The sequence below is a fragment of the Ornithorhynchus anatinus genome, chromosome 11 (genome assembly GCF_004115215.2).
Source record: "Ornithorhynchus anatinus isolate Pmale09 chromosome 11, mOrnAna1.pri.v4, whole genome shotgun sequence".
Lineage (NCBI taxonomy): Eukaryota > Metazoa > Chordata > Mammalia > Monotremata > Ornithorhynchidae > Ornithorhynchus > Ornithorhynchus anatinus.
Genome location: NC_041738.1, coordinates 56053174 through 56307493, shown reverse-complemented (window position 1 = coordinate 56307493; position 254320 = coordinate 56053174). Strand labels below are relative to the sequence as shown.

The 254320-nt window shown below is 52.8% G+C and overlaps 3 protein-coding genes across 3 annotated transcripts; 2 read left to right on the top strand and 1 right to left on the bottom strand.

The window, feature by feature from the left end:
• The first annotated feature begins 33019 nt into the window (after positions 1-33019).
• Positions 33020-59416, top strand: HTR3B (5-hydroxytryptamine receptor 3B). Its single transcript, XM_039913638.1, has 9 exons — positions 33020-33200; positions 39185-39345; positions 43919-43963; positions 44631-44740; positions 45645-45814; positions 47954-48111; positions 57568-57778; positions 57931-58269; positions 58997-59416. Exons 1-9 carry the CDS (start codon positions 33020-33022, stop codon positions 59230-59232), a joined length of 1611 nt encoding a protein of 536 aa, XP_039769572.1. The 3' UTR covers positions 59233-59416.
• Positions 59417-66653: 7237 nt separating this feature from the next.
• HTR3A (5-hydroxytryptamine receptor 3A) lies at positions 66654-79435 on the top strand. The gene is made up of 10 exons (XM_029076107.1): positions 66654-66723; positions 69884-69923; positions 71162-71300; positions 72303-72347; positions 73521-73630; positions 74269-74438; positions 75061-75221; positions 75925-76135; positions 77271-77477; positions 79131-79435. The coding sequence occupies exons 1-10, from the start codon at positions 66654-66656 to the stop codon at positions 79433-79435; spliced, it is 1458 nt and encodes a 485-aa protein (XP_028931940.1).
• An 8951-nt stretch (positions 79436-88386) lies between these two features.
• ZBTB16 (zinc finger and BTB domain containing 16) lies at positions 88387-232256 on the bottom strand. The gene is made up of 6 exons (XM_029074864.2): positions 230925-232256; positions 161609-161706; positions 136137-136223; positions 97962-98132; positions 91535-91702; positions 88387-89693 (listed from the first exon to the last, which is right to left on the bottom strand). The coding sequence occupies exons 1-6, from the start codon at positions 232217-232219 to the stop codon at positions 89464-89466; spliced, it is 2049 nt and encodes a 682-aa protein (XP_028930697.1). The 5' UTR covers positions 232220-232256; the 3' UTR covers positions 88387-89463.
• Positions 232257-254320: the final 22064 nt, after the last annotated feature.

The window sequence follows — 254320 nt, the reverse complement described above, 5'->3', positions numbered from 1 at the left end:
AAGCCCTGGACTAAGCGCTAGGCCAGATAGAATGATAATAATGTTGGTATCTGTTAAGCGCTTACTATGTGCCGAGCACTGTTCTAAGCGCTGGGGTAGACACGGGGGAATCAGGTCGTCCCACGTGGGGCTCACGGTCTTCATCCCCATTTTACAGATGAGGGAACTGAGGCGCGGAGAAGTGAAGTGACTTGCCCACAGTCACCCAGCCGACAAGTGGCAGAGCCGGGATTCGAACTCATGAGCCCTGACTCCAAAGCCCGTGCTCTTTCCACTGAGCCACGCTGAATGATAATATCGTTGTTATAATGTTATTAATAATAATATTAATGTTGATATCTGTTAAGCGCTGACTGTGTGCCGAGCACCGTTCTAAGCGCTGGGGTAGACACGGGGGAATCAGGTTGTCCCACGTGGGGCTCCCGGTCTTCATCCCCATTTTCCAGATGAGGGAACTGAGACGCAGAGAAGCGAAGTGACCTGCCCCTGGTCACCCAGCTGACGAGTGGCCGAGCCGGGATTTGAACCCACGACCTCTGACTCCCAAGCCCGGGCTCTTTCCACCGAGCCACGCTGCTTCTCCAGTGATAATAATGGTGGTATTTGTTAAAATGGTGGCATTTGTTAAGCGCTTACTATATGCCAAGCACTCGTTCTAAGCGCTGGGGGATACGAGGTGATCAGGTCGTTCCACGTGGGGCTCACAGTTTTAAACCCCATTTTCCGGACGAGGGAACTGAGGCACAGAGAAGTCGAGCGACTCGCCCAAAGTCACGCAGCTGGCAAGCGGCAGGTCCGGGATTAGAACCCACGACCTCTGACTCCCAAGCCCGGGCTCCTTCCACTGAGCCGCGTTACTTCTAGAGCTTACTGTGCGCCAAGCCCTGTTCTAAGTGCTGGGATAGAGAGGCAACGTGGCTCAGTGGAAAGAGCCCGGTCTTCGGAGTCAGAGGTCGTGGGTTCTAATACTGACTCCTCCACTAGACAGCTGTGTGACCTTGGGCAAGTCATTTAACTTCTCTGTGCCTCAGTTACTTCATCGGTAAAATGGGGATGAAGACTGTGAGCCCTACGTGGGACAACTTAATAATAATAATAATAATAATGTTGGTATCTGTTAAGCGCTTACTATGTGCCGAGCACTGTTCTAAGCGCTGGGGTAGACACGGGGGAATCAGGTCGTCCCACGTGGGGCTCACGGTCTTCATCCCCATTTTACAGGTGAGGGAACTGAGGCGCGGAGAAGTGAAGTGACTCGCCCACAGTCACCCAGCCGACAAGTGGCAGAGCCGGGATTCGAACTCATGAGCCCTGACTCCAAAGCCCGTGCTCTTTCCACTGAGCCACGCTGCTTCTCCAACTTGATGACCTTGTATCTCCCGCCGCGCCGAGAACAGTGCTCGGCACATAGCGCTTAACGAACACCAACATTATTATTAGGTATGAGATAATCGGGTTGGACACAGCCCTTAGCCCACGTGGGGCTCACGGTATTAATCTCCATGTTACGGATGAGGCAGCTGAGGCCCAGAGAAGTGACTTGCCCAAGGTCACGCAGCAGACGCGAGGCAGACCTGGAATGAGAATCCAAGTCTTTCTGACTCCCAAGCCCAAGTTCTCTCCGCCGGGCCATGTTGCTCCCCTTTGGAGCCTTCCCTGACCGATCTCTCAACTACCAACCTTTTCCTGCCTTAGTGGCAAGAGCCCGGGCTTGGGAGGCAGAGGTCACGGGTTCTAATCCCGGCTCTGCCGCTTGTCAGCTGTGTGACCTTGGGCGAGTCACTTCACTTCTCTGGGCCTCAGTTACCTCATCTGGAAAATGGGGATAAAGACCGTGAGCCCTACGTGGGACAACCTAATGACCCTGTATCTACCCCAACGCTTAGAACAGTGCTGGGCACATAGTAAGCGCTTGACAAATACCAACATCATTATTATTATTTCCCCTCCCTTCTGGGTCACCTATGCATTGATTCCTTACTTACTAAGCTCCTTGATTTTCAACCTACCTCCCTCTCCCCTCAGCCTTTATATACATATACACTTCAGTTGGGGGTTCCTTTCCTTACGTGTAATTTATTTTAGTGGCTAACTCATCCGTCTGTATCGTACAATCCTTGAGGGAGGGGGAGTATCCACAAACTCTGTAATTTATTTATTGATACTAATGCCTGTCTCCCCCTCTAATAATAATAACGGCATTTTTTAAACGCTGTGCGACGGGCACCGTACTACGCGCTGGCGTGGGTACAGGCAAACCGAGTTGGACACGGTACCTATCCCATGTGGGGCCCACGGACTCAATTCCCATTTTACAGATGAGGTAACTGAGGTCCAGAGAAGTGAAATGACTTGCCCAAGGTCATGCAGCAGACGAGTGGCAGAGCGGAATTAGAATCCGTGCTCTATCCACTACGCCGTGCTGCTGCTTAGACTGTAAGCTCGGCGCGGGCGGGGAATCTGTTGATCACTATATTGTACTCTCCCAAGCGCTTAATATTCATTCATTCATTCAATAGTATTCATTGAGCGCTTACTATGTGCAGAGCACTGGACTAAGCGCTTGGAACCAACAAGTCGGCAACAGATAGAGACGGTCCCTGCCGTTTGACGGGCTCACGGTCCGATCGGGGGAGACGGACGGACGAGAACAAGGGCGATAAATAGAGTCGAGGGGAAGAACATCTGGTAAAAACCGATGGCGACTAAATAGAATCGGGGCGATGGACAATTCATTAAAATAAATAGGGTAAAGAAAATATATACAGTTGAGCGGACGAGTACGGTGCTTAATACAGTGCTCTGTACACGCTAAGCGCCCCATAAATACGACGGAATGAAGCAGCGTGGCCTGATGGAAAGGGCACAGGCCCGAGAGTCGGAGGACTTGAGTTCTAATCCGTGTAACCGCCGTGTGACCTCGGGTAGGCCACTCAACTTCCACGTACCTTAGTTCCCTCATGTACAAAATAAAGATTTAATACCCGTTCTTCCTCCTACTTAAACTACGAGCCCCTTAAGGGACCCCATTACGTCGTTTCTACCCCGCGCTCAGAACGGTACTCGTCACCCAGTAAGTGTTTAAAAAATACCACAGTCACTACTATTACAGTGCTCTGCTCAGAATTAGTACTTAATAAATACCATCTATTGATCGATTAATCACAATAGACTAGTAGAAACGATCGGCATCCTTGAGGTGCTTACCATCTAGCCAGGAAGACGCTAAAATACAGACAAGAGAAAGAAGGAAGAAAGGGATTTAGTGCTTAAGTAATGGAGCATATAACATATATTCAAAAGTGCTCCGCCGTGTGCGACGTATATAAGTGGCACGAAGAGGCAGTGGCGAGGATTTAAGCAGAACTCGGGAGAATCGAAGCAGGGCTTACAATCAATCAGTGGCGTTTATAATAATAATAATAATAATAATAATAACGTCGGTATCTGTTAAGCGCTTACTGTGTGCCGGGGGAGATGCAGGGGATTCAGGTTGTCCCACGTGAGGCTCACGGTCTTCATCCCCATTTGACAGATGAGGAAACCGAGGCACCCGAAGTGAAGCGACTTGTCCAAAGTCACACGGCTGACAGGTGGCGGAGGTGGGATTAGGACCCACGACCTCGACGCCTAAGCCCGTGCGCTTTCCACTGAGCCACACTGCTTCTCTAAGGGGACAGGGGAGGAGGAAACATACCACGCAGAGGCAAGGGGAGACGGGGGCATTTCCCCCAGGCAAAGTGGAACAGAGAGGAATGGGAAGCGGCGTGGCTCAGTGGAAAGAGCCCGAGCTTCGGAGTCAGAGGTCATGAGTTCGACTCCCGGCTCTGCCGCTCGTCAGCTGGGTGACTGTGGGCGACTCGCTTAACTTCTCTGGGCCTCGGTTACCTCATCCGTAAAATGGGGATTAACTGTGAGCCTCACGTGGGACGACCCGATTCCCCCGCGTCTACCCCAGACGGTGCTCGGCACATAGTAAGCGCTTAACAAATACCAACATCATCATTATCATTATTAGGAACGGCCCTGTGACAGAGTGCTTCTCGTTTAAGCTGCGTCCTCACCCCCTCATCACACCCCTCGCCCTCAGATGAGCAAGGACGCAGCTGTTCCTTTGGCTGTGCCCAGCTCGCACACCCTGAGGAGAGAGATCATTTACTGAGCGCTTACTGGGTGTAGAGCACTGTAGTAAGTGCTTGGGATTTGTAAGCGGGGAAACCAAGACCAGGGGTTCCCAGAGAAAATCGATTCCCTTCAAAGCAATACGAATTAATAATAATAATAACAATGTTGGTATCTGTTAAGCGCTTACTAGGTGCCGAGCACCGTTCTAAGCGCTGGGGTACACACAGGGGAATCAGGATGTCCCACGTGGGGCTCCCAGTCTTAATCCCCACTTTCCAGATGAGGTCACTGAGGCCCAGAGAAGCGAAGTGACTTGTCCAAGGTCACGCAGCAGACAAGTGGCAGAGCCGGGATTCGAACTCATGACCTCTGACTCCGAAGCCCGGGCCCTTTCCACTGAGCCAGGCTGCTTCTTCAGTAATCACGTTGGTATTTGTTAAGCGCTTACTAGGTGCAGAGCACCGTTCTAAGCGCTGGGGTAGACACAGGGGAATCGGGTCGTCCCACGTGGGGCTCCCGGTCCTAATCCCCGTTTAACAGATGAGGGAACTGAGGCCCAGAGAAGTGAAGTGACTCGCCCACAGTCACACAGCTGAGAAGTGGCAGAGCTGGGATCCGAACCCACGGTCTCTGATTCCAAAGCCCGTGCTCTTTCCCCTGAGCCACACTGCTTCTGATAATTGCATAGGTAGGTGCCTCGACTATGGATCTAAGGAAATAATAATAACAATGTTGGTATTTGTTAAGCGCCTACTATGTGCAGAGCACTGTTCTAAGCGCTGGGGGAGATACAGGGTCATCAGGTTGTCCCGTGTGAGGCTCAGTCTTAATCCCCCGACCAGACCGTAAGCCCGTCAAACGGCAGGGACCGTCTCTGCCTGTTGCCGACTTGTTCATTCCAAGCGCTCAGTACAGTGCTCTGCGCACAGTAAGCGCTCAATAAATACTATTGAATGAATGAATGAATCCCCATTTTACAGATGAGGTAAGTGACTTGCCCACAGTCAGACCCGTGGCAGAGCCGGAATTCGAACCCATGACCTCCGGCTCCCAAGCTCCCTCCACCGAGTCACGCTGCTTCTCATACGTCTAGGGGGACCTGTATGACCGTGGCAAGGATCAAATGGCTCTGCGTAGCTATCACTCAGTGGCCTTGCCCCCTCCCTCTTGGCCTCACGACTCTCCTCCCGCAATCCTGGCCGCCCTCTCGGCTTCTCTAATGTCAACTCCCCCCCCCCCCCCGTCCCTCGATCTCGTCCATCTCGCCGCTGACCTCTCGTCCCCATCCTGCCTCTCGCCTGGAATCTCGCTCCCGCTTCAAATCCGACAGACAATCGCTCTCCCCACCTGCAGAGCCGTACAGAAGGCGCCTCTCCTTCGAGAGCCCTTCCCCGACGAAGCCCTCATTTCCTCCTTTCCCACTCCTTTCCGTGTCGGCCTGATTCGCTCCCTTTATTCACCTGTCCCTCGGTCCCATGTAACAACGTCGGTACCCGTGAAGCGCTCGCTATGTGCCGAGCCCCGTTCTAAGCGCTGGGGGAGATCCAGGGTCATCGGGTTGTCCCACGTGAGGCTCACGGTTAATCCCCATTATACGGATGAGGTCACTGAGGCCCAGAGAAGTGAAGCGACTCGCCCGCAGACACACAGCTGACGAGTGGCAGAGCCGGGATGTAAGCGGCATGTCTCAGTGGGCAGAGTAAGGGCCTGGGAGTCAGAAGGTCGTGGGTTCTAATCTCGGCTCTGCCGCTCGCCTGCTGTGTGACCTCGGGCGGGTCACTTTATTTCTCTGGGCCTCAGTTGCCTCATCTGCAAAATGGAGATTGAGCCCGCGAACCCGGCGTGAGACGGGGACTCTGTCCAACCCCATTTGCTTGTATCTATCCCAGCGCTTAGTAGAGTGCCTGGCACATAGTAAGCGCTTAACTGATTCCATTATTGTTACTGTACCTGTAATTTTTGTACTGCTATGTCTGTCACCCTCTAGACTGTAAGCTTGGTGTGGGCAGGGGATGTCACTGTTGTATCGTTATACTGAACTCTCCCAAATGCTCGGTGGTAATAATAATACTAATTATGGTACTTGTTAAGTGCTATGTGCCGAACAGCGTTCTAAGCACTGTGGTAGATACAGATTAACCACGGTGGACACCGTCCTCGTCCCCTCACTGGGCTCACGCTCTTAAGAGAGAATGCAGGAGCAGCATGGTGTAGTGGATAGAGCCCGGGCCTGGGAGTCAGAGGGTTGTGGACCCTAATCCAGGCTCCACCTCTTGTCTGCTGTGTGACCTTGGGCAAGTCACTTAACTTCTTTTTGCCTCAGTTACCTCATCTGTACAATGGGGATTAAGACCGGAAGCCCCACGTGGGACAACCTGATTATCTTGTGCCTACCCCAGTGCTTAGGACAGTGCTTGATACGGAGTAAGTGCTTAAAAAATACTTCTTCTTATTATCATTATCATTAATCCCCGGTCACTGAGGCACAGAGAAGCTGAGTGACTGGCCCAAGGTCACCCAGCAGACAAGCGGCAGAGCCGGAATTAGAACCCATGAACTTCTGACTCCCAGGCCTGCGCTCTATCCACTACACTATGCTGCTTCTCTAGTACAGGGCTCTTCACGGAGTAAGCGATCAATAAATAAATACAATCGACTGACTGATAGCTGGTGCTGGCTTGACCTTTGGGGTCAAGAAGGCAGCAGAGGGTCAGGGTGGGCCTCTGACCGGGCCTCCTCGGCGCTCAGATAAATACCAGCGAATACGATCTCACCGCCAGCATCGCCGTCTTGGAACAGTAATAGTCACGGTGGCTCGTAATGAGCAGGGAACGTGTCAGGTATATTTGCTGTGTTGTACTCTCACAAGCACTCAGTACACTTTTCCTCTTTCCCCCCCCATCTCCCTCTGCTCCTTCCCCTCTCCCTTCCCATCCCCTCGGCACCGTACTCGTCCGCTCAACTGTATATATTTTCATCACCCTATTTATTTTGTTAATGAAACGTACATGGCCTCGATTCTATTCGGTCGCCATCGGTTTTTAGGAGACGTCCTTCCCCTCGACTCTATCCATCGCCATCGTTCTCGTCCGTCCGTCTCCCCCGATCGGACCGTGAGCCCGTCGGACGGCGGGGGCCGTCTCTATCCGTTGCCGACTTGTTCGTTCCAAGCGCTTAGTGCGGTGCTCTGCACATAGTAAGCGCTCAATAAATACTACTGAATGAAGGAATGAATGAATACACTTCTCTGCACACTGTAAGTGCTCAGTAAATACGATTTTTGATTGATAGTATTTTTAAGCACTTACTACGTGCCAAGCACTGTATTAAGAGTTGGGTAAAAGACACATTTCCTGCCTTCGCGGAGCTTTCAGCCTAACAGGGAGTCACACAAAATTAACTTTCAGTTACCAGAGAGAGAGCGGAAAGATGGATGGGGGGGGATGAACAAGTGTTCGAACTGGGCAGTAGGTAATGCAACGTGTACAAAAGTGCTTCAGGTAGCTGGGAGGGCAAAATAATTCTGAGGTAGCAGCTGGGAGGATATGGCCTAAGAAGAAGAAAATGAATCCAGGAATACCTCCTGGAGGAGGCAGGGTTTCAGGAGCGTTCGATAGCGGGCAGAACTGGTTTGGCGGCTACGTGTATGGCACTGACCTACGTGCTGAATTCCTTTTTGGCGCTGTCCTAAAAAGAACGTGAATTATCATATTTGTTAAGCCCTTACTGAGGGTGAAACCCTGTGGCGTACTCGAGGTGATCACATCCCACCCGGGGTTCACAACTAAATAGGAGGGAGAACAGGTACTGAGTCCCCACTTTGCAGATGAGGGAACTGAGGCATAGATAAGTGAAGTGACTTGCCCAAGGTCCCACAACCGGTAGGTGGTGGAGGCAGTGTTAGAACCCGGGTCCTCCGACTCCCAGGCTCTTTCCAGTAGGCCACGCTGCTTCCCTGCCTGAAGCAAAACCCCTCTCTTCTCCCTTATCACATCACCGACATCCACAGTGGGGAGGAGTCCTTTTGGAGGCTCGAACTGCTTTATAATTTTTTTTTTAAATGTTTATGGTATCTATTAAGCGATTACTTTGTGTCAAGCACTGTTCTAAGCGCTGGGGTAGTTACACGTCAGGTTGGTCGCAGCCCTCGCCCACACAGGGTTCAAACTCTTGATCCCCGTTTTACGGATGAGGTGACCGAAGTCCAAAGAAGTGAAATGACTTGCTCACAGCAGACATGGGGAAGAACCGGAATTAGAACTCGTGACCTTCTGACTCTGAGGCCCGGGCTCTATCACCCAAGACACACTGAGTCGAAGGCACTAGTTGATCAGATTGGACACGGTCCCTGTCCCAATGGGGTTCACAGTCTAAATAAGAGGGAATAGGATTTATTCCCCATTAAATATGAGGAGGAGGTCACTCTCCCTCCAATTCGCTTGGTTCACAGACGGGAGGCTCTTTTTCGCTTCTCTGAGGTAAAACTTCCATCCGTGAACACGGAGTCTCGGCCCTGGGAGCCTTGGCTGCCGGAGCCTCGGTGTCCAACCGCTGGACTTAATGACCGAGCCCAGGTTACGGCCCGACCATCAGCTGGCGAGCCTCGTGGTGATCGAGTATCAAAAATGGGAATCATGGGACCTTGTCCCGCCGCCACAGAGAATCATTTTCTCATCCCTGTGCCCAAGAGCCCAGACACGATGGCACCAGAATGATTACATCATTTGATTTTAATCGTCGAAAGACCATTCTGAAACACACACACACGCGCGCACATGGAAAAAAAAGACAGTTGGGAAGAGCAAGTGGAAAACAGCATCCCTCGTGAGAAGCAAGTTGGGCAAGACGAGGAACCCTGACTCTATAGCATCCATCCCTTAAGCCCATCCTCGTTTTCCCAGCAGCCTCAGTCGATGGATCAGTCGTATGTATTGAGCCCTTTTCCATTCATTCAGTTGTACCTGTTGAGCGCTTACTGTGTACAAAGCCCTTGGGAGAGTACGACGCAACAATAAACGGACACATTCCCTGCCCACGACGAGCTCGGTCTAGAGCGGAGCACTGAACGAAGCACTTGGGAGAGTACGATAGAACTGAACCGGCAGACACGTTCCCCGCCCACAAGGAGCTGACAGTCTAGAGGAAAGAGCGCCGTTAATACGAATGAACGAATTCAAGATATATACATAAGTGCAGTAGGACTGAGGGTGGGGTGAATAAAGGGTGCAGATGTGACGCAGAAGGGGCGAGGGGTTAGAGGAAAAGAGAGATTAGTTGGGGAAGCCTCAGTGGCCCCATTCTAACGTGAGATTTCCTCTAGTCTGTAAGATCCTTGTTGTGTTTTGTTGTCTGTCTCCCCCTTTTAGACCGTGAGCCCGTTGTTGGGCAGGGATTGTCTCTCTCTGTTGCCACATTGTACATTCCAAGCGCTCGGTACAGTGCTCTGCACACAGTAAGTGCTCAATAAATACGATAGGCCCCTGCCTGACTCTCCCTCCTGAAGTCGAGACTGGTAGAGTACTGGAAACTTTCCCAAGCTGAGCCTCCCCTCTTTCCCTCTGCTCCCTCTCCCCTCCCCCCCGGCCCTCTGCTCTTCCCCCTTTCCCTCCCCTCAGCACTGTGCTCCTTTGTATATATTTATTACCCTATTTATTTTGTTAATGAGGTGTTTATCTCCTTGATTCTATTTTTCTTGATGATGTTGTTTTGTTCTGTTCTGTTTTGCTTTGCCCTCTGTCTCCCCCGTTTAGACTGTGAGCCCTTCATTGGGCAGGGATTGTCTCTATCTGTTGCCGAATTGTCCATTCCGAGCGCTTGGTACAGTGCTCCGCACATAGTAAGCACTCAATAAATACTATTGAATGAATGAATGAAAGAATGAATCCTCATTTTACAGATTGAGCTGAGGCACAGACGAGCTGAGGCGCAGCTGAGGCGCAAGGTCACCCAGCGACAAGGGGCGGAGCCGGGATTAGAACCCAGGTCCTTCTGACTCCTTAGCCCACGCTCTATCCACTAGGCCGTGCTGCTGCTTCTAGCACTATTGTAACAGCCGGCGAAAAGCATTGTTTTTGTGATGTAGGTTTGACCTTCTACAGGCGGCTCTGCCCTGTAAACAGCCTTTGGTAAAAGGTAAAACGGAGAAACTAACTACGTTAGCTCCCACCCGCGGACCCGAATATCATGGTTTAACCTTAGTCTGTAGGGGCCGATTTTCATGATTTTGCATGATCACGTCTTGTATAAAAGCCGGTCCCATCCCAAGACCTCTCACTCCTGCCCGAGGGATGGGCAGAGTGTTTCCTAGGGGATGTGTTGAGAAATGGATTCTTGAACCCAGGTGCCAGGCAGAGTGCTTTAATCGGAAAAGAGCTAACTGTAGTTATTTATAAGGCTCTGAATTATTTGGTCATCAAGCACTTCATATTTTATCTGTATTTTGAAACAATAAGAGCACTTACTGCTTCCAGAAGAACTCAAACAGCTGCGAGGCGACCTCTGTGTATTTCATCTTCCTGCAACTGTACAGTTTAGATTCTAGTCCTAACTGTATTTCCGACTGGCCTCCGTACCTTCCTTAGGCAAGTTCTTCATCTCTCTTAGTGCCAGAGTTGGGTGCTTCTTTTCGTAAATGGGATTTGTTGAGCGCTTACTCCGTGCCAGGCGCTGAACTAAGCGCTGGGGCAGACACAAGAAAATCGGGTTGGAAACAGTCCCTGTCCTACACAGGACTCACCGGCTTAATCCCCATTTTCCAGATGAGATAACTGAGGCAAAGGGAAGTTAAGTGAATTGCCAGAGATCACGCAGCAGACGGATGGCGGAGCGGGGATTGGAACCCAGGTCCTTCCGACTCCCGGGCTCGGACCCCATCCGCTAGACCACGCTGTTCCTGCGTTCTTCGCTTCGGGGCTAAGCTGCCTCAGTTGGCCTAGCAGGAAGATTAGGAGGAGAAGTCACAGTAACATGGAATAATCAGTCATAGGAATTGAGCGCCGAATGCAGAACACTATACTAAGCTAGAGTGACATATAGCACTCTAGAAGGTAGGGTGACATAGCAGCGTGGCTCAGTGGCAAGAGCCCGGGCTTGGGAGTCAGGGGTCATGGGTTCAAATCCCGACTCTGCCACGTATCAGCTGTGTGACTGTGGGCGAGTGACTTCACTCCTCTGGGCCTCGGTTACCTCATCTGGAAAATGGGGATGAAGACCGTGAGCCTCACGTGACACAACCGGATTACCCTGTAATAATAATAATAATAATGACGTTGGTATTTGTTAAGCGCTTACTATGGGCCGAGCGCTGTTCTCAGCGCTGGGGTCGTTACAGGATCATCCGGTTGTCCCACGTGGGGCTCACAAGCTTCATCCCCATTTTCCAGCTGAGGGAACTGAGGCCCAGAGAAGTAAAGCGACTTGCCCGCAGTCACGCAGCTGAGCGGCAGAGCTGGGATTCGAACCCTGTATCTCCCCCAGCGCTTAGAACGGTGCTCTGCACCTAGTAAGCGCTTAACAAGTACCGACATTATTAATATAACGGACACATTCCCTGCCTACGGTGAGCTTGCGGTCTATCGAGCTTCTGGGATGGCCTCGATCAGCCCGGTCAGAGAGCTCATTCAGCTCTCCCCCTTCTTCCGCACCTTGCCGCTCTCCCACTACGAGCCAGAGAGTCCGTTCGGCTCTCCCGCTCCGACCTCACCTTGCTGCTCTCCCACTGCGACAGAGTCAGAGAGTTCATTCAGCTCTCCGCCTCCTACTGCGCCTTGCTGAGCTCCCATCACCACCCATTCAGAGATCTCATTCGGCTGCCCCCCTCCCAACCCTCCTCGTCGCTCCTCCGTACAACCCAATCCCCACGTTTCGCTCCTCGAATGCCAACCCACTCAGCGGGCCTCAATCTCTTCTATCCTCCCGCCGTCCCCTGGCCCGCATCCTCCCTCGGGCCTAGAGCTCCCTCCCTCTCCACATCCAACGGTCTGCCATTCTCCCCAGCTTCAAAACCCTCCTAAAATCACATCTTCCTGAAGAGGCCTTCTCGGACCGAGCCCTCATTTCCCCTCCCTGCCCTCTCTTCTGATTCGACTTTAACTTGGCCGTGACCCCCTTAAGCGCTTTAACACTCACTGATACTGAAGCGGCGTGGCTCGGTGGAAAGAGCCTGGGCTTTGGAGTCGGAGGTCATGGGTTCAAATCCCGGCTCGGCCGCTCGGCGGCTGTGTGACTCCGGGCGAGTCGCTTAACTTCTCGGCGCCTCAGTGACCTCATCCGTAAAATGGGGATCAAGACTGTGAGCCCCACGTGGGACGACCCGATTCCCCTGTGTCTACCCCAGCGCTCAGAACGGTGCTCGGCACGTGGTAAGCGCTTAACAGATGCCAACGTTATCATTATTATTATTATTATTACTTAACTTCTCCGTGCCTCAGTTACCTCATCTGTAAAATGGGGATTAACCGTGAGCCTCACGTGGGACGACCTGATTACCCTGTATCTACCCCGGCGCTTAGAACGGTGCTCTGCACATAGTAAGCGCTTAACAGATACCAACATTATTATTATTATCATTACTTACCCCGGCTCCAATCGTTCGGTCAAGCCGTCGTACTTACTGGGCGCTTACTATGTGCAGAGAACTGTATTAAGCTCTTGGGAGAGTACAACGTATAACAGAGTCGGTAGCGTTTCTGTTCCTCTCCTTCTGTGCTCCTATTTCTCCTAATTCTAAATTTATCTTTATGTGTCTCCCCCTCTAAACCCTAAGAGCCTTTTGAGCAGGGACCGTCTCCACCGACTCTACTGTAAGAGCCCGAGCTTGGGAGTCAGAGGTCATGGGTTCGAATCCCAGCTCCGCCCCCTGTCAGCTGGGTGACTGTGGGCAGGTCACTTCACTTCCCTGGGCCTAAGTTCCCTCATCTGTAAAATGGGGATTCACTGTGAGCCTCAGGTGGGACAACTTGATTACCCTGTATCCACCTCAGCGCTTAGAACAGTGCTCTGCACAGAGTAAGCGCTTAACAAATACCGGCATTGCTATTACTGTATTTTGCTTTCCCAAGCGCTTAATACAGTGCTCTGCGCACAGTAAGCGTTTGATATGTACCACGGACTGACTCATCGATGATGCGTGGCTGGACTTGGAGGGATGGGTTGGGTGGGTGCCGGGTGGACTCTGAGTCCTGCCGAACCGTACATTCCAAGCGTTTAGTACAGTCAGTGCTCTGCACATAGTAAGCGCTCGATAAATACTATGGAATGAATGGAAGTTTGAGATTACGCAAATCCAAGGCAGGCAGGAGCCATGGGAGAAGGAAAATTAAATGCTCACAGAAGAGGCATCTAGAGATTTCGGTACTTTCCTTGAACGGCACACGCACTTAAACAGTCCTGTCAATTGCCACTCTGTTGCACCCACTTTTCACGCCAACGCAGGAGGAAAAAGGGGGTCCCGCCTCTGCCACTCGTCAGCTGTGTGACTGTGGGCGAGTCACTTCACTTCTCTGTGCCTCAGTGCCCTCATCTGGAAAATGGGGATGAAGACTGGGAGCCTCGCGTGGGACAAGCTGATGACCCTGGATCTCCCCCAGCGCTCGGAACAGTGCTCTGCGCATAGTAAGCGCTTAACAAATACCAACATCATTATAGAGAAGCAGCGCGGCTCAGTGGGAAGAGCCCAGCCTTGGGAGTCAGAGGTCATGGGTTCTAATCTCAGCTCCGCCGCTTGCCAGCTGAGTTCGGGCAAGTCGCTTCACTTCTCTGTGCCTCAGTTCCCTCATCTGTAAAATGGGGATTAAAGCTGTGAGCCCCACGGGGGGCAACCTGATCACCTTGTATCCCCCAGCGCTTAGAACAGTGCTTTGCACATAGTAAGCGCTTAACAGATACCAACATTATTATTATTATTATTATTGTTACTACTATTATTATTTTTGCACCTGCTGAGGGATTTGGCCGGCCCACAAGGTGGCGCTCTGACTATACTGACTGCAAAACCCAGTCCCCGGTAGCTGGGTGGCCTTGGGAGGACTGGATTTTCCCTAATAATAATAATAATAATGTTGGTATTTGTTAAGCACTTACTACGTGCCAAGCACTGTTCTAAGCGCTAGAGTAGCTACGGGGTAATCAGGTTGTCACCCGTGAGGCTCACAGTCTCCATCCCCATTTTACAGATGAAGTAACTGAGGCACCGAGAAGTCAAGTGACTTGCCCACAGTCACACAGCTGACAGGTGGCGGATCCGGGATTAGAACCCATGACCTCTGACTCCTAAGCCCGTGCTCTTTTCCACTGAGCTATGCTGCTTCTCTCCCCCCCCCCACCCCCCTTTGCTTTCAGTGAAAGAAGGCTCAAAAGCAGAAGGCTCCTCACCCTCCACACAGCCGGTCTGTCATCAGGGACGATCCGACCACTGAGAAGCAGGGTGACCTAATAATAATAATACGAATAATAATAATAATTAGGGTACTTGTTAAGCACTTACTATGTGCCAAGAACTGTTCTAAGCGCTGGGGTAGATGCAAGAAAATCAGGTCGGACACTGTCCCTGTCCTACACAGGACTCAGCATCTTAATCCCCATTTTACAAATGGGATAACTGAGGCAAAGAGAAGTTAAGTGACACAGTCCCTGTCCTACATGGGACTCAAACGCCTATCCCCATTTTTCAGATGAGGGAACTGAGGCACAGACACGTAAAGTGACTTGCCCGAGGTTACACAGCAGACGCGTGGCAGAGCCGGGATTAGAACCCAGGTTCTTTCGACTCCCAGGCCCGTGCTCTAGCGGAAAGAGCATGGCCCTGAGTGTCAGAGACGTGCTGTGTGATCCTGGGCAAGTCACCTTTCTGGGCCTCAGCTTCCTCAACTGTAAAATGGGGATTAAGCACCTGTTCTCTCTCCCTGCCGTAGACCCACAGCCCTATTCAGAACAGGGGCTGTGGCCAACCTGACTCTTTTATATCATCTATCCCAGTGCTTGGCACCTAGTAAAGCACTTAACGAATACCACAATTATTATTATTATCACACTCGGATCCCCGAGAGTACAAGTTTGAGGGTTGGCAGACAGAGTTCAACAGCTGAGGAGCATTTTTGGAAACTCACTCCAGACCGCAGGAAGGGAGTATAATAATAGGATTGGGACAGTTGGTCAGATTTCTACTTTTTCAATTAACATCCCTTCTGTGGGATTTGTTGAACTCCCCCCGCAAATAAATATATATATATATATATATATAAAAATCCTGGGGTGGATATTGGGAAGATCTTTGTTTTCCAGAAAGGACACTAGTGACTCACCATCAGCCTTGGACCTAGAATCAATCAACTAGCCAATCAAATAGGATTTACTGAGTGCCTATTTGTGTGCACAGCACTGTACTAAATGCTTCTTTATGGTATTTGTTAAGCGCTTACAATGTGCCGGGCATTGTCCTAAGAGGTGGGGTTATTATTATTATCAAGTGCCTTAGAGTCGTGTCTTTAATCAGGTTGGACACAGTTCTCTGTCCCACATAGGACTCACAGTCTTAATCCCCATTTTAAAGATGAGGGAACTGAGGCCCAGAGAAGTGAAGTCACTTGCCCAAGGACACCCAGCAGCCAAGTGGCAGATCTGGGATTAGAATCCAGGTCCATCTGACTCCCATGCCCTTCCTCGATCGACTAATCCATGCTGCTTCTCACACTTGGGAGAGGGCTATCGAATTCTGATTGTTTCCAACTCCAGAATACAAATTGCAGGCACAAACCCTCCTCCTCTAGGCTAGTGAAGGGAATGGTGGCTTCAGTGTGAAAAGAATCGGGGAGAAATTAACAATAATAATAGTAATAGTTTCATTCTTGAGGAACCCCCTGGAAAGGGCTTGAGATTTGGTCAGTGCTTTTTCGTCAACCGAGGATTTTCCTGGCCATTTCCTATTTGGTGACGGAGGCTGGAATTAACTCTAGAGTCAACCAAGTAAGAGATTTACCGTAACCATGTGATTTTTTGTTATGAATATTATCATAATATTTGATAAGTGCTTACTATGTGTCAAACCTTGATCTAAGCATTGGGATAGATACATATTTTTTGGTTAGACACAGTCCCTTTCCAACATGGGGCTTGTAATCTAGATCGTAAACTCATCCTCTAGACTGTAAGCTCGTTGTGGGCAGAAGAACGTGTCAATTTATAGTTACATTTTACTCTCCCAAACACTTAATACGGTGCTCTGCACATGGTAAGCGCTCAATCAATACCACCGAATGAAGAGGTAATGTTCCCCGATTAGACTGTGAACCCATCAATGGGCAGGGACTGTCTCTATCTGTTGCCGATTTGTACATTCCAAGCGCTTAGTACAGTTTTCTGCACATAATAATAATAATGTTGGTATTTGTTAAGCGCTCACTATGTGCCGAGCACTGCTCTAAACACTGGGGTAGACACAAGGGAATCAGGTTGTCCCACTTAGGGCTCACAGTCTTAATCCCCATTTTACAGATGAGGTAACTGAGGCACCGAGAAGTCAAGTGACTTGCCCAAAGTCACACGGCTGATAAGTGGTCGCGCCGGGATTCGAACCCATGACCTCTGACTCCAAAGCCCGTGCTCTTTCCACTGAGCCACAGTAAGCGCTCAATAAATACTACTGAATGAATGAATGATGAATCCTCACTTTACAGATGAGAAAACTGCAGCACAGAGAAGTTAAATGAGTTGCCCACGGTCACACAGCAGGCAGCTGGCAGAGCCGGGATTACAACCAAGGTCCTCTGACTCTCAGACCCGCGCTCTTCCCACTAACCCACAGTGCTCCTCTGGTTAGTTTTCAACAGTTCAGCCACTGACTATTATTTTCCTGACTTGCTGGTTGGCCTTAAAACCGAACGTGGAGGGGGGTGGGATGAGAAGGGTCAGAGAAGTCGTGATGGAAAACCAAGAGCGGGCAGCCTCGGCGGCTTTCCAAGGGCACGGGCAAAATGGCTTCCTGACCCGAGGAGAACCGGAAGATAGGTCACCTGATCTGCTAGGGCCCTAGCTACCGTTAATTGATCACTCGACCCGGAGAGGCAGTACGGCCTAACGAAAAGAGCACGGCCCTGGGTGTCAGGGGACCGGGGTTCTCATCCCAGCTGCCCCACCCGTCTGCTGCGTAACCCTGGCAAGTCTCTTCACTTCTGCGGGCCTCAGTTACCTCATCTGTAAAATGGGGATACGAATGAGCCCCACGTGGGACATGGACTGTGTCCAGCCTGATTATCTTGTATCTATCCCACTGCTTAGTACGGTGTTCCGCACGGTTAGCCCCCCCATTAATATGATCTGACTAACAAATACCTTGGGAAAAAAAGCAAGCAACGGTGTTTATCGAGTCTCTATTAGACGCAAAGCACACGGTCTCTGCCTTCGAGGAGCTTTTAGTCTGATGGGAAGACTGACACAGGATATTTTTAAACGGTAGGAGCAATAGGAAAACAAACAGGTGGCCAGGACCCAAGTTGCCGTTTACATGTGTGATAGTAAATCTGGTCTTGAGTCCAGAGGAAGGATGCAGGTAACGGTTCGGAACAGCCGGCCTCGGGAGCCCGGCTGACGCACGCGGAGATTTGTGACGCTCGGTGAAGGGCTGTGATTCTCCGCGGGGGTCCCACGGAGAGGTTGGGGTTCAGAAGGGGGTAGCCTTCCCTCCCTCCCCCACCCCAGTTCGCCTGGCCAGATGTGCTCAGAAAATCTGGCTCCCCAGAATTTGTACATCTGTCATAATTCCCGTCAATTTGGGCACCACCGCCAAGGGAGCGAACAAAGAGAGCTGGCGATTAACTTCAAAGAACTTTGTTGGAGAGGGATAAGGATATTTAGGGCCTATTTTACGAACTAATTGCATTTGCATATTTATGGGATTTACTGATATAGCAGTAATTAAAAACTATTTAGTAGTCTTAAAGGACACATAACTCAGTTGCTGTTTGCATAATAAACACTTCCTTATTATGTTTATTATGTTTGCATAATAAACGCTTTCCCTCTCCCACCCCTCCAACCCCCCGAAAAGACATTGGTCTGTCCAGGATGCGCCCCGTTACGCTTGGAATCGAGGAGGCAGAGTTTACGGAAGAGAACTTTCCCCCGTCCCAACCGGATCTCCCCTCCCGCTCCTCACAGAACTGGGGAAAACCATGACTTCTGAAGGAAAACCTTCCCCTCAGAGCTAGGCAAACGGCCGCAGCGGCCTTGGCTACCTCACGTGAGAAGTGGGGTTTCCTAGTGGAAAGAACGTGGGCCTGAGAGGGGATTCAGAGAACCTGGGTTCTAATCTAATCTAATTTTTAATTTTTGAATCCAAGGTCCACCAATTTCCTGTTGTGCCATCTTGGTCAAGTCACTTCACTTCTCTGTGCTTCAGTTGTCTCGTTATGCTGTCAGGTCTTCTCCGACCCGTAGCGAAGCCATGGACGCATTCATCCATTCGTTCAATAGTCTCTAATGAGCGCTTACTACGTGCGGAGCGCCGTACTAAGCGCTTGGAATGGACAAATCGGCAACGGATAGAGACGGTCCCTGCCCATTGACGGGCTTACAGACACATCTGTTCCAGAAGGCCCCACCTCCGTCCGCAATCGTTCTGGTAGTGGATCCGTAGAGTTTTCTTGGGAAAAATACCGGAGTGGTTTACCATTGCCTCCGTCCACGCTGTAAACTTGGGCCTCCGCCCTCGACTCTCTCCCGTGCCCCCGCTGCCCAGCACTGGTGAATTTTGACTTGTAGCAGATGGTTTTTCCACTGGCTAGCCACTGGCCAGGCTAGGAATGGAATGGGTAGCCCTCTGCTTGACTCTCCCTCCCATAGTTGAGGCTGGTAGAGGACTGGAAACTCTCCTGAGAGGGGTGTGTTTCAGTTACCTCATCTGTAAAATGGGAATTAAGACTGTGAACTCTCCTCTTGTCAGCTGTGTGACTGTGGGCAAGTCACTTCACTTCTCTGGGCCTCAGTTACCTCATCTGTAAAATGGGGATTAAGACTGTGAACTCTCCTCTTGTCAGCTGTGTGACTGTGGGCAAGTCACTTCACTTCTCTGGGCCTCAGTTACCTCATCTGTAAAATGGGGATTAAGACTGTGAGCCTCACGTGGGACAACCTGATTATCCTGTATCTACCCCAGCGCTTAGAACAGTGTTCTGCACATAGTAAGCGCTTAACAAATACCAACGTTATTATTATTATTATGTGGGGAATGGACTGTGTCCAACCGGATTCTCTTGAATCTACCCCAGCGCTTAGTACAGTGCTTAGCACGAAGTAAATCCTTAAGAAAGACCATGAGTTTTCAAAGCATTTTTTTTTAACCCAAACAGAGAATAAGATTAGGAAATGAAAGATGAGAGCATCTGGATTGTTGGGTCCCAATCCCAAAGGGTGATCCAGGGGCTCAGAACGTTGCTCCGTACAAACTTCCCAGAAACCAACTCCTCCCACACAGCGGTGGGAACTACTGGGGCCTAGTGGAAAGAGCCCAGGCCTGAGAGTCAGAGGACCTGGGTTCTAATTACAGCTCCACCACCTGCCTGCTGTGTGACCTTGGACAAGTCACTGAACTTGCCTGTGCTTCGATTCCCTTATCTGCGGAACGGGGATTCAGTACCTGTGTTCCCTCCTACTTAGAATGTGAGCCCCGTGCGGGACAGGGACTGTGCCCAGCCTGATAATCTCGTATTTCTCCAGGGCTTAGAACAGTGCTTGGCACATAGTAAGGGCTTAGCAAATGCTGTAATTATTATCATTATTATTATTATTACTATTGTCAGGCAAGCTTGCCTGGAGCGAAGCGGAGTGACGATTTAGACGGAGCAGCGTGCTGACTCTTGTTACATTTTCCAGATTGCTGTTGCTGGACTCAAGCGCGGGAAGACAGGCTTATGGTAATAATAATGATAATTGTGGCATTTGTTAAGTGCTTTCCATGTACCAGGCACTGTAGTAAGCGCTGGCGTGATTACAAGCAAATCAGGCTGGATGCAGTTCCTGTCCCACATGGGGCTCACAGTCTCAGTCTCCATTTTACAGCTGAGGGACCTGAGGCCCAGAGAAGTAAAGTGACTTGCCCGGGGTCAAACTGCAGACAAGTGGCAAAACTGGGATTAGAACCCATGACCTTATGACTCCCATGCTCCATCCACTACACCACACTGTTTCACTGTATCTGAGAAGGAGCATGGCTTAGTGGACAGAGCCTGGGCTTGGGAGTCAGAGGTCGTGGGTTCTAATCCCGGCTCCGCCACTTGTCTGCTGTGTGACCTTGGGCAAGTCACTTAGCTTCTCTGGGCCTCAGTTACCTCATCTGCAAAAATGGGGATTAAAAAATATGAGCCCCACGTGGGACAATCTGATTATCCCGTATCTAGCCCAGCGCTTAGAGCAGCGCTCTGCACGTAGTGAGCGTTTAACCAATACCATAATTACGGTAGGCAGGTGACCTCAGGTTTCTAGCTACCCGTGGTGGCCCAGCCCCAGGAGATACCCAGGAGGTGTGACGGTTACCAGAACGAAACCCCGTCCATCTCCCCCGGCATCCCAGAAAGTCTCGAAAACCAAACTCTTCCCCATGGACTGTGATCCGTTGTTCTTCGTTAAACAATAGCAGATAACCATTAGCCTGAGTAAATGGAGAGCCCAGTAACTATTGTCATAAGCTGAAGATGTTTACCGCAAAAGTCTGATTCGGAGAAGCTATTTGGATCTCAATTATTAATGGAATTAGCTTCCTGTAATTCAGCAGGAGCAGAGTGTAAGGTAAAAAAGCACTAAAGGAAATCATATTAGCATGGAATTTCCTCCCCTTAGGGGCTCCCCTCAGATTCCATTATTCACTTAGGCTCCTCTGCCAGAGAGATCTCGATGCGACCTGAGACCGGATTCCCGGAGCCAAACCAAGTCGGGGGAGGAGGGTGTTAGCCCGGTGACGGTTCCTTGTCCTCATCTGGTGCCTAGAAAATACCAGGTTGGCAGGAACAGGCGGAGGTGGGGCAGGGCACGGGGAGAATCGTTCTCCGAAGGCGTCGCTTTTTGCCCTCTTCAGTTGAACCCCGACCCCCCGGGCGGAAGAGCATGGCCGCTGGACTGTCACTTCTGCTGGCGGCCGCGGCTTCAGGTAAGTGGCTTCGGTGGGTAGGGCTCTGCCGGCTCCCTAGGGCTAACCCCGGGAAGTGTTCTGATTCCACACGTAGTGCATGTTCTCTGGAGTGTCTGGGTCATTAGCCAACTGGAAAACGGCAACCCTGAAAAGGGCAGCCTCTATGCAGACCGATCATACGTTGGAGACTTGGCGGGGACAATTACAGATACCCGGGGAAGCGTACCTTTGCTCGCAACGAGGGGTTTTCGCACCCCATATCTCGTAGCCCTGACTAAGCCCTCTTTTTCTTCTTTTCCCACTCCCTTCTGTGTCTCACCTCCTCCAAGAGGCCTTCCCAGACTGAGCTTCCCTTTTCCCTCTGCTCCCTCTCTGCCCTCCCTTCACCTCCCCTCAGCTAAGCCCCCTTTCCCCCCCCGTTTCCCTCTGCTCCTCCCCCTCTCCTTCCCCTCCCCTCGGCACTGTGCTCATCCGCTCATTGGTATATCTTTTTATTACCCTATTTATTTTGTTAATGAGATGCACATCCCCTCGATTCTATTTACCGCTATCCTTTTTGTCTGTCCGTCTCCCCCGATTAGACTGTAAGCCCGTCAGTGGGCAGGGATTGTCTCTATCTGTTGCCGAATTGTCCACTCCAAGCGCTTAGTACAGTGCTCTGCACATAGTAAGCGCTCAATAAATGCTATTAAATATGAATATATTGACTATTCTGTGTGCTCCCTTTATTGACCCCTCCCCCGGTCCCACGGCACTTACGTACATAGCCGAAATTTCTTTCTATTAACGTCTGTCTCCCCTTCTAGACCGTAAGATCGTCATGGGCCGGGGACATGTCTACCAACTCTTTATATTGTTATAGCGTACTCTCTCAGGTGCTTAGAACCGTAGGCACTCAATAAATACGACTGATTGATTGACAGAGAAGAGAGGAAGGGTCTGAATGGTGCTGGTTTACTCTGTCTCCTTAAAAATTGCCAGTTCTGTCTACAGTTACTCCGGGGAGAGGATTTGGGAATATCCCCTTTCATTTAAGGGAAGACTTTTTAGTGGTTGTTATCAGGGAGCGTCGGCTTCAACCAGTGTCCCTGGGCACGTGCGGTAGATATCCCAGATGCCCTGCCCGCTCTGGGGCACCGGGGATGGGGAAGTGTGGCTTAGTGGATAGAGAATGGGACTGGGAGTCAAAAGGATCTGGGTTCTAATTCTGGCTCTGCCACTTACCTGCTGTGTGACCTTGGGAGAGACACTTAACTTCTCTGTGCCTCCGTTCCCTCACCTGTAAAATGGGTGAGCCTCATGTGGGATAGGGACTGTGTCTAAACTGATAAGACTGTATCTCCCCCTGCACTTAGTACAGTGCCTGGAACATAGTAAGCACTTAATAAATACCATTAAAGGAAAAAGGGAGATTTCCTTCTTGGCCTTTTCTATCTGGCGATGGTGGGCCAGAGTTTGTGAAGCCTATAATCAATCAATCAGTGGTATTTATTGAGTCCTTACTGGTGCAGAGCACTGTACTAAGCGCTTGGGAGAATACAGTAGAACAGAGATGGTAGGCACACTCCCTGCCCCTAACGATCTTACTTCAGTCATTCAATCCTATTTATTAATAATAATGTTGGTATTTGTTAAGCGCTTACTACGGGCAGAGCACTGTTCTAAGCGCCGGGGTAGATACAGGGGAGTGAGGCTGTCCCACGTGAGACTCACAGTCTTCACCTCCATTTTACAGATGAGGGAACTGAGGCCCAGAGAAGTGAAGTGACTTGCCCACGGTCACACAGCTGACCAGTGGCAGAGCTGGGAGTCGAACCCATGACCTCTGACTCCCAAGCCCGGGCTCTTTCCACCGAGCCACGCTGCTTCTCTGCACTCACCAGCTTCGACTAGGGGAGGGAGAGTCAGGCAGAGACATATCCGTTCCATTCCTAGCTCGGGCAGTGGCTAGCGAGTGGAAGACAATCTGCTACATGTCAAAACGTCCCTGTGCTGAACGGCAGCGACACGGGAGAGAGTCGAGGGCGGAGGCTCGAGTTTCCTGGGTGGAAGGAGGCAGTGGTAAACCACTTCTGTATTTTTACCAAGAAAACTCTGTGATACACTACCAGAACGATTGCAGGTGGAGGAGGGGTGTTCATTCAATAGTATTTATTGAGCGCTTACTATGTGCAGAGCACTGTACTAAGCGCTTGGGATGAACAAGTCGGCAACAGATAGAGACAGTCCCTGCCGTTTGACGGGCTTACAGTCTAATCGGGGGAGACGGACAGACAAGAACAATGGCACTAAACAGCGTCAAGGGGAAGAACATCTCGTAAAAACAATGGCAACTAATAGAATCGAGGCGATGTACAATTCATTAACAAAATAAATAGGGTAACGAAAATATATACAGTTGAGCGGACGGGTACAGTGCTGTGGGGATGGGAAGGGAGAGGTGGAGGAGCAGAGGGAAAAGGGGAAAATGAGGCTTTAGCTGCGGAGAGGTAAAGGGGGGATGGCAGAGGGAGTAGAGGGGGAAGAGGAGCTCAGTCTGGGAAGGCCTCTCGGAGGAGGTGATTTTTAAGTAAGGTTTTGAAGAGGGAAAGAGAATCAGTTTGGCGGAGGTGAGGAGGGAGGGCGTTCCAGGACCGCGGGAGGACGTGACCCAGGGGTCGACGGCGGGATAGGCGAGACCGAGGGACGGCGAGGAGGTGGGCGGCAGAGGAGCGGAGCGTGCGGGGTGGGCGGTAGAAAGAGAGAAGGGAGGAGAGGTAGGAAGGGGCAAGGTGATGGAGAGCCTTGAAGCCTAGAGTGAGGAGTTTTTGTTTGGAGCGGAGGTCGATAGGCAACCGCTGGAGTTGTTTAAGAAGGGGAGTGACATGCCCAGATCGTTTCTGCAGGAAGATGAGCCGGGCGGCGGAGTGAAGAATAGACCGGAGCGGGGCGAGAGAGGAGGAAGGGAGGTCAGAGAGAAGGCTGACACAGTAGTCTAGCCGGGATATAACGAGAGCCCGTACTAGTAAGGTAGCCGTTTGGGTGGAGAGGAAAGGGCGGATCTTGGCGATATTGTAGAGGTGAAACCGGCAGGTCTCGGTAACGGATAGGATGTGTGGGGTGAACGAGAGGGACGAGTCAAGGATGACACCGAGATTGCGGGCCTGCGGGACGGGAAGGATGGTCGTGCCATCCACGGTGATGGAGAAGTCTGGGAGCGGACCGGGCTTGGGAGGGAAGATGAGGAGCTCAGTCTCGCTCATGTTGAGTTTTAGGTGGCGGGCAGACATCCAGGTGGAGACGTCCCGGAGGCAGGAGGAGATGCGAGCCTGAAGGGAGGGGGAGAGGACAGGGGCGGAGATGTAGATCTGCATGTCATCTGCGTAGAGATGGTAGTCAAAGCCGTGAGAGCGGATGAGTTCACCGAGGGAGTGAGTGTAAATGGAGAACAGAAGAGGGCCAAGAACTGACCCTTGAGGAACTCCAACAGTTAAAGGATGGGAGGGGGAGGAGGCTCCGGCGTAGGAGACCGAGAATGATCGGCCAGAGAGGTAAGAGGAGAACCGGGAGAGGACAGAGTCCGTGAAGCCAAGGTGAGATAAGGTATGGAGGAGGAGGGGATGGTCGACAGTGTCAAAGGCAGCAGAGAGGTCAAGGAGGATCAGAATGGAGTAGGAGCCATTGGATTTGGCAAGAAGGAGGTCACGGGTGACCTTAGAGAGAGCAGTCTCGGTATAGTGGAGGGGACGGAAGCCAGATCGGAGGGGGTCCAGGAGAGAATGGGAGTTAAGGAATTCTAGGCATCGATCGTAGACGACTCGTTCTAAGATTTTGGAAAGGAAGGGTAGTAGGGAGATGGGACGATAACTGGAGGGGGAAGTGGGGTCAAGAGCGGGTTTTTTTAGGATGGGGGAGACGTGGGCGTGTTTGAAGGCAGAGGGGAAGGAGCCCTTGGAGATTGAGTGGTTAAAAATAGAAGTTAAGGAAGGGAGGAGGGCAGGGGCGACGGTTTTAAGAAGGTGAGAGGGAATGGGGTCCGAGGCGCAGGCGGAGGGGATGGCACTTGCGAGGAGGGAGGAGATCTCCTCTGAGGATACTGCAGGGAAGGATGGGAAAGTAGGGGAGGGGGTTGTTGGGGGGGGAGGGGAGAGGCGGAGGGGTGACTTTGGGGAGCTCAGACCTGATCGTGTTGATTTTCGTGAGGAAATAGGTGGCCAGATCATTAGGGGTGAGAGATGGGGGAGGGGGAGGAACAGGGGGCCTAAGGAGAGAGTTAAAGGTCCGGAACAATCGGCGGGGGTGACGGGCATGGGCGTCGATGAGGGAGGAGAAGAAGCTTTGCCTGGCGGAGGAGAGGGCAGAGTTAAGGCAGGAAAGGATAAATTTGAAGTGTGTGAGGTCGGCTCGGTGCTTGGACTTTCGCCAGCGGCGCTCAGCAGCTCGAGCATAGGAGCGTAGGAGGCGGACGGAGGAGGTGATCCGGGGCCGTGGGTTAGTGGCGCGAGAGCGGCGGAGGGAAAGGGGGGCGAGAGAGTCGAGATGAGTAGTGAGGGTGGAGTTGAGAGCGGAGACCTGATCGTCGAGAGTGGGAAGAGAGGACAGGGCGGCAAGGTGAGGCGAGATGCTATTGGAAAGACGGATGGGATCGAGAGAGCGGAGGTCTCTGTGGGGCAGTAGCGAAGATTTGCAGGGGGAGGGAGTGTGAGAGATGAGGCAGGTGAGAAGGTTATGGTCCGAGAGAGGGATTTCAGAGTCGGTGAGTGAGGAGATAGTGCAGCGGTAGGAGATGACAAGATCGAGGGTGTGACCGAGTCGGTGAGTGGGCGCGGTATGGTGGAGGAGGAGGTCGGCAGAGTCGAGGAGGGATAGCGGGCGGGCGGCAGAGGAGTCGTCGGGTACATCCGTATGGATGTTGAAGTCTCCAATGGTCAGAGTGGGCAGAGAGAAGGAGAGAAGGAAGGTGAGAAAGGGGTCAAGGTGGTCGAAGAAGTCGGAGGTGGGACCGGGAGGGCGGTAGATGACGGCGACAAGTAACCGGAGTGGGTGGTAGAGGCGAATGATATGGGCTTCGAAGGAGGGGAAGGAGAGGGAGGGGGGAGGAGGGATAGTGCGGAAGCGGCATCGGGGCGAGAGGAGGAAGCCGACGCCTCCTCCCTTACCGGTGAGTCTGGGGGAGTGGGAGAAGGAGAGGCCTCCGCCGGAGAGAGCGGCGGCGGAGACCGTGTCTTCGGGAGAGAGCCACGTTTCCGAAAGGGCGAGGAGGAGGAGAGAGCGGGAGAGGAAAAGGTCATGGATGAAAGGTAGCTTGCCTGTAACAGAGCGGGGGTTCCAGAGGCCACACTTGAAAGTAGCTGTGGGTGCAAGGGGAGGGGAGGGGGAGGGGCGGGGGGAGGGGAGGGTTTGGATGGGAAGGAGGTGGCGGGGCCCTGGACGAGGAGAGGGGGATGAGGGGTGGCGGTGGGACAAGAGGACTGGGATGGGGCATGGGTGGGGAAGAGAGAAGGGGGGAGGGGGTGAAGAGGGGGTTAGGTGGGGGGGAAGAGTAGGGGGAGGGGGAAGAGGGGTAGCGCTGGTAAAGTGGGGTTCTAGGGCGGGAGAGAGGAGGGGGGGAGGAGACAGAGGAGAGAGCGGGAAAGAGCTGAGCGAGAGAGGGGAAGGGGAAGGGGAAGGGGAGGATAGGAAGGGGCGGGAGGGGGGAGGGGGGGAGGAGGGACATGGCGAGGCCAGAGAGGTGGGTGGCAGCACTGACAACAATAAACAGTAATAAACGAAATCGGTAATATAGCAACATGATACAATATGATACAATACAGTGGTGCTAATATAGCAACATGATACAGTATGATACAATATCGTCGTGTTAATAAAAGGGGTGATGACCAGGGTCGGGGGTAGACTCGATTAAGGGGCGACCTGATCAAATTCAAAATCTGACGACAATAAACAATAAAAAGCGAGATCGCAAATATAGCAACATGCTACAGTAAGGCACACTACAATAGTGTTAATAAGCAGGCGATGACCAGGGTCGGGGGACGAGCCGACCCTACCCGATCAGACTCAAAGTCAAGCGGCCAGCGGCCGAGAGAGTCCCAGAGCTCCTGACCAAATAACCCTGGGGCGGCGGGGGGGCCCTGAGGTTGTCCGGGGTGGGTGGCGGCCGTAGGCGGCGGCTAAGGCAAGGTAATTCTGGGAGAGACGCGTCCATTCTGTCGCGATGGGTCGTCGATGACTGGACGGCAGAAGACAAGACAACTACTCAAAGGAAATATTCCTTCTCTTCCTTCCTCTTCATGTTTTATATCTGGAACAGTTTCTGCCTCGTAACGATAATACTAATTATGGTATTTGATAAGCGCTTACTATGTGCAAAGCACTGTTCTAAACGCTGGGCTTGATACAAGATAATCAGGTTGTCCCACAGTCTTAATCCCCATTTTACAGATGAGGGAACTGAGGCACAGAGAAGTTAAGTGACTTGCCCGGAGTCACACAACTGAGAAGTGACAGATGACACGCAGATCTACATCTCCGCCCCCGTCCTCTCCCCCTCCCTTCGGGCTCGCATCTCCTCCCGCCTCCGGGACGTCTCCACCTGGATGTCGGCCCGCCACCTAAAACTCCACATGAGCGAGACCGAGCTCCTCATCTTCCCTCCCGAACCCGGTCCTCTCCCAGACTTCTCTATCACCGTCGATGGCACGACCGTCCTTCCCGTCTCTCGGGCCCGCAGTCTCGGTGTCATCCTTGACTCGTCTCTCTCGTCCACCCCGCGCATCCCATCCGTCACCGAGACCCGCCGGTCTCGCCTCTACGATATCGCCGGGACCCGCCCTCTCCTCTCCACCCGGACGGCTACCTCACCGCTCCGGGCTCTCGTCATATCCCGGCTAGACTACCGCGGCGGCCTTCTCTCCGACCTCCCTTCCTCCTCTCTCGCCCCGCTCCGGTCTGTCCTTCGCTCCGCCGCCCGGCTCATCTTCCCGCAGAGACGACCCGGGCCGGTCACTCCCCTTCTTCGACGCCTCCGGCGGTCGCCCGTCGACCTCCGCTCCGAACAGAAACTCCTCACTCTAGGCTTCGAGGCCCTCCGTCGCCTCGCCCCCTCCTACCTCTCCTCCCTTCTCTCCTTCCACCGCCCACCCCGCACGCTCCGCTCCTCCGCCGCCCGCCTCCCCGCCGTCCCCCGGTGTCGCCCGTCCCGCCGTCGACCCCCGGGCCGCGTCCTCCCACGGTCCCGGAACGTCCTCCCTCCTCAGCTCCGCCGGACCGATCCTCTTCCCCTCTTCGAAACCCTACTTGAAACTCACCTCCTCCGAGAGGCCTTCCCGGACCGAGCTCCCCTTCTCCCTCTACTCCCTCTGCCGCCCCCCCCACCCCTTCACCTCTCCGCAGCTTAACCCTCTTTTGCCCCCATCCCCCTCCCTTCCCATCCCCTCGGCACCGTACCCGTCCGCTCGACCGTATGTATTTTCATCACCCCGCTTATTTCGTTAACGAGATGTACGTCGCCTCGATTCTATTCGGTCGCCATCGGTTTTTACGAGACGTCCTTCCCCTCGACTCTATCCGTCGCCATCGTTCTCGTCCGTCCGTCTCCCCCGACGGGACCGTGAGCCCGTCGGACGGCGGGGGCCGTCTCCGTCCGTTGCCGGCTCGTTCGTCCCGAGCGCTCGGTACGGTGCTCCGCACGTAGTGAGCGCTCAGTCAATACTATTGAATGAATGAATGAAGGAACCCATGACCTCTGACTCCCAAGCCCGGGCTCTTTCCACTGAGCCACGCTGCTTCTCCATGGTCGAGGCGTGTGCCTCAGTGGCCCCAGGAATGGTCGGAGGGGCAGAGGTCATACCCAGCACTTTGGCCGAAAGCAGATGATTCCCCCGGGACTGGCTGGGTTAACGTGGCTGCGAGATGTGGGACGGAAGGTCCCGTACCGAGCAATCGATGGTATTTATTGAGCGCTTACTATGTGCAGAGCACCGTACTAAGTGCTTGGGAGAGTACAAGAGGCAGTATGGCATAGCGGATAGAGCGCGGGCGTGGGAGTCAGAAGGTCATGGGTTCTCATCCCAGCTCCGCCACTCGTCTGCTGTGTGGCCTTGAGCAAATCGCTTTACTTCTCTGGGCTTCAGTTACGTCATCCGTAAAATGGGGATTGAGACTGTGATCCCCACGTGGGACAGGGGCTGCGTCCAACCTGATTTGGTTGTATCTACCCCAGTGCTTATAACAGTGCCTGGGACACAGTAAGGACTTAAATACCATCATTGTTATTAATTATTATTATTATTACGATACAACAGAATTAGCAGACAAGTTCCCCGCCCGTAACGAGCTCACTTGCCTCACAGTTGGGAATTCTGGGAGTCCCTGAATTTCCTGTTCCGTAATGCTCTCTGGAGCAATTCATTCATCTCCTTAAAGGTCTGTCTGACCAGAGACAGGCCCACGGGGCCAATAAACTCCTGGTCCTTTCCCCCCGTTCCTGCTGTCACAGCTTCCAGGTGCACTGAATAATCACGATGGTGAGATCTGTTAAACGCTTACAATGGGCCAAGCACTCTACTAAGCGCTAGGACAGATATAAGATCATCAGGTTGGACACAGTGCTTATCCCACGTGGGGCTCGCCATCCCTTAGTCCCAGACTGACTTCCCTTGGGCCTAAATCAATCAATCAATCAGCGAGAAACGGCATTTTCTAGTGGATAGAGCCCGGGCCTGGGAGTCAGAGTTCATAGGTTCTAATCCCAGCTCCGCCACTTGTCGGCTCTGTAACCCTGGGCAAGTCGCTTCACTTCTCTGTGCCTCAATTCTCTCATCTGTAAAATGGGGATTAAAACTGGTAGCCCCATGTGGGACAACAAAGACCGGTCTTAACTGATTACCTTGTATCTACTCAGTGCTTAGTACTTTTCCCCTGCTCCCCTTCCCCTCCCCGTCGCCCCGACTTGCTCCCTTTGCTCTACTCTACTCCCGTCCCTGCCCCACAGCACTTGTGGATCCACGGACGTGTTTCTAATTCTATTTATTTATATCAACGATGTGTCTATACCTATAATTCTATTTATTTACAATGATATTATTGATGCCCGTTTACTTGTTTTGATGTATGTCTCCCCCCTTCTAGACTGCGATCCCGTCGGTGGGCAGGGATTGTCTCTATTTGTTCCTCAGTCGTACTTTCCAAGCGCTTAGTACTGTGCTCTGCATCCAGTAAGCGCTCGATAAATATGATGGAATGAAAAAATGAATACAGTGCCTGGCACATAGTAAGCACTTAACCAATACCACAATTATTATTTATTGAGCACTCCCCGCGTGTACTGTGCTAAAGCCTTGAGAGACAATACAACAGAGTTGTGAGGCACATTCCCTGTCCATACGGAGTTGACAGTCTAGAGGGGAACTTGCATTCTATAGCCCGAAGAAGGAGCGTTTACCAAAGAGTCAAACCAAATCTCCCTTCTCCCAGGAGAGTTCCAGGCCCCTCAAAGCCAGGGAAGGAGAAAGGTGTGGAGAAGGAGCAGAGTGCTAAAATCCTTTGTCCAAATCAAAGAGAATTAAGGAGGCATTCTTGATGGTTTGGGCTTCTCTCCTCATTTTCCTTACTTCCAGCTCCTATGAGAGAGGACAGATTATCTTTCCGTCTGACTCCTGGGGCAAGGTTAACCACTGAGTTACTGGGAGTGGCGTACTAGTGTGTAGGGAGGTTGGGCTGGACGGGGGAACTGCCTTGGGCCTTATTATTATTAATATAAATTTTGTTAAGCATTTACTAGGTGCCAAGCACCATACTAAACACTAGGGTAGCCCCATATGAGGCTCACAGTCCGAGTGGGAGGAAGGACAGGCAGCGAATCTCCATTTTGTGCAGGCACAGAGAAATGAATAGACTCGCCCGAGGTCACACAGCAGGTGAGAGGCGGAGCAAGATTAGAAACCAGGGCCTCTGACTCCCAGGCCTGTTTTGAGAAGCAGCGTGGCTCAGTGGAAAGAGCCCGGGCTTGGGAGTCAGAGGTCATGGGTTCGAATCCCGCCTCTGCCACTTGTCAGCCGTGGGACTGTGGGCAAGTCACTTCACTTCTCTGGGCCTCAGTTACCTCATCTGGAAAATGGGGATTAAGACTGGGAACCTCACGTGGGACAACCTGATGACCCTGTAGCTACCCCACCGCTTAGAAGAGTGCTCGGCACATAGTAAGCGCTTAACAAATGCCAACATTGTTCTCTTTCCACTAGGCCTCACTGTTTCTTGTGGGCGTTGTCCAGGATGGCTTCCGTCGGTATCTGCTGAAATGCTGCCGTTCCGTGAGCCATTTAAAGTTCCCGGGGATTTTACGTTAGATTTCCCAGGGAATAACTTACCGTTAATTAACGGTCACTTACGTTCTTAATCTCTATGCTGTAATTGATCTTTCTCCTTGGGCAAATCTGCATTCACAGTGGAACCGTAATTAATTACTATTTCTCCCAAAGAGAAAGAAAGGGGAGAAGTCTCCGTTCTGCAAACGAGGAGGTAATACCTGTTTTCGATTCTGCCTTTCTTCTGTTGGTCCCTGTGAGGTTTCTTCTGGGAATTCCCGACTTCCGCCTGGGCACAGGCCCCTTTAATCTTTAACAGGTGCACCTTGAATTTGGGTCTCCCCAGCAAGATTGAAGGGAAATGAAGGGAAGCTTTGGAGCCTATTGGAGAGAGCACGATTCTGGGAGCCAGGAGACCTGGGTTCTTTTTCCATCTCTGCCCTGGGGCAGATCAAATAAATAAATAAATAATGATGATGGCGTCTGTTAAACACTTATGAGTCAAGCACTGTTCTAGGCACTGGGGTAGATACAAGCTAAACATTGGGTACGGTCCCTGTCCCACCTGGGGCTCATCGTCTTGATCCCCATTTTACAGACGAGGTAACTGAGGCACAGAGAAGATGAGTGACTTGCCCCAGGTCACACAGCAGACAAGTGGCAGGGTGGGGATTAGAACCCACATCCTTCTGACTCCCAGACCCGTGCTCTACCCATCAGGCAATGCTGCCTCCCTTTGTTTCCCTTCAAGTCATGAGCAGCAGCCTGGTTTAGCGGAAAGAGCACAGGCTGGGAGTCAGAAGGTCATGGGTTCTAATCCTGGCTCCGCTACTTGCCTGCTCTGTGGCCTTGGGTGAATCATTTAACTTCTCTGGGCCTCAGTTACCTCATCTATAAAATGGGGATTGAGACCGTGAGTCCCTCATGGGACAATGTCCAATTCATTTTGCCTGTATTCGCCCCAGTGCTTAGGCCAGTGCCTGGCACATAGTAAGCGCTTAACAAATACCATAATTATTATTAAGCTCCCCGGGCCTCCATTTCCTCATCAGTGAGCTGGGGAGATGAGCCTATTCTTCTTCCCTTTTCGATTGTGAGCCCTGTAAGGAACTGGAACTGCATCTAACCTGATCCTCTTGTTCCTCCCCTAGTGTTTAGCACAGTGCTGGCCACCTGGAAAGTGCTTAATAGATACCACAATTAAAATTAAGTCATCCCACCACCATCGATCACTAGGGCCCCGGTGACATTGGTAAATCGGAGAAACAGCTGCCTGAGATGGCCAGTGACATGGCATCTCTTTGATGCCTACTTGTTTTGTTCTGCTGTCTGCCTCCCCCTTTTAGACTGTGAGCCCCTCGTCGGGCAGGGATCGTCTCTATCTGTTGCCGAACTGTACGTTGCAAGTGCTTAGTACGGTGCTCTGCACACAGTAAGCGCTCAATGTATACGATCGAATGAATAAAGAAATAGGCGCAAACAGGGCCGCAGAATGGGCCGAGGAGAGCTCGTTTCCGGCTTCCCGGTGGATCTCTCAAACCTTGAGCAGCTCATCAAACGAGCCATCCAAAGCACCGGGTGCCACGGCAGAAGCACGAACAGGACGCTCCAGATGAGATTGCACGAACAGGATGCCCCAGATGAGATTTTTCAGTTGCGCGTTTTGGCAGGGGGTGTCGGATTGGCCTCAGTCCAGCGACTTAGCAGAGCCTCCCGGCTCCCGGAAGGCTAGCAGGCCTTAGGAACAAAATCTCTGTTTTGTAATTCAGAGAAAGCATTCACAGGTTTGTCACCTACGATTGTCGATGCGGTGCGTTTCTCCAGCTCCCGGCTGCCTGCTCCCCCTTGTCCTTCTGGGAATTCGGGTCCCCTGGCTCACGAGGTGGAACTAGAGAGACCCTCCCCCAAACCAAGATTTCATTTTCTGACAAGTGCCATTTTATTTAGAGAGAAAGAGGGAGGGAGGGGGGCGCAGGGAGGGCGAAGAAAGTAGAGACCGAATCTCACTAACTCTAAATGCTGCTGACGATTGAGTTCCCCTCACCCTGAGTTTTGCTTTCTATTTCTCAGATCAGAGCCCCAGAGCCCAGAGTGAAAGGCCAATTAATGGGAAACCGGTTTTGAAAGAAAAGAATAAGTTTAGTTCAGACTGGAAAACCTTTTAGCAGCCCAGAGATTGACTCTCCCTCTAGCTCTAGGCAAAAAAATAATAATGGTGCTTTTTAAAAAATTTATTTTTGGCATTTGTTAAGCGCTTACGATCTACCCTGCACTGTTCTAAGCACTGGGTAGTTGCAAGCTAATCAGGTTGGACCCAGTCCATGTCCCACCACTCCACTTGTCTGCTGGGTGACCTTGGGTAAGTTGCTTAACTTCTCTGTGCCTCCTCTACAACACAGGGATTCAATACCTGTTCTCCCTCCTACTTAGACTGTGAGCCCCCTGAAGGACCTGATGATCTTGCATCTACTCCTGCGCTCAGTACAGTGAATGGTACGTAGTAAGCGCTTAGCAAGCACTATTATTATTTTTCTTTAATGTACCACATGGGGCTCACAGTCGTAATCCCCATTTTGTAGATGAAGGAACCGAGGCACAGATAAATTAAGTTGCTGACCCCAATTCAAAAATGTAGACAAGTGGCAGAGCCAGGATTAGAAACCAGGTCCTTCTGACTCCCAGGCCCGCACTCTATCCACTAGACCACCCTGCTTTTCAAGTGCTTATTATGTGCCCTTTTTGCGCCAAGCACTGCGTTAAGGGCTAGGTTGACTGGACAGATTTGCTGTCCCACATGGGGATCCCGGTCTAAAAGGGAGGGAGATCAGGTAGTTTATCCCCGTTCTACAGATGGGGAACCCAGGGAAAAGAGAGGTTAAGGTCACCCACCCAGCCTGGATTAGAACCCAGGTCTCCTGACTCCCATTTGGTGCTCTTTCTACTAGGCTGCACTGCCCAAGATGGGCACGGCCCTGGTAAGAGAGGGTCAAGTTTGTTGAGGGGGTAAGAATAGCAGGGAGGGGGAGTCATGGAGTTTTAACATTTAGACTTCTCCCTTGACCCGCTGACACCTCAAACTTAACTTGTCTGAAACTGAACTCCTGCTCTTCTTATCCAAACTTTGTCTTCCCTCGATTTTCCCACCACTGTAGACTGCACCACCATCCTCCCCGTCTTACAAGCTCGTAATCTCTGCGTTATCAACTCCCTCATCCAATTTGCGTATTCAGTCCGTCACTAAATCCTCTCGGTTCTTCCTTCGTCGTGTCTCTAGAATCTCCCTCTCTTCTCCGTCCAAACTACCACTCTACTGATTCAGGCACTTACCATATCCCACCTTAATAATAATAATAACAACAATAAAGGTACCCGTTTAAGCGCTCACTATTTGCCAAGCATATTTCTAAGTGCTGGAGTAGATGCAAGTGCTTCAAGTTGGACACAGTCCCTGTCCCACATGGGGTTCACTGTCTCAATCCCCATTTTACAGATGAGGTAACGGAGGCCCCGAAAAGTTAAGTGTTTTACCCAAGGCCACACAGCAGGTATGTGGGGAGATTAGAACCAGGTCCTTTTGACTCCTAAGCCTGTGCTCTATCCACTAAGCCACACTGCTTCTCTAATAATGTTGGTATTTATTTATTAAGCGCTTACTATGTGCAGAGCACTGTTCTAAGCGCTGGGATAGATACAGGGTGATCAGGTCGCCTCACGGGGGCTCACGGTTTTTTAATCCCCATTATCCAGATGAGGTAACTGAGGCACAGAGGAGTTAAGTGACCGGCCCACAGTCACACAGCTGACAAGGGGCAGAGCTGGGACAAGTAGCAGAGCTCTAGCACCTTGACTACTGCATCGGGCCCCTCGCTGACCTCCCTGCCTCCAGCCTCTCCCCCCTCCAGTCTGTACTTCACTCTGTTGTCCCGATCATTTTTCTAAAAAAAAGACCTGCACATATCCCCACTCATCGGAAACCTCCAGTGGTTAGCCATTCGTCTCCGCATTAGACAGAGACTCCTCATCATCGACTCTGAGGCACTCAATCGGCTCTCCCCTTCCTACCAACCTTGCTAATCTACTACGGCCCGGCCTGCACACTCTGCTCCTCTAGTGCCAATCTGTACCTCCATCTCGTCTATCTCGCCAATGGCCCCTTGACCCCAACCTTCCCTCTGAGCTGGAACTCCCTCATTTTCCTGTCTGAGAAACAATCACTCTCCTCATCTTCAAAACCCTACTAAAGTCACGTCTCCTCCGAGAGCCCTTCCCTGACTAACCCCTCATTTCCTGTATTTTCCCTCCCTTCTGCATCAGATATGCACTTGGCTATGTACCCCTAAAGCACGTGGACCTCACAGGAGAGAGCCCAGGCCTGGGAGTCAAGGGCGTGGGTTCTAATTCCGGCTCTGCCACATGTCTGCTGTGTGACCTTGGGCACCTCAGTTACCTCATCTGTAAAATGAGGATTAAGACTGTGAGCCCCAGGTGGGACAGAGAGCGTGTCCAACCTGATTATCTTGTAGCTACCCCAGCTCTTAGAACAGTGCTTGGCACATAATAAACACTTAACAAATACCCCGATTACTATATCCTTATAGTATTCCTTTCCCCTGTCTGTAGTTTACTTTAATGCCTTTCTCTCCCCACGGATTATAAACTCCTTGAGGGCAGGGATTGGGTCTTCATTGGACTGTACTCTTCCAAGTGCTCAGTACAGTGTTCCGTGCCCTTGGATTGGTCTCTCTCATCGTTGACCCCCTTGATCATGCCCTCCTCCCTGCCTGGAATTCCCTTCCACTTCCCATCCTACTGACCACTACCCTCCCTATCTTCGAAGCCCTCCTAAAATCATATCTCCGCCAGGAGACCTTCCCTGACTCATCTCTCATCTCCTCACTCCCTTCTTTGTCACTGATATACCTAAGTGTGTAATTAATTAATCAGATGTGGCATTTATTAAGCATTTACCACGTACTAAGCGCTAAGGTGGATACAAGCAAATCAGGTTGGGCACCTTCCCTGTCCACATGAAGCTCACCTTCTCAGTCCCCATTTTACAGATGAGGTACCTGAGGCCCAGAGAAGTGAAGTGACTTGCCCAGGGTCACACAGCAAATACGTGGCAGAGCCGGGATTAGAACCCAGGTCCTTCTGACTCCCGGGCCTGTGCTCTATCCATTGGTCCACGCTGCTTCTCATACACACTGAGCACTTCAGTGCTCACCCCTTCCCCAGCCCCACAGCACAATATATTTATAGATAGACCGTGCGCCCGTCAAAGGGCAGGGACTTGTCTCTGATCTGTTACCGATTTGTACATTCCAAGCGCTTAATACAGTGCTCTGCACATAGTAAGCGCTCAATAAATACTATTGAATGAATATATCCTTATACTCTACATATTCCCCTGCGATCTATTTTAACGTCTGTCTCCCCTGATAATCAATCCGTCAATCATATTTATTGTGTGCTGTGTGCGGAGCACTGTACTGAACACTTGGGAGAGTACAATATATCAGAGTTGGTAGACACGTTCCCCGCCCACAGATATCTTACAGTCTAGAGGGAGAGACAGACAAGAATATAAATAAACGAATTACAGATGATAATAATAATGTTGGTATTTGTTAAGCGCTTACTATGTGCCGAGCACCGTTCTAAGCGCTGGGGTAGACACAGGGGAATCAGGTTGTCCCCACGTGAGGCTCACGGTTAATCCCCATTTTACAGATGAGGTAACTGAGGCACAGAGAAGTGAAGCGACTTGCCCACAGTCACACAGCTGACAAGTAGCAGAGCCGGTTTCGAACTCATAATAATAATAATAATAATAATGTCGGTATCTGTTAAGCGCTTGCTATGTGCCGAGCACCGTTCTAAGCGCTGGGGTAGACACGGGGGAATCAGGTCGTCCCACGTGGGGTTCACAGTCTTCATCCCCATTTTACAGATGAGGGAACTGAGGCGCAGAGAAGTTAAGTGACTTGCCCACAGTCACACAGCCGACAAGTGGCAGAGCTGGGATTCGAACTCATGAGCCCTGACTCCAAAGCCCGTGCGCTTTCCACTGAGCCACGACTCATGACCTCTGACTCCCAAGCCCGTGCTCTTTCCACTGAGCCACGTATGTAAGTGCCGTGGGGCGGAGGGAGGGGTGAACCAAGGGTGCAAATTCAAGTGCCAAGGCGATGCAGAAGGGAGAGAAGAGGAAATGAGGGCTGGTTCCTTGAGGGGCAAAGATTGTTCTTGTCTCTCCGTCTCCCCCGATCAGACCGTAAGCCCGTCAAACGGCAGGGACCGTCTCTATCTGTTGCCGACTTGTTCGTTCCAAGCGCTTAGTCCAGTGCTCTGCACATAGTAAGCGCTCGATAGATACTACTGAATGAATGAATACTGTACTCTCCCAAGCACTCAATGCAGTGCTCTGCACATAGTAAGCGCTCAATAACCCATCTTATGCTGTTGAATCGTCTCGGACCCATAGCGGCGCCATGGCCACGTCTCTCCCAGAAGGCCCCACCTCCATCTTCACTCGTTCTGGTAGCGGATCCGTAGAGTTTCCTCGGTAAAAATCCGGAGGTGGCTTACCGTGGCCTCCTCCCATGCCGTAAATTTGAGTCCCTGCCCTCGACTCTCTCCCGGGCCGCCGCTTCCCAGCACGGGTGAGTCGGACTCGTAGCAGGCGGCCTCCCTCTCGCCAAGCCGCCGGCCAAGCTAGGAGTGGAATGGGTAGGCCTCCGCTTGACTCTCCCTCCCGTGGTCGAGACTGGTAGAGGATTGGAAACTCTCCGGGTGTGACCCTGAGAGGGGGCTCAATAACTCGTGACAGAGAAGCAGCGTGGCTCAGTGGAAAGAGCCCGGGCTTGGGAGTCAGAGGTCATGGGTTCGAATCCCGGCTCTGCCGCCTATCGGCTGCGTGACGGCGGACAAGTCTCTTAAATTCTCTGAGCCTCGGTTACCTCATCTGTAAAGTGGGGATTAGGACCGTGAGCCTCACGTGGGACAACCCGATTACCCTGGATCTGCCCCCGCGCTTAGAACGGTGCTCTGCACATAGTAAGCGCTTAAAAAATACCAACGTTATCAGTAATGAGCAATTTATTGACTGCTCCTCATGCACCACTGCCGGCAGCCATGTTGCAGAGGGTCCCTCCCCGACACGAGTCCTCAACTGAGTTAGTCAGTCTTTACCGAGCGCTTACTCTGTGCGGCGTTGTATTCTCCCAAGCACAGCAGCAATAAAAAGTAAACAATAAATAGAGAAGCAGCAAGGTGTACAGGGTAGAACGCGGGCCTGGGAGTCAGGAGGTCATGGGTTCTGATTCCGACTCTGCCCCTTGTCTGCTGTGTGACCTTGGGCAAGTCACTTCACTTCTCTGGGCCTCAGTTCCCTCATCTGTAAAATGGGGATTGAGGCTGCGAGCCCCATGTGGGATAAGGAATGTCCTATCTGATTACCTTGTATCTACTCCAGTGCTTAGAACAGTGCTTGGTTCGTAGCTCAGAACAAATATCATCATCATTATTATTATTTCTACTACTAATAAACAGACACGTTCCCAGCTCACAACGAGCCTACGGTCCCCGCAGGCCATCCCCGAAGGGGTTGACCAGTGCAGTCCGGTTTTTCCACTCACCACACTCGTTTGCTCCACAGTGGTTTTGGCCAAGGCAGGCCAGCGGCCTGGGAATTCCAGCCTGCACCAGCTGACCCAGCAGCTCTTACAGAACTACTCCAAGGGCGTGAGACCAGTCTGGGACTGGATGCAACCTACCACCGTGTACCTGGATCTGCTGGTCAACGCGGTGCTGGACGTGGTAAGGACGGCAGGGGCCCCGGAACACCCGGTTCCCACTGGTGAGGCGGATAAGAGGGGGTGGCCTGGCGAAAGAACCGGGGCCTGCGAGTCAGGTGATCTCGGGCAAGTCACTTCTCTGTGCCTCAGTTACCTCATCGGTCACATGGGGATTAAGACCGGGAGCCCCATGTCGGGGAGGAACTGCGTCCAGCTCTAATTGCTTGCTTCTAATCCTGGCCCGGCCCCCTTGTCGGCTGTGTGACCGCGGGCGAGTCACTTCATTTCTCTGGGCTTTGGTTTCCTCATCTTTAAAATGGGGATTAAGACTATGAGCTCTATGTGGGGTAGGGACTGTATCCAACCTAACAGCCTTGTATCTGCCCCAGCAGCCAACACTTAACAAATTCCATTTAAAAAGCTGGTTTATTATCATTATCGTTATCACCGTAAGCTCGTTATGGGCAGAGAAAATGTCTGCTAATTCTATCGCATTGTATTCTCCCAAGTGCTTAGTTCAGTATTCTGCACAAAGTGAGTGTTCGATAAATGCCACCGATTGACTGATTGAATAATAATAATAATTATGTTATTTGTTAAGTGCTTACTATGTGCCAAGTACCCTATTAAACTCTGGGGTCGATACAAGATAATCCGGTCCCACATGGGGCTCACAGTAGGAAGGCGAACGGGTATTGAAACCCCATTTTGCAGACGAGTGAACTGAGGCACGGAGAAGTGCCTCAGTTAAGAGCCCGGGCTTTGGAGTCGGAGGTCATGGGTTCGAATCCCGGCTCTTCCACTTGTCAGCTGTGTGACTGTGGGCGAGTCACTTAACTTCTCTGTGCCTCAGTTACCTCATCTGTAAAATGGGGTTTCAATACCTGAGCCCCACGTGGGACCACCTGATTCCCCCGTGTCTACCCCAGCGCTTAGAACAGTGCTCCGCTCACAGTAATCGCCTAACAAATACCAACGTTATTATTATTATTAAGTGAAGCGACCGGCCGGATCGCAAATGGCACGTAGGATCAGAACCCAGGTCTTCTGACTCACGGGAACTTTTGTTCCGGAGGAAGAGGTCTCAGCTCAAACTTCCCCTCTGCCCCACGCTGCCACGGGTGCCCTTAGAACCTCCCATTTGACTGGAATTAAAAAGCCTGGGCTAAGCTGGGAATATCTGGGTATTATGGGCACCTTGGGGAAATCTGATTCTAGAGATTATCTTCTCAACAGTGAGGAGTTCCAATTTGTTTCTATTGAGTTTTGTCAATTCCGAACTGCGGATACCTTTGTATTCCAGTCCATTGACTAGAGCTTCCCGGCCAGACGTTGAGGCATCTGTTTCTATAGTCTCCGGAACTGGGAAAGATAAATAAGAATGGGGGGGAATTATCTGTATATTTGCTAACCACCAATTTAGATCTAAATAGGCTCCCTCTGTTAGGAAGACTAATGAATTCCAATTCTCTGAAATATCCTCTGCTTTTAACAAGCAAGATGGAAGGTATCTGAAAAGACAGAGCGATGTGCAGAGGGGAGAGCTGTGAATAATGCCACCAGAGAACCAATTACGCTTGCCAGCTGGCATTGAAAAACTTGTTTCCTCTGACAACGAGAGTTCCGTCTTTGCCTCCAACTCCTTTCTTGACATGGTGCTCCTTAGGGTGGGAGTGGAGAGCCTTCCCCGCCAGCCCACGGGAGGTGTTGGAGGAAAGCCTTTCTCTGCCTGAGCATCTGGATAGAGAACGGGGGCGCAGAGCAGAAGGAACGAGTGCCCCGAGCCGTCCTCATCGACTGCAGGGGCCCTGCGGTCCGGAGGTGACCTCGGGGGCTCTCGACTTGGGACCCGAGGCAACATGTGAGTCAGCGTGGCCTAGTGGATAGATCGCCGGCCTGGGAGTCAGCGGGTCTTGGATTCTGATCCTGGCTCCGCCGCTTGTCCGCTGTGTGTCCTTCAGAAAGATACTTTGCTTCTCTGGGCCTCAGTCGCCTCATCTGTCAATCGGAGATTAAGACTCTGAGCCCCAGGTGGGGCGTGCACTGTATCCAGCCGGATTAGCTAGTGTCTACCCCAGAGCTTAGCATGGTACCTCGTACATAGTAAGCGCTTAACGAATGTCATGAAAAAGGGACCCTGGGGGCCCTTGTCTTGGGATCCAAAGCAAACTTTTCCCAGCCGTCTTACGGATGGGCTTCAGTCAGTGGTACTGATTGAGCACGTAATGTGTGCCGAACACCGTACTAAGCATTTGGGAGAGTTTAACAGTGGCTGAGAATCCACTTCCTGCCCACAAGGAGCTCACAGTCTACCAGAGAAGCTTACAGTCAGAAAATAAAAAGGGCCAGGTGCTGATCGATCACATGCTCACCCTTGGTAAGGCCTGAATTCCGCCCGTCTAGACTGTAAGCTTGTTGTGGGAAGAGAACATGTTTACCAACTCTGTTGTACTCTCCCAAGTGCTCAATACAATGCACCGCACACAGTAAGCACTCAATAAATACCGATGAGGATGATGAATTTTCCTCAGAAGCACTTAGAGAAGCAGTGTGGCTCAGTGGAAAGAGCGCGGGCTTTGGAGTCCGAGGTCATGGGTTCGAGTCCCGGCTCGGCTGCTTGTCAGCTGTGTGACTTTGGGCAAGTCACTTAACTTCTCGGTGCCTCAGTGACCTCATCTGTAAAATGAGGATTAAGACTGTGAGCCCCACGTGGGACAACCTGATTCCCACGTGTCTAACCCAGCGCTTAGAACAGTGCCTGGCACATAGTAAGCGCTTAACAAATACCAACATTATTATTAACCCCTGATCCACTATCGATTGCTCAGGATCCACTTCTCCTTTTCCAGAGCTGAGTCCAAATGCTCACTCAGCCACCTGTTTGCTGGGTGACCAGGGGCAAGTCATTTAACTTCTCTGAGGCTCAGTTTCTTCACTGGTAAATAATAATAATAATGTTGGTATTTGTTAAGCGCTTACTATGTGCAGAGCACCGTTCTAAGCGCTGGGGTAGATGCAGGGCAATCAGGTCGTCCCACGTGAGGCTCACAGTTAATGGGGATTTATGTGAGCAGAGGAGGTAACTGAGGCACAGAGAAGTTAAGTGACTTGCCCACAGTCACACAGCTGACAAGTGGAAGAGCCAATATCGGCTCTCCCTCCCCCTCTAGACTGTATGCCTCATGTGAGACAGGGAGAGTCCAACCTGATTCTCTCGTATCTCTTTTCCTTCTATCTTGATTTTCTTTCCCTGACTTCCCAAGGAAAACTGTCCATTCCTTGGGGGTGATGGTCCCCGCAGTTTTTTGACCTGGACCCCAAGCCTCTCGGACAAGGCTTGGGAATTTCCCATCAGGATGGGCGAGGCCCCAGATTTCTGGCCTGGAGGCTTCTAGCCCCTTCCGAGTCCCTCCCCACCCCACTTCAACATCTGCCCCTTTTCCCCTTCCCTCCCAAATGAAATACCGACTCAGGTGTTCCCCAACTTACAGCCTCTTTTGAAATCTCCTCACCAGCAGAGGGGCTAGTCACAGACGGCAGGGCCTGAAAACCCACTGACTCCCTCAAAGAGAGGGGGAATCGCATACCTCACGCCATCAAAAATGCACCTTTTTATATTGAGCTCCTCAGCCTGTTCTATGAGCGGGAAAATCCACCCACCATCCCGCTTAAAGGGAGAGACCGGTTCTTTGAGGCGGCGGAGACAACCTCCTCGGAAAGATGATGAATATATCGATTACGAATCCGAGCACAGCTTCATATTTTTAGCCCGGGCTGGCCGAGAATACGTATTATTCTTCGGCCTGATTAATCGCCCAGCTACTAATTAGAGTGGAAAAGAGCTGAGTGATCTGTTCAGGGTGTCAAGTGGCGACCGAGTGCCATTTTGTCATGGCTAATCCTGTCGAGTTTGGAGAGGCAGGTGTGCCGAGGAGACGGAGCTGGGAGAGTCCCGGGTGGGGGGTAGAAGCTTTGTTTATGGATGCGGAGGGGCTCGGAGGGCACGGGGGAGGGAAAGAAGCAGCGTGGCTTAGTGGAAAAAGCACGGGCTCGGGAGTCAGAGGACGTGGGTTCCGATCCCGGCTCCGCCACTTGTCAGCTGTGTGACCTTGGGCAAGCCACTGAACTTCTCCGTGCCTCGGTCACCTCATCTGTAAAATGGGGATTAAGACTGAGAGCCCCACGTGGGACAAACTCGTTGTCTTGTATCTACCCCAGTGCTTGGCACATAATAAATGCCATAATTATTATTAAGGAGGGTCCACTGAAAAAAGATGTGGGATCTGTGCTTCTCTAGACTGTGAGCTCATTGTGGGCAGGGGAATGTATCTATCAACTCTGTTAAACTGTACTCTCCCAAGCACTTAGAAGTCAGTCAGTGAGCTTACTGTCGGTCAGTTGTATTTACTGAGCGCTTACTGTGGGCAGAGGCACTGTTCTAAGTGCTTGGGACAGTAAGATCCACCAATAGACACATTCCCTGCTCACAACGAGCTTACAGTCTAAAGTGGGGAGATGGTACTGTGCATCCGATTAGGTGCTCAATAAATACGACTGACGGATCGACTGATTGATCGATTCTTTTGGCTTTGCAGGATGCCCAGAATCAGAGAGTAACGACCAGCGTGTTGTATCTAGAGGTAATGAGCATGTTCCGTTCTCTGGACGTCCAAACCCAGGGCCCCGGGAGAGTCTGTCAGCCCCAAAGATGCCAACTCAACAGATCCCAGATTCGTTCTAACCCAAGAAACGTAGCTGTTGTCTTAGCGCTGAACATCCCCCTGGGGGACTGGGCTGGGCCAAAGAAGAGAATAGAGAAGCAGCAGTAGAGAAGTAGCATGGCTTAGAGGATAGAGGATGGGCCCTGGGAGTCGGAAGGTCAGGGGTTCTAATCCCAGCTCCACCGCTTGTCCGCTGTATGATCCTGGGCAAGCCACTTCACTTCTCTGTGCCTCAGTCACCTCATCTGTAAAATGGGGATTGAGACTGTGAGCCCCACGTGGGACAGGGACGGTGTCCAACCCATTTTGTTTGTCTCCACCCCAGCACTTGGTACAGTGCCTGGCACAAAGTAAGCATTTAACAACACCATAATCATTATTATTACTACCACTATTATTATTGATTATTGTTATTATTGAGCATTGAGTATTAAGCATTTAGAATAAATAAATCAATAAATACCTTCAATGATAATAAACCACAACTCCATCCCAGCCCCAAGCACCCCCTGGGATGAGAGTAGCCACTCACCCTCCCTGCCCCTCTGCGCCCCAGCTCCAACTCCTTCCCTCCTGCTCCCGGCAGATTTGGAAGAACGAGTTTCTTGCCTGGGATGGCGGCCCGTTTGGAGGGATTGGGGAGATCTCCCTGCCTCTGGATGACCTCTGGGCCCCGGACATCATCATCAACGAATTGTAAGCCGGAATTATGGCATGGACTGTGGGGGGGCAGAAAGCGGGGACCGGGATCGGCGGCTGCTTTCCCTCCAGTGGCATCGCCACCTCCCGGGCCTGCTTCGAACCTGGGCCGTGTCGAACCACTGAGCCCGCTAGAGGGGCAGTGGGTGAGTGTGGAAGAAGGCTGGCGGATGGGTGGTCTCCGGTGTGGGCAGGGGCTTAGGGCAGCGGGGAGCAGCCTCAAACCTGTGACTCTCCCTTCTCCAGCATACGGCTTCAGCCAAAGGACTGTGGGCCAGCCCTGACCAGAGCCTTGAGCTCTGACCATCATAGCCAAGCTACCAGTTGGTCAGTCAGTCAGTTAGTTGTATTTATCGGACACTTGCTGTTTGCAGAGCGCTGTATTTGGGAGAGAACAATGTAGCTCTAAACAGACACATTCCCTGCCCACAGTGAGCTTATAGTCTGGAGGGGGAGTCAGACGTTAATAGAAATAAAGAAATTACAGACATGGATATAAGTGCTATGGGGCTGGGTGGGGAGACGAATAAATGGAGCAAGTCAGGGCTATGCGGAAGGGAGAGGGAGAAGGGGAAAGGAGGGATTAGTCAGGGAAAGCCTCTTGGAGGAGATGTGCCTTTAATAAGGCTTAGAAGGAGGGGAGAGTAATAGTAGGATAGGAGGAGGGAGGTTGTTCCAGGCCACAGGGGGGATATGGGCAAGAGGTCAGCGACGAGATAGAAGAGATCGAGGGACACTGAGAAGGTTAGCATTAGAGGAGCGAAGTACGCGGGCTGGGTTGTAGCGGGAGAGTAGCGAAGAAAGGCAGGAGGGGGTAAGGTGACTGAGTGCTTTAAAGCCGATGGTGAGGCATTTCTGTTGACCAACGAGTTGACCGACAGGGACCATTTGTTCTTTACAGGGTGAAGGAGGAACAGTCTTCTGAACTGCCCTATGTTTATTTAAATTCTTCGGGGATGATAAGGAGATCTCTGCCAATCCAGGTGGTCTCTGCCTGCTATCTGGAGACCTACGCTTTTCCTTTTGATATCCAGAACTGCAGCTTGACTTTCAACAGCGCCCTGCACACTGGTGAGCTGGTGGGGGCGGGAGCGGGAAGATGGGAGTCCGGGGAACGAGACACAGTTAACGCCAAGGCTGGGATTCAATACTGGCCTCGGGCACAGGGGCGAGGGAAGACTCGGAATGGGCACAACTCGCCAGCGAGGGGGGCCCAGAAGCAGTAGCACGAATGCCGGTTTATTGTTATATCGTACTCTCCCAAGTACTTATTACAATCCCGGCTCTGCCACTTGTCAGCTGTGTGACTGCGGGCAAGTCACTTAACTTCTCTGGGCCTCGGTTCCCTCATCTGTAAAATGAGGATTAAGACCGTGAGCCTCAGTGGGACAACCTGATGACCCTGTATCCACCCCAGCGCTTAGAACAGTGCTCTGCACGTAGTAAGCGCTTAACAAAAACCAACATTACTTACAGTCTTTTTCACAGAGTAAGTGCTCGATTGAATTGAATGAACCTGGGGCAGTGCACTCTACCAGGCGCTTGGGAAGTACAGAATAATAATGATACTAATAATAATGATGGTATTAAGCAGTGAGTGTGGGGGCTGGAGGAGAGGGTGTGCGGAGGGAGCCCCTCCACGAGCCCGACCCCGTGACGCTCTAGACTGTGAGCTCATTACGGACAGGGACTCTTTCTGTTCGTTGCTGTATTGAACTCTCCCAAGGCTTAGTACAGTGCTTCGCACACAGAAAGCGCTCAGTAAATACGATCGAGTGAATGGATAAATGAACTTCCTATGTGCCAAGCACTCTACTAAGCACTGGGGTAGATATAAGGTCATCAGATTGAACACAGTCCCTGCTTATAACTAGCTCCCAGTCTAAGGAATTGCAAAGGGACACACTCCCTGCCCGCTCAGAGCTTACGCTCTAAAGGAGGAGACAAACGTAAAAATATTTTCCACTTGAGTAGAGTCAATAAAGTAGACCCCTCCTACTTAAACTGTGAGTCCCAAGTGGGACAAGGACTATGTCCAACCTGATTAAGTTGTATCTACCCCAGCTCTTAGAACAGGGCTTTGCAGGAAGTAAGCGCTGAACAAATATCATCATAATAATATATAGACTGTAAGCTTGTTCTGGGCAGGGAATATGTCTGCCAACTCTGTTATACTGTACTCTCGGAAGCGCTTAGTACAGTGCTCTGCGCATATTAAGCGCTCAGTAAATATAATTGATTGATATCTCAGGACGGGGGGGTGGGGGTGACTGCTCCCTCTTGCCAGCAACTCTGCTCAGCAGAGGGGCCCCGAGTAGAGCAAGAGCCGGCCCAGATGGGGCCATGGAGAGGGTTACGGGGCGGGGGGGGGGGTCTGACGTATCCCCACCCCACCTGCTATAGGCCTGGCTGATTCCTCAACTGTGGCTTCCTCTCTGAAATAACAATAATAATGATAATAATAATGATAATAATTGTGGTATTTGTTAAGCGCTTACTACGCACCAGGCACTATATTTAGCTCTGGGGTAGATACAAGCTAATGGGGTTGGAAACGGTCCCTGTCCCACATGGGGCTCACAGTACTAAATCCCATTTGACAGATGAGGTAACTGAGGCCCAGAGAAGCGAAGTGACTTGCCCAAGGTCACACAGCAGACAAGTGGCAGATCGGGGATCAGAACGCAGGTCTTCCTGAGGCCCGGGCCCGTGCTGTATCCGGAACTTCTGGCGGGCCCAGGTGGAGAGGGACCAGCTGAGGAGTTGGACCCATCCCAGACTCTCGTCCTGGGGATTCTCTGTGGGGGCCTGGGTTCATCGCCCTCTCCTTCTGAGCTGTCACCGGGATGGTTTGCTATTTCTCAGTTGGCCCGTCCCCGCAATCCCTGCCCATTTAGTCCTGGCTCGGGCCTTTGGGCAGATGGTCCGATCCTGGCATGGGATGGGCAGACCAAGTGAGGCACCGGGCCATGGCCTCGATGGCCTGGGCATGAAAGAGTGAGTCGGCTCTGCCCCTCCCTGGGTGGCACAGTCCTGTGTCCCTCCTTCCACCGTACCCCTCCTTCCAGCGTACCCCACTACCTTCCCTTACCAGTCAGAAAAGGTTTGGAATTTCCTGGCTGTCCGTACAGGGAGACCCACCTGGGGTGTTTTGGCCCCGTCGGGGGGAAGGAAGGGAAGGGTCGTTCCAGTGGTTTCTGGGATTTCCAGTGAGCGATGTGGATCTCGCCTTGCTGAGGAGTGCGGAGGACATCGAGAATGACAAGCAGGTTTTTCTGAACGACAGCGAATGGGAGCTCCTGGCCGTGCCGGCAGCCTACCGCGTCCTCCACAGCCAGACGGGAGACTTTGCCCAGATTCAGTTTCACGTGGGTTCCCCCCGACCGCGACCTCGTCCCTCCTACTCCCCCTCCCTGAATATCCCCCCTCACCAAGCTTGGAGGGAGGGGAGCGGTCTGGCAGGGGTCAGTGGCCTTGGGGACACTGGGTCCCGACTGTGGATCCAGCCGGGGTGGGAGGGGAAAGGCTCCCGATGTGCCCAGTCCAGGGAGGAGGACCCCCCTAAGGGGGAGTGGGGCAATAGAGGAGGGTCCTGGCTAGCCAGTCTGCTCTGCCCTGTCATCCTGAAGAGGCCCTAGGAGTCTCAACTAGGCCAGCGGAGGGAACTCATGTCAGCGTGTTAACGGGAAGATTAGGCCCAGGACAAACTGAGGTTGCGGAGAGAGAAGCCTGGGGAGGAGGGGACTGAAGAAGGGAGAAAGGAGGAAAGAAAAATGGAAAGGGAAGAGGGAGGAAGACGAAGGAAGACAGAAGGAAAAGGGGGAAGGAGAAAGGAAGAGGAAAGGAAGGAGGACAGCTCCTCCATGAGGCCTTCCCAGACTGAACCCCACTTTTCTTCATCTCACACTCCCTTGACTTGCTCCCTTTGCTCTCACCCGCTTCCCCCTCCTCTGCCAGACCGACAGCACTTGTGTACATATCTGTAATTTTATTTATTTGTATTGATGTCTGTCTCCCCGCTTCTAGACTGTAAGTTCATTGTGGGGGGGAATGCCACTGTTTATTGTTGTATTGTACTGTCCCAAGCGCTTAGTTCAGTGCTCTGCACACAGTAAGCAGTCAATAAATGTGATTGAAGGAATAATAATGTTGGTATTTGTTGAGCGCTTACTATGTGCAGAGCACTGTTCTTAGCGCTGGGGTATACAGGTTCATCACATTGTCCCACATGAGGCCTACAGTCTTAATCCCCATTTTACAGATGAGGTAACTGAGGCACAGAGAAGTTAAGTGACTTGCCCACAGTCACATGGCTGACAAGTGGCAGAGGTGGGATTCGAACCCCTGACCTCTGACTCCCAAGCCCGTGCTCTTTCCACTGAGCCAAGCTGCTTCTCTGAATGAATGAGGAATGAATGAGGAAGAGGAAAGGGAGGAGGAAGATGGGAGGAAGAAGAGGAGAAGGGGAGGGAGGAGGAAGAAGGGAGGAGGGAGAGGGAAGGAGGGAGAAAGAGGAAGAGGAGGGAGAAAGAGGAAGGAGGAAGAAAGAACAGGGAGGAGGGAGAGAGAAGGAGGGAGAAAGAGGAAGAGGAGGGAGAAAGAGGAAGGAGGAAGAAAGAACAGGAAAGAAGAGAGAAGGGGGAAGGGGGAAGGAGGAGGAAAGGAGGAAGAGGGAAGACAATCCGGGGAGGATTGATGAAGTCGGCAGGAGAATGGGGTGGGAGAGGGGAAGGGACCAGCTGCCCTGTAACGAGGAGGGTGGGGAGGGCGGCCCAGGCAGGTACCAGGCTCTCTCAGCTCTCTAGGGAGGTGGGGGTCTAGGGTGGTCACATCCCAGCCCCCGGGGGTCCCTGCAGGCCAAGCTTCCGTTCCCTGCTGAGGGTGAGGGTGGGAGATCTTGGGGGCAGAGGGGTCGGGGCCACTGGAAGCAGTGGGAAACCCCATCCCCTCTGCCAGGTCGGGGTGGATGGTGAGAATCCCGCTCTTTTATTTTTGGCATTTGTTAAGCGCTTACTATGCGTCAAGCCCTGCGGTAGGTAAAAGCTATTCAGATTGGACACGGTCCAGGTCCCACATGGGGCTCAGAGATTTAATCCCCATTTTTATAGATGACAAGTGAGGCCCAGAGAAGCGAGGTTTATTCACCTATTCGTATTTATTGAGCACTTACTCTGTGCAGAGCACTGTACTAAGTGCTCGGGAGAGTACGATACAACAATAAACAGTCCCTGACCTGCCCAAGTGACTTACCCAAGGCCACACGGCAGACAAGTGGCAGAGCCAGAACTGGAACGCAGGTCCTCTGACTCCCTGGCCTGTGGTCTGTGCTGTATTCACTAGGCCTCATTGGTCTCACCTTGGCCTCTTGGCTTTCCACCCTCAGGCCTGAGGCTCGAAGAATGAGCCAAAGGGAACCAAGGCCCACGCACACGCCGACAGCTGCTGGTTCCACACGCGCCTTGTTTATCGCGGGGCCCAGACAACGCTCTAAAGCCAGGAGGCTTCCAGCGGGGAGTCCCTGGCCCAGGCCCCGCTCCCCCCAGGGTGGCCGGGCCGAGCCTGGCCCCGTGCCGGCCTTCGCCGTGGGAGGGCAGCCGCCCGTCGCCGAACCCGGACTGGAGCTGCCGGTTCTGTTCTCGCCAAAGGCAGGAGTGGGGCTCGCTCCCTCCCCAGGAGGGACAAATGAATAAGCAAGGGATGAAATGAAATGGAGTGGTTTGTGACCAGGTGGAGGAGGGGCAGAAGGGGCCGCCGGCACCCAGCCCACCCCGGGCAACGTCTCCTTGATTGGCAGGTTCTCAGGATGCCCATCTGGTGTCTAAACAAGGGGCGCACAAGGAGGAGAGGACCCTGCCCCCTGTCTTTCCTCTACCCTACTCCCCATCCCTCCTCTCTGTCCCCCTTTTCCCTGCTCCACTTCTCTCCTCCTCCTCCTCCTCCCTATAGTAACAATCAATAATAATTATGGTGCTTGTTAAGGGCTTACTATGTGACACACCGTTTTAAGCACTGGGGTAGATGCAAGTTAATCAGGTTGGACACGGACCCCGTCCCACATGCGGCTCACAGTCTTAATCCCCATTTTACAGAAGAGGTGATTGAGGCACAGAGAAGTGTAGTGACTTCCCCGAGGTCACAGAGCAGACAAGTGGCAGAGCAGGGATTAGAACCCAGAACTCCCTATCACGCCTTCCTACCTCCACTTCCCATCCTTCTTCCCTATCCCCCTTCCCTCCTTCCTGCGTCCATCTGCCCATTCTTTCTCCTACTCCCCCACCATCCTCTCTGCATCTCATCCCTCCTTCCTGACCCCTTCCCTTCTCACCGCTTTCCATCCTTCTTCCCTACTCCCACCCTCCCGACCTCTTTTTTTAAATGGTTTTTGTTAAGCACTTACTATGTGCCAGGCACTGTACTAAGCAATGGGGTAGACACAAGTTAATCAGGTTGGACACAGTCCATGTCCCACCCGGGGCTCGTAGTCTTAATCCCCATTTTCAGATGAGGTAACTGAAGTACAGAGAAGGTCACACAGCAGATAAGTGGGGGATACGGGATTAAAACCTAAATCCTTCTGATTCCCAGGCCCGTGTTCTATCCACTAGGACATGCTGCTTCTTTTACCTGCCACCCCCCTCCCCCCCGCACTTCTCCATGCTCCCATCTCTTTTCCCTGCTCCCCTCGGGCCTCAGGAGGGGACCCTTGTAATAAGGACCTTGAGGAACTGTTTTCTCCCTTCCATCAGCCTAGAACTCTTGCCTCTGAGAGGACCACCAGGACATTAGAAGGAGTCTTGAGCTGGTTGCTCTCCTGGACACCCCACTCTCACTGGCTCTCCACCAGTGACCCAGCCAGGACCATCCACCAACCCTGCTTCTCCCTTTTCCATCCCCGCCCCTCCCTCCAGTGAGCAGCACAGATCGTCTAATACCCTCGTCTCTCTCCTTTCCATCCCTGACACTCCCTCCAGCAGCCAACCCACACCATCCGACACCCCTCACTCTCCACTCCCCAGCTCTGCTCTCCCTTCAGTGACCAGCATGGACTCATCAAACACCGCTGACTCTCCCCCTCCATCCCTGACTCTCTCCCAGTGACCAAGCACTGGACCATCCAATACCTCTGACTCTCCCCGTCTCCACCCCTGCTTCTCCCGCCAGTGACCCAGCACGGACCATCCAACACCCTGATTTTCCCCTCTCTATCCCTGACTCCCCCAGAGACCCATTATGGGCAATTCCTCCTTGGATCTATGCAAATCCCTCTGGGAAAAGCTGATGTTTCCAGCTGCAGAGCTTCCTTGAGGAATAGATTATACACGCTCACCTCTCCCTCACCCGGTTTCCTGGGAAAGATGTGTTTCCTACAGTTTGGGTTGAACCTCCCACCCTCCAGATCCAAGGAACGCCTCTCAGATTTGGGGAACAACAGTTTTGTCGTTTCCCTGGTCCATTTCCTTCTGTAACCTACATTTGGGCTATATCTGTCCATCCTGCAGAATCAATCAATTGTATTTATTGAGCACCTACTATGTACAATCCCAAGCCCCCCCCCAATCCATCCTCGCTTCCTTCCTCCTCCTTGCCCCTCTCCAGAGCCAAGTAGCCATTTAGCACTCTGCAGGGATCGAGCCCTGACCGCTGCACATAATGGGGCAGTGGATAGCCCGCTATGAGGGACCACCTTTTGACCACACCATTTCCTGTCCACCGAGGTGGTGGACACTGCTAAAACCCGCCCTTTCCTCTCCATCCAAACGGATTCCACATTAATACAATCACTTATCCCACCCCGGCTTGTTTACTGTATCAGTTTCCTTGCTGACCTCCCAGCCTCCTGCCTCTCCCCACCCCAGTCCATACTTCACTCTGCTGCCTAAATCGTTCTTCTACACAATAGTTCAGGACGTCACCCCACTCCTCAAGAACTTCTTAGTGGTTGCCCATCCACCTCTGCATCAAACAAAAACTCCTCACCACTGGCTTTAAAGCACTCCGTCACCTTGCTCCCTCCTACCTAACCTCGCTATTCTCCTACTACGACTCAGCCCACACACTTCGCTTCTCTAATGCTGACTTCTCAGGGTACCTCCATTTCATCTATCTCACCACCGACGCCTCACCCACGTCCTCCCTCTGGCCTGGAACGCCCTCGCTCCTCAAATCTGATAGACAATTGCTTTCCCCCCATTCAGAGCCTTACTGAAAGCGCATCTCTTCCAAGAGGATTTCCCTGACTGAGCCTCCCCTTTCCTCTTCTCCTACTCCCTTCTGCATCTCCCTTTACTCACCACCCCCTCCAACCCCACCACATTTATGGACATATCTGTAATTTGTTTATATTGTCTATCTGCCCCTCTAGACTGTAAGCTCACTTTGGACAGAGAATGTGTCTATTGTTGTACTCTGCCAAGTGCTTAGTACGGCGCTCTGCACACCGTATGATTAAATGAACGAATGAACTCCAGGAGGGGCCGGAGGACCTACCAGCAAGGTGACCCCTTGCCCAGGGCAGCCCCCTGCCCAGGGATCTCTGAACAGGGACACCAGGAAGGGGGGCCGCGAATGGAGGAAATGAGCTTTCGGAGGAGAAACAGGCATCTGGGCTGCTCTGCCATAAAGACGGTCATGCAAAATTAAGTACCGTTGGGGTCTTACCACGGAGGAGCCGATGAAAGGCTAACCTTGGGGCCTAGCCCGTATCCCAGGGGGCTCAGCACGCCCGTTCTGAATTAGATCGATTTCTTTCATTAGCATCAATAGGCTCCAAATACCTTTGTGGACTTATTATTACCTGGCGTTAATGGATAATGAAATTGTAGCATAATATCGCGAACACCTGAAGGGTGTCTAATGGAGAACATGGACTGAAACTCAAGTGCCGTCTCCTCCCTACCAGAGGAATTGAAAGGCTCAGCTCTCTCAGCCCATTAGAAATGATGGGTTCTGGGCGGCGGTGGATTTGCAAGGACTGAATTCACGCTGAGCGAAGCAACACGGCCCCATCCCCTCCCCCTCCAGGCCCACCCGCCCACGCTGCCGATGCCGTCTTGGGCTCTGGCCTGGGAGGGCGGAGAGAGAAGCGGAAGGAGAAGGGGTTCCTTTGGGTACCCCCGTGCCTCCTGAAATCCCTCGGGCTGGAAGGCCATCAAGAACAACTCCCTGTCTCCAAGTAGGGCCACACTGGATCATCGTGCGGTCCTGCCTGTTCCGTAGCCCTCCCAGGATGGAGATCTCTGGCTGGGTGGGCTAGGGGATGGAGGCGGGGGGACAATCTGTGTGACTTCTACAAGATCCTGCCTGCTCAGTGCTCCCTCTGGCCTTGCCCACCCTCTGCTGCCCAGGGCTGAGGGAGTTCTAGTGAGGTCCCGGCTGGGCAGGGCTCTCAGGCTGTCGGGCAGGTGAGCTTGCTGTCCGCACTCCACCCCATCCCCCAGAGAAATCCCGATAATCTCTTTTTAATCTGTACAGCCTCTCTTATACCCATCCAAAGCATTTTTTTCAAAATAGTATTTGTTAAGCACTTACTAGGTGCCAGGTACTGTACTAAGTGCTCAGGTAGATGCAATCGAATCAGGTTGGAAACAGTCCATGTTCCACCTGGGGTTCAATCTTAATCCCCGTTTTACAGATGAGGTAACTGGGGCCCAGAAAAGTCTAGTGACTTGCCTGAGGTCACACAGCAGAAAAGTGGTGGAGCAGAGATTAGAGTCTGGGTTCTCTGACTCCCACACCCATAATTTTTCTACTGGGGCTGCTGTTTCTCAATTATTTCTGCATTATTCATCTCATTTTGTCCTCACAAAGGCACTACGAGATAAGGATAATAATGTTGGTATCTGTTAAGCGCTTACTATGTGTCGAGCACTGTTCTAAGCGCTGAGGTAGATACAGGGTAATCAGGTTGTCCCACGTGAGGCTCACAGTTGATCCCCATTTTCCAGATGAGGTAACTGAGGCACAGAGAAGTTAATTCCCAACCCCAGATGTGGAAACCGAGGCCCCACAGCGGTTGAGTGACTTACCCGAGGTTACAGGAGGTCCGTGACAAAGCTGGAACAGGAACCGAGGTCTCCTGAATCCCAGTCCCTCATTCTCCCCCAGTATCACCGCTCTCCCCACGGGGTTCTCCACCAGTTCAGCCAAGCCCTGGAGACCCTTCCCCTTGGTGAGGTTGGGTTCATGTCAGCAAATTCTTCTTGCTCCAGAGCCAGCCCCGTGGCCTGGGAGAGATCATAGGGGTGTGTTGGGGAGGAGGGCAGGATCTGGGTTCTAATCCCAGCTCTGCCACTTGTCCGCTGTGTGACCATGAGCAAGTCACTTCACTTCTCTGGGCCTCAGTTAACTCATCTGCAAAACGGGGATTAAGAGTGTGAGCCTCAGGTGGGACAGGGACTGTGTCCAACATGATTAACTTGTTTTTAGCCCAGCACTTAGAGGAGAGCTTGGCACATAGTAAATGCTTAACAAGTACCATTTTTATTATTAATATTAATAAACAGCGCAGGGCAGCTCCAGCAGGGCTAGTGAAAGACCAGCGTGTAGTGGCCACATCTCCGGTCCAGCAACCGCAGTTGGCCCTGCTCCCCACCCCCATTCTAGCCCAGGAAAGGGTCCGATGAAGGCCATCAGGGGTCAGATGGGTAGGAGAGGAGGTGATCAAGAGGCATGTGATTAAAACGAGAAGCAGCGTGGCTCAGTGGAAAGAGCCCGGGCTTGGGAGTCAGAGGTCGTGGGTTCTGATCCCGGGTCCGCCGCTAGCCAGCTGTGTGACTTTGGGCAAGTCACTTAACTTCTCTGTGCCTCAATTGCCTCATCTGTAAAATGGGGATTAAAACTGTGAGCCCCATGTGGGACAACTGATCACCTTGTATCCCCCCAGTGCTTAGAACAGTGTTTTGCACATAGTAAGCGCTTAACAAATGCCACCATTTATTTTATTTTTTATTTTAAAAGATTTGAGTCCATCTCCCTCACTGATCCAAACACCTACTGTGTGCAGAGCACTGTACTGGGTGCCTGCTCTGAACAGAGCATTGTATTGGGTCGTTGCTTCTCGACTGAGCTCTGCACTAGGCACCCTCTGTGTGCAGAGCACTGTACTGGGTACCTATGGTATGCGGGAAGTGTCCCATACCTGTACCTATTGAATTAGATGCCTGCTAGTATTGATGTTTTGCTATGGACCTGGTGGGCCCTCTGACGGTATATCGCTCTACGTTTAATTTTTTTTCCATAAACTAGCTGGCAATGCAAGAGATATGCACTAATGAGTTTTGGGAAGGGTGACTGGCTGGTCAAAGGTAGGCACTGATTTATGTGTGATATCTAGATTATATATTATAAATTATATTAATGTCTGCCTCCCCCTCCCAAATCTGTTGAATTGTACTCTCTCAAGCACTTAGTACAGTGCACTGCACGCAGTAAGCACCCAATAAATATCACTGATGATGATGATGGAGCATTTTATTGAGAAACAACCTGGCCTAGTAGAAAGAGCAAAGGCCTGGGAATCAGAAGACCTGGGTTCCAATCCTAACTCCATCACTTATCTCTTGTGTGACCTTGGGCAAATCACTTAACTTCTCCATTCCTCAGTTACCTCATCTGTAAAACGGGGATTCGATACCTGTTCTCCCTTTCCTTAGACCGTGAGCCCCATATGGGACAGCGACTGTGCCTGACCTGACTGTCTTTTATTTACCCCAGAGTTTGGTACAGTGCTTGGCAAACAATTAGGGTTTAACATATAGCACTGTTATTGTTATTCCCGAACCCTGACTGTGTGGAGGACTAAACTGGGTGCTTACTGTGAATAGAATTACCTGCTGGGAATCTACTAAGTGCAGAACACTGAACTAAGCACTTAGGGGTATCCAATGGAGGGGAAAAAACCCCACAGTCCTTGTCCTCAAGGAGGCTTCCTCTAATGTGGAGAAGAATCTGAGCTTTTACTGCTGCCCAGTCAAACCATAAATGATGGGATGGTGGGGGTGGGAGGGGTGGAGCTGGGAAGCACTGTGGGTCAGAGCCCCAGAAAGGCCATGACAGGGAACCACCCCCATAATGTTAGGGTTCCCCAGTACCTATGTGTGAACACAATGGGGCTTGCATCTGAAAGCTCATCCTCATATGTAACCTTAATCTTTTTTTTAATGATACCTGTTAGTGCTTACTATGTCCCAGGCACTGTAGTAAGTGTTGGGGTGGATACCAGATACTCTGGTTGGACACATTCCCTGTCCTGCACGGGACTTATAGTCTAAATAGGAGGAAGGATAATTTAATACTCATTTTACAGATGAGTTAACTGAGGCACAGAGATGTTAAATGACTTGCCCAAAGTAACACAACAGATGAGCGATAAAGCTGGGATTGGAACCCAGGTCCTTTGAGTCCCAGGCCTAGGATAGTTCCACTAGGCCATGCTGCTTCTTTGTCCTCCTTGCCAAGCCCCTCTCCCCGCAAGACTTCATTCAGTCAGAAGGCCCAGGGTTCCCTGAACTTGAGAAGGAAGCCAGACTATTTGAACCACTCTGTCGCTTTAGCCTTTTATTTATATTCTCTAAGGGAAAAGTTGTAACTATTACCCTTATTATCATTTTTATCAATCTGTGGTTTTATTGAGCACTTACCATGTGCAGAGCACTCTAATAAGCACCCATCATTATCATTATTATTATTATTATGATGGGATTTGTTGAGCATTTACAACGTGTCAAGAAATCAGAGCCCTCAAGGGGCTTCCCCAATGATAACGGGTTTAGGGGGACTTGGGGGAGCAGGCCCAAGTTGGAGCTGGGGTCTTCCGTCTCGTCCAGGTGGTGATCCGGCGCCGCCCACTGCTCTACGTGGTCAGCCTGCTACTCCCCAGCATCTTCCTGACGGTTATGGACCTGGGCAGCTTTTACCTGCCTCCACACTGTGGCACCCAGATCACGTTCAAGACCAGCATCCTAGTCGGGTACACGGTCTTCAAGGTCAACATCTCCGAGGAGCTGCCAAAGAGCACAGCCAGCACCCCACTTATCGGTGAGCCGACGCCGGGTGCCAGCTAGCCCCGGGCACCAGCCGGCAGGTCTCCTCGGAAAGGCCGTGGGGTGTGGGGGGGAGAGCTCATTCCTTTTAAAACAGCCATTTCTGCTCCCCATGAGCATGCATGTTCTCCCCCTCTCATCCCCCAGGTGTGTTCTTCACCGTCTGTATGGCCTTCCTGGTCCTCAGCTTGTCCGAGTCCATCCTGCTAGTCCGGTTCCTGCACAGGGAGAGGAGGGAGGGGCAGGAGCAGCCCCTCTCTTCTCTCCGAAGGAGCCCCGGCTCCGGAAGCTGCAGCCCTGAAGGGAATGCCCGTCCAGCCGGGAGCCCCCTCGGTGAGGCCGACGGAGCCGCAGGTACGGGAGAAACTCTCAGGCGTCCCCTGGGACGTGGCACAGTGGCAAACCCCAGCTGGACCCAGGGAGACTCAGCTCCTGCCCCCTGGGTGGGATTCCTGGGGAGGACTCCTAGCTGTGCCATCACATCACCTTAGGCCCCAAACCAGTATTATAAGGTGCTCGTGGATATAGAATTAAAGCTTAATGAACTCCTGCTGATCTCTCGGCTTCCCAACCCATCCCTTGGCTCCTGGGAGGGTTATGCCAGCCCGGCACTGAGCCCAGCTCCTCCGTTCGTGACCCCACAGCAAGCCCCGGGGGGGTTAGGCCATGCCCAGTCGCCCTCTGGTCTGTCGACAATTTAGCACAAGTGAATTGATTGCATCACCGTTTGGGTGGGCAGCATTCGGAGTAAAGGCCAAATATCTGTGTCTCCTTGTTTGCTACCGTCAAAAGCCCCGAAATCCTCCCTCCGCTTGACTCTTTTCCTCCCCACACCCCCGGTTCCTAATAATAATAGTAATAACAATAATAATAATAATGATTATGGTACTTAAGTATGCCAAGCACTGTTCTAGTGCTGAGGTAAATACAAGTTAATCAGGTCGGACACAGTCCCTGTCCCACATGGGTCTCACACTCTTAATCTGCAGGACCGAGTTGGATACCGCTTAGCTTCCACCAGCCTCCTCTGCTGCTTTCCCTTCCTGCCCTCCTCCGAGCCCCAAGCCAACCCCTCTTAGTCTCCCCACTAGCAGGTGGTGGGTGGTGGGGGCGGTCCTGACCCTCACTAGAAGGCTAGAGGGAGTCCTGAAGCCCCCAACTCACCTCTGGCGGGGGGCGGGCGGGGGTCGTTCTCGGCTTCTCGTTCCTGCAGAGGCTCCCGGCAGGAGGGAGCACGGGGCTGGAGTGGGGGCCATGGAGGAAGCCCTGGCCCAGCTGCAGTCCATAGGTCGTCGCATCCAGGCCCTGGACCGGGACGACCAGCAGGAGACCGAGCGGCTTGGACTCCTGTACCGACTAGATCGGCTGTTGTTCGGCGGCTACCTCCTGGTGCTCGGGATGTACGGCTTCACCCTGGGCTTCCTGTGGGTGGCATGGAGCAGGCCATAGAGACCCTGCTCTTGGGACCCTGAGATTGCAGCCCTCCCCTCCCCTGCTGCGGGGGACCGGTGGACCCTGGGGGGTGCCAAGCCAGGGTTATATGGGGCCATTTTAAGCTTGGCCTAAGACCCCCGATTGATCAGGAGTGAGCAGGGTCAATCAATCCATCAATCATATTTATTAAGTGCTTACTGTGTGCAGAGCACTGTACTGAGCACTTGGGAGAGTAAAAGTGGAACAATATAACAGTCACATGCCCCGCACACAACAAGCTTACATTCTAGAGGGTCCTTCCAGGAGGGGCCAGAGTTTGCAAGGAGGGTCGGGGGGAGCACTGTCCCGTTAGGGGAGAAGGGGGGCGGAGGAGGCTTTGGGCTCCCAAGTGATCAGATAGCAACTTTCTCCACCTCTGAAACTGCTTCCCAACCCCCGGGAAGAAGTAAAATACGAACAGCCTTTGCCTGCAGCCTCTGTCAAGCTCATTACCGGCCCTCCGTGCTCAGCTCCAATTGCCCATGAAATTTGCCTGCCGCTGTTAATGAAATTAGGAGAGAACTAAGTTGGGGAACAGGAAGCATCTAGGGAGGCCTCCCCATCCCTTCCACCGAGCCCCCTCCTCCCTCGGCCACCTCCTGATTCCCCCTTCTTCTGCCCCAGCGCCCCGGATCCGGTCCCCTCTCGACTGCAGGGGGTCAGCTCCCCAGTTCTGTCCCCTGAAGTCGGCAGTCCTGCTTTCCTGGGGTGGGAGACAAAGATGGGGAACCCCTCTGCCTCCTCCTTGAGGTTTCACACCTGTTGGCCTGGGCCCCCCGCAAGCAACTGCCTGATACGTAGAAAGTGCTCCACAAATACCGTAAAAAAATAACCCCCAAGGGAGGCTCTTCCAGAGTCAGACTGCCCCGCACCCGCCCTGCCCATCTCAGAGGGCTCGGGCGGAGTTAGGCTTGCGCTGTGCTTGAGAGGAGTCAGGCTGCCTCTCGAGGGCCTTGGGGCACAGGCTACAGCTAGCCAGCTGGTGGCCCTTACCAGGGCCGGGAAGGGATGGGCAGCGGGGTGAGGTGGGGGTGCCAGCCCGATGTCACCAGCTGGCCACCCGAGAGCTCCGGCCCAGGATCTAAAGCTGATGATTGCTAGATGATTGCTAGCTGTAACGAGCCCCTGGTCTGGCTCCCTGAGGAGTGGAGGGCTCAGGACTCAGAAGCTGGGACCCCTGAAGAGAGGGGGGAAATGATCTGCTTGGTTCTGTCCCCAACTCCTAGATGGAGCTTGCCCCGCTGGGTGGTGAAAGTAAGCAGAATAGGGGGGAAAGGGATGAATGGGTGGCTTCATGGGCAAACCATCTAGTGACTGGAGACAGGGTGGGCATTGGGCACCATGTGATGCCACCCCCACTGCCGAGGGGCACTTGCCAATCCCTCCTCCTCACTCCCTCCACCCACGATTGCCCTCCTATACATTTGGGGCAGCTGATCTCCGATTGCATCGGAGGCGAGGCAGGTGGCAGGGTGGCGGGGTACAGGCAAGAGGGAAGGGTCGGGGAGAGCGGACAGCCCCGAAATGGCACCCACCCTTTCCTATTCCCTCCCCGGCGGCCCTCTTCCCCTCTCCATCGCCTCTAGCTTTGACTCCTGTGGCACCGGGCGGACGTACCTCTCGGGGTAAGGTCGGGGCGGAGGGTGGCTTGGTCCCTTGGGGTTCACTTAGCCCCTAACCCTGCCCTCAAAGCAAGGGATGGAGGATCCCGAGAAATGACCATAGCCCCCACCCCCGACCCATTTTCCATAAAGGAAAGAACACGGGCCTAGAAGTCATACCTGCTGTGAGACCTTGGACGAGTCACTTAACTTCTCTGCGCCTCAGTTCCCTCATCTGCCAATTGTTCTCCCTCCAGCTTAGACTGTGAGCCCCTTGTGGGACCTGATTATCTTGTATCTACCACAGCGTTTAGTACAGTGCTTGGCAGGTTCGAAGCGTTTAACAAATATACACAACTATCATCACTTGGAAGACTGACACCTGGCAGAGCGGTGAGTGAGGAAGAACGGAAGGGAAAATAGGACGCAGGATGCTCACATCCCGGAGCCCACTGATTCACATTGGCCCAGCCTCCTCCCTTTTCCCTCCCCCAGGCTGGAGGGTCCCACCCCAAACAGTGGAGCGGGGACAGGAGGCAAGCACATTTCTCATCCTCTGCTCCGGTTTTCCCTTGGCCACAGACCCCCCCGGGCGGATCAAAGGGCCCCCACTAGGATCTTTCAGGCTGAGCTGGGAGCACATCTGCTAAAGAAGAAGCCCAGCGTGACGGGCCGGAGGGACGGGTGGAGTAACGGATGAAGTGATAGAATGATGGACAGAGCTTTGGATGAAGCGATGGACGGTTGGATAGAATGATGAATGGACCAGTCCAGGGTGAGGGACGGGGCAAGGGACGGAAAGACGAACGGAGAGATGGATGGAGTGAGGCTTCCTGGGCCCGGCGAGAGTCCCTTGGGAATTTCTCCCGGTTATAGGCAGCTGGGGAGGCCAAACACATCCAATTCCAGAAACACAATTACCGCAGCGCCAGCGAGGGACCGGCCAAGCCCATTAAGTCATTGCCGGCAAAGCGTTGTCTGTGAAGGCCTGGACCCTGAGAAGGAGGCTTGTTAGCCCTGCTCGTTAGAGGCTGACCCTTCCTTCCCTCCCTTCCCCCCACTTGTAGGTAGAGTGGGCTCCATCCCACGCCTTGACTCTCCTACTTCCCAGTGCCCCTTGGGGAGCTCACCTCTAGAAAATGACCGATTTACGACGGCTAGGCCCCAGCCCCCTCTGCCTGAGGTTCACCCCAGAAAGGGGGTCCAGCTCCCCCAGGATTGAATCTTAGCTTCTTTCTTGCTTCTCGAGACCTGTTTTTCTCTTCCGTCGAGGGGCCGGGGCAGGGAGCCGGCTCCTAGAGAAGGGGCTGAAGCCGAAGGGAGGCACCCTCGGCACCTGTCTGTTAACTCCAGAAGCTGCAGCGGGGGGGGGGGGGATTAAGGTCAGACATTAAGAAGACCTTCCCAACTGTGAAGCAACGTTGTGGCAGGGCACTCAGGCCCAACCTCTCTAGGGACTCTCCAGGGCTGAACACGAGAACGAAAGACGCTGAAATGAATCTGCCTCCCCTTCCCCACCCCACCTGGGCTCCGGCAGCACACAGAGGGCCCGACCCAGTTTGGAACCCTGCCTCCTCGAAGCAATCTCCGCCTCCAGACTCGCTCTCCCAGACCGAAGACCTCGAGTGGGCTGCTGCGTGGTCAGCGTGGCTCAGTGGAAAGAGCCCGGGCCTGGGAGTCAGAGGTCATGGGGTCGAATCCCGCCTCTGCCACTTGTCAGCTGCGTGACTGGGGGCAAGTCACTTCGCTTCTCTGTGCCTCAGTTACCTCATCTGGAAAATGGGGATTAACTGTGAGCCTCTCGTGGGACAACCTGATTACCCTGTATCTACCCCAGCGCTTCGAACAGTGCTCTGCTTCTCTCGTTATAGGCAGAGAACGTGTCGGCTATTTCTGTTGCATCGCACTCTCCCAAGCGTTTAGTACAGTGCAGCTCGGCACAAAATGAATCCTCAATAAATAACATTGATTGACTGAGGCGGAGCGAGAGCAGGGTGTATAACAATAATTATTATATCAATTGTGGTAACTGTTAAATGCTTACTTCGTGCCAAGGGCTGTACTTTTCCCTGGGGTAGGTACAGGATAACCAGGTCCCACATAATAATGATAATGTTGGTACTTGTTAAGCGCTTACTATGTGCAAAGCACTGTTCTAAGCGCTGGGGAGGATGCAAGGTGATCAGGTTGACCCACGTGGGGATCACAGTTCTTCATCCCTGTTTTACAGATGAGGTCACTGAGGCCCAGAGAAGTTAAGTGACTTGCCTAAAGCCACACAGCTGACAAGCGGTGGAGTCGAGATGAGAACCCATGACCTCTGACTCCCAAGCCCGGGCTCTTTCCACTGAGCCACACTGCTTCTCTGGTGCTCACATGGTGCTCACAGTCTAAGTAGGAGGGGAACAGAGATCGAATCCTCATTTTACAAATGAGGGAACTGGGGTACAGAGAAGTGAAGTGACTTGCCCAAGTGTGGGGCAATGCATCGATCATAGGACTGGGAGTCGGAAGCTCATGGGTTCTAATCCTGACTCCTCCACTTGTCTGCCCTGTGACCTTGGGCAAGTCACTTCACTTCTCTGTGCCTCAGTTACCTCATCTGGAAAATGAGGATTGATTCTGTGAGCCCCACGTGGGATAGGGACCGTGTCCAACCCGATTTGACTGTATCCGCCCTAGTGCTTAGTACAGTGCCTGGCACGTAGTAAGTGCTTAGCAAATGCAATTATTAACATTATTATTATTAAGTACTGGGCTTCAGTTCCCGCATCTATAAAATGAGGATTAAGACTTGAGCCCCAGGTGGGGCATGGACTGCGTTCAACCTGATGAGTTTGTATCTACCCCAGTGCTTAGTACAGTGCCTGGCACGTAGTAAGTGCTTTACAAAGCATGGAGTAACGGATAGAGCACGGGCCTGGGAGTCGGAGGTCAAGGGTTCTGATTCCGGCTCTGCCACTTGTCTGCTGTGTGACACTGTGCAAGTCACTTCACTTCTCTGGGCCCCAAATGCCTCATCTTGAAAAGGGTGGTTGCGACTGGGAACCAACCGCACGTGGGACAAGGGACTGTATCCAACACGACTTGCCTGCATCCATCCCAGCGCTTAGTAATAATGATGATGAGGGCATCCGTTAAGCGTTTACTATGTGCAAAGCACTGTTGTAAGTGCTGGGGGGGATACAAGGTGATCAGATTGTCCCACGTGGGGCTCACAGTCCTCATCCCCATTTTACAGATGAGGCCACTGAGGCACAGAGAAGTTAAGTGACTTGCCCAAGGTCACACAGCTGATTAGTGGCGGAGGCGGGATTAGAACCCATGACCTCCGACTCCCAAACCCGTGCTCCTTCCACTGAGCCACGCTGCTTCTCATGACCTCCCCCGACCCTCACTCAACGTACTTCGCCGTGGAATCCTGTCCCCCCCCAATCCAGGTGCTGATTCTGGGCTGTTTGAAAGTGCTCTCTTCACAGTGCTCTACAAACAGAAAGCGTTCCATAAATACGATTGATTGACAGATTGATTGAAAGGCGCCAGCGTGACTCCACAGCTTCACCCGTGGCGGCTGCCGCGGTCTCTCGGGTTCAGAAACCCCTTCGGTCCCCGGGGAAAATATCCGGAGAAAATGGGATCTCAACTCCTGCCGGGATCCTGCTTGGTGCGCGGCTCGCCCACAGTGTAGCGCCTCGCCGCCCGGGGGAGAGGATCGAAGCCGGGGAGGGAATTCAGACTGCGAGCCCCATGTGGGACAGGGACTGTGTCCAATCTGATATCCCTGTCTTTACCCCAGCGCTCAGAACAGCGCTTGACACACAGTAAGCGCTTAACAGACACCGTAATCATAATGGTTATTACTATGTTGGGGACGGACTGTCTCTGTTGCCGAATTGTACATTCCAAGCGCTTAGCACAGTGCTCTAGCGCTCAATAAATACGATCGAATGCATGAATGAATATTAATACTAAATGTTCAGGGGAAACTGCCCCAGCACACTGTAAGCGCCTAACGAATACTTCGATAAATAATAATAATAACTGTAGCATTTGGGAATACTAAATTCACAGGGGAAGCAGCGTGGCTCAGTGGAAAGAGCCCGGGCTTGGGAGACCGAGGTCATGGGTTTCCATTCCCGGCTCTGCCGCTTGTCCGCTGGGCGACTGTGGGCGAGTCACTTAACTTCTCTGTGCCTCGGTCACCTCATCTGGAAAATGGGAATCAACTGCGAGCCTCACGTGGGACAACCTGATGACCCTGTATCTACCCCAGCGCTTAGAACAGTGCTCCGCGCATAGTAAGCGCTTAACAAATACCAACATAAATAAATAATAAGGGATGAGGGAGGGGGGAGCGGTCCAGTCCCACCCTATCACCCCCAGCCCAGGCAGGTCAGTCCTACACTTGCTCCGGCTGAGAGAGGATCTCCTGTGCTCCTTCCCCACATCCTCCTCCTCCTCCTCCTCCTCCTCCTCCTCGTCCTGTCCCTATCTTGCGGCCACATCCCCTCGGCAGCCACTTCCCCCCGCGCTGGGCCTGACCCTCCAGGGACCCATCCCGAACCGGAGTCGACGAACAGTCCGTGAAGATCCAAACCCGAGTCTTCCGCCGTTCCCGTTCCCGGGCCAAGCCCCTCGCACTTTCCTCCTGCGGTCGGGATGAGTAGGGAAGGGCGGGGAGCGGGGAGGTCCGGGACGGGTGGAGATTCCCAGTGCTCGGTCCTTTCTCTAGCCACTTCCCTCCCTATCCCCGCTTTAGGTCCCGCTCCTGGCCCTGCCCCGGCCCTAACTCCAAACTTCAGCCCCGGCCCCCAAACCCCAGCCCAAGGCCCAATCCCCAGCTCCCACCCGGCTCCGGACCTACCCCTAGCTCAGCTTCAGCCCCCGCCTCAACCCGCCTCCAGCCCCCGACCCAGGCCCAGCCCAGGTTAGCTCCAGCTCCTCCCCCGCCCCCAACCCAGTCTAATTTCAGCTTCCATCCCAACCCAGGTAGAGTCCGGTCTAGCTCCAGCCACCCCCCACCCGCCCCCAACCCAGATCCGGTCCAAACTAGCTCCCACCCCAACCCAAATCCAGCCCCCCACCCACCTCCCAAACCTAGCCCCAGTCCAGTCTAGCTCCAATCCCCCCACCCCTCCGGCAACCAAGTCCAGGTCCACTCTCACTCCGGCCCCCGCTCCCAGCCCAGGCCCAATCCAATCTAACAAGCGCTTAGTACAATGCTCTACACACAGTAGGCGCTCAATAAAGCGATTGAATGCAGGAGTGAAATCACGCCCCGCCCATTACTGTGTGCAGAGCACTGTACTAAGCGCTTGGAAAGTACAATTCGGCAACAGATAGAGACGATCCCTACTCAATAACGGAATGAACTCCCGCTCCCAACCCAGGCCCAGTCTAGGCCAGCTCCAGCCCCCATCCCCACCCCCAACCCAGGCCCAGTCCAGTCTCAGCTCAGCCTCTGCCTCCCCCCCCCAACTCCCCGCTGCTCTCAGGCGGCAGTGTGACCTCAGGGGGCCGTGAGGGGCGGGGGAAAGGCTTCTACTCCCTCCCAGTTCTGAAACCCGACCCTGCGGGCAGGATCAATTAGACCTCTCCCCCCTCCCACCCCGCCCCTGGTCGGGGGACTGGAGCCAGGGGGAAGGGCAGGGCGGGCGGGGGGCGTGGAGAGGAGGGCGGGGGACCGAACGAGGGTCGGCACAGTCCGAGCCGGAGCCCGAACCGAAGTCGGACCCGTCTTGGGAGCTGGGGAGGGGGCGGGGGGCGAGGCGCATCCTCTGGGCGATCGGTCCAGCCATGCCCCACCCCGGGCACCGGCCGCTCCTCGCCCTCCTGCTGCTCCTGGCCTCTCTGGGCTCCAGCCAAGGTAAGGGGCTGCTGGGGGGCTGGGGGGGGGGGGGGGGGGGGCAGGAGGGTGGTGGGGTGGGAACGCCCCAGGGCTGCCTGCTCTCTCCAAAGGGGTCCGGACCCCCGCCTTCCTTCCCCCCGAGGGATCCAGCGAAGCAGAGCTAGGGGAGCTTCTGTGGGTGAACCCTGATTAGATGCATCCGACTGTGCAACCGCGTACGGACTTCTGTCCGTGTGTGTGTGCACGAGTGCATTTGTGTGTGTACCTCTATAAACGTCTATAATAATAATAATAATAACAATGGTATTCGTTAAGCACTTACTCTGTGCCAGGCACTGTGCTAAGCGCTGGGGTGGATACAAACAAATCGGGCTGGGCACTCCCTCTCCCCCACGAAGCTCACACTCTCGATCCCCTTTGTCCAGATGAGATAACTGAGGCCCAGAGAAGAGAAGTGACTTGCCCAAGGTGACACAGCAGACAAGTGGGGGAGTCAGGATTAGAACCCATGAGCTTCTGACTTCCAGGCCTGGGTTCTATCCACTGTGCCACGCTGCTTCACGTTGTGCGTTTGTACCTGTGTACGCGAATCTACGTGAACGCGTGTGACCCGGTGGTTGTGTGCGTTGCGGGCTTGCACCTGAGGGTGTGTGACTCTGTCTGTTGGGCGGGGGCGCAGGGTGTGGGGTGGGGTGGAGGTGTGGGTGTCGGATGAGTGGCAGGCTGCCGGGCTTTGGGAAGTGGGTGCAGAGGGGGATTTGGCGAGTGTCAGCCCCGGCCTCATCCTTCCCTCTCAGGGTCCGGCCAGCCCAACCCAGCCGCGCTCCTAAAACAATAAAAATTAATAACGATGATGACATCTGTTAATCGTGTATTATGTGCCGAGCGCTGTTCTAAGTGCTGGGGCAGATACAAGGTAATCGGGTTGTCCCTGATGGAGCTCAGAGTCTTAATCCCTATTCCTTAGATAGGGTAACTGAGGTACAGAGAAGTTAAGTGGCTTGCCCAAGGTCACACAGCAGACAAGTGGCGCAGTCGAGATTAGAACCCACGTCCTCTGACTCCCAAGCCCGTGCTCTTTTCACTAAGCCACGTCGTTTTCTGCCCTTCCTCGCCCCAGCTCCCCACTTCCACTTCGAGATGCGCCAATGGCCGAGGGGCGACCCGGGGGGCGGCTCAGGGGCAAACAGGGAGGGTCAGTCCGGACCCCCGTCCCCCGACCCCCTCACACCTCGGCTATCCGAGAGGAAGCCCCATCCAGCCCGGAGTCTGGGGGAAGGGACAGGGAGGGAAGCAGGAAGAGAAAGGGAATGGAGAGGAAGAGGAGAAGGGGAAGGAGGAGAAGGAGGAGGAAGAGGAGGAGAAGGGGGTGGAGGAGGAAGAGGAGGAGGAGGAAGAAAAAGGAGGAGGAGGGGTGGGGGAGGAAGAATTGTACATTCCAAGCCCTGAATTGTATATTCCAAGCGCTTAGTACAGTGCTCTGAACATAGTAAGCGCTCAATAAATACTATGGAATGAATGAAAGAGGAGATAAAAGAGAAGTAGGATGACTCCTCCTCCCTGCTCATTCTCCCCTCCCCCAGCAGTGACTATGAGACTCAAACTGGAAGCGTGTCCGCCCCCCCCCCCCCCCCCAGCTCAGCCCAGCCTGAGTCCATCGGTCCCTGTCTCTGAACCACGCCCTCAGCGGGCAGGCAGCCAGTTCACAGATGGGGAAGCTGAAGATCAGAGAGGTTGTGTCTTGTCCAAAGTCACACAGCAGATCTGAGAACGGCCAGAACCGTACCCCAACCTCCCGGCTCCCAGCCCAATCCCCTCTCCAGGACTAGAAAACAGCCCCAAACCACTCCCAGGTCACTTTTCCAGAGGATATTGCAATCCTCCCCTTGCCCCTCGGCCTGATGCTCTTTACCCGGCCCAGGTATCAATCGATCAAGCATATTGATTGTACTGTAATAGCCGCTTGGAAGAGTACAGTATAACAGAGTCGGAAGACACGTTCTCTACCCGAAACAAGCTTACAGTCTAGAGGGGGAGACAGACAGTTAATATAAATAAATTACAGATTTTCTACACAAGTGCTGTGGGGTTAAGGGAAAGGGGAATAAAGGGTACAATTCCAACTGCAAATATGACACAGTAGGGAGTGGGAGAAGAGAAAAATGAAGGCTTAGTTGGGGAAGGCTTCTTGGAGGACCTGTGTTTTTGAGGCTGCGAGCCCGTAGTTGGGCAGGGATTGTCTCTATCTGTTGCTGAATTGTACATTCCAAGAGCTTAGTACAGTGCTCTGCACACAGTAAGCGCTCAATAAATACGATTGAATGAATGAATCAAGCTTTGAAGGAGGAGAGGTGGAGGTGTCTATCGGATATGAAGAGGGAGGGTGTTCCAAGCCAGAAGCAGGATTTGGGCAAGGGGTCACTGGCGAGATAGATGAGGTCGAGGTACAGTGAGTAGGTTGGCATTAGAGAAGCAAAGTGTGTGGGCTGGCTGGTAGTAAGAAATCAGGGAGGTGAGGAAGGAGGGGGAAAAAGGACTGAGTACTTTAAAGCGAATGGTGCGGAGTTTCTGTTCGATGCGGAGGCGGATGGGTGACCACTGGAGATTCTTGAGGAGTGGGAAATGTGGACTGAACATTTTTGCAGAAAAATGATACGGGCCACAGAGGGAAGTATGGACTGGAGTGGTGAGAGATGGGAGTCAGGGAGGCCACCAAGGAGATGGATGCAGTATTCAAGGTAGGATAGGATAAGTGCTGAGAACAGTGTTTTGCACATAGTAAGCACTTAAGAATACCATAAAGAAGTGCTTGGATTAATGTGGTAGTAGTTTGGGTGGAAAGGAAAGGGTGGTAGGTGTGTCTCTTCCCCCCGCAACATCCCTCCTCAGTCACTGGTTATGAAGTCTGCCTCCAGGAAGTGCCGCTTTAGGTCTAACCTAAATCTTCCTTGCTACAGTTTGGTTCCTCCCCCTCATCCCCTCAATCCCTGCAGTCGACAGTTTCCCAAACCCAGGTGTACCCAGAAGACAAACCTGCAGCCAGCGAGGTGACTGGGGTCTGTGGGGGAGGGATGGTGCTGAGTGGGAGGTCTCCTTGAGGCCCACTTCCAGATCGGAGTCTGGACGAAGAGCAGGGGGACTGGCCCTGCTCACCTCGGACTGATCCCGTGGGCACCAGGCAGTGGCTCACCTGGGCTGTGGAGGCATCTTCAAGCCCGGAAGGCCCCCCACTCCTCATCTGCCCCCCACTCCCACGGCTATCCTCGTAGATTCAGGCCAGTTCCTGTTGGCCACGCTGGGGGCTACATAGAAGAAATAAGCTTCCTTTGCAGCAAGAAGGGTTGAGGGTAGATGTTGGGTAGTGCTTCCTGCTTGGTAGGGGTGTGGGACACCAGAATAGTCTGCAGGAGAGCTGACAGGAGGAGACACATCCCCACCCCAGCACACAAACACACACACACATTGTAGCTTACCACACGCTGGCTCTGTGGAGAGGACTTGTCCCAGCAGAGGGAACAGGACCAGGTGTCCATGGCCGAGGAGCCAAGACAAACCCAAGCAGACAATATCCACGGAGACTGTTGCATGGGATGGGGAGAAGCGAGAACCTTACCAACATGGAGAGGCAGAGGCAGGAGGTTCAGACAGATGTGTGACTTTCAGGGGAGACAGGGGCCCAGGACTGGTGGGGACTGAGCCTCTCCGCTGGTTGGGATGGTTGGTGAGGTTAATTCTGAAAGGCTGCAGGGAGGAGGTAATTCCCAGTTTGAGTCGGGGAGCGGGGCAGGGGGAGTTCCTCCTGGTGAGTCTGGGGCGGAATCAGAACTCAAACCCAGTCGCTCTGACTGGCCTCTGGGGCGCTGCCCTCTGGGCTGCCCTGGGCGCCTGCCTCAGCTCCCCCTCCCCTCCACATTGCCCCGACTTGCTCCCCTTGCTCTACCCACCTCTCTCCGCCCCAGAGCACTTGTATATATATGTACATATCTACAATTCTATTTATTTATATTGATGCCTATTTACTTGCTTTGATGTCTGTCTCCCCCCTTCTAGACTCTAAGCCCGGTGTGGGCAGAGATTGTCTCTTTTTGTTACTGAATTGTACTTTCCAAGTCCAGTGCACAGTGCTCTGCACCCCGTAAGCGCTCAATAAATACTATGGAATGAATGGATGAAAGTGCTTTGGAAAGGTGGGAGTAAGCCAAGGGGTGGAGACATAACGAGGGGCAATTATGCTGGCAGACCTGCGGTAGGGGAGTGAGGGGGAGATCTCTGCTGGGCCGGGGGTCAGCTGGAGGAACCTGAGACCTCTGCCTGCATTCCCACAGGGAGCAGTCTGCAAAAGAGAGGGCTGGTCTCCCGTAGGCCCGACCACCAACCGCTCACCCTGTCCCTCTGTCTTTCCCCCCGACTCCCCCCTCCCCCCAGCCACACGGAGAGGGGTCCGTGGCCGGGACCCCAATGCCACCAGGTCAGCCTTGCTGGAGCTGTCCGACTACCTGCTGACCCACTATAAGAAGGGCGTCCGGCCTGTCTATGACTGGAGGAGGCCAACCAACGTGTCCATCGACGTTATGGTCTATGCTGTGCTCAGCGTGGTGAGTGAGGGGGTGAGCCCTCAATCCCAGGGACCTGCCGGGCCAGCGGCCACCCCACGGTCTGGAGGCCTGAGGGGTGGGGGGTGGGAGGGGGCGAGCCCTCTGGAGACCCGCGATGCGGGAGATCAGCCTAGGGATGAATACACGGTAGTGCTGTGAGAGGGTATGGGGTAGTATAATAATAATGATTGTGGTATTTGTTAAGTGCTTAATCTATGCCAAGCACTGTACTGAGCGCTGGAGTGGATACACACAAATAGGGTTGGACACAGTCCCTGACCCACGTGGGGCTGACAGTCTCAATCCCCATTTTACAGATGAGGTAACAGAGGCTCAGAGAAGTGAAGTGACTTGCCCAAGGTCACACGGCAGACAAATGAAGGAGTAAGGATTAGAACCCATGAGCTTCTGACTCCCCGGCCCGTGCTCCCCGGCCCATGCTCTACGCCACACTACTTCTTGGACATGGAGCAATGAAGTCTGGGGATATGGGGTGCTGCAGTGACGGGGAAGAGGGCAATGGGAGGATACAGGGAGATGCAGTGTAGGGTACGCAGTGCAGCGCAGTGTGAGGACGCAGGGCAGTGCAGTGAGGGATATGAGGCAGTGGAAGGTGGAGAAATAAGGCAGTGCATAACGGGGATATAAGACAGTGAAGTGCGAGGATATGGGATAGCGAAGCGTGGGGAAATCAGGCACTGTGGTGTGGAGATACAGGGCAGTGTGGTCAGGGATAGAAGACTGGGTAGTGATGGAAGACGCTGGTATCGGGAGGGAGCTCTGAGAGAGGCTCCTAGGGGAAGGAAGGGTCGCCCCTCCCGCCCCCAGCTGCCCAGGAGAGAGTTGGGTCAGTTTTCTGTGGACTGGGGAGTTGCCCCATGCCTGTATTGGAGCTGGGCAGGGGAGATCACCGCTCCTTCCTCCGTCTGCCGGGAGGGATTTGTTGTCTGGCTGGGCCTTGGCTCCGAGCGTCGGGGCGGGCCTCTCTTCTCTTCCATCCAGGATGAAAAGAACCAGGTGCTTACGACCTACATCTGGTACCGGCAGGTGAGCGACCGGAGCCCCTCCCACCGCCGGCCCGTTCCCGGCCTCTGAGAACAGCCCTCCCCAACTGTCTTCTCCCCATCCTTGGGCTCTGTGGCCCTGGCCCCAGTCCGTCCCCCCCGGGCTTTCTTGCCCCAGTGCCCCTGGGAATCCTGGACTCAGCCCCCCTGGGCAACCTGGCTCTTTCATAGTTGGGGCCCCGAGGAGATGGAACCCCTTGAGAAGCAGCATGGTGTAGCAGATACAGCACGGGACAGGGAGTCAGAAGGTTTTGGGTTCTAATCCTGACTCCTTCATTTGTCTGCTGTGTGACTTTGGGCAAGTCACTTCACTTCTCTGGGCCTCGGTTACCTCACCTGTAAAATGGGGATTGAATCTGTGAGCCCCCACGCGGGACAGGGTCTCTGTCCAACCCGATTTACTTGTATCCACTCCAGCACATAGTACAGTTCTTGACACAAAGTGCGTGCTTCACAAAGTCATAATTCTAGTTTGAAGCTCCTCCCCAACTTTGGAGCACCGAAGCAGGGTCTACACTGTGATATTAACTCAATCCTGGGCTTCTGAGGTTTTTTTAATGACATTTCTTAAGCACTCATTGTACACCAGGTACTGTGCTAAGCGTTAGGATAGAAACAAACTAATCAGGTTGGACATAGTCCGTGTCCCACGTGGGGATCACAATCTTAATCTCCATTTGACAGATGAGGTGACTGAGGCACACAGGATACATATGTGACTTGCCCAAGGTCACACAGCGGGAAAGTGGTGGAACCGGGATTAGAACGCAGGTCCTTCTGACTCCCAGGGCCATTATCTATCTACCAGAACATGCTGGAGTCTCCTCTTTGGAGTCTCCATCTGTACAGACAAAGTGAATCAAGCATTCCCAAGGGTGAGAAATGTTCCAGGGAGGCCAATTTAGATCTGGAAGTGGTTTGGTGGGTGAAGCTGCTTTTAGCTCACTTGAATATAAACCAGTGGTGTTCCCCCAGCCCAACACAATATAAACCCATCAAGGAAGCATCTTATCCTGATGCTTAACAGGGAAAGAGTTCAGGGGACAGAGGTCCCAATTAAAATGAGGATCAGAGCCCATCCAGAGGGAGGGTTATGGGGTGGGGGCGGAGAACCTGGGGGCTATGACTTCCCACCGACCCCAGTTTCTGCCTCCAGTACTGGATCGACGAGTTCCTCATGTGGAATCCGGAAGATTTTGACAGCATTACCCAGCTGTCCATCCCTACGAACTGCATTTGGATCCCAGATATCCTCATCAATGAGTTGTGAGTCTGTCCAGCCCCAGGCCAGCTGGTGGGAGAAGGCCGGGGAAGAGAGGGGGAACCACGGGAAAGGGCCGGGGAGGAGAGGATGTTATAAGGGGTGAGGGGGCTGGAGGGAGAGGGCCAAGAGGAACTGGGGTGCTGTGGGAGGAATCTGGGCTCCCTCACCGTTCTTTGTCTCACTACAACTCTCCTCCCTCTAGCTCCTTTTGTCCCAGGCCTGATTTTTCCTATTCCTCAGAAGCAGACTGTTGAGGCCAGAGAAGGGAGGGACTTCTCCAGGCTTGGGGGGAGGGAGGGACTAGAGATAGGGCTCTCTATCCCCCTGGGGCCCTCAAGAACGGGTAGCAGGAGGAAGGGGAGACTCAGTACAACCCTCACCTCCATTCCAACAGGAGAAGCCTCAATCCCTGGGTCTCTGGACCTTATGATGGGACACGGGGTTTCCAATCATCAGCAAGGGGCCTCAGAGCTCGGTGGACGAAGTGGGCAACCTGGTCAGGGGAGTGGCAGGGAGAAGACAATACTCTTTCTGACCCCCTCAGCTGAAAAGGGGAGTCAGGGGGTGACTCGTGGGGCTGACTCAGGGGAGGAGTCCTTCAACAACTACTGAAATTCCCTTTCTCTGCCTCTACCCACAGCGTGGACGTGGGCAAGTCTCCAGACATTCCCTATGTGTACGTGCGGCACCACGGGGAGGTCCAGAACTACAAGCCCATCCAGGTGGTCACCGCCTGTAGCCTGGACATCTACAACTTTCCCTTCGACGTGCAGAACTGCTCGCTCACTTTCACCAGTTGGCTGCACACCAGTATGTGCTGGAGTGGGTTGGGGTTAAGGGTTAGAGTTACCCGGGGAGGGGCTGTCTGGCAGGGGGCAAAAGTAGTCCCCTGTCGTCCCAGGATAAACCTACTTCCCTCTCCACCCACCCAGAAAGGGTTTTTTTAACCAGAAATGACTCAGAATTCATAACTCTACCCTGTAGATAACTACCAGCCCTCCCCCCGGGGGCCACTAGCAATGTAGATTCTCTAGAGATGAAAAAATAGTTATTTTCGCTCTTTTTTCTATCCTGAACTTAAAGAGGGGCTCGGGTGGGCTGTGGGGAGGTAAGGTGAGCGTGGGTTGTACATAGGCATTTTGGGGATGGGTAAACTGGGGAAGGAGGGGCTTGGGAGAACGGATTCATTCTGAGTTTCAGAGGTCCGGAGCTTGGACTCAGGCATCCCAGCCCAGGGATCTGTCCAGAAGGCTCCCTGATTTCGCCAGCACCAGCCGAGGGTAGACTCTTGCATGTCGGTATCAACCCTTCCGCTCCCTCTGCTTCATCCCTTCCCATTCCCAAGCCAGGACAGACCCCAGGGAAAAGCAGGATGTGGGCAGAGAAGAACTCAATCCCGGATCTCCCCTCCGCTTCTCTCTGGCCCCCTTAGTTCGTGACATCAACATCTCCCTGCTGCGGAAGCCGGAAAATGTGAAACAGGACAAGACCGTCTTCATGAACCAGGGCGAGTGGGAGCTCCTGTGCGTGCTGCCCCAGTTCCAGGAGTTCAGCATCGAGAGCAACAACAGCTACGCGGAGATGAAGTTCTACGTGAGCACGGGCTCGGACCCAGGCAGAGCACTGGGCTTTGCCTACACACCCTGGAGGAGAAGGAGCCCACGGGCCCCAGATTCCCGGCAGCGGTCGTTGGGGGGCAAACGAGGTCGCTCCCCTAATCTCACCCCAATGTCTCAAGGTTCCGAGGCCTCCCTGCCACCTTTCATCCCAGTCTTAAGGAGAAAAGAACGGAAAATCTTAAAATACCCTTTCACCTACAGATTCTGCACCCTTGCAATTAGCCACAGGCCTGGGCCAGCGTAGCAGAGCATTGAGTCACATGGTCTTCCCCTCTGGGCTGGGGGTCCTAGAGGGCGAGGGCAGGCTGGAGCAGGCCCAGCCTAATCTATAAGTGCTGGGTTATAGGGAGACAAAGTGTCGGCCCGCTTCCTGGCTTTTTTTTTAATGGTATTTGCTAAGTGCTTACTATACGCCAGTCACCGTACTAAGCGCTGGGGTAGGTACAACCTAATCGGCCTGGACGCGGTCCACGTCCCATCGAGTGGGGCTCTCGGTCTCACTCCCCATTTAACAGATGAGGTAATCGAGGCGCAGAGAGGTGAAGCGACTTGCCCAAAGTCACACGGCATGCAAGTGATGGAGTCGGGATCAGAACCCGGGGCCTTCTGACTGCCGGGCCCGGGCTCTATCGGCTAGACCACACAGCTTCTCAACTCCCCCCCTTGTCCTCCCTCAGGTGGTCATCCGTCGACGGCCCCTCTTCTACACGGTCAGTCTGCTGCTGCCCAGCATCTTCCTCATGATCATGGACATCGTGGGCTTCTACCTGCCTCCGGACAGCGGCGAGCGGGTCTCCTTCAAGATCACCCTCCTCCTGGGCTACTCCGTCTTCCTGATCATCGTGTCGGACACCCTGCCGGCCACGGCCATTGGCACCCCGCTCATCGGTAACGAGTGTGGGCTCCCTCGGAGGCTCGGGGAGGGAGGGAGGCGGGGGGAGGAGCGGCAGGGTATAATGGATGGAGCAGGGCCCTGGGAGTCAGAAGGTCATGGGTTCTCATTCCGGCTTTGCTTAACTTCCCTGTGCCTCAGTTACCTCATCTGTAAAATGGGGATAATAATAATAATAACGTTGGTATTTGTTAAGCGCTTACTATGTGCAGAGCACTGTTCTAAGCGCTGGGGGAGATACAGGGTCATCAGGTTGTCCCACGTGAGGCTCCCAGACTTCATCTCCATTTTACAGATGAGGTAACTGAGTCCCAGAGAAGTGAAGTGACTTGCCCACGGTCACACAGCTGACAAATGGCAGAGGGATTAAGACTGTGAGCCCCATGTGGGACAACCTGATGACCTTTCATTGACCCCAGCGCTTAGAACAGTGCTCGGCACATAGTAAGCATTTAACAAATATCATTATTATTACTGTTATTATTCCCTTCTCTGGGAAAGGCTCAGAATCCCTGACCGTCCAGGGGCTGAGGGAGGGGCCTCCCTGTCCGGAGAAGCACGAGCCTGGGCGTCAGAAGACACTGGGTTCTAATCCTGACTCCTCCACTTATCTGCTGTGTGACTTCTGGCAAGTCAGGGAAGCAGTGTGGCTTATTGGAAAGAGCAGGGGCTCGGGAGAAGAGAACTTGGGGTCTAATCCTGACTCCGCCACTTGTCTGCTGTGTGACCTTGGGCAAGGCACTTCACTTCTCTGTGCCTCAGTTACCTCATCTGTAAAATGGGGATTAAGACTGTGAGCCCCACGTGGGACAACCTGATTAGCCCCAGCGCTTAGAGCAGTGCTTGGCACATAGTAAGCGCTTAACAAATACCATAATTAATTACTGTTATTATTAAGTCACTTCTTTTGTCTGTGCCTCAGTTACCTCACTTGTAAAACGGCGATTGAGACTGTGAGCCCCATGTGGGACATGGACTGTCTCCTATCTGGTTAGCTTGGATCTACCCCAGCGGTTAGTATAGTGCCTGGCATGTAGTAAACGCTTACCCTGAAAAAGAAAAGAGGGGAGTCCCCGGACCTGCAAAGATCTGTAGCTCTGCTTCGTTCCCGGCCTCTTCGGGGTCCCGCAGGAGTGTACTTCGTGGTGTGCATGGCCCTGCTGGTGATCAGCCTGACGGAGACGATCCTCATCGTGCGGCTGGTGCACAGACAGGAGCTGCAGAGGCCCGTGCCGCCCTGGCTTCGCCGTCTGGTCCTGGAAAGGGCCGCCTCTCTGTTCTGCCTCCAGCAGCCGCCCCCTCGCATGGCCCGACAAGCAGCTGATGACAGCAACTCCAGTAAGGCAGGGTTACGGTGGGGGGGGGTCGGAGGGGGAGGGGGCTCTCGAGAGGTAAAGGCCAGGAGGGGGCCGCCCCCTCACCGGTCATCCCGCTGAAGGGGGCAGAGAGGCAGCTGCAGCACCGGCCTTCCAAAGCAGAAGGGGAGGGAGCCCCGGTTTGTCCTTTAACCGGAGGAGGTGGGGCGATAAAGGGTGGGTAGTCAATCCCGGCTCTGCCGCTTGTCTGCCGTGTGACCTCGGGCAAGTCACTTCCCTTCTTTGAGGCTCGGTTCCCTCATCTGTAAAATGGGGAACGAGACTGCGAACCCCGTGTGGGACAGGGACTGCGTTCGTCCCGATTCGCTCGGACCCACCCCAGCGCTCAGTCCAGTGACTAGCCCGCAGAAAGCGTTTAACAGATACCACGGTTATCATCATCAGATGGGTAAATCAGTCTTTGGACACAGGGGGCCGGGCGACATGATCTCTCCGGGATCCCAGAATTCTAGGATTGCCCAAGTCTGGAGATGGGCTCCCAAGCTGAACTCAGAAACGATCCCTTGGAGGCGATAATGCTTCTTACTCCTAAAGATCTGAGCGTGGCCTAGTAGCAGTTGGACTAGTAGTAGCCATAATAACAGTAGTACTTATTAAGCTCTTACTGGGTGCAGAGCACAGTACTAAGCTCTGGGAGAAAATACACAGATGAGAAGTAGTTAGACACGGAAGCGCGAGGGCCTAGGAGTCAGAGAGGGTTCTAATCTGAGCTCCACCATTTACCTGTTGCTTGACCTTCAGCAAGCCACTTACCTTCTCGGTTTCCTCAGATTTTAAATTCATTCACTCAATCGTATTTATTGAGCACTTACTGAGTGCAGAGCACTGTACTAAGCGCTTGGAAAGTAGAATTCAACAATAAATAGAGACGATCCCTACCCAATAAAGGGTTCACAGTCTAGTGGGTTTAATATCTGTACTCTCTCTCACTTACGCGGCGAGCCCCATGTGGGATAGGAACTGTGTCCGACCTGACCAACAGACACCGCTGTTATTATTACTTAAACGTGAGCTCCGTGCAGGATGGGCAATGTGCTTGACTTGTTTACTCTGTATCTACCACCGTGCTTAGTAGGGTACTTGCCACAGAGTAAGCGCTTAACAAATCCCGCAGTTACTGCTATTATCTCAAAGCTCCCTCTTAACCTTCTCCTTTGACGGCCCTCTTCGCCCCCTTTTAGGGAAGGAAGGAGGACTGATTCCATTTCACAGGAGGGGAAACTGGGGCTTAGAAGGACACACTACAGTTTCTCCACTAAATCGGGATTGGGGCCGGGCTAGGACCCAGAAATCCTGATTTCACTCTACTTGCCCCCAAGGGATAGGAATAGTGTACCTTGTGTACCTCTCCCAGCGCTCTGCACGCAATAAGCGCTTACTACGCTCGAAGGCTGCTACAGGGTCAACTCTGAGCTCGCTCCGAGGGCAAATGTTCTCTGCCTCCATACCCTCAGACCTTTTTCCTGCCCAGCCTCAAGAGGACTCGGGTTTGGGATAAGGGGCCAGAGCAGTTGACCGGGCCGGATCTGACCGGGTTCCCCCCGCCCTCTCCCAGCCCCACGCGAGCACCCCCACCCCCACCCCCACCCCCCGATCTCCTTTTCCCTTCCTCCAGGCAAGATGAACCACTATGGCAAGGGGCTGGGGACGGGGCTGCGGGAAGGCGAGAAGGCGCCCTCGGAGGACGACAGCCCCCCGCCCCCCCCGAGGGAGTCCTCCTTGGCCGTGCGGGGGATGCTGCAGGAACTGGCCGCCATCCGGCGCTTCCTGGAGAGGCGAGAAGAGTGTCGGGACATCAGTCGGGACTGGCTGCGCGTGGGCTCCGTGCTGGACGGCCTGCTGTTCCGGGTCTACCTCTTCGCCGTCCTGGCCTACGGCGTCACACTGGGTGCCCTCTGGTCCGTATGGCAGTATGCGTGAGCCGGGGGCCATGTCGGGGGTGGGGACGTGGGACCAAGGTGGAGGCCTCTAAGACTCTCCTTAGCTTCGGGACCCCCGGCAGACTCCCTCCCTCCCTCCCTCCCACGCCCGCCCCCTCCCCCCACCTAATAACTCCCTGTTCCTCTGCCCCTCTCGGGGGAGGGGATCTCTGCGTGAAATCCCCCAGAGCCCATTCCGTTCCAGTCCATTTTCTGTTATGCAGGCCGTTTTTCTGTGCTTCCCCCTGCATGGACGTCATTTTGCTGAATTCCCGGCCGTGGGGGTCGGAGGGAGGGAAGGCCGGGGTTGCTCTGGGGGTCATCGACAAGAATCGAAGCCCTTGCGCGGCTCCCACTCCCTCCCCGCACCCTTGGGTACAGGAGCGCTGGCTCCGTCCAGGCTGCGCTTTGACCCTGGGGGAAGATGGACGGAAAATGGCCCCTGGCCGCCTCCTCCCCTGCCCCCGACCCCCCCAGGTGGGCCGATCCCGGCGGGCCCCGCCCCCCGGCAAACGGAGCTGGCGAGGCGGAGTGGCGCGGCGGACAGCTCCGTCGGCACCGCGGACAGCGCCGGCCCGGGGGGCGGAGCCCCAGCTAGAGTGGGGGCTTTCTGCTCCTGCCCCTGTCTGCCCACCCTAAATCGGGACCAGACCCCCTTCACACTTCGACCCCTCTCCCTCTCGATCCCGCCAACCCCCGCCCCCTCCACCACCATCCTCCTCTTTCACCGGGAAACGAGCAAACACTTCAACACCGGCCGCGGCCCGGCTCTCTGGAAACTCCCCCGAGAGGAGAGGAGAGCAGAGCAGGGAAACCCTCCGGGGGGGGGGCCGGTCTCTGCCTTATTTTCCCCCCACGTGGCTTTTCGAGGTTGTAATTCCCCCGCGCCCGCGTTGGGAGGGTACGAGGAGTGGGGAAAGGGTGGACTCTCCGGGGCTCTCCAGTCTCCCTGGTCCCTAGCCCCCGGCTCTCCCGGTTTTAGGACCAAGGCTCCTGAGCAATATCGGTGGAGTCTGTCACGGTACCTTCCCTTCGCAACGCGCTCCCCGCAAGGCGCCCTCTGCACCGTATCCCCGAGCAGGACGCGCAGCTTTGGCGCGGGCCCAGTAGACTCGGGAGGGGGCTGGCCCGTCTCTGGCCTCTGCCCGGACCCTGGGTGACGCCCCCCCCCCCGATTTCCGGTCCTTTCTGAGACCCTCCCCTCTTTCTGGTCCTGCGCTCTGTCCAGGCGCCCCTCGAGGGCTCTCTTTCTCTCTCTCTCTCTTTTTCTCTCTCTCCCCTCCTCGGAACAATAAACTGGCTGAACATCCTCTCCGGCTCCGCACATGCGCCTCCCCCCCCGGGGCCCTAGTCCAGGTGTGGGGAAGGGGCGACTTGGACCCGAGCCTCCCAGCTCTCCCGGCCCCAGGCTCGGGATGGGTCTGGGCTGAGCTGTGATAGTTAGGGCTTGGGGTTTGAATTCCAACGTCGTAGATCCCCGAGTGCTACCTGGAGGGGAGGGACTGGGATGGGGAGGGGAGAGGTGGGAGCGGGTCCGGAGGGGAGAGGCTCCCGAGAGGTCCGGTCCGCGCTGGGCAGCACCGGTCGAAGCTAAAGTTGACCTTTGAACTGAGGGGAAGGGGAGAGTCAGGAGTACCGAGTTCCCCACCGGACTCCCTCCACGACGCCTCCGAAAGACTTTTCTCCTGGCCCCCTCCGCCACCGTGGCCGGCCCGGGCTCGGGCACGCACGGCTGGCCAGTAAGTGGGCGGCTATCGACGAGGTGTCCGGCCAGGTGGTTAGTAAGACACTCAATCAAAGCATCGATTCCCCCGCCCCTCCGATCAATGGGGCGACAGAGCGGAGCGCGTCGTCGGCCTGTTAAACGGCTCCGGACGGAGTCGTCCCCTGCTCCGCCGGACACATCCGGCGGCCTCCCTCAATCCAACCACGGGGCAAGGGGCAAGGGGAAGCCCACAGAGGGAAACTGAGGTCTGGGGGGCCTCCCTGCCCCCCGTCCTCCTCTGGAGAGTGCGTCCTCCACCTTTCTGCTGCGGTTTCGGTCCGGGAAACCACCCCCGCCCCCCCCCCGGCCCCTCAGCCTTCTTTTCTCCAACCTGGACGCCCAGATATCCCAACCTGGCCTCTCCGGCCCCCTACCCTTTCCACCCCCGGCACACCAAGGGAGCTCCCGGCGCCTGCCGCTGGCTCTCCACCCTCGCACCGAACCCGCCCCAGAATCAATACATTTGGAATCGAATCTAATAACGGAGATTTAACAAGGGGATAATGTGACGGAACGGGACGGCGGCTTTGTCTCTCCTTTCAAGGCGCAGCTGGTGCCCATTATCCAGGGACAATGCCCCATGCTAATGACTTTATTTCTCTCCGCTGGGAGGAGCGACGGGGCGATGGGGGGGGAGAGGGAATGAAGAACTTTCCCTGATTGGGGGGTGGCGGGGAATGGAGCCGAGCGTGGGGCAGAGGGTTTCGTCATGTCCCGTTCTTTGACCGCAGGAAAGCCCATTGGCTGAGCGCCCCCTCCCCCCAATCTGCCATTGTCCGCTTCAGCCAATCAGAGGGGAAAGTGCACACTACCGAGAGGGGATACTTCATTACCAGCTGCTCCCTGGATGTCGGATTTTTTCTTTCTTTCTTTCTTTCTTTCTTTCTTTCTTTCTTTCTTTCTTTCTTTCTTTCTTTCTTTCTTTCTTTCCAACTCGGTCCCCAGTCAGTAAAGCTCTTCCAGTCTGGCCTGGGGATTGGCTGGCCTTCCTCCCCATAGACAGCGGGTTCGATACCTATTGGAGGGAGGGACTGAGGCCCCGCCCCCTTCCAACTCGGAGGAAAGTTAGGGATGTTTGAAGGGAAAGTTGGAGGCGAAGGAAGACTCGAGGAGGTGTGGAATGGATTTCCGGACTGTAGGCACTGATAGGGAGCCCACGCGAGCGGAGAGTCGGGGCGTTGGATGGTCCTTTCTGGGTCACTGGAGGCGAGGGGATAGACTTTCAGGATAGAGGGACAGAGGGGAGATTCAGGGGGTTGGAGGTCGATCCCTTACCATGAGAGTGGGTGTCAGGGAAAGCAGCCGGCTCCCGGCTTCTCCAAGGATCCTGGGAGGGACGGGCCCAGAATGGCGTTGTTTACGGACCCGTGTTTTTAAAGTAAGAAACCTTCTATCCTCAGGGGCCGGAAAAGCCGGAGAGGAGGCTTACCTGCAGAATGGTTTTAGCCCTTAAGCAGCGGGAGAGTTTAAGACGATGGCATTTCCTGGGCAATGATTCAGAACGGGAGAGATGCCGGTCTCTCAGGGCTGGTTTAAGCGCAGCCCCTCCCGGAGACGGGAAAACGGCCTCCGTGAGCCCGGGAGGGTCCAGGCAGCCTGTGGAGTCCGAAGGAAGAAGAAGAAACCTGCTCTCCCCTGGGCCGATCACCCAGTTCTGTGTCTTTAAAATTCCGCATTTGGTCCCCTCTGTTTACACTGCTTGAAACGGTTGAGGACCGTTCACTAACCCCACGGGAGCGTTACGTCAACTCGTACTGTGGACGGGGGAGGAAAGCGGAAAGAAAGTGGTTTTGGAGGGCGCTGGATTAGCGCTGAAGGAAGGGGTTTCCCGGTGGAGGCTGCAGGGGTAGGGGCCGGGTTGGGGGTCTCGGGTCCCGGGGCGGGCCCGTCTCCCTCCCTTCCCATCGCGCCCACGAGGTGGCAGCAGAGCCCAGAAGTTCTCCGGAGGGGGCGGGGTGGGGGGCGGGATGGGGGTCGGGGGGCCTGGCTCTCAGCCACTGGAGTAGCCTCTTTCCTCACCCTCTACCCCAGGGCCACAGCACCGCCATCCCGCGGAACCCCCCAGGGACTTTGGAGATGAGAGGATAAGAAGCCCTCCGAGGCCTTCTAGACCTACCCCCTCGTGGGCAGGGATTGCCCCTTCTTACTGAATTGTCCTTTCCCAAGCGCTTAATACAGTGCTCTGCACATAGTAAGTGGTCAGTAAGTTCGAGTGAATGAATGGATCCGCGCCAGGCTCGTAGAGGAGAATCGTCGAATGGAGGAGAGTTGGAGTAGCAGCAAGGCCCAGTGGGTAGAACACGGGGCTGGGAGTCAGAAGGTTATGGGTCCTTAATCCTCACTCCGCCACTTGTCAGCTGGGTGACCTTGGGCAAGTCACTTTTACTTCTCTGAACCTCAGTACCCTCATCTGTAAAATGGCGATTGAGACTCTGAGCCCCACATGAGACAGGGTCTGGGTCCAACCCAATTTGCTTGTATCCATGCCAGCGCTTAGTACAGTGCCTGGCACATAGTAAGTGCTTAACAAACACCACAATTATCATTATCGTTATTATTATTAATTGTCCTTCGCCTTCCCCCGAGCCCGAGCTTCCCGTTCCAAGCTGAATCAGAGCTCAGGTGCTGAATCTCGTGTCCTGGTCACTGCCTTTGCCTTAGGTCTAGGACTCTCTGGCAGCCTGGGTCCTGGGGATGAGGACCGGAGGGAAGGGGGTGGGGAAAAGAGGGGAGTCGGGGGGAGGTAGGGAAGGCTGAGGGGAAGAGATGGGGGAAACGCGGGAGTCTCGACTCTCCTCTTTCCGTAATGCTCCAAGGCCCCGAGGACGGGATTTACCCTGGAAGGGTCCGGGCGACGTTTCGTCCTGGGGATCCGGCTTGGGTCTGAGTTCGAAAACGAGAAGCGGGGTGGGGGCGATGACTTGGGCTGGAGCTGGAGCGAGCCTGGGCCAGGGGCTAAACCAGGCTGGGCCAGGTCCAGAGGTCTCCCCGTAGTGGGCTTGGGAGCCACTCCCCCGGCAGAGCAGCAGCTGAGCCCCGGCCTGGGAGACGGGGAGGCTGAGGCTGAGAGGCTGGGGGTCTCAGGAGGCCGCGTCCCCCCTCCCCCCGTCACCCTGCCTCTCCCCGTGAGATCATATCTGGGTCAAAGAGCGTGAAAAGCCCGGAGCCCCGGCCGCGGCCCCACAAAGGCCATGGCCCCCCTCCCCCCGCCCCGCTCTCCTTCCCCTCCTCCTCCTCCCGCCAGCGCTAAGCCCCGGCTTTGATGACCGCTCGGAGCGCGGCGATTCAATGTGGTTGTAAAGGGGGGAGGGGGGAGAGCTCCAGCCCCCATCTGCCGGGAGAAAGACTCACATGCCGGGCATTGTCTCGGGTGGGAGAGACAGAGACCTAGGAGAGACGCAGTGGCCGAGATACAGCGAGAACTCGAAAGAGACAGAGAAAGAGAGAGAGGTCCAGAGGCCTAGAGAGACACACAGACTCAGCATCCTAGAGAGACGGAGGGACAAAGAGACAGAGAGGTAAAGTCCAGAGACCTAGAAGACCCAGTAAAAGAGAAAAATGCAGAGGCCTAGAGAGACACACAGACTCAGCATCCTAGAGAGACGGAGGGACAAAGGGACAGAGAGGTAAAATCCAGAGGCCTAGAAGACCCCGAGACAAGAGGTGGAGAAAGAGAGAGAAGGAAAGGGAGATGTGAAAGGCGGGAGACAGACGGACAGGGCCAGATGGAGTCAGAGTGATGACCCCTCCCTCTCTCACATTGCCCAAGGGGGTGAGGTCCCTGGTTGGGAGGCCTGAAGTGTCACTGGCCCAGGAGAAGGGGGGGGGCAGCCCAGGGGCCCTTGTACCTGGGGGCAGTCGGCTCTTCGGAAGCAGAGGACCCGGGTCTGTGTGTAGACCGGCTTTAGGAGTGAGTGAACGGCTTGGGGTAGATGTAGTCTGAGAAGAGGTGGGAATTTTCCCTTGGGGGTCAGGTGGCGGGAGGACCAGGGGAGGGGGACTAGGGCCGGTGGGAGTGGGGGAGGGACTCGCCTTCCTGCAGGTCGCTCAAGACCAGCCTGGGTGGGAGAGGGGCTACTCCACGCGGAATCGGGGGATGGACCAAAAGACTCCCGAAGGTCCTGCCGACCAAGGGGTGACCAAGGAGGGACAGAACCCAGTTGATTGAGGGGAGGCAGCTAAAGCTGTGACTCTCTAGAAGGATCCTTCCCCGTCCCCAAACCCCCATCCCCAGCTGTGAGGAAGGACAAAACTGCCAAAGAAAGAGGATGTCCCAGCCAGAGACAACTGAATTAACTTTATTCTTTTTTCTAACTGCAGATTCAAGGTATACAACTGAACATTGCTATTTTCCTTATGAGACTTATAAATAAAAATACAAAAAATGTTCACTACAAAAAAATCTACTGTTAGTAGGATGTAAAAAATATTCTCTTTGCTATAGAAGGCACAAACTTCACTTAGTGACACATGGAGAGAGAGAAACCTGCAGCAGTAAATTCATTTTTTCTTTTTTCTTTTTTTTTTCTCTTGTCAGAAACATTGAAGTTACAAAGAAACGCGTCTACACGGGACAGGCAGATGCGGAAAGCTGCAACCAGGACAGCACAACTTTGAGCGACTGCGTTGGCGCTAGAACAGATAGACCGGCGAGCGCGGCTGCGGGGGTGGAGGGGAAGGGAAGAGGAGGGAGATGGAGGAGGATGGAGGGAGGGAAAGGGAGAGGGGAGGGAGATGGAGGGAGGGGAGAGAGACAGAGAGAGAGAGAGAGAGATAAAGAGAAAGAGAGCCTTAGGGTTAGGGGAAAAGGCAGAATGGGGAAACAGAACCGAACAGACGGAAACGAGGAGGGGAGCGGGAGGGGAAGAGAGAGCTACAAAACAGGGAACCAGTAAAATCGAAGAAACAAAATTGGGCGTCCTCCTTCAAATTAGGCTACGAGGAGGCGCTGAGGTAGACATGACCTAGACTAGCGCGTCGATGAGCGAAATACGATCCGGAGCGCAGCGGGCGCGGCCCCGCCGTTAAGACAAGCCATGGAAACGGAAACGAGACCAGAAACGGAAACCAGAGAAACCCCCAACCGAAAGGCTAAAGTTGGCTTGGTCCAGAAGGGCAGAGTCACGGGCTGGGGTCTCTCCGCTCCCTCTCCGGGGTCTCGCCCATCCCCGCCCTCTCCCAGCCTGGGCTCCATCGGCCGAGGAGCAGGCCCAGCTGCAGCGGGGTTTGGTTTGCGTTTTCGCTCCAGAACGATCCGGATAAATTGCCTCAATGCCCGTGGAGACCCGGCCTGGGAAACGGGAAGGGGGGAGGGAGAGGGAAGAGAAGGAAGGAGGGACGAGGAGACGAATGGAGGAAAGCCGGCTCTTTTCTCAGGACCACCCCCCCGCCCCATCCTCCCGAACAGGGAGGAGGGCCTCCTCTTACCCCGGGATCTGGAAAGGGGCCTTGCTCGTGAGGAACAGCCCGCAGCAGATGGGGGAGAATCTGAGGCTTTTTCTAACGGTGGAAAAGCCCATCCGGCACCAGGTATTAAACGAGCCGGAGCTCCCCACTCCCGCGCCCCGATCGTACACTTTTAGGGGGGCCCTCACCGCCTGGGATAAGGGCTTCACTAGTCTCCGTCTCTGGGGGCCTGTGTGAGGCCGAGTGGGAATCTTCTCCGCCCTCCCTGGGCTCCAGGGTGGACCAGAGCGGGGACGCTGGAGGTGTGAAGTGGACACGGGAGGAGGACGGCTCCTTCTCCCACTCCAGTTCCGCTAATTCGAGGTCCCACTGGGCTCCCTTGTCCAGCCAAGTGACTGACCGCCCCCCCCTCCTCCGCCCCTCATCGGCGTCACGAAAGTCCCCGGGGGGTCGTGGTTCGCCTAGTACCATCCATCGCGCCCCCCGGCCGGGGAAGCCTCACTACCGGATCCAATCCGCTGTACACACGCGCGCACACGGAAGCCCACGCACACACACGCGCGCACACGGAAGCCCACGCACGCACACACGGATCTTTTTTTTTTCTTTTTCTGTTTTTCTTTTTGCCGTTCACATTACAAAAGGAAAGGGGGGCGGGGGTCTGCGGGCAGGGGTGACACCGGGACTAAGATTACAAAAATATTACAATTTGTAAATATCAGCTCAACCCTCTCGGCTTTCAGGAACGGGGGGCGGGAGGTGGTGGGGTGGGGTGACGTCCTTGGGTGGAAACCCTCGTGTCCTGGGAGCCCCCCACCCACCCACCCGGGCGGGGGAGGGTCTGGAGGGAGGGAGCGATAGTGCATAATTAACTCTCTACCTTCTGCGCACTTCCCGCCCAGAAAGTGATTCACTCTCTTTTCACATTATAAACTAGACGCCTCTCCTAGTCTCCTATTTCAAGTTTAAACTCTTTCTCATCTTTCCAAAGCGCTGTCATCATTGCAATCGGGCTGGGACCCCTCTCCCCGCCCCCCACTCCCACCCTCCCCCCCCCCCCGCCCCGAGACGTCCCCCGTCCCCCGGTTTAAGGCCTTCAGATTGTGGGAGGAGGGGTTTTCTCGGGGCGGGGGTGGGGACGGGAGTCGCAGCAGCACCTGCCCCTTCGGCTCCTCTCCCGGTAGGCCTCGCCGGGGAGCGGGAGAGGGAATACCGAATCCTGTCGGCGGCGCTCACCTAAAGCGAACACAAATATTGCGAATGTGCTTGGAGGGGGAGGGGGCGGCGGACAAAACAACCCGGAACATAAGAGGTAGCTTTCAGGAAAACGACAACATTCCCCTTCCCCCCACCCTCCCCGCCCCCGAACCCCTTTCCCCTTCCCCCACCGCCTCTCCACGACCCGACCGGCGGCGGACCGGCCGTGGAAGAAATACCGGTTTTGGTAATGATCACGCACTCGGCGGCCGGGCCCGCACGGCCCCCAAATCCCCGAATAATCAGGTAATGGAAGCGAAGTGCGGGGTGGTCTTCTCTTTCTGACCTGCAGGACCCGGATGGGCTGTCTACGCGGCCCGAATCCACCCCCTCCTTCTCCCTGTCCCATCCTGAGCGTGGGTCCCCACCCCGTCCCAAGGAAGGGGGGCGGGGGGCGAGGGAGGGGAGGGGGAGAGGGCCCCGGCCTCCGAGTCTGTAAAACCAATTATTAATATACACACAAATATACCACCCCCCCGCCCCCCAAAAACGCAAAGAAAAAAAGCTCATGAGGTCAACAAAACTGAGGTAATTCAAGTACAATGTGCTAAACGCGGAGAGGGATGGACACCCAACGAAAAGAAGCAAAACGCAACACATGGTCACAAAGCAGCTCCCGCCCCTCTCCCCCTCCGCCCTCCCGGAGGAGGGCGGAGGGGCTGGACTCGGGGGATCCCAGGCTCTGTCTACACCGCAGGGACTCTCAAAGGTGTGTGTTTGGGAGTGGGGTGGGAAGAAGCTCAGTCCCCCAACCTCCTCCCCCAGGGAGACCCAGTCACCTCGGGCTCGAACCCAGCCCCACTGCGGACTTGGGTCACCCGGATGGTTTCACTGTCTACGCGGCCGGGGCGAACCCGAGGAACACTACCTACCGGCCGCAGCTCCCTCTTCCTTCCTCGGAGCCCCCGGACCCTGCGTGTCCGGGGCGGGCCGCTCCAGGTAACAGGAACATCCAGGCTGAGCCCCCTTCTCCCCAGCGCCCCCTCCCCTCCCCCGGCCGACATTTTGTGGGTATTTTATTTATTTTTTTGTTTCTTTTTGAATTTCTATTTCAGAAGCGAAGACTTTCAGCAGCGCGGCCTCCCAGGGTAAGGGCCGGTGGGGGCGGGGATGGGGGTCTCCCCCCATCCTGGGGGGTGGGAGGAAGGAGGGGGCTTTGGGTGCAGAAGGAGAGAGTGGGGTGGGGAGGGGGAAGCGCAAAGGAAGAGAAAGCAGCAAAGGCTGAACTGGTGAGGGGGGGGGCTCTGTCGATGCCCCGTGCAGACTGGCACCCCCAAGCCAGCACCAGCTGGCCACCCAGCAAGCCCTCCCTAACTGCCCGGCCCCCCCAGACCAGTCCTCAGAGGAGAGGTGAGCCCCGGCGGGGGCGGTCCTCCCTGCCTCCTGGCAACCCCCACCCGTCCACCCACTCAAAACTCTGTCCCCGGTGACGGCGAGAGGGGCGGGAGGGAGACGCAGGTCAAGACAGAAATGAAAATCACCGAGCCACTCGGGACGGGTCACGCGGTCGCCCCCCAACCCCCACCCCCCCAGAAACTCCTCGCCAATGCCATCCTCGCCTTTTTCTGGCTCGCCCCCGCCCCGCCCCGCCGGCCCCGCCCTCACACGTAGCACAGGTAGAGATAAGTCTTCTCGATCCGCCAGTCGGGAGGGATCTCCTCGGGCTTGTGTCCCTTCATGTGCTTCTGCATGGACGACAGGCTGGGGCAGTACTCCAGGCAGATGGTGCACTGGTAAGGGGAGGCGCCGTTGTGGGTCCGCAGGTGCTTGATCATGGCCGAGTAGTCTCGGGAGCGTTGGTGGCACAGTTTGCACTCAAACGGCTTCTCGCCTGAGCAGGGGCAGGGGCGGGGGGTGGGATGAAGGTCGGGAGCGTAGCCAACCCACCCCCCACCCCCCCAGCCTCCTTTTCCCATGCGTTCCCTTGGCTCCCGGACAGCTAGCCGACGGGCATTTAATCATAATAGTGTTGGTATCTGTTAAGCGCTCACTATGTGCAGAGCACTGTTCTAAGCGCCGGGGTAGATACAGGGTCAGCAGGTCGTCCCACGTGAGGCTCACAGCTAATCCCCATTTTACAGATGAGGGAACTGAGGCACGGAGAAGTGAAGTGACTTGCCCTCGGTCACACAGCTGACAGGTGGCAGAGCTGGGATAATTAAATCATGATAATTATTATGTCCCTATCCATAATTTATTCATTTATTGATATTCATGTCTGTCTCCCCCGCTAGACTGTGAGCTCGTTGTGGGCAGGGAATGTGTCTGCCTATTGTTCTTTTGTACTTTTCCAAGCGCTCTGCACATAGTAAGTGCTCAATAAATACGACTGACTGAATGAATTATTGTTGTTCATGATCTAATAATTTTATTAGATACAAGATTAGGTACATTATTATATTATAGATGGAGCATAATAGAGGTATATTATTAGATAGAAGATAATCAGGTTGGGCACAGTCTTTGTCCCACCTGGGGCTCCCAGTCTAAGTAGGACAGAGAACGGGTATTGAATCCCCATTCTGCTGATGAGAAAAGTGAAGCTGAAAGAAGCGAGGCCCCACAACCCCCCAGCAAACAAGTGGTGGAGCCGGGATTTGAACCAGGTCTTCTGATTCCCAGGCTTGGGCTCTTCCCATCAACAACACTCTGCCAGCTCTGCTCTCGACTATGGATCTGGGATTAGCAATGGTTTCCACTGGGTCGTTTAAAGGGCCTCGGCCTCCGGCTCCAGTCCAAGACCTGCTTCCTCACTGCCCCCTCCTGCCCTCTAGGAAGACAACCCTAGGCCATGGCTTGGGCCGGTGGTTCTGGAGGGGTGTGAGACCTAGTGGAAAGAGCCTGAGCCTGAGGATGAGCCCACCTAGGTTCCAATTCCACCAATTCCAAGGTCACCACTGGCTGGTTGTGTGACCTTGGGCAAGTCATTTAATCTCTCTGGGCTTGGTTTCCTCTTTTGTAAAATGGGAACAAGATACCTCTCTCATACTGGGAGCTGTTATGGGATTTATTTATAGTAATGTCTGCCTCTCCCTCTAGACAGCTAGCTTGTTGTGGGCAGGGAACATGTCTGCCAGCTCTGTTATATTGTATTCTCCCAACGGCTTAGTGCAGTGCTCTGCACACAGTAAGCATTCGGTAAATATGATTGATTGACAGAGCCTTGTCTGATCTGATTATCTTGTGACCTACCCCTGTGCTTAGCGTAGTGCTTGGCTCACAGGAAGCACTTAATACCTACCATGCTGATGATAATAATAATAATGATAACTGTGGTATCTGTTAAGCCCTTACTGCATGCCAGGCACTGTACTAAGCATGGGAAGGATACAAGCAACTCGGGTTGGACACAGTCCCTGTCCCACGTGGGGCTCAGTCTCAAACCCCATTTTACGGATGAGGTAACTGAGGCCCAGAGAAGTGAAATGACTTGCCCAAAGTCACACCACAGACATGTGGCAGAGCCAGGTCTGGAACCCATGACCTTCTGACCCCCAGGCCCGTGCTGTCTCCACTACGCCATGCTGCTTCTCCAGGCACCAGGCCAACTGCAAATGCACAGTAACAGATCCGTGGGTTGATTTCTCTGATCCCTCCAGTCCAGCGGTCAACTCGTCCGTTCCCCTGCCTCCAACCAGGCAGAGAGGGGCCCCAGCCCTCCACCCTCCGTACCTGTGTGCACGCGGTAGTGGGTCTCCAGCTGGTGCTTCAGGCTGAACTTCTTTCCGCAGCCATTGCACTCGTACGGCTTCTCGCCCGTGTGGATGCGCTTGTGCCCTTTGAGGGTGCTCTCGTCCCGGAAGCAGCTGCCGCAGAACTCGCACTCGTACGGGTGGTCTCCTGGAGTGACAGATGGATGGTGGTGGTGGGGAGAGGGGGGTTTCAGACATGCGAGGCTTCAGCTTTTCCTTGGTTCACCCCTGACCACCAGTGGGGTGGGAGGGGTCTGAGATGGGTACCTGTTGAGACGTGGCACATGCCCCTGGGGACCAGCTGGGACTTGGCGATCAATAATCATACCGTCCCGAGTGCTTCATACAGTGCTCTGCACAGAGTAAGTGCTCAGTAAATACAAATGAATGAACGAATGAGCAACAGGCAATGATATGGTTGTGTGACTAAGTACACTCACACAAATATCCACAGACACCTCTGCATCCAGTGTCACATCTCACTGTCCCAGCTGTGCTGAGGAGCCTCCTGGATTGACTGAGGGGAAGATGGGTAGGACGGGACTGCCTCTCTGCCCTCACCCAGATCCACCTCCAAATCCACCTCTGCTCCCTTGTCATTCCCAGGCTTGGAAGGAGAGAAGGGCAGGATGAGGGAGGACTTTTTTCCCTATCCTCTATGATCCCAAATGCTCCCAATTCAGGTAATCAGATTAAGGATCATTCCTCACCCCTCACTCTGAACTGGACTCCAACCCAGATCCCACCCTGAATCCTAATTTAGACCCAACCTAGACCCCAACCAATAACCAATATAGACCGTACCCGGACCCCTCCTTGATTCCAACCCCCCAACCTAGAACACAACCGAGACCCAAACTAGTCCCCAACCAGACCCGGTCCAAACCCCTTCCTTGACCTCAACCCAGTCCCGAACTAGATTCCGACTCAAAACCCCAACCCAGACCTCCCCAGACCTCCACCTTGTTCCCAACCCGGTCCCGTCCTGGACCTCCACCATGTTCCCAACCCAGACCCTTCCTGGACCCCCAACTTGATCCCAACCCTGGTCGGCCTAGACCACAGCCCAGACCCTAACCTAGACTCTGGTTGGAACACCCTCCCTCCTCAAATCTGACAGACAATTACTCTCTCTGTCCTTCAAAGTCTTATTGAAGGCACATCTCTTCCAAGAGGCCTTCCCCGACTAAGCTCTCTTTTTCCCTCCTCCCACTCCTTACTGTGCCACCTTGACTTGCTCCCTTTATTCATCCCCACTTCTAGTCCCACAGTTTTTATGTCTATGTCTGTAATTTTTATTTATTTATATTAATGTCTGTCTCCCATTCTATACTGTAAGCTCATTGTGGGCAGGGAATGCATCTGTTATACTGCTCTATTGTACTCTCCCAAGCGCTTAGTACAGTGCTCTGCATATGATAAGCATTCAATAAATACAACTGACTGACTGTCTAGACCCACCCCAGACCCTTACTTTGACTCTATCCGAAACCCAACTCAGCCCCTAACCCAGACCCACCCCCTCTCCAATTCCCACCTTAATCTCCATCCAGGCCCAACCTATATCACGGTGCAGATCCATCCCCAACCCAGACCCTAACCTAGACCCACCCCGGACCCTCACTTTGATCTCGCTAAAACTCAACTCAGCACCCAACCCAGACTCCCGCCCCCGGATCCCCAGGCCCCCCACCCTAAATCCCAACCCAGACCCAACCCAGATTCTCACATGGGCTCCCAGATGGGAAGGGTCTTAACACCCAGGGTGGGGGCTTGGGAGCTGGACGACGCGGTCTCTCTGCTTATTTATTACCGGAGCGAAGGCGCGGACAATAAAGACAGATTGATCACCCCAGACTTCGTTCATGAATATTTAAATATCGCTGATTCGTCTTGTCACTGTAATTACAATTTCTCGGGGCTGCATTGCCAGCCAGCCCGGTTTATGGGAAAGAATGGCCTCCCTGTATTTCACTTGTCCCACTGCAGATGTGCCGAGCTGCCAGCCGTGTAATGTCCTCTGCATTTCATACATTTGCTTCTGCTGCCGAAGGTTTAAGTCATCCACAATGACCTACGTTTTTTCATTATCCCCGTGTCAAACCGCGCTCGTGCCTCGGCATAAATTCTCCTTCTCGTTATAGACTCACAGGCTTGCCCCTGCACTTCCTCTATAAAATGATATTTTACTCTTCCCCCCTTACCCTCCTCTCCTCGGGCCCCTAACCAGCCCCCCCGCCCCCCAAATTAGGGTCCCTGCATCTCCCATAAATCTTTATTTCGAGGAGTCTATCCGTTCTAGGTGGAGTTGGGGGGAGAGGAGAGGTGGGAGAGGTGTGGGGGAAGGAGAGCCCTCAGTGGGTGGGTGGATGGGGGGCAGAAGGCACCCCAGGGAGTGAGTTCAGACCCGGGGCCCTGCCCCGAAGCCCTTCTCGATGGGGCTCGGTCTGGTCCCCAAGTCCCCTCCATGGCCCTCGCCCCCACCAGCCAGCCATGCCCGCCCCCGTCCCCACCCCCCATCGCTTCCCACAGCTTGGACAGATCCAGACTTTGGTCCTGGAGGCAGATCTACAGCCGGCGGGTTCTCTGGATGGGCGCCAGTCAGGCGGGCAAGGGTGTCTCTGGGGGAATAGGGCTACACATGTGACTGCTAGGGCACGTGTGTGTGTGTGTGTGTGTCTCTCTGTGACTGGGAGGGCATGTGGGTCTCTTTGTGTGGGTCTGTGAGGGCACACTTGGCTCTGGGTATGCCTGTGAGGGCATATGTGTCTCGGGTGTCTGCAAGGATACATCTGTCTGTACGTGTACTCATGTCTGTGTGTGTTGGTGAGGGAACGTGTGTCTGTGTGTCTGGGAGGGCAGGCGTGTCTCTCTGTGTCTGCAAGGGCACATATGTCTCTCTGCGTATCTAAGAGGGCACACGAGTCTGTGTCTGCAAGGACACATGTGTCGATGTGTCTGAGGGCACACGTGTCTGTGTCTGGGAAGCCATGCGTGTCTGCCTGTGTCTGCAAGGGCACACGTGTCTGTGAGTTTCCACGAGGGCACAGGTGTCTCTGTAGGTGTCTACAAAGGCACCCTTGTCTGTGTGTCTGTGAGGACACACGTGTCAGTGTAGGTGTCCGTGTGTTTCTGGGTCTTGAAATACATCTGAGTGTGTTCTTGACATCTCTCGGACGACAGTCAGGGCCGGGACCGTGTGGGTGACATGAGGGGTGATTGGAGTGACCCAACAGAGACTCGGGACTTCTAAGCTTCCATAGATACCCGTTATTGCGCAGGGATTGTCTCTATCTGTTGCTGAATTGTACATTGTACATTCCAAGCGCTTAGTACAGTGCTCTGCACATAGTAAGCGCTCAAAAATACTACTGAATGAATATATACAGGACATATGCATATATGCATATATCTATAATTCTAGTAATCTATATTGATGCCTGTTTATTTGTTTTGATGTCTGTCTCCGCCCCTCCTCTCCCCCCCGACTGTAAACCCAGTGTGGGCAGGAAGAGTCCCTCATTATTGCTGAATTGTACTTTCCAAGCGATTAGTACAGTGCCGGGCACCCAGTAAGCGCTCAATAAATACGACTGAATGAACGAATGAGGGAGGGAGTGGAGGAGGAAGGAGAGGAGGGAACTGGAGGAGAGAGGGAGTTGGGGGGAAAGACCTGGAGGAGGGAGGGAGTGGAGGAGGGTCCTGGAGGAGGGAGGGAGGGAGGGAGAGGAGGAAGGAGTCGGCCTCTAATCCTCCCCCCAGGGGGCTCCGGAGTGTCCACAAACCCGGCTGCAGAACTCAAAATCCAATTTGCCGAATGTTGATTAACTCCGCAGCCTCCTTAATGAGCTCGACATTAAGTGCAGGACAAACGGGACTAATTAGCGCCCCTCCGGCCCGCGCCGTGCACCTGTGACCCGGCTCCCGGACGGCTACCTGACCGCCGACCCCCACCCCCCACCCTCCGGCCATTCCTCCACCCCTCCTCCGGCCCTTCCCTGACCCTCCCCGGGCTCTTCCCCGCCCACCCGCGCCGTGCGGCCCCCCTGGGCAGCGGAGTCGGGGAGCTTAGTGACAAGAGCAGGGGCCTTGGGAGTCAGAGGTCGTGGGTTCTAATCCCGGCTCCGCCACTTGTCAGCTGGGTGACTTTGGGCAAGTCAATTCACTTCTCTGGGCCTCAGTTACCTCATCTGTAAAATGGGGATTATGCCTGTGAGCCCCACGTGGGACAACCTATTTATTTACCTTGTGTCTACCCCAGCGCTTAGAACAGTGCATGGCACATAGCACTTAACAAATACCATTATTATTATTAAGTCAATTCACGTCTCTGGGCCTCAGTTACCTCATCTGTAAAATGGGGATTAAAACTGTGAGCCCCGCAAAGGAGAACCTGATTACCTTGTATCTACCCCAGCGCTTAGAACAGTGCTTGGCACATGATAAGAGCTTAACAAACACCATTATTATCATTATTATTACTGTCCACACCAGGAGCCGGCGGCCAGCTGCCAGACCGCTAATGGGCCCGGAACGACAGTGACCCTCGAGGGGTTGAGATGGCGAGTGAGTGTAAAACCTGCAAATGAGCACGAGTGGGTTTGAGGGGACAAGACGTGGATAATGTGCCTGAATGAGCGCGGGCTGATGGGTGCATGCTTGTGCCAGTGATTCTATTTATTTATATTGATGCCTGCTCACTCGTTTTGATGTCTGTCTCCCCCGCCCCTCTAGACTGTAAACCCGGTGTGGGCAGGGATTGTCTCTCTTTGTTGCTGTATTGTACTTTCCAAGCGCTTAGTACAGTGCTCTGCACACAGTAAGGGCTCAATAAATACACTTGAATGAATGAATGTGAGTTTATGGGAAAGAGTGTTCGAGCGCATGAGTCGACGAAGAGTGTGTGAGTGAGGGTGAGTTAATGAGGAATGCGTGAGGGAATACGAATTTATGAGGAGTGTGTGTAAACTGATGGGGGAGGGGGATAATGAGGAGTGTACAAGGGAGTAGGACTTTATGAGGAGTGTGGGAGTGTGTAAATTTACGAGGAGTGTTTGAGTGAGTGTGAGGAGATGAGTATGCCAAGGAGTAGGAGTTTACAAGTTTTTGAGTGTGTAAATTTACGAGGAGCCTGTGAGTGTGAGATAATGAGTGTGCCAAGGAGTAGGAGTTGGAATGTGTGAGCGTGTGTAAATTTATGAGGAGTCTGAGTGTGAGATAATGAGGAACGTACAAGGTGATAGGAGTTTGAGTGTGTGAGCGTGTGCGATTTTACAAGGAGTCGATGAGTGAGATGATGAGTGTGCAAAGGAGTAGGAGTGTGTGAGTGTCGGTAGGTTTACGAGGGGTGTGAGTGTGTGAGTGAATGTATATGTGGCAGGTGAGAGTTTGGACGAGATTGCGAGTGCCTGAGTTCGACTGTGAACATTCTGTGCCTTCCCCCAGCATGAACTACAGCACCGGGTTCACAGTAAGGGCTCAGGTGCATGTGTGTAAGTGTGAGGGTGAGCCACTGTAGATAGTGAACGTGTGCCAGGGTGAGCACGGATGTAGATGATAGTACATGGGTAGGGATGCACATGCTAGGTATGTGTCACAGTACTAGTGTAGGTATGCATGCCCAAGTGTATTTACAAGGTAGGGGACATGATGTTCATGTATGTGCGGGGGAAATAATGTAAGAAAGCTTGTCTCTGCTTAATTGTGGGTGCACTCTAGAGCCCCCACCCCCATCCCACCCCATGTCCCGCCCCTCGGGCGGACTCCTCTCCGTCCGGGACTTTTCTGGCCTTCAGTGACTGGGGCCCGTTCTGCCCTGGCCATGGGGCAGGGACAGATCTGCTTCTGGAAACGGAAAGAGGAAATGATAATAGTGGTATTTGCTAAGCGCTTACTGTGTGCCAAGCACCGTTCTAAGCGCTGGGGTAGATACAGGGTGATCAGGTTGTCCCACAGGGGGCTCACAGTTCTTAATCCCCACTTTACAGATGAGGTAACTGAGGCACAGAGAAGTTAAGTGGCTTGCTCAAGGTCACACAGCAGACAAGTGGAGGAGCCGGGATTAGAACCCACGTCCTCTGACTCCGAAACCCATGTTCTGGCCACTAGGCCGGGCGGTCCTGGGCCCCTCTTCCCTCCTCGCCCCTTCCCCTCTGCGGGACCGGCCCCTCCCGCCGGCCTCCCGGGACGCGGAGGGCAGGCCAGGGAACGGCAGGCCGGCTGCCCCTCCCTCATTTACCGATGACCACTCTGAGGACCAGAGAGGTCAAAGCGACTCGCCCAAGGCCACTGAGGAGATGGGAGGGGAGAAGGCCGAAACCGGCGTAGACCGCAGGTCTCCGGGCAGCCCGGAGCACTACTCACCGCGCTTGACGGCCAGCTCGGGGCCCGCCCCGGGCCCCGCTTACCTGTGTGCGAGCGCAGATGGCGCTTGAGGGCCGTGTGGCTGGGGAAAGTGCGGTTACACTCGCTGCAGATGTAGCTGCGCACCCCCGCGTGCACTTCCATGTGCTGCTGCAGCGCCGACTGCGTCTGGAAGCGCTTTCCGCACAGCAGGCAGAAGACGGCCATGTCGGTGCCTGGGGAGACAGGGACAGTGAGGGGCGTCGGGACCCCTGGGAGAGACCCTCGGGGAGAGACAGCAGCCAAGAGAGGCTCAGAAGGGGCGGGGGCGAGGCCCGGGGGCACCTAGCACAACGGGGCGGGAATGGTGGAGGTGGCGCTCAATAAGTACCATGGATTGACTGATGGAAACTGAGGCCTAGATGGAGGGCTTGGCCGGAATCTCCTTGGCGACGGGCGGGGCCCGGCCCCGAATGGAGGCGGTGGGCGCCAAGGTCCCTAGCCCCTTCCCTGGGAGGGACCCACCTGTCCATCCGTTGTACTTACAATAATAATAACGATGGTATTTGTTAAGCGCTTGCTATGTGCCAGGTCCCTGTCCTAAACGCTGGGGTAGATGCAAGGTAATCGGGTTGGACTCAGTCCCTGTCCCACACAGGACTCACAGTCTTAATCACCCCTTTATAGACGAGGGAACTGAGGCACAGAGAAGTGAAGTGATTTGCCTAAGGTCACCCAATAGGCAAGTGGCAACGGGGATTAGAACCCATGACCTTCCGACTCCCAGGCCCGGGCTCTGTTCACTAGGCCATGCTGCTTATATATCCCTAATTTTATTTATTTATATTGACATCTGTTCATTTGTATTGATGTCTGTCCCCCCACACCCAAGACTATGAGCTCGTGGTGGGCAGGGATCGTCTCTATTGCTGTATTGTACTTTCCAAGCGCTTAGTACAGTGCTCTATACACAGTAAGCGCTATATAAATACGATTGAATGAATGAATGAGCAGAGCGGGCCCGGGGAGGAAGGACGAAACAGAAGAGGGGTCGCCTGCTCACCCGATCGCAGGTGCTAAACAGGCGTGAGTGGCCTGGAGCCTTCCGACCCCTCCCCCTTCCCCCAAATTCCCCCTCGACCTCACCTCCCTGGATTTAGCACCTCCCGGGACTTCACCCCCAGCCCCTGAGCCGGAAAGGAACTTGTCATGAGAGGATTTAGCTTTAGCTGGGGGGCTGATTTCCTCCGTGGGGTAAGAATATAGGCTTCGCAGACGAGGGCAGAGGCCGAAAGGTGAAATGTCCGACCGCAGGACCCCCACGCCCCACGCGTGCACGGCCCCTGCCGTGTGCACCCCTCTCCCAGGCCTGCCCCAGCCCACAATCCCCCCACCCCCCAATACCTTTCCACGTGAGCCTGTGCACCCCTACCCAAGACACAGTTGTTGCTGAAATGCACTTTCCAAGAGCTAAGTACGGTGCTCGGCACACAGTAAGCGCTCAATAAATACGTTTGAATGAATGAACGAAGGGCGGCAGTAGATATCCGTGTGACATCAAATTGCCGTTACCCCCGTGGGGAGGAGGGGACGAGTCCGGCTCTGCCCAAATCCAGCCCATTAGGATCACAAGTGGGGTTGGTCTTGGCGCGGGAGAGGGGGATCTTGCACCTTGCACCTCCATTCATTCATTCAATTATATTTATTGAGGCGCTTTTTGTGTGCAGAGACTGTACTAAGCGCTTAAAAAGTACAATTCGGCAATAGAGACAATCCCTACGAGACTGTAAGCCCGGTGTGGGCAGGGATTGTCTCTCCTTATTGCTGAATTGAACATTCCAAGCTCTTCGTACAGTGCTCTGCACACAGTAAGAGCTCAATAAATACGATTGAATGAATGAATGAATGAACGAACTCAGAAACCACAAGGGAATAAGCCTGATTCCATCTCCTTGACATGCAGGCCTCCCGTAAGACACAGGTATTCTACTTCCGACCTGATGATCTTCTATTGTAGTCTCCCAAGCGCTTAGCGCAGTGCTGTGCACACGGTAAGCGCTCATTAAATATCCCGTCCCGGTCCCCCACGCCTGCCCCTTTCCTGCCGGCTGAGACCCTCGGCGCAGCCCCTCCGCCTCACTCTTCCATCCTCTCTCCCTTTCCCTTTCTGTATTTGCGGTTCAAGGATGCGCCTGTCTGCAACCGCCGGGTGTGCGGGAGACCAGCCGGCCAGGGTGACTCACAGGCAGCCGGCGACGACGGCTCAGTCTGCATTTTAAGAGGATGGAGAAGATGGGGGGGCGGGGGGGAGGAAAATAACACCCCTCCCCAACCCCCGACCCTCCAAAAACAAGGGCGACTCATCAGCCTGCCTCACAGCTCCCAGCCGCTTACACCCTGGTCCTGGCTTCCTTCGATTCAGACCCCTGGCTCCTCTCTGTGGTATTTGTGAAGCACTTGCAATGTGTCAAGCACTGTGCTAAACGCTAGGGTAGGCACAGTCCAGTTAGAGCAGACATAGTCTCTGGGCCCCATGGGGCTCACAGTACAAGTGGGAGGAAGAAGGAGCATTTCATCCCCAGATAATGAAACCTAGGCCCAGAGACCTCAAGGGACTTGCCCAAAGTCATATGGCAGGCAAAGGGCAGAGGCAAGATTAGAACCTTGATTTTATTTATTGCTATTGTTTTTGTCTGTCTGCCTCCCCCGATTAGACCGTAAGCCCGTCAAAGGCCAGGGACTGTATCTGTTACCAATTCGTACATTCCAAGTGCTTAGTACAGTACTCTGCACATAGTAAGCGCTCAATAAATACTATTGAATGAATCAGTGAATGAACCCAAGTCTCCTAGCTCTTTCCCCTAAGCCAGTTTGCTCTCACTGACTCTTGGGTGATTATTTTTGGACTCCTGATGGAGCCCGTCAAACGGCAGGGACTGTCTCTATCTGTTGCCGACTTGTTCATCCCAAGCGCTTAGTACAGTGCTCTGCACATAGTAAGCGCTCAATAAATACTATTGAATGAATGGTTGAAGTGGGCCAGGAGAAGAGTCAAGACCCAAGCCTGGTGGGTTAGAGGTGACATGCTGATAGCTGCTTGCCTAATGAGGGAGAGGCATAGACTGCAAGCTAGTAGACTGAACACATGGGTCTTTATTTTTTGGGGGGGAGGAGGAGTGTTTTGTTAACATATTCATGAATCCCCTACATTTCATGAATGAACCCCGGGAGGGGGTCTTAAATACTTCTTTATGTCCATAGGGCTCCACCCTGTGAAGACTGTGAACTCCATATGGGACAGGGACTATGACTGACCGGCGTTTAGCACAGAGCTTGGCACATAGTAAACTCTTAATAAATACCACTCATTATTATTAATTATCATTATTATATATGATCTTATAATAATAATGATAACATTAAGAGTTTCATTTTGAGTCAAACGCAACAGTATTCTCAGAGATTTTCAGTTATGAGAACACAAGTAAGGGAGACTAAGAGAAGAGAAGAGAAGAGAAGAGAAGAGAAGAGAAGAGAAGAGAAGAGAAGAGAAGAGAAGAGGGAGCGATTTAGAAGCAGCATGGCCAGGAGGTTACGGGTTCTACTCCCAGCCCTACCACTTGTCTGCTGTGTGACCTTGGCCAAGTCACTTCATTTCTCCGGGCCTCAGTTATCTCATCTGTAAAATGAGGATTGAGACTCTGAGCCCCACATGGAACAGGGACTGTGTCCAATCCAATTGGCTTGTATCTACCCCAGCACATAGTACAGTGTCTGGCACATAGTAAGCACTTAATAAATACCACAGTTTTTTATTATTATTATGATTACCGCTGCAGAGATCAGAGTCCTTAGTGCTAATCCTGGGTAGATAGGGCATTGGCTGCTTCGGTTTGGGATTAAACTCATTCTGCATGATGATAATAATAATAATAATGGTATTTGTTAAGTGCTTACTATGTGCCAAGCACGGTTCTAAGCCCTGAGGTAGATACAAGATAATCAGGTTGTCCCACGTGGAGCTCACAGTCTTAATCCCCATTTGACAGATGAGGTAACTGACGCACAGAAAAGTGAAGTGACTTGCCCAAGGTCACACAACAGACGAGCGGCAGAGCTGGGATATGAACCCATGTCATCTGACTCCCAAATCCGGGCTCTTTCCACTAAGCGACGCTGCTTCTCTGTCAGTCGATCGATCGCAATTATTAAACACCCACAGTGTGAAGAGCACTGTTCAAAGTACTTGGGAGAGTCCAATGCTGGTATCCACGACCCCTTCCCTCAAGGAGTTTGCAATCTAACGGATTTACAATCCAACTGTCCCTAACCCTGACTCTCGGGTTGATTGTCTTTGAGGCCAGTCCATCAGTCAGCCAATCAATCAAGAATATCTGAATGCCTACTGTGTGAAGAGTACTGCATTGGGCGCTTGGGAGAATACAATGAAATTATTAGACACAATCTAGTAGCTTACAATCTAGATGGTAGAAAAAAAATAGCAAGAGGAAGACAAGAATGGATGATGGATATGTAGAGGAATGAGTTCTTAAAGAGATTAATGTGTAAGAAGAACTGTGGTAGTTAAGTGATGACTTTTTGCCAAGCACTGTACTAAGCACTGGGGTAGATACAAAATAATCAGATTGAACATAGTCCCCGTCTCACATGGGGCTCACGGTCTAAGTAGGAGGAATTGAATCCCCAATTTACAGATGAGGAAACTAAGGCTCAGAAAAGTTACATGAGTTGCCCAAGGCCACCCGGCAGGCAAGTGGTCGAGCAGGATTAGAACCCAGGTTCTCTGAGTCTCAGTCCCCAGCTCTTTCCACTAGGCCATGCTGCTTCTCATGAAAGTCATTATGTACAGAAGTGATGTGGGTAGCTGTGAGCAAGTTCAGTGTGGAAGTAATGATTGGATAGATTGTAAATGGGGAAGGCTTTCTGGAGGAGATGGCATTTCATAAAGACTATGAAGGTGTGGGGAGAGCAGTGATCTGGAAGGCCTGAAGGAGGAGGGAGTTCCAAGGAGTAGGGAGGAGGTGAGCAAAGGGTTCGAGTGGGAGAGACGAGGCCCAGGGCCCCCACGCAATCCTCCGGGCATCCGGGTGGCACTGGTGGAGACTGCCCTGGGCTGAGCCGGGGTGGGCTTGCCAACGGGTGGGTGTCCCTCAGGAAGGCCTCCCACAAAACTCCCTAGCTCTCCCGAAAGCCTCCTCCCCAAAAGGTACCTCCCCAGACCCTCCCCACCCGAGAGACTCCTTTCTCGGCCCCCACAAGAGGCGTTCTTCCCAGCCCTACCTCCCAAAGTTCCCTTCCCTCGAAAGACCTTTCCTCGGCCCCTCCCCCAGAAAACCCCTTTTCAGCCCCGCCCTCGAAAGCCCTCCCCTTCAGCCCCTTCTCCCTAAAGATCCCCCTCCTCAACCCCTCCCCCCGAAAACCCTTTCTCTAGCCCCTTCCCCAGAAAACCCCTTCCCAGCTCCGCCCTCCAAAGGCCTCCTATTCAGCCCCTTTTCCCCAAAGATCCCCCTCCTCATCCCCTCCCTTGGAAAGACCCTTCCCCCTCCTCCCAAAAACTCTTCCCCAGCCTCCCCCCCATCTTTTCAGCCCCTCCTCCAGAAGGATCCTGGCCCAGTCCCTTCCCCCTCGGAAAGACCCTCTTCCCAGCCACCTCTCCCCAGCCCCTTCCCCCCTATCTCCCCCACCCCGAAAGACCCCCTCCCAGCTCAGCCGGCGGGCCGAGCTGTTCGGGGTCTGCAGAGAAAAATCCGGGCGGGGCGGGGCGGGTAAATCCGGAGAGCTATGCAGCCCTCGGGTCTGTAACTTTCAAACCGCCGGCGCGGGGCCAAAGGTCAGCGGGGCCGAGGCCCTAAGCACCTCGGCCAGCTGGGGCTGAGAAGCCGGGGGCCGGCGGGGCGTCCGTCCGGCTCAATCGGCGCCGCGCGCCCCCCGCCGCGGCCCGGAACAATGGGGCCGGCCGGGGGCGGCCCAGGCCGGACAATGGGCCCGCCCGGCGCAAGGCCCGGAACGAATGCGCTGCGGCCAGGCGGGCCCCCACCTTGGGAAACTAATTGGCCCGCGAGGGACCAGTCCTGGCCGGACCCACCGTCCGGCCGGCCGGCAGGCAGGCCTCGGCCTCGGCCCGCCAGCCCTGGAGGGCCTGTGCCCCGAGGCGTGAGACCGGCCCCTGGGGGATTCACTCATTCATTCATTCAACCGTAGTTGGTGAGCGCTTATTGTGTGGAGGCCACTGGACTAAGCGCTTGGGAAAGTGCGGTACAACAATGAAGAATTACATTCCCTGCCTACAATGAGCTTACAGTCTAGAGACGGGGGGCGGGGGTGGAGGGGGGATGTCTGCTTTGGAGGGGGAGGGGATAATAATGTTGGTATTTGTTAAGCGCTTACTATGCGCAGAGCACTGTTCTAAGCGCTGGGATAGATACAGGGTAATCAGGTTCTCCCACGTGAGGCTCACAGTTAACCCCCATTTTATAGATGAGGTAACTGAGGCACAGAGAAGTCAAGTGACTCGCCCACGGTCACACAGCTGACGTGGCAGAGCCGGGATTCGAACTCAAGACCTCTGACTCCCAAGCCCGGGCTCTTTCCACTGAGCCACGCTGCTTCTCTGACATGCGCTAGGCAAACTCCTCCTCCATCCCCATCCGGGGACTATGGCAAGAGACATGGCCCTCCTCTCCCCAGCCTCCTCCTCCAGGCTAGGGGTAAGATGAGAAGGGGCCGACCGTGGTTACAGCCTCCCTTCAGGCCTCTACCCTCAACACCCCTTTCCCCTCTCCCTGCCTCCTCCTCTCTCCTCCTCCTCTTTCTGCAGCTCACTCCCCCAGCCTCCCTTCCCTTTCTGGGAACATCACCACCACGGGTGGATAGCCAGCCTTATGGAGACGGGTCACAGTTTTACTAGTTTCTAAGTGGTCACTGGTCCACAGTCCACAGAGAGAGAAATCAACACAGCCAGTTTCCTCCTTGTTGCCGGGCCACGGCGGGGAAGGGCAGGGATTTTGCCCGGAGCTCCCTGCGAAATGAAAGGGTGCGGATGTGAATGTGGGTGCAAGCATGGGTGTGGGTGAGGGTGAGGACGTGGGGGCCGGTGCAAGCATGATTGCGGGTGTGGATGTAGGTGTGGGTGTGAGCGTGGGTGTGGACCTGGGTGCGGGAGTGTGGCTGTGGAATGTGGCTGTGGGTGTGAGTGCGGGTATGGATGTGGGTGCAGGTACGGGTGCAATCTGAGTGCTGTCGTTGGTGTGGGTGCAGGTACGGATGTGGGTGTTGGGGGTGCCCCGAGCCCCGAGCCTGGGATGAATCTGCCTCTGGGGTCCTGGATCCAGCAGCACTGAGGGTGCCAGGAGGAAATAGAGAAAGGGGAAGGGCCAGAGTATGTGGGCTGAAGGACTATGGGGTGGCAGGGTAGGGGGGAGACTGGGAGCCCCTGCAACCTCTGTCCCTTGTGGCAAGTCTGATTTTGAAAACCCTTTTCCCCCTTCTCTGGCCTCCATTCCTCCAGCAAAAGCCAACAGCCCTGCCTGAACTTCCACTCCCCAGAGGAGGGTGACAGGAACCCCTCCTCCGTGATATAAACCTTTCCTGTTTTTGCTGGCCTGTCTGAACACCAAGGCCCCCAATCTTGTCACCAGTGGGTATCTCAGTCCAGGCTGCAGTCACATTAGCCGCTGCAGGCTATACATGGTGGGAGAGGGCATATTGTCGGCCCCAACTTATGGGAAATGCTGTAGAGACTGGCATGGTCTTACTGGGTCAAAGGCCCCTTTAGGCAGGGCTGGTATTTGGGGACCCCCCTTCCTGGATGGGACTGCTAGGGGTGTCCTGAACAGGTGTTCCCGCCAGAAGGGGATCCAGAGCTGAGGCGAGGAGTCTTTGTGGATGGGACAGTGAATGAAGGCTCACTGTGAGCAAGGAATGTGTCTACTAACCCTGTTATATGGTACTCTCCTAAGTGCTTAATACAGTGCCCTGCACACAGTAGGCACTCAATAAACACGATTGATTGATTGATTGAGGGGATGCAGGGACAGGCTTTCACGGACTCCGGGGTCCATAGTGAGGAAGGAGAAAGCGAGATCGCCCAGGCAAAAGAGCCAAGGTTTGGGATGGAGACTCCAGCTCTATGGAGTCCTGTGTGGGGCGGGGGAGGGGGGGCAGTAGGAGAGAAATAAGACATTTCTTCACGCGCCCCCCTCCCCCTGGACACACACACACAGCAGCCCTGGACCCCACCCACCCAATTCACATTTTTCCTAAATCTCTGGTTTTGTGGACTGGCCTGCCCCATTGCACTTAAGAAAAAACAGAAGCAGACAGGATGAAACAGAGAGGGAATGTGTCTACCAGTTCCGTTGCAATGTCCTCTCCCAAGCGCTTGGTACAGTGCTGTGCACACGCTGAGTCCTCAATAAATATGATGGACTGACTGACAGTAAGTGCTTGGTAAATACGACTGATAGTTTGATCGATTGGCCAAGAAACAAGAGACCGAGAGAAAGAGGGAGTCTGACCATTCGCGAGACGGACAGATAGACGGAGAGACAAACCGATAGAGGGTGACAGAGAGAGAGAGAGAGAGAGAGAGAGAGAGAGAGAGAGCCACCTCCCCGCCTCCCCCTTTTGGAGTCCGAGAGAGAAATCCGAAATAAAATGAAATGCCGATTGCTTCAGAGCCACTTAAATATCTGACAACGGAGGGGCCCCGCAAGAGAAATCGCCCTGGATAAATAAACAAAACCCAACCGAAAGAGAGAGAGAAGCATGGATCCATTTCGCTGACATTTTAATGGCTCCTCTCCTTTTCTCCCCCAGAAGATGATTACAAATTAAGCAGCATTTAAATGCTTTTTACTGTCAACAATTAAAAGGAGAGCGTCTGGGGCTGGCGGCGGCAGAGCCATTCATCCCCACGGTAACCGGGCGGTCGCAGGACGCCCGGCGGCCGGGCCTGTACTGTACCGCACACAATGGCTGGGAAGGGGAGAGCTCGGCCACCATTAATCCTGGCAGGGCTCTCAAAAGCAAATTGAAATATAAAAACTGCAGGCACAAAGATGGGTTCCAGCGGGAGAGGGTGGGGAGGGGGGTTGGAATCAGGGAGCACTGGGATCTGAGCACTAGAGTTTGGTGCTCCTCCAAGGGCCACCCCCCTGCTCTTATCAATCAATCAATCAGTCATATTAAGTGCTTGCTGTGTGTGGAGCACTGTACTAAGCGCTTGGGAGGGTGCCATATAAGAGAGATGTTCTCTGCCCACAGTGAGTTTACAGTCTAGAGACGAGAACTGCCCAAGACCTCTCTTTCTCCTTTCCCTGTATCTCTTCCCCTCTGCCTCTGTTTCTCTGTCAAACTGCCTTTCTGTCTTCATCACTCTGCCTCTCTTTCTCAGTCTCTGTCCTTCTGTCTTTCCATGTCTCTATCTTGATTTTAAATTTGTACCTGATTCTGTGTTTCTCTCTCCGCATCTGTCTCTGTATTATCCACCTACCATTTCTGTCTCCAACTCTCCCTATCTCTGTATTTCTCTGAGTCTTTGTCTCTCTCTGATCTGTCTGTGCCTCCTTGTTCTCTCACCACCTTCTGTCTCACCATCCTTCTTTATGTGTCTCTGTCTCTTGGTATCTTTTCACTATTATCAATCTCTCTATGTCTCCCATTGATCATTACTCAGTCTGGGCCTTTCTCTGTCTCTGTCTCTCGGTGTGTCTTTGTCTCTGTTTCTCTAGCTGTCTACTGGCTACCATTTTTCTGTCCATCTCTCTCTGCATTTCTCTGTTTCTCTCTCCCTGTGATCTATCTCTCTACTTATCTGTCATCTAATCATCTCTCTCTACCTCTATTTCTCTCTTCCTGTTGTTTTCTGCCTCTGGGCCTTTGGCTTCAGATGTCACATTTGGGAAAGAGATAATCACTCCCTGTCCTCTCCCCCCCAACACTCTCTCACACACACCTGTCACCCCATCTCCTCTGAAGAGTGGGGGGAGGGGAGTAGGAGGGAGTCAGGGGCTGGATGTTCCTCAGTTCTACTATGACCCGTGAGAGGCAGAATCCTCTTCTAGTGGACTCAGTGTCCTTCTGAAGTTAAATTCTCCCCTCTTCCTTGGCCCCTGCCCCAGGCTGTGGGGAGAGTGGGAAGTTGGAGGGGGAGGTTTTCCCAATCATTTAACCCCACTGTGGATTCTCAAACCACAAGGTCTTCTGACTTCTGTGCAGTTTCAGAGACCCCTCAACCTCACCCACCGCTGCTGGGGAAGAGAAGCGAGAGAAGAGAGGAGAAAGCAAGAGCAAGGGAGATGTACAAAGAGGAGGAGAGAGAAAGAGAGAGGATAAAGAGAAGAGAGAGCAAAGGAGAGGAGGGAGTGACAGAGGAGAGAATGAGAGAGAGCAAGAGAGGAGAAAGAGAAGAGGGGCGTGTGAGAGAGGGGAGAACAAGAGAGGAGAGAGCAAAAGAGGAGAGTAAGGGAGAAAAGAGGAGACAGTGAGAGAGCAAAAGGGAAGAGAGCAAGAGAGACATTAAAAGAGGAAAGATAGGATAAAGAGAAGAGAGAAAAAGAGAGGAGTGAGAGGAGATGAGAGTGCCAGAATAGAATGTGTGAGAGAGGAGAGAGAGCAAGAGAGGAGAAAGAGAAGAGGAGAGAGTGAGAGGGGGAGAGCAGGAGACGAGAGAGCAAAAGAGAGCAAGGAAGAAGAGAGAAGAGTGAGAAAGCAAAAGAGAAGAGAGCAAGAAAGACATTTACAGAGGAGAGGATAAAGAGAAGAGAGAGTAAGAGAGGGGTGAGAGGAGAGGAGAGAAAGAAGAGAATGACAGAGGAGATAATGTGAGAGAGAGGAGAGAGCAAGAGAGGAGAAAGAGTGTGTGTGTTGGGGCGTTGGAGGGGGGCGGGGAGAGTGAGAGGAGAAAGCAAAAGAGAGCAAGAGAAGTGTGAGCAATAGAAGAGTGAGAGAGCAAGAGAGGAGAGAGGAGAGAGCAAGAGAAAGTGTGTGTTTGAGAAAGGGAGAGAGGGAGAGAGAAGAGAGTCGGCACACAGAGTGCTGGCTAACAGACTGGATGAGGAGCCCGTTTCTGTACCGTAAAGTTTAATATGCGGCAGGGACGCCGGAGAAATAAAAGGGACACGTCCCCTTTAAAAGGAAATATAATTTACAGTGTGCAGCCAGGCGGCGCATAGTTTCAATCTCGTTTACTATAGAGAAAACTCTGCTAGCTGTTCTCTATCCCACAAATCCGATTTAATCAGACAAGCCAGCCAGCGTGGCTCAGAGTAAAAACGGATAATTAGTAAACAGAGAGCAACTTCAGTGCTTCATTGGCATTCGAGCTGGGCTACTGTGTCGCATTTAAAATGCAGTCTGATGAAGTTTACAAAATCAAACCATTTGTTACCCTATTGAAGAGGCTTCGGGCCACTTGCAATTAAATTGGAATTAGTGCTCAGAATGAGACACAGCAAATTCATACTAAAAAGGATCTGACTTTGAGACATTTGACTTCACTTCAACAGTTTTCCCGGTGAGTGTGACTGCGTGCGTGCGTGTGTGCGTGCGCCTGTGTGTGTAAAACTGAGAGTGTGTGTATGCCTTAACAGTAAGGAGGAGCCTGAGTGGATGTCTGAGTGTCCTGTGGGTGTGACACTGAGGACCTGTGTGTGTGTGTGTGTGTGCGTGTGTTTGTGCATGTATGTGTCGTGGAAGAATGGCTCACCCCTTCTCCCTAAGAATCCCCCCACCTCAGCACCCTGCTTTCCCCCCTCCTCCTGAAACTCACTCCCCAGACTCCCCCAGACTCCAGGCTGGCAGGGGGAATGGGAGGTAGGGGGTTGGAGAGGGAGGGGGCAGCTGACGCCCGGGGAACAGCAGTGGCTACTGTACCAGGACGACTGAATCCGTCCACAAAGGGCCATATGGTCCCCTTCTGTACTGAGGCCCATGGACAAGGAGGGGGAGGGGGAGGGGAAAAGAAAGGGGGCCAGGGAGGGAGAGGATTGGGAGGGAAGGGGGCGGAGAGAAGGAGGTAGAAGAGAAGGAGAACACGATGGCAGGTGGTGGGTTCTGGAAGTCTGGCCACAGAGCCCTCTTTGGGAGACATTCATTCATTCAATCGTATTTATTGAGCGCTTACTGTGTGCAGGGCACTGTACTAAGCGCTTGGAAAGTACAATTCAGCAATAAATTCCCTGCCCACACCGGGCTTACAGTCTAGAAGACATAGACCGGGGAAACCCTTGCCCAGCCTCTCCCCCTCTACCGCATTACCCACAAGGACCCTCCTCTTTCTTGGGTTCAGGTAAGTCTCTTCCACTGCCCTGAGCCCCCCCCCCCAGAGAGGCAGAATGGGGGAGCCGCTAGCCCCAGCTTCCCCAAGGGGAGGAGAGGGAGCACCTGGCTGCAGATGGCCCATCAGCCCGGGTGCCCACCTGGACAGGTGAGTGGAGCAAACCCTCCCCCCAAAATGACCATCCAGCCCCATCCCTGCATGACCAACTCCCCTCACTGGGGCCCAAGGGGTAGAGCCCAGCCTAGCCCTCCTCAACCCTCTGGCGAGATATCCATCTCCACCCTGCCACTTCCTCCCACTTTCTATTCCAACCAAAGTCTCGGGCTTCCACTGGGTGAGGGAATGGGTAAGGGGGAGGGGTGGGGTCTCTCCTGCTGCCAGAGTGAGAGGGAGGGAGACTTCCTGGGTTTGGGGGGAAGCTGCAGGGATGGAGGCTGGATATGAAACTGACAGCCTGTCAGACAGCAGAGTCATGGGATAATGGTCAGAGCTTACAAGACGATGGGTGAGGAGGAAGCTGGGGGAGATAGTCCATGTCATGTGGATTTAGGCCCTGGAAGACATGTCCGCTGGCTATTGCGGAAGAAGAGTCCCCCCTGGGCAGACCTCACTCTAAGGCATGAGGCCTCCAGGATCCCTCCTCTCTCTCTCCAAAACTCCAGTGGTCAAGCCAGTCCAGCCAATGGCCGACACACACAATCACAAGCTGCCAAACACCTCTCCCCAGGTACTAACTGTCTGCCCCTGCCCTCTGATACTTCTTCACTGTCTGCTGGACAGAGCCCTCGGCTGGGATTCAGAAGTCCTGAGTTCTAGTTCCTGTGGAGCTGTGTGTTCTTGGACCAGACCCTTAACGTCTCTGGGCCTCAGCTTCCCCAGGCTTGCAGAGAAGAACCAGCCTACATTTTCTTTTTTCTCTTTTCTTTGTTTAACCAGACTGCCCGGTGCCTGGGAGATTCCCAGTGGCTAGAACCCATCACATCAGAGTCTCTTCTCCTCTCTCCCCTGTTGGCAGGGTTACATGCTGCCATAACCCTGATCTCCCTAGCACCCCTGCATTCAGGGTTTTTCACCTTGCCTGGGCCTGGCCAGTCATCCGACGGCTGGCCTTATCTCCCAAAGTTACCTCCAATTCACCTCCAACATCAACCTTTTCCTTTTCCACCGATCAGTGATATTTATTGAACGCTTACTGTGTGTCCAGCACTGTACTAAGTGCTTGGGAGAGTATAATACAATAGAGTTGGTGGATACGATCCCTGCCCTCAAGAAGTCTATAGACTAGTTGCGCATCCAATCCAGACAAACATCCCAATCTTGCCCCTTCCTCCCCTTGAGAGCTAACCCAAACCCCGGCACTGAATGGAAACAGGTTCAAATGTCACCCTCTCGCCTGGCTTTCTTTTTCCTTCCCACCCCCATTTAGTTTCCTGTGGGGGCTCTCCACGCCTCCCCGTTCTGCCCTTCTTCAGCCTCCCCGGCCTCCCATGACAGCTCGGGCCCCGGGAAATCTGGGTTGAGGATTCAGGACTTGAAGGGCCGAGGGATGGAGATGGAGACTGAAGGAGCCCCGCGGCCTCACAGACTGCAGCCGACCTATACACCCCACACTCAGCCCGACCACCCCAAGGGTCACGGTGGCCTCGTGTCACCATCAAAATGGCCACAGGGGGGCGCTTTTGCCTCTCTGGGTCTGCCTGTCTCCAACTGTCTCTCTGCCTGTGTCACAAGTCCTGCTTGGCTCTGTCCGACTGTCTCCAGACCCCCCTGGGTCCGAGCCCGAAGCCCAGTCATCCCCAGTTCGGGGGATGGAATGGTGGTGGGGGGCGGTGTCTGTTTTGGGGGTCGGGGGGGCGGATTTAGCACAGAGTTGATGCCTGGGGCCCCGGCGCCCCCTGGAGGCCTTGCCCGGGACTGGGCAGTGACCGCTCCTTGGGCTGGGGGAGGGGAAGGGGGCTGGAAACACCTGCTTGTTGCGGGGGGCGGGGAGTGGTGTGGGGCCGGGGGCTGTCAAGAGGGAGTGGGAGATGAATAGGGCCGCGCTGCTGTAGAAGATGGAAAGAATGCCGGGCAGGGCAGGGAGGTTGAACTCAGCTCTTTGCCAACCTGAGCCCGCTTGCCAGGGCAAATTTAGTCTGAAGGCCAGCAGGGTTCCACCCCAGTTAGAGGTCTCTGCGGGAAGGTCATGGCGTCTATCCCCCTGCCTCGGGCAGGCCTGCAAAACGGGCGGCATTCTCTCTTGGGGTGGGACTAGCTGGGCCTCTCCCCGAGTCTATCCCAGGTCCATTTCCCCTCCCCTCCCCAGTCGAGACAGACAAGATAACTTGGCTCTCTCCCACTGTAAAAGTACCCCGGATCTTATCCTGTCGCTCCCAGGTTGCCTGTTGGCAAGCCCCCACAGCCCCTGCCCGCCAACTCATCCCCTGTCCCCAAATCATCCCCAGGGCCCCCTTTGTGGAGGCTCACAATCCCTGCTATGGCAAGGATAGGGCGGGGGAATCTCTGCATCGTAGCCTGCCTGACCAGTATGAGCAGGGGTCAGGTAGGGTGAGGGTGGGTGGGTCCAGTGGAGGGATTGTCCTCCTCACCCCGGGGTACCATAACCAGCAGGTAACATTGGTTCCTTTCGAAAACCGGGGAGTGTGAGGGAGGGCCAGGTGCATAGAGAAGCAGCGTGGCTCAGTGGAAAGAGCACGGGCTTTGGAGTCAGGGCTCATGAGTTCGAATCCCAGCTCTGCCACTTGTCGGCTGTGTGACTGTGGGCAAGTCACTTCACTTCTCTGTGCCTCAGTTCCCTCATCTGTAAAATGGGGATTAAGACTGTGAGCCCCACGTGGGACAACCTGATTCCCCTATGTCTACCCCAGCGCTTAGAACAGTGCTCTGCACATAGTAAGCGCTTAACAAATACCAACATTTTTGTTATTATTATTATTCCTCCCACCACCCCTCCTCCTTTCGTTTCCCCTGACGGTCCATCCCTCCCTCCGTCTCCTTCTATTCTTACCTCCCTCCCCCCGTCATTTCTTAGACGGCACATAGTAAGCGCTTAACAAATACCAACATTATTATTATTATTACCTGGGAGAGAGGAAACCACAGATGGGGTCCTATCATGTTGTCAGAGGATGGGATGGGATGGAATAGGGGTCGGGCTTCAACGAGGCCGGGCTAGCCCGCCTTCGGGGACAGCAGGCAGGCCGTGCAGAAAATCTGACAGAAACCCCCCATGTGGGGTCTTTCCAGCCCAGATGTGTATAGAGCCAGGGGGTGAGCGAAGCTGGGACTTCAGCCCAGAAAGTGTCAGGGAACCGTGGTTTCGCCCCCACAACTGGAACCCAGGGGTGTGGGCCCCACTGCCCGCATAGCTGGACGTCCCCACAGTCGTGGACTATGGGGGCAGTTTTAGAGTCATACTCTGGAGATTTGGAGGGTCTTGGAGACCCACCAGAAGCTGAGGTAGAAACAATGCAGGGGAAGCAGGCTAGATCAGGGGCCACACTCAGCCCCCATGCCCCGCCACCATGGATGGTCTTTTTTATGGTATTTGTTAAGCATTTACTGTGTGTCAAGCACTGTTCTAAGCACTGGGGTAGATACAAGTTTTTCAGGGTGGACACAGTCCCTGTCCCACTGAAGCCCTAAGTAGGAGAGAGTAGGATTTAATCCCTATTTTACAGTTGAGTAAACTGAGGCACACAGAAGTTAGGTGAGTTTCCCAAGGTTATACAGCAAGCAATTGGCAGAGCCAGGATTGGAACCCAGGTCCTCTGACTTTCAGGCCCATGTATTTTCTACTTGGCCATGCTGTTTCCCATCCTTACCTGACCAGCTGTGGGGAGCAGAGCAACCATGTGAGTTATAAGGAAGAGGCAGGCCTATGGTAAAGTGGGGGAATGTCTCCTACCTCCCCAAATTATGGCAGTGGTGGGGGGGGTGCAGAAGTACTTTCAGATATCCCTGGGTCCTGCCAGGGTTCCCAAGGGCCCCCACCTCCCATTCCCTCTCAAACCAGAGGAGCAAAATGGTCCAGTGGTTAGAGCACGGGCCTGGGAGTCAGAAGGACCTGAGTTCTGATCCTGCCTCTGCCACTGATATGCTGTGGGACCCTGGGGAAGTCACTTAACTTCTCTGTACCTCAGTTACCTCATCGGTAAAAATGGGGATTAAGACTGTGAGCCCCAGGTGGGACAGGGACTATGTCCAACCTGATTAGCACGTCTACCCCAGTGCTTAGTACAGTGCCTGGCATGCAGTGAACACTTAAATACCATAAAATCCCCCTTCCTTGGCTTGGCTCCTCCTCTGGGCTCTTCTTGGGTCTCCCCTGCCTCCAGCCCACAGCTCCAGCCCCAGCCCCAGATAGCTGTCTGCTCCTGAAATAATAATTCAGTAAAAACTCTCTGGGACATATGTGCCTAGGTCCAAAGAGCCAGGAGTTTACCTGCCAGCCCTTAGCCTTCCGTGTAAACAACACTGAGCAGGGAATCCAGCAGGGATGGGCGGATCTTTTTCTGTCATTCTCCTCTTTGTCTCTCTCCTCTCCCCAAAGTCAGTCAATCATATTCACTGAGCGCTTACTGTGTGCAGAGCACTCTACTAAGCACTTGGGAGAGTACAATATAACGATTTAACAGACACGTTCCCTGCCCAGAGCAAGTTTACAATCTAGAGAGGGAGAAAGATATTACTATATATAAATAAAATTACAGATATGAACATAAGTGCTGTGGGTCTGAGGAGGGGGATGAATAAAGGGAGCAAGTCAAAGCGATGCAGAAAGGAGTGGGAGAAGAGGAAAGGAGGGCATAGTCAGGGAAGGTCTCTTGGGGAAGATGTGCCTTCAGCAAGGCTTTGAATAGGGGGAGAGTAATGGTTTGTCTTAGTTGAAGAGGGAGGGTGTTGCAGGCCAGAGGCAGGACGTGGGTGAGAGGTTGGTGGCGAGATAGATGAGATCGAGGTACAGTGAGAAGGTTGGCATTAGAAGAGTGAAGTGTGTGGGTTGGGTTGTTGTAGGAGAAACTGGCCAGATCCTCTCACAACACCCACCCAAGGGACTCAACTCCTCTGCCTTCCCTTCCTTTAAGGGGCACCTGGCCATATCTCAAAGAAGACTTTCCTGAATCTCCCTAACCCATAATAATGATAATAACTGTGCTATGTGTTAAGTGGTTATTATGTACCATGCACTGTACTGAATCCTGGGATAGATACAATAATAATAATAATAATAATGGTATATGTTAAGTGCTTACTAGGTGCTAGGCACTGTACTAAGCGCTGGGGTGGATATAAGCAAATCGGGTTGGGCGCAGTCCCCGTCCCTGGGGGGAATCACAGTTTCAGTCCCCATTTTACAGATGAGGAAACTAAAGCACAGAGAAGTAAAGTGACTTCCCCAAGGTCACACAGTAGACAAGTGGCAGAGCTAGGATTAGAACCCATGACCTTTTGATTCCCAAGCCCGTGCTTTATCCACTATGCCATGTTGCTTCTCCTCATGTTAATCAGATTAATCAGATACAAGTTAATTGGGTTGGATGCCAGGTGTCAATCTGAGTGGAGGAGGAAGAGGAGGTGGAAGAGGATGAAGAGATGGAAGTGGAGGAGGAGGAGGATGAAGAAGAGGAGAGGAGGAGGAAGAAGAGGAGGAAGAACCAGCCCAGCCCCAAGGTTGTGACCAAGTTACTAAATTATTATGATTTTTCTGACTTAGCCTAACCCTGGCTGAGTTGATGAGCCTTTGTTGTAGGACAATTCTCTGGCCCTCAGGTACAATCATAAAGGACCATTCATAAAATTAGAGCCAGCACTTGTTTTTACAGCACTCATTAAGAGGCATAACAGACGATTCTTTCCTGGGTTGAAATAGGAACTCAACTGATTGGGCTGTGTTTGCCTTCAGCGCCCCCAGATTCCTGACCCTTGACCCGAGGGTGGGCGGGGGGGGGGGTCCCTGGTCCACCAACAGATGGGGACAGAGAGGGCTCCGCCAGGGAAGGGGGGAGCTGGGTTTCCCTGGTCACTAATGCCTCTGAGGGACTTCTGGCCAGTTCTCTCCTGGTCTCAGTTCCCCTCACAGAATGTACCGAGTGTTCTTGGGAAGGCTCAATCCTAGAGTCGGGGACCTCCAAGGGCCAGGACCCTGGGGTGATGGTGGAAACACAGAATGCCTTTGGAATTAAACTGAAGCAGGAAGGATGATGGTTAAACTGTTTAGTATGGGAGACCCTGGCCCACCAGGCCCAGAGAGGATGAGGAGATATGGGAGAGTAGGAGCTGGTGGGAAGCTTCCCCACCCTAGCTGCCCTTGTGGGGATCAAACCTTAAAGCCACTGGGGAGAGGAAGGATGGGGGAAGATCCCAAACTGATCCCCCCAGCCAGCTCTTGAGGGCCACGGAAGGAACTAGAAAAGTTAAGTTAAACCTTCTCGAGGTGAATTTTCCTGCTACTTGTAATTAAAAGTTCTTTGGAATTAAAAGGACACCATTCAGAAAGGGCTGAAACAAATTCATTGACACCGTTCCCCCCCATCCCACCCCCGCTCCCCTCCCCCTCCCCTTTTTCTCAAGGAAAAGAAAAAGCCGTTTTGTGAGCTGCTGGCCTGGACGGCACTGTACAAAGGAGCTGGATTTGCGGCAAGACACATGAGATGACCCCTTGACCCCAAACCGCTGACAAGTCCTCAATGGCGTAAATACCAGATAATCAATCACATGCCGGGGGCGCGCTCCCCTGCCCCGGCCCCGGCCCCGGCCCCGGCCCCAGCCCGGGCCCCGGTGGGGGTGGGGGATAGGGGGTGGGGGGTGGGGGGAGCAACACTGTAAATAGAGTCCTGCATTCCGGGAGCCCAATCCTCCGCCGACCAGCCGGCAGGTCAGCCCCTTGACAAGCTAGTTTTCCTGCTTTCCTCATGGGCAACTCAACTAGGGGGCCTCTCTGCCTCCTCACCATCCTCATCTTTGTCTCTGCTTGTTTCTGCCTCTCTCTGTCTCTCCCTGCATCTCTGACTCCTCATTTCCCTCTGCATCTTACTTCTCCACCTCTGCCTCTTTCTTCTGCGACTCAGTCTCTCATCTCTCTCTAGGTTTGCCTCTGTCTTCCCTCTCACTCTTTCTGTGTCTTCCACCGTCTGTCTCTGTCTCTTCTGTCTCTGTCTCCTCCGGTCTTTGCCTCTTCCCCTAACACACACGTCTTTTGATCCCTCACCTCAACCCACAAAGTGTTGGGTGGGTTACCTCCTTGCACATACTTCCCTCAAATCCTTCCCCAGATCAGTCCCTCCCCACAAGCTGAAAAATCTCAGGGGAATTATCAGGATGAGAGAAGGGAGTGGGCTTTCATGGGGGCGGGGCGGGGGGGGTTGGCAGGTTTTCTTGCCCTAAACCCCCGACCCCAACTGGAGTGCGTTCCTTGAAGCTGCTGTCCAGAGCAGCTGCCGAGGGGGGAGGAGGAGAAGTGGGGGCCTGGAGCAGGGAGGGAGTAGAGAGGGAAAGGGCCACATAGGGAAGCTCAAAGTATGGGGGAGTGGGAGAAGGTGTGTATGTGGGGGGGGCGGGATGTGGGGGGGATGGGACGAGCCCTGATCCACCCCCACAGCTACCCTGTTTCATCTCCCTCCTCACACTCACCTCAGCCTCAGTGAGCAGGCTGGGAACAGCTCTAAAAACAACAATAGATTTCTAAACCTTTCCTTTCCCCAAAGACCTTTGCTAAGATACGGAGCCGGAGCGGGCTGCCGGGAGGGGGCAGGGGCGCGCCTCTGGGTAACCAAATTTGATCATGCCTTTGTGTCAGGGTCAGAGGTTAAATATGGCCACCTTAATCCGCTTCATCCTGCGTTAAAGCACAAGAGAGATTTTTCTGTAGCTTTAGCAAGGGGCCTTTTCCCTTTGCCCGAGAAATCGCCGTTACTTGGGAAAACTGGTCAGGGTCAGGGGGTTCTGGCCTGGCTCAGCCCAGCTCGGTCCCGTGGGCTTGATCCTGGACAAGCGGGAGCTCACTAGCCCAAACTGGAATTCTAGTGCCTTGAACCCTGGCCACCCCACCTCTTTGCCCTGAGAAGGCAAAGGGGGCGGGGGACACTTTAAGAGGGTTCTCAGGGCCGCGGGGCCTGGGGCCTGTTTCCAATTTGGGTCGGGAATTTGGAGCAGAGGTGGCCGTACCACAGCTCAGAGACTCCTGATGGGGTAGATGCCTTATTGGCGGGGGGGGTGGGGTGGTGTCCAGGGTGAGCCGGCAGTGAAATCAGGAATGACTACCCTCCACACCCCTGGTCTCAGGTCATTTTTCCCCAGAGGAGAGCTGGGGGCCAGTATGTGAGGACATCCCAGCACCCTCTGGACCCCACCCCCACCCCCACCCTGGGCTCCCCCAGATGGAGAGAGAGATAGAGACTGACAGAGACGGAGAGAGGCAGGGACATAAAGAAAGCCAGGGACTGGTGGAGACAGAGACAGAGAGGCAGGGTCATGGAGAGAGTCAGGGATGGTGGAGAGATATGGACAGAGACAGGGATGAAGGCAGAGACAGAGAGATAGGGCCATAGAGAGAGTCAGGGACCACCAGCAAGAGACAGAGACAGATAAACAAGGACAAGGAGAAAGTCAAGGACCGGTGGAGAGAGACGGGTGGAGACAGAGATGGAGACAGAGGGACAAGGACAAGGAGAGAAGCAGGGACTAGTAGACAGAGACAGGTAGAGAGAGAGAGATGGAGAGAGTTGGGGGAAGGGAGCCAGAGGTAAAGATGTGGAGAGTGACCGAGGCAGAAAGAGATGGGGAGAGACAGAGAGACGAGAGCGCGGGCGAGGCTGGCGATGGGGTTTGATTGTGGAAATGTCAACAACCCTTCGGCTTCCGAGCTCCAGGGTCAGAGTGCAGCCTGTGAACAATACGTCTCTCCAGGACCCCGGCCAGGCGAAGGGGCCCTCTCTGGGCTCGTGGGGACACAGGAACTCCGGCCACAGCCAGTCAGCCGGGGGCTTCCACCTCCCCTTCTCTTCCCCAGCCCCTCCCTCCTTCTCTTCCCTCTGTCCCTGATTCTCCTTCTTCCTTTTCCCTCCTCCCAGCCTGGCTGAAGCCTTATTTTCCTGGCAGAGGAAGGGTTATGGGAAGGTGGGGTGGGGGGGACTCTTTCCCGGGGAGGGGGTGCTCTCTGCCCAAGAGAAAGTCTCCTCGGCTCCTCTCCTCTAGAGGCAGGGGAATGGATGAGACGACCTTTCAGGATCCCTGAGCTGTGATTCCTTTCTAAGTCTCCCCCTGCAACTCAGGGAAGGACTACCCCCTCTCTGGGGGTGGGAAGTTTGACTGCGGGCCATGCTTTGGGGAGAGACTGGGAGGGGGTGTCTGGGGTCAGGGAATGGGTCCGTAGGCCGGGGGCCAGGACCTGGTCCTGGAACTTCCAAACCCCACGTTACTGCAGGTCTGTGGCAGATGGCAACAGGACCTGTCTGGGCAGAAGGCCGGGGAGGAGAAGGCGCAGGGCAGGCAGCTGTACTCTGGGCAGAGAGGATGACAGTGAAGAGAGGAGAAGGAGCAGACTAGTGGCTTTGTTTCCACTGAGGAAGAGATAAGAGGTTTCCCTGCAGCAGGAAAGAGTTAAGTTAGTGAGCGGAGCACTCTACTTCAGACCTTTGGGGTCCTGGAGGCTGCCGAGGGACATCACGGCCTGCCTAGAATAGGTTAGGGAGAGTCCTGCCCTAAAGCAGGGGTCTGGACCAAATGACCTCCCAAGATCTCTTCCAGCTTGAGGACTCCTTTGGGTGTCCCATCCTTCTGGGGGCACTGGTCAGTCAGTCAATCGTATTTATTGAGTGTTTACTCTTTGCCGAACACTGTAGTAAGCACTTGAGAGAGTACAATATAACAGTAAACAGGCACATTCCCTGCCCACATCAAGCTTACAGTCTAGAGGATGAACTTACTCCTCCACCTTGGCCCAGGGAGACCCATCGGCTAGAGGTCAATGGGCCCCTGTCATGGATGTGCTGGCGGGGATGAGGCAGAAAACATGGGAGTCTCTCTTGGGGTCCAGACCCCCAGTGTGGGCACTGCTACCAGGACCATAGGGGCGATGGAGGCTGTTGCCCTCTGGCACAGCTGTGGGAGTAATGGGGCCAGTCGCCCCAGGTTCCAACTGAAAGGGTGAGGAGAGCTCGGGCCCCCCAGATTCCAGCTATATGTGGGCAAAGCCACCATTCCCAGACTCCCAAACTCACCCACTCCAGGCCTGCAAATAAATCTGAGAACTTCCAGGCCAGTGAAAAGATGCTAAATTTGGTGCTTTGGCCCTGTTAGCTTTGCCCACTTTGCCTGCTTAACCCCCTCCCCTTTCTGTTTTCTCTTCCTTCTTCTCACAAGGAATATTGTGGGCTTTGGGGTGCAGTGACAGAGACAGAGACAGTGGGAATCCACTCCTTGGGTCTGAGGTGTCACTAAGATGAGATTCAGGCTGCTCAGCTCTCATGTCCCTCCCAGCGGGAAAGCTATGGATGAGCATTTGGAGCATACATCCGCACCCCCCCCCGGAACACCCTGCCCCATTCCTCCACCTTGTCAGCACCCTTCAGCCTGAAGCTTCCCCTTCTCCGCTTCAGTCCCGGTAGCTTAACACGAATGAAGAGATGACAAGTAGTGTTGCCGTGTGGTAAGAACACGGGCCTGGGAGTCAGAGGATCTGGGTGTAATTCCCACTTGTCTGCTATGTAACCTTGGGCAAGTCACTTAACTTAGCTGAATCTCAGGGAGTCAGAAGGACCAGGATTCTAATCCCAGCTCTGTCACTTGTCTGCTGTGTGGCCTTGGGAAAATCACTTAACTTCCCTGTACCTTAGTTACCTCATCTGTAAAATGTGGATTAAGACTGTGAGCCCCATGTGGGACATGGACTGTGTCCAACCTGATTTGCTTGTATCCACCTCAGCACTTAATACAGTGTCTGGCACATAGTAAACGATTAATAAATACCATAATAATTATTATTATTATTATCTGTAAAATGGGGATTAAACCCTACTTCTGCCTACTTAGACTGTGAACTCCATGTGGAACAGGAACCCGTTTCCCATCTGATTATCTTGTACCTACCCTAGCACTAAGTACAGTGTTTGGCACAAAATAAGCGCTTAATGAATACCATAATTATTACTTGTATAATCACCTAAAATTTTGCCCCTGACTAAACCCTCTTTTCCTTTTCTCCCACACCCTTCTGTGTGGCCCTAACTTGCTCCCTTTATTCATCCCCTCTCACAGCCCCGCAGCACTTATGTACCTATCGGTAATGTATCTCTTTATTGCTTACTTGTACTTTCCAAACACTTAGTACAGTGCTCCGCACACAGTAAGTGCTCAATAAATACAATTGAATGAATGAATGAATAATTTATTTATTTATATTAATGTCTGTCTCCCCTTCTACACTGTAAACTCACTGTGGGCAGGGAATGTGTCTGTTATATTGTACTTTCCCAAGTGCTTAGTATAGTGCTCTGCACACAGTAAGTGTTCAATAAATACCATTGATTGATTGGATAGGGAGAAGCCAGCTTCTCCCCTGCAAGCTTAACCAAGTCTCTCTCGGCCAACTCTAGGGAGTCCCGTGAAGACGTAACGGGAAATCAGAGGAAGAAAGGAGGCTTTTTCAGTGGTGCTGGTTGGTTGAAGGAAATCATGTTCCATCTAACATGGATCTTCACAAGGACGGACTGGGGAGCGGCCAGAGGGTTAGCTCCCCTCCCAAAACCTTCACCACCATCCCCCTCTTGCTCCACACTATGGCCTCTGGGCAGTAACCAGCTACAATACAGGTTGGGGACCCCTCACCTACAGGCACACCTCTGTGGTTAGCAAAATGGCAGGTGAGACTATCCCCAGTGAACTGCCTGTCTCGCACACTAATTTCACAATGCTACCCACTCTTGAGCATCCACAGGTTTTCACTTTTGACCTCTCTAACTTCACTCGCTCCTCACACCAGCCCACAGCAGAGGCTTTTTCCAGCTTTTGTTGGACCCGACGCTGGCTTTCAGGCCCTGGGGTTGCCTCTCCTTGCTGCTCAGATGGGACTCAAGCAAGGATCAAGCAACTCCCTTCTGTGCATTATCTGTCATTTTGTATTATCTGCACTACTTTCCCTCCACAGGGCTGGATGATTGAGAGTCTGAATAGGCTCAAAAAACTCCAGGCCACCCTCCCACCAGTCTAGTGATGCTAGGGACAAAATGAGCAGCGTCTGGGTCCTCCTGTGCCCCTCGGCCCACGGAGGGACCACCTGGTAAACTAAAGCCAGGTGCAGGGGAAAGGGCAGGGAAGACAGGGGGAGAGGGGAGAGAATGGGGGCAATCATGACTGACAGACAGACCGACAGTGATTTGTGCAACTCAAACGGAAGACGACCCTTCCAACACCCTTGCTGTGGGGGGACTCCGGGCCAGTGGGGCCCATTTATCTCCCTCACAGAAGAAACGACAGGGAACAGATAATGGACCTTAAGACTCACCAAACTGAGAGCCTAGTCCAGTGTCCCGGAAAGCCCAGGAGGAAGAGGGCTCCAGCCTCCATCATTGACTTGTCTTTTCCCAGGATGGAGCGTGTGTGTGTGCTGGGGGGGGGGGGGTTTATGTAAAAGAGAATGTGACTATACAAGATGGGTATAGGTTCTGATGTGTGTGTTCACTGGGAATGTATGTGTGTGTATGTGTGTGCTTGCATGTGCAAATGTATGTGTGCACATAGGGACATATGGCTGTACAAGATGGGTATAGGTTCTGGGGTGTGCATCTGTGTGTGTCTCCTTTCTGGATGGCTTAGGTCATTCCCTTAGGTCATTCACTGATGTAGAGGCAGGGGGCTGGACTAGATGTCCTTAGGAGGTTCCTTCCAGCTCAGGACTCTAACAAGCAGACTCTCAAGATGCTTGAGTGGCATTGTGACCTACGGACAGAGCACCGGCCTGGAAGTTAAAGGACCTGGGTCCTAATACCGGCTCTGCCACTGGTCTGCTGGGCAACCTTGGGCATATCACTTATCTGTGCCTCATCTGTAAAATGGGGATGAAAACTGGGCAGGATGGCTCAACTGGTAGTGGCATTGGAGATGCTATTTGAGTTTGGAAGGATCTGGCAGAAAGGCCAATGCCAAGCCTTGCCCAGCTCTGCCCAGAATTCCCTCAGTGTCTCTGCTTTATTGCTCACCAGAAAGCTAATCAATCAATCGATCAATCAATCTGTGGTATTTATTGAGCACTTATTGCTTGCATAGCACTGTACTAAGCCCTTGGGAAAGCTAAGTCACCAACTCCCAGCTCTTAGCTCATACAGCCCTTCTAGGGTCAACTCGTTCAACCCCCTGCTTCCAACATGATGGTCAGTTCCCCTTCTCTTCTGGTCAGGAATCTGTTTCCCAGCCAGTCACCCAATCAGAGCCTCCTGCTCTCTGGATGAGGAAGACTTTTCTTGGAGTCTAGCCTAAATCCACCATGTTGCAATCAAAGCCCTTTTTTGGGGCCCTGACACCTCTCCTCTACAGCCTTGCATTTCCTCCCGACTCCAGGACATCTCTACTTGGATGTCCCGTTGGCACCTTAATACGTCCAAAACAGAACTCCATATCTTCTCACTCAAACCCTGTCCTGACCTCAACTTTCCCATCATGTAAACAGCACCACCATCCTTGGTGCTATTGATTGCCTCCTTCCGTGCAGTGCTCTCGACTCTCTCCCATGCCGCACCTGCCCAGCACAGGTGAGTTTTGACTTGTAGCAGATTGCCTTCCACTCGCTAGCCACTGCCCAAGCTAGGAATGGAATGGGAGGGCCTTTGCCTGATTCTCCCTCCCATTGTTAAGACTGGTAGAGTACTGGAAATTCTGCAGGTGTGGCCCTGAGAAGGGCACTTGATCACTCAAATACAATACTCCTAAATAGCCCAAAATCTTGTTATTCAACTGCCCCCTAAATCTACTGTTCCGCTGATGAAAGAATCCAAGCCCTCTCTCCCTCCCTTTCCCTCAACCCCTTTGGTGCTTCCTCTACTCCCCTCAGGCTCCTCCCGCTCTGAGTCTCTCCACAAACAAAACTCCTCTCTGCCCACTCCAGAGCTCTCTGCCATCTGGCCCCACCTTTCCTACCAGCTCTCTTCTCCTTCTATTCTCCAACCAGTCACCCTCACGCCTCCCAAGCCAAGCTTCCAGCCATCCCTTGCTCTCAACTCTCCCACCTCCTTCCCTTCGCTCATGCCATTTTCCCGGTTTGGAACTCCCTCCCCACATTGGATAGACCATAGCTTTCCACATATTAGGAGGCAGCATGGCCTGAGAGTCAGAAGGACCGAAGTTCTAATCCTGGCTTAGCCACCTGTCTCCTGTGTGACCTTGGGCAAGTCACTTTACATCTCTGTACCTCAGTTTTCTCATCTGTAAAATGGCGATTAAGACTGTGAGCCCCATGTAGAACATGGACTGTGTCCAAGTAGATTAGCTTGTATCTACCCCAGTGCTTAGAACAGTACGTGGCACATAGTAAGCGCTTAACAAATGCCATTAGAAAGAAAAAAAGTGTATTTCCTTGCCATCAGCCCTGGGCCAGATGGCCTACACTCATTCCATTCCTGGACCCAAACTGTGGGCACTGTGGGCTGGGTTCTGCACCCAGTCTTCTTCCCAGAATCCCCTAAGTCTTGAGCAGCCTTGAGGATGTTAGGGCTCAGGTGTTTCTCCCCATTTTACAGTGACCAAACTGAGGCCTGGAAATTTTTTTCTCCCTTTCTCAGCAATATAATGAGCATCAGGAGAGAAGCCAAGGCCCGGCTCCACTGCCCAGGACTCCCTTCTCCAGCTCCTCTCTGGGCTGGGGTATCGGGGAAACAACCTCCAGGTGGCTTGTGGTTTCCAGCCGGAGGAGGCTGAGGAATCTCAAGAGACCAAAAAAACAGAGAGGGAGAAAGGAAAGGCCAAGGAAGCTGAGTGAGGAGACTGAGGTTTAGAAGAAGATTGGAAAGTAGTGTGGTCTAATGGGCAGAGCATGGTCCTGGGTGTCAGAAGACCTGGGTCTCGGCTCCACCACTTGTCTGCTGGGTGACCTTGGGCCAGTCACTAAACTTCTTTGTCCCTCAGTTTCTTCATCTGTAAAATGGGGATTAATACTGTGAGATCCACATGGGACATGGACTGGGCCAAACCTGATTAGCCTGATAGACCCCAGCCCTTAGAACAGTGCCTGAAACAAAGTGAGTGCTTAACACATATCATTAAGAAAAAAAAAAAAGAGGCTAAGGAGGATTGAAGGCTGAGAAGGCCAAGGACCCAGACGCAAAGAGGGCCAAAGAAGTGGAGGCTGGGAAGACTGAGGAGAAGGAGGTGAAGAAGGCTGTGGGCAGGGAACATGTCTACCAGTTCTGTTGTATCATACTCTCCTAAATTCTTAATACAGTGCTCTGTACACAGTAAGAGCTCAATAAATACCATTGACAATGATGATGATGTGAATGTGAGGGAGGCTAAGGAGGCTAGGAAGCTGAGAAGTATCACTTGCCCACTGTGTGAGCTTGGGCAAGTCACTTAACTTCTCTGGGTCTCAGTTTCTCCTTCTGTGAAATGGGGTTTTGATACCTGTTCTCCCTCCTACTGAGGCTGTGAGCTCCACGTGGGACATAGACTGTGTCCAGTCTGATAAACCTGTATCTACCCCCCGGGCTTGGAAGGTCGTTGACACACAGTAAGTACTTGAGCCTGAGGAGGCTGAGGAGGCTGAGGAGGCTGATGAGGCCAGGGAGAAGGAGGTCAAGAAGGCCAAGAAGATGAAGAGAGGCTGAGAAGGATGAAGACACACAGGCAAAAGAGGCTGAGGAGGCAATGGAGGTCAAGAAGATGGAAGCAGGGGAGGCTGAGGACACCAAGTAGCCAGAGGCCAAGGAGAGGGAACCATAGCCCCTTCAGCCCCAGGAAGGGTCCCCTTGGTTTCTCTCAGGGGTCCACACCAGCCCATCGCTTAGTACAGTGCCTGCCACATAGTAAGTGCTTAACAATTACCTTAATTATTACTATTATTACACATCCAGGTGAACTCCAGCCAAGGGAGCTGAGTCCTCTCCCTTCCCTTTAGAGACTGGAGAGGGGGTGTTTGCACCTTTACTTACCCTGCTACTGTTTTGAATCTCTAAAATAATGTGACAAGTTAATGACGGTGCAATTATCTAAATGTTTAACAGACATGTTATCTAAGTGAGTCGGATTGCGATCCCATCCCGCTGACAATAAACATCAATGGGAGAGCAGAAAGCGATAGGCAAATTATAGCAAACCCTGCAATTTCAATGCTATTAAATTTGGAAGAATAACAGCCTTGAGGCCTGTAAACTCAGAATAAAATAGGCCCTTGTGTTTGTCCAACTATTAAATCAAAATGCTCCCAACATCCTAGAAAAAACAAGGCGATTTACAGCTTTTCAAGTTTCAGTTACACATTGGTGCTGTGGCCGAGTCACCGCGGGGGGCCGGGGGTGGGATTTGTCGGGAAGGGGTGGGAGAAAATGGAGGGGAGGGACGTGAGATTGGGTGGGGAGGTGGTGGTGGTCTTTTGCCCCCTCTACTTGGCTGTTGGGGATGGGGCTGAGGCAACCAGCTCATCAGAGATCCTCCCAGGGGAATGGCTCTCTGACATTATTAGAAGCAGCATGGCCTAGTGAACAGACCATGGGCCTGGCAGTCAGAGAACCTGGGTTCTAATCCCAACTCCACTACTTGCCTGCTGTGTGATTTTGAGCAAGTCGCTCAACTTCTCTGTGCCTTAGTTACCTCATCTGTAAAATGGAGATTGAGACTTTGAGTCCCACATGGGATAAAGAACTGTGTCCAACCCGATTTGCTTATATCCACCCAACACTTTGTATAGTGTCTGGCTCATAGTAAGTGCTTAACAAATACCATAATTACTGCTAACATTATTGTTACTGATAACAATAATAAAGTAAATGTAAAATGGGGATTGAGACTGAGACCCACATGGGACATGGATGGTGTCTAACCTCATTAGTTTGTATCTATCTCTAGACTGTAAGTGGGTTGTGGGAAAGGAACACGGTAAGCACTTAATAAATAAATACCATTGATGATGATGATCTACCTCAGCAGTTAGTACAGTGCCTGGCACATAGGGAGCGCTTAACAAAAACCATTAAAAAAAATAGGCAAGCAGCTGGTCTGCTGACCCCAAGTCAGAGCTGCACTACTCCGCTGAACCAGTCCTGTCCAAACCCAGATAACTCAGCCCAGGGGTCCTGGGCAGCTCCTCGGCTCACATTGCCCTGGGCCTGGGGTCCCCTCGGTCACATCCTCTACCCCCAGCTCTCTCCATTGCCTGAGGAAGGGCCTTTCAGGTAGGAAAGCTTGGGAAGTGTGAGGCTGCTGCTTGCTGCTGCTACTAAAAACCCAGGGCTCAAAGCAGGCAATCCTTCTCTGTGCACGGGTGCATAATGATAATAATAAGAATTGTGGTATTTGTTAAGCGCTTACTATGTGCCAAGCACTGTACTAAGCACTGGGGTGGATATAAGCCAATCGGGTTGGACACAGTCCCTGTCCCACATGGGGCTCACAGTCTTGATCCCCATTTTACAGATGAGATGATTGAGGCACATAGAAGTGAAGTGACTTGCCCAAGGTCACACAGCTGACAAGTGGTGGAACCAGGATTAGAACCCATAACCTTCTGACTCTCAGGCCTGTGCTCTATCCACTACGCCATGCTGCTTCTGTGTCTAGATGTGGACCCGCGCATAAAGGAGGATAGCTCTCTGTGCATGTGTGTGACTTACAGCATACAAAAGTGCCTTACCATGTGGGAGTGTGTGGGTGTGTGTCTGTGAGTGAAAGTCTGGTGTATGTTGAAATATGTGGTGAGTGTGCATGCATGTATGCATGAAGGAGTCTATGAGTGCTAGAGAACATTCATTCATTCATTCAATCGTACTTACTGAGCACTTACTGTATGCAGAGCACTGGACTAAGCGCTTGGAAAGTACAATACAGCAATGAAGAGAGACAATACCTGCCCACAATGGGCTTACAGTCTGGGGAGGGGAGAACATGATGCAAACATGTGTGAATCTGGGTATATGCCCAAGTGTGGATGGGTGCATGTAAGTCCGTGTATGTGCATGAGTGTGGGTGTGTACATGGGTGCTTGAGAATGTAGTCTGTGCATGTGTGAGTAAATGACTGAACCTATGTGTGTGCATGTGTGAGTATGTGAGAAAATGAGTGAATCTATGTGTGTGCATGAGCGGATGAGTGGTATATGGGTGTGTGTGTGTGTGTGCATGTACGTTCATAGACATGTTTCCCCCTAAGTGTGCCCAGCCCATCTGCAAAATGGGAAGTGTGCAGAGGGGAGATGGGATGTGGGGAGAGTGGAGAGCTCAGAGCGGGATTTAATAATAATAATGATGGTATTTGTTAAGCGCTTACTATGTGCCAAGCACTGTTCCAAGCGCTGGGATTTGGTTGGAGAGACTGCTCCCCCAGCACCAGAAGCTCCCTGAGATTTGGTGGCGACGCCTCCCAGACACCCTCGGAGGGCGCAGCCAACCGGCCGGACCGTCCTCGAAGATCGCGGGGCTGGAGCCGGGCCCGCTGCTAGGAAAATAAACTCTATATTAGGCAGCAAACATGCCTTTATAGTAACAGCATGAAATTAGGTCAAGAGTAAATCTATGCTAGTGTATCGACTGTACAAACACCAGCACATGACTCTTCCCCAAGCGGGGATGACGGAGCCAGCATCGCTCCATCCCAGCTTTCTCGGGTTGAATTCCTTGGCGCGGTGACGGAAATTCTATACCAATCACCTCTGATATTTATAAAAGTCAAGTGCTATTCCACGTGAACTGAGCAGCTCCCGCCAACTGGCACTCTAATCTGGGGGTCGGGAGGCCTGCTGCCCCCCACCCCCCAATGGTGGGCTGGAGGGAGTCCCTGGTAGAATCTGAGAATAAAAAGTGATTTTGCTCCTCTCACCAGCCTGCACCCCAAGACTCAGAACTACAATAGGCCAAGTCAGGCGCCTGTAGGTTACACAAATGGCAGAAAAACTTAATTCTCCTCCCTCCTATGGCCTCCCATCTCCCCCAAAGGCTCAGAGACACGTAGAGGTGTGGAGAAGCGTAGTCTCTGCATGGGATGCCTGAGGGGCAGGAACTGATGGTGCTTTGGGAGAAACGTGCCCCAGTAGGGGGCTGAGGGGACAACCATGGGTGGTGTTTTGGGGGCCAAGGGGCTTCAGCGCTGGTGGGATTTTCCAGTGGAGGATTGAACAGACTGCACATGGTGGTAGTGGTGGAGAAGTTGCCATTATTGCTCTGGGTAATGCTCCCACCGAGCCCCCTTCCATTCCTGTTCCCAAAGAAAGCAGCCTTCCCCTGAACCATTGTAAGGGAGTGGGGCATTTGGGACAAACACATTTTTACAAATCTAAAACATGGATTTGAATTTGACTTTTGTAAATGAAATGTCCAGCTCAGAGGGGCCAGGGCCTAGACTGCTGAGATAAGAAATGGCAGGGCTACGGACTGATCAGATCAGATCCCAAAGCTATGAACTGACCAGATCAGTTGAGCTCAAAGAAGTCAGAGCAATAGTTTGACCTAATCAAAGGTGTCAGGGTTATAGGCTGCCCAAATCAGAGATGGACAAGCTGAGGACTGACCAGATCAGAAATAATAATAATTGTGATATTTAGTAAGTTACTATGTGTCAGGCACTATACTAAGCACTCGGGTGGATACAAGCAAATCAGGTTGGACACAGTCCTTGTCCCACATGGGGCTTGCAATCTTGATCCTTCTTTTACTTAGGAGGTAATGGAGGCACAGAGAAGTTAAGTGACTTGCCCAAGATCACACAGCAGACAAATGTGGCAGAACGCTTGACCTTCTGCCTCTCAGGCATGTGCACTTTCCACCATGCCATGCTGACAGGGCTACAGACTATCCAGATTAGAACAGTTATGTACATTTCTATAATCTATTTATATTAATATCTTTAGACTGAAGCTCACTGTAAGCAGGGAATATGTGTAACACTCTATTGTACTGAACTCTCCCATGCACTTAGAACAGTGCTCTGCACATAGTAAGCGCTCAACAAGTTGATTGATTGATCAGAGGTGCCAGAGCTGTGCACTACTGAGCTCAGAGATGCTAAGGCTATGGACCGATCAGATCAGAAGTGCCAGGGCTGTGAATGAACTAGATCACAGGTGCCAAGGCTATAGGTTGTCCAAATCAGAGGTGTCAGGGCTATTGACTGCCCAATTTAGAAATGTTGAGGCTGAACCTTACCAAGCCCTGGCATAAAAAGGCCCCAGACACAACTGGGCTGGGAAGGATGAGAACGAGCCACAGTTGAGGAGTGGGATGGGGATTACGGGGGTCCCCTGATTTCTATTCTCACAAGAGATGGGTTTTAATGGCAGAGGCAGGCCAGCTCTGGGGCAGGGGACAGTCTTCATGCTCACTAGATGGGGAGGCGGGTAGTGACAGCATCATTCATTCGCCATTCAGACAGGCAGACCACAGCTCTCTCTACTTTTAAAGCCCTCCTAAAATCCCACCTTCCCAGATTAACTCCCAACACCCTGCTTGAGCCTGATCACTCTCTCAGCCTAGTAAGTGCTCAATAAATACTACTGAATGAATGAATGAATGATCACTCTCTCAGCCTACTCTGTGTGTACATGTATATGTGTGTGGGTGTGTGGGTGTGGTCTTGTGTGTGTGTGAATGCACAATCATTTATTTTGACTACTGAAGTGGTAAATATTTTTGTTTGTCTCCCTCCTAAGAATGTAAGTTCCTTGTTGGCAGGGAATATGTGATTTCTTTCCTCTGTTCTTCCCAAGCGACTAGAGAAGCAGCATGAAATAGTGGATAGAGCAAGGGCCTGGGAGTCGGAAGGTCATGGTTCTAATACTGGCTCTACCACTTGTCTGCTGTGTGACTTTGGGCAAGTCATTTAACTTCTCTGTGCCTCAGTTACCTCACCTGTAAAATGGGGATTGGGACTGTGTCCAATCCAATTTGCTTGTATCTACCTTAGAGCTTAGTACAGTGCCTACTGTACAGTGCCGACTTGTTCATTCCAAGCGCTTAGTACAGTGCTCTGCACATAGTAAGCGCTCAATAAATACTATTGAATAAATTGAATGAATGCCTAGCCCATAGTAAGCGCTTAACAAATACCCTGATTATTATTATTATTAGTACAGTGCACTACACCAAGTGGATGCTCAATAATTGCTGCTGCTATTATTAGGATGATTCCTACTACTACTCCAGTGGCCCCCTGGGACTGGGAGACGAGACATTGGACTCTGGTTCCAGCCACTTCCCTTTCCAGGCCTCAGTTTCCCACTAGTGAAGTGGGGAGGAGGACCAGATGTCCTGGGGAACTGCCTAGTAGAAAGATCCTGGGCCTGGGAGTCAAGCAACCTAGGTTCTAATCCCTGCTCTGCCACATACCTGCTGTGTGATCTAGGGCAATCCACTTCACTTCTCTGTGCTTCAGCTTCCTCATCTGCAAATGGGGATCAAATACCTGCTCTTCCTCCTACTTAGACTGAGAATTCCATGTGGGACAGGTACTGTGTACAACCTGATTACCTTGCACCCATCCCAGCACTTAGTACAGTGCTTGGAACATAGTAAGTATTTAACAAATATTATTATTACTATCATGATTATTATTATTCATCCTTACCCATCATCTACCCCCAAAGAGGCTGGGCTGGAGGTTTGAAAAGAGGTGGGGTCAGTTTTTGGTGACAGCTAGGGGCCGACTTGAACTAAAACATAATCACCTTCTAGGTCAGATTTGACGCTCCGAATCAACTCCCTTCTGACCCAGCTGGATTCCTCCAGATCAGGGATATCCACAGTAGCCAATGCAGGTTCAGGCCCTGCAAGCCCAGCACTTACCCCTGGATCTTGGGGACCCTAAAAGGAAGAAAGAGACTCAAGGTCTCAATGTCCAAACAAGGGGAAACAGGCTCCAACTTCAGTAGGAGGGATTTAGGAAGGAGTCGAATCAGGGTAGAGCTAGAGCTCAGGTTGTGGCTAGGAGAGGATTAGGGTAGAGGTAGGATTAAGGTTAGGTTGGGGTTAGAGTCCAGGTGGAGTTAGAGAAGCAGCTTGGCCTAGTCAATAGAGCAAGAACCTGGATATCAGAAGGACCTGGATTCTAAGCCTGAATCAGCCAACTGCCTGCTGAGTGACCTTGCGTAAATCACCTAACTTTTCAGCACTTCAGTTCCCTTATCTGTAAAATGGGGATTAAGACTGTGAGCCCACTGAGGGAGAGGGACTGTGTCCAACCTGACAACCTTGTATCGACCCCAGTGCTTAGTACAGTGCTTGGCACATAATAAGCACTTAACAAATCCCATTAAAACAAAGTTGGGATTTGGGCTAGGGTTGGGGATCTAACCTTTGCGGAGACTACTGAGCGAGTTTATTATATGTCCATGCCTGGGGGTCAGAAGCCCCTGGGGATGTTAGGTAGCAAAACCCAGAGGAATGGGGCTCACCTGAATGATCTCCAGAGCCCATTCCCAGCTGTGAGCCCCCAGGCCACTGATGCTTTCCCCCACAGGAAGTTTTCAATGTCTATGCCCGCTCCCAGCCTGCCCCAGTGGGTAACTGAGAAGGACACACTGGCCACTCCAGCAGGTGATGAGAAACCTGTTTAACGTCCATCACGTTGCTTGATTCGGGCTATTTCTGGATGCTAGGGCCCCTCCCATCCCCGCTTCTCTGAGAGAGAATAAAGCCCCTGGTTTCCTCCCATCCTGTCTCCTCGAGAGGCCCAAGCTCCTTGCCTTCCTCACTGACCCCCTCTCCAATCAGCGGGAGAGTTCCTGTTTGTATTCCCGAGCTGGATGAAGGCCCAAACTATCACCCAGGCCAGCCCTCTGCCTCGGAGCCGGGCACTACATAACCCTTGCAGAGTCAGTGGGTATCTTTTTTGTGGTTATCTATCTCCAGAGGCAGAACTCCACTGCCCTCTCTTGGTCTCCTGCTCCAGAAAGCCGGGAAGTTCTTCCATATATCTGCCCCAGTGCTTTCCTGCTGCAGATTTGGACCTTACATTCTGCCAGCAGAGGCCCAGGCATGAGAGAGAATCTATGCCCTGGTCCCGCCCAGATAGAGTTATGACTCCCCTCCCTGGCCGGACCCTGCCAAGGCCATTTGGCCCAGGACCCTGCCTCCGGTCACGACCTTCGACTTGAATCCAACACCAAGACCCCTGCCTTGTTTTCCGTCTCCCTCGCCCCCATGCCCCCAGTTTCAACTTCCACGGGGCACCCCTCTGCTTGGAGAGCCAGCCCCGGCCCAAACCTTGGAGTTACAGCTGCCGGAAAAACATTATGATTGGTAAAATCCACTCCTAATTAGTCTGACTTTGAATAAAGAGGGCAATTATTTTAGAATTTATTAACTGCTGCCTGGCCAGAGAAGTTTCCAGATCCAATGACACGGAGAAGCTATTTCTGTTCAGTGATGCAGCAATTTATATTCCTGATCGGTCATTAAAACCTCTGGCACCAAACTGGTTCTGTTTCCTGAGCCAAGATAGTGTCCGTGTGTCAAATTTCAAGCTCGGGGTATAAATTAAGCCATTAATGGTATTTATCAGTTTATCGGGACTAAAAGGCCTACTTACTAATTTAAGAAGTTCCTAAATATAGGATAAAGCAGTGCTGTGCGTGTGCGGGCGTGGGGGCGTATGTGCGTGCGTGTGTTTCTCGGTTTCAGTTTCTGAGTGGTGTAAAACACTCGGAGGTGTAAATGAAGTGCGGCTTCTAGCAGAGCCCAAGAGCTGTTAATTCCTCTTTGCTCTGCCAGAGAAACGCTTTGGGAGCTGCAGTGTTTTGCAATATGTATTTGTCATAATAGAAAGGTGTAAAGTGATCTCTGTTTATCTTCTCAGAGTCTTTGCTGTTCCAAAACAGAAAGCCAAAGAGGAACAGCAAAGCTGAGTCCAGTCCAGCCCCTCCCCTCCCCTCTGTGTCCTTGGAGGTGCAGCCGGTCGTAAGACCTTCGACCGAGGAGGCCCAGGGAAGTGATCTGAGGAAGAGGGGGCCCGGGGAGACCAGAGGAGGTCCAAGGAAGAGGGGGCTCTGTGGAGGCGTGAGGAGGTCTGAGGAAGAAGGGGCTTGAGGAGGTCTGAGGAGGATCAAGAAGGTCTGAGGAGGCCAAGGAGGCCTTGGGAGGTCCGAAGAGGCACAGGGAGGCCTCAGGAGGTGAGCGGTCCCTTCTGTGAGTGCTGGGACCCAGAAGCCGGAAAAGTTTAGCCTCTCCCAATCTCCTCAGAGCCAAGTGGTACCCATCAGTGTGCACCTCTCCTCCCGACCTTAGGCCAGATTTGGCCAGAATTGGGGATTCCAATTCTAGGCCTACCAGGTGGCACCAGGGAAAGAAACCCGCACACCGGCATGAGATGTCTCAATCGGGATGGAGACAGGGGGATGGAACAAGGGGCCCCTTCTTGGGGACCAGACGTTGGGCAGGCTCTGACCCTATCCTAGAAATTTTGCCCCGACTTCTGGAGGCTAGGGATGATGCCAGTGGTAGAGGCAGGGGGCATCACTCCCCTCCCTCCTAAAGAGGGGCCCATGTAAATGTTTTCAGGGTCAGGGATTCCCCAAAGAGAGTTCCAATTAATCCACAGGAAAAAGATAAGTCCCTGGGTACTGCCGGTGAGAAGTTACAAGTGGCATTCCTTAGGGAGGTAGTGTGGCCTAGGGGAAAAAGCACAGGACTGGGGACAGGAAACCCAGGTGCCAGCCCCAGCTCTGCCACTTGCCTGTTGGATGACTTGGGCAAATCTCTTAACTTTTCTGGGTCTCAGTTTCCTCATCTGCATAAAGGCAGCCTCTTTGCTTTTGAGACTGAACCCTCTTTTTATGGAATTTCTTAAGAGCTTACTATGTGTCAAGCACTATTCTAAGTGCTGGGGCAGATACAAGATAATCAGGCTGGATATGGTCCCTGTCCCACATGGGGCTCACAGTCTAAGCTGGAGACAGAACTGAATCCCCATTTTGCAATTGAGGAAACTGAGGCACAGAGCAGTTATGTGACTTGCCCAAAGTCACACAGCAGGCAGATAGCATGCAGAGTTGGAATTAGAACCCAGGTCCTCTGGGTTATTATTTATTTGAGGAAGCCTTATACTTGGAGTTGAGAGATCTGGGTTCCTGGTTTATTCCTGCCACTACTGGACGGCATGGGTGCCAGGCAGTCTCCTTTAGGTCTCTGCACTGCCTCAGTTTCCCCAAGGGGAAACTGGAACAGGGGGCACAGTCCTGGTGCAAGCTGTGGGAGTGGGACATAGCCTAGCTTTGCTGCAGGGACCCCAAAATGCCCTCCAACTTCCCCCTCCCTCCAGGAGACATGCCCCAGTGCTCTGAGAATCCACGAGGAGATGTGAGTCAAAGGAAGATGGGATGAGGGGGTGGAGAAAGGCAGATTCACATTCCCAATTGCCCTTTGCCTGCTGCCATTTTGGCGCATCCCTGTTTCTTTCATATCCCAGCCAGGCTCATGGAGGAAGGCTCAAGGTGGCATCCAGGACTCTGGTCTTTGGAATCAATGGGTCAATCCCCGCCTAGCTAGATGGATGGTGTGGGTCCCTGTTCCACTCCCTCCTGGCCAGAGACCCTGGAAGAGAGGAGGGAAAGGGAGAGGAAACATATTCTACTTCTCTTTCCCCTGTGGACTGTGAGCTCCTTGTGGACAGGGATCGTGTCTACCAATTCTAGCATATCATACTCGCCCCAAGTGCTTAGTACAGTGCTCCACACAATGCAAGCACTCAGGAAATCCCATCAATGGATTGACTGATTTTCCCAGACTCGGAGAGGATGGGAGAGACATGGACTCACCAGTGTGCGTCTGCCTGTGGATCTCCAGGGCATCCTCCTTGGAGAACTGGGTACCGCACTGATCGCAGACAAAGGCTTTGGCACCCGCTGCAAACAAAAGAGGAAGCACATTATGCTTGGGCTAGTGCCCGGCTCGGGACAGCAGGGACAGCCAGGTGTGTGGCTGGACAGAGGGGAGGAGGAGGTCGGGGAGGAGGAAGGTCGATGACTCTGGATGAGAAACGTGTCTGTCCCACCCATGTACCAGAACCTTCTTTCTATAAGACCCTAAGACCCCTGAGCCTGCAATTTTGATGTCAATCTCAATTCTCCCCCTGCCTTCCGACTGTCATATTCAAGCCATTGCTCTTGCACTTGGATTCGCACCCTTTATTCCCCCCCTACCTCAGACCCACAGCACTCATGTACATATCCATAATGTATTTATTTATATAAATATCTGTCTCCCCCTGTAGACTGTAAGCTCACTGTGGGCTGGGAACGTATCTACCAACATTGTTGTGCTGTACTCTCCCTAAGTGCTTAATACAGCACTCTTCGCACAGTCAGCGCTCGGTAATTATGATTGATTTGACTGCTAAATCCTGCCGGTTCTTCCTACATGCCATTTCTCTCATCAGCTTAGTTTTTCCCTCACCAATTGCTACCACCTTGGTCCAGGTTCTATTCATTACTTGGCTTGATGCTGCTGCTGCTATATCATTATTTATTATTTTCATGGTATTTGTTAAGCCTTTACTATGTGTCAAGCACTGTTCCAAGCTCTAGAGTACTTACGTCAGGTTGGAAATGTGTCCCTGTCCCACAGAGGACTCACAGTCTAAATAGGAGGGAGAACAGGCATTGAATCTTCACAATTAATCAGTGGCTTTTTTTTGATCAATCAGTCAAGCAATCGATGATATTTACTGAGTGCTTACTGTGGCGCAGAGCACTATAGTAAGCGTTTGGGAAAGTACAATACAATAGAGTTGGTGGACATGATCCCTGCCCACAGGAAGCTTAGAGTCTACAGGCTACAGTATCAGTCTCCTTGCTGACCTCCCTGCCTCCAACCTCTCCCTGCTCCCAACCTACTCATTGTACCTCGATTTCATCTATCTCACTGCTGCCCTTGCCCACGTCCTCCTTCTGGCCTGTAACTCCCTCTCCATTCATTTAGGATAGACCATCACTCTTCCCACCTTCAAAGGCTTATTAAAATCACATCTCCTCCAAGAGGCCTTCCCTGACTAAACCTACTATTCCCCTACTCCCTCTCCTTTTTGTGTCACCCTTACACTTGGATTTGTACCCTTTATTCACCCCACCCTCAGCCCCACAGCACTTTTGTAAATTCCATACTTAATTTTTAATGTCTACCTCCTCTTCAAGACTGTAAGCTCCTTGTGGGTAGGGAACGCGTCTACCAAATCTGTTACGTTATACTCTCCCAAACACTTAGTACAATGTTCTGCACCAGAAAATACAATTGACTGATACCGCCCCATGGGTCACCTTCCTGCAGTGTCACTCATCACATATGTCCGCTGTCTTCAGGACCCTCTACTGACTTCCTATTTCCTTCCACATCAAGCAAAACTCCCCAGAATCAACTTCAAGGATCCTCCAGCTCTCCCCATTTTACCTAGCCATTCTTCATTCCTCCTACTCCCTTGCTCACTCTCTTCAACCCTTCCAAGTGCCCTCTTAACTGAACCTCACTTTCCCCTCTTTCACCTCCAACCTCTCCCTCATTCTGTTCCCATTTGGGTACTCATGATCCCGGTGTTGCACTTGGATACATATTTTTACACTTGCTCCTTTCCAACCTGTAATTTACTATAGGATCTGCCTCCCCATCCAGATTGTAGACTCCTTGAGGGCAGGGTTTATACAGACTCACTCTATTGTACTCTCCCAAATGCTTTGTATGGTGCTCTGCATAGTTGGTGATCAATAAATACTATGGATTGATTGACTGGAATTTCTTCCCCAATTAATTCATCAGACTGCGGCTTTCTTAAAGGTCAAAGCCTTCCTAAAATACTGCTACCTCCCACAAGCCACCCCTCATCAATTCACATTGAATCGTATCACAGTAAGTGCTCAATAAATATCATCGATTGATTGACTGAACAACTCATCAGCCATTTCTAGCACTTATTTGTACCCTTCCTCAGCATTCGGGCATACATGTAGAATCAGATGCAAAGTCAATCATTTCATTCATTCATTCAATCGTATTTATTGAGTGCTTATTGTGTGCAGAGCACTGTACTAAGCACTTGGGTAGAACAACAAATAGAGACAATCCCTGAACACAGTGGGCACACAGTCTAGTCTAGACTATGATAATCATTTGCTCTAATGATCCTAACATGCCCTAGTGGAAATTGTGTAGGCCTGGGAGTCAGAGAATCAAACAATTGTAATATATTGAGCATTCATGGCTTGGAAGAGTACAAAATATCAGAGTTGGTAGACATGTTCCTTGCCCACAAGGAGTTTACAGTCTAGAGGACTGACTGCTATTACTATTACTGCTATTACAACTATTTTTATTATCACCACTGAGCAACGTCCTCTTCTCTTCCCAGTTCAGCCGCACAACTCACCCAAGTCCCAGACATCATCCTCGACAGAGGTACCGGAATAGAAGGAGGACCCGTGTGTTGGTTGCTCTCCTGGACACCCACTTCTGAAGTCAAGGAAGAAACCTCTCTAATACCCATTTCTCTTCTCTCCTTCCCCAGCTGGCAGGGCAGTGGATGTTGGAATGGGAAGGGAAGAAGGTGATAGCTGAGGCTTCTTCATCCAATGATATAATCATTGAGAAGCAGCATAGCTTAATGGATAGAGCCCAGGCCTGGGAGTAACAAGGTCATGGGTTCTAATTCCCGCTCCACCACTTGTCTCCTGTGTGGCAAGTCACTTAATAATAATTATGGTATTTGTTAAGCGCTTACTATGTGCAGAGCACTGTTCTAAGTGCTGGGGTAGATACAGGGTAGTCAGATTGTCCCACGTGGGGCTCACACTTCTTATCCCCATTTTTACAGATGAGGTAACTGAGGCCCAGAGAAGTTAAGTGACTTGCCCAAGGTCACACAGCAGTCAAGTGGTGGAGTCGGGATTAGAACCCACGACCTCTGACTCCCTAGCCCGGGATCTTTCCACTAAGCCGTGCTCACTTCATTTCTCTGTGCCTCAGTTACCTCATCTATAAAATGGAGATTGAGACTGTGAGTCCCACGTGGGACAGGGATTTGTATTCACCCCAGCACTTAGTTCAGTGCCTGGCACATAGTAAGTGTTTAACAAATACCACAACTATTATTGTTATTATTATCCAGGGATCTTTACAAACAAGTGGGCATCCCTGGGCATTGGATGGGTAAGATAGGGCCAAAGAAATCTCTGAATTCTGAACAGACTCTGCAAGGCTGGGGTCCAAGGACACAGAAGCAGACAAAAAAACCAAGACTGCCCAGATCCAAAAAAAGAGATACTAGACTGTAAGCTCACTGTGGGCAGGAATGGGTCTGTTTGTTGATATATTGTGCTCTCCCAAGCACTTAGTACAGTGCTTTGCATACAGTAAATATTCAATAAATACAGTTGAATGAATGAAAAAACTGTAAGCTCACTGTGGGTAAGGAATGTGTCTACCAACTATGTTATATTGTAGAAGTAGTACTGTGGTCTAGTAGAAAGAGCACAGACCTGGAAGTCAAAAGGCCTGGCTTCTAATCCAGCTCTGCCAATTGCTTGCTGGGTGACCTTGGGTAGGTCACTGAGCTTCTCTGTGCCTCAGTTTCCTCAACTGTAAAATGGGGATTCAATACCTGTTCTCCCTCCTACTTTAGCCTGCAAGCCCCATGCGGGACAGGGACAGTCCAATCTAATTGACTAGTACCTACCCCAGCGCTAAGAACAGCATTTGGCATCTAGTAGGAGCTTAACAAGTACCATAAAACAAACCATAAAAGAAACAAAACTCAGTTTCAAACAATCATATTTATAGAGTGCTTACTATGTGCAGAGCACTGGACTAAGCACTTGGGAGAGTACAATATAACAATGTAACAGAGTTGATAGACACATTCACTGTCCATAATAATCTTAAAGTCTAGAGGGAGAAACAGACATAAATACAAATAAATAAAATATGGGTATGTACGTAAGTGCTGTGGGGCTGAGGGAGAAGTGAGTAAAAGGGAGCAAATCAGGGTGATGCAGAAGGGAGTGGGAAGAGAGGAAAGGAGGACTTAATCAAGGAAGGCCTCTTGGAGGAGATGTGCCTTCAAAAAGGCTTTGAAAGTGAAGAGAGTAATTATCTGCCAGATACGAAGAGGGAGGGCGTTCCAGGCCAGAGACAGGATGTGGACAAGAGATCGGTGGTGAGATGGATGAAATCGAGGTACAGTGAGTAGACTGGCATTAGAAAAGTGAAGTATTGAGGCAGGGTTGTAGTAGGAGAGCAATGAGATGGGCTATACTCTTTCAAGCACTTAGTACGGTGCTCTGCACGCAGTAAGTGCTCAGTAAATATGATTGAGGTCTAACTCTGGCTGTGACACTTGTCTGATGTGTGACCTTGGGCAGGTCACTTCACTTCTCTGTGCCTCAGTTTCCTCCATCTGTAGAATGGGGATTAAGACTGTGAGCCCTATGTGGAACATGGACTGTGTTCAATTTGATTTGCTTATGAGAAGCAGCATGGCTCAGTGGAAAGAGCAAGGGGGTGGGAGTCAGAGGTCATGGGTTCGAATTCCAGCTCTGCCCCTTGTCAGCTGTGTGACTGTAGGCAAGTCACTTAACTTCTCTGTGTCAGTTACCTCATTTATAAAATGGGGATTAAGACTGTGAGCCTCACGTGGGACAACCTGATTACCCTGTATCTACCCCAGTGCTTAGAACAGTGCTTTGCACATAGTAAGTGCTTAACAAATACCATTATTATTATTATTATCATTCTCTGCCAGCCAGTGCTTAGTACAGTGCCTGGTACATAGTAAGAGCTTAACAAATATGAGAATTATTATTATTATTACTAGAACTGGGTGTGGGGGCAAAGCTGGGGACACCATATCTCTCTGTCTCTTTCTACATCTTCCTCTTTCTGTCTGTCTTTCTGCCTTATTGAGCACCTGCTGAGTGCTAGGCACTCGACTGGAGGCTTGGGAGAATCCAACAGGAACAAGACACACATTCTCTGCCCTCAAGCTTACAGTCTAATGAGAAGACAGACCAAAATGATTTATAAATCATGAGGCAGGAGAAAGAAAAAGTCTAAGAAGTATATCGGGATGAAACAGTCCCCAGTGATTGAATGGACAGATCGATTTATAAATAAGAAACAAGCATATGGATATGAGTACTAAGACTATGGTTAAAAAAACAGAAGTGCCAAGGGAAAGGCTCTGGGGTTTTGTGAATTAATTGGGAGAAGGCTTCCTGGTGGAGATGGAACTTTAAGAAGGCTTTCAAGATGGGAAAGGTTGGGGTCTGGTGGATTTGGGATATGGAGGGTCGGGTATTAAAGGGGGGGGGAATAGCATGAGTGAAGGGCACAGAGGTGGGAGACTCAAGGACAAAGTAGAGTTAGAAGGCGAGTTTGAGAGGTATGAAGAGTATGAGCTGGGAAGTAGCAGGTGAAGAGTCAGTATGTAAGAGCGAGACAGTTGGGGAACAAACTGAAAACCAGTAGCTAAGACTTTCTATTCGATGCAGGGGGAGATGGAGAGAGATTTGTGCTGAATGATGCTAAAGAAATGTGGAATAGACTGAAAGACTAATCTGTAATGTCCTTGTGGGCAGGGATTATGTCTACCTGCTCTATTGTACTGTACCTTCCCAAACTCTTAGGGTAAGCACGCAATAAATATCATTGTTTGAATAGAGAATCAAGTAGGGAGAAGTTAGAGATGTTTAGATCAGTGAGGAGGCTGATGCATTAGCCTAACCTTAGTCCAACTCTCCTACATCTCCATGTGTCTGACTCTAGGGCTTTCTCGGTCTACAGGTTTCTTTGTCTCTGCATCCCTATCTAATCTCTGAGTGTCTCTCTCTAGTGTCTCTAGTTGTCTTTGTCTCTCTCAATCTGTCTCTGTACCTCTCCATCTTCCCATCTTTCTTTCTTCATCTCTGTTTCCTTCCAGGTTTCTGCTCTGTGTTTAGGAGTCTGCTTATCTCTGTTTCTCTGTGCCTGCCTCTTTTGGTCTCCATTTCTCTCTCTCTCTCTCTATCTCCTTCTAGATCAATCTGCACCTGTCTCTCTAGGTCTCCATCTACCTTAATCTCCCTCAACATGTCTCTGCACATCTCTCTAGGCCTCTGTCTCTATATCCCTCTACATGTCTCGATGCCTGCCTCTCTTGGTCTCTGCCTGCCTCTGTCTCCCTGTGCCTATCTCTCTTGGTCTCTGCCTGCCTCTATCTTCCTGTACATGTCTCTATCCCTGTCTCTCAGTTTCTGCCTGCCTCTATCTCCCTCTACTTATCTCTGTCCCTGTGTCTCTTAGTCTCTGTCTGCCTTCAATTCCCTCTTCATAATAATTATGGCATTTGTTATTATTATGCCAGGCACTGTACTAAGCACTGATGCCTCTATCTCCCTCTACTTATCTCTGTCCCTGTGTCTCTTAGTCTCTGTCTGCCTTCAATTCCCTCTTCATAATAATTATGGCATTTGTTATTATTATCTGTTCCTATATCTCCAAGTATCTGCCTGTTTCTAGATATCTCGGTGTTTGCCTCTCTTGGTCTCTGCCTGCCTCTGTCTCCCTGTGCCTGTCACTCTTGGTCTCCGCCTGCCTCTGTCTTTCCTGTACATGTCTCTGTCCCTGTCTCTCTTGGCCTCGACCCGCCTCTGCCTCCCTCTACATGTTTCTGCATCTCTCTCTCCCTGTAGCCATTACTTCTTCTTCAACTCGGCCAATCATTACCCATCGATGACTTTCTGCCCATCTGCAACTGATCTCATCTCGGTTGGAGCAAATCCTCGCTGGTCTCTGAAGAGGAAGGGGGGGAGGGGGGCGAAGCCTTCATCTCCATCTGACAAGAGGCGCAGCAGGTGCAGGAGGAAGAGCCCCCCCCCCCCGCGCCCCGCGCATTATGCGCGCGTGGCATTTGCGGGGATTCTTGGAAACCGCTTCTCCCCCAGGGCCCTGACGGCGGAGAGGAAGTGGTGGGCAGTACGACCCCCCTCCTCCCTCCCCCCGGACCGGGGCGAAGGAGATAAGAACAGGATCCGCCCCCACTGCGCCCCGCGGGGGGAGAGACCCGAGTGGGGAGGGGAAGGGGGTCTCGGCTGCAGCATGGCCTAGTGGATTAGATCACGGGCCTGGGAATCAGAAGGTCGTGGGTTCTAATCCCACCTCCGCTGTGCTGTGCGACCTTGGGCAAGTCACTTTACTTCTCGGTGCCTCAGTTACCTCATCTCTAAAATGGGGACGTAGACTGTGACCCCTTTGCGGGATAGGGACTGCGTCCAACCTGATTTGCTTCGAATAATAATAAAAATGGCATTTGTTAAGCGCTTACTATGTGCCAAGTACTGTGCTAAGCCCCGGCGTAGTTCAGGTTGTCCCACATGGGGCTCTTAGTCTTCATCCCCATTTTATAAATGAGGTAACTGAGGCTCAGAGAAGTTAAATGTTTTGCCCAAAGTCACACAGCTGATGTGGCAGAGTGGGATTAGAACCCACGACTTCTGACTCCCAAGCCCGTGCTCTTTCCAGTAGGCCAGGCTGGTTCTCTATCCACCCCAGCGTTTTGTACAGTGCCCGGCACATAGCGCTTAACAAATACTATAATTATTCCTTATTTTTATTATCTGGAGGGCTCCGGCCTCTTCCCCGCCGCCCCCCCTCGGCCTCTTCTCCTGTTTCCAGAGGGAGCCTCCTGCCCCGGGCCGTTCCCACACCTCCGGGGGCACGACCCCACCAGGCCCCCCACCCCCCGAAACCTCTTTTCAATTTCCATCTGCCCCCTTTCAATGCCTGCGGAGCTAGCAGCCCCGGGACCGGTCCCAGGAACTCTCCCGCCTCCCTTCAACTAAACTCGATGAATTTCCCGGCCCGGCAGCGAGCGATCGGGTCGGACTCGCCTGTTGATCCACACGAAAGCCTGTGTCTGTTCGCTGCTAATATCGTTGGGCACAGGGCGAGCGCGGGGCAGGAGGCCCAGCCGGCGACATCCCTCGGCCGCGGGGACGGCCGCGACTGGTCAGAGGCCCGGGGGCTACCGGATGAGAAGCGGCGTGGCGTAATGGATAGAGGGGCCTGGGAGTTAGAAAGTCATGAGTTCTAATCCCGACTCTGTCACTTGTCCGCTGTGTGACCTGGGTAAGTCACTTCACTGAGCCTCAGTTTACCTCATCTGTAAACTGGGGATTGAAACTGTGAGCCCCACGTGGGACAGGGACTGCGTCCAACCTGATTTGCTTGTATCCATCCCGGCGCTTAGTACAGTGCCTGGCACATAGTAAGCGCTTAACAAATACTATTGTTATTACTATCATGATTATTATTTACCCCGCTGTGGTCTCATATTTCCCCCTCATTCTCCTCCATGCCCCTCCCCATGTCCCTCCCCGCTCAACCCGCCGTCCCTAAACCCTCCACGTATTCCTGCAACCCCCCATTCCCCACGACCCTTAGCCTGTGGGGCCCGGGACCCCAGCTCCCAGAGGAATGAGAGCCCCTTCCCATCCAATGTCCTCAAAGAGAGAGAATAATAATAGTATCTGTTAAGCGCTTACTATGTGCCAGGCACTGTACTAAGCGCTGGGGTGGATACAAACAAATCGGGTTGAACACAGTCCCTGCCCCACGTAGGGCTCCCAGTCTCAATCCCCATTTTACAGTTGAGGTAACCGGGGCACAGAGAAGTGAAGTGAGTTGCCCAAGGTCACAAAGCAGACTAGTAGCAGGGGTGGGATTAGAACCCATGACCTCCTGACTCCCAGAGCCGTGCCCGATCCACTAAGCTCATCTTCCCGGGATGGACTGAAGGCGGGGAGACAGGGGATTGGACCAATTGACCTCCGTTGACCCCCCCCCCCCCGGGCACGCCGACCCTTCCCCCCCCAGCCCCCCGGCGGAGCAGCCGCCCCCCGCGGTCTGCCGGGTGTGAGGCCCCTAGGGGGCGGCAGAGGGCCTCGGGCACGGCTGCCCGCTCCGACCCCGCCCCCTGTTTAAAGGGCTCCCTCGTGGTTGAGACGCAGGTTCTGATTTGCAACGAGGAGCCAAGGCTCCGGGGCGATAGGGAGGGGTCCTGACATGCCAACTGGCTTCTAAAACACCTTTCCTTTTCACTCAAGACTCTGGGGACCTGGGGGAGAGGGGGCCTGCCCGGTAGCGGCTTGGCTAGTGGAGTCACGCAGGGAAGAAATAACCACCCCCAACCTCACCCCTACTTTTTAAAAAGACGATATGTTAAGCACATACTATGTGTCAGGCACCTAATTAAACGCTGGGGTAGTAGAACTTTATCAGATTGAGCCACATAGGAATCACGATCTTAATCCCCCACTAGACTGTAAACTCGCTGTGGCCAAGGATTGCATCTGTTTACTGTTAGCCTGTAGTCTCCCAAGTGCTTAATACGGAGCTCCGCACACAGGAAGCGCTCAGTAAATACGATTGAATGAATTAATTTTACAGATGAAATAATTGAGGTGCAGAGATGTGAAGTGACTTGCTCAAGGTCACCCAGCAGACGAGTGGCAGAGCCGGGATTAGAATCCTGGCCCTTCTGATTCCCAGGCCCGTGTTCTCTCCACTGGGCCCTTTCCATTGCTTTGCTTTGAGAGCCTGGCCTGGTCACGTAGCTAGAGCCCAGGCCAACGGGACCAAACTAGACCAATTTAGACAGTAGAGTCCAGCCAGAAGGAGACAGACAGACTGGGTGTCAGGCTTCGGGATTCCGCCTCAGGGCAGGTCACTTGACCTCTCCAGCCTCAATTTCCCCCTTCTGGCAAACATGGAAAAGAATCGCAGCCCTCTAGTCCCCAGAGCCTGATTTAGCAGGGCGGCAGTGGAATATCTATCCTCTCCTTTGGTCATTTGCCAGACAGAGAGGGGAGGGGAGGGGAGAAGCCCAGCCCATCACAAAGAGGGGGCTAAAACCAAAGAGGTTTAGGGATTTTATGATGATTTTGTTGTTGGCTCCGCTCTCATGGGTTGTTCTCGCCAATAAACCAGAGGCCGCAGCGGGCTGGGCCTTGGCCTAGGAAAGCAGGGGGAGGGGAGGGAAACAGAGGTGAAAGGTGGGAGGGACTTTGTGGGCTGCATCCTGTGGCCACCCTCACCTGTTCCAGGTAAACTCACTCTTTCGCGTGGGTGAGAAGAGAGAATCTCAGAGAAAGAGAAGTCAGAAGCTAATGGGAGAAAATCCAAGCTTCCACGGGACAAAGAAAGGGGGAAAAAAGGACTGCAAACCCATTGATAGCATTTGTGTATATGCGTGTGTAGAGTTGGGGTGGGGAGAGTGTGTGGATGTGTCTCTATGCAGGGAGAGTTTGTGGACCTGGTTTTATGCACCTATGTTTTGGTGAGTATGTGTGAAGGGGCAAGAATGTGTGTGTGCGTGTGTGTGCCCTTGCCTATGTGTGTCTCTGCACCTCTACACACCTCTATGTGTTTCTGGAGGGAAGGATGGGGGTTGTCTGTCTTTGTTTGTGTGCTTATGTGTCTCTCAACCTCTGTGAATGGGTGTGTACGTGGAGGGGAGGATGGGTTTGGTATGTGTGTGTATGTCTTTCTGTATGCATATGCCTATGTGTGTGTGTGACTGTGTGTGTGAGTGTTGAGGTCTCTGTGAGCATGTGTGTGTGTTTTTAAATTCCTTGAGATTTTAAAATAAACATCTTGAATGTTCTGATGAGATCCGCCTGCCTGCTTACATAAGGAAGTACAGCGTGTACCAAAACAGCAGATCCCAAAAAAAGCCCGAGCTGTCAGAACAATAAGTACAGACACAGGGCATTTTACAACAGGCCGTGCTGTACAGTTTTATTTACAGTACCTCTTATCAGACAGGGAACAGTGCGCTTGCCAAACTCAAAGGCTAGCACTGCGTGTTCCCTCGCTCAAGTAGATGTGTGCTCCCGGGGAGAGCGTGAGGGAGGGGAGAGAGAGAGCGAGAGGAAAGAAGAGGATACAAGTGTTGTTTTTTAATCAACAAAACCAAAACGGAGCTGGAGCTGGAACATGGGTAATATTCACATGTTCATAGAGGAGGTGAAAGGAGAAGGGAGCAGGTCAGGCTGAGACAGTACAGAGACGAAGGACGCAGACAGCATTCAAGAGAACGGAGAGCCCACGTCAAGGTCAATGCCTCTTTGCTGACCTCAGGAAGATGGCCCTCCAGGCCAAGGGGCATCTTGTCCCGGGGAGCCCGAGAGGGATTTTAAGAGATTTGAGTGGAAACAACACAGGACTGGGAGGCAGCAGGACCTGAGTTCTAATCTCAGCTCTGCCACCTATCTGATGTGTGACCTTGAGTAAAGTCATTTCACTCTTCTGTGCCTCAGTTACCTCACTGTAAAATGGAGATTAAGACTGCAAGCACCATGTAGGACATGGACTGTGTCCAACCTGATTAGTTTGTAACTACCCAGCACTTAGCACAGTGCCTGGCACATAAGTGCAAAAAAAAAAAAAAAGGAGAGAGATAAGTCCCTGTTGTCCTGGCTATAGTAAGGCAGGTTTCCTGGCCCCACTAATAATAATAATAATGGTATTTGTTCAACGCTTACTATGTGCCAGGCACTGTACTAAGCGCTGTGGTGGATACAAGAAAATCACGTTGGACACAGTCCCTGTCCCAAGCGGGGCTCACAGTCTCAATCCCCATTTTCAGATGTGGTCCCTGAGGCACAGAGAAGTTAAGTGACTTGCTCAAGGTCACACAGCAGCCAAGTGGTGGAGGCTGGCTCAGTCATAACCCTGACTCCCAGACCTGTGTTCTATCCACCACACCATGCTGCTTCTCACTAGCCAAAGTGGCAGGGACAGTGATATAATGAGCATGGTTCTGCACGGACTCCTGGACCCAATCAGTCATTCAATTGTATTTATTAAGTGCTTGCACTGTGCAGAGCACTGTTCTAAGGGATTGGAGTACACTATAAAAGACTTAGTAGACATGTTCCCTGCTCACAGTGCATTTACAGACCCTCCTGCTTCCCTGATAATAACAATAATAATACTAATTGGGGTATTTGTTAAACACTTACTCTGTGTCGTGCACTGTATTAAGTCCTGAGGAGGATACAAGGAAATCAGGTTCGACACAATCCCTGTCCCACGTAGGGCTCACAGTCTTAATCCCCATTTTACAGATGAGATCACTGAAGCACAGGGAAGAAAGTGATTTGCCCAAAGCCACCCAGCAGACAAATGGCAGACCAGGGATTAGAACCCATGACCTTCTGACTCCCCGGCCTGGACTCTATTCACTATGCCATGCTGCTTCCCTGATGGCTTCCCTTCAGGCTCCACTCCAGCCCCAGGCTTTCAGAGAGTAGGTCTGATCAGCAGACTCTCAACTTTGGTTCTGGGCCTCCTGCATCCACACAAATGGTCCAGTGGGATGGGCGGGGAACCTGTTTTCCAATTCTGTTGCACTGTACTCTCCCAAGCAATCAATACAGGGCTCTGAAAAGTAAGTGCTCAATAAATAGCTTTGACTGATTGGAACAAAGGGCCACGCTAAGCAGCCTAAACACACCCACTGAGACATTGGGACCCTTACACTTAAAAGTACCTCTCATACACAACTATATACAAAACACCATGGACCTGACACAACCATCTCCTCAAACACCTGAAACAACCACATTCATCCAATCATTTCTTGACCAAACCCTCACAACCAACATAGATACAATTTGAAAGAAGTATGGAGCAATACAATCAGCCCAGTCACACAATCACCCAATACAACCCTCCATGCATACAAATCCTAACATAAATCCTTCCAGTCTACCCATAGCCAATTCCCACAAAAACTACCCACACCCAACCATCCCCAGTACATACAGCAACACAAACCCAGCCAACACACCTAAGTTCAAACTAATTTTTTAAAGCTATAAAACTTACACAAACATATTTTCCCCAAACCAACAGTTTTAGCACACCATACTCATCCTTCTAATGCTCAGGAAATTATGCAGGACAACAAAATTGGTAGGTCAGAAGCTTCTGGATAGATCCATGGAAAAGTAGTCTTTGCTGGGCCACAGAAGGGAGAGTTAAGAGTGGAGAGGGGATGAGTTAGGGACATTAGATAGTCCATTTTGTGACACTATATCCTTAATCGTGCTTAACACATCACTTGTTTCTTTGATTTCATTTATCTATACCTATCCATTACAAGGAGAGTCGGGGATAGACATAGGAGAGTTAAGGGTTTTGAGCTGATCACTTGGACCTCTGGAGTGAAAATCTGTGATGGAAAGGGGAGGGTTAGAGGTATTGAACAGTCCCTGGAGGGAGAGTCAGGGATGGAGTAAGGAGAATTGGGATGTTGGATGATCCACTCTGGATCACTGGGAGAGAGTCAGGGATGGAGAGGAGAGAGTCAGGAGGGTTGGATCGTCCGTGTTGGATCAATGGAGGGAGATCTGGGATGGAGAGGGGAGAGTCAAGGTTGGAGAGCAGAGAGTCAGGGGTGTTGGATGGTGGATGCTGGGTCTTGCGGGGTGAGTCAGGGATAGAGAGGGGAGAGTTGGGGATGTATAGCGGATAGTCGGGGATGGAGAGGGGAGAGTCAGGGATGGAGAGAAGTCGGGGGTGTTGGGTGGCCCATGCTGGATCACTGGAGGGAGAGTCAGGCAAGGAGAGGAGACATTCAGGGGTGTTGGATTGTCCATCCCTAACCATGAGGGTGGGGGCTCAGGAGTGATAGACACACAAGGAGGAAGAGACAGGCTGCCAATCCAGTCCCCACTCCATGCCCCTCAGACCTACCCCTGGATCTTAGCCTAGCTTGGGTGGGACCCATGGAGATTACCAAATCTAGCCTCCTGACTCTGGGCCATTTTTGCAAAACAAAAGAGGGCATGTGGGTGCCCAGTGCTCAGAACCAGGGGGCAAGCCAGTTGGCTTAGACCAAGTGGGGGAGGGGGGATAGGGGCGGGGCGGGGTCGGGTGGGGAAAGAGAGGCAGGGTGCCAAGTAAATGCTGCGAGCTGATATGGGCCACGTGGGGTAGATGGGCCGGAGGGGAGGTCAAGCATGGAGGCTGGGGGTGGGGGGCACCTTCTCCTTAGCCTCAGTGCCAAGTCAAGGGTCCATGCTCAGAAGGAGAGGGGAACTATGAGAGGGGTTTGGGTCTTTAGCCAAACCAAACCACAAATACGGATTAAGGGGGAAATGGCAAAGGAAATTTATGCATTATAGTCGCTTTACTACCTAATTAATTCAGTCATTTCAAAAACAATTTTATTTATGTTCCATTTACCACATCAAAAGTGCAAAAAAAAAACATACAACCCACTGATGCTAAAATAATACCTCAAGGCATCTATTTTTAATCAGTTTAAAAACACATGCCAAGCGCCAGCCTCTGCCCCAGCTCCCGTCCAGCCCCGCCCCCCCGGCCAGAGTCTCTGGTCCCCAGGCTACCCCCCTGCCACTAGCAGCCGGCTCCCGGACGAGAGCTCCAGCCCCACACCCCATACCCTCAGCTCCTACCTCTCAGACCTCAGCTCCCAGCCTAGCTCCTAGCCCCCAATCCCCATCCCCTCGACCCCCAACCCCAGGAGCGCTGAGACCCCACTGGGTCCAGGCTTGCTGGGAGACTTCACGGCTGTACAGAGCGGAGCTTGTCAAAAAAAAAAAAAAAATCCAAAAAAAACCCCAATCCATAATGGCCCGAGGCTCCTCTCCAATCTATTTTCTGCTCAGCTGGTTTTAAATGAAGTTATTATGAGTCATTAACACACCCGCAAGCCAGGGGAACGCAGCCAATTCCAATTTTAAATTTAGCCTGTTCTCTGCCCACAGAACGAATGTGGCCGCGTGGTGTCCGCTCTCTCGCCCGAGCCGGGGACAACGGGGACAGCCGGACCCTGTGTGCACACCCTCACATACACCCACGTGCTGTCTTGCGCATGGTCACACATACGGTCATACATGTACAGTGGCACAGACACAAAAACTTGTTTCTACAGATGTATGTTCATGCACAGGCTTGCAGTCTCAGTGATTTACATACATACACGCACACACACATATATACCCAATCAACTATACCCCCACAAAAAACCCTCTTCTCCCCACCCCAGAATTTCTAAAACTGGAATCTGGAGAGCCCTCAAAACTGGGAAGGGGGAAGACAAGGGATCACGACGGAGAGAGGAGGCAGGGGAGCAGGATGAATCTCTGAAATGGAAGCTTTCTAGGGGAGAGGGAGAGATTTCGGGATCAGTCAAACCCCACCCCAACTCCCCACCGTCACAAAAACAACATGGATAACAGAAGCGAAGTTGCAATAGAAAGGTAAAGATAGACTTTCCAATCGAGCATGAATGTCAGGGTAAGGCACTAGATATGATTAGCTCATTTCGCTTTTAAATCTGAAAGGTAATGGCCTGTGTGGCCCATTACAGCAAAGGAACAATTTTGAGGGTTTTAGAGAAATCCTGCTTCTGGTGCACGTTCACACACACACACACACACACTCACATGCACACCCATCCATATCTGTATATACATCCTCACTCATGGATGTGTACACATACATTCACTCATGATCCACCCCCCACCGAGGAACATGGACCATGCCTAATGCTAATACATGATTCTAATGTATTCTTTCCCAGCACTTAGTACAGTGCTCTGCACTTAGTAAGTGCTTAATATTATTAATACCACTACTTATACACACATGCATTTGTACAAGACAGAGATTCATAGTCCCTTTCTGGACACCTGAAGTCAGGGGTGTGTGTGTGTGTGTGTGTGGGTGTGTGGGTGTGTGCTTACGCACACCCAAGTTAATGGGAAGAATGTACACACACTTAACTAGACTATAAACTCGTTGTGGTCAGGGAAAGTTTCTACCAATTCTGTAATACTGAACTCACCCAAGCACTAAATAAAGTGCTCTGCACACATTAAGAGCTCAAAAAGTACCATTGATTGAAGAATGAAACATCTAAATACATAGATTGCTTATACTTAGATATACCAAAGCAGCATGGCCTACCACAAAGCAGCGTGGCCTGTTGGAAAGAGCAGGAGCCTGAGAGGCAGAAAGACCTGGGTTCTAATTCTAGTTCTGGCACCTCTCTGCTCTGAGACCTTGGGTAAGTCACCTCACTTCTCTGAGCCTATCTCATCTGTAAAGTGGGGGTTGAGGCTGTGAACCCCATATGGGGCAAGGATTTGCTTCTATCCATCCCACTGCATAGGACAGTACCTGGTACGTTATAAGTGCTTTATAAATACCACAATTATTATTATTATTGTTTGAATTGCAGCATTCAGGTATACTCCTGGGTAATGTCGGAGAAGCGGTGTGGCTTAGTGGAAACACCAGGGGTTTGGGAGTTAGAGGTCGTGGGTTCTAATCCAGCCTCTGTCACTTGTCAGTTGTGTGACTTTAGGTAAGTCACTTAACTTCTCTATGCCTCAGTTACCTCATCTGTAAAATGGGGATGAAGCCCGACAGCCCTGCGTGGCACAACATGATTACCTTGTATCTACCCCAGTGCTTAGAACAGTGCTCGGCACATGGTAAGATCTTAACAAGTACCATTATTATTATAATTAATAATGTGTGACATTCAGGTGTACATTGGCGTGCTGATAGAGCCATACAGGTATATATGAGGGGAATGATGTTACCTTCACAGATGAATCCTAGGATGACAATATACACACATTTGCAGATGGCACACACACTGGTATATGTGGGGATAGCTCACACACCTAAATACAAATGGACTGAACCGCATTTAAATGTGAAAGTTCAGGAGGCCTCTTTTCTACTCTCCCTCCCCACAACACTTCACTGCCCCTCCAAACCAGGGAGCACCCTATGGCGGCATCTGAAAGCCAAACATTTGTGGGAAGGGATCAACTGAGTGGTGGGGTGGGGAGACACACAAAGGCAACTTCTCCCCTTCTCAAAACCTGCCAAGCCAACCAGGTGACGGGTGAGAGGTGTGATCAGATTTCAGTTCAGGGCCTGAATCGACCCAAGGAAAAGTCAATTTGGCACCAACTGAACGTAGCAGGGATTGGTCAAGCAGACCAGATCAACCTAGCTGGGCTGCAGCCCCAAACCACCAATCAGTCAAATCAATCGTATTTATTGAGTGCTTATTATGTGAATGAAGAGCACTGTACTAAGTGCTTGGGAGAGTAATAATGATAATAATAATCATGGTACTTGAGCATTTACTATGTGCCAAGCGTTGTTCTAAGCACTTGGGTAGATATAAATTAATCAGATTGAACACAGGCCCTGTCTCACACGGGCTCACAGTCTATAATAAGACAGAATCAAGAGGCAGGTTCCCTGCCCATAATGAGCTTACAGTCTAAGCGGGGAGGCAGACACTAACACCACTCCACTAATTCTGCCTCCTAACCCCTCCCCCACCCCCCCACCACAGGCCCCGACACTAGCACCCCACCTGATTGACATTCTGCACTGCCCCACCCCAGGCCTGCTGTCGGTCCAGGAGAGAGAAAGCTCTGCTCTGGGAATCATGACTTCAGGACTCTGACCTGTTTTTAATGGTAATTGTTAAGCATTCACTATGTGCCACACACTGTATTAAGAGCTGGGGTAAATACAAGATAACCAGGCTGGACACAGTCCATGTCCCACATGAGACTCATCGTATTAGTCTCCATTTTACAGATGAGGTAACTGAGGCACAGAGAAGTTAAGAGAAATGTCCAAGACCACACAGCAGGCCAACACTCCATAATAATAATAATAATAATAATGTTGGTATTTGTTAAGCGCTTACTATGTGCTGAGCACTGTTCTAAGCGCTGGGATAGACATAGGGGAATCAGGTTGTCCCACGTGGGGCTCACAGTCTTAATCCCCATTTTACAGATGAGGGAACTGAGGCACAGAGAAGTTAAGTGACTTGCCCACAGTCACACAGCCAAGTGGCAGAGCTGGGATTCGAACTCATGAGCCCTGACTCCAAAGCCCATGCTCTTTCCACTGAGCCACGCTGCTTCTCCATGGCCTTGTGGACAGAGCACAGGCCTGGGAGTCATTTATTCATTCAATCGTAATCACTGAGCGCTTACTGTGGGTCAGAAGGGCTTGGGTTCTAATTCTGATTCTGCCACTTGCCTGCTGTGTGACTTTGGGCAAGTCACTTCACTTCTCTGTGCCTCATTTACCTCATCTGTAAAATGGGGATCAAGACCATGAACTCGATGTGGGACAGGGACAGTATCCAACCCAATTTCCTTGTATCCACCCCAGAGCTTAGTACAGTGCCTGGCATATAGTAAGTACTTAACAAATAGCCCAATTATCAGTATTATTTTTGTGTGGCAGACTCGGGGTTAGAATCCAGGTCTTCTGACTCCCAGCCCATGCTCTATCCACTAGGCCGTGCGGCTTCTCGCTGACTAACTGGGTAAAAGCCACACATACAAATCACAGTGTGATGTTGCTTCAGAAGAAGAATCAGGGCCTAGTGGAGGAAGCACAGGACCAAGAGTCAGGAGACCTGACTTCCAAACCACCTCTTCCTCTTGCCCACTTTGTGATCTTGGGCAAATCACTTCATTTCTCTGTGTCTCAGTTTTCCCATCTGTAAAATGGGGACTCAATACTTGGCCATACATCCACTTAAACCGTGTGCCCCAAGTGGTGCTGAAACTGTCTGATCTGATTGCATTCAATTTACCCCAGCTCTTAGCAGAGTATCTAAGTACCAAGCACAGTGCTTGTGAAGAAGCAGTGTGGGTCAGTGGAAAGAGCATGGGCTGGGTAGTCAGAGGAAGTGGGTTCTAATCCCACCTCTGCCACTTGTATGCTGTGTGACCTTGGGCAAGTCACTTATTCTCTGTTCCTTAATTACCTCATCTGTAAAATGGGAATTAAAAGTGTGAGCCCCATGTGGGACAATCTGATTACCCTGTATCTACCCCAGCGCTTAGAACAGTGCTTGGCCTTAAACAAATGCCATTACTATTACCTGGTACATAGTAAGTGTCCAACGAGTGTGTAGGAAGCCACGATGCCTAGTGGTTAGGACATGGGCCTGGGAGTCAGAAGGACCTGGTTTCTAATTCCAGCTCCACCATTCGTCTGCTATGTGATCTTGGGCAACTCACTTCACTGGGCCTCAGTTTCCTCATCTGTAAAATGGGAATTGAGACTGTGAGCCCCATGTGGGACATGGACTGTGTCCAATCTGAGGAGCATCTACCCCAGCGCCTAGCACAGTGCCTGGCTTAACAAATGCCATAAAGAATACCATTATTATTAGAAATGTGTGGCAACCCAGCCTACCTAATTGTTCATTGCACCCACTGCCCCAGCAAGACCAAGGCTGGGAAGAATGAGGGGATGATATCATGCAAGCCCCAAGCACTCTAATCAAGAGCAGTGTGGCCTACTGAAAAGAGCCCAGCCTTGGAGTCATAGGACCTAGGTTCTAATCCCAACCCCTCCCACTTGCCTGTTGTGTGACCTTGAGCAAGTCACTTCACTTCTCAGTCACCTCAACTGAAAAATGAGGATTAAGTCCTATTCCCTCCTACTTAGACTGTGAGATGGGGCCTGTGTCCAACCTGATTGTCCTGTACCTACCCCAGCATTTAGACCAGTGTTTGACACATGATAAGCCCTTAACAAATATTATTTTTAAAAAATTCCTCTGGGAGTCTCATCCATTGTTCCTAAAGGCAGACTCCATGATCTGACTCCATGAAGATGTCTGGAGGACAAGGGGAGTGGGGACATTGACACCAGCTCCTCAAGAAGCAGCTGTGGATCAGGATGGGTTTTCAGGTGAAGCAGCGGACACGTAGGTGGTGAAATCTTCCAGAAGGGAAAAAAAAACAAAAAGAAGGCCTGTCTGCCCTGCGTCGAGCAAATGCTCAGTCCTCTGGGCTGAACCAAGGTAACAGAGCACAAGTACCATATCCCCATCGTTAGCTGGCTAACGAGGCAGATTGTGTTAGGGCCGTTATGGATTCTGTAAAATACCTTCCAATTGACGTGAGGTTTGCCCCAGGGAGATCAGCTCGGGGCCTGAGGGTGGCGGTGAGGAAAAGGGGGGGAGAGAGATGGAGACAGAGTGACACAGAAATGGAGAGTCAAGAATCAAAAGGAAAGATGGGAAATGACTTCATCTATTTCATTCATTCATTATTGACAGATAAGATGGACACAAGAAGTCACACACATATCCACACTCATTCCCACATAGTCCAGCAGCGGGGCTGCAATCTGTAAATCTAGAGCGGGAGAATGATCAGGGGGTCACCTGAAATCACTGGGCTGAATGACCTGGTGAGGGCAGAGGGCGGGGGCCTAGAGGTAGCATCTCCACACCTCACCCCCATCCCTGCGGGCAGGGAATGTGTCTACCGACTCCATTACATTGTACTCTCCCAAGCGCTTAGTACAGTGCTCTGCACACTTGTACTCAGTGCTCAATAAACATGATTGTTTAGAACACAGATCTTGACCTAGGGGCTGGAGTGAGGATGGGGGCTCAAGTAGGGTCGGCGTCCAGACCCATATGTCACAGGCAGTGGAGACGTGGAGAGTGGGGACTTGATATTTATCTTGGGGATCCTCATTAACCCTATAGGCTTACCCATGCTCGACACCCCTCAGCCCTGTCAAGGATAGCAAAACCTCAGATCGAGAAATCGATAACTGAGGAGAGAGACAGAAAGAAAGAGAGAAAGAGGGAGAGAGAGAGAGAAGAAAGGTATGTCATGCACCACTGGGCCTCCCCTCTGGAACTTTGTCCGTCAGAACCATGGACCTGTTTGCAATGATGGAGAATGGAGGAGGGAGAGTAGAAGTGGGCAGGAGAGAGACAGAATACAAAGAGAGACGGAGACAGTCGGGGGGACAGGGACATTGGGAGATGCAGAGTCAGAGGGACAGAGGCATCCAGGGATGGTGAGAGACAGAGACTAATAATGATTCAGAGATGTAGGGAGATGGTCAAAGACACAGAGTCGGAGGGACAGCGAGAGAAACGGACGGCCACAAGTGATCAGAGGCAAGGGGTCGGAGAGGCAGAGAAGGTCAGAGATGCAGAGTCGGGGTGACAATCAGAGGCAGAGCCTGGCAGAGATACAGGAACGGAGAGAGACAGAGACACAGAGTCGGAGAGGCGGAGAAGGCGACGGACAGAGGCCGAGAGGCACAGAGACAGCCAGAGACCCAGGGTCAGGGCCACCTCCGGAGACGGTCGGAGACCCGAGGGTGGAGAGGGCGAGAGAACGATATTACATAATTCCCACTTTTCCCTCCGCCCTTCAAGCAATGTTCTCTCTGACAGGCTCCTCTCGGAGAGGGGGAAAATGACATGCCCAATTCCCCAGGCTGGCTGGGCTCGGAGAGCACACGGTGTACTGTACAGCCCATAAAACTGCAAACAGCCTCCAGACAGTGCCGCAATCGGCCGCCATCAAAACACTTTGTCTTGCATACAAACTCCGGCCCCGCGCTGAACGGAATACGAAATCAGCCCATTACAGTACGGGGAGGGCGCTCCTTAGCAACGGGGCTTTACAGCCGCGACGCGCTACAGGAAGCTAAATCTGTCGAGCCTGTTGGGCGAATGATAAACATTAGCGGCATTAAAAACACAAAAGCCATGTAAATGGAGGCGCATAATGTGGAAACGAATTTATGGAAGAACCGGGGGGGGGGGGGGGGGGGGACGACGGGGGCAGGGAGCCGGCCGAGCCCGTGCCAGCGCCATATGGAGATGCAGACCCGGATTTGGGGGCGGGGGGAGCAGAGAGGAGGGGGAGATGAACCCCCTTTTTCCACCCCCCCCCCAGGGGGGTGGGCGAGGGTTGAGCTGGGGAGCGGAGTGACCTCGGGGAACTTTGGGAACTTTTCTCCGTCTGGCTGGGCCGCCACCCACCCTGGTGACCCACCCTGGGCGGAGGGCAGATGTGCGGCCGGCCAGGCCGCCCCCCCCCCCCCCCCGATAGGGTTGGAAAAGCGAAACCCTTTTCATCAGGTGAAGAGAAGGCTCTCTGGTGGGAAACAGCAGCGGATCGACACCCCTGCCAAAACGGGAGCTAAAAGCAAAACCATATTCTTCTGCTCTCGGCCCGGGCTCTGGAGGATGGAGGGAAGGGGGTGGACGGGGGGAAAAGGGGGGCGGGATAAAAAAGAAATGTATTTTTCATCAGCCAGTGTATAATTTATAAACAGCATTAAACAGTTTCTGTTTTCCTTTTTCCTCTCTCCTGTGTCTGAGGCTTGGACAGCAGTCAAGCCTGCATTAATTTCTGCTTTGGGTACACTGTGTTCTTGGGCGCACATCTTGCAAGCGATCATAAACTCTCTGGAATGCTGGCAGAACATCCAGACCCGCCGGCAGGCCAGTGACGGCATCGCTGGGAAAAAGTTCGGGACGCAGGCCAAATTCTGAGAGGAGGAGGAGGAGGAGGAGGACGACGACGACGATGAGAGAGCGAGCGAGACCCAGAGACACGGAGCCGCAGAGACAATGGGGCGCAGGGACATCCAGAGTTACGGAGAGAGACGAGGAGAAAGCGACAATGGACTACAGAGGGGCACGGACCGAGAGCGACAGTGGGGCTCAGTGACACAAGGAGACAGAGAGACACGAAACGATAGAGACAATGAGGCACTGAGAGACTCAGAGACGGATTTATTTACTTATTTATTTATATTAATGTCTATCTTGCCCTCTAGACTGTGAACTCCAAGTGTCTGTTGTTGTATTGTACTATCCCAAGCGCTTAGTTCAGTGCTTTGCACGCAGTAAGGGCTCAGTAAATGCAACTGAATGAAGGAATGAAAGAGAGGTACAAGGCTAGGCGGGGAGATACGGAGTGATAGCGACAACGGGCCACAGATACAGAGATACAGAGAGACCCAAAACGGTGGAGACAATGAGGCGCAGAGAGCTATAGAGACACACAGAGACGCAGAGATAGGGGAAAGAGACAGGGAGAGACCCAGGAAGACCAGGATAAACAGCCAATGATCATTCAATTCGTCCATGAAAGGTATTTTTTGAGCGCTCACTGTGTGCATAGCGCTCTACTAAGCGCTGGATGTCGAAAGGAAGAGGGAAGCCCAGAAGCCCGCCTCTCTCCGCATCCAGGCCGGCAGGGGAAGAAAGTTCAAACCCTGGAGGGTCTCCACCGCCATCCGGACTTCAAAGCCCCGAGACAAGTGAGGAGAAGAAGCAGGGGCACTCCCCTAACCGCTGACTCGCAATACCTCAGTCAAGAAGGGAGGGCGACAACAGCTCAGTCTTTCCATGCCCCCCTGTCCGGCCGAACTGCCTGAAGGCAGAGGGATGGCTGCGTTGGCCTAGGCAGTACAATGACTATCGCAGCTGAGTGGGATATATGGTCACGGTTGGGGACCCCGGACTTGGCCAGAACCGTCTTGTAGGATCTGGGGCGGTGGCGGAGGAAAGAACCGACAAGGTGCTGTCTTCCCCCCCCCCCCCCACTCTTCTCCCACCATCCCAGGGGGAGGCGGAGATTCCAGAAATCCGCTGAGATTTCCCAGTACCCCTACTCTTCGGGTCCCTACATTCCTCCCGTTCTCCGGAGATCAGGGCCTTTCCTTTCCTCCTTCTCCCCTCCTTCCCCCCACTTTTCCTCTCCCCCCTTTTTCTCCCCCATTCCCCACTACGGAGCCAACCGCATTTTGGCAAACTGGAGCGGGTCTGAGCTCTTCCTAGTTTCTAGTGAGCGCACTGAAAAAGGAGACTCGGAGATTACCACGGCAGCAAGGCCCAGAATTACTGCCCTCCAGGCGTTTACAGTTTAACGGGGAAGGGAGGCATATTTCCTCACCCAAGACCCTGATCCTACCTTATCACCCCCGCCCCATCCCCCCCTTTACCCCAGTCCCATCTCCTCCCATCTTCCCCTAACCTCTCATCCTGACCTCGAATTGCCCCCCTCGGTCGACCCGGCCAGAGCGGTCTCATTAATGAGTGAACGTCCTGTTCGTTAATTTAAACTTATTGTTATCATCAGGTATATCTCACAAACACTTGATTAGTTAACGCATTCCAGCCGCAATGAAAACTTCAATTAAACTCCACATTCACCACCACCATTTAGGTGTTTGGAAAAAACAAGCAGCAAGGAGGAGCCGAGCAAGTGAGCGAGTGCACGAGCACACCCCGGCAAAGCCCTCCTACAGGGCAAACTTCTAATTAAACAAATTGTCAATTTCAACACAATGAAAACTGATTTAGGAGTGAAAATTTAGTATTCCAGTCACTGGGAATAGACCTCACACTGTCGATCTCTTCGGAGGGAAGAAGGGCACAAGAGAGAGAAAGAGAAAGGAAGAGTCGCAAAGACTGAAAGATGGAGAGACTGGGGAAGTGAGGGAGAGATGGGAGGCGGAGACGTTGAGAGGGAAAGGAAAGAGATGGGGGGAGGAGGAAAGTTGAGGGACGGGAGAAATGGGGGGGGGGAGTCCTCTTCCTTTGCATCCATCAAGGTCCCCACCCAGGAATCTGCGGTCTGTTTTGGGGGATCCAGGCAAGTCTTCCCTCCACGCCCCTGTCCCCCCACCCGTGGCCGACTAGGGAAAAAAAATGGATCTTGTGTGATGACAGAGTTGGCTCGGCCTTCACTGTACATACTGTACCCACAGGCTTGGCACGCCGCCAAGGCTGGCTGGGAGCCCAAGCTACAATAACAAACACAGGCAGTGCTAGCCAGAAAGGAGGGGCAGCTTCGGGGGGGAGAGGGGGAGGGTGTCTGACACGCGGAGAGCAGGGACCTGGCCAGGATTGCTGGAGAAGACCCCTTCCCCCCCTCAAAAAAAAAATAGCCCCTGCCCAGGGCAGGTGCAACAGAGTACTGGGGGAGATGTTGGAGGAGGGTGAATCTACAGACCCCAGGAGGACCCATATCTCCCACAGAAGGGAGGTGGCCCTGTTTTGGGAAGTGAGAAGTGGGTGTACTCTGGCTTGCAGATAAGAACCAAAGGTTACCAGCCTATTCATAACCCCGTCCAACATGAAGTCTCCCACCCTGGCTCCCTAACTACTACAGCTCAAACAGTTGAACAGAATTCCCCATCCTCGTTTACTGGGCCCCTCAGAACTGGGATCAGGCCTGTGGGCTGGTAGTCAATCTGCAAGACTGGGTTCAAGTCCTTGGGAGTTCTAAAATTGGAACCTATGCTGGGCTTCTGGGGTCCCTGCAGATGGGTGCTAGAGGAGGGGGTTAAAGACAGAGGCCCCCAGGGGGACCTGCAGGCTCTCACCAGTACCTACCTGAGTGAGCCAGTAAGTGCATTCTCAGTCGCAAACTATCCAGGAACCGCTTCCCACACAGCTCACACCCGTATGTCTTCATCCCGCTGTGCAGCTTCCTGGGGGCAAAGATGGAGCCAGGTTAGACTGGGCTGGCCTGAGAAAGGGAGTCCTGCCTCCTATAGGGTGGCATTGTACCCACTCCCCACGCCCCTGCCAGTCCCCAGTAGGAAGGAGAGAATGATTATGAACTTGGGGGGCAGGGGAGAGGGGGTAACAATCTGGGACCGCTCTAATGAGAAGTGGGGCCCTGGCTGGAACCAGTTCTAATGGGGGGTGGAGGCAGGGGTCTCCAATCAGACTAGACTCAGTTCTAATGAGGGATGGGGAGTGGGGACCTGGGGTCCCTGGTCTGAGGGGAACCAGCTCTAATGGGAGGCAGGGGATGGGGAGCTGGGGTCTCTGCTCAGACTGGATCCAGTTGTATTGGAAGTTCTGGGGCTGGGGTCTTCATTCACACTGGACTCAGCTCCAATGTGGGTTGGGGGGTTGAGGTGTCCAGTCAGACTGGAACAAACTCTAATAGGGAGTGAGGGCTGGGGTCTCAGCCCTAATAGGGGTGGGGGGACTGGGGTCCCCATTCAGGTCTGGAAGTCAGAAAGTAATGGGTTCTAATCTCGGTTCCTCCACTCATCTGCTGTATGACCTTGGGCAAGTGACTAAACTCCTCTGGGCCACAGCTACCTCAGCTATAAAATGGGGATTGAGACTGTGAGCCCCTCATGGGAAAGGGACTGTGTCCAACACCATTCCTTTGTATCCACCCAGCATTTTGTACAGTGCGTGGCACATAGTAAGTGCTTAACAAATACCATCATTATTGTTATTATTATTCAGACTGGACCCAGTTCTAATGAAGAATGGGAGGCTGGGGTCCCTGGTAAGACTAGAACCAGCTCTAATGGGGGCTGGGGTCCTTAGACTGGAACCAGCTCTAATGAGGGGTGAGGAGCTGGGTTCCCTGGTCAGAATGAGACCAGCATTAATGGGGGGGGGGGGAGAGTTGGGATTGGAAGGAGAAGACAGCAGGCCACAGTGGGGCCGGACATGCTCAGGCACCAGACCCGGTGGGGCTTTGTGGGCTCAACCGCTCTGACCATCTGGTCCTGACGTGACCCCCATTTCGGTACTGCTCCCTCCTCCTCCACTTGCCTTTGGGAGTTTTGGTGCTGCTGCTGGCTACCTCCATCCCACAGACACCCCCGGGGCAGAAGACCAGGGAGCCCCACACCCTTCCCCTTGGGCAAGTCACTTAACTTCTCGGTGCCTCAGTTACCTCATCTGTAAAATGGGGATTAAGACTGTGAGCCCCACGTGGGACAACCTGATTCCCCTGTGTCTACCCCAGCGCTTAGAACAGTGCTCTGCACATAGTAAGCACTTAACAAATACCAACATTATTATTATTATTACAAGCTGGCCGCCCGGACTCAAGAGTACCTGAGGACACAGCCCTCTGATCAGTGATCTGGTATGACCCAGCAGTGCTCAGGGAACAGTTTCTCAACCCGCTGCTTCCTCCCCTTCCCTCGTCCCCAACCCCCAAAACAATTTCCCAATCACAGACACACACACACACACATACCCATACTGGCCTGGGAGCCCCAGCATGGCCCCATGCAAGCTCACGCTTGGCCACTGTGGATGGAGTCAGATTAAGAAATGGGTTTCAGGCAGGACATTTTCAGTGAACACTATTTTGATGATGTCGCAACACTGGACCCTGACATTAACTAATCATTCTTAGTGAAACAAGCTTTAAATCCAAACACACCCACATCGACGCACAGTCACGCACACATGCATGGTCATATATGTTCACATACACACGCACACAAGCAAGAAAGATTTATGAGCAGATTCATTTTTTATGGTATTTAAGTGTTTTCTATGTGCCAGACACTGAAATGAACACTGGGGTAGATACAAGTTAATCAGGTTGGACACGGTCCGTGTCCCACACGCGGTTTACAGTATTAGTCTCCATTTTACAGATGAGGTAACTGAGGCCCAGAGAAGTGAAATGACTTGCCCTAGAGCCCACAGGAGACAAGTGGCAGAGCTGGGATTAGAACCCAGATCCTTCTGACTCCCAGGCCTGCGCTCTATCCACTAGACCACACCGCTTTTCTCACCGCTTTTTGTATGTATGTCTTTCATAAAAACACGTCCACACCCCATAAAACATGTATATACATATACATAGAAATGCACACAACTCTATGGATGCACATACCAGAACAGTTTTATGACAGAAGATGAGAGGTTCGGAAGAGGGTGTGTCTATTGAGTCACTTTGGGACAAAAACGACTTGACAGTATTTGAAAAGACAAATGCCCAGAACTACACATGCACCTACTTGCCCATATATGCTTACGTACACAAACACCACACAAACACCCCTGTCCACCTACAAATGCACTAGTTCCAGCCCCATCCCAGGCCCAGTTTGAAGCTCAGTCTAGTCCCGGCACAGTCCCAGCCCCAATCCAGGCCCAGCTCCATCATCAATCCAATCCCAATCGCAGCTCAGTCCCAGGCCTGGCCCCAGCCCAGGCCCAGCTCCAGCACCAGTCCAGTTCTAGACCCAATCTCAGCTCCAGCACCAGTCTGGTCCCAGTCCTAAGTCCAACACCAGTCTGATCCCAGGCCTAGTTTCAGGCCGAGCCCAGCCCCAGCCCAGGCCCAGCTCCAGAACCAGACCAGTAGCAGTTCCAGGCCCAGCTCCAGCCCAGGCCTAGCTTGAACACCAGTCCAGTTCCAGGCCCAGGCCTAGCTCACACACAGTCCAGTCCCAGGCCCAGTACTAGCCCCAACCCAGCCCCATTCCCAGAATCAGCACCAGTCCTGTCCTACGCCAAGGTCCAGCTCCAGAACCATCACCAGTCCAGATCCTGGTCCAGTACCACCACCGATCCAGTACTACGTTCAGGCCCTGCTCCAGCACGAGGTCAGCCCCAGGCCCAGGTCCAGCTCCTGCATCAGTCCAGTCCCTGGCTTATCCCAACCCCACTGCTGGGGGGCATCTCAAGGCATCTCAGCCAGAAACGGTTGAGACAAAGGGGGAGACTCAGGGGAATGCACAGGAGGAAGACACAGGGTCTCCAAATGGTCCAGTGTACTTCCCCAGGACCCTAAACCTGACATAGCAACTGCAGCAGGGCCGGACAGCCTCTCTCTTCCCACTTCTTGAGCACCTAGTCCAGCTCAGCCCAGTCCAGCCTGGAGCACAGACAGTTCAGGACAAGCCACTGACCACAGCGGCTGGGCAGTTTCCACAAGGCTGGCGGTCCCCAGATGACCAGAGGCCCCAGAGGGTCAAGATGACTTCTCAGGAGGCCCTCTCACCACTCCAGCACGATTCCAGGTACCACTGCACAGTCCAGCGCTCCTTCCCCCTGTGCCATTGTTGCCTGGTCTCCAGCAAGCAGGGCCTCAGCATCTGGAGAGACCAATAGAGACAAGTGAAACGTCTCTAAATCCCTGCTAGTCCAGGCCCTTCTCCACCACACTCCCAGAGTCTCTCTGGAAAGAGGACTTGTCCAGGCCATGGTCAGAAGGAGTGGGCTTGGGATAAGATAGGGAAGCTGCATGGCTTAGTGGATAGAGCATGGGCCTTGGAAGCAGAACGACCTCGGTCCTAATCCTGGCTCTGCCACATATCTGCTGTGTGACCTTGGGCAAGTCACTTCACTTCTCTGAGCCTCAGTTATCTCATCTGAAAAATGGGGATTCAGGCTGGAAGCCCCATGTGGGACGGAGATTGTGTCCAACCTGATTAACCTGTATCGACCCCAGGATTTAGAACAGTGATTGGCATATAGTAAGCACTTAACATATACCATAATAATGTTATTATTATTACTATTATTACAAGATGATCAGGTTAGCAAAGAAACATGTGTGTGCATAAGGCACAGGGTGCTCTCTGGGATTACAAGTCCCTAAAGACCTCAACAAGAGAGGGATAGTTGCCCATCCCTACCCTCTCCACTCCCTAGTAATAATAATAATAAATGTGGTCTTTGTTCAGCACTTACTATGTGCCAAGCATTATACTAAGTGCTGGGATAGAGACAAGAAAATGAGGTTCCCCATAGGGCTCACAGTCGAAATGTTATTGATTACCCATTTTGCAGATGAGGGAACTGAAGCATGGAGGTGTTAAGTGACTTGTCCAAGGTCACACAGCAGGAAAGTCTCAGAGGCGGAAATAGGATTCAGGTTCTCGGATTCCCAGGCCCCAGACTCTTTCCATTAGGCCACTCTGCCTGCAGAGAGATTGGGTCCGATCAGGATTAGCCAGCGGGCAGGAGAGACACAGATTCCCAAAGCCCTGGGTCTGAAGCCAGGCTGTCACCAGGCTTGGAGGGTTCATCCCCTATGCAGGCTTCCTGGGTCCCCACCTTCCACACTGTTCAGTCCGGCCAAGCCCTCAGGCATTCTCCAAACACCTGGACGGGGCCGAGGTTGAGTTGAGTTTTCCAGGTGCAGGGTAAACTAAGCCCATCTCATCCCTAAATTCCCCAAATCCTGCCCTCCCATGGGCCCTGGATGCAGCAACCATCAGGCAGCCAGAGGGATTTAAGATGTTCTGAATGAAGAACTTAAACTAGGCCTTCAACCCATTCCCAAAGGAGGTTGTCAAACCCCTACTCCAAAGGGCTCTTGGCCCATCCATCCTGAGTCACATGGGAGTTCAGCTGTGCGAGGGCAGGGGGCTGGACCAGATGGTCTCCCCCCGCAACTCCAAACTGCTGCTGTGACTGAGGGGGGAAGGGCTGGCGGATGGTTTTGAGTCCTCTGCCCGGTTCTCACGCCCTCCTTTTGTTCAGAGGAAGCCACAGGACCGAAGAGGGTTGTGAAACCAGCCCCGTCCCAGTGCAGAATGTATGATCGCGCCTCCCCACCTCTGAGGGGGAGCCCCTGGCTCTCCCACTGTCCCCTCCACTCCACACCTCTGCGTCTGACCTGGTCTCAGCCCCCCGCCCCATCTGCCCTTCCAGCCAGGTCTCCCACCCCGGTCACCACGTAGGTCTCCCTCACTCTTTCCGACGCTGCTGCGGCCTCCTCTTGCTTTCTGCAGTGCTAACGGAAACCCAGCCCACTGGGTTTCGGGTTGGTTTTGCAAACAACTAGACAACGCAAGAGAGAAGCCAAAATTTAGACTTTACCTCCACCGCTCCAATAACTGGGCACAGCCCCCCAAGCCTCGACTGGTCTTCTCCAGCCTGTGAACAGGCCACCCCAAAGTGAGGAGGCCCCAGGGAGCCAGGAGAGCAAAAACAAAGTCCAGGAGAATAGAGGTTGGGGCTGTGGAGGATGGAGAAATGGAGGCTGAGTAATGGAAGCTGGGAGAACAGAGGTCAAAACAACGGAGGTTGGGGAAACAGAGACTGGGATGATGGGGGCCAGAGAAATGGAGGCTTGATTAATGAAGACAGGGCAATGGAGGCTGGGACCAAAGACAACTGGGCAAAGGAGGCTAGTCTAATGGAGGCCATGCAATGGAGTGTGGGGAAATGAAGGCTGGACAATGAAAGCAGGGAAAACAGAGGTCATGACCATGGAGGCCAGGACATTGGAAGCTGGGACCAAGGAAGATGGTGCAATGGGGGCCAGAGAAATGGTGGCCCAGAAAAGCAGCAGAGAGTATCTGATGTTCTGAGCAGTGCTTGGAACAAAGTCTCACGGTGGAAAGGAAGGGGCCTCTAGAGATGGCAAAGGGGAAGACAACCCCAGATGTAAGGTGAGTTCTTGGATAGGGTGGGAAGCTAGACAAAGGAGTGTCCAGGGGATATTTAACTGCTACGCAAGGTGTTACAGGACAAGTTTCAGCCTGTGTGAGGCTTGGACCCAGGGCAGGGGCGGGATGAAGCCATAGGAACCACTCTGCTTGATGGGAGGAGGTCAGGAGTGTGTAATATGGGGCTAAATAGCTCCAGCCCTTCCTCTGGCCCTGGCCCTGACCCTGCAGGATGTAGGCTTGGGAGTATTGAGGCCCATGTATCTCTCACTCCCTCTTTCCCTCCTTCCTCTCCTCCTTGACAACCAATAGCACCTTGGCCTAGTGGCTTACAGCAAGGGCCTGGGAGTCAGAAGGACCTGGCTTCTAATCCCAACTCTGCCACTTGTCTGCTGGTGACCTCGGGCAAGTCACTTAACTTCTCTGGGCCTCAGTGACCTCATGAGCCTGGGAGTCCAGGAGGACAGCTGGCATAGGATTCCCCCAATCATCCTCTGATGTCACTGTAGGAGATAGCTTCCCGGGATGGACAAGCTCGGGGGCTGCCCTAGGAGAGTGATACTCAGGAGTTGATACCAATTATGACTCTTGATGTCAGTCATGACTCTGGCTACCTGTCACAACTCAGGAGAGGGATCTTAGAGCCACTGTCAACTGCTCACACAAATCATGAGTCTATAAATGAGTAACTGGAAGGCAAGCCGGGGCGGGGAAGAAGAGAGTCTTGGGTTTTGGATGGTCCATGCTGGGTCACTGGATGGGGATTCTGGGATGGAGAGGGTGATGTTGGATAGTCTGGGTTAAGTCACTGGAGGAAAAGTGAGTGATTTGAGAGGGGAGAGTTATGGGCGTTGGATGGTCTGTGCTGGGTCTCTGGGCAGAAAATCAGGGATGGAGAAGGGAGAATCAAGGATGTTGGATAGTCCATACTAGCTCCCTGGAGGGAGAGACAGGGATGGAGAAGGGGCACTGGATGGTCCACCCCTAACCATGAAGAGTACTGGGGAGGGTGGGCCATGGGTCTGACAGGGTGGTGTTCACCAAGTTTGATGTTCTTGTTTTTAAGAACTCACCCAGCACTCCCCAGTACCCAAGACCTCACCCTTCAGCTCTCCTGAGAGCCCCACCCTGGGGAAACAATGTTGGAAGGGCATCGTCCAGCAGCAAGAAGGGGCACCACCCCAAGTAGCATCAGCTATTCCCCTGTCCCACCCTTGGACCTCTGTGCCCAGCCCCTCTTGACAAGAGGCGGGGACACTGGACAGTCCAGGACTGAGCACCCCCAGGCCTCTGCAGACCGGATGTCCACTTGACTAGGAGTCTCTTACGGGTGTTGAGACATCCACGCAGTCGTTTTACCCAAGACCCTGACCCCACAGGTAACTGCGAACCTCGCCCTCCACTTGGTTCCGTGCAAATCCAACGAGAGAGAAATGCGGAAAAACAAAAGACCAACCCACCGCTGGTCTCGACCCCCACCTGCTGCCAGGGAGTTCGACTACAGCGCTCTCCGATTAGGCGCCCAAGTAGGGTCTGATCTCGGGGTCACGATCACAGGTGGGGGACCCCTGGACGCGGCCGTAGTTTTCAGAGTTTAGAACAGTGCTTGGAACAAAGTAAGCGCTTCACAAATGCCATTATCATTATTATTATTCCCCAGCACTGGTCCCGTCTCCCGTCCCCATCCCCATCCCTCCAGCTCCCTCCCCACCCCACCCTGCGGCCGCCGTTATTGTTTTAACGCGCCCCGGCCTCCTCTTAAGTCTTTTAAGGGAAATGTCTCTATCAACACATTTCGCCGAGAACAAAAGTTTTCCATTTCTGGGTCTGGTTATAGGACGATCTTATCGCTCCCCACCGCATCCAGCTTCTTTCAACAAGGTTTTAGCGCGCTTATCTCCCGCACCCGGTCGCCAATATGATTGAAATGTTCCGTTCGCGCCCGCAGGATTAGGCGGCCTCCGCCGCCGCCGCCCCCGGCCCGGCCCGTGTAAACCCGGAATTACAGCAGCCGGGGCGAGCTGCCCATCGATCTCGGGGTCCGGGTTCGACCTTTAAACACCCTGAACTCCCCGCTTTCCCAATCTCCCGCACCCCGAAAGGCCCACGCAAAGGCCCGAGCCCTTCGGAGTTGGTTTGGACCCTAAATCGTGGGCCCGCAGTCCAAAGGAGCCTCTGTCAGCTCGGGTGGCTTCCCCAAGACCCTACTGGACGCCCAACTCAATTCCTCAGAAGGAACCTCACCAAGACTGTCTCTATCTGTTACCGATTTGTACATTCCAAGCGCTTAGTACAGTACTCTGCACATAGTAAGCGCTCAATAAATACTATTGAATGAATGATTCCACCCCAACCTTCAGCCTCCAGGGGCTGGAGACCCCCCGGTGAATTTTGGGCTCTAAGAGACCCCACTCACTCCAACCCCCGTCTCCCATCCCACGGGATCGTGATAGATCTCTCTGCCCGGCACTGCATATCTCCTCGATAATAATAATAATAAAATAATACTGTGGCATTTGTTAAGCGTTTACTATGCAGCAAACACTTTGCAGTCGGTTCAGACAGTCCTTGTCCCACATGGGGTTCACAGTCAAAGAAGCAGGGAGACCAGGTATTTAATCCCCGTTCTACGGGATGAGGAAACTGAGGCACAGAGAAGTTAAGCGACTTGCGTGAAGTCACTCGACAAGCAAGTCTGGAGTTCTGAGCCTGTTTTGATTCCCTGCATCAATCTGGCAGGCACTCGAGGGCAAGAACTGTATCCTCTCCTGGCTCAGTACCTTCCTCAGAGTTCAGCACCTGGTTGTATGTGAGTGAGTGAGTGAGTGAGTGAGTGAGTGTGTGAGAGAGAGAGATTGTGTGTGTGTGTGTGTGTGTGTGAGAGAGAGAGAGAGAGAGAGAGAGAGAGAGAGAGAGAAAGTGAGTGAGAGATTGTGTTTGTGTGTGCGTGTTAGAACCCACGACCTCTGCCTCCCAAGCCCGGGCTCTTTCCCAAGCCACGCTATTTCAGACATAGTGGATAGAGCATGGGCCTAGCATTCAGAAAGTCATGAGTTCTAATCCCGCCTCCGCCACTTATCTGCTGAGAGACCTTGGGCAAGTCATTTCACTTCTCTGGGCCTCAGTTCCTTCGTCTGTAAAATGGGGATTGTGTCCAAGCCGATTTGCATGTATCCACCCCAGCGTTTAGTACAGTGCTTTTCGCATAGTAAGCGCTTAACAAATGCCATTAGTATTATTTATTCTCGGCGTACACCTTGAGGATCGAGGGGAAGGATAAAAGTAAAATTAAAGTAGCACATGTGCCTCCCGTGTTTCCGGGAGGGGGGAGGGAAAGGAGAGAAGAGAAGAGAAGGAGGACAGTGCTTGGCACATAGTAAGCGCTTCACAAATACCATTATTATTATTCTTATAAGGAGGAAAGGAAGAGAAGCAGCGCACCTTCGCCTCCACAATCCCCTCCTCAAATAATGCTCTACGGAGGAAACACTGGAGAACAAAACCCCTTAGATCCCGCGCTAGCGAGGTTTGCTCGGGCCTTCTCGCCTGATTCTGCCCGGGCCCAGCTACTTGGATGTTCATTCACCCGGTTCAGCAGAGCAAACAGGCACGGATCTCCGCTGCAAGTTACAATACATGGCTACACGTTGTTGATCGCAAGAAAAACACTGTTGCGCGCTACGATAAATTGTTACTGTTGTCTGACGCAGTGTTTTATACGTTGTTATTGGGGTTTGTGGCATAAAACGTGGTTGCATGTGACATGGGGAGGAAGGGAAAGCCGGGTCGAAGGAATAGGGGGGGAATTCTGCGTTGGGGGCAAGGGTTCTGCAGCCTCTAGGGGTCTGCCCCCACCCCAATTTCCTCCCCGAAGTACCCCCGGGTTGGTTCCCGCCCCTGTCCGATTCACACCCCGGGAGAAGGGGTTTGGCATCGTGGGGTCCTTCCCGCAGAGCATGGATAGGTCAGAACCCCCTGGCGCACGGACGTCTCTGGGCTTGGGAGTTAGAGGACGTGGGTTCTAATCCCGACTCTTCCACTTGTCTGTTGGGTGACCTTGGGCAAGTCCCTTAACTTCTCTGTTTCTCAGTTACCTCATCTGTAAAATGGGAATTGAGACGGTGAGCCCCACGTGGGACAACCTGATTACCTTGTATCTACCGCAGCGCTTAGAACAGTACTTGGCACACAGTAAGCGCTTAGCAAATACTATAATTTTAATAATAATTATTATTATGTAGCCAGCCCACGTCCTTTATTGATTTTGTTCTGGTATTTGTTAGGCGCTTACTCAGTGCGAAGCAGTGTAGTAAGCGCTGGGGTAGATACAAGCTAGTTCAGGTTGGACACAGTCACACGGGACTCACAGTTTTAATCCCCATTGTACAAATGAGGGAATTGAGGTGCAGAGAAGTGACTCGACTTGCCCAAGGTCAATCAATCCTTGAAGCGAGAGTGCAGTCACTGTAGGTTACATACTACATGTATGCGAGCCGACGACGTCCAGTCCACCGCGAAGTAACGCCGGCCCGGGATGTGGATCCATTCACCCATCCATCAATGGTATCTACTGAGCGCTTATTGTGTGCCGAGCCCTTGAGAGAGTACGATACAAAAGAGTTGGTAGCCACGTTCCTTGCTCACACAAGACTGATGGGGTAGACAGATCTGAAAGGACAGTTATCTGATTTTTCCTTGAAGATACGTACGTACTAACGGAATCCAAGCTCACCACAGGGGTATTGGGGGTGACTATTGTATTATCGGTGGTCTCCTGGTGAGACCTGGGCTCGCTCTCCTGGGGTCGGAGTGATCTCTGCCCCCTCCCCTTTGACCCCGGCCCACGCCGGACAGTCCCTGTCCCGCTCCGGAGCGCGTCTCCCCCGAGTTTCCCCTCGCGCACCCGCAAAAAGACCCCAACTGCTTCGTTTCGCCTTAGTTGCGGACCTCCCTCGCTCGCTGCTCCCAGCACTGCCAGCTCGAATCCCGCCGTAAACACATCCCGGCCTATTTTTGTTTAACGAGCTTTCATCTTCCCTCCAAATGAGAGTGGAAACCCACCCCTATTGTGGGGAGGGGCCATCTGGGCCTTTCTGGGCAGGACCGTCCCCCCTTCCTCCCCCCCCCCCCCCCGCAAGCAAGATGTATGGATTTTGGACATTTGATTACTTTTAAGTATATATTTTCCCCTCAAATAGACTGAATACAATGGTTAGGAAATTTGACAGAAAACTATTCTGGGCCATTTATTGCCTTAATACGCACCTTTGTCCAACAGGCAGTTTTGACAACAGCGATAAATTCCAAATTTATGTCAACAGAGCATATGTTGAACACCTCATTTCTGAGCTAAAGCGGCATGCCGCCCCATAAATCACCGTTGTGTTTGAAATGAAAGTAGATTACAGGCCTGTGTTATTGAGCAGTTAGAGCCGGAGTCATATAAATCAGAACTTTTAACTCTAGGCGATCCGTTGTGCAATTAACTAAAGGGCACTTTGTCATCTCGAGCTTGGGCTCCGACTTGGCAGGACGCAGAGCTACTGGGGAGAGGGCGGGGGGGGGGGGGGGGAGGCAAGGAGAAAAGGGGAGGGGGAAGGGGGAAGGGAGAAGGAGGGGCTTGGAAGCTAGGAGGCCCGTGGCTGCTGCGGTCTTTACCTGCTGGACTCCGGGGACGGGGCCACTGAGAGACACGCCAACTGTTGCTACCCTGGCTCAGGCTGACGCCAGCCTCAGGGCCCTGCTCCAGGGGACAAGGGGGAGAAGGACCCCTGGCTCTGAGTGGTCACTGGATATGTCGCCATGGTCCATAGCCCTCCTGACCCCTCCTCGCCCAGCCTGAGAGCCACTTAATGGGGCTCTTTTTGAACACGGCCCTTCCCTGCCCGGTAGAGCGCCCGGGAAGGAGCAACGGCGACAGCAACATTCTTGGTTCACATTTTTTCCCACTCGCCCGGAACACCTTGCTGCTGTCCCGGGCGAGTGGTTGTCTGCAAGGTTAGGGGAAAGGAACCTGCCCTGTCAGCTGCTTCTTCCTGAACTTGCCCTGGTTTTGCCAGCCCCTCCAGCTGCTAGCCCCGCTTCCTGGCACCTTCAGCCCCCGCTCTCCCCAACGACTCCAGGTAGGGCTGTATCTGCCTGGTCCTTTGCTCTGCTCCTGGGAGAATGTGGTGGGGGCGGTGGGGTGAGCAGTATCTGGTTCCTCTCCCCTCCCCGCCCTCCACCAGCCCACCGCCCTGCTTTCCAAACTGACGTTCCGGGGAGGAGGGAAAACCCACTCACGGATATAATAATGTTGGTATTTGTTAAGCACTTACTCTGTGCAGAGCACTGTTCTAAGCGCTGGGTAGATACAGGGTAATCAGGTCGTCCCACGTGAGGCTCACAGTTAATCCCCATTTTACAGATGAGGTAACCGAGGCACTGAGAAGTTAAGTGACTTGCCCACAGTCACACAGCTGACAAGTGGCAGAGCCGGAATTCGAACTCATGACCTCTGACTCCCAAGCCCTTGCTCTTTCCACTGAGCCACGCTGCTTCTCATAGAGAAGGTGCATATAGAGAAGCAGCGTTGGCTTAGTGGAAATGGCACGGGGTTGGGAGACAGAGGAGATGGGTTCTAATCCCGACTCCGCCACTTGTCAGCTGTGTGACCTTGGGCAAGTCAAGTCACTTCTTTGTGCCTCAGTTACCTCATCTGTAAAATGGGGATTAAGACGGTGAGCCCCACGGGGGACAACCGGATTACCTTGTAACTACCCCAGCGCTTAGAACAGTGCCTGGCACATAGTAATCGCTGAACCAATACCATTATTGTTATCTGTTTAATATCGGAAGCGGGGACGGGGGTTGAGGCGTGATCATTTTGATTCCCGAATCGTTCAGGAAACTATTAGAGGAAGAGCCACGTCCAGCGCTCAGGCTTCCTCAGTTCCATGTCGCGGAGCGTGAGGCGGGGCCGGCTTTGGTGGTGGTCGTATGGGGTGTGGAGAATGATTCCGGGCTGGATGCTCTGGAACCACTCCCTTCCCCGCCTCTTACGCTTCTAATCACCGCTCCCCGCGCCCATAAGGACCCAGGACGGCCAGGAGACAAAGGAGCCTGAAAACCTTGAGCCCCTGAGTGACAGCCCCTGGCTCAACACCACTCTCCATCCCGCAAGAACTTCTGTCTCCGGCATCGGCACTGCTGGAGACGGACAGTCCAACCTCTTCGGCTCCGACGACCAGAGGGTGAGGGCGAGGCAATCAATTCTTAGTAATAATAATGATAATAATAGTATTTGTTAAGCGCTGACTATGTGCCAAGCACTATTCTCAGTGCTGGGGTAGATACGAGGTGATCAGGTTGTCCCTCGTGGGGCTCACCGTCTTAATTCCCATTTTAATAATAATAATAATAATGTTGGTATTTGTTAAGCGCTTACTATGTGCCGAGCACTGTTCTAAGCGCTGGGGTAGACATAGGGGAATCAGGTTGTCCCACGTGGGGCTCACAGTCTTAATCCCCATTTTACAGATGAGGGAACTGAGGCACAGAGAAGTTAAGTGACTTGCCCACAGTCACACAGCCGACAAGTGGCAGAGCTGGGATTCGAACTCATGAGCCCTGACTCCAAAGCCCGTGCTCTTTCCACTGAGCCACGCTGATGAGGTAACTGAGGCACTGACAAGTGAAGTGACTTGCCCAAGGTCACACAGCAGACAAGTGGTGGAGCCGGGATTAGAACCCACGTCCTCTGACTCCCAAGGCCCTGCTCTTTCCATTAAGCCACGCTGTCTCCCCAGCGCTTACTGTGTGCAGAGGTCTGTATTAAGCGCTTGGGAGTGTTCACTACAACAGAATGGGTAGATAGGTTCTCTAATAATAATCGTGGCATTTGATAAGCGCTTACTATCAGGCACTGTATTAAACCCCGGGGTGGATACAAGCAAATCGGGTTGGACACAGTCCCTGTCCCACGTGGGACAGTCTCAATCCCCATTTTACCGATGAATAACTGAGGCCCAGAGAAGTGTAGTGACTTGTCCAAGGTCACACAGCAGACAAGTGGCAAAACGGGGATTAAAACGCATTACCTTCTGACCCCCAGGCCCGTGCTCTATCTCCAGAGCTTAGAACAGTGCCCAGCGCTTAGAACAGTGCTTGGCACATAGTAAGCGTTTAACAAACACCATCATCACTACCCCATGCTGCTTTTAGAGAAGCAGCGTGGCGCAGTGGAAAGAGCACGGGGTTTGGAGTCAGGGCTCATGAGTTCGAATCCCAGCTCTGGCACTTGTCAGCTGTGTGACTGTGGGCAAGTCACTTAACTTCTCTGTGCCTCAGTTCCCTCATCTGTAAAATGGGGATTAAGACTGTGAGCCCCACGTGGGACGACCTGATTCCCCTGTGTCTACCCCAGCGCTTAGAACAGTGCTCTGCACATAGTAAGCGCTTAACAAATACCAACATTATTATTATTATTATTATTTTCAGCTTCCATAAGGAGTTTCCACAGGAAGAAGGGGGGAAGCGGGAAGGGAGGGCAGGACCGGACTAGGGGGGCTTTTTTCTCCTGGTCATTCCAATACTGCTCACGAACTGCCCAATTTCATCTGGGCTTGGGGGAAGAACCGGAGGGAAATCGCCTCCCTGGGTAATAATAAACGAACCCGTTATTGGGCAGGGATTGTCTCTGTTGCCGAATTGCACATTCCAAGAGCTTAGTACAGAGTTCTGCACATAGTAAGCGCTTACTATGTGCCAAGCACCGTTCTAGGCACATAGTAGAGTAGATATAAGTAATCAGGTTGTTCCAGATGGGGCTCACACCCTTAATCCCCATTTTACAGATGAGGGTCCTGAGGCACAGAGACGTGAAGTGAGTTGCCCAAGGTCACCCAGCAGGCAAGTGGCGGGGCTGGGATTAGAACCCAAGTCGCTGCCGTCGTTGAGTCGTCCGGGACCAGAAGAGAGAGAACAGAGAGCGGAGAGACGGTGGGGAAGGGGGGAGGGGGCGGCCACCAGGAAGGCCGCCGCTCCGGGGGGTGAGGGTGGGCGCCGAGCCTGGCACACGCGGACTATTTCCTCCACCATGAAATATTCATTGCCCAGAAAACGACGTCGCCGAGAAAGGGAAGCTGCAGCGTTGCCGGCCCGCGGGTGCTGAACTCCCCGCGCTGTAGAAGAGATCGGGATTGCGTGGGTAAAAAGCTCTGCTCCGGAGAAAGGGAGGGGGATGGAGGTGGGGGGCACGGATATCCCACGGGCACGACTGTAACCCCCGAACCACCCCCTCATCCATAACCTTGACTGCAAACTCGTTACGGTCAGAGAATGTGTCCATCAACTCTTGCACTCTCCCTAGCGCCTAGTACAGTCCTCTGCATAAGGTAAACGTTCAATAAATACTATTGATTGATTGGTTAATTGACTGAAGACCGAAGGGGAGGTGCCGCCGATCACCCCGCGAGAGCTTGATTCGTGCACACGCACGCACACATGCACACTCACTCCAACACTTCACTCACTCACTCGCCAACACTCACGTACACGCTCATCTTCAGGTGAGAAGCAGCGTGACTTATTGGCAAGAGCACGGTTGGGAGTCAGAGGTCGTGGGTTCTAATCCTATCCCCGCCACTTAGCAGCTGTGACTTTGGGCGAGTCCCTTAACTTCTCTGTGCCTCAGTTACCCTGTCTGTAAAATGGGGATTAAGACTTTGAGCCCCACGTGGGATAACCTGATTGCCTTGTGTCTACCCAAGCTCTTAAAATAGTGCTTTGCACATAGTAAGCGCTTAGCAAATACCATTATTTATTATTATTATTCAGGAAGTTCACTTCTCTAAATCATATTCACCTGCTGGCATCACTCCATGATCGGCAGCATCGGCACAACGTCTTACATATTGGCTCGCACCTCCTCACATACAAGCACGTGTTGCAGGTGTGCACACTCGAATACACGTACGCACCCACATTTCCCCCCAAGCCAGTAAGTCGTGGGTCCTTTAGTATCCATTCTGAAGCAGGAAAAGTGTGTATCCAAGCTTCCACTCTTTCTCCTGTGGTATATTTGGCCGTTTGGGCCCGTTTATCTCCCCCACTGTCATCATCATCATTATCAATGGTTTTTATTGGGCGCTTACTGTGGGCAGAACACTGTATTAAGCACTTGGAGGAGTACGGTACATCAGAGTTAGTAGACGCGTTCCCTGCCCACAACGAGTTTAGAGTCTAGATTGCAAGCTCCTCAAGGACAGGAACCCCATCTTTTAAATTGCGGTATTAAGCATTTACTATGTGCCAAGCACTCTACTATTCTCTCGGGCCTTATACAGTTCTCTGCACAAAGTGAGTGCTTAATAAATACTTTTTACTGTTACTATCACTATTACTCCTATAACGAAGAGATACCCTGCTCAGTACTGTGCCCACGGGAAATGTCCAGTACAGTGCTCTGCATGTAGTAGGCACCCAGTGCACTGTTCTGCACACAGTAGATGCCCAGTACAATTCTCTGCACCCAGTAAATGCCCAGTACAGTGCCCTCCCTGCATGAAATAGGCACCCAGTGCACTGTCCAGCACAAAATAAGTACCCAATAATGGTTCTCTGCACCCAGGAAATGTCCAGCATAGTGCCCTATATTCAACAGACACTCAGTACACTGTCCAGCACACATTAGGTGCTCAGTACAGTTCTCTGCACCCAATAAATGCCCTTTGTACATTAGGCGCCCTATACACTGTCCAATACATATAAAGTGCTCAGTACAGGCCTCTGCTCCCAGCAAATGCTCAGGACAGTAGGTGCCCAGTACTGGGGAGAAGCAGTATGGCTGAGGAGATGCTTGCTTGGCACATAGTAAGCGCTAAACAGATTCCATTATTATTATTATTATTAATGCCCATCACATGGGCTCCCAATAAGTGCTGTTGGGGACGTTGAGGAGTGTGGGCATGAAGCAGCGTGGCTCAGTGGAAAGAGCCCGGGCTTGAGAGTCAGAGGTCATGGGTTTGAATCCGGGCTCTGCCACTTGTCAGCTGTGTGACTGTGGGCAAGTCACTTAACTTCTCTGTGCCTCAGTTCCCTCATCTGGAAAATGGGAATTAACTGTGAGCCTCCCGTTGGCCAACCTGATTACCTTGTATCTACCCCAGCGCTTAGAACAGTGCTCTGCACATAGTAAGCGCTTAACAAATACCAACATTATTATTACCCTGGCTCGGTTTTCCGGGTTATGACCCCCCCTTCCCATTCCAGGACACCACTCAGACAGACCGCCCACTACTGTAACTTCTATGTGGGCAGGGAATGTGTCCGTTAATTGTTACATGGTACTCTCCCAAGCGTTTAGTACAGTGCTCAGCACACAGTAAGCGCTCAATAAAAGCGATTGAATGAATGAATGAATGCAGGGGAGCATCCCCTCGCGTTTGCGAAAAAACCCCGCTCCCGCCACCCCCTCATCCAGGGGCCGAGGTCTCTCCAGAATCGTCCAGACGCCAGTCCAGGCGGGGCCGGCGCCGGGGCGTCCAAAGTGTCCAACGGAGGAGAGGCCGGGTTCGAATCCGCTTCGGAGCAGACCTGGGGTCGGGATCGGGGGCGATGCGCAAACCAGATAAAGGGGAGAATAAACTGGCTGTGGCCAGGGAACGTGTCTACCAACTCTGTTCTAGCGTACTCACTTGTCAGCTGTGTGACTGTGGGCAAGTCACTTAACTTCTCTGTGCCTCAGTGACTTCATCTGTAAAATGGGGATTAACTGTGAGCCTCACGTGGGACAACCTGATGACCCTGTATCTACCCCAGCGCTTAGAACAGTGCTCTGCACATAGTAAGCGCTTAACAAATACCAACATTATTATCATTATTAGTAGTAGTACTCTCCCAAGCCCTTGGAAGCGCTTAGAACACTGCTTTGCACATAATAAGCGCTTAACAAATACCATCATCATCATCATCATAGTAATGGGCACCCAGTGAGTGCTCAATAAATAGCAATGATTAAGGAGAGGGTGCGCTGGTGGCATTGATCGAGGATGAGAAGCAGCATGGCCTAGTGGGTAGAGCACGGGCCTGGGAGTCAGAAGATCATGCGTCCAAACCCGACTCCGCTGTATGACTTTGGGCAAGTCACTTCACTTCTCTGGGCCTCAGGCCGAGAGAAGTGATCTCATCTGCAAAATGGGGATTGAGACTGTAAACGCCACGTGGGACAGGGACTGTGTCCAACCCGATTTGTTTGTATCTACTCCAGCGCTTAATACAGTGCCTGGCACATAGTAAGCGCTTAACAATACCATAATTATTATTATTATGAAGGACTCTGAGTACGGTTGGTGTTGGGCGGGTTGGAGATCGTGTCTGTACTTGTGGGCCGCGTATGTGTGTGCTAAAACCATACTTATACCTAGTGTAGTGCTTTGAACACAGTAAGCGCTCGAGAAAGACCACTGAGGGATTGATTGATTGGTCAGCGTGCCCTCGGGTAGTGTGTGTGTGTATTTGTGTGAGCGAGAGAGAGAGAGTGTGTGTGTATGTGTGTCTGTGTGTGTCTCTGTGTGTGCACGTTTGCGGATACGGCCAAAAGCCCCGGCAAGGCCCGAGAGTGTCCTGACTGTCCATCCCGGCGTCCGGCAAAGGACAGACGGTATTTTTAGTTCCTTTCCCAACGATTCTGCCCTCCGCGGCGACAGCCAGCACAGACGCGCTCAGACGGCCGGCCGGGCCCAGCCCGGATCAGATGTTGCGGGTAATTACGGAGTCACCGCTCCCGCGCTCCTCTCACCTCCACACGGAGCGGATTAAAATAGCTCGAGCGGCTCTAATAACAGGGTTGGCAGCGGCTTTTCACAGCCAGAAAATGTGCCTGGAAATAGGGATTTTGCCGCCTCCTTTCCAAGGGCAGACAGAAGAACCGAACACAGGGGTCTGAGCAGGGGCATTGGGGCGCGGGTGGGGCCTGGGGCAGACCCGGGTTTCTGCGAAGCCTTCAACTAAGATCCTGTTCTCGGGTCCGGCCACTTGAGTTGTGGCCCTTTCCTCCCCCTTGCTGGGGTTGGATGCGGGGTGTGGGGGAGGGGGCGAGCCAAAGGGCCGGCTCCACCCCTCCCTTCGGCCCAAGCCTCTCTCCCTTGGCAGCAGGGAAGGGGAGTGAGAGCAGCCCCGGCTCTGTTTTTCTCTCTCACGGTCCCGGATCCTGGGCCTCGGTGAACCTATCTGTAAAGTGGGGGGGAGGGGGCCGCCTCTTCTCCCACCGTTTCTCTCCGTGGCCCCGGCTCCCCCAGGCTGAGGAGGGGGAAGCCCCCACATTCGGATCCCCATCGCTGTCGATGAGTTGAGCAGTCTCGTGGTCACTCTCCATTCCACCAGGAATCACTGGGCTGAGGGTCAGTGGCAGGGGCTGGGCTGGGGTTAAGTGGTGGGGTGGGGGCTGAGCTGGGGCTGGTGGGTGGGGGGCCCGGGGTTGAAGCTGAGGGGAAATCTGAGGGTAAGGCTGGGGCTGGGTTGAGGGTAGGGTTGGGTTGGGACTAGGGGTAAAACTGGGCTGGAAGTGAGACCGAGTATGGGGCTGAGCCTACGGTGGGCCTGGTGTTGAGGCAAAGCACGGGGCTGGGGCTGGGACTGAGGATAGGGCTGGATTAGGGACTCGGCTCAGGGCAGAACTGGGACTGAGGCTGAAGGTGGGCTGGGAGTGAGGCTGGGGCTGGGCCTGGATGAGGCTGTAGGTAGGGCTGGGACTGAGCCTGGAGCTGGGCCTAACTGAGGTTGTAGGTGGGGCTGGGCCTGAGGCCTGGCTGAGGCTGAAGGTGAGGCTAGGACCGAGGCTGGGGCTCTAGGAAGGGCTAGGACTGAGGCAGGCTACTCTGTCTTGGCACTGATGCTCCCACCCTCACTTAGGTCGCCATTCTGGTATCTGGGCTGAGAGATAAGGTGGAATCCCTACATTGAGCCCAGCTCCTGCCCTCCTACTTCCTCCAATTAGGGAGTTCCTTCCTCTCTCCTTTGCCCTTCCTCTTTCCTTCATGGCTTAATCAAACAATGGTATTTATTGAACATTTACTGTACTAAACACTTGGAGGAGTATAATGTAAAATAACAGACACATTCCCTGCCCACAGTGAGTTTACAGTCTAGCCACCTTGCAGAAGGCTCTGAGCTAGCTGCCCTCTCACCCTCACCGGAGTCACTACCGGGGGACAAGTGAAAGCCAAACCTGCTGTCCCAACTCCAAACCGGCTACAGCCAGAGGGTTTCCCACTGCAAAGAAGAGAGATCCAGGACTCTGTTCTGTCCAAATACTCTAGCCCCTCCCCAGAGCTTGCCCTTCTATCAGTGAGAAAGATGCAGCTGGATCATTCAGGCCATCTCCCTGCCCTCAAGTCAACCCCCACCCTCCTGAAGCAAGAGGACTCTTCTTCAGGATCTTTCTGGAGACCCTTTCAGGTCTGGCTGGCTAGGTGGCTTCTCCAGGGTGATGGTAGGGGTAGAGGTGAGGCTGGCCAATGGAAACCCACTAGACTGTAAATTCCTTGAAGGTAGGATCATGTTTACCAATTCTATTGTACTGGACTCTCCCAACAGCTGAGTTCAGTGCTCTGCACACGATGTGCACTGAATAAAGGGAAGCAGCATGGCCTAGTGGAAAGACCACAGGCCTGAAAGTCAGGAAAACTGGGTTCTAAACCCAACTCCACCACTTGCCAGTTCTATGACTTAGGGCAAGTCACTTGACTTCTTTCTGCCTCAGTTCTCTCATCTGCAAAATGGGGATTTAATCCCTGTTCTCCCTCCTACTTAGACTGTGAGCCCCATATGGGACCTGATTATTCTGTATCTACCCCAGTAATTACTACAGTGCTTGGCACATAGTAAGCACTTAAAAAATACCACTATTAATTAATACCACTGATTGATCGACTAGTCTCTGGATGTGAATAACTACATTTTGCCTTCTTCATCCTCTCCCTGAGGTCCTGAGCCTACATAGTTCCTTTGATTAATTTGCAACATTAATTATCAATATGACTGTTTATAGTAATGTCTGGCTCTCCCTCTAGGCTGTAAGCTTGTTGTGGGCAGGGAAAGTATCTCCCAACTCTGTTTTACCGTAGTCTTCCAAGTGCTTAGTACAGTGCTCTGCACACCGTAAGTGCTCAACAAATACCATCGATTGAACACCTGTCTGCATAAAACCCATCAGCCTTCTTTAGCGTTTATGTACTTATTTTCCAACCCACTGTCTCCACTTTCATATGTCTATTCAATCGTACATTCAGGACACTATTCATTTTGACCATTTTATTTGTAAATATTTTTATGCTTGACTCTTGTTTTGTATTTATTCAGTTGTACATGTAATTATTCATTTTGACTATTCTCTTTGTAAATATTTATATGCTTATCTCCCTGTTGGGAGGGTAAGCCCCTTGCGGGCAGGGAATGAGTGATTCCTTTGTTTTGGATTTCCCAATCAATCAATCATATTTAATGAGCACTTACTGTGTGCAGAGCACTGTACTAATCGCTTGGGAGAATATGATGCAACAGAGTTGGTAGACGTGTTCCCTGCCCACAGTGAGCTTATAGTCTAGATGATGAGTTTACAATCTAGTCCCAACCTCCTTATAAAGTGAACGGTACCCAGAAGGCAATCAATAAATTACTACTACTACTGCAATTACTACTATTACTACTAATAATAATTTTGGTATTTAAGTGCTTACTATGTGCCAAGCACTGTTCTAAGCACTGGGTAGACACAAGGTAATTAGGTTGTCCCAAGTGGAGACCACAGTCTTAATCTCCATTTTACAGAGGAGGTAACCGAAGCCCAGAGAAGTTAAGTGACTTGCCCAAGGTCACACAGCTAAGTGGCAGGGCCTGGATTAGAACCCACGACCTCTGACTCCCAAGCCCGTGCTCTTTCCATTGAGCCACGCTGCTTCTACATCTCCCCTCTACCCCTTCAATCAATCAATCAGTTGTATTCACTGAACACTTACTGTGTGCAGAGCACCGTACTAAGCGCTTGGAAGAGTACAACACAACAGAGTTGGTAGACATGTTTCATGCCCACAGTGAGCTTACAGTCTACAGTCTACCATGGCTCTGTACCTCTCTCAGAATCCTCCAGTGCAATAGCTTTTGGTATTGTTCAGACTCAAATTTGGGGTCCCACATGGTCCAAACCTTAGGGATGATTTTAAGGCGGAAGGAAGAGTGAGGTGGAGAAAAGGCAGAGAGGGGCAGTGGGGTAGGGAGAGCCATTCCCCGGGGCGTGGGGGTAAATGAGGAGGTTTTCCTTCCCCGGAAAGCTTCGTTAATCTAAGCATTTATCCTATCCCACCTTGATTACTCTATCAGCCTCCTTGTTGACCTCCTTGGCTCCTGTCTCTTCCCCACTCCAGTCCATACTTTACTCTGCTGCCCAGATCATTTTTCCACAAAACTGTTCAGTCCATGTTTTCCCATGCCTCAAGAACCTCCAATGATTACCCATCCACCTCAGCATCAAACAGAAACTCCTTACCATCGGCTTTAAAGCAATCACCTTTTTCCCTCCCACCTCACCTCACTGGTCCTCTATTAAAACCCAGACTGCACACTTCGTTCCTCTAATGCCAACCTACTCACTATACTTCAATCTTGTCGATCTCGCCACAGACCTCTCGCCCACGTCCTGCCTCTGGCCTGGAATGCCCACCCTCTTCATATCAGACAGACAATTACTCCCCCCACCTTCAAAGCCTTATTGAAGGCACATATCTTTCAAGAGGCCTTTCCTGACTAAGCCCTCATTTCCTCTCTCCGACTCCCATCTACTCCCTTCTGATTTGTTCCTTTTGTTCACCCTCCCTCAGCCCCACTGCAGTTACATACACATCTATAATTTATTTACATTACTGTCCATCTCCCCCTCAAGACTGTAAGCTTTTTGTGGGAGGGTATGTGTCTACCAACTCTGATATGTTGTTATGCTGTACTCTCCAAGCGTTTAGTAAAGTGCTCTGCATACAGTAAGTGCTCCATAAATATGATTGATTGATTGATTGATAAAAGCTGCTCTTAATGCAACCTCCAAGACCATTTCCTCTCCCTCCATTGTCTGGACCCCAATGCTTCCTTGCTCCCTTGCAGGCAAAGACCCAGTTTAACACTGGTTTTGACTGGTTTCTGTGCAAACTGGATCCAGTTGCCTGGGCAAGTCATAAAGGGAAGAAATAGGACGTCTCTGCCCATTGTATCTCCCTCCCCTCCCCCTCTCCCCTTCCTCTGTGCCCCCAGCCATTTCCCCAAAGCAAAGTGACTTAAAGCGGAACCCATCTGCTGGAGCTGTGATGGGATTATTCATATGTTTTGATTCCTAATTCAGAAATAATAAGTAGTTTATGGGTTCCAAGTTTAAAAATATATTCATCATTTGGTTTCCCTAGCAGCATGGATTTGGCCCAGGGCTATGCTGAGAAGTGGGTGAATTGGCCCATTTACCCCAAGATGGCAGCTGCCCAGAGACATGGGGAGGTTTTTTTTTTAAAAAAAAAGGCTTGTTTTGAACCCCATTTTGGACCCCATCAGGCTTCTTGCTCAGGGACTTGTAAGGTGGCCCAAGCTTAGAACAGTTAATCAATCAATGGTATTTATTGAGTGCTTACTGCATGTAGAGCACTGTACTAAGCACTTGAGAAAGTACAATAAAATAGAGTTGATAAACACCATCCCTGGCCACAAGGAGCTTACAGGCTAAAGTGGTGAAGCAGACATTAAAATAAATTACAGATGGATGTGTATGTAAGTGCTAGACTGAAAACCCCCTGTGGGCAAGGAATGTGTCTACCAACGCTGTTGTATTGATCTTTCCCAGCGCTTAGTGCAGTGCTTTGCACACAGTAAGCACTCAACAAATATCACTGATAGATAGATCAATTGATTGCTCTGGGGGTGGGGTGAAAATCAAAGTGCCTAAGGGGTACAGACCCAAGTGCATAGGTGATGCAGAAGGGAGGGAAAACAGGGGAAGCAAGAGTTTAGTCAGAGTTGAAGATCAGAACCACTTCCTTTCTATAAGAATCCAAGACTCTCAATTTGTCCCCAAATCCATATCTAGGATTTATGGTTATTTTCTCCAGATCATCTCTGTCTGATCCCACTGCTGAACCAGGGTCCAAGCCCAGCCCCATGTCTGCCTCCTCCAGGTAGCCGCCTTTGCCTGGACACAAGGAGGTGGGTGACCCCTGTCCAGGACAAGACCCTTTATCCTTCTCCCTGGCTCTTGGCTCCTAGCCCCTGAAGCCCTTTTGGAGCTAAATAGAATCGAAGGACCCAAGGTCAGCACAGGTAAAGACCAGAGATCAGCTAGGAGAAGGAGATCAATGTGGGGAGGACCAACCGTGAGACTGAGGCAGACAGACCCCATCAAGGGCTGGGACCAATGTGGTTCCCAAGACTGAGAAACTAGCTGTTATGTTTTTTTAAATGGTATTTGTTAAGTTCATACTATGTGCCAAGCAGTGTACTAAGCTCTGGGGTAGGTAATAATAATAGTTATTGTGGTTTTTGTTAAGCGCTAATTCCTGTACTAAGCACTGGGGTGGATACAAGCAAACCAGGTTGGACACAGTCCCTGTCCAATGTGGAGCTCACAGTTTCAATCTCCATTTTACAGATGAGGCCACTGAAGCACAGAAAAGTTCATCCATTCATTCATTCAATAGTATTTATTTAGTGTTTACTGCGTGCAGGGCACTGTACTAAGCACTTGAGAAAGTCCACTACAACAGTAAACAGTAACACTGCCTGCCCACAGAAAGCTCAAAGTCTAGAGGGAGGAGACAGACATCAATACAAATAAATAAAATTACAGATATATTCATGACTTACCCAAGTTCACCCAGCAGACAAGTGACGGAGGCAGGATTAGAACCCATGACCTTCTGACTCCCAGGCCTGTGCTCTGTCCACCGTACCTCACAGTATAAGTGAAGCCATGCGGGACAGGGACTGTAGTGACCCTGATATACTAGTATCTAACCCCAGGTCTTCGAACACTGCTCGACACATAGTAAGCATTTTACAAATACCATAAAAAATACCAAAATTATTGTTATTACCTATCTATACACACATGCAAATGGATGTCCACTCTCTGTATCTTGATTTTAATCTATCCTGCCTCCTATCTCTTGCCCGTGTCTTCCCCTTTCATGTCCAGCTCCCTCCCCTTTCATGTCCAAAAGTCCACCACTCTCCTCACCTTCAAAACCCTCTTGAAGTCACATCTCTTTGAAGAGGCCTTCCCTGATCCAGAGGGCCCCTGATCCAGAGGGCCCCTGATCCAGAGGGACACAACTCTAGAAACTCAATGCCCTTGGGGGGAGCCCCCACCAGAATCAACCACTTCCATAGGCATGATCTCTCTTCATCACTGGAGAAAGAGTCTGCCTTTCCATGGCCATTGGTCCACTGGAAGAAGCGTGGCCTTTGGGTAAAGAGGCCAAGTGCAGTCCTCTGGTCAGTTTAGCTAAGAAGCAGAATCAGAGCCTGGTCCCTCTCAACCCCAGTCCAACCTCCACCACCCAACCCCAGCCCTAGTCATTCATTCATTCAATCATATTTATTGAGCACATACTGTGTGCAGAACACTGCACTAAGCACTTGGGAGAGTACAATACAACAAGAAGCACCGTCCCTGCCTACATCGAGCTTACATCGAGCCACCCGGCCCCAACCTTAGTCCATCCTCCACCACCCAGATCCCTCCCAGTACCCATCCCCCAGCCCCAGCCCCAACCCCATTCCATTGCCTATCTTCTAGCCAGCCCCAGTCCTGTCAGCCCCAGCCTCCCCCAGACCCAGCCCATCTCAGCCAAATCTTAACCCAGCAGCCTGTGAGATCCCAAGCTCTTTATGAATACCACTGATTGATTGATGGATCCCAAGCTTTCCCCATGCCGAGAACCTCCCAGAGAACCAGAAAAAGACTCACAGTCCTGTCCCAAATATAGAGCCCCCAGCCCAGAGATTACAGGATCAGAGCTGCTCCCCTGATAGCCCAAATCATCCGTGTGTGTGTGTGTGTATGTGTGTTTTGGGGGGAGGGCAGAAAACAGCCTGGCTTAGTGGACAGACCCTGGGCCTGGGAGTCAGAAGGACCTGGGTTTCGATTCCGGCTCCGCCACTTGTCTGCTGTGTGACCTTAGGTGAGTCACTTCACTTCCCTATGCCTCAGTTACCTCATCTGTAAAGTGGGAATGAAGATTGTGAGCCCTAAGTGGGGCAGGGACTCTGTCCAATTTGAGTAAATTGTATCTTCCCCAGCAATTAGTACAATGCCTGCACATAGTGAGTGCTTAACAAATTCCATAAAAAACCAAAACCAAAAAAAAGCCCGCTACACAAACACATACATTCACAAAAATGCCCCCCACACATTCCTAAAGAAACACACACGGATACATCTCGGTGCATACTCAGGCCTAGAACTAGGCACATACACACCAACACCAATGCACACAAACACACACACATTGAGCTATTTTGAATAATTTTGTTTTCCCGCGGAGTGGGTCGGGAGCGAGCACTGACTACAGCTCTAGCTTCGCGTAGGAAGGTGCGACCGAGGGGAAGTCAACCGAGGTAGATGCGGCTTCCTATTCTCAGAGCAACTGATGAAGATCTCTGCCGGTGTCTCTGAGTCTGAATCTCAATCTCTCTCTCTCTGTGCCTGCCTGTCTCTGTGTCTCTGTCTCACCGCTCCCCCCACTCCTCACCCACGCCAGACCCTCGAGGTTGCCTTAGGCAGCCACCAGCGGAGAACAGCCGGGGCCGTGATTTTGCTGCAAAAGGGCAGTGGAAATGTCTTTGACGAATGAAACCTTAATTGGAGGCTGGGGGTGAGCGCTCTTCGAACGGGCCTCGGGAGGCCGGACTCCCCGAGAGGGCTTTAAACTGGGGAAATCCCGCAGCCCCCCAGGGACCCCAAAGACCGGTCCGTCTTTCTCCTTCTCTCCCCTGAGGCCAGTCCTCTTCCCCTAGCGGCTCCGGGGGTCGCAGAGCAAGAATGCGGCCTGGATCCCCCTCCCCTCGGCCCGCCCCCTCCCCCGCCCCCCGCCAGGCCTCCTCTCCGCCCCTGCCCGGCCCCCCCGAGCCACACCTGCCCAAGTGCTAAGAGCCCCTTGAAGTCGCAACAATGACATCAAAGGCTGAGTACGGGGGTGGGGGCTGGTGGGGGGGGGGGTGGATGAGGGGAGGGAGGGGAGAGAGACCCCTCTGGGTCTGGGGGTCGGGAGGGCTCACCTTTCACCCCGGCCCGGGAAGCCAGGGCTCCACTCTCTGCGGGGTCCCGGCCTCCCCTCCTCCCGCCCCTTCCCTCCCCAGCCATCTCCCCCCACCCCCACCCCCCACCCCCCACGCCGTCCATAAAGGGCTCATTTCCCCAATAGCGGCAGTCCGGTCCCGGGGGAGACCCAGACGCGATTTTAGACACCCAGACCGGCCGGGCCGGGCTGCGGCCGGAGCCATAAAAGTCGGGGGCCCCACAGCCCGACCCCCTGTCCGCTCTCCGCCCCCGAGAAAGGGATCTGGGGAAGGGGGATGCCCCCGGGTTCTTTAGGTACCGCCCAGGAAGACCCCCGCCGTCAGTTTCCCCCCACAAGACCCTCGCCCCAAGGTGGGGTGACTTCGGGACCCCGGGAGCCGAGATAAACGCATTCATTCTTTCAATCGTGTTTATTGAGCGCTTCCCGAGTGTAAAGCACTGTACTAAGCGCTTGGAAAGTAGTATACAGCAATAAAGAGAGACAATCCCTGTCCACTAAGAGCTTCCCAAATCTCTCAAATCAGGGACCGCAGACCCCCAGCAAAGATCCGCCTGTGTCGTGTGGGTTGTCGGGTAGGGATTGTCTCTATTTGTTGCTGAATTGTACTTTCCAAGCGCTTAGTACAGTGCTCTGTACACAGTAAGAATGAATGTGGGTGGGGGGCGGGGGGTGGTAAACCAAGCCGGGTGACGCTCCAGAAAGCAATATGGGGGGGGGGGGGGGAGGGAAGCGCGATGTGACCCGACGTGACCGTGGCTAAGGTCCTGCGGGGGAGGGGAGCCCCTCCACGCCCCCTTCCCCGCCTCCCCGCCCCGGATCTCCTCCCGGCAGCGAAGTCTAGACGAAGAAGGGCCGATTGTCGCAGCCCAGCGCCGCCGGGGCGGGCAGGGAGAGCCTGTCCAGCCTCCAGGCTGGGAGGGAGCATAGGATTCCGGGCCTGGGCAATAATAATCAATAATAATAACGATTATAATTACGGTGGTGTTTGTTAAGCGCTCACTATGGGTCGGACACTGAACTAAGCGCCGGGGGAGATACGAGATCACACGGGGCTCACAGTCTGGGGGGTGGGGGGAGGTAAAGTGCTTTCATCCCCACTCTACAGATGAGGAAACTGAGGCAAGGAGATGTTAAGTGATTTGCTCAAAATCACACATCGTCAAGGGGCGGAGGTAGGATTGGAACCCAGGTCCCCCGGGTGCCCGGACCTATTTTAGCAGCCGGGTGGGCACAGACAAGAGTCAACGGTCGGTTATCCGATCCCGGAGACTGCAACGACCCTACCAGGATTGAACCCCCCCTGGGGCTCGAGGAGGCTGTGACTCTCTCACTTGTCCCGTTGTCTGTGTGTGTGTGTGTGTGTGTGTGTACGCGCGCCCCATCAGACCCGCAGACCCTTGAGAGGCAGGGCCTTTTTTTTTATTAATTCCCCTTACCGTCTAATACAGCTCTCCCCCGCTCAATCAATGCTGCTGACGGCCCTTCTGATCGAAAGAAGCAGCCCCCCAAGACATCTGAACTTAATTACACGGAAATTGGACAATTGCAGGTTTATCTGCAATTTCTCTTTCTCTCGCTTTCTGGCCAGACCGCCTGCACCGCGAGCCCTGGGCCTTTTGGCCGATGCCGGAGATGTCCGGGGCTTCCGAAGCAGCACCACGGGACCTTACGAGACCCTTCTCGGAGGAGGCTTCTCGGGGGAGCCTTGCAGCCCGAATGCAGCCGCAATCCCCTTGCCCGAAGAAGGGCGGGGCTGGAGGTGTTAGGTCGCGAAAGCGAAGATCAGAACTGACTCCAGAAGCCAGGAAAAACCCTGAGACGCGTGGGGAGACCGGTTTTCTCGAACTGCGGGGCCGATCAATCCGTCGTATTAACAGAACCCTTACTGTGCGCGGAGAACTGTGATAAGCGCTTGGGAGAGTACCATAGAACAAAATAACCGAGACATTCACTACCCACAACAAGCCTACAGACTCGAGTCCACTGGGGCTCCAGACCAGCCCCTCCCAAGGCCATGTTTCTCGGGCCCGAATATCTAGGGCTTCGGGCCCAACCTCTGGGGTCCCGGAAAACCGGGGGCTCAAAGCCATGGCTTAGTGGATACAACGCGGGCCTGAGAGTCAGAAGGTTATGGGTTCTAATCCTGCATGTGCCACTTGTCTGCTGTGTGGCCTTGGGCACGTTGCTTCACTTCTCTGGGCCTCAGATTCCTCATCTGTAAAACAGGGATTAAGACTGTGAGTCCTATGCGGGACAGGGACTGGGTCCAACTTAATTATCTTGTATCTACCCTAGCGCTTAGAATAGTGCCTGGCGCATAATAAGGGCTTAACAATTACCATAATTATTTTTATTAAAGTTAACCTCCGCAGGCCCGGAAAACCGGGGCTGCGGGCCAAACCCCCGCGGGCCCGGAAAAACCGGGTCTCCAGGACAAAGTTCGCGGGTCCGGAAAACCAGGTTTCTGGCCAAACTCCTCAGGCCCGGAAAACCGGGGTTGCAATCCAACCTCCTCGGGCCCGGAAACCGGGGCTTCGGGCGAGTCCCTGACCAGAACACGTGCCGCGAAGCCGCTGGGTCGGAGGAGGCAGAGGAACGAATGTTCGTTCCTGCAGGGACCGCGGTGGTCTCTGGATCTCATTCACAGTGTTTGTCTTGGCTTCGCACCAAACCGCAGAAACAGCTGTACAAAAGGAAGCAACTGATTTCGGTGAAATCATTCTGGAAACTTTGAACAGATTTGGAGTAATTTCGTGAAAGGACAATACAGTGAAATGTTACTCACTGAAGAACACTGTGATAAGGAGCGCCTGCCAAAGCTGTCATTCGGGCCTGGTCGGGTGCCGGGGGGGAGGGAGGAGGAGGAGAAGGAGGAGGAGGGAGAGAGAGAGAAAGAAGTATAGAGAGAAAGAGAGCGGGAGAGAAAGAAAGAGAAATAGAAAGAGAGAGTGGCAGAATCATAGAAAGGCAGAGCAGGAAGGACAGAAAGACAGACAGAGAGTTACAAAGTCAGAAACAGAAGCACAGAAACAGACAGATAAGTAGCCTGAGAGAAAGAGAAAAAGAGAAAGAGACGGGCAGAGAGAAAGAAACAACCAGTGCCAGAAAGACAGAGAAACAGGAAGAAAGACAGAGAAGGAGGCACCGAAACAGAGACGGAAAGGCAACCCGACAGAGACATGGAGAAAGAGACAGGTAAACAAAGTCAGAGACAGAGTCGGAGAAAAAGCGAAAGGGTGAAAGAACGATGGGGGAAATAAGGAGAGAGAAGAGAGAGAGCGGGGAGGAAAAAGGGAAAAAGCGAAGAGAGCAAGGAAGGCACAGAGAAACAATTTGAAGAGCGCAGCCAATTACATAGGTTGGCTTTAATTCTGGAACTGGTGCTTAAATACCAATGGTATTGCCTTTAGCTCTCTGGAAACTACAGTGTAATTAGGTTCACTCAACTTAACTTAAAACATGTCCAGTCATTAAAATCGCTCGTGATCCAGCTAAATTATTCCACCCGCTCCCAGAGAGAGCCCGGACCGCCAGCCAAGAGCACAGAAATCCCTCCCCATCCTCCTCCCTCTCTTCCCTCCCCACCCCCTGCCAAACCGGTGAAACCTTCGCAATGCGTTTCGGCAACTGCGTTCGCGATTCCCGATCTTGCTGCGAGACCATGTTCTCACGATTAATTAATTTATGAAGTTCTCCCCCCTCCAATATGCACAACAGGTTTCATGCAAATTCTTGAGCTTTTAAATTATACTGTTAATGAAAGCAAATAAAGGCAGTTAAAAGGCAATTTGCTCAATTGGTGTTAATATTTAAGCACAGCATGTGTAAAACCAAGATCACAGAACTCCGTTTTCCCTAAGAAACTTTCACCCAACTTCATTTCCAAAATGCCAACGCGTTCCCGGGAGTTTGGGGAGCCCTGCTCCCCCAACCCTTCAGCATCAGGTAATGAGGCTTTTTATTAAGTAAATATTTCCATTAAACGTTCTCAGTTTCTATCGCTTAGAAATTTCAATCTATAAAATCAAATCACCTTAATCATGTTTAGATTAGCTCCTACATCCTGAAGGCAAACTAAATTGTTTACGCCTTCCCCTGCCCTCCTCTTCCCCCTCCTCTCCACACACATCACACACACACACACACACACACACTTTTCAGGTTTGTCAGACCTTGCCTCTCTCCCTCCACCTCCCCTCACTGCTCCACTCGCTCCTTCAGAGGCGAAACCTACTTGCCTGCTTGAGCCTCTGGGGGAAATCCACTGTAACCCAGCTTTGCAGGTAACCCCAGCTCGGTTACCCGCCCGGCCCCTGGCTGCCCCATCCAGGAAAGAAAAGAAAGAAAACCGGCTTCCTCCCTGTCCTGTCCCTGCGGTTAGTGCTTAGGAGCCAAAGCGCACGCCTGCGGCAGAGGCCTGTTCACAAGTGAGGACCTTCCCTTCATCTCCACCATTTTCTTCCTTTCCCCTTCCTTTCCTTCCCCCTCCCCATGTCAAACCAGCTCTGGGAGGGGAGAGAGGAGCAAAGGTTCAGGAGAGATTCCCAGTGACTAAATCATGATCCCAGGGCAGTAGCCTTCCTTGTGGGGCTGGGGGTGGGAGTTCTGTCTTCAATCCCTTCACGAACCCACAAATCTAGGGTCCTCTCTCCTGTCCACTATATGTCTTCCCCCACCTCTCTCCCCATGCATTCTCTGAGCTCTTTTTAGGGATCTTACAAAACATTCCCCGAGCGGATAGCCACCCCTGTCTCCGGTGGGGCAGTTCCCGGTCATCCCAACCATCCCCTTGCCTCTGGCCCAGCCACCCCTTCCTCCATCCGCCTCGGCCCCAAATCGCACCTTTTCCCTGCTTTCTACCATTGACAGGGAACCCTCTCCCTCGGGGATTCTGCTCCCCGCCCTCGGCCAAGCTCATGTCCAGTCCTGTCTGGGTCCACAACCACAGGAGGGCAACCCGCCCCCACCCCCACCCGCCGCCCCGGCTCGCCCCAGCCTCCATGCCCCTGGCCCCGGTGCCCCCAGCCCGTTCCACCGTGATAGAGGCGGGTCGGGCGTGGAGGATGTTGACATTAGGCTCATTTCCAGGCCCTGACCCATCCTGAGGGAACACATTCCTGATCTGAGCCGGGGCCAGAGGTATGCAGCCATCTGGGCCCCGGATCCGGAGTGGGAGCATGCCCGCTGCCCCTCCCCTCCCTCCACTCCGGCTAGTTCCAAGGGGCTAGTGGCCCCGCTGGGGGGAGGGGAGCAACGGCAGAGGGAGGAGGGGGAAGAGCTGGAGAGGGGGTGGGGTGGACAGATGTTTCCCAGAAATGGACAAAGGGGATGGCCCTCTGGCTGGGGTGGTCCCGGGGTCCTGAGCCCCCGCGGCCTCCAAGGAGCCCGACCTCAGAGAGGCACGCATGGCTGGAGCGTGGGGGGAATCATAACAGCAGCTCCTTGAAGGGGGACCCCATCCTTGCCTCTGTCGTGATTTAAGGGTGACAACTAAATGTACACTCACATCCGTACTTCCCTGGAAAACAGGTAGACACCCTTACACACATATTGTGGGCAGGGATTATCGCTTTTTAAGGTTGTATTGTACTTTCCAAGTGCTTAGTCCAGTGCTCTGCACAAAGTAAATACGATTGAACGAATGAATGCTCGAGTCCACTCATACCTGTACATCCCTGGAAATCTAGGTACACAATCAATCAACCACCAATAGTACTTTATTGAGAACCTACTGGGTGCAGAGCACTGGACTGAGCGCTTGGGAGAATATGTAGGAGTTGGCAGGCATGTTCCCCGCTCACGATGAAAGCAGTGTGGCCAAGTGAGAAAGAGGGTGGCTAGTGGAAAGACAATGGGCCTGGGAGTCTAATCCCGGCTCTGCCTCATGTCTGCTGTGTGATCTTGGGCAAATCACTTAACTTCTCTGTTGCTCAGTTACCTCATCTGCAAAATGGGGTAACCCTCCTACTTAGACTGTGAGCCCCATCTGGGACCTGATTATCTTGTATCTACCCCAGGGCTTAGTCCAGCGTTTGACACGTAGTAAGCGCTCAAAAAATATTATTATTACTACTACTAATAAAAACGAGCTTATAGTCTAGAGGGAGTTTACAGCCTAAAGCTTACATACCTATGAAAACATCCACACCCATCCACACCTGTACCCACATGTTCACTTGCACGCATGTGTGCGATTACACACACACACACACACACACACACACATATAAATCCCTCACTTTCCCCCATCTAGCCCGGCTCTGCCACCTGTCTGCTGTATGATGTTGGGCAAGTGACTTAAGTCCTCTGTGTCTCCCTTCCCTCATCTGTAAAATGGGCAATATGACTAAACCTTGTGTGAGACAGGAACTATATCCAACCTGATTAGCTTGTATCTACTGCAGTGCTTAGAACAGTGCCTGGCAAAGAGTAAGTACTTAAACAAATACCATAAAAAAAATCTATCCATGGCCAGGGTGTGGAGATGGCAGTGTCACCTGGAAATTGAACTCCCAATTTGGCTCTGGAGGAGGGAAGAGAAGGGAGCAACTTGGCCAGGCATGGGCCGATCCAGAAGTGTGGGAATCAAGCGCTGTACTAAGTTGGGAGAATATGATATAACAGAGTTTGTAGACACAGTCCCTGCCCAAAACGACCTTACAGTCTAAAAGGGGAATAGAAGAGATAACACTTTCTCGAGACTCAACGGCCCAGGCTGTCAGCTTTACCCAGAGTCCCTCTCCCACTAGCCACTCCAAGGCGGGAAGCAATTTGGCAGGAGAGAAGTCAAACTGCCAGAGTCAACGGCTTCTTTCAACTTTGCTTTCCAAGCAGACAGTGTGGGTTGGGTCGGGGTGGGGGCCAAGCCTGTTCATATCCTCAGTGGGGGAGGGTGGAGGGGTAGGAGGGAGGGTCTTCCATCTCCTCCTCCATAAGAGGCAGATCCCTTCGAAACCAGATCCTGGGGCCAACTTCCCCCCAACCCCCCCAACAACCCCCGCCCCTGGCACCCCCAACTTCCTTCCAGAAAAAGGGAAAGGAGGAGGAGTTCAGAAAGGGGCTTCTCCTAGATGATCCTCCACTACTAAAGGTTGATACCGCCTGGAAGGGTGGGGGGACGGGGGGTGGGGGGTGGGGGTGGGGGCATTATGTGATATTAGAATGCCACTTTTATTTTAAAAGCCGTCATGTGTAAAGCATTAGTGTTTTTGAAATTGCATTCTCAAGTTAATTAAATGGACAATCTTTTATACATAAAAGTGAAGGAAAGCAATTAAAAGCTAAATGAAGAAAAACTGGCTTCTCCCGAGCTCACAGATCCTTCTGAATCTAACTGAGTTCCAGGGAAGGCGGGGGTCTCCTTGGCGGTCAGTGGGCCACATGCTGCTTTTACAACCCTTGGGGACACTTTGGATCAGACTCCTCTTCCCAGGAAATTTCCCCACAAGACTGTTAGCATAACGGAGGGCGGGAGGGGGTTGGGATCAGCACTTCAGAGACAGACCAGGACCCCAAGAGGCCTGGAGACCTCTGTCTCAAAATAACCATTAAGCAATAACTATTAATCTCTTACCATGCACCAAATACTGTGCTAAGCTCTGGGGTGCATAAAAGGCCCCATCACGGGGGCTCTCAGTCTCAGACTGAGGGAGAAAAGGTATTTTCTTCTCAGTTTACAGAAGATGAATCTCAGGCACAGAAAAATGAAGTGACTTGACCAAGGTAACCCAGCAAGTAGCAGAGCCAGAATTAGCTCAGTAATAATAATGACTAATTACTAATAATATTAATAATAATAATAGTAATAGGCTGTTAAGCCCTCATTTCCTCTTCCCCACTCCCTTCTGCATCATCCTTGTACTTGGATTCACCCCTCCCTCAGTCCCAGAGCACTTATGTACATATCTACTATTTTTTAATTTATATTAATATCTGTTTTCTCCTCTAGACTTTAGGCTTATTGTAGGCAGGGATCGTATCTACCAACTCTATTTTATTGCATTTTCCCAAATGCTTAGGACAGTGCTTTAAACACAGTAAGCACTCAGTAACAATAATAATAATACTTATGGTTTCATTAAGCGCTATGTGCCAAGCACTGTTCTAAGTGCTGGGGTAGATACAAGGTAATCAGGTTGTCTCATGTGGGACTCACAGTCTTAATCCCCATTTTACAGATGAGGTAACTGAGACGCAGCGAAGTGAAGTGGCTTGCCTAAGGTCACACAGCAGACAAGTGACAAATCCAGATTAGAACCCACGTCCTCTGACTCCCAAGCCCATGCTCTTGTCACTAAGCCATGCTGCTTCCGATCGACTGAATATTTAAGGGCTTACAGTGTGCCGAACTCTGTATTGCGCTAGGGTACCTACAAGATAATTATGTTGGACACAGTCCCTGTCCCATGTAAGTCTCACGGCATAGGTGGAGGGGGAAACAGGTATTGAATTTCCATTTTGTAGATGAGGAAACTGAAGCCCAGAGAAATTAAGTGACTTGTCCAAGATCACACAGCAGGCACTTGTTAGAGCTGGGATTAGAACCCAGATCCTCTGATTCTTAGGTCTGTTCTCATTCCACTAGGCCACATTACTACCCAGGACTCTGAGGACTGTGTGCTTTCCCCTAGCATTCTGCTTACTGAACTCTCCCAAAGCCCTAACCACCTTATCTCCCTACCCCTTCCCAAGGAGCCCAAAAAGAAGGGAAGTCAAAAGGAGTCCATTCCCACCCAGTCTCCAGGAGGGAAAGAGCTGGAACTGCAGTAGGAGAAACTAAGCTTAGGTTCCATGAAGACTCCTGGCTCTCCACTACTTCTGCTCTACCCTGTATGCCAACGTAGCGGTTGGGAGGAGGGGGCGGTGAGGATATCCTTGCCCCCAATCCTCTGCTGATCCCAAACCTGGGAAAGCAGCAAGGCCTAGTGGATAGAGAACGGGGCTGGGAGGCAGAAGGACGTGGGTTGGTTTGTTTGTTTTACGGTACTTGTTAAGTGCATACTGTGTGTCAAACACTTTTCTAAGCGCTGGAGTAGGTGCAAGTGGGAAGGAGCACAGATGCCCTCCCTACCAATCTATCAATCGATGGCAATGGTATCCAGTGCTTAGTACAGTGCCTGGCACATAGTGAGCACTTAACAAATGCCATCATTTCATGAGCACTTACCGTATGCAGAGCATGGGAGAGTACAGTACAACCGAATTGGTAGCCATGATCCCTGCCCTTGAGAAGCTTACAACCTAGTGGGGAAAGGGGCCGAGTACAGCGATATGTACGCAAGGGCTGGGGCTGGGGTGTGTATCAAAATGCCTATGGGATACAGACTCGAGTGCCTAGGTGACAGAAGGGAGGGCAAATAGGGCCATGTCCTGTTCCCTCCTGGTGAGGAAGAAAGGTCGGCAGGTTGGCACAGACTCTGGGCATGAATTTACAAGGCTGTCCTATATTCATCTTCTGTTTTCGCCAGGCCTTGGAGCCTGAAAAAGATCAGCTGGGAAGCAAAGGCCAGCGTATCCCATTTTCAATGGTCGCAGGTCAAGGGTACAGGGAGACAGGTATTTGAAATCCACAGATGATCCCAAAACCTCAGTTTTGGCAGCCATTACTCTCCTTTCCAGTCCAACTGTTCAGTCACGTTGTCAACTTGCAAAACGTTTCTCTCCCGGCCCTCCCTTGTGCCTCTCTCTCTGGTGCCCAGAAGTATGGCCTAGGAGAAAGAGCACAGGCCTGGGAGCCAGAGGACCTGGATTCGAATCGAGGCTCTGCCACCTGCCTGCTGTGTGACCTTTTATTATGTGGTTAAGTCACATAATAAAACAACTACCATGAATAATACTAATTGTGGTATTTGTCAAGCACTTACTTTTGGTCAAGCACTGTTCTAAGCGCTGGGATAGATATAAGGTAATCAGGTCGGATACAGACCCTGTCCCACAGGGGGCTCAGAGTCTAAGTAACTTCTCTAGGCCTCAGTTTCTCACCTGTAAAATGGGGATTGAATATCTGTTGTCTCTTCTACTTAGACTCTGAGCCTCGTGAGGGACAAGGAACTGTGATTGATCTGAATCTTAAATCCAGCATTTAGTATTTGGTATTTGTTAAGTGCTTACTGTGTGCCAGGCATTGCATTAAGCCCTGGGGTGGATACACGCAAATCAGGTTGGATACAATCCCTGTCCCACATGGGGCTCGCAGTCTCAATCCACATTTTACAGATGAGGTAAATGGAACCCGGAGAAGTGAAGTGACTTGTCCAAGTTCACACAGCAGACAAGAGTCAGAGCCGGGATTAGAACTCACGACCTTCTGTTTTCCAGGGCCGTGCTCTATCCACTACGCCATAATACCTGCCTGGAACATAGGAGGAGCTTAACAAATACCGTTAGTATTATTATAATCATTATTATTATTATTATGGAGGAGAAGCAAAGACCACTGCTCTGGAAAGTTAACTGCCTGGCATCGCACCCTCCAGATAAACGAGACTAGCGCTGTGCCCAGGCTCTTCCCTGGATCCACAATCGCAGTCAGAGTGGGAGTGGAATCTGGGGCCTGGCAGTGCAAATCTGCCCCACCCAAGCTCCCCACATCTCCCCCCCAGCATAAGAAATGACAGAGCACAATTTTTTGTTTGTTTGTTTTTTAAAATGGCATGTGTTATATGCTTACTATGTGCCAGGCATTGTACTAAACTCTGGGGTAGATACAAGCTAATCCGGTTGGACACAGTCCCTGTCCCTCACAGGGTTCACAGTCTTCCTCCCCATTTTACAGATGAGGGAACTGAGGGCCAGAGAAGTGAAGTGAGTTGCCCAGGGTTCCACAGAAGACTAGTGACGGAGTTGGGATTAGATCCCAGGTCTTTCTGACTCCCGGGCCTGGGTTCTATCCACTAGGCCCCGAGTCTGGTTATAGCGGCCTGGCCCTCCTTCAGCTCCCAAAGCCGGTGGGGTGGCCCCTTGTTCACCACGGCGATTCAGGATGGGCTCAACGTTCCCGCTATCTCCTCCCCACATCTCCTACCCAGCAGATAAGGCCCCAGAGAAAACATCCTGTGTGCAGCAGTGGGGAGGGCGGAGAGAGGTGGGGCGGGGGCCAACGGCGCTAGGGGGAGACCTAGGTGCTCTGGGCCCTCACGGGAGTTGGCAGTGGCCAAGAGAAGACAGGCTGGGGGCCCTGGAGGGGGGGGGGGGTGGTTACCCAGCCCTGTGCAGGGAGGGGCTCCTCCAGCCACAAGATGAGGGAGCCAGGCACCCTCACCCCACCAGCGAGGGCGGAGGCCTACACACAAGAAAAGACAAGGGGAAAAGATGTGGCTTTCAACAGAACGATCTGACAACACACCTCCCCCCCTCGCCCCACCAGCCCGTTATTCAGTGAAATAATAAAGATGTGTGGGGAGACAGGCATTGCGGGGGGAAGGGAGGTCAGGCATCTCCTCCACTGGCCCCGGCCTGGAGGCAGAAGGATGGACCAGATGACCTCGGAAGGTCTCACGCAGAGCAGAGGTCCCTTTACGGTCCCAAACCAGGAGTTTGGGGTCGGGGATGAGGCTCTCCCTGGATCAGTGGGGCCTAACAGTGAGGCCTAATGGAAAGAGCCAAGGCCTGGGAGTCAGAGAACCTGGGTCCTAATCCCAGCTCTGCCACTTGTCTGCTGTGTGACCTTGGGCGAGAGTCCACCTCTAGACTGTAAGATCGCTGTGGGCAGGGAATGTGTTTGTTATATTGCTGTATTGTAAGCTAAATATTTTTACCAAGAAAACTCTATGGATATACTACCAGAACAATTACAGATGGAGGTGAGTTGTTCTGGGAAAGATGTGTCCATGGAGTTGCTATGGGTCAGAGATGACTCGACAGCATAAGACAACACAAGACTCTCTCAACCGCTTGGTACAGTGCTCGGCACACAGTACGAGCTTAGTAAATACTATGACTGACTCGACTTTTCTATGCCTCAGTTACCTCATCTGTAAATACGAATTTAATATCTCTCTCTCCTACTTAGACTGCAATTTATTTATTCATATTAATGTCTGTTTCCCCCCACCCCTCTAGACTGTAAGTTCGTTGTGGGCAGGGAATGTGTCAGTTTATTGTGGTATCATATTCTCCCAAGCGCTTAGTACAGTGCTTTGCACATAGTAAGTGCTAAATAAATACCACTGACTGACTAACTTAGACTGTGAGCCCTCTATGGAACAGGGACTGTGTCGGCCCTGACTATCCTGTATCTTCCCTGGCTAGTAGTGCAGTGTTTGAAGGGCTTAGCAAATATTACAATCATAGTATTACTGCTTGGGGTCCGGCCAGGCAATATATAAATATATAGATATATAAATATAAAGCAGAAATTACAGCCAGAAAGAGTATGTGACATTCCAATGAATAAGGTAAATCCTTGGGATGGGACGGCCCAGGAGTTGAAAGCTGGGTGACAGGGAAGCATGGTGAGCATTGCTGGTCCCTGCAGGCGCCGAGCTTCCTACTCCCTAACCAGCTCAAGGAACCGGGGATTCGAGGCAGAAGGACTGTCACAGAACCAAAAGATTGTTATCTTCGACTCCGACAGTTACAGCCGGCTTGACTGAAGCCCTGGCAGTTATAACATAGAAAGTCCGCATTTGTCAGAAACATACGCTAAGAACAACAGTGATGATGCCAATGCGGGCGCGGTGACTTTTCTCCTGTAAACCCAGGACTAAGGATCAGCTCGGGTAAAGGGAGTCAGAACAGGCTAAAAGCAGCCTGGGATGACTTTAGCAGCGTGGCTCAGTGGAAAGAGCACGGGCTTGGGAGTCAGAGGTCATGGGTTCTAATGCCGGCTCTGCCGCTAGTCAGCTGTGTGACCTTGGGCAAGTCACTTAACTTCTCTGTGCCTCAGTTACCTCATCTGTCAAATGGGGATTAAAAAAACTGTGAGCCCCACGTGGGACAACCTGATCACCTGGCATTCCCCAGTGCTTAACAAATTAACAAATGCCACAATTATTATTATTATTACTTTAGGCTAAAAGCAGCCTGGGATGACTTTAGACTTTATAGCTCTCCTCTCTCCCGCACTCGATGGTACCTTCGGGGCCTCTCTCGGTGGGGACTAGTGGCAAGAGTCCGGGGACTAGAAGTCAGAGGACCTGGTTCCTAATTCCTGCTCCGTCACTGGCTTACTGTGTGACCTTGGACAAGTCCCTTAACTTCTCTGACTCTCCGTTTCCTACTAGATAAAATGGGGATTCAATACCTGATCTCCCTCTTACTTGGTCTGTGAACCCCATGTGGGACAGGAGCTGTGTCCGACCCGATTAACTTGTGTCTGCCCAAGTGCTTAGAAGAGTGCTTGTCGCATAATAAGCACTTAACAAATATAATAATAATGTTCTTTTCAAACAGTCTTGAAAACTAGTACTAGCCCAGGCCGCAGTAGTAATAGCAATAGCATTTATGAAGAGATTACTGTGTAGCCAGTCTATCAATCAATTGTACTTATTGAGCACTTACGTGTGCAGAAAGCTCTGTACTAAGTGCTTGGGAAAGTACAAAATAAAACAGAGGTGGTAGACGTATTCTCTGACCACAAGGAGCTTACCGCCTTAGAGGGAGGAGCCAACAGTCTAAAGGGGAAGAAAGGGGACATCTTCCCCAAAGAGAGGCAAGAATTTTGAGTTCAGTGAAATCTCTTCACAGGGGAACTGAGGGATTTTGTTAAGCGGTATTCTTCTGAGTTGTCCTCCGGCTTGCCGGGGCCAGTAGAAGAGTCCTGTGGTGCGGCCTTTCTGCTCTCAAGGAATTTGTTATCAAGTGATTTCCCATAATACCTGGAGGTCCCTATCCTAGACCCTGCCAGCTCTTCAATAATAAAAATAATAATAATGGTAATAATAGTAATGAAGATGATAATACAATACTATTATAATTATTGTATGTCCCATCATTTTCACCACTAGGCAAAACTGCCTCCTTAACTATACACCTCTTCCCAGTTTTCCAGAAGTAGCATAGCTTAGTGGATAGGGTACAGGGCTGGGAGTCAGAAGGACCTGGGTTCTAATCCAGGCTCCACCACTTGTCTGCTGTGTGACCTTGGGTAAGTCACTTCATTTCTCTGTGCCTCAGTTACCTCATCTGTAAAATGGGTTTTAATACTGTGAGCCCCATGTGGTTCATGGATCGTACCCAATCTGATTACTATTTATCTAACCCAGTGCTTAGAACAGTGCCTGGCATATAGTAAATCCTTAACTAAAGCCATAGGAAAAGAAAAAAAGAAGTGGGCAAGGGTCTCTAAAAATGAGGGGAGGCACTGCTTTGGATACTCTGGCTACCTTATGATGGGTTCACATGCACCAAAGGGGAGAATGAGAGGGAATTATCCAATATCAGGGAAAACACAACTTAGCCATTTGCGGACCTTTTGGTGGCCAAGGTCTGAATTCTCTAGATCCACCCCCATCTTCGCCTAGGTCCCGGCCTCCCTGAGATGTGGCCATACCTTGCAATCCATACCCATCACCAGCCTCCAAAGAGGGACGCAGAGAAGAGACTGGGACAGCCCACCGGAGGAGGGCGGGAAGGGAAGGGGAGAGATGCCAAGTACTTGTCCCCTTCCACTGGAGGCTTCCCACCCTCCACCTGGATGAAAAGCAAATAGGAAACAGCGGGCTAAGCAACCTTGCTCGTCACCGAGATCCTCTCCCTCTCCCACCATCCCCTGCCCTGAGGCCGGGCGGCTGGAGGGGCCCACCGGCGTCCAGGCCGGAACTGGGAGCTTCTCCTAGGAAGCTCACGTTTCTCTCCAAACACTCTTCAACACTTTGCACTGAGCGAAGCAGAGCTGCAGGCTAGGACATCGACACTCTGGAAAGTCGCTGAGAAGAATCAGCCCCCAGTCCGACAAACACTTCCTGGAAGCCATGCGGAGAGAACCTGCACGGAGAGAACCCGCAGAACCGGGCATCCGCCCGCCTGTGCACACACAAACACCCATACATGCACCTACCCACCCACCCTCTCATGTACACACACAAACAACAATGCACACACATGGGCATATTCCTGCCCATGCATATGTGTATAAATGTATAAATGTCAACACCCATGCATACATGCACACCAATGCACACAAACAAGTACATACACATGTTTATTTTATGGTACTTGTTAAGCGCTTTCTATGAGACAAGCACTGTTCTAAGCACTGGGGTAGATACAAGTTTACCAGGTTGGGCAGAGTCCCTGCCCCACATGGGACTCAGAGCCTAAATAGGAGGGAGTAGGATTTAATCCCCATTTCACAGTCGAGGAAACAGAGGCAGAGAGAAGTTAAATTCATTCATTCATTCAATCATATTTATTGAGTGCTTATTGTGTGCAAAGCACTGTACTAGCGGTTGGAAAAGTACAGCATAACAATAAACAGAAACATTCCCTGCCCACAATGAATTTAGAGTCTGTAACTTGCCCAATGTCACAAAGCAAGCAATTGGAGGAGCCAGGATTAGAACCCAGGTCCTCTGACTCCCAGGCCCATGTTTTTTCCACTAGGCCACGCTGCTAGCGGTTACGTGCATGCACACACATACAACACATACACACACACACACACACACACACACACACACACACACACACCAGCCATACAGCTAGGAGAACCCAATCCTGAGGACTATGGAAATCGGGGCATTCATTGCTTCTTTCTCCTATGGCTCCGTGTTGCGCAGCCCTGTCTGGAAGCAAAGACTTCCTCTCATTCCCTTCGTTTTCTCCCGTGTGGCCCAGGGATGGACGGAAATGAGTATGTTCTCCTCGCCGGAACTGGGGCATCGCATGACCAGCTCTGAGCATGATGGACTGATCGGCCAGCCGAGCCCAGAATAACTGCCTCTCTGACGGACTCAAAGCCAGCCACTTAAAGGGGTGCATAAGAGGGCCAGGGGGCAATGGGGTGGCACAAAGGGGTATCAGGGGCTGGTAGAGCACAGGAGGGCATGGGGCATGGGAAAAGCATAGTCAGAAGTCATGGGTTCTAATCCCCGCTCCACTACTTGTATGCTGTGTAACCCTGGGCAAGTCACTTCACTTCTCTTTGCCTCAGTGACCCCATCTGTAAAATGGGGATTGAGGCTGCGAGCCCTATGTGGGACAGGGACTCGATTTGTTTTTATCCACCCCAGCATTCAGTCTGGTGCCTGGCACATAGTAAACCCTTAACAAATACCATCATTTATTTTATTTTATTTTTATTTAAGGGTTCAGGAGGGCACAGGAAGACACAGGGGGCCTAGGGACAGGAGAGCAGGGAAGGGTATACGGAAGGACATGGGGATCCAGGAAAATGCAAGAGTTCAGGAGGGTACAGGAAAGCCCGGGTGACAGAGAGGGCACAGGGAGCCTGGCGGAGAGGGAAGGAAAAGAAGAACACGGGCAGAACACTAGACAGCGCAGGCTCTAACATGCCCTCCCTCCTGCCCACTAGGCATGTCTTTGTTTATGACCGGAGGACTGATGGTCAGCCCAGCAGCAGGCAGGAGGGACAAAAGCGGGGAGGGTCCCAAAGCAGCACGACGGATTCAAGTAAGACCCCCACAATTCCCATCAGATCCTTTATCCATGCGGCCAACGCCACTAGCGACACTGCACGCCCACGCATTCGTTACGCCTTTATCTATTCCTCTTCCAGAGGCTAACGGGCAGGCGGAGGGGGGAGCGGGGGAGACTCTAGGGGCTGAGACACAGAAGTGTAATTCCAAACCTAGAAAAGCTAAAATCAATATCTGTTTAGCGGCTCTCCCCCTCCTGTCCCTCTCTCTGTAAGATCATGACTCTGTTTTAGGAGAATACAGGCTCCTGAAATGCAGCCTTAACAAACAGAACATTGCTCAACTGTTCCAGAGGAAGGTGTCATAAACAAGCAACCACATGGCAAACATATTGATTTCTCAGCCCTTATCTCACAGCAACCGGCGCTCAGTTACCAGGGAACTTTAATATGTAATTTACTGCAAGTGGCGAGAGAGAGCAGGGGGTGAGAGAGACCCAGGGGGTCTGAAAGGGTTGATGGAGATTTCAGCTGATGCCCCGGGACCCAACAGGTGTCTTCTAGGACCGGGGTGCTGTCGGTCAGTCAGCCGATCGATCGTATTTATTGAGCGCTGACTGTGTGCAGAGCGCTGTACTAAGCGCTTGGGAGAGTACAATATAACGAACCCATTCCCTGGCCACAGCGAGCTTACAATCTAGAGGGGGAGGCAGACATTAATAATTATAATGCTAATGATAAATGGCATTTGTTAAGTGCTTACTCTGTGCCAAGCACTGAGTCCCTTTCCACATGGGGCTCACAGTCTTCATCCTTGTTTTACAGATGAGGCACCTGAGGCGCGGAGAAGTGAAGTGACTTGCCCACGATCACACACAGCGGACAAGTGGCGGAGGCGGGAATAGAATCCAGGTCCTTCTGACTCCCAGGCCTAAGCTCTATCCACTAGGCCGGGCTAAATTACATCAGGCATGAGCGCTTCCAGAGCATGTCAAGGCACAGGGGCAGCAACCCACTGCTCCCGGCACCACCGGCGGGGCTCCCGGGCTCCCTGGGCAGCTCTGTTCATGCCCTAATCTCCGGCACTTTTGTCCCAGTGCCAGTCCTTCACCCGTGTCCAAAGAGAATCCATGGAAATTCCCTCCCTCTCCAGTCTTGTGCAATGCCCTGTGCAGCGCCAAGATAAATGGGAAGTAATGTGGCCTAGTGGAAAAAGCATGGCCTGGGAATCAGGGGACCTGGGTTCTAATCCCGGCTCTGCCCTTTGTTTGATGGGTGACCTTGGGCAAGTCACTTCACTTCTTTGGGCCACAGTTCTCTCATCTGCAAAATGAGGATTCAATACCGTTCTTCCTCATAATAATAATAATTATAATAATAATTATGGTATTTAAGTACTTACTTTGTGCCAGGCTCTATACTAACAGTTGGGGTGAATACAAGCAAATCGGGTTGGAAACAGTCCCCATCCTATCAGGGGCTCACAGTCTTGATCTCCATTTTACAGATGAGGTAAATGAGGTACGGAGAAGTGAAATGACTCGCCCAAGGTCATACAGAAGACAAGTGGCAGAGCCAGGATTAGAACCCATGACCTTCTGACTCCCATGCTCTATCCACAACACCACTCTGCTTCACTATGGGACCTACTTATCTTGTATCTGTCCCAGTGCATAGTACAGTGCTTGACACGTAGTAAGTCCTTAACAGACACTACCATCATTATTAATTATTATTAGTGGAAAGGGCGCGGGCTATGACTCTGAAGACCTGGGTTCTAATCCAAGCTCTGCCACTTATCTGCTGTGTGACCTTGAGCAAGTCACTTCATTTCTTTGGACCGCAGTTTCCTCATCTGCAAAATGGGGATTCAATACCAGTTCTCCCTCTTGCTTAGACTGTGAGCCCCAAATGGGACCTGATTACCTGGTATCACCCCAGCACCTAGAATAGTGCTTGACAAGTATTAAGTCCTTAACAAACACTACCATCATTATTAATTATTATTAGTGGAAAGAGCCTGGGCCTAGGACTCAGAGGACCTGGGTTCTAATCCAGGCTCTGCCATTTATCTGCCATGTGACCTTGGGCCGGTCATTTGGCTTCTCTGTGCTTCAGTTTCATCATCTGTAAAGTGGCGATTATATAGACTGGGAGCCCCACTTGAGGCAGGGACTGGGTCTGATCTGCATATTCTCTACGCCCGGCACTTAGTACATTGCTCAGCACATAGTAAGCACTTGATGAATACCAAGATTATTACAGTGGGAGAGGGAGGAAGGCTGAGGTTTGAAAACCTTCCCTGCCCTTTCCGGCACCATGCTGGGAGTTTAAATGGCTTTATATATGGGTGTGAGTGTATGCGTATCCCACACTGCACCGCCACACTAATTAAGAGCAATTGTGGCGAGTCATTAGAAGTGGGAAAAGTGCCGTCAGGGGACAGCAAGAGAGGGTTTAAGTTTAGAAGTTAAGAAACACAGCCGAGGTTCAGTTTTCTGAAGTCAGTGAGAGCTGGTCCTCGTCCTGTGTCTGACACATACAGAGTCCTGCATATGACACACTCAGCCCAGGTCCACGTCCTGTGTACCATCCACACAGGATCCTGAATGTGATCCACCCAGCCAAATTCGTGTCCTGTGTATGATACTAGCAGAGAATAGTCTACCAACTCTGCTATATACTGTACTCTTCCAAGCTCTTAGTACAGTGCTCACGGCCTAGTGGATGGACCATGGGCCTGGGAGTCAGAAGGACGGGGTTCTGATCCCAGCTCCGCCACTTTTCTGCTGGGCAACCTTGAGCTTCACTTCACTGGGCCTCAGTTCCCTCATCTGTAAAATGGGGATGAAGACTGTGAGCCCTGTGGAGGCCAGAGTCTATATCCAATCTGAATATCTTCAATCCCAGTGCTTACAACAGTGCCTGGCACAGAGTAAGTACTTAACAGATACAATATTAGCAATAATAATTATAAATACGATTGATTGATTGATTGAACCCAGGTCCACATCCCATGTACAACCCATCCTGCCCAGGCCTGCATCCCATAAGATTCTGTATGGGATCCACCCTGTCTGGTCCATGTCCCGCATATGACTCGCTTAGCTCTAGGTCTTGGTTGTGAACTACCCATGTCTCACAAACAAGCCGCACAGGATCTTGTACATGACTCCCCCAGCTAGGCCCGTGTACCGCGTACAGAATGATGTACCATCTACGCAGGATCCTCTGTGGTCGCCCTCACTCTCTACATCTCCTTGGCGCCTAGCAGCATGCCCCAGTGGAAGGAGTCTGGACTTGGTAGTCAAAGAACCCGGGTTCTAATTCCAATTTTGCCACTTGCCTGCTGCATGTCCCTGGGCAAGTCACTTCACTTTTCTGGGCTTCAGTTTCCTCATCTATAAAATGGGGATTAAATACCTGTTCTCACTCCCCCTCAGAATGTGATCCCCCGTGTGGGATACGAACTGGTTCCGACCTGATTAACTTCATTCATTCATTCATATCTATCCCAGCGCCTAGGACAGTGTTCTGCACATAGTAAGCGCTTAACAAATACCGACATTATTATTCATTCATTCATTCGTATTTTTCGAGCACTTACTGTGTGCAAAGCACTGTACTAAGCGCCTGGAAAGTACAATACAGCAATAAAGAGAGACACTTCCTGCCCACAATGGGTTTATAGTCTAGAAGGCGGGAGACAGACATCAAAACAAGTAAACAGGCATCAATATAGATAAATAGAATTATAGATTTATACACGCATCCGTAAGAGCTGTGGGTCGGGGAGGGGGGGAGAGCAAAGGGAGAGAGTCAAGGTGATGCCAAAGAGAGGGGGAGCTGAGGAAGAGGGGGCTTAATCTGGGAAGGCCTGTTGAAGGTGTGCCTTCAGTAGGGCTTTAAAGGGGGGAAGAGTGCTTGTTTGGCAGATTTGAGGAGGGAGAGCATTCCAGGCGAGAGGTAGGACGTGGGCCAGGAGTTGGCGACGAGACAGGAGAGATGGAGGCCCAGTGAGAAGGTTAGAACCAGAGGAGCAGAGTGTGTGGGCTGGGATGTAGAAGGAGAGAAGGGAGGTGACGGAAGACGGGGCCAGGCGGTGGAGAGTTCTGAAGCCAATAGTGAGGGATTAATAGTGATTAACTTGTATCTACCACAGTGCTTAGTAGAGTGCTTGGCACATAGGAAATATTTAACAAATACCACAATTATTACTAATAATGGTGTTTGTTAAGCGCTTACTATGTGCAAAGCACTGTTCTAAGCGCTGGGGGGGATACAAGGTGAGCAGGTTGTCCCACATGGGGCTCACAGTTTTCATCCCCATTTTACAGATGAGGTAACTGATGCACAGAGAAGTTAAGTGACTTGCCCAAAGTCACACAGCTGACAAGGAGCAGAGTCGGGATTCGAACCCCTGACCTCTGACTCCCAAGCCCGGGCTCTTTCCACTGAGCGACGCTGCTTCTCTAAGCAGAGTATTATTATTACTACTATTTTCATTTTCATTGTTACTGTTATCATTATGGAAACCAGGAACAATACTGCTGGAGCAGTCATCAGTTGGACATCAGATTCAGGGAGGTTGGCATGGGGCAGCATTGAAGGTGCCAGGTGTGGGGGCAATGGGGCTGGTGCCCCCTGGGTTATCAGCTGTGGGGATAATAATAATGTGGGTATTTGTTTAGCGCTTACTATGTGCAGAGCACTAAGTGCTGGGGTTAGATACAGGGTAATCAGGTTGTTCCACGTGAGGCTCACAGTTAATCCCCATTTTACAGATGAGGTAACTGAGGCACAGAGAAGTTAAGTGACTTGCCCACAGTCACACAGCTGACAAGTGGCAGAGCCGGGATGAAGCCATTGTCTCTCCACAGATATCTGGTTTGGATGCCCAGCCTCACTCACCTCAGGGCTCCAACCAGAACCAAGAACTTCTGAGCAGGGTGGGAAGACCTCCAAGCAAGGGGGTCTTTGCTGCCTGCCCTTCTAATCCGCTTGTCCTCTGCTCTGTCCCTCTCCCCCAAACACCACTCCAGTGGAAAAGTTGGCACTTCTGTTCAGTTGGGACAGGGACGGAAGGGCCTATGGGATCCAGGGAGGGGAATCAGAGAAAGAGGGTGTAGGCAGGGCCAGGAATCCCAAGATGGAAAGGGCTGGGGTCCCAACACCACCCCCTCCCGCTCTTGCTTCTGATCCCATCAGTCACTGTGTCCTTCCAGCGGCCTGGGGCTCCGAAGAGGGAGTAAAAAGAAAATTCTGGTGCTGGTGCGTTTGCCCGAAGAAACCCTCGACTTCCAAAAGGTTCAGGACCCTCTCAACGCAGACACACAAATACCCAGCCACACAGACACACGGCACACAGATGCACAGACACAGCTAAGTGGTAACACAGACACACATATATGCAGACACCTGGATACACTGAAACATGGAAACACAGACCCACAGATATAGACCCACAAAAACAGATTCATGAACACATGAATACACAGATAAATGGACACATGGATACCGTGATGCACAGATGCAAGGATACACAGGTACACGAACAGAAGAATACACAGGCACACAGATACCCAGCCACTCAGATACCCAGACACATGGATACACAGATGCAAGACACACGGATACACAGATACACGGACACACTGACCCACAGATACATGGACACACTGACCCACGGATACACAGATACACAGACTCACAGACATACAGCTACACAGATCCAGTCCTGACCCACTCCTGACCAGTCACGGTGTCACCCAGCATGCTAACCCAGTGACCACTGGAGACGGCCCACTTAGAACAGTGCTCTGCACACAGTAAACGCTCGATAAATACCACTGACTGACCGAATGAATGAATGGATGGAGAGTCTTCCATCTTTCCAGTAATCCCAAAGGCCTGGAGTTTTCAGGGGAGTCAGCCGAGGGCAGTGGGGCTCTCACACAGTTCGAGGTGAGGACGAGTCCTCCCTTCAGTTGCCTCTTAGCTGAGGTTGCCACTTGAATGGCCAAGGGATGGCCCTGGGTGTTCACCTCACCAGTGCCGGGCATTTTCATTGAGCAAACTTTGAAAAAAAATCCTTTTCATCCAGTGGCTCAGTAAGTCTCTGGGAATTTACAAGATAAATACTGGTAATTTGATTCATATCTTCTCCCAATCCAATTCTAAAGCCAATTCCAGGTAAAGGACACTAATTATAGCCTCCGGGGAGAGGAAAGGCGACTCTCCCGGGTAAGGCAGCAGCGGCTTTGGGACCTGCCAAGCTCCGCCTAAACAGAGGCAATCGGGAGTTCAAAGAAAACTTCACCCTTCCCCCTCTACCCAAAGCCCCTTACCCCCAAACTGGACATTTTTTAGGATACCCCATCGGTCATTCATTCCCTCAATCATATTTACTGAGCTCCTAACGCGTGCAGAGCACTGTACTAAGCGCTTGGGATAGTACAATACAACAACAAACAGACTCATTCCCTGCCCACAATGAGCTCACAGTCTAGAGGGAAGTATTTGTTGGGGGGAAGGGGTTGGTATGTCGATTTCCCAGTGAGGCCAGAGAATGGGGAGTGCTGGGTTCCCACCTGCAGGGGCAGCGGGGGCCAGAGGCTGCAGTGTAGGCAGACTGCATCTTCACCACTCCAACTCAAGGCATTTGGGTTTCCTTCAGGGCTGGGCCCAGGCGGCCCCTCCTCCTTCCGCACCCTCCCCCCACTCACTGTACCTCTCAGGGCCGAACCCACGCAAAGTGGGTCACCCCACCCAGATCTTGGCCTCCGGGTCACAACAGGGCCCTGTCCTTCAGCTCCAGGCAGGAACCTTCCTGTGCGGGTGGGCAGATGGGGGAGGGGAGGTGACCCGGGCACCTCTGGGCCTCTCTGCCTAGTGAGCCTCCCCCTCCCCCCTCCCCACCCCTCATCGCCACCAGCCCACCACCCCCGGCCGTGCGCACACTCGCTGAGCCGAGGGCCAGGGCGCCCGCCGGAAGGCGATTCGTATCTCAGCGGAAGCCGCAGCCACCGAGGCATCTTTGGGCCCCGGGCCCTGACTTCCTGGGCTGCCAAGGCCCTCCAGAGGTCATCCCATCCCTCTCCCTGCCTCCACGATAGGTGACCCCATTCCCCCCATCTAACTCTCAGTATCCAGGAACGGACTGTCGAAGTTGGAGATGAATTATCCAGATTTCAGGTTGAGCCATGATGGGAGGATGGGGAGGGATGCAAGGACGCGCTGGATGAGAAGCAGCAGGGTGTAGTGGATAGAACACGGGCCTGGGACTCAGAAAGATATGGATTCTATTCCCGGCTCTGCCTCTTGTCTGCCATGTGACCTTGGACAAGTCCTTTCACTTCTCTGTGCCTCAGTTACCTCATCTGTAAAATGGGGGTTGAGACTGTGAGTCCCATTTGGACAGGGACTGTGTCCAACTCTATTTGCTTGTAAACCCCAGAGCTTAGTACAGAGCCTGGCACATAGTAAGCACTTAGCAAATTATCACAGTTATTACTATTATCGTTATTATGACTAACTTAGAGATGAGTTACCCAGAACTCTTACCGTCTCCTCCTCCTCCTCTTGGCCGTCTACCATTTCTGGGGCATTTTGCTGCTCAGGGGTGGGGAAAAGGAAGGGAGTGAATGTTTGGAGGTGATGGAGGAGAGAAACAGGGGTACCAGAGATATTCACAGAGAGCAGCATGGGGCCTAGTGGATAGACCACGACCCTGGAGTGAGAAGAACCTGGCTCTAATCCCGGCTCTGCCACTAGTCTGCTGGGTGGCCTTCGGCAAGTCACTCTGTACCTCAGTTACATCATCTGTAAAGTGGGGATTAACACTGTGAGCCCCATGTGGAATTAATGTTGGTACTTGTTAAGTGCTTACTATGTGCAGAGCACTGTTCTAAGCGCTGGGGTAAACACAGGGGAATCAGGTCGTCCCACGTGGGGCTCACAGTCTTAATCCCCATTTTACAGATGAGGGAACTGAGGCACAGAGAAGTTAAGTGACTTGCCCACAGTCACACAGCTGACAAGTGGCAGAGCTGGGATTCGAACTCATGAGCCCTGACTCCAAAGCCCGTGCTCTTTCCACTGCGATCTTGTATCTACTCCAGTACTTAGAGTAGTGCCTACCATGCAGTGAGTGCTTAACAAATACCATTAAAAAAAAAAGGAGCCTGGCTGAGAGAGGCCTCCCTGCCACGGGGCCAACCTAGCTAATTTCCTCCCCAGCGGCCCGTCGAAGGAGTCCAGGTCTCTGTCCACCATCCCGAGAAAAGCAGGAATGAACCGTGATGGGCGAGAGGAGCGGGAAATGGGGGCAAGGATGTTCGCTTCTCTCCTGCCGCACGGCTGCTTTGTCACTCCCTCTGACCATGGCCTGGTCTCTCAGGTTGAGTTATGGGGGCTGGGGTGGGAGTGGGGGAGGGAAAGGCTAGGGGCCACTCAGAGGCCTGGGGAACCCCCCGATTACAATCCCTCTCCTCCTATCCCTCACGTCCGTCTGTCCGTCCATCTGCTGGACCGGGGTCAACTTCAAACCGACCACCCACTCCCCCCTAGAGTCATTCCTCCCAAATCCTGAACTAAGTCACAGGAGAGGGGATGGCATGGTGGGGGAGGGGAGAGGGCACTAACACACACAATCACAGAAACACACAGACATACACCCAGTCACACCCCAATGGGAGTCACACACAGATGCAGAATTACATAACCTACAACACACACAGAGATATGCTTGGTTACACACAGAAGTACAAACATACAGATAGACTGAGGCACAACGAAGATACACACACACGCACACTTATGCACACACAAACAAAACAAATTCTCCCTTAAACCCCCCGCCCCAGCCGGTCGCCCCGTCCCTGCCCCCAGCCGGGTCCCTGGGACAATAAGCCTCTTCAAGCCAGCATGGAGCCCTCTCCTCTGGGGCCACGCTGGAGAGGCCTGAGTGCACAAACACAGCCCCCTTTCAGCGCAGCCCCTCTCCCTCCAGCTCTGGTTTCAGGTGACCCAGGAAAGCATTCTGGCCAGGCGGCCCGCCCGCCGGGACCTTGCGGTCACTGTCCTGGAACATGGCCACCCTCCTGTCCGAATCCCAGCTCTGGGCGGGGTGGGGGGGGGTCGGATCTGGGGACATGGAGGGAGGAGACAATCTGCAGCTGTAGGGCAGGAAGGACTTGGAAATGGCTGCTCGGCTCAGAGAGGATTGATGGGTATGGTGGGGGCCGGAGGGAGAGGCAGAGATGGACGGATTCACACTGTTTCCGCAACCTCCACCAACCCCGCCCCTACCCAGGTCTCTGGCCCCACACCCTTTCTTCGCCCAGAGACCTCTCCTGCCGGCCCCGGTCAGTCAGTCAATCGTATTTATTGAGCGCTTCTTGTGTGCAGAGCACTTTACTAAGTGCTTGGAAGCACTTAGTAGTATTGCGCTGTTTAGTATTACACTAAACAGACACATTCCCTGCCCACGCTGAGCTTACAGTGGAGAGGACCCGTTCGGGTCTCATGAGGATTGGGCAAAACTGGCTTTCTAAGATAGCCATCCTACAAAGGACAGCATGGCCAAGGCCAAGGCCAGTGCACACACAAGACCTGCGGGGATGTTCTGTTGCCCCGTTCACCCTGGCCGGGGGCAGGAAGTGAAGACACAACGAGGTGCAGTCACACACTCCACCAGGCAGAGAGAAATACTCACACATAAAGATAGAGATGCACACTCACTCACTCACACTTACTCACAGAGAAACAGACACATCAAGAAACAGAGAAACACCCTGATGCACGCATAGCCAAGCAGAAGGAAACACACTGGCACCCAAAGAGAGATGCAGAGGGATGCACACGGAGAGGTTGAGAGCAAAAGACCAAAATGATGATGATGGTACTTGTTAAGTGCTTACTGTCTGTCAAGCACCAAAAAACCCTCCAGCCCCTCCAAGTGTCCAGGAAATCAAGACTAGGGCTAGACACAAAGAAGAACTTCCAGACTGTCGGAGAGGTTGGACTCCCCTGTTCCTTCTCCAAGGGCCCCCTCTCCGCCACCCAAGCCCCCAGGGCTCAGGTAGAGTCAAATAGGGCCCCAACAGTGCATTTCCTCGCCACTCGGGACCCTGCCCTTTACCCTCCCCCAACCCCACAACATTCAGACACAAACTGGGTCACTGTTCATGCACCCACCCAAGTGGGTCAATAGCAGTAGTGGTAATAGTATGAACTGAGCAGTCACTGGCTGCAGTGCCCTGCACTAAAAGATCAAGCACTAGTTTTTACTGAGTACTTATTGTGTGCAGAGCACCGTACTAAATACTTGGGAGAGCCCAATACATGGAGTTGGAAGACATGTTCCCTGCCCTCAAGGAACAAGAAGAAGCAGCAAGAGCACAGGCCTGGGAGTCAAAAGGACCTGGGTTCTAATCCCAGCTCCACCAACTTGATTGTTGTGTGACCTTGGGCAAGTCACTTAATTTCCCTATGCCTTACTTACCTTATTTGCAAAATGGGGATTTAGACTGTGAGCCCTTTGGAGGACATGGACTGTGTCCAACCTCATTATCTTGTATCCACCCCAGCACTTAGAAAGTGCCTGGCACACAGTAAGCCTTAACAAATACCTTTTTTTTTTTAAAAGGAGCTTACAGTCCACACTAAGTGCTAAACAAGAAAGGGACACATTCCCTGCTCAAGAGGAGCTTCCATTCTAATGGGGGAGACAGACATAAAAGTGGGTGCTGGGGGACCCTGTCTGACCCAGGGGTCTGAGTGAGGAGACAACATTCTTCCCCGCTCCCATTCCCCCGTGACTCTTACACAAGAACATTCCACTCTGTTCAGGGCAGCCCCAAAACCTCCGACCCTGACAGTCCAGACCGCTTGCCCCTCACCTCCCGGACCTGCTTTGGCTGGCTGTCCTTTGCAGGACTGTTGAGGTCTTCCCGTCCCTTCGCCACCCTCACCCCCGACCCCAGTGTAACATTTGTGAATATGTACATATCTTTAATACATTTATTTTTATTAGTGTCTCCTCCTCTAGACTGTAAGCTCATTATGGTCAGGAAATGTAATAATAATAATGAATAATTTTGGTACTTGTTGAGCGCTTACTATGTGACAAGCACTGTTCTAAGTGATGGGATGGATATAAGTTAATCAGGATGGACACGGTCCCTATCCCATATGGATTTCACACTCTTAATCCCCATTTTACTGACAAGCTGAGGCCCAGAGAAGTGAAGTGACTTGCCCAGGATCACAAAGCTGATATGTGATGGATCCGGAATTAGAACGCAGGTCCTTCTGACTCCCAGGCCCATGCTCTATCCACTAAGCCACACTAAAGAGTCTGTTTAATATTGTTTTGTACTCTCCCAAGCACTTAGTATGGTGTTCTGCACACAGTATGTGCTCAACAAATATGACTGACTGACCGATCCCTCCCCCCAGATCCCTAAATCAGAGTGAGAGGTGGCTAACGCCTTCCCAGGCCCCGGCCTTAATGAACGCGAACGCGTGGCTGGGGAGGAGACCCATTTCTCCATCGCTTTAAGTAATGGCCAGATAGACCCTCCTCTGAGGGAAAACCAGCCACTAACTGGAAGGTTGGATTAGGTAAAATCAATAGCCACCACTGCCGCTGCCTCTGCCTGCTTTAGCTCACACTTCCCGGCCCAGCCAACCTGGTCCCAGCTTCCCCCAGAGCCAGACCACAGTAGGTCCTGGAGATGGTCCGGCCTGGCCGAGATCCAGCCCCACGAGACCCCAGCCCTTCAGATTCTTGAAGGGGAAAGGGGTGAGGGGGCTCAAGCCTGATGAGCATCAGGGTTGGAGGGGAGTGACCTGGGAGTCACCTGCCCGCATCATCCCCGGCAAGGGAAATCAGAGGGAGCCAGCATCCTGGAAAGACAAGCCCCCAGTGTCTGCCACCCCAGTGGGTCTGGAGAGCTCGGCGTGTCTGCGAGCAAGTCAAGAGTCAGGGGGACACGCACTCAGGGTCAAAAGTGGAGGCCGCGTCCAAGCCGCGAGACCCTGGTACGGGATGCTGGGGGATCTCCGCTGCCTACCACCTGCTCGGATTTCAGCTTGGGGTCTGTCTTTGCTGAGTTAGAAGCTGGGGGGAGTGGGGAGAAGCTGGGGGAGCATCTTCTCTCTCAGCTTCTTCAAAAACCCCAGAAAGCAGAGCCACCGGCCTGAACCCTGTGCTGGGGGCGGCCCCGCGTGAGCTTCCTTTATCCAACCACAAAGAGATGGGAGGGGAGCGAGGGGCCAGGAACCCGGGCTCCCAGCTGGGGCTCCGGGCGAGGAAGAGGGGGCCGGGGCTGGGCCGGGGGCCGGCCTCCTCCGTTGAGGTTAGCAGTTAACGAGGGGGCCGGGATAGTGCCGCTCTCGCAAACAGCCAAGCGTCCCCCCCCACTCCACCCCAACCCCGGTTACACAACGCCGGGCCTTATCTCTCCTACGCAATTGTCAGTTTGCACAGGTTGCGTAGTGTGCGACAACCACAGCCCTGCCAGAGCGTCTCCGGCACTCACGGTCGTGGAGGGAGGGGAGGGACCCAGGACGGTTAACCTGAATTCAGACCACCGGTGCTCCGATTGCAAAAGAGACAGACACACAGTCCTACGGCGTCGTGGACACGGATCCGCAGAGGCTCAGAGTCGTGCAGAAACAAAAGACTCAAAGACCTCCCTGCCGAAAGACCCAGGCACCCCAACACATACAGAGGCCCAGAGTTACTCAGAAACAGAGACCCAGAGACCTTGGGGCACTCAGAGTGATGGACCCAGTCAGACAGACACACAGAGATGCTGAGACAGGCACGGTCTGAGACCCAGAAAGAGACCGATTTGATAAACGTCTAAGTTTCCTTCCCTTTGGTCTTGACTGCTCTCTTCTTCCTGAACTTGCCTTGGGGTGAGGTGGGTCAATCAATCAATGAATGAAATTTACTGAGCGCTTACTGGGTGCAGACCACTATAGCAATCAATCAATCAATCAATCAATCAGTGGTATTTATTAGGCAGGTACTATGTGCAGAGCACTGTACTGAGAATTTGGGAGAGTACAACACAACAGAATTAGCAGTTCCCTGCCTATAATGAGCTTACAGTCTAGAGGGCATAGAAGCAGCATGGCTTGGTGGTTAGAACACGGGCCTGGGAGTCTGCCGCATGACCTTGGACAAGTAACTGCACTTCTCTGGGCCTCTGCAAAATGGGGATTAAGAATGTGATCGCTACACAGAACAGGGACTGTGTCTATTCTGATTAGCTTGTATCTACCCCAGCGCTTAGTACAGTGCCTGGCATATAGTATGTGCATAAGAGGTACCACAAAAAAAAAAAGGCGGGGAGGGGGACAGAGATTAATATGAATAAATGAGCATTTGGGATAGTAAAATAAAATAGAGTTGGTAGATATGGTCCCTGCCCACATGAAGTTTACAATCTGAGGGGATTGGACAAAGGCTAAAGTGATCAGCCCTATGTGGGGGGATGGGAGAAAGGGACTTCTTCTGTCACCTTTAGGATCTGGGGAGCAATCCAGGCCTAGGGGATATCAGATTCATTCAATCATATCTATTAAATGCTTGCTGTGTGCAGAGCATTGTACTAAGTGCTTCGGAAAGTACAATACAACAATAAACAGTGACAATCCCTGCCCACGATGAGCTCACAGTCTCCTGAAAGAGGCTGGCTCAGGCCCAGTCCAGGCCCGGTGGGTTCCAGCCACCGGGCCTGGAAGTTCCCCCAAGCTTCCAGGCCTCTCTCTTACCCTGGCTCCTGCAGACTAGCCAGGGACCAGAGCCCCAGCCATTGTGGGAGCCCACTTTAAAGGATCAAGCCAGCTGCTGCTCCTTACTGAGGTCTCCAAGGTGATGGGAGGGAACAGAGGCCTGGGTAGGACAGGGTGAGTCAAAGGGGAAGAGCACAGTGAGGACCAACCCCCATCAGAGCTGGTGACAGGGTATTAACTACTCCTGGGGCCCAGGGGGAGAAGGGGATGAAGTGGAGACCGAAAGGGTCACAGATATTCCTGGGGGTTCACTAAACTCAATCTAAAAAAAAACTATAGATGAAACTTCAATGCTCCATCAAGCTAAGTCAGCATTTACAGCCTAAAAGAAGCTTGTTCCTTCTATAAGTGGAAGGGGGGTGGAGGGAAAGAGGAAGAGAGGGAAGAAAGAAGGAGGGGGGGAGGAAGAGAGGGAGGGAGGACAGGCTGACAGGCAGGGATGTGAGCTGGACCTGGGTCTTCCAAGTTGAATTTACCCTGCAGTTCAAACTGTTTTTTGGATCCAAACTGTTTTCATCCTCAGTTTGGGAGGGTTCGGATTAGCACAACCTGTCCTTAAATCCTGTCTAAAACACATGGTAAGCATTTTGCTTTTATTTATGTCATCAATGGTTCCAATGGAGATGATTCATCCTTCCTCTAACACCCTGCTCTAATATGGTTTACTATAAATAATGCAGAGAGACGGGGAGACGGGGATAGAGAGAAAGAGATGGGGAGGGAGAGAGACGGGGGGAGGAGAGAGAGGCAGGCAAGGAGGGAGACAGGGAAGGAGGGAGGCAGGAGATACACTCTACTATTTCCCTTATTACTCTATTTCCCTCTCCCTAATCTATTTTAATGCCTGTCTCCCTATATAGACTGTAAACTCCTTGTGGGAAGCGAACTTATCTACCAACTCTTGTATTTTCTCAAGTGCTTAGTACAGTGCTCTGGACACAGTAAGCATTCAATAAATACTATGGATTGATTGATAGAGGGAATGATAGAGACCACCTATAGTAAGTGCTAAATAAATTCAGTAATAATGATAGTAATAATAATCATAGAGAGGGAATACAAACTCTGGCAGAGAGGACTTGGGGTCCCTCATGTTCATGGGCTTCTAACAGAGTTCTCATTGTGTGGATAACTGAGCTGGAAGCAATTCCCCACCCCAAGAGAAACAGTATAGTCTAGCGGATAGAGCATGGGTTTAGAGAGTTAGGAAGATCCGGCTTCTAATCCCGGCTCTACCACTTGTCTGCTATGTGTCCTTGGGCAAGTCATCTCACTTCTCTGTGCCTCAGTTACCTCATCTGTAAAATGGGGATTAAGACTGGGAGCCCCATGTGGGACAGGAACTTGATTAGCTTGTCTCTGTCCTAGAGACTTAGGCTTAGAGGCGTGCTTGAAACATAGTAAGCTCTGAACAAATACCAGTAATGACAACAACAGCTTAACAAATACCATAAAAGAAAAAAACCCAAAAACAGCCCTAGCCAAAGGTTGAGAACTTTTTCCACAGAGAGTCAGACCCGAGGCTGGAACACTAGTAGGTATCTGGAACGATGAAGGTTGATGTTACCTGGGACTTTGAGAGATGAGCTTCACAGCCTCCTAGCCCTAGAATGGTCTTTGGGGGGTCAGCCTCGCCATCCCCCAGACTCCTGACCCCATCTATCCTGACTGCAAAGCCACTGGGGGGAGGGGGGAGCAACAGAGGCGATCACACCTCCCTAAATCCTCCATCTCAGGATCCCTCAATCCTTCCTGCCTCCATGGAAAATTCTCCCCCATCTATCAATCAATCAATACTACACTAAGCATTTGGGAGAGTACAGTGTAACAGAGTTGGTAGGCACATTCTCTGCCCACAACGAGATTAAAGTCTAGCGGGGATGGTTTTATCATCTACTACTGCTGGTTAGGGTTTGTCCCAAAGCAGCAGGTTTGTCTTGAACCTGTGAGTTTCACCAGGCTGGGGCAGAAGAGCTGCGGACGGGCTGGCTGACATTTGCAGCAGAGGATGCTGGGTACCAGGCCAGAGAGGGCCTCAGTTTCCCTCTGTAGAGTGCTGTGGACGGGGTCAAGCCCACTATGCATCTCCCTCCCCGCCAGCCAACCCAACCCAAGGCTTAACTGGGAATGAAATAAGTGCCGGGGATCAAGTATCGATGTCACCTTGCATTTTAATCCATAAGGACTTCGACTGAGCAGCAGACGCTGCCACGTGTTCTTGGAATGAGGGTGTCTGAAAGAGCAGCATAGGTGAATGTTTGGTGTTCACAACCTAAAACAGGGATTTTATCTTCACTTTCTTAAATAAACCACCCGTTCCATTGGTGCTGGAGCTATAGACAGCCTAGAGGTGCCAAGGCTCTGGACCACTCAGGAGAGCCGGGGCTATGGACTTCCCAGTCCAAAGGTGCAGGGGCTCTGGACAGCCCAGCCCAGGCCAGGGGTGCCAGATCTCTGGACAACCCGGAGGTCCCAGGGCTCTGGAGAGCCCAGAAGTGCCAGGGCTCTGGACCAACCAATCCTGACCCCAAACGAATCTTCACCACCCCAGGGGTGCTCCCCACGGTCCCGTTCGCATCCCACTCCCTGATCAGCATTTCCCCATCGCTGGACTTTGGCCCATCCCCCTGAATTCCCCAGTTAAGACTCGCCCAAGGAGACCACCTCCCTCCCCCCTCCTCAAACACAAAGCAAGGACACCTCCACAAAGCTATCAGCTGGCTCCTTAACTTTAGTGACCAACCCGTCAGTCCCCAATCCCTGCTCCCTGACCCGGTGACCGTGGGGGGCGGGGAGGGAGGGCGAGGGGTGGGGGCCCCGCGGTGTCCCTTGGCTCGACCCCCGCCCCTCGTCAAGTGTGTGTGTGTGTGTGTGTGTGTGTGTGTGTGTGTTGGGTAAGGGGGGATGCTCCTCTTCCCCTCTTCCCCCGCCCACCCATTCTTCTCGCCCCCGAAGCAGGGTCGAACCCGCCGGATAGCTGGAAGCGGGGAGTGGGTCCAAGCGGAGGCGGCTGCTGCTAAACTGTTTTCGACAACCGCTGTCTCACCAGATACCTGCGCCCCCCTCCCCAACCCCCAGGTCAGGTGCAGCCCACATCTTTCGCCGAGCGGAGGGACCGGCCCCCTCCCCTCCCCCCGCCCCCAGCTCCGGCAGTTTATCTCTGCGCAGGGGAGAAACCGGCGCTTATCAGGGGCATCTCTCCCTCTGGATTGTTCAACAGCCGCAGGGTTATCGGCGGGGCGATAGGCAGAGATAGCCTCAGCCTCCCCAGGGAAGGGGCGGGGGGCTTCCCGGCCTCTAAGCCCCTCTGCAGAGCCTCGCCGGATGAAGATGGGCCGCCTGGACCCTACTCATCTTCATCATCATCATCATCATTATGACATCTGTTAAGCGCTTACTATGTGCCGGGCACTATACTAAGCGCTGGGGTAGATACAAGCCAGTCGGGTTGGACACAGTCCCTGTACCATGGGGGGCTCACTGTTTCGATCCCCATTTTACAGATGAGGTACTGAAGCCCGCAGAAGGAAAGTGACTTGCCTAAGGTCACACGGCAGACAAGTGGCGGAGTGAGATTAGAACCCATAACCTTCTGATTCCCAGGCCCGTGCACTGTTCGTCCAGAGATCCGCAGGTTCGGAATGGGGCTTCGTCCGGGGGGCTGGGTCGGGGGGCGAGAGAGGACTTCAAGGAACAGAGAGGGACAGATGGAGAGAGCACAGAGACTCAGGGTCCGAACCGAGAGAGGGACAGAGTGACGGAGAGAGAAGTCATACGGAGACGGAGAGATGAGACAGAGAGAGCGCTCGCACAGGAGACATTCATTCATTCAGTGGTATTTATTGAGCGCCTACTGTGTGCAGAGCTCTGTACTAAGCGCTTGGGAGAGTACAACACATTAATAGACCCATTCCCTGCCCCCAACGAGCTTACAGTCTAGAGGATCCAGTAGGACAGATGAAATAGAGGCACAGGGGCAGAGCAGAGATAGGGAGAGATTAACAGAGATGGGGTACAGAAGGAGGATGCCAACTAAAGACCCCGAGATGGAGAGATGAGACAGAGAGAACGGAACAGGGAGAGATGCCACAGAGACATCGAGTCGGAGAGATGAGACAGAGACAACGGAAGAGTAACAAAGAGATTGAGTGAGAGACAGAGAGAGAGAGAAAGAGAGAGAGAGAGAGAGAAGGAGAGCACACAGGAGATACCCAGTCAGACGGATGAATAGGGGGAAATGGACAAAGCAGAGACAGGGGTAGAGTAACAAAAAGATAGCGCAGAGAGAAGCCACACAGACACACCGAGACGAAGAAATGAAACAGACAATGTGAAAAAGCATGGAGTAGGGGATAGAACACGGGCCCGGAAGGACTTAGCTTTTAATCGCAGCTTCGCCGCTTGTCTGCTGTGTGACCTTGGGCAAGTCACTTCACTTCTCTGAACCTCATCTGTAAAATGGGGATGAAGACTGTGAGCCCCCATGTGGGATGTGGACTGTGTCCAACTTGATTAGCTTGTTTCTACCCCAGAGCTTAGTACGGTGCCTGACACACAGTAAACGCTTAACGATGACCATTAGAAAAAAAAAAAGGACAAAACAAACCACGGAACAGAGTGAGAAAGAAAGAGAGAAAAAAACCTCCTCGGACGGGGGCACTAGAGACACAGGGTCAGAGCAGAGACAGGGAGAGAGTAATGGAGAGATGGCCCAGACGGAGATGCCACATGAAGACACTGAGAGGGAGAGATGAGGCAGAGACGGGCGAGGGAGCAACAGGCAGGGAGATGATAGAGATGGCGAAGAGGGAGAAGGAGGAACAGGGCGTCCTTTGGGACTTGGCAGGAATTGCTGTTGGCGTTCAGTCTTTAGTAACTGATAATAATAATGATAATTATGGTATTTGTTAAGCGCCCACTGTGTGCCAAGTAGTGTTCCAAACGCTGGGATAGACACAGGGTAATGAAGTCGGTCACAGTCCCTGCCCCATATGGTGCTCACAGTCTCAGTTCCCATTTTCCAGATGAGGTAACTGAGGCTCAGAGAAGTTAAGTGACTCGCCCAAGTTCACACAGCAGACAAGTGGCGGAGCCGGGATTAGAACCCACGACCTCTGATTCCCAAGCCCATGCTCTTGTCCCTAGGCCATGTGGGGGGATGGGGCTGGAGGCTGGTCCGAGTGACCTCACACCCCGTCCGGGGGGGCGGGGAGGGGGAAGCGGGCGGGGGCCGTACACCGGGGGCAGGGTGGGAGGGGGGCCGGAGGGAGGGGGGACCGGGACGAGGACAGGGCCGTTGCGAAGTCGAGTGACAGAATCCAGGGCTGCGCCGAATGAAAGCCTCAATGGAGCAGGCTAATTTACACAGGAAGTGAGCACTTACCGAACCCTTCATCCCGACACACAAACCCTTCGGCCCGATCTGGAAGCAATTACCTCCCGTTAACCTGATCTGCTCGCCGCTAAAATTAACTGCAAACAGAAAGATTTTTCACTTTTTGCGGCAGGAGATGCCCCCGCGTGCCCCCCCCACGCCGGCCTGCCGGTTAGCAGTTTCTCAGCCTTATTGGAAAATTAAACAAACAAAACTCTTCAAAATCCTTCCCCCGAATCACCTTCTCGCGCAGCCGTCCAAACAGAGGACAGCTGAGAAGTCGGCCCAAGGCAGGATCTAAACTCAGAGCCGCCCCCACCCCTATTTTAGACAATCTTCTGGTCCGGGTGTTCAGTGCAATGCTCTGCACAAATGCTCCGCGTAAATGCGACTGATTGATGAAAGAAGTTCCTCCTAGAGACGCCTCGCGTCCCCTGTCTTCTTCCGTGTGCCTTGGGGAATGACCCCCGGGGTTTTTATAATAATAGGAATCACAATTATGGAACTTATTAAGCGCTTACTCTGCCAAGCACCGTTCTTAGGGCTTGGGTAGGTACAAGTTAATCAGGTTGGACAGAATCCCTGTCCCACATAAGGCTCACAGTCTCAATGCCCATTTTACGGATGAGGTTACTGAGGTCCAGAGAAGTGAAGTGACTTGCCTAAGGTCACACAGCAGACAAGTGGCAGAGTCGGGATTAGAACGCATGACCTTCTGACTCTCAGGTCCGGGCTCTTTTTAGGGGCCTCGCCGGGTCAGCGGTCCCCAGGGGACAAGTCTCCTCCCGGCTCTGGGGTCTACTCTGAGCCTCCCGCAATCATGGCCTGTAAAGGGACGGCGACTTCCCCGGCTTAACAAATGGTATCTGTTAAGCGCTTACTAAGCGCCAGGCACCGTACTAAGCGCTGGGGTAGACAAAAGCGAATCAGGTTGGACACATTCCCCGTCCCACATGGGGCTCGCAGAGGTCGCCATCCAAGCCGGGTGGGCGGCGGGTTTGGCGGGGTCCCAGGCGAGCGGCGAAGAGGGTACTCTCCCAAGTGCTCAGTATAGTGCTCCGCATAGAGTAAGCGCTCAGGAAATACGATCGTATGCTTTGTGGGTTGCTTTTCTTTTTTGGTGGGGGGCACCCCATCGGGGACAGCATCTCGGGAAGAAACGCGGAGCCGGACCCTGCCGGCTTAGGGTGGCCGGGACTGGAAGTCCTTATGTCCCTTGCCCTCCCCTTCCTCCGGCCGAATAAATCAAAAGTTCAAGGCTGCAGGAGGCGGCCCCCGGCCCCCGCGCTCCGGTGACGAGAAGCAGAGCTGCTGCCGCAGCAACCCCCAGCATCCTGACGGCTCTGGGCCCGGCGGAGCGGGGGAGGCCGCAGGGGTCAGCCCCACAGCCCTCTGCAAGGACCGGCTCTCCCAGCCAGAAAGCGGGCCGCGGGGCGGACCGGAGGAAGGACCGGAGGGCCGCGGCTCCGCGGGAACGGAGGCCCTGCTTCCCATTAGCGGCTTGTGACAGCAGCTGCTGCTAATAAGGTCCATCGCCCAGAAACAAGAGCCCCAGAGTTGTCTTTTTGGCCTCTGGAAGTAATCAGCCCCTGGAGTCGAGGTTTGGGATGGGGGGAGGGGACCCGCGGCAGCCGGGGAGGGCGGGGGGCGAGGGGTAAGGAGCGGGAACAGAACACATGCAGAACACAACCCGGCGGCCCCTCGCGGTTCTCAAAACCAAAATACATTTAAGAGACGGGGCGGCGCAAGAAGTGTTTAAATAGACTGGGGACGGATGGATCCGGAGATGGGCGGAGGGAGGGATGCGTCCACTACGGTCATTAGAGGGGAAAGTTAAGGATGTCGGGCTGTCACCCCTCACCGGGAAGAGGGACATCCAGGAGGGCGACTGTTCCCCGGCCTTCCCAAGCCAGGCCCCTAGCCCCATCCAATGGCTAAAAGTTCCCTCTGATAATATTAATTGTGGTATTTAAGCGCTTACTTGGGCCAGACACCGTACTAAGCGCCGGAGCGGACACCAGCAAATCAGGTTGCACACGGTTCCTGTCCCGCATGGGGCTCATAGCCTTAATCCCCATTTTACAGATGAGGGAACTGAGGCACAGAGAAGTGAAAGTGACTCGCCCTAGGTCACACTGCAGGCCAAGTGGCGGAGCAGGGATTAGAACCCACGACCTTCTGACTCCCAGACTCGTGCTCTCTCCCCAACGCCAGGCTCCTTCCCGTACAGCTTCTAGACTGTAAGGTCGTTGCGGGCAGGGAATGTGTCTGTTTACTGTTATATTGTACTCTTCCACGCGCTTAATTCCCCCAGACCTTCCAAGCTCTGCACACAGTAAACGTTCAATAAATACGATTGCCTGACTGTCTGAAGTCGTGTAGACTCCTTGAGGGCAGGGAACACACATCTTTCTAGGGCACTCTCCCGAGTCTTAGTGCAGAACTCACTCAGAAGAGGCTCAATAAATGCCGTTTTTGATTGACTGATTGATCATGGCAAGCCTCAGTCGGTTCTGTTGTGGCACAAGCCAGTCCCCTCTGGCCTGAGGAGTCTGTGGAAGTCGACGAAGGCCTTTTTTGAAAAATTCATTCATTCAGTAGTATTTATTGAGCGCTTACTGTGTGCATAGCACTGTACTAAGCGCTTGGGAGAATGCAGATACAACAATAAACAGACACATTCCCTGCCCACAACGAGCTTATGGGGGGGAAAGCACAACAGTACCAATTAATAAAATGATAGACATGTACACAGGTGCTGTGAGGCTGGCTGGAGGAAGAGCAAAGGCAGCAAGTCGGGGCGACGCAGAAGGGAGTAGGAGATGAAAAGTGGGGCTTAGTCTGGGAAGGTTTCTTGGAGGAGATGTGCTTTCTAACGGCATTTGTTAAGTGCTTACTATGCACCAGGTACTGTACTAAGCAGTGGGGTAAATACAAGCTCATCAAGGTTGGACACGGTCCCCGTCCCATATGGGGCTCGCAGGAGGTTAAAATCCAGGCCGGGGGTGGGGGTGGTTAGCGGGTTTGGGGGGGGGGGGGGCTCAGGGCTGCAGAGACTACCTCATGAGTGTTTCTTCAGTGGGGGAAGCACGGAGAGAGCGATTTGTAGTGGGTCCGTCTAAACTGGGTAGGGATTTCCCCGAATTAGTGTGAACGGGAAGAGGACGGGGGTGGGGGAGGTTTCTGTGTATCTTGTCTTCAACTGAGGCTTCCCGAGGCATAATTAACTTTCCCCGCTCGGTCACTTTTCATATCGGGCCTTTAGCCTGCGGTGCCTCACCTAGAGCTGTTGTCGGGGCTGGGGGTCCTGCCCGATTTAAACCTTATGTGACACCCACCCTTTTATGGTATTTGTTAAGTGCTTGCTATGTGCCAGGCACTGAACTTAACGCTGGGGTAGACACAAGCTAATCAGGTTGGACACAGTCCATGTTTCATATGGGGGTCACAGTCTTGACCTCCATTTTACAGATGAGATAACTGAGGCACAGTTAAATGATTTGCCCAAGGTCACGCAGTAGACAAGTGGTGGAGATGGAATTAGAACCCAGGTCCTTCTGACTCCCAGACCCGAGCTTCATCCACTAGGCCACACTGTTTTCCCCCAGCTGGCCTCGGGGGGTGGGGGGGTTTGAAGAACGGGGGAGGGGGGACGACGGAGGCCTGGTTTGGAGAAGTCAAGCCCTCCAGTGCTCCCGAGCCTTAAGCCCAGATTCTATTTTCCAGCCACCCTCGACTACACAAGTTCCACCTGGACCTCCTGCCCACCACCTGTTCACAGGTTAGGCCTCTCGGGAGCCTCAGTTTACCCATCTGTAGGATGGGCTGGAGCCCGTCCCCCAAAAGACCCCCCTTTCGTTCACCAGACTGGTCCAGTGAAGCTTAACAAATCTCGGGGGAGAGTTGGTTTTCTGGATGAATGGGAAGAGGGGGTAAAACAGGCCACATCGCTGGTCCGTGGGAAAGGAGATGGGGCAGATTCAGGTGGTTTCAGGCATGGAGCGGGAGAGGAACCCAAAGACCCCCACCCACCTCGTCCGGTCATGAGAAGCAGCGTGGCTTAGTGGAAAGAGCACGGGCTTGGGTGACAGAGGTCGTGGGTTTTAATTCCGCCTCTGCCGCTTGTCAGCTGTGTGACTTTGGGCAAGTCACTTCACTTCTCTGGGCCTCAGTTAACTCATCTGTAAAATGGGGATGAAAACTGTGAGCCCCACGTGGGACAACCTGATCACCTTGTATCTACACCAGCGCTTAGAACAGTGCTTGGCATATAGCAAGGGCTTAACAAATACCATTATTATTATTATCATCCGGAACCCTGAAGCAACTGGCTGGGGGCGATGCTCTTCCTGGAAACACAGCCGGCCGGGACCCCCCGCCGTTGGCCAGAGGACACGGAAGGGATGGACTCGGCCAGGATCGCCCCTCCTAAGATTCAGAAAGAGTTTCCCTGACACGCGCGGAAGTATACACGGAAACAGTCACAGCACGTTCACTTCGCGGATCCGGGGACGGAGCCACGTCCAGTGAAGAGAGACCAGGGGATCCCCTTGTCTCCACGATCCGACCGGGCGGAACGGGACACCAGGCCGGGGGTGGGAGGAACGGGAAAGCGATAGATGCAGCGGGGGACAAGAAGTGGAGGGATCCACGCTTCAAGCCACCCTCCTTCCTTTATGGTAGGTGTTGAGCACTTACTACGTGTCACTGTCCTAAACGCTGGGGTAAGTACAGGTTAATTTGTTCGGACACGGTCCCTGTCCAGCATGGGGCTCACAATCTAAGTAGGAGGGAGAACAGGTATTTAATCCCCATTTTACAGTTGAGGAAACTGAAGCACAGAGAAGTGACTTGCCCAAGGTTACCCAGCAAGCAATCGGCAGAGCCGGGATTAGAACCAGGTTCTCTGTCTCAAAGGCCTGTGCTCTCTCCGTTAGGTTATGCTGCTTCTCTGGCCTGGGTGGAGACTAGACGCTTCGGACGCCTCGCAGGGACCTGGATTCATCCTGGGTGGGGGAAGGTGAGCTCCAGAGGGACAGAAAGGAACCTGATGGGGAAGCTAAGGGACCCAGGAGCCCCGGGAGCTGCTAGCGGCACTGTCTCTGGTCGGCTGAGGGGCTTTGGGCAAGTCGCTTAGCCTCTTTGGGCTTTCCTGAAAAGGGGGTGAGAACCCAGCTCTCTTGGACTGTGTGGATTGTACCCCCTGTTTGGGGCAAAGTTAGCGTTTAATAAAGTATGTAATTATTGTGGCGGTATCAAGGAACTTGGCACCCAAAGGGAGAAAAGAGGTGGGCAAAGGAACCGAGGTGAGGACAGCCCAAAGTTTCCAAAAGTCCCGACCTTCAGTGCTTCCTCCCGCTCCTCTGAGGGCCCAGCACCCTTCAGACCCCCACCCGCCCATTCGGGGGCCAAGGATCGCAGGGCACTACCAATTTCAGTGAGTCCCCGCCTCGCCGGCCGGCTCCCCGATTCTGCCCACCGCGGGATGCCACGCGTCCCCACGCCGCTTGCGGGCCTGGGGTTTCCAGGGGCGCCGCTCCGGCCACGAGGATTTCTTCGAGGCTGGGTTTTTTTGGGCTCTTTGGGAAAGTCTGAGGCAGAGTCCCCGGGCCGCCCCCCGCGGGGGTGGAGGGCAGGCAGAGGCTGCTTCCCGCCCGCTCCGGAAAGCGCCGTGTCGTTCGCCCCCGGGGATCGGGTGCCGGGCTCGGATGCGGGGGGATCCGCCCCGCGCCCGGCCCGGGGAAGGATGGAGGCGAGATCCGACCGGGAGCCGCAGCCCCCGCCTCAAAGCCGCCTGCCGTCCCTCGGCCGCGGAGGTAACAATAATAATAATAATAATAGTATCTGTTAAGCGCTTACTCTGTGCCAGGCACTGTTCTAAGCGCTGAGGTAGATACAAGGTAATCAGGTTGGGGCTCTCAGTCTCCATCCCCATTTTACAGATGATGACGATGGTGTTTGTTAGGCGCTTACTCTGTGCCAATCACTGTTCTAAACCCTGGGGGGTAGATACAAGGTAATCAGGTTGGGGCTCTCAGTCTCCATCCCCATTTTACAGGTGATGACGATGGTGTTTGTTAGGCGCTTACTCTGTGCCAATCATCACTGTTGTAAACCCTGGGGGGTAGATACAAGGTAATCAGGTTGTCCCACGTGGGGCCCTCGGTCTTCAACCCCATTTTCCAGATGAGGTCACCGAGGCCCAGAGAAGTGAAGCGACTTGTCCGAGGTCCCCCAGCAGAGAAGCGGCGGAGCGGGGATGGGGGACCGGTACCCCGACTCCCTCCCTCTTCCGCGAGGCCAGCGATCCACCCTTTCCCCAGAAGGGCAGACTGAGGGCCCGGGAGAGAAGGGGCGGCGTCGGGCCGGGAACCCACCCGGAGCCCAGCCCGGGGCAGGGGGGACGGCCGCGCGGCCGGACGAGGACCGGCTGCGTCCAGGGGTGTCCGGGGTCCGGGGGCGGGGGGGGGGGGGCGGCGGCCAGGGGTCCGGATCCTCCTACCTGTGCTGCTCCACGGCCTCGTTGTCGGGCAGCTCGGCCCCGCAGACGCTGCACGGCTCTCCGGCGGCTCCCCCGCGGCCGTCCGTCTTGACGCCCACCGCCAGCTCGCCCAGCTTGCTGAACAGCTCCCGCTGGATGAAGCCCTGAGGCAGGAGCCCGCCGTAGGTGCTGAAGTCCATGGACACGGCCAGGGTGGGCTGGCCGTGCAGGGCGGGCGCCCCCGCGGCCGGCAGGGCCAGGCCCGAGTCCGCCTTGTGGTTGGGCAGGACGGAGAAGAGGCCCCGGTGCTTGGCGTCGGCCGGGGGTCCGGCGGGCTCGGACCTCCCCGCCGGGGGCGGCTGGCCGGGCTCGGGGGCGGCGGGGGCGGGGGCCGGGGCGGGGACGGGGCCGGCGGGGGCGGCGGCGGGAGGCGCCGGCTCCGCGCCCTCGTCCCGGCCGTAGTGCAGGTCGCGGGCGCTGGTGATGACGCTGCTGCGGGTCGGGGTCCCGGGGCTGTCCTTGGAAGCCCGCTCGTCGGCCTTGTCCCCCGCCGGGGCGCCGGGCTCGGCCAGCCCGGAGGGGCTCTGCCCTTCGTCCACCTGCATCATCTCCGCCTTGCCCTCCGCCCCGCCGGCCGGGCCCCCGCCGCCGGCCTCGTCCGGCCCCCCGGCCCGGGCCGGCGGGCCCTGCAGCAGCGACTGGCCGATGGTCATCAGGCTGTCCACGGCGGCCTTGGTGGGGCTGAGGGCCGGCAGGCCGAAGGGGGTGGACACCGAGGGGCTCTGGGCGAGCAGGGGCCCCTGCGGGCCGGGCCCGGCCCCGCCGGCCGGCTTGGCGGCCAGCAGGCCCTTGAGGTAGCGAGCCTTGCGCTCCTCGTCCTCCTCGGCCGCGCCGGGGTCGGGCCCGGGGTCGGGGCCGGGGTCGTTCTCGTCCGAGGCCTGGATGGTCTCCAGGATCTTGAGGCACTGCTCCTCCAGGTACTCGATCTCCAGGATCTCGGCGGCGTAGAGCAGGTCGTCCAGGTCCTCCACCTTGGCCTGCAGGGTGGCCGTGTAGGCGTACTCCAGGATCTGCTGGAAGGTCTTGGGCGACAGGAAGTCCAGGGTGTAGTGCTGGCTGCTGCGGTGGAAGAGGATCTCGAACATCTTGCTGGTGCAGGCCAGGACGGTCCGGTGGGCGTGGAACTCCTGGCTGTCCACTAAGATGACCACGTCGCACAGCGTCCCCGCCAGCCGCATCTGGTTCGCCTTGCCCAGCAGGCCGGTGGGGTGGCTGGGGTTCTGCAGGTGGATGCTGCCCATTTTCGTCACATCCATGGCGCTGCCCGGCGCTCGGGCATGGGCTCCGCCGGGCGGGCGGGCGGGCGGGCGGGCGAGCGGGCGGCCGGGCGGCCGGGCTGCGGGCCCTGGGGAAGACGGCAGAGCCGGGGCCCACCGGGGGACGGGAGAGAGACAGAGGGACGGACGGACGGACGGACGGACAGACACAGAGAGAGGACAGAGGGTCTTAGTGCACGGCCGGTGAGCGATAAGAGCCTCCCCGCGGACGGCGCCTGTCTCCGGGGGCAGCTCGGGGGCCCGCTTTGCGGTCTGAAAATGCGCGGGGCCACTTGTAGGGGCGCGGGGAGGGACCGGACTCACGGAGACTTGGCCTAGGGGAGGGCAGGGCGGGCTCCGACCTACTCGCTTCCGGCAGGCGAGGAGGAGAGAGGGAAAGAAAAGGGGCGGGGTGGGGGCTGGGGGCGGCTGCCTGCCTGTCCTGCATTCAGACACCCCACCGCACACACACGCCCACTAACGCACAAGCACACACACACGAACCCTAAAAATGTCTAGCTTCCAGAGCCTCTTGCCAGGCAGGCACCTTACTACCTCCGGAACGAAGCTTTCCCCGTCCCACCAGGTCGGTGTGACTCCACTCCTCTCGTCGTGCCCCCCCACCCCGATCCCCCGACACACACACACACGCACACAGGATCACAGAGCAATAGGCAGGGAGGGACCCTGGAGTTTGGTAGCGCTACCATCCACCAGGGCCCAAGCTTCAGGAGGAAGCGGTGGCGGAAATTACAGCAGGTGGTTGGGGGACTTCGTGGGAGAATCTGGGGCTCATTTAGACCACCTCTCGGGGCTCAGTGCCGGCTCACTGGGGCTCCGGAATTCCGTGGAGGGGGCATGCGGGTGGGGTGGGGGGGAACAGAACGGGGGTGGGAGTCGAGAGAGGAGGCATGAAAGAGAGAATCGAGGAGTATCTATCAATCAATCCATCAATCAGTGCTATTTATTGCGCGCCTACTACGTGCGGAGTAGTGTACTAAGCGCTTGGGAGAGTACGACACAACAGGATGAGCAGACACGTTCCCTGCCCGTAACGAGCTTACGGTCTAGAGGGGAAGACGGGCATCGATATGAATAATTTATAATACACAATTTAAAGATGTATATATAAGCGCGGTGGGGATGGGGGTGGGGGGGGGGCGTGGATATCAAATGTCCAAAGGTCCCAGATCCAAGTGCAGTGTACGGACAGAGATAAACCCCTCTTCGCGCGGGGGGTGACCCCGGGGGGACACGGGCGGGGAGCGAGGCAGGGGGATGGGACGGGACCGGGAGTCGGCAGAAAGGTCCGGGCGGAGCGCTAGCCTCTCACTTCCCAAATCCAGGAAAGGGAGGGAGGGAAGGAGGGAGGGAAGCCCCCCCTCTCCCCCCGCCCCACGCCTTCGCCGGTGGCAGGAACGCGCCTCCTGGAGACAGGAGGGGCCAGAGGGGAGGGAACTCCCCCTCCCGCCTTTCCACCTCCAATCCCGGCCGTCCCGCCGGCCTGGAGTAGGAACGGCCCGGTTACTCCAGAGCTTGGAGAGAGGGAGGGACAGCTGGGCTGTCCGGCGGATCCAGGGACCCGAGCGGGGTTGGAAGTCGGTGTGTGTGTGTGTGTGTGTGTGTGTGTGTGTGTGGCGAAGAGGAGAGAGGGGTGAAGGGCGAGGACCTCCCGATTCCTCCCTCCCCCGGCCTCCCCCCAGCAAGGGTTAGAAGTCCCTTTTCCCCCCCCAAGCGCGCCCGCCCGGGCAACTTGGCAAACTTAAAGGAGCCCGCTCTTCGGGGAGGTGGGAGGACGGACGGCCACCGGGACGAGGTCCGGCCAGCTCCGACCCCAAGGAGAAAAGGAGAGACAAAGCCGGACAGGCCGGAGGGGAGGGAAACCGCCACCTCCCACCCCCGCCAGATGGGCTTGTGAGGGCGGGACGAGGACGGCGCTCGGGTTGGAGATCGTGCGCCTAATGTGTGCGTGCGGACCGGGGACCGTGGACTGGGTGTGAATTCATTCGACGGTATTTATTGAGCGCTTACTATGTGCAGAGCACTGTACTAAGCGCTTGGAACGTCTCTGTATGTGTGTGTGTGTGTGTGTGCGTGCACGCGCCGCGGGGGGAGAGGAGGGGGGAGCGTGTGTGTGCACCGGAGATTGTGCGTGTGCGCGCTTGCATGCAGGGAACGGTGTAAGTGTGCCGGAGACCGCGCGCGCGCGTGTGCATGCCTGCCGGGGGACCGTGCGTGTGCCTGCGTGTGCGCGAGTCCGTGTGCGCCTGGGTCCGGCCAGGAACGGCGAAAATCCAGATGCATCAGGTGCGGCGTGGGGCGGAGAACGCGCGGGGGCCGGACAGGGAGGGACCGACCCACCCGGGGCTGGACCACCGCCCCCCCCCCCCCCCCCCCCGGCACGCAGAGCCCCCGCACAGCCCCGCACAGCCCCGCACCGGTCCGGACGGGGAAGGAAGGGGAGAGAGGAGCCCGGAGATTTGGTCGAGAATGAAACCCGGCCCTGGAGCCCCCGGGGCGCGCACACACACACACACACACAAACACAAACACACACATACACAGCACGCACGGTTTCATTCTCTGTCGCTCCCCCTTCCCCATTTACACACGCTCACGATCACACACACAGGGACACACTCGCCCTCGCACGGTCACCCTCTGCCCCCCGCCCCCGCACACACACACACACACACACACACACACTCCCAGGCGCACCCCCAGGGCGGCCAAAGCGGCAGCATGAGGACCGGCCCCTGGCCTGCCTGTCCGCCTCCCCTCCGGGTCTAAGCCTCCCCGGGAGGGTATGGGGGGCGGAGGGGGAGTGGTCGGCGGCTGCCCCCAGGTGCCGGGCGGGGGCGGGGGGGGGGGGGGACGGCGGGAAGGAGCTGCGAGGACCGGTCCGGTTGGGACTCACCGCTGCAGGGGGCCGGGGAGCTGCGGGCTGGGCAGCTGCGGCTGGTGGTGAGGGCGGTGGGCGGCGGGGTCACGGCGGCGGCATCGCCCGGCAGTTCGCACTCCCCGCTCTCAGCGGCCCCGACTCCCGGGAGCCGAGCGTCCAGCAAATCACCGGCGGCTGCGGCGGCTCGGCCGCGCCCCGCGTCAGCGCCGAGCCCCCTCCCCTGCCCGCCCCCTGCCCGCCCCGCCCCCACCCGGCCCCTCCATCTTTACTGCTGGCGGCCACTGCCCACCGCCCCTTCCCCAGCTCCCGGCCCCGAACCTCGCCTGACACCTACTGCCGCCCCTCGGGATGCGCCTCCTCCCGGGACCCCGGCCGGAGGGCCGCAGCCTGCCTGGAGGAGGCGGCGCGGGAACCGGGGACGGGGCAGTCGGTGGGAGGGACCCCCCCCCCCTCCACGCGACTGCCCAACAACAGCCCGTGGTGGGGCAGGGGTCGTCTCTCTCTGTTGCCGAATTGCACTCTCCAAGCGCTCAGCCCAGTGCTCTGCACACAGTAAGCGCTCCATCAGTAGGACTGAATGAACGGACAAACGGGAAAGGGAGGGGCGGGTTGAGCGTAATAAGCAGGAAAATGGTGGTATTTGGTAAGCGCCTACTGTGTGCAAAGCACTGCTCTGAGCGCTGGGGGCGGATCCAAGGTGATCGGGTTCTCCCACGTGGGGCTCACTGTTTTCAGCCCCATTTTCCAGATGAGGGAACGGAGGCACAGAGAAGTGAAGTGACTTGCCCAAAGTCACACAGCTGGCAAGCGGCGGAGCCGGGATTAGAACCCATGACCCCTGATTCCCAAGCCCGGACTGTTTCATCTTTCATTCATTCAGTAGTATTTATTGAGGACTTACTAGGTGCGGAGCACTGTACTAAGCGCTTGGAATGGACGATTCGGCGACAGAATAACGGGCTCACAGTCTATTTCCACTGAGCCACGCTGAGGGCCGTGTCTAGGTGGGGAGGCACAACATCCAAATATAATAATAACACGAAGGTATTTCTTAGGCGCTTACTATGCGCCAGACACTGTACTAAACGCTGGGGTAGAGATGAGCAAATCGGGTTGGGCCCAGTCCAACTGTGAGCCCCACGAGGGACAGCCTGATTCCCCTGTGTCTACCCCAGCGCTTAGAACAGTGGTCGGCACATAGTAAGCGCTTAACAAATATCAACATTATTTTACAGACGTGGCCCTGTCCCACGTGGGACATGAGGGACGTGGGACGTGAGACTGCCAATCTCAATCTCCATTTTACGGATGAATAATGATAAGAATGCTACCTGTTAAGCACTTACTATGTGCCAAGTACTATTCTAAGCACTGGGGTAAAACCGAGGTAATCAGATCGTCCCAAGTGGAGCTCCCGGGCTTAATCTCCGTTTTATAGATGAGGTAACTGAGGCACAGAGAAGTTAAGTGACTTGCTCAAGGTCACACAGCAGAGAAGTGACAGGGCCGGGATTAGAACCCGTGACATCCAGGGGTGACATCCCGGGGAGGATGGAAACCAGGAGTCCCTCCCGGCGGCCGCACGCGTTTCGGGCCGGAGCGTGAAACTACCGGAGGTCCTTGCTGGGGTTTCTGGGGTCCCCACTCCTGTCCCCCTTGTGCACCCTCCCACCCCCCCCCCCCCCCGACCCGGACAGACGGATCTTTGCCCTCGTGATTCCCTCCCGAATCCCGAATCCCGCCAGGTCCTGCCTGCCCTGATCCGGAGCCCGAGAGACCCGATGGCTTTATGGGACGCCCCTCCTATATGGGACGCCCCTCTCTCTAGAGCCCTAGAGACCAGAGCCCTCATCACGAGGAGCCGACAGCTTCTCCCCGGGGAGACCAAACAGTATCCGCCGACGGGCGAAACGAGAATAACGATCCGGTATCTGTTGAGCGCTTACTATGTGCCAAGCACCGAGGCCAGGAGGCGGGGCCCGGGGCTCCTCGGAAAAAGTTGGCAGGTGGTGGATGGGGCTGGGAACAGTCTGCGGGAAGGAGAGGGGGGTGAAACCAGGGGGTTCCTAAGAGTTACCGAGACTGGCACGGACAGTCGAGGCGTAGAAAGAAAAGGGAGAGAGAGAAAAGGGGGGTGAGCTCGGATTTGAGCTGGAGACTTCGGGAGGAGGAGGGTGATGGGGGTGGATATATGGGGGGCGTCTAGTCCGTAGCACAAAGCAACAATCCCCCTATGGTGGCCCCGCGGGCGCAGCCTGCGCGCCCTGGGCACCCCCTGGCGCCGGGATTCCCGAACGGCAGCGGGGAAACCAAACGGGATATTTATTGATTGCTATTGATTGCTATCGCCTCGGGCCACCCCGCTCTCCTATTGATCGAGAGAGGAGAGACCCGCCCCCCGCCCCCGCCCCTCTCCCCGCCCCTGTCTCCCTCCCTTAAGAATAATAATAGCACATGGTATTTGTTAATAATAATAATAATGTTGGTATTTGTTAAGCGCTCACTAGGTGCGGAGCACTGCTCTAAGCGCTGGGGTAGATACAGGGTCATCAGGTGGGCCCGGGGGAGGCTCACAGTCTTACTCCCCATTATACAGATGAGGTAACCGAGGCCCAGAGAAGTGAAGTGACTTGCCCACAGTCACCCAGCTGACAAGCGGCAGATGGGGGATTCGAACCCATGACCTCTGACTCCCCAGCCCCGGTTCTTTCCACGGAGCCACGCTCCTTCTCTAACTGCTTACTCTGTCCCAAACACTGTTCTCAGCGCTGGGGTAGATACAATAATAATGATTATAATTATGGCATCTGTAAGCGTTTACTACGTGCCGAGCATTATTCTAAGAGCTGGGGTAGATACAAGGTTATAATAATTATAGTTGTGTTTGTTAAGCGTTTACTACGTGCCGAGCATTGTTCTAAGCGCTGGGGTAGATACAAGGTTATAATGATAATTATAATTATGGTATTCGTTAAGCGATTACTACGCGCCAAGCATTGTTCTAAGCGCTAGGGTAGATTTTTTTATTTTGATAATGATTCTATTTAGTTGCCATTGTTTTTACGAGATGTTCTTCCCCTTGACTCTATTTATTGCCATTGTTCTTGTCTGTCCGTCTCCCCCGATTAGACTGTAAGCCCGTCAAAGGGCAGGGACCGTCTCTATCTGTTGCCGACTTGTTCATTCCAAGCGCTTAGAACAGTGCTCTGCACATAGTAAGCGCTCAATAAATACTATTGAATGAATGCATGAATGAATACAAGGCAATCAGGTTGGACACAAGCCCTGTTCCACGTGAGGCTCACACTCTTCATTCCCATTTTACAGAAGAAGGAGCTGAGGCAAAGAGAAGTGACTTGCCCAAGCTCACACAAAAGACACGTGGTGGAGCCGGAATTAGAACCCACGGACCTCTGACTCCCAAGCCCGTGCTCTTGCCATTAAGCCACGTCGGTTATCAGGTTGACCCACGTGGGACTCACACTCTTCATCCCCATTTTCCAGATGAGGTAACTGAGGCCCAGAGATGTGAAGTGACTTGCCCAAAGTCACCCAGCTGACCAGTGGCGGAGCTGGGATTAGAACCCACCACCTCTGACTCCCAAGCCTGTGCTCTTTCCACTAAACCTTCGTCACCCTCTCCATCTGCCGGAATTGGAGAGAGAGCCAGGGGAAGGGAATGGGTGTGGATGGGGGTGGCCGAGTGAGTGGAGTTTGCTAATAAATGAGAAGGGGTCGCTTCTCCCCGCTCTGATCCCGTTGCCTTTTCTCCCCATCCCGAGAAGCAGCGTGGCTCAGTGGAAAGAGCCCGGGCTTGGGAGTCAGAGGTCACGGGTTCGACTCGCGGCTCTGCCACTTGGCAGCTGTGTGACTGTGGGAAAGTCACTTCACTTCTCTGGGCCTCAGTTACCTCATCTGGAAAATGGGGATTAAAAAACTGGGAGCCCCACGTGGGACAACCTGATCACCCCGTATCTTCCCCAGCGCTTAGAACAGTGCTCTGCACATAGTAAGCGCTTAACCAACACCTTGCTTCCGGCCCTTCTCCCACTTTCCCCGCCGCTCTGCGCTCTGCCCAGCCACGTGGAGAGCCGAACGATTCTGGAGTGAATCTGGGCTGCCCTCAGTTGTCCAGGAGTTTCATTCATCCATTCATTCGTATTTATCGAGCGCTTACTGTGTGCAGAGCGCTTGGAAGAGTCCAATTCAACAATAAACAGACACATTCCCTGCCCACTCTAATGATAATAATAATGTTGGTATTTGTTAAGCGCTTACTATGTGCAGAGCACTGTGCCAAGCGCTGGGGTAGACACAGGAATGAGGTTGTCCCACGTGGGGCTCACAGTCTTAATCCCCATTTTACAGATGAGGTAACTGAGGCCCAGAGAAGTTAAGTGACTTGCCCACAGTCACACAGCTGCCTGGTGGCAGAGCTGGGATTCGAACTCATGACCTCTGACTCCAAAGCCCATGCTCTTTCCACTGAGCCACGCTGCTGTATTTGTTAAGCACTTACTATGTGCCTGGCACTGTATTAAGCGATGGGGTGGACACAAGTAAATCAGGTTGGGACACAGTCCTTTGACCCACATGGGGTCACAGCCTCAATCCTTATTTTACAGATGAGGTAACTGAGGCCCAGAGAAGTGAAGTGATTTGCCCAAGGTCACAAAGCACACAAGTGGCAGAGCTGGGATTAGGACTCATGACCTTCTGAGTCCTAGGCCCATTCTCTATCCACCACGCCATGCACTTGGTACAGTGCTCTGCACATAGTAAGTGCTCAATAAATACGATTGAATGAATGAATGAATGAATGACTCTATCCCTTAGGCCTTAGGAGGGGCTCAGGCCACAGAGCTGGAATGGGGGTGGAGCCCCTTCCCTCAACTGCCCAAGGGCTCTGAGAGGGTGGATGGAACGACAGAGGACCTGGACCAAAGGTGGTGGGGCTGGGCAAGGGGGTTGGGGTTTTTTGGGGGGTGGGCTATGGGTGGGGCCAGTGAGGCCACCAGACAGCAGCTACTGACCAGTTCAAGTAGCAATCGAGGGTCGGGGGCAGGAGCCCTTGTCTGGGAGAAACTTGGTGGAGAGGTAGAGGGGCAAAAACTTCAGCACTGCCGTCTTCGCTCCCTGTCCTGCGTGGGACCGACATCCATGGGAGGGCAGACTGTGTGTGTGTGAATTTGAGCAGGTGAACGTGTGTTTGTGTGCACATAGCTGAACATCGGTGCATATGCATATGCCTGTGTTTTCCCCTATATATGCATGTGTGTGCACATAGGAGTGAGGGTCTGGATGCGTGCAATCGGGTGCAAGTTCCATTCCCATTTTATCAATTCAGTCTGGAGCGAGTAGCACTTTGTGCCTGGTGAGTGGGGGAACCCGTAGAGGCTCCCTGGCTTCCTGGGTCCCACCCCAAATGGGGGTCGAGGACCCCTGAGCTGGTCTTTGACAATCATTCAATCGATCGATGGTATTTGTTGAACTCTTACTGTGTACAGAGCACTGTATTAAGTGCTTGGGAGAGCACAATATAAAAGAGTTGGTAGACACATTCCCTGCCCACAGTGAGCTTAAAGTGCAGGGGGTACGGGGGAGGGTAACAGAAAGCTAACCCTCCTACTCCCAAATCCAAACCGGCTGCAGTTGCAGCCAGGATGTCCAGTCCAGTTGAATGGGAAGCAGTGTGGCCTAGTGGAAAGAGAACCGGTTTACTCCCAGATCTGCCACATGCCTGCCCAGTGACCTTGGGTGAGTCATTTAGCTGCCTCAGTTTCCTCATTCGTAAAAGGGCAAGTAGATTCTGAGCCCCACTGAGGATGGGCACTATGTCTGATCTGCATATATTATATCAACACCAGTGCTTAGTTCAGTCCTTGGCAATGCGCACCGGCAATGTCAGTTATTATTAGCTAAGCCCCTGGCTGAGGGAAAAAGTGGAGTGTTCACCTGATCTTGATCCCTCGGCCCTCCTCCCTCTGTCGCGTCCTCGTCCCTGAACTCATGGTCTCCCTTCACCGTCTCCCCTCAAGGAAGTCATTCTTCTTTTTGCTGGCGTGATTGGCATGTCTGGCCCAGCTGGCCTGAGAGCATGTTTTGTATTTCTTCCCCAGCTCAAGCCAGCTCACTGCATACTCCCTGGCTGGCTTGGAAAAGCCAGCATTCTCTTCCCAGAGAGCCTTAAGATCCATGTGTCTGTCTCGATCCTCCCTTTAGACTCCACCTCTTCCCGGGAATCTTTCCCAATGAATCCCCAGTTGTACTGTACTCTCCCAAGCTCTTAGTACAGTGGTCTGCACACAGTAAGTGCTCAATAAATACGATGGAATGAATCTGCCCCTCATCATCAATCATCATCATCTCATCATGAATGGTATTTATTGAGCACTTACTGTGTGCAGAGCACTGTACTAAGCACGACACCCTTCCACGCTTAGAATTTGTGGACTTTACTCAGCCCTTGTGTCCATATGTATATTTTTATTTACTCTTATCATTTATATATTTATCTGCACATTCAAGTATTTGGTAAGACTGTGAACTCCTTGAGGGCAGGGAGTATGTCTACCTACTCTATGTCCCAAATGCTTGGTATTGGGCTCAGCACACAGTAAGGGCCCAATTAATACCATTAATTGTTCAGTTGTTTATCTTATTGCACTTCCAGTGCTTCCTGTCTTTTCCTTATTCTTCCTCAAGTTTTAGATCTGTAAATCATCTTTGCCTACTCCCTCCGCCCCATTTGGTTGTAAGCTTCTAAAAGGCAGGGCACATGTCCTGCTACTGTTATCAATCACTCGTATTTGCTGGGCGTTTGCTGTGTGTAGAGCGCTGTATTAATTGGTTGGGAGAGTACACTATAACAGAGTTGGTAGACACATTCCCTGCCCACAATGAGCTAACAGTTCAGAGGGGGAGATAGACATTAATATAAATATAAATAAATTATGGATCTGGTCATAAGTGCTGTGGGGCAGAATTGGGGGAGGTGAATAAAGGGAGCAGATCAGGGTGATGCAGAAGGAAGTGGGAGGAGGGGAAATGAGGGCTTAATCAGGGAAGGCCTCTTGGAGGAGATAATAATGTTGGTATTTGTTAAGCGCTTACTATGTGCAGAGCACTATTCTAAGCGCTGGGGTAGATACACGGTAATCAGGTCGTCCCACGTGAGGCTCACAGTTAATCCCCGTTTTACAGATGAGGTAACTGAGGCACAGAGAAGTTAAGTGATTCGCCCACAGTCACACATCTGACAAGTGGCAGAGCCGGGAGTCGAACCCATGACCTCTGACTCCGAAGCCCAGGCTCTCTCCATTGAGCCAGGCTGCTTCCCCTAGATGTGCCTCCAATAAGACTTTGAAGGTGGGGAGAGAAATTGTCTCTTGGATGTGAAGAAGAGGGCGGTGGTTCCAGGCCAGAAGCAGGACATGGTTGAGAGGTTGCTTACCGCCTCCCATTGCTTAGGGCAGGGCCTTAGAGTCAGTCAGTCAGTCGATCATATTTATTGAACGTTTACTGCGGGCAGAGCACTGTACTAAGCGCTTGGGAGAGCACAATAGAACAATAAACAGACACATTCCCTGTCCACAACGAGCTTAGGGTCTAGAGGGGGAGACAGACATTATTATTATTATCAAATGCCGTCGTGTCATTTCGGATTCATAGTGACTCTTCAGATCTATTTTCTTCAGAAAGCCCTATCTTCTACCCTAATCCACAGCCTTGATAATGGTTCTTTCGTTATCGTTGTTATGGTTTCTATCCATCTAGCTGCTGGTCTGCATCTCCCATGTTTTCCCTGGTCTGTTCCTAGCATGACTTCTCCAGAGAATTAGTCCTCCTGATGATGTGACTAAAACATGCTAATCAAAGTCGAGTCATTTGGCCTTCCAAAGACCACTTTGGCTTAATTTGCTCCAAAACCCATCTGTTTGTTTCTCGGGCAGTCCATGGTATCCGCACAAGCCTTCTCCAACACCAAATTTCTATACATCATTAAAAATAAATACATTACAGATGTGTACGTAAGTGTTATGGGGCTGGAAAGGGGGATGAATAAAGGGAGTAAATCAGGGTGATGAAGTTCAGCAAATGCCGTTGATTACGTGGTTGATTTGGGAAACTCCTTCCTCCTGGGATCGAACCTCTACATCCTACATAATGGAATTCAAGATTCTGGGCCTGTCTCAGAGCAGTTACACACTACTGACCAGTCACTCTGATATGAGACACATTTTTCTTCCAAATTAAAGAAAATGGTGTGCATGTGTGTGAGAGGGGTGTTACAGACACATACACACACTCTCACCTGCAGATATCCAAGGCCATATAACCAGACACAAAGGAATAACACACACATATCCATTTCACAAAGTAAAGGTTTAGTAAATACCATTACTAAAGTCACACTAGTTGGTGGTCTTTCTGATCTTATCTACAAGGCAGAGAAATAAGCCCTTGTTGGGATCAACAGAGGTCAATCAATCAATCATTGGCATTTATTGAGCACTTACTTTGTGCCGAGTACTGTACCAAGTACTTGGGAGAATACAGCAGAGCTAGCAGAAACATTTCCTACCTAGTATCTGTGTCAGGGGTCAGCTGCACTGTATGCCCCCTTTTTTTTTCCCATGGTATTTTTTTAAGTGCTTACTATGCACCAGGCATTATACTAAGCACTGGGATAGATAGGAGATAATCAAGTTGGACACAGCCCTTATCCCACATGGGGCTCACAGTATTAATCTCCATTTTTCAGATGAGGGAACTGAGGCACAGAGAAGTGAAGCGACTCACCCAAAATCACACAGCAGACAAGTGGCAGAGCCAGGACTGGAACGCAGGTCCTTCTGACTCCCAGGCCCGTGCTCTGTCTTCTCAGCCATGCTGCTTCTCCTTTTCTCCTTCCCCCAGCACTTTCCAGGAATGGGGATAGTGGTGACAGGGAAGGAGTCCAAGCCACTGTCTCACAAGTCACACTCTTTGTGGTCCAAGGAGGCTCCTGGCCCTGCCTGGTTGAGCCACAGAGCACAGAACCAGGGTGGCTGTGGGGACAGCACCACGGAGGCTGGGGAGATGGGACAATAGATGTGTAGCTAACAGCTTTTGGCTGCAGGGATGGACAAGAAGTGGAGTGGTCGGTTATATTGTTATATTGCACTCACCCAAGCACTTAGTACAGTGCTCTGCCCACAGTAAGTGTTCAATAAATGTGATTGACTGACAGGGGGCCTGTAGGAAAAGTCACCAGGGTCCCTTTTTGTCCAGGCGAATGATCAGGGTCACTGACTTCAGCTCTCTGAACGCCTAGGAGAGGGCAAGATGGCAATTCCAATCTATAATCCGGAAAAGATTATGGGGCGGATGGACGTTTGGAGTGGAAAGACAGACAGCCAGGAATCTGACTTGTTCAGGGCACAGTGACCCTTTTGGTTACTATTACCCTCCACCTCCCTCCTTTTCTGTCTCCCCTTCACACTTTCTGTCTCTCTTTCCCCAGGGGGTGGAGTCCTCGGAGTAGCTCCAACTGCTGGGGGCAACTGTAGGCTGGTAAAATGGTGAAATTATTTGCGAGGCTGTTGCCTGCTGTCCCATCTGGCTAACGGGCCCTGAACTGAGGGCTGGTGGGCCCCTGACCCTGGGTCAGTCCCCAGGGAGAGACCCAGCGGGCTTGTGAGGAGTCTGTAGTCAGAATGGGCAGGAAGGCTTTTAAGCAGGTCTCCCACTGGCCCAGGCTCCAAAACCTCGGCTCCCAGGAGTGGAAAGACAGACAGCCAGGAACCTGGCTTGGTCAGGGCACAGTGCACCCATATGCAGCTGGGCCTAGTCGCTGTTTCCTGAGCCACGAGGCCTGAGCAGCCCTGACCCTTCCCCATCGGCCCTGACTCTGCTTCAGCCCCTTCCACCCCCGGGGGTCTTTCGCCCCCTCCTCCCCCTCGGTTTCCCAGAAGCACCACAACCGGGGAGTGAGTTGAATTTGGAACTCGGTTGGAAATTTCAAACAAAGAGAGCAGTTTGCCCCCTTTCTGGCCAATTTCTCGGGTCCCCTGTCCCTCCCCTGAAGCCGGTCAGGGTCCAGGCCGGAACAAAGAGCCCCTGGTCAAAGGGCCCGGCCTGGCCGGGGCTGCGTTTCCTCCAGCTGCTACTGACCTCTAGTGGCCACGGGCGGTACGGACCCAGGGAGTCACGAAGCCCCCGGTCGATCAGTGATATTCAATTCGATCCAATAATAATAATAATGTTGGTATTTCTTAAGCGCTTACTATGTGCAGAGCACTGTTCTAAGCGCTGGGATAGATAGAGGGTAATCAGGTTGCCCCACGTGAGGCTCACAGTCTTCATCCCCAGTGGAAAGAGCCAGGGCTTCGGAGTCAGAGGTCATGGGTTCGACTCCCGGCTCTGCCACTTGTCAGCTGTGGGACTGTGGGCAAGTCACTTCACTTCTCTGGGCCTCAGTTCCCTCATCTGGAAAATGGGGATTAACTGTGAGCCTCACGTGGGACAACCTGATTACGCTATATCTACCCCAGCGCTTAGAATAGTGCTCTGCACCTAGTAAACGCTTAACAAATTATTATCCCCATTTTACAGATGAGGTAACCGAGGCACAGAGAAGTGAAGAGACTTGCCCACAGTCACACAGCTGACGAGTGGCGGGGCCGGGATTCGAACCCATGACCCCTGACTCCCAAGGCCGGGCTCTGTCCACTGAGCCACGCTGCTTCTCATTCAGTAGTAGTATTTACTGAGCGCTTACTGTGTGCAGAGCACTGTATTGAGCGCTTGGAATGTACAAATCTGTAACAGAGACAGTCCTTGCCCTTCGACGGGTTTACAGTCTAATTGGGGAAGACGGACAGACAAGAACAATAGCAATAAATAGAATCAAGGGGTTTAACATCTCATTAAAACAATAGCAAATAAATAGAATCAAGGCGATGTACATTTCATTAACAAAAGTGGTATTCATTCACTCATTCAATAGTATTTATTGAGCGCTTACCATGTGCAGACCACTGGACTAAACGCTTGGAATGGACAATTCGGCAACAGATAGAGATAATCCCTACCCACTGACGGGCTTACAGTCTAATCGGGGAAGACAGATGGACAAAAAAACAAGATAACAATCACGATAATAGAATCAAGGCGATGTACACCTCATTAACAAAATAAATAGGGTAATAAAAGTATGTACAAATGAGCACAGTGCTGAGGGGAGGGGAGAGGCGGAGGAGCAGAGGGAAAGAGGGCTTTGCTGAGGGGAGGTGAAGGGGGAGCAGAGGGAGCAGAGGGAAAAGGGGAAGCTCAGTCTGGGAAGGCCTCTTGGAGGAGGTGAGCTCTCAGTAGGGTATTGATTGAGCGCTTACCGATAATGGTATTTGGTTAGCGCTTACTATGTGCCAACCACCGTTCTAAGCGCTGGGGTAGGTCCAAGGGAATCAGATTGTCCCACGTGGGACTCACAGTCTTAATCCTCCTTTTAGAGATGAGGTCACTGAGGCCCAGAGAAGTTAAGTGACTTGCCCAAGGTCACACAGCCGACAAGTGGCAGGAGCGGGGATTAGAACCCATGACCTCTGACTCCCAAGCCCCTGCTCTTTCCACTAATAATATGATATTAAGCGCCTACTATGTGCTGAGCATTGTTCTAAATTCTGGGATAGATCCAAGGGAATCAGGTTGTACCACGTGGGGCTCACAGTCTTAATCCCCATTTTATAGATGAGGTAACTGAGGCACAGAGAAGTTAAGTGACTTGCCCAAAGTCACACAGCTGATAAATGGCAGGAGCAAGGATTGAGACCCACGACCTCCGATTCCCAAGCCAGTGCTCTTTCCACTAAGCCAAGCTGCTTCTGCTTACTGTGTGCATCATCATCAATGGTATTTGTTGAGCCTTACTAAGGGCGGAGCACTGTACTAAGCGTTTGGGAAAGTACAAAACAACAGCGTTGGTAAACACGATCCGTGGCTCAGTGGAAAGAGCACGGGCTTTGGAGTCAGAGGTCATGAGTTCGAATCCCAGCTGTGCCACTTGTCAGCTGTGTGACTGTGGGCAAGTCACTTCACTTCTCTGGGCCTCAGTTACCTCATCTGTAAAATGGGGATGAAGACTGTGAGCCCTACGTGGGACAACCTGATTTCCCTGTGTCTACCCCAGCGCTTAGAACAGTGCTCTGCACATAGTAAGCGCTTAACAAATACCAACATTATTATTATTATTATAAAGAGGATGTTTAACTGAGGGAGAAAAAGTCTCCATTAGGCTGAGGACACTGGGTGTATAAGAGCACACGTGTGTGTGTTGGGGGCGGGGGTGGGGGGGGTAGCTGTTTGTGAGCTCATGAGTGTCTGCAGGTGAGTGTGTGCTTAGAAGTATGCACCTGTGTATGATTGTCCTGTGTATATACATGTGCTTGTGTGCACACACATGGGAATGTGTGGATGTGTCTGATTATGTGCTTATGTGAGCATACGTATAATAATGTTACCTTACCTTAGCCGCCGCCTACGGCCGCCACCCACCCCGGACAACCTCAGGGCCCCCCCGCCGCCCCAGGGTTATTTGGTCATGAGCTCTGGGACTCTCTCGGCCGCTGGCCGCTTGACTTGGAGTCTGATCGGGTAGGGTCGGCTCGTCCCCCGACCCTGGTCATCGCCTGCTTATTAACACCATTGTAGTGTGCCTTACTGTAGCATGTTGCTATATTAGCGATCTCGCTTTTTATTGTTTATTGTCGTCAGACTTTGAATCTGATCAGGTCGCCCCTTAATCGAGTCTACCCCCGACCCTGATCATCGCCCCTTTTATTAACACGACTATATTGCATCATACTATATCATGTTGCTATATTAGCACTACTGTATTGTATCATATTGTATCATGTTGCTATATTACCGATTTCGTTTATTACTGTTTATTGTTGTCAGTGCTGCCTCCCACCTCTCTCGCCTCGCCATGTCCCTCCTCCCCCCCTCCCGCCCCTTCCTATCCTCCCCTTCCCCTTCCCCTTCCCCTCTCTCGCTCAGCTCTTTCCCGCTCTCTCCTCTGTCTCCTCCCCCCCTCCCCTCTCCCGCCCTAGAACCCCACTTTACCAGCGCTACCCCTCTTCCCCCTCCCCCTACTCTTCCCCCCACCAAACCCCCTCTTCACCCCCTCCCCCCTTCTCTCTTCCCCACCCATGCCCCATCCCAGTCCTCTTGTCCCACCGCCACCCCTCATCCCCCTCTCCTCGTCCAGGGCCCCGCCACCTCCTTCCCATCCAAACCCTCCCCTCCCCCCGCCCTTCCCCCCTCCCCCCTTGCACCCACAGCTACTTTCAAGTGTGGCCTCTGGAACCCCCGCTCTATTACAGGCAAGCTACCTTTCATCCATGACCTTTTCCTCTCTCGCTCTCTCCTCCTCCTCGCCCTTTCGGAAACGTGGCTCTCTCCCGAAGACACGGTCTCCGCCGCCGCTCTCTCCGGCGGAGGCCTCTCCTTCTCCCACTCCCCCAGACTCACCGGTAAGGGAGGAGGCGTCGGCTTCCTCCTCTCGCCCCGTTGCCGCTTCCGCACTATCCCTCCTCCCCCCTCCCTCTCCTTCCCCTCCTTCGAAGCCCATATCATTCGCCTCTACCACCCACTCCGGTTACTTGTCGCCGTCATCTACCGCCCTCCCGGTCCCACCTCCGACTTCTTCGACCACCTTGACCCCTTTCTCACCTTCCTTCTCTCCTTCTCTCTGCCCACTCTGATCCTCGGAGACTTCAACATCCATACGGATGTACCCGACGACTCCTCTGCCGCCCGCCCGCTATCCCTCCTCGACTCTGCCGACCTCCTCCTCCACCATACCGCGCCCACTCACCGACTCGGTCACACCCTCGATCTCGTCATCTCCTACCGCTGCACTATCTCCTCCCTCACCGACTCTGAAATCCCTCTCTCTGACCATAACCTTCTCACCTGCCTCATCTCTCACACTCCCTCCCCCTGCAAATCTTCGCTACTGCCCCACAGAGACCTCCGCTCTCTCGATCCCATCCGTCTTTCCAATAGCCTCTCTCCTCACCTCGCCGCCCTGTCCTCTCTTCCCACTCTCGACGAGCGGGTCTCCGCTTTCAACTCCACCCTCACTACTCATCTCGACTCTCTCGCCCCCCTTTCCCTCCGCCGCTCTCGCTCCACAAACCCACAGCCCCGGATCACCTCCTCCGTCCGCCTCCTACGCTCCTATGCTCGAGCTGCCGAGCGCTGCTGGCGAAAGTCCAAGCACCGAGCCAACCTCACACACTTCAAATTTATCCTTTCCTGCCTTAACTCTGCCCTCTCCTCCGCCAGGCAAAGCTTCTTCTCCTCCCTCATCGACGCCCATGCCCGTCACCCCCGCCGATTGTTCCGGACCTTTAACTCTCTCCTTAGGCCCCCTGTTCCTCCCCCTCCCCCATCTCTCACCCCCAATGATCTGGCCACCTATTTCCTCACGAAAATCAACACGATCAGGTCTGAGCTCCCCAAAGTCACCCCTCCGCCTCTCCCCTCCCCCCCACCGACCCCCTCCCCTACTTTCCCATCCTTCCCTGCAGTATCCTCAGAGGAGATCTCCTCCCTCCTCGCAAGTGCCATCCCCTCCGCCTGCGCCTCGGACCCCATTCCCTCTCACCTTCTTAAAACCGTCGCCCCTGCCCTCCTCCCTTCCTTAACTTCTATTTTTAACCACTCAATCTCCAAGGGCTCCTTCCCCTCTGCCTTCAAACACGCCCACGTCTCCCCCATCCTAAAAAAACCCGCTCTTGACCCCACTTCCCCCTCCAGTTATCGTCCTATCTCCCTACTACCCTTCCTTTCCAAAATCCTAGAACGAGTCGTCTACGATCGATGCCTAGAATTCCTTAACTCCCATTCTCTCCTGGACCCCCTCCAATCTGGCTTCCGTCCCCTCCACTCTACCGAGACTGCTCTCTCTAAGGTCACCCGTGACCTCCTTCTTGCCAAATCCAATGGCTCCTACTCCATTCTGATCCTCCTTGACCTCTCTGCTGCCTTTGACACTGTCGACCATCCCCTCCTCCTCCATACCTTATCTCACCTTGGCTTCACGGACTCTGTCCTCTCCCGGTTCTCCTCTTACCTCTCTGGCCGATCATTCTCGGTCTCCTACGCTGGAGCCTCCTCCCCCTCCCATCCTTTAACTGTTGGAGTTCCTCAAGGGTCAGTTCTTGGCCCTCTTCTGTTCTCCATTTACACTCACTCCCTCGGTGAACTCATCCGCTTCACGGCTTTGACTACCATCCCTTCGCAGATGACACGCAGATCTACATCTCCGCCCCTGTCCTCTCCCCCTCCCTTCAGGCTCGCATCTCCTCCCGCCTCCGGGACGTCTCCACCTGGATGTCGGCCCGCCACCTAAAACTCGACATGAGCGAGACTGAGCTCCTCATCTTCCCTCCCGAACCCGGTCCTCTCCCAGACTTCTCTATCACCGTGGATGGCACGACCGTCCTTCCCGTCCCGCAGGCCCGCAATCTCGGTGTCATCCTTGACTCGTCCCTCTCGTTCACCCCACACGTCCTATCCGTTACCGAGACCTGCCGGTTTCACCTCTACAATATTGCCAAGATCCGCCCTTTCCTCTCCACCCAAACGGCTACCTTACTGTTACGGGCTCTCGTTATATCCCGGCTAGACTACTGTGTCAGCCTTCTCTCCGACCTCCCTTCCTCCTCTCTCGCCCCGCTCCGGCCTATTCTTCACTCCGCCGCCCGGCTCATCTTCCTGCAGAAACGCTCTGGGCCTGTCACTCCCCTTCTTAAACAACTCCGGTGGTTGCCTATCGACCTCCGCTCCAAACAAAAACTCCTCACTCTAGGCTTCGAGGCTCTCCGTCACCTCGCCCCTTCCTACCTCTCCTCCCTTCTCTCTTTCTACCACCCACCCCGCACGCTCCGCTCCTCTGCCACGAACCTCCTCACTGTCCCTCGGTCTCGCCTATCCCGCCGTCGACCCCTGGGCCACGTCGTCCCGAGGTCCTGGAACGCCGTCCCTCCTCACCTCCGCCAAACCGATTCTCTTTCCCTCTTCAAAACCCTACTTAAAACTCACCTCCTCCAAGAGGCGTTCCCAGACCGAGCTCCTCTTCTCCCTCTACTCCCTCTGCCATCCCCCCTTTACCTCTCCGCAGCTAAAGCCTCATTTTCCCCTTTTCCCTCTGCTCCTCCACCTCTCCCTTCCCATCCCCACAGCACCGTACTCGTCCGCTCAACTGTATATATTTTCGTTACCCTATTTATTTTGTTAATGAATTGTACATCGCCTCGATTCTATTTAGTTGCCATCGGTTTTTACGAGATGTTCTTCCCCTTGACGCTGTTTAGTGCCATTGTTCTCGTCTGTCCGTCTCCCCGATTAGACTGTAAGCCCGTCAAACGGCAGGGACCGTCTCTATCTGTTGCCGACTTGTTCATCCCAAGCGCTTAGTACAGTGCTCTGCACATAGTAAGCGCTCAATAAATACTATTGAATGAATGAATGAATGAATAATGTTGGCATTTGTTAAGCGCTTACTATGTGCAGAGCACTGTTCCAAGCGCTGGGGTAGATACAGGGTCATCAGGTTGTCCCTCGTGAGGCTCACAGTCTTAATCCCCATTTTATTCATTCAATAGTATTTAGTATTTATTGAGCGCTTACTATGTGCAGAGCACTGTACTAAGCGCTTGGAATGTACAAATCGGTAACAGAGACAGTCCCTGCCCTCTGACGGGCTTACAGTCTAATCGACTAATCAGTCGATTAGATTACATTCTAATCATCTCATTTTACAGATGAGATAACTGAGGCACAGAGAAGTGAAGTGACTTGCCCACTGTCACACAACTGACAAGTGGCAGGGTCGGGATTCGAACCCATGACCTCTGACTCCCAAGCCCGAGCTCTTTCCACTGACCCACGCTGCCGTATCTGAGAGTGTGCTTAAGTGTGTCTATTTGTGTACATGTGGGGGATCGTTTATTTGTGTAAATGTGGGGCAATGTTTGTATGTGGGGGACGGTTCAAGTGTATATGTGAGCCCGTGTACGACTGAGCTGTTCTAGGTGTGATTGTCTGAATGTGAATATATGTGTGTTAGCCTGTATGTGTGTATGCATGTCTGTGATTGTGTGTCAGTCTGAGTATATGTGCGAGTAAAAGTAATAATAACGTTGGTATTTGTTAAGCGCTTACTATGCGCAGAGCACTGTACTAAGCGCTGGGGTAGATACAGGGTAATCAGGTTGTCCCACGTGAGGCTCACGGTCTTAATCCCCATTTTCCAGATGAGGTAACTGAGGCACAGAGAAGTCAGGTGACCTGCCCACAGTCACACAGCTGACAAGCGGCGGAGCTGGGATTCGAACCCATGACCCGAAAAGTGTGTGTGTGTGTGTGTGTGTGTGTGTGTGCGCGCGCGCGTGTGTCTTCCCTACCCGACCCCCAGTTGTCTGCAGGCAGACCGGATCAGGACTCTTCGTAGCGACCCCCAGTGCCCCCGAGTGGTTTCTGGCAAATCACTTCACTTCTCTGTGCCTCAGTTACCTCATCTGAAAAATGGGGATTAAGACTGTGAGCCCCACGTGGGACAACCTGATAACCTTGTATCTATCCCAGCGCGTAGAACAGTGCCTGGCACATAGTAAGCGCTTAAATACCATTATTATTTCTAGCCTGTCATTCCTCCCGCCCGGGAAGTTCTTCTTGCTGTCTAACCCCAGTCTCTGGAGAGTCCCGTGCCGGCTCTCCAATAAAAAGGCTCGGGAGGGAAAGCGCCGGCATCAGCGAGGAGGTGCAAGGAAAATTTTCCCTCTTTTCCCTCCCTTTCCCCATCTTCCCTGCTCTCCCTCTCCCATCCCTGTAGTCCCAAGGGAAACAGGTCTGCCCCAAAACACTTCCACTGCCTTTCCTGACCAGCTCCTCGGAAAGACCCCTCCCGGGCTGGGCGTCCGACCCCTCCCCGCGGGACCCTCGGAGAACTCAGTACAATGCTAAGCACTTAACATAGTGCTCTGCACACAGTAAGGGCTCAATAAATACGACTGAATGAATGATAATGGGCGGCGAGCAGGACCGGCTGCAGGCTGTGGAGGGTGACCTCTCCCTAGAGAAACTGAGGCAGATGCAAGATAGACAGAGGAAGACACTACCTAAAGATCCTCCCCCACCCCCCCCAACACATACACACACACACACCACTTACATGTTGGCTCCTCCTTCAACATTTTCAGGTTGGAGCCTCCTTCTCCAAGTGTCTATGTGAGCCAGTGTATGCCTAAACTGACCCAGGATAATAATAATAATAATAATGGCATTTGTTAAGCGCTTACTCTGTGCCAAACCCTGTTCTAAGTGCTGGGTTAGATACAAGGTGATCAGGTTGTCCCCCTGGGGCTCACAGTCTTCACCCCCATTTTACAGATGAGGGAACTGAGGCACAGAGAAGTGAAGTGACTCGCCCAAAGTCACACAGCTGACAAACAGCTGAAGCGGGATTTGAACCCATGATCTCTGATTCCCAAGCCCGGGCTTTTTCCGCTGAGCCACGCTGCTTTGGAACGTCTGACTGTGGATATGGGTCTTGGCCTGTATGTGTCTGTGCATGTACGTGATTGCGTGCCCCTTCTCCCCAAAATAAACCAGAGGTGAAAAAGCTACTGTTTTCTTTATCCCGCCACCCCACTTCTGCCCCGCGGGGTGGGGCCTGGCTTTTCCACCTGCTTTCTGGTTGTGGGGAGAAGGGGGAGAAGTGCTGGGAGAGGGCAGGAGGGGGTGGGAGTAAACAGAGCGGGAGGGTGGGCGGGCAGAATCTGAGTAAACCCACTTCCCGTTGAGAGGAGAATTAATTAATTCAGTAGTATTTATTGAGTGCTTACTGTGTGCAGATCCCTGTACTAAGCACTTGGAAAGTACAATTCAGCCGAGATAGAGCCAATCCCTACCCAATGATGGGCTCACAGTCTAGAAGGGGGAGACAGACAACAAAACAAGTAGACAGGCTTCAATAGCATCAAAATAGATATATAGAATTATATACACATCATTAATCAAATAAATAGAATAAAAAATATGTTCAAATATACACAAGTGTGGGGCGGGGAAAGGGGTAGAGCTTAGGGAGGGAGTAGGGGAGATGGGGAGGGGAGGAGGAGCAGAAGAAAAGGGGAGCTCAGTCTGGG

What these genes read in the sequence shown, in the direction of transcription:
- ZBTB16 (XM_029074864.2), bottom strand. Translation starts at nt 232,219, where the DNA reads ATGGATGTGACGAAAATGGGCAGCATCCACCTGCAGAACCCCAGCCAC. An exon ending in GAGGCCGTGGAGCAGCACAG is followed by an intron (nt 161,707 to 230,924) that starts GTAGGAGGATCC and finishes CTTTGCCCCCAG; the next exon opens with GAAGCTGCACAGCGGGATGA. An exon ending in CCACTACCGCGTGCACACAG is followed by an intron (nt 89,694 to 91,534) that starts GTACGGAGGGTG and finishes GCCCCTGCTCAG; the next exon opens with GCGAGAAGCCGTTTGAGTGC.
- HTR3A (XM_029076107.1), top strand. Translation starts at nt 66,654, where the DNA reads ATGCCCCACCCCGGGCACCGGCCGCTCCTCGCCCTCCTGCTGCTCCTG. An exon ending in TCTATGCTGTGCTCAGCGTG is followed by an intron (nt 71,301 to 72,302) that starts GTGAGTGAGGGG and finishes TCTTCCATCCAG; the next exon opens with GATGAAAAGAACCAGGTGCT. An exon ending in CACCAGTTGGCTGCACACCA is followed by an intron (nt 74,439 to 75,060) that starts GTATGTGCTGGA and finishes TGGCCCCCTTAG; the next exon opens with TTCGTGACATCAACATCTCC.
- HTR3B (XM_039913638.1), top strand. Translation starts at nt 33,020, where the DNA reads ATGGGCCGAGGAGAGCTCGTTTCCGGCTTCCCGGTGGATCTCTCAAAC. An exon ending in GTTGCGCGTTTTGGCAGGGG is followed by an intron (nt 33,201 to 39,184) that starts GTGTCGGATTGG and finishes TTTGCTCCACAG; the next exon opens with TGGTTTTGGCCAAGGCAGGC. An exon ending in CCAGCGTGTTGTATCTAGAG is followed by an intron (nt 43,964 to 44,630) that starts GTAATGAGCATG and finishes TGCTCCCGGCAG; the next exon opens with ATTTGGAAGAACGAGTTTCT.